At 42.0% G+C, this 288,358-nt stretch overlaps 1 protein-coding gene and 1 long non-coding RNA gene across 2 annotated transcripts; one reads left to right on the top strand and one right to left on the bottom strand.

Moving 5' to 3' along the window:
* Window positions 1-68,448: 68,448 nt before the first annotated feature.
* LOC143842624 (uncharacterized) lies at window positions 68,449-73,084 on the bottom strand. The gene is made up of 3 exons (XR_013233232.1): window positions 72,943-73,084; window positions 72,669-72,780; window positions 68,449-68,972 (listed from the first exon to the last, which is right to left on the bottom strand). It is a non-coding gene; the product is annotated as an uncharacterized LOC143842624 (long non-coding RNA).
* Window positions 73,085-82,359: 9,275 nt separating this feature from the next.
* HS6ST1 (heparan sulfate 6-O-sulfotransferase 1) lies at window positions 82,360-287,119 on the top strand. The gene is made up of 2 exons (XM_077349350.1): window positions 82,360-83,487; window positions 279,928-287,119. The coding sequence occupies exons 1-2, from the start codon at window positions 82,970-82,972 to the stop codon at window positions 280,634-280,636; spliced, it is 1,227 nt and encodes a 408-aa protein (XP_077205465.1). The 5' UTR covers window positions 82,360-82,969; the 3' UTR covers window positions 280,637-287,119.
* The last annotated feature ends 1,239 nt before the right edge of the window (window positions 287,120-288,358 follow it).

Raw genomic sequence — 288,358 nt, 5'->3', positions numbered from 1 at the left:
CTGGCCCAGAATTCCTGTCTGCTTCAGACAATGAAAGACAGACACTGGTCTGGGGCAGGTTCATACCCCACATGAACCTGAAGCTTAAGGAAGCCATGGTACTTCTTGATAAATGGGCATGAGAGAATAGATGTGATAACAAAATATGCTCAAGTTGAAAGCACGGGGCAGTTTTATTCCATGGCTTTGTTTCAACAAGTACATTAAGCCACCTCTCAGCATATAGAACACAGGCTACCAAGTTTATTTAATTAGTTAGATTAATTCTATTTTAATATTTCCATTAACCACTTAATTCATTTTAAGCTTGGCTGTGCACTGTAATAAGCCCTCTCAAATATTGACAAATAAAAAAGTAAATGCCACTCAGTCCTATAAATCTGCCTTTCAGCCAACTTCCAGGAGATGGAAAGACCACTATTATAATTTATTTATATATGAATAAAGGTCCTGGTTTTATGACTACTTCTTTATTTCCAGCCATTTAGGAAATGATGATAAGAGCTCCTTCAAATCACTGTCCAAAATTCCCCAAGTAAAATCTTTATGCTCTGTAAGCTGGAAAGAAAGGACTAAAATCTCCCTCCTAGGACACACTTCAGAGCACAGAAAATTGTGGTGGGGGGATATTTTTGGTTTTCATTGCCAAGGCTTTCCCATGGATGTGAAGATCTGCCTGATTACCAAATGTACTTATTCAAAGACAGATATAATGTTATAATGCACATGTCTACTGCACCTCATATATACATGAAGGGAAGCCCTGCTTGCTTATATTGTGTGCTGCACATCCATGCATTTAAAGAGATAACTGTGTCAGTGTGGTGTGGTCTATTCTTCCTTTTCCCCACAGGAAACATTTGGCATTTCCAAATATCCATATTTGAAGGAGCCCTCCTAACATTACAGAATTGCTCAGTTTAAGCCAGAGAGAAGCAAAGAGTAAAATGTTGTATTTTGTCCTAAGAGATCTGGGTTTAAAACCCCATTCATACTCTTTGGGTAGCCTTGGACAACATGTTTCTCAATTGTATAATGGGAATCATACAGTAGTATTTTATATGGTGTCCAGACCTGGAAGCCCAGGCTGGTCTTATCTTGTGAGATCTCAAACGCTTAGCAGGTTCAGCCCTTAGCATGTTCAGATGGGAGACTTCCAAGGAATACCAGAGTCATAACAAAGAGACAGGCTTTGGCAAACCTGCTCTGAATGCCCCTTGCCTTGAAAGCTATAGGAGGTTGCCATAAGTCAGCTGTGACTTGACAGCAAAACAATTTTATATAGCATTTGTTAATGAGATGAGGATGGTAAAAACTTAGTTTACATGCTGGATAAAGGCAACCTTCCCATCTAGAACTCTGAAAGCTCTGTGGTGTCCAGATGGAATGTTCTGTCATTTGAAAAGTAATCCCTGCCACCCATGTTTCAGAGCCAAAGGCACACATCTTGAGACTTTTTAAAAATTGAACTATAAAAACTAAAGGTCTGTTGCTAGGGTAACACAGATGGACTTTCATCAAGTACATGAACGTGAGACTGAAAGTTTAACCTGACTATCTTGCTCACAATGAAATCATAAGCCTGGTACAGGATATATAATGTTAAAAGAAAACCTGGACATATCATACTCTTACAGCGAATGGAGGAGACAAATACATTTACAAGGGCAGCACTATGTGCCCCTTAGCTGTAGCAATGGTGTAATTTATTAAACTTAAAATGACTGCTCCTCTGTATGAATCCACACAGACAGCTGCATCCTGGTCTGTTGCTCCCAAATGCTCCTCTAAGGCCTGGAGCCACAGAGCATTCAGTTTGTGCAATCCTACACCACCCGCCCATTCTTCAACATTACTCAAGGATGTAAACAAGGCATTTTAAAAATGTGCACACAGTGCTAAACTCATTGTCTTCTGCCAATAGCATACCCCAATCTACTAAAGTGCCTGTATCACTGTGATCAGTGTAAACGTCTAGCAACGAGCTAAAAAGAACATTCTTTGGCACATAAGAAAAACAGATGTTATTTGTGATTAGAAAAATTGCCCCCAAGTATACAGCATGTGTCTGAGCATGTTAACTTGAACAGCAGAAAACATATTTGTCTGGATGAATGAGATTTTATCCCGGTTTCCACACAAAAATTTTCTACAAACCTGTTGTGATACATTTTATGAGATCCGATTAAGCAAAAGCTGTTTATGGCTGGTGGAAATTGTGAGATTTAAAACTATTCCCTGTGACCACATCAGTGTGTGGTGATCATGTGAGAAAGCATTCTCATTTTGGTTCCCTCCCAGCACTGCCATACACACCTACTATTACATGCTTGAGATGGCTTTTCACACACCAATGCAGATGGATGTTTGCAGAGCCTTAGGGGGGGCAAATAAACTAGTTGAATATCAGGAACGCAGGCCTAGATGTCTTTCGTTATACAGAATACATCAAGGAAGCTGAGTATCCATGATGACCATTTATCTTATGATATATATCTATGGAACATCTATCCATGGATGTTCCTCCAGCTAAGTTTCACGTCATGTGGTCTCCTCCCCTTCCCATACCATGAGTTATATTAAAAGTGAGAGAATTTGAAAAGCCAAAAAAAAAAAGATCTATCAAGCTTCATGGACAATCTTGTTTATCTGTAGGATGACTCAAGTGAAAGGTCATTTGTTTATTTATTTATTTGTTTGGATTTTATACTCCCCTTCCATATGGCTCTGGGTGGTTTACATAGAACAATGTAAAAAATAGTTACATAGAACATTATTATTTATATTTATATTTATATTTATATTTATATTTATATTTATATTTATATTTATATTTATATTTATATTTATATTTATATTTATATTTATATTTATATTTATATTTATATTTATATTTATATTTATATTTATATTTATATTTATATTTATATTTATATTCCGCCCTCCCCTGAAGGCTCAAGGCGGTTTCCAGGGAACAGGAAACAGATACAGATAACATGAGGTAACACATTTGACAACCAAAATAACAATAACACTACAACAACCATAACCCCAACATAATAACAGCAATAATAATATGATAGAACTGCAAAGGAGCCTCAGCTCAACTCTTACTGGGACCCAGTGGGTTAGGCAGATTAGTGGCAGTCGTAGTAGGAGGTTGAGGGCCAATTGGAAGCAATGGTTTGGGTCGACCTCAACCAAATGCCTGGTGGAGGAGCTCCCTTTTGCAGGCCCTGCAATCATGGACCAATCATGTAATCATGGACCAATAATTTGCAGCTCAGCTTGAGCCGAGGCCGCCATTACCGCGGAGGGTAGGGCGGGTGGGAGAAATGCGCGTGAGTGGGAGGCTTGGAGCGCACGCACTGCTAGCAGCAGTGTGGCGCTCCATGATTGGCCAAAGGGTGCCTCGTGCTGGGAGAGCCCTCTTCGGCTGGGACGTGGCCGGGATCCCCCCCTCTCCCCTATCTTTTGTTATTCTCCCGTTGGGCAGGCACATGGATTGGAAGGCTACAGAGTGTTGGAGCAGAGTTACTCGGTTTACATTGTTCAAGGTTTGTTTTTGTCACAATTTTTGGATTGGCAGAGGACGGAGCCGGTTGGGGGGGGGAGTACACCCTGCGTGGCTGACTCCCTAGGAAAGGGACCTCTTGAAAGAGGTGGCAAGTTGTGAGCAGGTGCCAAGCCCGGCTGGGCGGGGCACAGAATTTCACAGAGACAAGTGGTTGGCTCTAGAGCCAGTTTGGTGTAGTTTTTAGGAGTGTGGACTTCTAATCTGGCATGCCAGGTTCAATTCTGCACTCCCCCACATGCAAGCAGCTGGGTGACCTTGGGCTCACCATGGCACTGATAAAACTGTTCTGACCGAGCAGTAATATCAGGGCTCTCTCAGCCTCACCCACCCCACAGGGTGTCTTTTGTGGGGCAAGGAATGGGAAGGCGACTGTAAGCCGCTTTGAGCCTCCTTCAGGTAGGGAAAAGCGGCATATAAGAACCAACTCTTCTTCTTCTTCTTCTGGATGGGCCCAGAAGAGGTTTGTGCCTCCTCTGGCATCCAAGGTGGGACACTTCCCAGATAGGTAAGGCAACAGCTGGGGAATCCGCATTCCCAGAGGGGAAATAAGCAGGAGGGGTGCAAGCCATTGCTAGAGAAAAATAAGGCAGTCGGCTGACTGCTCCGGCCCCTAATCCTCTGCCATGCCAACCCTCACTGGGTTGCAGTGAATAAAGTTGTGGCCTTTCTACGCCAACACGTGTATGCGTATTTATTTAGCCCGGAACTCTCACCCTGCAAGTCAATTCCTGACTACATGTGTAGGAGCTTTTAGAAGCTTAAACCACGCTGTGGCCTTCAAGCCAAGCATGAAGAACTATCCAATAAGTGAAAGAAAAGATACAAGGGAGGATGCCATTTGCATCCTGAAGACTACAGCAGGTTCTTAGTTTTTCTATTGTCATAAGAATGGCATTAACCAGACAGATGAAGATAGATCTGTACAAGCCCATTTCCACCCAGCAACAACATCCCAGTGAGTGTCTTGCAATGGTCTCCAGACTTCATCTGTCTACCTGAAAGCGAAAATGGATGGACAGAGAGGTGCCAGGAGTCAGGAGCTAATGCTGACATGGACAGGATCCAGTGCTTAAGGAGAATGAGAGGTAGGTGAGGCAGGAAGAGAAAGGGAGAGGTCTTCCCACAGTATTACTTACCTAAAGGAGATCCATGGCTAGAGTCCAGAAGCCTCCACTATTTAGGGCTATTGGAGAGAGTCATATAGTCTTTCCCACTTGTACCTAGAAGGAAAACTATAAGCTTAGCCTAACAGTTGTGTGTTCCTCAAAACACCTAAAGATATGTGACTGCCTTTAACATCCCTTGCTTCTTTTAACACTCAAATTAATCAGATGGGTCATGATGGCATCTTATCCAGACAGAAGTAACCATTGGGGCCAGGATGAATGAAACAAGAGGACCTTAGTATCCCAAAGTCCCTAAGGAAACAGTCTTAAATTTGGCATATTGTTGAATATTGAATCATCAGTTTGGTGGATGCCTGTGATTATGAGTCAAATCCATACATGACAAGAAGATTTGCTTTGATCCATGAGATCCTGTGGAATGCTTGTTATTGTACTTCCCCTTCATAGATATCTTATTCTTGCAACTTGTAGTAACTTTGGAATGGAACAAGGCTCTTGTATGGTTAAATTTTGCTAAGACTTTGATGAGATGATGGAAAATCATTATTTAGACTTATTTATTTAGAAGTGACTACTATGATGCATGAAAGAACTCAACTTCTTGATTCTAGTAAGATATTGCACAAAGCTAAACATGCCTCACAATAGCCTATACAAGGCACGCAGACTTATTGTTGTCATTTATTTGTCTTATTGTTGTCGTTTATAACTTATTAAGTACTACAGCAGTGCAAAAAAGTGACAAGAAAAGCTGTTGCAGTCTGAGGATTTTCTTTAGACATGGTCCAGAAAACCTGCCTACCATAAGTGCACTCTTTGCTGCCAGCATCTAGCTGATATGACTTTCTAAAGGGACATTTGAATCTACCTGGTAAGAATACAATGGACTCGTGTACACTGGGAAGAAAAGGCATTAAAGTGCAGTCTTGTTGCTGTAGCTGCAATTTCCTAGATTTGTTATCTACATATTGAGTCTCTAAATTATCTCCACAGTTCTTACCGACACCCTCTGCAGAATTAATGAGGCTCTGTTTAACCTGCAAATCTTGAAGCTAGCAGAAAAGGAAAGGAGGGGGAAAGGATGGGGGAATTATATTTTCACAGCCAAAATAGGAGTTCATAAATTTTCCTCAAATTGCTTCATGTTTGTAATTTACATATCAGGCACATTGGCTCAAGTTGCTATAGAAATGTGAATTAGAGTGTGGAACAGGTCAATAAAACCAGGCGGCTGAAGTGTTTGATAATTTCATAATTGTCTTGATTTTTTTTATGATAGGGCATGTATTATTCCATAATAATAGCCCTCTTTGGGGGTGTTAAGATGAAAGGCGCCCAGGAAATGCAGTCGTGGTATGATAAAGTGTACCCTGCAGGGTTTGGCTCAATGATGTTTCTATTTTTTCCCTCTCATTTGAATAGTTATGCTAATTTAATAAAATCTTTTTTTTTCCTTTGGATCAGTTAAAAACTCAAATGCTAAGATATATGAATTTTTATTAAGAATCTTGTCTTTATGAAATAAGAGGAATACTAAAAACTCAAATATGTTTTTAAAAGAGAAATAAATAGAAGAGATCACCATTATTTTTATCAATAATGCTGGCTTAGAGCAAGAAAAATTGTATATAATGTCATAAACCATGACATTTAAAGTATTGTTATTAATCAATTTCTACCACTCATGGGCACAATCCAAATATCTTTGAGCCTAATAGACATCAAAGAATTTTGCCTTTCTGCTATCTGAAGTGGTAAATCCATGTGTGAATTGCACCAATTGAGACTTAAAGGGAGAGGTTTATATGTAAGTCTGCACCAAAAATGCTCTGCACAAAGAAAGCTAGATACTTTGTCAGTTTTGAGAGTGTGTTTCTAGTACTGAGAATGCAATACGGGATGGGGATTCTGTTGTGTACTATCCACACCACTGCCCAAAACTCCCTGCCTGACCTGGTAAAGGTGAACCCAGACATGGTGTCAAAGACTTCTAAGCTGGTTCTCTTGAGGGTCTTCAACATCCATGCCAGAAATTGTTCAGAATTACATGGACTCCATTACTGCCATGGGCCCAACTCAGGTTGGGTGTTCTGTTCTGAACAGAAAGAAAGTCACCTTGAATGTATAGGGGTATAAGTGTATAGTCTGAATCCAATTCAGGGCTGCCAGCTCTGGCTCAAGAAATTCCTGGAGACTTTCTGGGTCAAGCCTGAAGGGGTTGGTGACAGTAGCGACCTTAGCAGGAGGTAATGCCATAGTATTTACCCTCCAAAGCAGGGATTTTCTTCAAGGGAACCGATATCTGCTGTTCGAGATCATTTTGAATTCTGGGATAGCCCCAGATCCCATCTGGAGGTTGGCAACCCTAATCCATGCACCCAGTTATAAAGATTAGTACTCAAAGAGCAGAACAAGAGAGTCATTGGGCAGAGACAGAAAATGACAACTCATCTTCCATTTTCATCTTCATTTGTTATGTGGGAAAGACAAACAGAAAAGACTAGTGCAGGGTTTGGAGAAGCTGCTTTTGAGGCACAGAAAAACCTGTGCCCAAAATGCAATTTAAAATTGGCTGTAAACCTAGTGCTGCAAATGTCTTAAAGATTCAGCACAGCAAATTTAAAACATTTAAAGTTTCTGTAGTATAAGAAAACTTCATCTGACAACTGGTCTAGGGATGACAGACCCTCACTGGGATTGGGTAAACCCCTGCTTTGGTGCCGCTCCTCCTATTTTGGGGGTTCCAGAAAGCAGGGGGAAATTCCCCGCAAATATCCACCTTCACAGTGATCCTTACACACGTGGGATCTGTCCCCATACTCCCCCTCCCACACTCACCAGGACCAAGAAGAACCTGCTGATGTCACCTGAAATGACATTGTGGTCATTGGAGGGGTGACACTTTGGGTTTTGGGGAACAGTCTATGGTTTGAGGCCATTTTTTTTTTTTACCATAAAGTTTCTCAAAAGCCAGAGCATCACCCCCATTGTCTTCAATGTGCCAACAGCACTTCTGGGTGATATCAGCATACTGGATGTTCTTCTGCATTCAATGGGGGGGGGGGGGCGATCAGAGAGTGCCTCTTCCCCCACTAACAGCACAGCAGCATCTAGCATCTAGCAACCACTGGTCATGTTTGTTGAAAACTGGCCCTTTGGCAATTCTGATTTCTCTGCTGATTTTTTACCACTAAAAATATACATTAAAAACAACAAGTCAGATCTAAGCATAGTTTAGCCATGTGTGTTAGGCCTAACTGACACCCGCCCCCCACAACTCTTTTGCAGTTCAGGACTCGTGATTATTAATCACTCTGTACAGTTCAGAGTTAACTATCAGTTCCTGTTTTGTGGAGCTGAGTCCTCTCTGACAGAAGTGGTTTGAACAGGCACACACATTTTGTTCCTCGTAATGGGGTATGTGTGGTACAGGAAACAGTCCAGGAAAAAAGAAGAACTGGATGAGTTCACTTCAGCACCCTAAATACATTCTCAGCTTCACCCTGAAGAACAAATGAGTCACCTGTACAGGTCTCACCTCAAGTACAGGCTTTCTTTTCTTTCTTTTCCTGTCAAAAAAGTGCAGATGAGGAGTCTGGATAACAGGTATAACAGGAAGAGAGAACTATGTCATTTTACATTTAAAAATCTGATGGCTTGGCTCCATGATGCATAATCACCATGATGCATGTGTGATTACATGTACATTTTAAAGCTTATGATAAGGTTACTAGATGTCTTCTTTTTAAAGGGCATGTCCTCTTTTTTGTCCATCCTCTTTTGGGCTTAAAAAAAAAAAGATGGATAAAAATTTCCTCTTTGGGGCTTGGTGGGAATATTCTGAGTGGTATTATGCACATTCAGGTTTTCACTGAAGTCAGCACACTGACCTTTTTAAATCATCATTTTGTAAAACACTTGTGTTTGTGCCTGTGCTCTGATACTGCATTTTTTTTTCTGCATATGATTATGCATTTGAAAGACTTATGATGGCAAATCCTTAAACAGGGCACTTCCTCCATTATGCTAGATTTTCATTGATAGGCCATGGTCAGCTGCAATGTCACCTGATTATCACACTGTTGCATGCTATTGGCAGAGTCTCATGGGAACTGTGGTTTATGGAAATGGAGTCCTCAACAAAAATTTTCCATGCGGGCACAAAGCTTTTGAATACCAACACTACAACCTTTTCCCCTCAGAGGTATGCTGTTCCTTGTAGAGAGTGGATCGAAATACTTGTAAATGCCTCTAAGGGAATGAATAAATTAATTTATGCTGGGGAAATGTTGTAATAGCAGAGGTAGGAGGGTCTACGTCAAACAACAAGCACTTTGCGCTCCCATTGGTGAATGAGGGACTAGGGGTTGTTTGTTCTCCCATTGGTGGATGGTGGCATAGGGGGGAAACCAAAAACATGCTACCAATTGCACATATGAAAACAGGTGTCATCGACACCATCATATAAAAAAAGTTGTAGTAAAGCTAGTTTCAAATACTGTCCTGAAAAGACTCAGTCACCACTATGAGTAGTAAGAACAATGCATTATCAAAAATACTATGGTGGGTTTTCTGCGGTAAAAACAAAAAAAAACATGCAGATTTTATTTTGTCTTTTTTTCAAGACTTTTTGTGATGTTTCCTGCCGTGCATAATACCTGTTGGTTAGGAGCAATTATCATAGCATAAATAGTAAGGATATTTAAAATGAGCTTTGTCACAATTATCACTTGTTTGAAGTAGTCATGGGAAATATATCCTCTTTTTTGCTTTTTAATGTTAGGCCTAAATAGTGAAAAATAAAAAAAATGTATTACAAGCATTACAAGTATTACAAGTTTAAAAGCTGCAAATTTATATGTAGGGTTGCCATATCCCGTGGTGAAGGGAGGGGTCCCCTGGTGCTGGGCCCCACCTCCCTTTTGCCAATTAGCAGGCTGACAAGGGGGGAACTTACCTTTAAAATGGTTCCTTGACTGAGCCACCAGTGTGAAAAGACAAGGTCCACTGCTGCAAGCAAGCATTAAACTTATGTTCATAGCAGAATAGCTCTGCGAGTGGACTAAGGGATGTAGCATTGTTCATTCACAGCTGGCACTTGAAGTGAAAGATCTGGTTGCACGTAATTGCAAAGAGAAGTGTGCAGAATCCTTGTCTCTCAGTCATATAACCAGGGCTAGGGAAGGCACAAATCCAAGTAAAGAGCTCTCCACAGTATACTGTCATTAAGGCACTAGTTTGTTAAGTGAACAATTACCTAGAAAACACATCTCTGAAAGAATAATCTGGCACTGCTAATGAAGAAGACCTCAGCAAAATATGCTGTTGCAAGCTCATCTGTGCAAAGGCTAAATGTTGTCATTTTATCCCCTTGCTTTTTCCCCCCTTCTTGCCTTATATTTCCAAGAACAATTGAATTTTCCATTGTGGTGATTTATGAGAAATGCTTGAAGACAGACTGTTGAAATCTATCTTAGTCATGAAAAACAATCTCCTTTTCTAGACTAACATGCATGATTAAGTCTTCTGAGCTGCCTGCCTAGAAAAGACTTCATTTTGTGAAAATATCCACATTTACATACAAGCAATACTGCCGGGTTCCTACATTCACATTTAAGGATGAGTGCACAGAACTGTTATTTGCAGCCATGACAGGGTTAATGGACTCCAACAACTACCGTTCTGAAGGAGAAGCTTGTTGATAGCTCTACTCCTGGTTGCATTCTCATTTCAGGCTTTGCTTGGGATTTTCTATTGCACTTCCACTTGGCAGGCGGAATGGTTTTTCCAAATCCAGAATGGATTTTGTAGGTAACTGACAGTATTCCTTATAGTTAATGACACTTCTACCTAACAAGCACCGCACATTTCTCACAAAAATATATATACAAAGGCTTTCTAATTTTTTTGCAAGAATAAAATGTGCTTCTTTTCACATGGACATAATAATATTTTGCACTTTCAAAATCTGTGCATTCAAAAACTCTCTAAAAATTACCAAAAGCTCTAAAACAATTGGTATCATATTAAATCATATATTTAAATTAATTTGGTTGTCTTTGTTATTCAATTATTTGTACTTAATGTATACATTTGCATCCTACAGTGTGTGATTTTACTTCAAAATTAATAAAATCATAAAGTCAAAATTGTCTAGTCCACTCATGCTTAGATGATTTTAATGAAATTCAGCCACAAATTAAACTGCAAATTAAAATGCAAAATAAACTGAACACATTGAGTGATAGCTCAACAGTGTTGTTACCCTGCCACCCATGGCTGCTGCCACCCCCACCCACCTCCAGTTAGAGATTCTTGAACACTCATCTGTCTGTATCGCATCATGGTTGCCATTGGTGAACAGGCACTCAATTTTTCAATGGACTGTTTATCAAACATTCCTGACTATTTGTCATGTTGCTTCAGTCCCTTCCTTTCTAACAGTGCAGTGTAGTACAATTGTATTTTCATGTACCCTTAGCCGGTATTTCCCCCACCATGCCAACAGTGGGATTCTTAAAGGGTTTTTCAATATTGGCAATTCTTCTTGTACTATTGCAAATTAACATACTAATGATTTGTGGGCAGCTTTCATATTTTAAATTTTTTCTAGACTTTTGCCTTCCAGAATTATATGGGGAAATATGCTGCCTGCACCTCTCCTCATAACTCAGCAACAAAACGAATGATAGACATACATTTTAAAAAAAGAAAGTTGGAACTTCAGAGATTGTGGCAATAGATCATTGCAACATTATTTTACAACAACACAGTAGCAATTACCATTTTTTAAAACAATTCAAAAGAGCCATCTTGGTGTAGTGGTTAGGAGTGCAGATTTCTAATCTGGCAAGCCAGGTTTGATTCTGTGCTCCTCTACATGCAACCAGCTGAGGGATACCTTAGGTTCGCCACAGCACTGATAAAGCTGTTCTGACCGAGCAGTAATATCGGGGCTCTCTCAGCCTCACCCACCTCAAAGGGTGTCTGTTTTGGGGAGAGGAAAGGGAAGGCGACTGTAAGCCACTTAGAGATTCCTTTGGGTACAGAAAAGTGGCATAAAAGAACCAACTCTTCTTCTTCCTCCTCTTCTTCTTCTGTGTGGGGAAATACAGGGGAAATGGTAGGGTTTTGTCTGGGTAGTTAAATCTGCCCCAAATTATATAAATTAGTTATAAATCAATGCTGTGTTTTTAAAACCCCATTGTTAGTGTTTATCTAAATCCAAGATGCCCGGCCTTATTTACATGGGTGGTGGATACATGGGAGGGAGAGCCAACCACAAAATGGCTGCTGTGGGAGGTGGAACCACACACACAGAGGAAGCCCAAGCGCAGGGAAGAAGAGGGATAATGTTTAAAAAATACACTGGGGAAGAAATGAGAAACCGAATAAAACGAGAACTGAGGCAGCAGCTGCCACTGAAACATTTGTTTGTTTATTTTAACCTCCACAGCCAATCAGATCTCCAGATCTCCTGCTGGGCAAAAACCTCATCTGGCTCCATCCACTTTCTACAAACACTTTGCAGCTTTCAGGAAAGGTGTCAGTGGGCAGTAGGGTACCCATTGGCCACACAATGGAGATTCCTGATCTAAATGGTCCTTACTTAATGGCTTGCCAGTCTGTTTGCAGATAGGCAGATTTCAAAACCTGATACAAAATTGTTTAGCAAATGTTCAAGTCACTGAATGTCAACCAAACAGATCAGGTAATCAGGTCACATTTGATCATCACATTCAAGCATGGTAAATTCAACAGTTGAACATGTTAAACACAAAATTTGCATCATTTGTATCCCCAGGAGCCACTTTGCAGTTGAAACTAGGGATCATTTTCTAATGAAATGTGGACTTGTATCACATATTCAAAAATATGTGTGTATTTCTGAATGTAACATACAAATGTGCTGAATGTAACATACGAATGAATCAATGTACATTCAAGAGTATATGGTACATGGATTGTATGTGCATTCTCATAACAGGGCTAAGGAAGTGGGCAGCCATTTTGGTCTAAAGTAGCATAACAAAATGTGAGTCCATTATGACTGTTGACAACTTTAACATGGAATTTACTTCTTAACTCTGAAACTGAAAGGGCATATATGTTTATAAGCTGCAGGTCCTTATGAAGATGGAGGCTGTCAGATTTTCATGCATCCAAGATTCTCATGCATTCAGCAGCATCCAAGAGGATATTTTTGATAGAAACTTTAATCACCATGGGCCATTGCAGAAAGCTGCTTGAAGTGGACAAAGATAATTTTGGATGCTCTGATGGTGAAAGTTTGTGAAAATTGTTGAAAGACCGTTTGCTAAAAGAGACTTTGGGGCTGTTCAGAATTTTTGACAAAGTGTATCCATGTAAAAAATTTTTAAATGTAGGTAATAAATGATAACAACAATGTGCTTCTTTGAGGCTTTAACTAAGTATTTCTTAGAGATCAACCTCTTGTTTTGTTATAATATAAAACTGTTCATGGTATGTACTAAATAACATATCTTGCAATGCTGTGTGTTTGAAGAATTTTTCTATACTGATCTTGGCTATATGATGACTGATCAGGAAGTCATATTTTCCGCTGGGATAAACTGATGTAAACCTTCAAGACTGATTGCCCTATAATGTGCTTGGGACATAAATGACAGTAAGGTGAGGGGAAAATTGATTACATTATTGATCAGAAACTACAGGTGAAGAAACAGCCCAAAAGGGAAAATAACCCATGTCGATCTTATACATGCCAGATGGATATAGGGAAGAGCTTGTCTCCTTCCTGGAGTCTATGCTGTCCTATAAGCAGTATCAGTCTAAAACTTCAGTTGAGCTGAAATGTCTCTGTAGCTAGTCTCTTGTCTTTAGTGGAAGACGATCAACAATTCTATTTGATTCATTTCCCCTACAAATTCTAATGGTCATCTCTAAATCTGCTTATCTAAATCCAATTAGTAGCCACAGAGAAAAGAAATCTATTTTGCAGTCCTGCAGTGCTAGCAAACTGATTCAAGACTAAGCCTTTTGCATCTGCTATGCATAGCAATAAATGTTCTCCATCACATGGTAACTTTGGCCTTTTAAGAGCCTTTCTGTGCAATCAGTTTACCATGCAATGAATATGTGTTTGCTTCTCATTTGCTGCATGCCTACACATCTTAGCACCAGGATTAGCTTCTGTTAAGACAACTCAGTATATTGAACCATGCAGTTCTTCTGCTATCGTATTAATTGCTTTTATGATTATTGTGCAGTTGATTAAATGCTGCAGGTGTTGCAGTTAATATTATGCTATACAATTATAGTTATGAACATTACAATACTTCTTCACCATGCCAAACCATTGTGATTTTTACGTTTAAAAAAATATTAGTTTAATTCTTCAGAGATCGTATCCTGTGGACACAGAAAGTGTGGCTTCACTACAACATCTAAGTTCAAAATAACAACGAAAAACAAACAGAAAATAACTTTTGATCACTTGGTCTCCTGAGAAGCTCTGCCTAAAGGCCACTGCAAAGAGTATCCTCTGATGGTCTTCAGCAGCCATCCCAGTCAGCTCTTCTAAGCACCCTTGTGCAGAGGAAGTCTAGCAAGACTCCTCCCACAGAAAACAGCAGTGACCCCAAGAAGAGCATGAGACCAGAAAGAGGATGTGTTTGCTTTTCAGAAACACCTTCCGAAACCTTCTCTTCAGTCACGTTGCAGCACTGCTACTAAACTGAGTGACAAAGAGGGCAAAGAAATCTCAAACTAGATAGAAAAAAAATAGTTATTGCTTTCCCCATCCATTAGGGGAAAGGAAGTGAAAATGCAGATATGTGTCACTCCGTAGTATTTATAGAACAGGCAACCATCCTGAGCCAAGGAGCTATTTTTTGCTGATGAGATCCTTGCCTGCCAGATGTAACTATCACATCCTACTGTATTAAAATGATTGGTGTGAAACTGTATTTCACAAGGGATGAAGCTATTTGCTTGTCACATATCTAGCCCTTCACAAGAGACTCTTTCATCTCTAGAGGTTTCCCTGTGTGTATTTAACTGTCACCAGAAATTCTGGTAGCAAATAATTTTGGCACAGAATGGCTGCGGCAAGCTCCTCAATACGTCTTTGTCAGAGTTCCTTCTAGTCTCTGAAATACCAGGAGTCCCATCTGTCTTTGTAATAAAGTAGATTATCTCCATGACACACAAGCCAGTATCTGCCCTCATGTTTTGTTATTCTGCCGTGGAGGTTGTATGATATCAGTGCAGTCCAGCCTGATGAAGAAAATGCTCTCGCAGGAAAGACAATATGAATAAAGCCTGTATTCAAGAAAAGTGGGGTTGTTTAAATCTCAACCATGCAAACTTTTTGCATGACTTTATCCAAGGTCATTTTCTGTCCTGATTGTTATCTGCAGAGGAAGTGCACAATGGCTAAACCAGGGGTAGTCAAACTGCGGCCCTCCAGATGTCCATGGACTACAATTCCCACAAACCCCTGGGGGGCTCATGGGAATTGTAGTCCATGGACATCTGGAGGGCCGCAGTTTGACTACCCCTGGGCTAAACTAAACTATTGGGGGATTTTTTTTTCCTTTTTGGAATCTCTCCCCCACATCCCATATTACATGTTGCTTTTGAAAGTCCCCGTGATAACATTACATTCATTCCAAGTTACAGGGATGGTTCAGTGTGTGACTCATCCAAAATATTTTCCCTATTTCCTTATTTTGTTTTACTTTTAGAAGACCCCATTGGTCACTGATGTCTCTTCTTAAAACGATCTTAGAATGAATGGCTAGGGAAGCGATTACAGAGCAAGTGTTGCAGCCCAGTCTAAACTATTATTAAGGTTGAGGCAAAACACACGTCCTTTCTGTGAAATATGGCACAGGGTCTCCCATTCTATTACTTCAATGGAAACCACTGAAATGCTACATACTGTGCAACCCTCACCCTCTGTTGTCAGAAAAGGGAAGGTAATGTGCAGCAATAGTCCTTCAAATTGCCTCCTTGAAAATGACTTTTGGATCTCTGTTAAACAAAGCAATCCCCTGATTCTTATGTAATGCAAATTCTTTCTTTTTCTAGAAAAAGAATGGGAGGGCTGCATTACTCAGCAAGCAGTGAAAAACTGTGTGTGCACAAGAAAGCTCATATCTTGAACAAGACTTTGTTGGTCTTAAAGGTGCCACTGGACTCTAAATTTGTTGCACCGCTATGTCATCCACTTTAAAGGAAGGAATCCTTGGGACTATAACAACTCAATGGGGTTCTTTTTCAAGAGAAGGGAATGGATCATGACTTTGCAATGAAAGGCTATTTCTTTCAGGAGAAGTACTGCTTGTTGGGGTGGGGGAACCATGCAAGCTCAAAATTTTGCCTTCTGCTACAAAACATTAACTTCACATAAATCAGGGGCAGTCTGGTTGCTTATTTAATGGCATGTCCTCATTTCAGGAACTTTATTCTTTAATAAATTGAAATGATACCATCTATGTCCGTACTTTTTGTGAAGGTAGAATGACTTCTGAAATCAGGAAAAGGTCAACAGCAAAATGTACTATAAGAAGTTGTCCTACAGAATTATAATGCACAATGTCACAGTGTCATACCCCTGCTGGAAAATGAAATAAGGCAAAGGGATATAAGCTCATTACAACGCACTAGTCATTGGTGGTCTGTTTCCTAACCATACGGCTACCTGTGACTATAATGCGGCTGTGATATAAACTCCTTAATGTCCTGCCCATTTTACCTCACTGATGTGGTAAATGGCTGAACTGTTCATAAATTGATGGGTTCAAAAACAGCCCTTTAGGGTGTCTACTAATCATATGGCATGTTCATAGTATAGTCAGGAAATCCTGGGATAGTCTGGCAGCCAGGCAAGAGACGTTGAGAGGTGGTTTGCCATTGCCTCCCCCTGTGCCATGACCCTGGTATTCCACAGAGGTTGTCCCTCCAAATAATATGGATTACTCCTCCATTTTCATGTCAGAAAATATGTATCTGCTTAGTATGAGGTGATGAGCCTCCCAAACTGGACGTAGATATTGCCACCCTTTCACACTAACAGGTATTGGCTACCCCACCCCCATCCATCAGGCACTACTAACCAGGTTAAATATTCCCTAATAAAACATTAATGTGGATTAAACCTTCTGGCTGCAATGAAAACTTCCCTTGATTTATACTGTCTCTTTCATTTCAGATCTCGAGTCATATGTTATGCCCTGAGCATAACATTTAACCGAAGCTGTTAAAATTAATGGCAATCTGGGGGAGGGGGCACAGAATGCTTTGCCCTTATGCTGCTTCTATGGAAATGATTATAAGGACATAAACTATACATCCTGATGTCAATCTTAAGAGTGTGAGTTGAAGAAATGGAGGACTACAAATATGCCAGACAATATATGTACTTTTTAGCTTCCTCAAGGACTGGATTATTGCTGTGTCAGAAAATAAACACCACCACGGGCTGAAAACATGCACACTTATTTTTAATTAGTGTTACAAAAACTGCCTCTATGATAAAAAGCAGCAGAGTCTGTTAAAGCAAAGCTGGCAGGTGTAAAGCTGAGACAGCTCTTATTGTGAGAGCAGCACGACAGCAGGTGTGAGGCAGATCTGTGCTTGAAAGCAGCATTGAATGGAGATTCATAACACATTAGACAAACGGAAACAATTAGGGGCGATGATGTGTGCTAAAGCCCCCCGACTCCCTCACTCATAAAGCTCACCATTTAAATGGCAATTCTTTGAACACATTATGTTTTAAATATTCCCTAAAGCTGTGACTGTATCTTGCTTCTCTCCTACTCCTACGGTGCAAATCTGGAGGAGACATTATAAGGTACTTTCAATACTTTGAAAGCCACAAAATAGCCCAGTGCTGACTGTCTGGCAAATTCCAACCCCTGAAGAGTGTGTTTGCAGGAAAGTGCTGCTGGTTAGCTCCTTTGATGTAGAAGTGGTTGGGTGAGGCACCGTCCTAAAAACAGAAGCCAGGAGAACTGAGCAAAGGCCTACCTTTAGGGGGTTTTGTGATTAAAGGCTGGCTATAAATTAAATACATACATTCTCTCTTTTGGTCACAGTCATCTTCTTCCATTCCTGTTTATAATCATTTTTTTCAGATAAACCTCTTTAGTTTAAGTGTGTGTGTATTTGTGATCATATTGGTATCTATCAACTTACACGATAAGAGCCATGTTTGCCCTGGGCTCATATTGATGTGCCTTGCATACTGGAATGGTGGAGGGGGGGCAGAGGGGATGGACCACCAAAAGACCAGAAGACCTTCAGTCTTTAGGCTAAGCACTTTGCCCATCTGGAGCAGGGTGTTGTCATTAATCTCTGCTCTGACCAAACTCTGCTTCCTCCTATGATGCTCAGTGGATGGGGGAGAAAGAAGCCATTCAGTCACCAGTAGCCCTACATCGCTTTTTGGCCTATCTGTGTCTACATTCAGTCAGGCCATGGAGTTGCTCTTAGCCACAGACTGAAATTGTGTGATAGTTAGGGGAATGCCATACCCCTTTCTTCCCACACAAGATTTTCAATGCTACTCTCTCCCTACCATTACTTAGAATTTATTAAGAAATAAACCAGTCTCACTATCTATCCTGGGTTCTTTTCCTGGATCTCAGTAGAATTTGACAGAATTTTGGGGATTTAAGATTGCCACCTCCTATCAAAAATGCTGTCATGGGTCAGGCATGATTTAGTAATGGTGAGAACTACTCAAGGGAGGAGGGGCTCTATGTAGACAGCCTGGAGTTAATGGAAGCCAACCAGCAGGAAAATGAGGTGCAGGCATGCCAGGACTTACAGATAAGAGTTTATGTAGAATTGCATATGCCTTTACCTCAGGTGAGGTAAATTTTCCATTCAAAATGGGATGCTGTTCCCTCAGATTAAACTAGCTTTTGTCGCACAGTTTTCCTCATTGATAAATGAAGCTTACTGTCCTACCCCATCACAGTTAGGTCTTTTTTTGTTTCCTTGGTTCTGGAAAGTTTGAGGAAGATGTTGAGCCATTTTTCTTTTTAAAAAAACCTTTGTAAGACTGGCACTGAGATGTTTTTATGAACAAGCAAATTAAATATTAGAAGAACAACAACAGCAGCAGCAGCAGCAACAGCAACAGCCAGCTTGGTGTAGTGGTTAAGAGTGCAGACTTCTAATCTGGCAAGCAGGTTTGATTCTGCACTCTCCCACATGCAACCAGCTGGGTGACCTTGGGCTCATCATAGCATTGATAAAGTTGTTCTGACCAAGCAGTAATATCAGGGTTGTCTCAGCCTCACCTACCTCACAGGGTGTTTGTTGTGGGGAGAGGAAAGGGAAGGCAATTATAAGCCACTTTGAGACGCCTTCAGATAGAGAAAAGTGTCCTATAAGAACCAATTCTTCTTCTTATGAAGTAGCTGAAGCTCTTTTTCACATATAGATATCTTAAGAAATACACTCCTGATTTCCCTTTACTAAGCAAGGATCCTCCTCCTCCTCTTCCTTAGAAGGATTCTCCCAATTTGACCTAATTTAGGAGTAAACACTTGATCACCCATATCCTCACTGCCAAATAACTGTCCTAGTTCGGCAGACACTGTATGGATTAGCTGTCATTAGACTGTTCTCTCACTAGAGTTTCTCCTCAGAGGAGTTTATCAACTAAGAATCAGACTTCTCTCAGTCTGAACTATCTTCAGCCCACACTCAGTATATCAACTCCCACCTAACTGTGGCTGGCCAAGCACAGGGCTCAAAGCAGCCTGTAGCCCTGGTTCTGTCTGCCTAGCCAGCTTGGACTAGTGGTTCGGATGCCGTCCTTTAACTCAGTGCAAAATTGATTCCCATTGTTTATCGTGTTTATTGTGTTCCTCCCCAAACAATCATTTTATGTAGGTCAATGTCATTCATGTTTATAGATGAGGGACTGAGGCTGAAATACAACAGGTCAGTCAAGACAACCCAACATTTCATCCTATACTTCCCATTCCAAAGCTTTGTTCAATGTCTCTGTTGAAAACAGTTACATGGGGGTTAATTTGCTTCTGGCTGTGATCTTTAAACCACAGACGCCCTTTTAATTAAAAGCTTATCAGTTAATTGGTTTGACCTCAGCAGCCCATGATCACGCAGAGGGGTCACTTCTGTAGCCAATCTGAAGCCAAGACTCAGCCGAAATATGGCACACTGCCTGGTTTTCTATCTGAGGATTTGGACCTTTTAACTCCACAATGTCAACTCTGTTTTGTGAGCATCCCGCTGATGTAAAGTTTTGCCTACAACACCCTTATTAGAGATCTTTTATTTTTTGCAAAATCAAGATTGAGAAAAGGTAAGGGGCAACTGAAAGCCATTAAAATATCACTTAAAATCCTCCAGGAAGTGGTATATTTAATTACTCAATTTATAGCTAATTATATCTTGTTAAATTAAGTGATTTCTAAAAGTGTTGCCTCTTGTTTTTTATGTTGACCTTTTCAAGGTGTCCACAGATATTTAGTGACAAGCCTAAACAATGTTAGCTGGATGTGCCAGTATGGTGTAGCATCAGGCTAGGATCTGAATGCTCACACCACCATGGAGGCTAGCTGGGTGTCCTTGGTCCAGTTTCTTAGCCTAATCTACATTACAGTGTTGAAGATAGAATCAAGGAGATTATTTGCTTTTTAAGCAGGGGGTCAGTGTTATATTTGGGCTGACTACTTAACAAAATAGAAGAGCTTTCAGAGAAATGAAAGGGAAGCAGGGCAAAACAGATTTGGAGTGACCACTGAACAAAATAGAAAAGCTTTCAGGAAAATTAAAAAGAAGTAGGGCAAAACATATGGTCAGCTAGGTCGTTCTTTGGACAGAGCCTTAAGCAGATGGGTTGAGGGAAGTAAAGTACAGAGAACTGAAGCAATCAATAGGCTTCAAACAGTTTTATAGAGAAGTTCTCACACAACTTAGATGGTTTCTGAAGTATAGAAAGTTTTGAAAGGTAAGTGAAGGCACCACTGTATTAGATGAGATTGAAAGGGACGTGGGAGGATCTTTTTTCCTACCCCCATCAAGATATATTAAATTTGGGGCACTTCAGACAAAACTGAACCATCTAAAACCACTCCTGCGGCAAAACCCGCCTGAGCTAAATAGAAAGGGTGGGATAGGGATAGTGTGTTTTAACGTCCAGGAAGGACACATGAAAACCTATTTTTAAAGTTAAACAAAGAAAAACAGCAAACCTCAGTCAAGAATCTGTTAAATTAGTTAAAAGGACAGAACTCCCAGTAGATGTTGTACCAGAAGAGGCCCACACAGACCAGACCAGCTACAGACTTACAAGTATGGTAGGTGCAGGAAGGTTTAAATAGGGAAGTTAGGGGTCCATAGTGTAGGCATAAACAATGAAGAAGTATTAGGCTCTGTGATACATGGGTAGAAGTCACCTTAATTATTAATAAAGCCTAACTTAGTAAAGAAAGAGCAATACTTACCAGGAAGAACATACAGAATTGAGGGAATTGGTGGTCTAGACTTTGCAGTGAATTTGGCAGAACTCATGATAAACATCTAGAACATCTAGGAATCATCAAGACCAGAGATAAGCTGCAAACCAGATTCTATTGGCCCAATATGGGAAAAGACATCAGGGTATTTTGCAAATCTTGTGATGCATGTCAGCTTGTGGGCAAGCCACACAATAAAAGGTTTATAACCTATACCACTGTTCTCTAAAATCAGAGTGGGCATTGTAGGACCTGTCACCAGAGCAATCTGGCAGGGAAAGAAATACATTTCGACTATAGAGGACTATGCAACAAAATTCCCAGAAGCAATACCTTTATGGGTCATGGAAGCCCTACTTGTTAACGTTTACCAGGCTAGGCTTTGTGCAAGAGATGGTCACAGATTTGGGGACCACATTCATGCCCCAAGTGGAAGGCATGTGGAATCAAACACCTCACCACCACAGCTTACCACCCACAAGGAAATTGTAAACAAAAGGTTCAGCAACACCTTGAACCACATGCTGAAGACTCACACAGTAAAATATCCTAATGACTGGAATCAGTGACTTCAACATCTGCTGTTTGGTTCTCACGAATAGTCATGGGAGAGTTCTGTGTTCAGTCCATTCCAAGGATGGAAAACTGAAAATATAAAGATAGCTTGACTGGTGAGTGGGAAGGAGGCAGGGTATGGGAAGGATACGGATGCTTCCAAGGAAGAGAGAGAGGGAAATATGAATACCCAGCAATTCCTTAGGTGTTCCTGCTTGTAAATATCTAAATGAATAGATAGGCAATCTCAGCTTTGTTCTTTTACCATTTTTGTAACAGTTCTTATCAGGTTGAACATACAAAAGCAAGTGCACAAAGGCTAATTACCTTGAGGAATTAATTGCTACAGGATGCATCATGTGTTTCATTTTGTTAGCTTACAAAATTATCTCTTTTTTTTTGCATACATAGAGACCTTTCCCCAAGCATTTAGAAACCCCTTTCTTGTGTATGGATGCCATAATTTTGTTGCTTTTATGACTGACATAAACCATTCGCTTTTCCACCACTACTAGAAAGAGAATACAAGGCAGAGGACCAGATAGAAGCAAGTTACATTTCCCCTGCGTAGCATCTGATCTTCATCACTTTGCTTTTTTTGTTAACCCCAGATAGTTGTTTAAGATTGCTCTGCAAACTCAAGGCTGATTCCATTGCACAGTTTTGGTTACCCATGACATAAGTACAACAAGACATTTGGTACAGCCAAGTAAAATGGGTTATGTAGAAGAAGAAAGATACATTTGTATAAGTAATGAAAATAGATTCAGGGGGTTAGTTGTGTTGGTCTGAAGCAGCAGAACAACATTTGAGTCCAGGGGCAGCTTCAAGACCAACAAAGTTTCATTCAAGGTATAAGCTGTTGTGTGCCTGCACACTCAAATTTTGTTTTGTATAAGCAATGACTTCAAGACGGCAGCAGTAGCATAGCAGCATGTTTGTGTCCTGCCGCTTAAGAAAGGTAAAATTGACATTCTGAAATGCCCTGTTCTCCAGAGGCCAGGAGAAAATTGGACAGATAGAAAAGATAGAAGAGAACATGAAACAACGAACAGCAAGTTTTGTGCGTACTCAGAGGTTGGCAAGGAAAGGGCAAAAGTGGGAAGGGGCATAGACGTGGAGACTGGCGTGAGCCTGCAGTGTCACTTGGGAAGAACAGCCAGGAGAGAGGCTTGGTTTCTGGGAGGGAGACACCATTACACGTGTTGGGCCAAACAGTGAGATGTGAAGCATGCAAGTGTTTATGTCATGTAGTTAATAAGGGCGAGTGGGACTTACCCCGGGCGCGTTTGCCGCTGCGGGGAAGCCCTCGCCGAAGAAACGCAGGGTAGGGGACTACAAGTCCCAGCGACCCCTGCGGCGGCGTTCGGGAGCGCGGCAAAAGGACGGCTGGGAAAGGAGGGGGCCAGGTCGGCTCTTCCCAGCCTCCTTTGCCCGCTCCATATAGGGAAGCGTCTGAGAGGCTTCTGCCTCTTTCCTGCTTCCCTTCCGTCGAGGTTGGAGCTGCTGACAGGAGCTCCAGTCTCGGGCCTAGTTGGGAGCGCTGAGGGAGAGAGTTTGCCTCAGCAGTTGTTTAAAGCACAAAAGCCTCGAGGCTTGGGGTGCGGCGCAGCCGATTTTTACACAAAAAAAAAAAAAAAAAAAAACGTTTTTATTTTAATTTATTATTTTGTTTGTTTCGATTGTTTGTTTGTTATTTTCATTTATTTTGAAGGGAGGGAGAAGCGGAAAGAGCATGGGTGGGCGTCGCACAGCGGCCCGGTCCGAACGGGCGCGGCCTGCGGGCCGTTGGGAGTCGGGCCGCTCGCCATCTAGCCGGCCACGGGGAAAACAGGGAACGGCGCAAGGAACCCGGGCGAAAACAGCTGCCCGCGGGCGTTCCGTCCCCAGTCAGCGGCCGGTGGGACTCCGGGGTCCAGAGGGCTTGACAGAAGTGGGGCCTGGATCGTTGCCCTATGGCACCAGAGGTGCCTCCCGCAGGGCACAAGAGCAGTCCCGGGCCAACCCCCCTTCACTGCCGGTTATAGCGACGGCTGGGGGGGTGGAGGCGACGGCCAGTGGGCCGATTGAGGCCGCAAGGGGTGGGAACCATACCTCAGGGGGAACAGCCTCCTTATCAGGGGCGGGCTCGAGTGGCCAGGCCCAAGTTTTTGCCTTTCAACCGGGCGGCACGGGTCAACCCACCCCTTCAGCAGGGCCTCCTGGCATGAGTTGGTGGCAGGGTTGGGAAAACCCAGCCCCTGTCCAGTGGTACCCTCCCACGGCCCAGGGCATGGCTCAGGTGGGCGGTGGCCAGCCTGGGTGGCCTATAGGGAATCATACAACATGGCCATACATGGGCTTGCAAAGTTCTTGGCCCCCAGTGGGGATGCAGTCACATTGGCCTCAAATGTACCCACAAGGGCACTTTGCGGGTCAGCGGCCTGAGAGTCCTGTGGCGCGCTTCCCGGCAGCCCCGACTATGGGGGGGGTTATGTCTGCTACCCCATCGGGGTCGGCAAGCAGCTGGCAGGAACCAGGGGAGCCTGTAATGGCTCGGCGGGACGCCAGTATGGCTAGGCAGCAACACGTTCATGTTAATAGTCAACAATTAATTTTAAATGAACAGGCCGGTGTTGAAGGCCGGGTAACTCCAGCCCCTATGGTGTCATCTGTAACAGAGGCATCAGGGACCGTGGCAGAAGACAGGCAAGCTTTGCCAGCCACTTCGGCTCTTGCTCCTGGAGCTTCAGCTCCTGGGCAGGCACCGTCAGGGACAGGAGACAGCGTCCTGGCTGAGTCAAAAGGCAGGAAGCGCAGAAGGCACGGGCATAGCAGGCGCTCCGGGGCAAGCTCTACTAGTGAGTCCTCATCTTCTGAGGATGAGATGGTGGTGGGCCAAAAGGATGTTGCATACTGGCTCCAAGGGGCCATGGTCCCAGGCATTCCGGCTTGGCTAGCAGGCTTTCGAGAAGCCACTAGGGTCTACTATAAGGAGGGTGCAGGGATGGGAAAGCCAACTCAACCCCCAATTGGTTTCCCGGCGGGGGATGATCCTCCTGGGACCCATCTATCCAGGAAGCAACGCATGCGGGCCCTGTTAGGATATTATGTTGACGTTTTTGAATTTGTGAGACCCGATGATGATGCCCCCAAAACTGGTATTAAGAAAAGGCGGCCTCGCAGGGATCGGGTAGCGGTTGAGAGAACCTTTACGAACTGGATCAGGGGGTATGGGGAATATATGTGCCTAGTAGCCGGGGCCTTCCCTGAACGGGGATGGCATTTGATACGTCACTTCAATAATGTCATGGAGGCCATGGTACTATCAGGGGATGCGGCTGCGATAATGTACGATACAAAGGCCAGGGAGAAAGCGTCCAACAATGCGCAAGCTAGATGGGATTTAAGGGAAAGGGACTCATGGATGGTAAAAGTGGGCCCCTATGTCCAGAGAAATGAGCCTGAGAGGCGCTGGTCAAGCGGCAAGAGGGAGGTGAAAGGCCTATGTTGGGATTTCCAGAAAGGGTCCTGTCAACGTCGCCGCTGTAGATTTGAACACAGCTGTGAAGCCTGTGGGGGAGGGCATGGAAAACTCGACTGCAATCGCCAGGGTTCGAATCGCCCCTTTCGATCTGGCCGATCCACCGCCAAGAAGGGGAGTGGATCGGCGAACTCAAGCGCAGCGGGGACCCAAAAAGCAGAATGAAGTCCCTTTGGAACTTACCACCTTGGCTATCTCCCCCATTAAGGTTGCTGCCTTGTTGGCACTGTTAAAGGACTATCCAAATCGGGAGTCAGCCGAGTACCTGGCTTCTGGATTTGCGGTGGGTTTTCGCATTCCATATGAGGGAAAGCGGGAGGCTACTACTAGCCCAAATCTGAAATCTGCTATGCAAATGCCAGAAGTGGTGGCAGACAAGATCCGGAAAGAGTGCCAGGCTGGTCGCATGGCTGGCCCATATTCCAAGCCACCCCTAAATAATTTGAGAGTGTCACCATTAGGGGTAGTCCCCAAAAAGGCCCCGGGACAATTTAGACTAATACACCATTTGTCTTATCCGAAAGGGAAGTCAGTGAATGACGGGATTGCTCCAGAGCTCAGTTCGGTCACCTACGCATCCTTAGATCAGGCAATATCACTGGTCAAGGATTGCGGCCATGGGGCGTTACTCGCCAAGTGCGATATTCAATCAGCCTTTAGACTGTTGCCGGTACATCCGGAGGATTTTTGTTTACTGGGGTGCAACTTTCGGAACTCTTGGTATGTGGACAAGGCCATGCCGATGGGGTGCTCCATCGCATGCTTTGCCTTTGAATCCTTCAGCACCTTTTTAGAATGGGTAATGAAGTACCGCTCTGGGAGTCCGCATATCACACACTACTTAGATGACTTTTTGCTCATTGGCCCGGCAAAAACATCTGTATGCCATGATAAGTTGTTAATGTTTCAAAGGTTGGCTGAGGAACTGGGGGTACCACTGGCAGCAGAGAAGACTGAAGGCCCGTCTTCCTGTTTGACCTATCTGGGTATTACGTTGGATTCGGTGGCTGGTTTATCTAAATTGCCAGAAGAAAAGGTGTTGGCGCTGAGGGCTTTGCTAGGGCAGCTTTTGTCAAAGAGGAAGTGTACCTTAAAAGAAATGCAAAGTGTTTTGGGACACTTAAACTTTGCCTGTAAGGCTGTTTCACCTGGCAGGGCATTTTGTGCACGCCTGGCCAGAGCTACGGCGGGCATCAAGGCGCCACACCATCATATACGTTTATCACGGTCACTGAAAGAAGATTTACGTGTGTGGCATGACTTCCTAGCAAGTTTCAACGGGGTATCTATTTGGCAGACGCCAATCTCCCCGGAAACATCTTTCCAAGTGCATTCCGATGCATCGGGTAGTCTGGGGTTTGGGGTTTTCTTTCGTAACCGTTGGTTTGCGGAGAGGTGGCCACAGGAATGGTCGGGGTCCCCTATCCTTCGGGACCTCACCTTCTTGGAACTATTTCCAATTGTGGCGGCAGTCATTGTGTGGAAGGATTTATTTCAGGACAGCAAAGTTTTATTTTGGTGCGACAATCAAGCAGTGGTGCGCATTATAAATCGGCAATCGAGCAAATCCCCCCGGGTAATGGGTTTAGTGAGGAAACTGGTCAGGGTGTGCTTGGAGAACAACATCTCCTTTGCGGCCCGTCATGTCCCGGGCGCCACTAATGAAATCGCTGACGCTCTGTCTCGGTTCCAGGAGCAGAGGTTTCGCCAGTTGGCGCCAGAGGCGAACATGTGTCCAGACCGCTTCCCGGAGGAGTTGTGGAGGATTGGCCTGGAATGATCCTCGAGGCCGTGGAACATTCCCTCGCTCCGGCAACACGTCGGGCATATACAGCAGCGGTTCGGGGTTACATGGAGTACATGGAGCAAGAAGGGGGCCTTAGGGCCTTACCTCCAACGGAGGACTTAGTGCTGCGCTACCTCGTCCATTTACGTTCCCGCAAAATGTCCCCGGGGTCCATGAACATACAAGTGGCGGGGCTATCCTTCTTCTGCAAAACCAGGGGTTGGTGGGATCCCTCATCATCCTTTCTGATCCGAAAAGCCATCGCAGGATGGAAGAGGATCAGCCCAGTCACAGCTGACCCCAGGAGACCTATTTCGTTAGACACTTTGAGGAACATGGTGATTCAATTGCCTGCTGTATGCTCTGATGGTTACGAGGTTGCCCTTTTTGCGGCAGCGTTTACTCTGGCATATATTGGAGCTTTCCGGTGCTCGGAGCTTGTATCGGGGTCCCGTTCAGGCACGGGCGATCAAGCAGTTGCGAGGGGAGACGTACAGCTCACTGACGAAGAGCTGCACATCACTCTTCGCCGTTCAAAAACTGATCAGCTGGGCAGAGGTTCCTACATAGTGTTAAGGAGGGGTTGTGGTGACGCTCCCTGCCCGGTCTCCATCGTGGGTGCCTTTTTAGCGGTGAGGCCAAAGATTGACGGCCCTTTGTTGATTCACGAAAATGGCACTTGTTTGTCAAGGTATCAGTTTGGAGCGGTTTTGAGGAGCACGCTCCATCAGCTGGGCCTTCCGTCAAAACAATTTGGCACCCACTCATTTCGAATTGGGGCGGCAACCGAAGCAGCTGCTTCTGGAGTGCCTCCGGATGGGCTCAGGGCAGTGGGCCGATGGCGTTCAGTGGCATATAAGAAATATGTGCGTCCAGATTTGTTGCTGTAATGTTTCTATACCGTATTCATGTTGCAGGTTTGGTCCAGGTTGCCCCGAAGGTGCTGGTTATCGGGCACAGTATCGTACATTGGGCTGCACGTTATGCAGTAAGATCCGGTTGGAACAATGACCTGGGCCTGGTTGGTCGTTATCGTATATCCTGGGCAGGTCGCCGAGGCATGCGCTGGGCATCCCTGAAAAGGGATTTGGATGCGGCTATTCATCGCACCGGGGTTCCTGACTTTCTGGTGGTACATCTTGGAGAGAACGACCTTACCAGTGTAACAGCAGTGGGCTTAGCTGATGCCATCAGACGTGACTTCAAGCAACTTTCTTGTCGTTTTCCTGGGCTGCGTATCTGGTGGTCTGCCTTGTTAGAGCGGCGTATTTGGAGAGGGGCCGTTTCCCCAAAGAAGGTTGATGTGGCCCGGAAAAAGGTCAACAAAATGGTTGCCAAGTTCCTGGTTCCAGAAGGTGGTGTGTGCATCTTACACCCTGACATTTGTCATCGTTCATGGGCCCTGTATAGGGCGGATGGAGTCCATCTCTCCGAATGGGGGATGGACTTCTGGTTGGATGATTTGAGGCACGCCTTGTTGAGCGTTTCTGGTTCGTAAGAGCGTTGGCGGGAGCGCGGGGATGGAAGAACCCATCCCCTTGCTCTGTGGCGGGTTTTGGGCATGGGGGAGGAACCATTGGCAAGCAAGCCCAGCCTGCGTGCTGGCATGCTTTTGTGGGGGACCTCTGTAAGAGGTTGTGGGTAAGCGGTGCCGAAAGGCCATCACTCATGGAGGATGAGCTCGGGCGGCAGATCCGCATTTCCGGGTGGCCCGGAACCCGGCAGGGGTTCACGCCTCAACGGGTTCCCAAGAGGTGGTCACCTCCCCTTGTCATCCATCAGGGCATTGGGGGCACGGGGAGCCCAAGGGGGCGTTGGAGGGCCCCGTGCATACCTGATGATGTTGCGTGTGGCTGCCTTGTGGTCAGGGGACCACAAGAGGGCTGGTTCAATTCTCCCCCATGCTGGTCAACGCTCTATCGTTAATAAAAGTTGTGGCCTATTTACTGCCATTAAGTGTCTGTTGGTTTATTTGGCGAAGAATATTCCCCTGCACGGCAAGGGCGAGTGGGACTTACCCCGGGCGCGTTTGCCGCTGCGGGGAAGCCCTCGCCGAAGAAACGCAGCGTAGGGGACTACAAGTCCCAGCGACCCCTGCGGCGGCGTTCGGGAGCGCGGCAAAAGGACGGCTGGGAAAGGAGGGGGCCAGGTCGGCTCTTCCCAGCCTCCTTTGCCCGCTCCATATAGGGAAGCGTCTGAGAGGCTTCTGCCTCTTTCCTGCTTCCCTTCCGTCGAGGTTGCCCACCCTCCCTCCCTGTTTACAGTGGATTGTATTAATTCCATGTTTCAGCTTTGTAGAAGTTAAGATGATCAGAAATTGTTAAGAATGTATATGTTACTATATTCTCATGTTATGTTTCCTATATTGCTAGCATCTTTTTGTCACAACTGGCGGGTTTTGGGCATGGGGGAGGAACCATTGGCAAGCAAGCCCAGCCTGCGTGCTGGCATGCTTTTGTGGGGGACCTCTGTAAGAGGTTGTGGGTAAGCGGTGCCGAAAGGCCATCACTCATGGAGGATGAGCTCGGGCGGCAGATCCGCATTTCCGGGTGGCCCGGAACCCGGCAGGGGTTCACGCCTCAACGGGTTCCCAAGAGGTGGTCACCTCCCCTTGTCATCCATCAGGGCATTGGGGGCACGGGGAGCCCAAGGGGGCGTTGGAGGGCCCCGTGCATACCTGATGATGTTGCGTGTGGCTGCCTTGTGGTCAGGGGACCACAAGAGGGCTGGTTCAATTCTCCCCCATGCTGGTCAACGCTCTATCGTTAATAAAAGTTGTGGCCTATTTACTGCCATTAAGTGTCTGTTGGTTTATTTGGCGAAGAATATTCCCCTGCACGGCAAACAACGCAATCACAGTTCTGCACATAATTAAACACACTTAAACCCATCAAAATCAATGGGTTTACTTGAGCTTAATTCTACTAGACTGTGGCCAGAGAGTCTTCATGGCACTTCTCAAGAAGAATGTTTTGTACAATCTGTGACTTCCTGGTTCCATCATGCCTGACTTACATTTTGATCAAAAAGGGACCGAATTAACTTCTTGCAAGATGATGATTCTGTCCTTTCTGGAACATGTGCAAAGCCCTCAGTGGAAGCAGCAACTTGCAGTCCCTGACCACACTGAAAGGTTAGCATTAGAGAAGTGACTGCAGGATTCTGAAGAAAGAAGCCTTACAGAATACCGATTGCATAGAGAAGCAAACAAAGTGGAGCTGGCCTTATCTCACCAGGCACAGAGTTAAAGGTCTAATACAGTTGGGGATTTATTTGTGTTTAATCAGGAATGGAATAACCTACAGTATCGAAAACTGGAAAGGCACAGGGCAAATCAATAAAGATTCAAATAGTGGCAAAGCTGAAGGGCTGATATTTTTGGACAGCCATGCGGCACAAAGTTCATCTTATCCGACTTTTACTAAACCCCAAACTTTCCAAGGTGCCATTGCTCCATTCACACTCTCTGTTTTCAGACTGTTGTAAAGCCTTAGTATATATTATGAATAACCTTGCTTTTAAAACATTTTTTAGAAATGTACCCCTGTAGTAACTGATGAGTTTGGTGCATTTTATATTTCACATAACTAAAAACAACACTTTCCATAGATGCACCTTCCAGAATGCTAACTAGATGCAAATCTGTTCTTCATACACATTCTTTCTTCAGCTATGTGCATCCAAGTCCTTCACAGCTATTCTTCTGATACTCTTATCAAGGTTTATTTCTTTCTGATTCTCGTTAAAGGGCTGCTATGGTCCTGTAAGGAAAAAGACATCCCCCCCCTTCAGTATTTACTTCTTTCCAAGGAGGAAGTGAGAAGAAGCAATATTAATCAACATGGCAACTGCCTCCTTTATTACAGTAACAGTGAAGCACTTTACAGTAAGCAAAAATCCCTGTTCCAAAGAGATATACTAGTAATCAGAGGCTCTCTGAAGCACTTTATAGGTGGGTTGATGGCTAGTAGTTTAACAGTGGAATCCTAAAGAGAGTCATGCCCTCCTACACCCAATGAAGTCAGTTTAAGCTCTGTTTACAATTGTACTGTTAAGCTGTTGCAATCAAGTTTAAAATTCTTGAAATTCTTTCTCAAGAGCTCGTTCCAGTTTTTAAGAACTATTGGGCAAGAGGAGGATAATGCCTGGCAAAGAGCTGTTTCTCTCTGATAATAGCATTCTACTCACATCTAGAGTCCAGTATCACCCTAAGAAGTGAGAAGCTTTTCTCAGGAGCCATCACTTAAGGGAGCACATAAAGCTGCTTTTTTTAAGAGTATTTTTTACTTAAGGATGCCAGTAGCAGTATAACTGCTCATTTTTGCTTTTCTGATGGTGACAGGCAGTTATGCCTACGCAAATAGCTGCACTGGATGAGTTCAAATCCCCTGGGCCAGATGAAATGCACCTGAGAGTGCTCAAGGAACTTTCCAGAGAACTTGCACAGCCCTTGTCCATCATCTTCGGAACCTCTTTAAGGACTGGAAATGTCCCGGAGGACTGGAAGAGAGCAAACGTTATTCCGATCTTCAAAAAAGGAAGACTACAGACCAGTGAGTCTGACCTCTGTTGTGGGGAAGATAATGGAGCAGATATTAAAGGGAGCGATCTGCAAACATCTGGAGGACAATTTGGTGATCCAAAGAAGTCAGCATGGATTTGTCTCCAACAGGTCCTGCCAGACCAACCTGGTTTCCTTTTTTGACCAAGTAACAGGTTTGCTGGATCGTGGAAATTCGGTTGATGTCATTTACTTGGATTTTAGTAAAGCTTTTGACAAGATTCCCCATGATGTTCTGATGGATAAGTTGATGGACTGCAATTTGGATTTTCAGATAGTTAAGTGGATAGGGAATTGGTTCGAGAACCACACTCAAAGAGTTGTCAATGGTGTTTCATCAGACTGGAGAGAGGTGAGTAGTGGGGTACCTCAGGGCTCAGTGCTCGGCCCAGTACTTTTTAACATTTATTAATGATCTAGATGAGGGGGTGGAGGGACTACTCATCAAGTTTGCAGATGACACCAAATTGGGAGGACTGGCAAACACTCCGGAAGATAGAGATAGAGTTCAACAAGATCTGAACACAATGGAAAAATGGGCAAATGAGAATAAGATGCAATTTAATAAAGATAAGTGTAAAGTTCTGCATCTGGGTCAGAAAAATGAAAAACATGCCTACTGGATGGGGGATACGCTTCTAGGTAACACTGTGTGTGAACGAGACCTTGGGGTACTTGTGGATTGCAAACTAAACATGAGCAGGCAGTGTGATGCAGCGGTAAAAAAGGCGAATGCCATTTTGTGCTGTATCAACAGGGGCATCACATCAAAATCACAAGATGTCATAGTCCCATTGTATACGGCACTGGTCAGACCACACCTGGAGTACTGTGTGCAGTTCTGGAGGCCTCACTTCAAGAAGGACGTAGATAAAATTGAAAGGGTACAGAGGAGAACGACGAAGATGATCTGGGGCCAAGGGACCAAGCCCTATGAAGATAGGTTGAGGGATTTGGGAATGTTCAGCCTGGAGAAAAGGAGGTTGAGAGGGGACATGATAGCCCTCTTTAAGTATTTGAAAGGTTGTCACTTGGAGGAGAGCAGGATGCTGTTTCTGTTGGCTGCAGAGGAGAGGACACGCAGTAATGGGTTTAAACTTCAAGTACAACGATATAGGCTAGATATCAGGAAAAAAATTTTCACAGTCAGAGTAGTTCAGCAGTGGAATAGGCTACCTAAGGAGGTGGTGAACTCCCCCTCACTGGCAGTCTTCAAGCAAAGGTTGGATGCACACTTTTCTTAGATACTTTAGGATGCTTAGGGCTGATCCTGCGTTGAGCAGGGGGTTGGACTAGATGGCCTGTATGGCCCCTTCCAACTCTATGATTCTATGATTCTATGAAATATTGCCTTAGTGTTTACTGTTGTTATATCTGTGGATATAATAAGGGTGTTGGTGGCCAGATTGCCGTCACCTCGGCTGCAATCACCTTGCCCATCTAAAATGTACAAATGGTTGTCTGACCAGATGTGCTCCCAAGCAGAAAACGAAAACTTCACTTGCCACACTGTTGCCATGCTACCAGGACCTGCCTGGACTCTTCAGGTGAGGTCACCATGATTTTACAGGGAGCTATGAACCTCTGAGTACCCAGCTTGCTGCTGGGGGGTAAACGGTCATGACTGGGGAAGGCACTGGCAAACCACCCCGTATTGAGTCTGCCATGAAAACGCTAGAGGGCGTCACCCCAAGGGTCAGACATGACTCGGTGCTTGCACAGGGGATACCTTTACCTTTACCTTTTTATGAACCTCTGACTGTTTGTGCCCATTCAAAATAGCACTCCTAAGGTGTTAGTAATTACATCAACACTAAAAGTGTTTTCCTTCCTTTCACCTGGCAGAATTCAGTGAGGGAACATACCAGCCACACCTACCCCCATTCTGTACGGCAGTAGCCACGTTGGGCCACCACCAGTTTTTTCTGACAGGGAGTTAGCCCCGCCACTTCCTGGGTCCAGATAAGATTATCCCCACCAGACCTGGGCTGATTCTGCACTTACTTTGTTTTTTCCGTTGTCGATCCTGCTGAATTCAGATCGATTTGAACCCGGGTCTTCCTTCATCCCCCCCCCCAATTGAAACAGAAAGCCTTCTGCATTTGATTGGGGAAGCTCAGAGGGAGAGGGGTGGTCACAAAGCTTCTTTATTTTTATTTTCCTAAACTAGCGAGGGGGGGGGGGGTGAAGTCCAGCCAACATTAGTGCTTTATTTTCTCTCTTTTCATTCTCTCAGAGCAGCAGACTCTCAGAGAATGAGGCAAATCTCTGCTGAGAGAAATGTGGGCTTCTGGAGCTCAGTCACTTTAAAACAGGGATAGAAACTTTGCAACTGGGAACCAGGAAGTCTTTGAACTGACACCCTAGCTAATCAGGGAAGACTGCTTTGCTATGTCAGCTTTGCAGGCACAGAGCAGGAAGTTAATTTGGAAAAAGCAGAAATCTACACTTATATTGGTGGTGGTTTTTCAAATATCGCGGCTTATATCTGCTCCTAGATATCACGGGAGAAAGGTAGGGTCACCACAGATCAATCATGCATGTCGCAGAGGGAAAATTGAAAGTGCCCAAAATCAAAATGGAAATTGCATTCAGTGCAGATGGGAGGGATTTATTTTAGTTGGGAGTGGATAAAAAGCCCTGTGCAATCTTGACCCTGGTCTGCCCCGGATTACTGCTGCCACATGAGGCAGCTGGGGTGGAGGGGCTCTGCCATGCTTCTGGCAGCAGGGGGGGTTATTTTCACAAAGGTGGGATTGTGTTACAATGCAATTCTACCTTCGTGAAAAATTTTAAATGCTCCAGTCGGCTCCACCCCACCTCAAAGCACCGCAGAGCCAACTGAGACGCCTTTTGTCCCTTCCAGATGCCATAGTCAAGGGAGGAGCTGGGCCTGGAAGACCTGACTCTGACACTTCCACATAGGCCTGGTCTGTAATAGGTCCCATTGGCACCTGGGACAGCAGAGCAACAATATGGTCCAGGCCTAGGCCAGCACTGATGTTATGTGGGAGCAGAGATTAGCCCTGTTGCCAGACAGGTCCTAGTCCCACAATCTAGAGGTCATTGAGAAATCACTTACAATTTACTCTCACACAGATAAGGCAATCATGGATTTGTGCCTTTCCTGGGAAATTCATTAAAGATCCATCCAGGGCAATCACAGGTATTATTCCCACTTTGGGAAACCTCTAGAGTTCCACCCAAGGATTTGTCTTAAACCTAACAAGACCATCATATGCCTTCCAGTTTCTTTATCTTACAGACATAATCAGCACCTTAGCTTCAAGATACAGCTCTTACTACTTAAGGCACAAGCCAGACTCCCTTCATATTTGTGTGTGTTCTCTTCACTGTGTTTGATTCCCCACTCCTCCACAAGCAACCAACTGGGTGACCTTGAGTTATTCACAGTTCTCTTAGAGCTGTTCTTACAGAGCAGTTCTCTTAAAGCTCTCTCTACCCCAGCTACTTCACAGGGCTCCTTCAGTTAGAGAAAAGCAGGGGGGTTGGTTTTTTTTTTTTTTTAAAGCTCTTCTTCATTCTCCAGAGACATTGGCCATTTCTCCTGCAGACTTCTCCATGTCAAGATGGTAGCTATACATTCTTCCTTATATTCCCCACACCATCTCAACTGCTTTTCTCTTGTGCAGGTTTGGGCTTTTACTTCCATTATTGTTCTCAATAACAATCACTTTCATTTTTCAATCTGGTCTAGTTCATTGAGAGATCTAAGGGAATAACCCTGGTATATACTGGTAGAGATCCCTTTCACTAGCTAAATTCCCCAACTCAATCGAGTTTGAGTAGCATGGGAGCCAATTAGAGGCATCCTTTGGAAAGGAAAGGTGGGATTAAAGTATGCAGATAAGTAAATAATCAATCTTCCTATGGATCTGCATGGTATTGGGCCAACATCAAAAGAATGTAGATTAGAGATTGCATCCATTTAGAGGCTCATGTGTCTGCCATGTGTTTTGGCCCTGGTCATATACTGCTAGCCATATATCTAGCCATCAAATATTCTTAGAAGATACAATTGTAGAGAATTCAGAGGCAGAGCTGAAGAGGAGAGGCTCGAAGAATGATAATGTAAGTAAATTATTACTACTTAACATTGATTTCATGTCAACAAAGTGGCAGGAAATGTATAGAACATAAGAGAGATGTGGTTTTTCCCCAGGGAGTTTACCATCTAAATTCAGTGGTGAGGGCATTCTGGAAAGAGAGGTCACATTTTGTCAAATTACTAGTGAATATACTCAATGTTTCCCAAATTAAGGGCACTAGGTAGGTTGTGCGCATATTTGTATGCATGTACAGAGAAGGCAGATTATTTAGAAAACTGGGTTGTACTGGAATCTACCACATAGGGAAATATTATGGCAGTAGAAAGGTATAACCTGGGGAGGGAGTCTGGAAAGTGGTTCAGTTCAAGGTACCAAGCTGTGCATATGAAGAAGACAGTAGTAGATTCCATAGCAAGCAGGAGCAGATACCTGCATGCAGCCTGAACCTTCCCCCTCAGTCTCTATATTTGATGTTTGCTCTTTTTTGCATATTAAATATGTGGTGGCCAATCAACCCTCCTGCTGCTTAGTAGGGCTCTGACCTCCAGTCCAGATGGACATAGCATACTCTGGCATGCTCTTTTTTAATACTGTACATTCACAGGACAGCTGGGAATCAGTGGGAGTCCCTGCAATTATGTGACTTTCTTAACTGCATGGGATCAGTAAAAAGGGATGTGCTGGATTTGGTTTGGTGATTGTGTGTATATTTAGAAATTAGGAGCATTAACTGATAATATAGCAATAGAATATGAATTAGGAAATCCTCTGGTGATGAATGTTTTGTATTCTTTGTAATTGTGAAGAATATATTTTTAAGAAAAGAAAGAAAGGACCAGTCATCTCTGGCTCCCTTGTCAAAGTGTAATGAAAAGAATTCTCCAATCAAAAAATAATTGGCAAGAAACGCCCTAAGAGAATATAACTGGTGCTAAGGTCTGTTATTCCTGGAACTTATTCAGATTGGAACACAAATCACCTGAAGTCATCTCTAGAGTGCTGAGCATGCTTTGGGAGATTTTGCTGTCTTTCTACCAGACAGAAGTAATATAGTACTGAATAGTCTGTATGATGCCACAGAAGTTGGAATCTGTTATACTTTAGATATTCAAATAAGCCACAGTCCCCGCACCCCTGCCACCCCTTGCACAGAATCCTGCCCAGCTCAGTGAAATGATGGCTCAGTGAAAGCCAAAAGAAGAGTTGGTTGTTATGATGGTTTTCTCTACCCAAAGGAGTCTCAAAGCAGCTTACAATCATCTTCCTTTCCTCTCCCCACAACAGACACCCTGCGAGGTAGGAGAAGCCGAGAGAGCCCTGATATTATTGCTCGGTCAGAACAGCTTTATCAGTGCTGTGGCAACATGTGTCAGACCACATTGAAAGAAAACAAAAAGTACGTAGGTATAGGAAAAGGGGACTTTGTGTTTTCGCCTTTTCTCTGTACCCTTGTTCAACCTGAATGCTTAATTTATTAAACATTCTTATTCTTATATTCTGAATGTTCTGCACCTGATTTCTGGGAATGTCCTTGGTCTTGCTTAGTGTAGTAGTTAGGAGCACTGAGTTCTAATCTGGCAAGCCAGGTTTGATTCCCCACTCCTCCTCCACATGAAGCCAGCTTGGACTTGCTACAGCACTGATAAAGCTGCTCTGAGCGAGCATCTACCTCACAGGGTGTCTCTTGTGGGGAAAGGAAAGGGAAGGCGATTGTAAACCGCTTTGGGACTCCTGGTAGAGAAAAGTGGCATATAAGAACCAACTCTTCTTCTATCCAAAGTGTAGTATCGGTGAGGGGCAGTGGGTAAGTATAATATCTCAAAATTGCAACATTGTGATAGATTTCCTCCACATGAGCTTATAGGAGTCACGTGGGTAGGTGCATCAACTTGTGAAGCCTCTAAAAAGCACCCCAGCTATCGAGTGCTATATATTTGGCTTTTGTTTAACAGAAGATATGCTCAGAACTGCTGGTGGCATCAGGGGTTATCCAGTTTGTTCTTGGCACATCCAGGGAGCATAAAGAAGGGGTGTCATCACCACATGAAAACTTGGGATGGCCATGGCAGTTTTCCACCCTCTAGGGTGGTGGTCCCCAACCACCGGGCCGTGGCCCACTACCAGCCCATAGAGGCCTCGGTACCAGGCTGCAGCAGGGGGGAGGGAGGAGCGGCTGCGGCATGCCAGCAGGCACGCCTCCCTCCCCCCCACGGCGTGCGCTGCGCCAAGAGCGATTGGCCACCTCCTGGTGCAGCAAGCACCATGCTGGGGGAGGAGGTGCAGGCACCGGCAGGCATTTGCGGGTGCCGGCGAGCTGGCGCCCGCACTTCCCCGTGCTGGAAGGAGGCGCGCCTCTGGCACAAGAAACCTCTGGGGGAGAGGCAGAGGCACCGGCGGCCCAACAGGTTTTTGCAGGCACCGGTGAACCAGTGCCTGCAAATCTCAGGTGCGGCAGGTCCACACCTACGCATTTGCGCATGCCGGCACGCTGGTGCCTGCAAATACGCAGGCGCAGACCTGTCGCATCCCGCCTCCCCTCCTCGCAGCATGCTCCCACTGAGGGAGGCATGCCTGCTGGTTCCCCCCCCCCGGTCCCCAGCCCGAAAAGGATTGGGGACCACTGCTCTAGGGGACCAGCCAGAAGGAACAGGCAGGAGAGCCTTGTCATTCTGTTTCTTCACAAATTCCATAATTACGTCATTTATCAAATTGAAAAAATATTATATGATCTTTATCTCAGTCTTTTTTTTCCCCAGGCTGGTGTTCCCTTATTCTAGAAAGGGTAGAAAAAAATAGCTTGTCCTGCCTTCCTGGACCACACAGCCTTCAGAGCATGAGACTCCTCATCCCATTCCCAGTGGGACAAGGAAGTTGAAAGATCCTCCTGGGGCAAAATATCTCCTCACCTTTGTTGCCACTATTGTTTTTGAGAAAATGGGACTGGGCAAGAGCTCTTTTAAGCTCATGGTCTTTGTAACAAAAGTCCAGTCCGTGGGACTCTACTAAGGACACCGGCACTACACCAACCTTTCCTTGGCTCAGCAAAAACACACAATTATATTCCTGAAGTAGGAGACCTTAGGAATGCCATCTACTCATTGTTAAGAAAAAAGAACTGACCTTGAGTAGGTTTGTGGCCATTGTGGCAGGGAAGAAGGGGGTGCTGAAAATCAAAGACCGAAAGAGATTAGTTAATGACAGTAATGGGGACTGTTTTACTTTTATCATCTCTTCTGCAAGCTCAGTGTTATACCACTACTATAGCAAGATTTGAGCATAATTTCTTTGAGCCTGGTAACTTCTATTACAAGGTTCACCCCCAATGATATATACAGTCTTCTGAAAGAAAGAAAAATAATATTTCTAACATAAGCCCCCTGAAATCCTGGGCTTTGGTAAAGTGTACCTGCCCCCCTCCCCCCCTTTGCAGCTTGTTTCCTGCATCAGCATCTGTGACCCTGCTGCTCCCCCTGTTCCAATGCTAGCCCCAGAAAGCTTGCCTCTCATGCAGGCAATGTCTTCTTGGGCAGCATAGGATCCTGCCAGTGCAACAGAATGTCCATGCTGGCATGAATCCAATATGCCAGCATAACATTTTTTTCCAAATGGATTTAGTAACAATCCTATCTTTGTCCAGATGATATAAGGGTCACATTGTTAGAATATGAAGTATGTGCTGTGTATGAGAGAGAGGTTTTTTTGCTGTACCTATAGTAACAATTGTCAATAAATAATTGCTTTGTCTCAAACTTACTTAAACCATGGTAGATATATTTATTTCGATTTTCACAAGTTTACCATTCTAATTTTCTACCAAGTCTGTTCCTAAAAGGAGATAGAAATTGAAAACAGGATGGCTTGTGACACCATTCTTCGGCTTTCGTATACTTTGCTGATACTAGGCAAAAGAAAATGATTTTTTTTTCTTGGCAGCTGATAGTTTATGGATTTTTATTATCTGCTGATGTCACATTAGCTATCAGTGGCAATGGATCCTGGTCAGGTTTCTGGCTATAATCGAAGCTCATCCCTTTCTGCAACTCTATCCTATTGCAAAACCTTACAAATTGTATTTGTAGGGAAAGTACATTTCTGGCCTTCATAGTTGTAGAGATTGGTATAAAAATGGACAAGTTCTGTTCAGTTCATTTTCCTCCCAAGTTGCCTTATTTAAATATTTTCTTATTCTCACTTTAGCTGAGAATGAGGAAATAATTTGAATAAATGCACACAAAGGCACCCCAAATACTTGCTTGTATTTTCCACCCACCATACTGGGAGTAATAACAGCAAGGGGAGAGGGATTTCTGAATGCTCAGGACCCATTCTAAACTGTAATGGGGAGCATGCATACATGAACATTAAAGATAAGACTCCTCTGATTTAGTCAAACTGTATTTTCCTGCCCTGTTTTACTGACTACAATGCACACACGCTGTTAAGGAAAGACCTGGAATCCAGGAGAGGCAAATGCCTGGCTCTGACTCCAACTACACATTATAAATTCTTCATGTTTGTCAAAGAACAACATGAGACCTTTGTATGACCTGTGCAATGGGAGTTTGGTGCCTCCCAGATGCGCACAAGCTTTTTTCTGCTTGCAACCACAGCACTCAAAGCAAATTGGTGTTATTCTCTCTTCCCACACCATTTTCATGTCTCCAGAGGGCCCCATTTTGCCACTGTTGGATCCCTTGTGAAACTTACATGTCAGTATTTTGGTTTTTTTTACCAAGAAGTTAACAGAGGCTCTGTGGGGCAGTGGTTGCATGGGTGCGGGAGGTTGAGGCCACTTATCCCTGCATGCAACAGCTGCGAACAGAAAAGAGATGATGTGTGCATCTGGGAGGCACCAAACTCCCATTACACATGTGATAACAAAGTCCTTGAATTGTTTCTCAACGGGCATAAGGACTTTATAATATTTAGCTGGAATCACAGCCAGGCAACCAGGGCCAAAATAAGGTCAATCAGGAAGCTTTCCAGTTTGGATTTGTTATAATAATTACTTTAGCAAATGGTTTTCACTTTGGAAGCATCCACATGCTCACCCCATCAGTATGCCATTGCCATCATACTGCCCACATCTGAAAAACTAAAACATCCTCCACAGGCCACAATCAGAACCCTGAGAGTTAAGGTATTTTTTGCTTACATTAAACCCTTCCATTTAAAATGAAACTGAACTTTAATGGAGAGGTCATTGCAACCCAGGGGACCTGCACATTTTTTGTTGCTAAGATCCTAGCCAATCTTAGCCTTGCCTGTGGCCATAGTTACTGGCAGTGTATTTGAATGGTGGCATCCAATACCAGCATTTGCACTGAATTTGTGACACACGTGAAGCCTGGGGGCATCTGTTTTTATCTGCCTTTCTGCTGCAGTAGCAACAATCCGGAAGTCTGCCGTGCCAGCTAACATTCACTAAGGTGCAAAGCGAAAAAAGCCATCTTAGGTTTTTGGAGCTGAAATGGAAGTACCTTGGAAGAAAGGCACCGTGGAGAATCCAGTTTGTTTCTCTAGTCCCTCTCCAGGCAGTTTAGAGGATTGTCTCTGAAATTAAATTTCAAAGTTTTTCAGACTCACGAGGGGCCTGTTGCATTATCTAAAGCAGATTTTTGTAATAAAAATATACTATGTGCTGAAAATAAAGATGTTCCTCTCTTGACATCTGAAGCTGTCCTTTCTTACAAGCTCATAAGATTAAATGTTGCCCTCGCATTTTTATGAGTGACAAATAATCTTCATCCAATAAGTTAATGGAATGAAGCAGTTCAATTTACTGGGGCAGTATAGCTGTAGATCCTGTGGGGCTTCTGACAATTCCCCATCAGATGATGCACTTTAAGTCCACCAACAAGGCTTGTGGGTGTTGTTGTTTTTTTCCCTCCAGAATCCACACAGATGTTTTTTAAAAGCAGGCAGAGAAGATTATGTCTAAGAGAGGGCACTATCGTAGCCTCTCAGGATAGCAATGCATTTAAAGTTCAGAGACCTTCAGTATAGCAGAGAATGAATAAGTAGTCCCAGTAATGGACTTGCAAATGTAGATGAAACTCCTGTTGATTTATGAGTTAAACAGAAGAAAGTGAAAGGAAGGGAATGTTGGCAAGAGCCCCAGGAAACAGAGTGCAAGATGCAAAATGGATGCAATCAGAAGTACATTTCCCATTTTGTTTGCTTGCAGAATCTCTCCCAAAGTACTCAGACGTTCTTTGTCAGAGGGAATAATTAAAGTTTTTGCCCCGTTGCTCTGCTGCTCAATTTTCAACCAACCCCAGAATGTGCCAGAGGTATTTCACTCTCTTCTCACAACATAAGGAATCCATTCTATAGTGTTTAATTAAACCTCAAACCACTATTAGCTTCACTTGTCAGACAGGGGATCCTTAGCATCCTTCGTCAAATAATTGTTTGCCCATATGACAACAAAAGAAAAAAGTCATTTAAGACATCTGGCATTCCTCTACTTGCACAAAGTTATCCCTACTAATCAAGAGAGTCCCTTAACATGTCTAAACCACCAGCCATTTTCACTACTTATCATTGTTCCCCTTTTTATCTTGAGCTCCTCACTTCCTGAGTATCTCAGAAACTGTGGGGCTGTATTTTCAAACTCTGTTCCAAGATAAAAATTATTCGATTTGCTTGGTCATTCCACTGAGAAAAGGGAAAGCTCTCTGGTAGATGGAAGGCTTAGGGCAAACTACCTTTGTTCCAGGACAGCTCAGAGGGAACAATCAAATTGCAGCCATCTCACCTTTGGTCTAGAAAGGTTTTGGATTGCATGCATCTGTCTGCCCTAGTGGCTTCCCTTCTTACTCAGAAGAGATTATATTCTACCTTCTTTAGGAATACAGCTCTCAAAAGGAGAGTGAGCCCTGAAAGAATAATACAGTTTCACAGTAGGAAAATAACCAGGCAGGACAAGCAGGGGGGGGGGGGAGGATAGCAATACCAGAGGGGAAATGTTCTCTAGTCTTTCAGTGTATTCAAAGCCTCAGAAACAAGCCACACTGAGGTAATATGCATAGCAGACATGTTGCAGAGACCAGGGTCCTAAAAACGTAATTAGGTCTCTTCCAGTCAACAACAACCAAGGTGAGAGTTATTAAACTGTGTCAGAAGGGAAATTGGCTTTAATCTTGACATTTAAAAAAAAGCAAAATTAAATATCTGCCACTATCCTAAGAGATATTTTAACCACAGGTGTTTAGGGATCCATTGGAAATTTACTAGATAAGAATCAGCTGGGGCTCAGATGAATTTCACCACTTGCTATCTGTTAACACAAATGGAAAGAAGAGGTGAGGTCTGGTCAGGAAAGGTTAGGTTTACATAAACAAATTGATCGAAATAAAGGCTTTTACTAAAAGAGATCATGACTTGTCCTTGGTTAAGAGTTCTCTGTTCTGTTTTTATCATTAGGAAAACTTTTTTTTCTTGGGAGAAATGTGCAAGAAATCTTTTGGTGCAGATGTTAGCAGTCAGACCTCTCCTTACTTTGAGGAGCAGATTGCCTGCTAGTGCCCTTCATCAAGGTTGCTTACACTCTGCCATTGTATGGCTCTGGAAATGAAGAAATATATGTCAGTTTCACCAAAGGCTGTACTCAGCCAGAAGCAAGAAATATACTCTCCAACCAGATGTCACACTCTCCAGGAGCGACCTGGATCCCTCTGATGACTTCATCATGGACCTTCAAAGGTACTCAGCCACAGACTTTTCTCTCCCGCTCTAAAAACAATGTCCATTGGCAGTCCAGTGGTGCACCCCAGAATGTTACTAACCTTCTCACAAGTGTTTCTTCCTTCACAGCTACCACACCTAGTCCATCTCCCATCCTCTAATTCCAGGGTCATCAAGGCACCATTTGCATTTTTGTCTTAGTCAGGTGGTGTAACCCCATCCTTGTCTTTTTGCCTGGGAAACTCATCAGGTGTCCACCCAGGGCAATCACAGGTGTTATTTCTGTACTGGGAAACATCCGGAACCTCACCCAATGTTTTATCCATACTGGACATGAATATTACCTGCTTTCTAGATGTATTTATTGTACACATATGACCTCATTAAGTACATTGTTTTAGGGGATATAGCATACAAATGTGGCTATTTAAGACACATGCCAGAGCCTCTGTGTGTGTGTGCATTCATGTTTGTTCATTCTCTGGGATTCTCTGCATATCCTCACGCCTGTATGGCCCCACTTTTCCTTCAGATGTGTGTGTTCTTGGATCCAATATGCATATCCCTACATGCTTGTAGGCTCTTCATCTGTTCAAGAAATGCTGGCCATTTCTCTGTTGACCTCTACACATCACAGAGGTATTGTACTTTCCCCCCTTATACTCCTTATCGGACAATCTCATCTCTCTTTTTCCTCTCATGTGAATGCTTAGCTTAATTTTTATGCAAGTGTGATAGTTTTTTTATTGTTTTTCAGTAAAAATTCATTTTCATTTTATTTCAAACTGGTCTCTGGGCAAGTTTCTAAGGGAAGGACCCTGGTATACACAGGTGTTGTTACACCTCTCCCAAGCTAAATTCCCCAGCTCAAGTCTAATTTGAGCAACATAGAATCATATTACCTCTTTGGCTAAAAGAAATTCAAGACATAATGTATCATTCTTAATGTCAGAACAAGCCTGAGGTTCTTGTCAGTATGAAAAAGACAATTTTAACATGGTAGCTAGAAATCAGAATTTACTTAGCCTAGGACATATGAAGGTACCGTACACTGAGTAGGGCCACCAATCCGTTTAGCTCATTATTGTAAACTCCAACCAACAGAAGCTTTCCAGTGTCTCAGAAAGAGGCCCTTCCCAACACCTGCTACTCTTTTCACAAGATGGGGAAAAGAATCAAAATAACGTTGCACTTCTGCTTCCTGACTGAATGCCATTGTATGTATGCAAGAGTACAAATCAGAACAGGGAATTTACTCTATAATCCCCAGTCCTCATCTGGATGGCATCCTCATATTCTGCGCCATTTGCTTGGTACTGCTTGTGATGCACATCCTTATTAATGCTATGGGAGCTGGTATCAGATTTCTACCAGTTCACATTTTTTTTGCTTGGGGTTTGAATTCTTTGCCCGCTGAAGACAGCAGCAGTTAATACATGACAGCATGTATCACACTGGAGGTTGAGCAAATGGATGAGACCAAGATGGCAGATGTAATTAGTTGCCCCATAGTAGCATTATAATGGCATGTGGATTTCTTTTTCTTATCTGTATGGGTAGGAAATTATAGTGCGATTGTTTTCTCTGCCAAATTCAGCCTGTCCTCTCATACTGTTGAAATACTGCAATTCAGAAAGACAAAGCACTAAGCTTACTTGCAGATACCAGATGTGCTAGAAGTATAATAGGAATCTGGATTCCTTGAAGAGCCATGTGGATGAGACCAGACATTCCAGCCACCTCCCTGGCCCTCCTTCCTTCTTAACAAAAGCCTGAAATGTTCTGACTTCTTGCCTAGCTACAGTCAGATAAAAGCCTGTTTTATACATGTTCCATCATTCTGCTCTCCCTGGCAGTGAGATATTGGATTTCCTACCATGACATGTTGAGTTAATGAGAAGCTTTCAAAAACACTTGAAGAAGAAATTTTCCTCCTTGTAAGTTTATCATCCCACTCAGAGTTCGCCTCCACCAGATATAAATGGTATCAACTGCCTAAGCAATTCAGATGCCACATTTGACAGAGAAGCTAGAAATTAAGGGGAAGTGCCCCCTATACACACACATACCCCACCACCACTGATTCAGCCGTGACTTAGTGTTCAATATGCAGAGTATTTGGGGGAGAGAAATATAACTGCAAGAGGGAGAACTAACTTTTAAAGAGGTTTCTCTCATCCATTGCAACATTATGCTATGCACGGCCCTGGGGTGATTGAAATCTTCATCTTTACAAGAGAGCCAATGGACTGGTTGCACCTTGCTGATTTACACATGGCTTGAGGCAGTTACTACCATGCTGGACATAAGCTGTCTTTTAAAATATTCCCTGCCTTATACAGTATCCATAAGATGCCAAAGGACCCTATATTTCTAACCACATGAACATCACATTGCTTAAACAAAATCTTTCTGTGGTATCACATACCCTTTCCAACTTTTGGAACATCACAGGGGAAGCTTTCTCCTCCCTGAGCTGGACATGAACGAGACACATAGGCTGTTGGATTCTGTGCCCTTGAGAGAGGGTTGAAATGACTGATCCTTTTGGACCTTTCCAAGACTGTTCGGTGAGTTTTTCTTATTCACAGAATCAGCATTTCTGTCACATAGTTATCTAGCCTCTGCTTTAAATCTTTTAAAGACGGAGAACCCATCACCTCCTGAGGAACCCTGTTCCAGTGAGGAACTGCTGTCAGGAACTTCTTCTGGATGTTTAGCCAAACATTCTTTTGAATTAATTTCAACCCATTAATTTATATAATCCTTGCAGATGTGATAAACTAGATAGCACTCCTTCTGTCATCATGTCCCAAGCCTCAAACAATTACTTGGATACAAATGGGGCCTCATCAGATATAGGCAAGACTAAGATCCATTCCGCACAAGGACCAATTTTGCTGAATGTTTGCAGTATGCAGAAACGCTATACTTAATAGTGAAATTTCATCATTCCGCATACCTTTAATTCTAGTGTAATATTGAAGTCCCAGTAGCGTTGTATTCATTCCCCACATGTTTCTGGTCTCGCTGGAATCGCAACAAAGGAAACGATATTTTTCAACACTTCTTCCAGCCCCTGGCCATCAATCCAACAGAACAGCCAATGAACTGTTGTGTTCGTGCTCCCAAAAAGGCCCTTTCCCTTTAAAAACTGTTTTTTAAAAACCCAAACACACAAGTTGCAACAAATATTTGTTCATTCATTGCCTCAGAAAGGCCTTTTTTGCTGGCTTAAGAGCTGGCATTTAATCATTTACACACTCTTCAAGTAAAAAAATTAATCCCCCCCCCCGATGGGCGCCGAAATTACGGCCAGTGTCGAACAGGGGGCTGTATTGTGCTTGGGAATGTTAAAGACACTTGCAGTAGGGAGCTTTGTTTTACTGTTAAGCACTTCTGTGGAGGGACTTTAGCTGAAGAAGCCTCACTCATTTGTTGCTTTCGCCGGTCTAAGGGAAAAAAATTGGTGATCGCGTCTCTGGAAGCTTGGGGGCGAGAGCAAGGGAGGGACATTCTTTCTACTGCTACATTGAGAACACACATGTCTTTTTCGTTTGTGTTGCAGGTTGTTCTCAAGAGTCTAGTGGTTTTTTTTAGGGGGAATCCACTTTTCTGGATTTCCCGAAAAGTGCTACAACAAAGCGATTTTTGCGAGTGTTGCAGGAGTGTTGCAGATTGTGTACGACGTCATGCGGAATGTTGAATTAATAATGTTTACCAAAGGTAAGACTTTTGCTACATTTAAGTCATGCAGAATGGCCCTAAGTCTGCCCCAGGTTTTGTTTGGCTTCCTGATTCCATCAGCATCAGAGTTTGAAAAAAAATAATCAAAGGATTTCCCCAAGGAGATTCCCCCAGCATCTGGCCCTGCAGCCAAGGTCAGTGCTTCACTTGATCTGATGTTATAAATAGACTTTGGAGAGATAGATAATTATTTTGTTTACACGATAGTAATTAAAATACTGTATATTCCATGGTAGCTATGATGGTATTCAAGAGTGCGCCACAATGTTTAGGATCTGAATCAAACTATATCGTAATTATCAACTATACCACAAAGGCAATATGTGAACACTAAAGAGAAATATGAGATTTCTCTAGAGATGACCATGTTTATCTCAAAAACAATACCAATCAGTACATAGCCATTATGTATACATATTTGGACAAAAGGTAGTAAGAGTAGCATGTACATTCTGGGTCCATCTTTTAGCATAATCATTGGGTGCCGTGAGTCTCATTAGCAAAAATGTGAACTTGTTTCCAAGGACATGGGATGAAAGCTATTCTGTCCTGTTTGGTACAGTGCATGTAGGAGAAAGTCAACATCAGCACTTTGAGTTCAAAACCATGTATTTTACAAGTGCAATGTATCAACTGAGACACAATAAACAGCCCAGAATTGATTCAACAGAAGAGGGATTTATAAATATCACATCAAAGTCACCAAACACAAAATGTAGGCTCCAGCCAAAATAACATCTCCTCAGGCTCTCATACTGCACAGATGCTTCTCCTCCATTGCCTGTGTCAGCTAGTAGCACCATAATTTGTAAATCCCAAAAATCACATGGGCAAATATTGAATGTATGCAGTTCCAATTATTACATAATACCTTATCCTTACCCTTCTTTAATACATAATTTGAGGAAATGCATGTGGAATTAAATCAAGGGAAAGGCTTGAGTGGTACCCGCCACAAACTCAGATCCATCCCACAAATGAGTCCAGGTAAAAAAAATAGCGATAAAATTTTCAAGCTGAGGAAGAGAACTAAAGAGTATATGGGAAACATGTTATATACATTTATTAAGTAGTGTTAAGAAGATTTTAATCTAATTAAATTAAAGATGTATCCAGTACTAACATTAATTCTATTTGTACTGATTTGTTGGAACTCTAGAGTTTATTTCTTAATGAGCAATTGGGAAGAATACTAGCTGTACATTATGACTCTAGATACGGTAGATACAAATACAGATACTGATAATGTGCTTTTGTCTAGTATACCATATAGGACATTACAATACTAACCAAAGTGCTGCTGCTGCTGCTGCTACTACTACTACTACATCTAATAGTAAAGTAAATGGTTTATGCTAATCACAAAAGCAGCCCAACTTAGCCTTCCACAGACAATGTAAAGATCCTTATATACTTGATATAGTCCATTCAAGGAGAGAGAAAGTGGGATGGGGAAATTGGCTTGCTTAGCACTATGAGAATGTATAAAATCTTGTAATAGTAGATTTGTGTGTATGTGACTTGGAGGAATTTGCCACAGATTTATCTGCCTTCCACCCAGTTTGTTTTTCCTTATAGAGGGATTACAGGGTTGTTTAAAACATTAAAGCAGAAAATCCAGGAAAGTGACCAAGAATACCTTCAAGGGACAGTGGCTCAACTCCTCACTGAAGAAGATATTAATGGGATCTTTTCCACCTGATTTTCATTAGTGAAAGTTGAATCACTGAGTTTCTTGGTGAGCAGCATGCAGCCCTGAAAAGTTCAGCACACAGGACTGTGGTGGAGAGATGTGAATTCAAGCTCTAACTCTAGCTGTTGTGGTTCCTAATATCCCCTGTCTTTGGTGGGTTATAAAAACTCCAAGCTCATAGTTGGCTTTAGGGAAACTTACTTTGACTTGTATCTGCCTACGAATATCAACACTGCTACCCTAAGCAGGTTGAAGCAGGTCTTTTCCCTTATGTTCCCACAAGAATACTGGGATCTGCTCAAGATCCCTGGCCCCAAAGAGGTGATATTGGCTTTTCCCAGGATGAGCCCCCAAGGGAGATCAGGATCCTGTGGGACCTTAATCAGTTCCACAGGGCCTACAAGTTGGAGCTATTCCACCAGGCCTCTGGTGAGGGCTCAAAATAACATCCACCAAAAGATGCTGGAGATGAGGGGAGAGATGAAAAGGTCAACTCCTGATACCATAAAAACCCATCTGGAATTTTAGTTGGGAACATTAGTTAATGTTTTTAACAGTGTTGTTACCCACCCTGAGTAACATGGAAGGGTGGGCTAAAATAATTTATCTTAACACCGCCCGCGGCACCGCGGGCGCCGCGGACTAAATAAAAGGGTAAGGGGTTCTGGGGCAGGATGTGTCCGGGATGAGGAAGGGTCCGGATTGGACCCTTCCTCCGGACAGACAATCGGAGGGACCAATCGGCAGGCGCAAAGCACCTGCCGATTGGTCCCTCTGATTTCCAGCCCCAAGCAACTGCTAGCCGCGCACAGCGCGGATCACAGTTGCTCCTTTGCCGGCGGCCTGATGCGTGCCGCTGCTGCCAAGACTTCGTGGGACAACACAGACAACACAGTCCAAGACAACACAGACTGCGGACCCAGGTAGCCAGCGCCGTGGGGGGGGCCCACTCCCACGTCCTGGCCCAGCCACGCTGCCCCGCGGCCCCATAGACCTCACCGCTCGCCAACTCGCCCGCTCACCGGCTCCCACGGCCGCGCCGACCCCACCGACTCACAATCCCCGCTAGCACCCGCTGCATTAAAGCTGCAGTGGGCTTATTTACTAGTAATAATAATAATCAGAAGAAGAAGAATCACAATGAGAATTCTACTCAAGGCTTTTCAACACCATTTATTCCCAGGGAAATATTCCAAGGATTTCACTATGCTTGCTTGAATGTATTCTATTCCCAATGGACTTTCTGTATGGCCTCTAGCTGTGTTGCTGATTGCACAATCCAAGTTTTGCCATCTTCCTAGCAATGACAGATTTTGGGGTGGGAGACGTAGAACAAAAACAGTGGAATCCATATGACATTAAGCCATGTTAAAAGCTCATTTTATAGCTTATTTAGGGGAAGCAGCTAATGTATTGGGAAATAATATTATGGACCAAATTATAGGTTATGTTTCCTAAAAAGTTGAGAGCAAGTCTTCTGCACTTAACTCATTCTCTCCACAGCAACACAGCAGCTGCGGGGAATAGCATTTTAAAGGTTCGCAGGGGTCCACTTCAGCTCAGGACCACACCACTCCACCTTAGTGCCGTTTCCTCAAAACAAAACAGCCTCAGGGGAAATTATTTGCTCCATTTTGGAGCTGTGCATGCATGGAATACTGTACATGCAGCTCCGTTTCTGCTCAGGAAATGCCACCGCCCCTCCATACTGCTATCCTGAGCCGAACTGGCCTCCAGCAGACCTTTAAAATGCTATTCCCTCCAGATGCTGCGTGGATGTAACATGTAACTTAGCCTTAAGATAACACTTCAGTTTGTTTTAGACAAATCAAATGCAGTCTCATAACAATATTTAGAAATCTTTGTTATTATTTCCAGACTGTTTTGATATCAAAGTTGTCCATGTGCCTGGCTCTTCTATTTAATATTGGAAGTCAGGAAAGGGAAGAAATAATATTTAGTATAATATATAAGATAGGGTAAGCCTCATTGAGTGAATTATGAAACAGGAGGTTTATTTGACTAAGTACTGGCAATACTTCCAATTTATGAACATACAGCACATATCAAGTAATTTGTTTTCAAGGTCATATGCACCTGAAAAGCAATATTTTGGGAATTAAGAGATTGAGGGTGAAAGCACAGAAATCCCCTGGTGTAGAATAAGTGACGCAATTCAAGTGGCATAGCAGGTGGGGAGGTTTGGGCCAAAAGAGCACTCAGACACAGTAAAACGAGGCCACAGCTTTATTTATTTACATGAGCAGGGCACAGCATGGGGGGTGCTGTCCTCTTGCAGTCACTGGACTGAGAAGAAGAAGAAGAAGAAGAAGAAGAAGAAGAAGAAGAAGAAGAAGAAGAAGAAGAAGAAGAAGAAGAAGAAGAAGAAGAAGAAGAAGAAGAGTTGGTTCTTATATGCCGCTTTTCTCTACCCGAAGGAGGCTCAAAGTGGCTTACATTCGCTTTCCCTTTTTTCTCCCCACAACAGACACCCAGTGAGGTAGGTGAGGCTGAGAGAGCCCTGATATCACTGCTCGGTCAGAACAGCTTTATCAACGCTGTGGCGAGCCCAAGGTCATCCAGCTAGCTGTATGGGCGGGAGTGCAGAATCAAATCCAGCTCACCAGATTAGAAGTCCACACTCCTAACAACTACACCAAACTGGCTTTCTGTTCTCAGAGGCCTTTCTTGCTGCTGAGGAGCACACTCAGTCAGCAAGCAGCACTATCCGGGAACCACTCAGGGGGGGCAGGGGAAACAGCAGCTGTTGGATGCCTATGGCAACCCTCTGCCATCTGGCAACAAGCTCACCAGGCCACACCCACTGGGGCAGGCCTTGCTCAGCATGTGTCCAATCTCCCCATTCTAGACAGTCAGCAGACTGCCCAGCCCTCTGCTCCTAGAGGCCTTCCTTGCTGCTGAGGCACATACTTGGTCAACAGGTAGTGCCTAGTTCTTCGGCCATCTAGGAACCCCTTGGGAGGCAGCAGTTGTTGGTTGCTAGCAGGCACAAGCCTCTAGGTGGCAACCTCTGCTACATGGTACCGTATGTTGTTAGGGGCCCCCCACCAAGGTAGGTCTTGCTTAGCATGTGACAAGTCTCTTAAGGAGATTCCCATTCCAGGCAGTCTGGTGTGCAGACTGCCTGCCAAAAACAGCTCCGCTACAGAGCATGCAGCCAACTCCGACCCTTTCTGGGCTTCTGGCAGCTGGGCATGCACTCTCTCTCTTCCAGCCCCATTCCACTGCATCTGCAATGGCATAGCCTCAGGTGAGTCGGGGCCATCCTTGTCAAAATGCTAGGTCTGAACCCAAATGAGGGGAACAGATTTCATGAGTGTATTTTCTCCTCTGCTTCTTCAGCATTTTTTTTCAAGGAGAAAGGGGGCAAAACATTCATCTTGCAAAGCTGCAATCAGTCAGCAAACATCAGTGTATTTGTATTCACAGAATTTCGGAAACATGTTATGCCCTTCTTCATGCTTGGGGCCCACATCCATATACATCCCAGGTGGGGGCAGCTGCTGGGACCCAGAGTTTCTGGAAGGGCCCACTGCCACCAACCTTCCTGCACCAACTTATGTCCTTCCCCTGCAATCTACACACTCTTCCCTCACCTGCTCACCTGGCTAAAAAGCAATGCCATACTTCATATATTGACCTCACAGCAATCCCAGAGATTATCATACAGAGATTCAACAGTACCAAACTGATCTATGAATCTGCTCTCTAGAAATGTGTTTAAACTTTGTGAAGAAAGCTAGCAGATCAAACAACTGAGATGTTACTTGGTCCTCCTTCAGTTTAATGGGCCTTATCACTTTTGTTTTTCATCCTCCAGACTGTAAGAAGCAAGAATATTTTAACAGAAGAATTTTAACAGAAGCAAGAATATTAGAAATGTATTTATGTACTTCATAAAAAAAGATTACAAGATAGATCACAAAGCTCAATAGACTTGAAAGCATATTTCTGTGTAAAGTATTGGCTATTCAATAAAGCAGATACATTTCTGGTCCCTTACAGACAAGTCTTTCTTACAGTCAAAAGACAGAGGGATACATGTGTTGGAAAACTTGATGTATTTGAAAACATTCCTACATGAGACCGAGGCTTTTCAAGGGAAAGCCTTCATTTCCAATAAAGTCATATGAGGAGTTTACAAGCAACTCATTGATTCTTGTTATGCTAGAAAATAAAAGAACATATGTTATCTTTAGCTTTTATGAAAACAGAGATTGTCATGAATTGCTGTTAGGTAAAGGCCTTGACAAAGTGAGAGGAAAGAACAACAGAGAGAAAATTTGTACAGGTTTTTGACCAGAAAGACAATAAATCAGATGAGCAGAGCTTTGGCTTCTGCTATATAGGACAATATTCCATATCACTTTAGAACAGCCTTTCTCAACATTTTTACCATTCAGAAACCCCTTCAGGCTTCGAGAACCCCCAGAAGTGGTTCAATCAGGCAAAATATGGTTGGGAAGCATAGCTGTGGACATGCCCACCTTTCCCACCCCCTTCTGGCCCTTCATTGGCCATTTTGGGGAAAGTCAACATGATCATATCTGGTCACATCACCCAATTTATAACACATTTAAAAATACATACAAAATTAACTCCCGCCCATTTGGGAAAACCCTTCCAGGGCTGTCAAGGTTTTCACAATGGGGGTGATGCAATTCACTCATTGAGTCTGGTCTTTTCCCCCTCTAACATACAGAGATGGGCATTATATCATCACTGTATGGCCGGTGGATGCATGAACCAAATCTGGCTTGCTTTCTTCTTTAGATCACTGGGGTCCAGCACCAGTGGCAAGTCCAGATCAGGAAGACTGCCAGATATAGCAATGGTGGCAACAACCTCAGGAGCACAAGCGCATGACAAGAGCTTCCTGATAATCATTCTTAAAGAAGTAAGGGAAAGATGTAAAGATGAAAAGGAGTCTGAAAGATATTTGTATTCATATAACTAAAAAAGAAACAGACTGGGAGCATTTTTTTTTCTTGAAGCTAGCTGGCTAAAATAACAAAATGGTTGGGGGTACATGAACTCAAATGAACTGTATCCAAGACTTCAACAGGTGTGATTTATTGTAATGTATCTCAAGTATGTTGTTTTCTTTAATTTGTATAATAAATAAGAAAATAAAAATAATATTCCACCCCCCCCCCAAAAAAAAAGAAACCCGAGGGTTTCATGAAACCCTGGTTGAGAAAGTCTGCTCTAGACTGCAAGTGGGGGCTGCATGCTCAAATGGTCCCCCAGAGGATAAGTGTTATCATATGAAGTAGTTGTCTCAGGCAATACATTTCAAAGAGGTGCCCCTTCTTCTAAGCCCCATCTCTACCTCTTGCATTGCTTCAAAACCAAGCAGGATAAGGATATTGTAACATATGGAGCTGCTGTATGCTGAGTGGACCATTAGTCCATCTAGCTCAGTATTTTCTACTCTGACCGGAAGTGGCTTTCCAAAGTTTTGGGAAATAAAGGTCTTTCCCAGTACTTTCCAAATGGAAATCCTTAGGATTTCACTCTCCACATGAAGCCAGATGGCTGACCTTGGGGCTGTTCTGTCAGAGCTCTCTCAGCCCCACCTACCTCACAGGGTGTCTGTTGTGGGGAGAGGAGGGGAAAGGTGATTGTAAGCCTCTTTGAGCCTCCTCCTCTTCTTAATTAAAGCCCTATCTGGCTTGGGAGTAGGGTATATGATGGATTGTCTTCTCCCATATGTTCCAGAGAATTATTATCATAGGGAGAAGCTCTCTTGAGTGTCCCATGCATCAAAGAAGCTTATTTGGAAGATACATCCAAAATGGTCTTTTCAGTGGCAGCCCCACAACTGTAGAACAACCTACTCAGGGAGCTGCACCTGACCTCCTTCCTCTCTTTTGATAGTCAAGAAGCAGTTACAAATGGTTTTATTCACAGCTGCATTTGGTTAATTTTCTAGCAATTCTAAATTGTGATTTTTAATTCTGCTTTTTATGTATTCTATGTGTTCTATTTTATGTATTTTATCTATACTTTAAGACCCCTTTGATCTCTGTAAGAAAGAAACGCAGCTAATAATCATTTTAAATCAATAAATTAAATAAAAACAAATAACATCACCAGTCAATTGCTTGCCGAGCAAACTTATATTAAAAGGACAGCTAGCAGAGCCATTTTAATATTTGCCAGCCAGACACAAAACTACAGCCATTTCATGGAATTCAGTATGCCATAAACAGTATATGAGTTTCCCTTCCTCTCAACATAGTTATTCAACTCATATTTATTGTTTATATTTCTGCAGATATTAAATGTACAAAGGTCTTAATATTCTGCCTGCTTTATGCAAACTATATCAGTGTCCCATTGTTCAGTTTGAGTCATTTGCATGAGTCAGCTGAGCTTCCTGTTCTTTAGATATGTCACTGAGATACAGCTGTGGTTGTAACAGACTGGTGCCTGCCCTCCCCTGTGCTTGAAACAGAACTATCTGTCTGTGCTGCCAGATGTCATAATACTGCATCTGACAAACAGGTTTACAGTGCAATCCTAAGCAAGGTTACACCCTTCTAAGTCCACTGATGTTGATGGATCAACTGTTTATTTTCTTATGGAAATTAAGCCAATGACATGGCAGGGCTCTAACCATTGGTTCTTTGTTCTGTCTCTGTGCATGCCGGAAGAATAAGAGGGAAAGCTGGACCCTGGTTTTACCTCTTCAGCCACAATGTATTTACATTAGATTGGGAATGTTTGTGCTTTTGTTTTCTCTTTGCCTTTTCTGTTCCTGAGTCAATTGACTGCTGAGTTTGGATTGGACTGCCTCATCTAAAAAATTAAGGATGGGATTTAATATGCTGGTTTCAGGCCTAAGCAACTTCACCTGCTGGGCAACCCTGTCTCACAAGTGAAGACTTGTTCAAGAATTTTTTCTTCTGTAACATGGGTCTGTTTTTAGGTATAACACAGCAGTCTTTCAGAAAAATGCTGCAAACTGGGAATAGTTGTGATTGCTGTCATTTGTTATATTTCTGATTTGTTTGATTTCCAGATGATGTATTGTTAAATTTCTTCCTTGCCGCCTTGAACAGATGGGCTAGCTGGATACACATTTTAATTAAGTAAATGAATTCACAGATTGCTGTTCTCATAAGGGACAAAGAATATGATTTGCATCCTGCCAGATCCCATCCATGATGTTCTAGATTCATTGGTCAGCTGTCTGTTAGTAAGATACCAGGAGCGGTGTAGGTTCATCTGTCTTGGGAAGAGGATAGGATTTCAGGTCCTAGCTCAACCCTAAATAATGCCAGTATAGAAGCACAATCGATTCTAACCCAGGTCCCTAATCTAACCAATGACCTTGGGTGAAAAAACATTAAGTATGTTAAAGGACAAGGAATAGAGGGAAATCTAGAGCGGGGCTAGCATTGAGAAGCGGAAACATTAGTTCAAACACTATACGACCACTTACTTATGGGGTCACAAATCTAAAATGATGCTCCTTCTCTCAGAACCGAACATAAAGATGTAGATAGGAATATTTGGTTCTCTGGCTGTTTAACCTTTATGTAAAAAATATACATCTAGGTAAAATCAAATATGGTTGTTGTTTTTTTTTTAAGCCAGCAAAATCTTTTGTAAACCGAGTTATCTAGAGAACAGGAGAGATTTTAATAAGCCAACACGCTCTGCTCACGAAGGAAGTTGGAGATTAACACCAATGAAGGATCCAGCTCTGGCTCTCAACCACAGTAGGAGACAAAAACAACAAAAGACTGCTGCGAACAATGGGGTCACTATTTAAACCTGATGCTTTGTGCCCCAGTGTTGCAACAGCATGGGGAATAGGTAATATACAATGAAAACGGTTTTTAGTTGGATACAAAACCAGCTTAATTCTAGGAACTTGTCAAAACGGAATCTCTAAGGCTATCCCTGACCAAGCTAACTGGGCAGAACGATAAGATAATGAAAGAACTGAATCGAGCAGATAAGATAATGAAACAGATGGCGTGTTAGAAAACAGAATGTCACTGATGGTAGTCTGCATTTAAAATATTCCAAACATTAGAGTTCAGTGGAGTTGTTTTTCACTAGCTACACAATAAATGTTTTGCCACTACACATTTGACATGAAAATTCCTAGGGTTTTTTAAAATGGGCATAAGACAATATTTAAATGGTACATTGGGACCTACAAGCCAGACGCAGGGACTTTGTGGTCGGTCTGCAGAGAGGACATTAAGCACTCCTTGCCAATTTGTGGGGTGGCGAGGACTGTAGCCAAGATCCCCTACTTTGTCTGCTGTTGCTGCTGCCTCGCTCATCTCCAGTGTTCTGAAGCCGGAGTTGAAAGAGGGTTTACTGCCCCCGACTCCAGCCTGTTGCCCTGCTCTGTAAGGCCAGGAGGTGAAAAGGAAGAGTTGGGTTTTATACCCTGCTTTCATTACCCTAAGGAATCTCAAAGCAGCTGACAAGCATCTTCCCTTCTTCTCCTCCCCAACAGACACCTTGTGAGGTAGATGGGCCTGAGAGAGCACAGTCTAACAGGACTGTGAGTAACCCAAGGTCATCTAGCTGGCTGCATGTGGAGGACTGGGGGAATCAAACCTGGCTCTCTGGGTTAGAGGCCACCACTATTAGCCATTACACCAAGCTGGCACAGTTCCCTAGTTCTTCTTTCCCTCATTATCTGCCCCATGCAGGAGAATGCTGACTGGTGAGAGCATTCATCAGCTGCCTTCCTTAGTTGTCCAGATAGGGCTGTGCGTCTCACGTAGGTTCGTTCAACCTCCTTGGCTTTTCATAGGAGTTTTCCTTCCCACATTAGTCTGGGGAGCAATACCAATACCCACCGTACACAGCAGTGCCCAAAACTACTTCCAGGTTCATCATTCCTCACCACCCCTGACACTGGGTCAGAAGAACTACCTGTTGTCCAGAGGTGAGGGAGTCCTTACCCCCAGACACAATTCATTCTACAAAAGGAAGTTTTTCCTAAAACTGCATAACTGTTGGTCAGTCTCCTTAATTGCAGAAATCAACATGTAACCAACTTTTGTAACTAGTTCTTCATAAACCCTGCTACTACACCATCACATACTTGCTGTTAAACACTGAGTATAAGGTATACTTTCCTAATCCCAGATGGCCTAGGCTAACCAAATTTCATGAGATCTCAGAAGCTAAGTAACATTGGCCCTGGTTAGTATGCGAATGAGAGACCACCACAGGCAATGGCAAATCACTTTTTCTCATCTGTAGCCTTGAAAACCTCATGAAGGGTCATTATCAGTCAGCTGTGACTTGACAGCACTTTCTGGCACCACCACAGGGTAGACATGCAATGGACTCCATGTCAGTGTAGGGGGACCAGGTGCAACAGAGGTGCATTGTTAATGGTTTTGTATCAGAGGGACATTTTATAAGCTCAGAATGTCACATCCCAGCACTACAAAGGTGGAGAAAAAGCCTTGTTCATCACAAGCTCCCTCTTCTAAACATCTACTAAAAGTACAAGGTTACTTTTAAATGGTCATAAATGGCCATCCTAAAGTCATCTTTATAGAACAGACAAGTGTATGAATCAACTCTGCACACTTCCCTTTTTCTAAACAATTTCATGACAGAACTCTGTTAAAGGCCAAACAAAGAGTGTAGTTTCTCCTTGAAGACTAGAAATGTTGCAAACTTTATGATGAACAGGCCTGACAGGTGAACATACCATGCCACCTTTCATCTGAAACAACTGCTGAAAGGCTTTGCGGCTGTGCAGTTTGCATGGTGTTTCAATTTCATTTCCTTGTGCCTTGCAAGTCCCTCTTGTGTTTGGTCAGTAAATGAAATTTCCTTCTTACCAGGTCATGAAGGATGGGGTCACAAGATTAAATGCCAGTGGAGGAAACTATGATTCCCATATACCGGTATGCCCAAAATCACCTTGATGAGAATAATTCTTGCAACTGTAGCCATCAGAAGAACCCCATCTTTTATTTTCATCTTATTGACTGTTTCTGCACAAGGAATTTGCCTCTGGACAGTCTCTGGTTGCTGGCAGATTTTAGAGCCTCCTCCACATGATGTCATCTGCATTCCAAGACTGTGCAGAGGCTCGCTCGAGTTTTGGGCAGATTTGCCTCAGGATGAGGGAAATTGCCAAAACTGGATTTGCCACATTTTATCTTGTATCCCATTGGTGAGCATCAAGGAGCAACCCCATATGGAAAGGGAAATATGCAACACTCTCGTTAGCATTGTCCCATCCTCACACCTGCCCTCCCTTCTCCATTTCCTGCTTCAAGTATTTTTTTTAATGGCGTGGTCCACATTGTTGCAGGACTACAAAGCTACTTTGTAAAAGGTAGAATAAAATTTTCTTTAAGCTGCCCATGGTCTTTTGGGGATCAGGCAGGCAAAATACAGTCCCATTTGTTCATCAAAAGCCCTCTTTTGATCATCCAGGCATGTGTGCTCCTTGTTTTTTAGCCTACCGTTAACACAAAATTACTCTTCATGGTCCAGGCAAAACATAGTCTCATTTGTGTTTTCTGGAGGTGGAGAATGAACAGGGAAAGGGGGGTGCATGCTTAAGCAGCCCTCTCCCAATCATCCAGGTGTCTGTGTATGCTTTTATTTTAAGCCCACTGCTCATACACAATAACTCATTAAGGTCCAGATACCATTTCCAGCCTCTCACGCATCTACCCAGACATAGAGTCCAAAACATCACAAATCCCCAAAGGGGGGGGGGGGGTGCAGTATCAATATGGTGTTTCTTCATAGCAACGCGGAAGTGTTAATTTTTTATTGAAAATGCTTCTGTGTTGTGGCTACCAAATAGCAACACGGAAGTACCTTTATTAAAATAATTTCGGGGCTTGGGAGAAAAATGTTTCAGTCCACAAGAAAACTGCTGTGCTATGATTGGTGGCTTGCTGTGATTGACAATCCAAGGAACAGGGGGAGAAATTCAGCTTGTTTCCCCTTGCAGCCTTGTTGGGAGGCAAAAAGCTGCAACAGGGCAGAGGGAAAATGCGGGATGGGTCTTTCATATGGAGGGCTGCAAATGCGAGGTTTACCATCCTGTGTTTGCAAGCAGGAGGCCACATGCATTTTAGCCCTCTGTGTGGAAACAGTCATTGTATTTCTTTGGTTTGTGCCTATTTCTGCCTGTGTGCAGTTTTTCCATTATATGTTAAAACAAATGTATCTCCTTAAGCCCACACGACTGGTGTCATTGTCCTTGGAAATGTGCTTCCCAAATACTGCTTCTGGTGGATCAATTGTAAGAAAACAACTAAATCCAATTGACTAACATATTATTTCATGCATTCACAGGGCAATCCTAAGCAAAATTAGCTCCTGGGAGAACTGAGGGCACTAATGGAGCTGGAAAAGTTCTGCAGGGCCAGTAAAATGGAGCTCTTCCACCGGGTCTTTGATTAAGGCTGGGTTAGCAAGATCAATGGGCCCCCTTAAGTCCCACCATAATATTTATCACACCCTTGCTAGCTGATTGCAGGAGGTAGGAGGGATTTTACCATCTTAGTAAATTTTGGATCTGTGCTGTTTTTTGGTGTGGGGTTTATGGGGATTTTTTTTTAATGTAACCCAGCTTGAGTCCAAGGAGGAAGGCTGGCTAGAAATATGGTAGGTAGGTAGGTAGGTAGGTAGGTAGGTAGGTAGGTAGGTAGATAGATAGATAGATAGATAGATAGATAGATAGATAGATAGATAGATAGATAGATAGATAGATACCCTTCTATAATTTAAATCTGTTTCTAAAACCTGTTGAAAATTTAAGGATTACAAAACATTTCTGAGAAGTGTGGGTGCAGAAAAATTCAGAAGTGGCTTATCTTTGTTAGCTGTGCAGTCCCAAGCAGAGCTACACCCTTTCGGTCTGTGGACATCAATAGGCTCTGCTCTGGATTGCACTTTAACTGGATTGTTTTGTGCCACTGGGAAAAGATGCGGGAAGTGGACCTGTTGTTGTCTTACTCTGGACAGGGCATAACTCCTTGTGAGCCCAGTGTTCTTGGTGCATGGCCTTGGTGCTCATATAACTAACCAGTAGCTCATATGATAGATAAGCATCTGCTTTTGCTCCCCCCCAACGAACTTTTTCTCTGAACCTTTTTAAAAATTGGTCACATCAGTTTTTCCAAAACCACAAACATGTTCTGAGTCCAATTTCACACAAATCACATGAGCAATTTATGAATCTTTTTGATCATTCGTATGGGAACAGCAGATAACAAGCTTTAAACGGTTTGTCTATGGTACTGCAACAGAGGTATCAGATTATTGTTGCTGAATGCTACTTGCCAGCCAGCTCTTTTAGGAGACTAGGCTCAGATCTAACCAACCACAAATAGAGCAGAGTTTATTGGAGGGAATGTCACCAACATCCCCTTCCCACGGCAACCCCTGAACACTCCAAAACCCATTCTCTGTTGGCAAAGGACCTTCCTTTGGAAATGTTAATGGCCACAGAAATTTCACTTTTTAAAAATCCAAATGCCCATGTCCAGATTTGTCTAACGGGGTCCTAACTCTAAAAAAAACCCTTATATCTGGGAAATCTTGGTCTTTAAGGTTCAACTAGCATTGCGGTTATTATGACTCTTTGTGCCATGTCTCCTCTCAATCCCTACCTTCAAACTGATGTTTCAGCCTTGGGCTACTTCAAGAAAGAAATTGGTGCTCTACTCTAGTGCAAGTCGGTGAAAGAAATAAGGAGAAGGGCTGCTTTGATTCATATAAGCCTCTGCCTGCTAAGCCTAATTGAACTGGGGAGAAGGGGCAGTGCCTGGCATTTGGAAAAGGAAAACTTTGAATCACATTTTAGCTGCAGCTATGGAAGTGATTCTAAAGCCAGCTGATAGGACATGGCGTTGAGTCTGTATTAACTGAAAGTGAATGGAGGTTGGTTTCAGTAATTGCAGAATCCAATACTTTGTACCATTTTATTCTACCTTTCTACTATAAAGTAGTCAAGGCAGCTAACATAATATAAATGAATTCCTATTCACAGAAAGAAACAAATAATGAAACCAACAATGTACTACAAAACTAGAAAATATCCAATCACAGCAGTATCAAAACAAAGGTATACTATACTCAGGCACCCTGCAGAATAGAAGACTACGGTTTGGTGATCAGTAAGTTGGCAAGGTAGGTTTCTTGGCGGAGACAGCTCCAGAGGCTGGGCACAACAGTCTGCTTTGCCACCCATTTCCCTCCCATCATCATAGAAGAAGACCCATCTGAAGACAAGTGATTGCAATCATCACTAAACATGATAAAGTTCAAGTTGACAACTCACTCCCTACTTGATTGGCCCTCTCTGGGGATGTGCCACCAATAGAAAGCAGTCTGCCAATGATGGCCAATCAGTTCAAAGTGCACTCTGCCAATGAAGGCTAATCAGTTCAAACTGCATGCAGACAACTCACTCCATACCTGATTGGCTTTGGGAATAACCATCAAAGGCAACTGCAGCAGAGAAAATAATGCTGATGGAGGTGGGACTGGGAAGATGTAGATGTTCTCTTTCCATATAGATACCACATTGGTCTTGCTGAAATCTTTCCAAGACCATCATAGAAAGGAAATTTGAAATTAATGGCATGGAAAATGGAAAAACTGTATATGGGGCACAGAAGCACCATGAGGCCATGGGGACATGTGGAAAGGGGAGACACTGTTTCTCAGTAGCACCTTCCCAGTAGAAGAGTTGGTTTTTATATACTGATTTTCACTGCCCAAAGGAGTCTCAGAGTGGCCTATAATAGCCTTCCCTTCCTCTCCTCACAGCAGACACCCTGTGAGGTAGGTGAGGTTGAGAGAGCTCTGAAAGAAACTGTTCTGTGAGAACAGTTTCTAACAGGACTGTGACTAGCCAAAGGTCACACAGCATGTAGAGGAGCAGGAGGAGCTCACCACATTAGAAGGCACTGCTCTTAACCAAGCTGTACACATTGCCATTGCCTTAAAGAGATGTAGCTAGATCAGAGGCAAAAGAAGCTTAAGTCTTTTTTTACTTGCTCATTGACTGTTATGGGATTCTTTTCCTCTAAATTTGGACCTTCTGGCCAATGGCTTCTCAGAGCAATCCAAGGACGAAGACACTCAGGTATTTCTTATATGGAGAGGTGATTGTATGGTTAATAAAGTTTTCAATTTGAGAAGGGTGGAATGCTTTTGTCGTGCGTGTGTGTGTGTGTATGTGTGTATGTGTGTGCTACACACACACACACACACACACACACCATCCTTATCCCAAGCAGCTCTTTCCTCCATGGGAAGTGATCTTTGAAGTCTGGAGAGGAGCTGTCATTCCAGGGGATCCCCAAGTCCCACCTGGAGGCTGGCATCCCTGATCCTCCCTCCCCACCCAAGCAGCCCTTTCTGATTTCTGCAGTCTGGAGAGGAGCTTTCATTGTGGTGGTTCTCCAGGTCCTACCTGGAGGCTGGCATCCTTGAACACTGGCACAGTGCCACTGAGACAACCCCCTCCCAAGCAGCCCTTTCCTCCAGGGGAACTGATCTCTGCAGTCTGGAGAGCAGCTTTCATTCTGGGGGTTCTCCAGGTCCCATCTAGAGGTTGGCATCCCTGAACAGCGGGAATCCCACTTCTGGGGTTTCTCAAAGCCTGAAGAATATTTTAGGGGGTTCTCAATGGTAAAAAAGTTGAGAAAAACTGGCAGAGGCAGTAATTGAGAAACCCTCTGTAAGTTCTTTGCCAACCAATGCAACCAAAAAAATTTCATTTTTTTATTGTAATACACAAATGTTTTTGATTTATTTTGATATCGAACTGAACTGAAGAATATACAGACTGAAAGGTTTTCAGCTCTTGAATTCACCATGGGATCCAAAGTCAGAGACTCCCAAGAGACTCCTGTTGCCCGGAAATGATTTTCAGGAGCCTGTAGATTAGTTGTGATTGCTGAGTCCCCCCTCCAAAACAGCAATTTCCCCCTAGGGAGCTGATCTCTATAGTCTGCAGATTATCACCAATTCCATGAGATTTCCAGGCTACACCTGGAGGTTGGTGACCCCTGGTTCAGGAATGTTCCTTGAGGTTTAGAGGAAGGGCCTCAAGAGTCCAGGGGTGGGCAGGAACTTTTGCCATGCAGCCAGCCCCCAAGAAGGTCACAGTGCAGGTGTGCATCCGAGAGCCTGTTGTTTCCCTTGGTGCAATGGGCTCTGCCTCTAGTTGGTGAGCAATAGTGATAGCCAGCCCTTCAAATATTCTGGTCCTAACCCATTTGCAACTTTAAGTTATCATCAGTTCTTTGAACTGGGCGCAGGGACCAACAGGAAATCTATGTACTGATATCCTATTGGAAATACAAGTCCCATCAGAGCTCACGCCACCTCCGGTTGACACCAATGGAAGTTTCTGGATATTTTTCAGAGGCAGCCCCACAGAGGACAGATGGCAGTAGTGTGGATGTTATGAGGGCATATATAGTCATGGCCAGATCAACCCAGCCCAGCTCTGCCACTTGTCTGATTGTCTGATAATTGGGTTTTCATTGAAATATTGTGGTTTGTATTGTCAATGTGTTATATGATGCTATGACAGTCCATTTGTTTGATGGAAGGGAAGGACAGAACTGCTTTTAATCCATAAAGCACAGAAAGTATTGGGGGGGAGGGAGTCTGCTGTCCAAAAAGCACATCTGACTGGTTGCTTTTCCTGAGAAAAATATTTGAGAATGACTTAGAGGAAGCATATATTTGAATTAAATTTTGGCTTTTGTAGGCTCCCTGTCTAACTTCATTTTAAAACAGAGCAAAACAAATTTTCAGGCACGGTCTGCTTGTTTCCCTGGACTCATTAGGGTTCACATGAATGTTATATTGTCTCTCTCCTAGATTAGAGCCATTTCCAATTTCGAGAAGTGGATGTTCAATCTTTTGCATTCCATTGTCTTACTTTTTAAAACACAAAATGGCTTTTTGCCTTTGCACTTTACATTTCATTTCCATTCCTTGACAGGCATGTTTCTGTTGCTAGAATTATACAAAGGGCAACTGATATGCTTTCAGGCTGAATTACTTTCACTTTCTGTAAAAGGGGGGGTGGGGGTGGAAGCACAAGTAAATGCAGCATTTAAGAAGTACATTCTGCATCTCATCTACAAATGGAAATTTTTAATATCCCTTACACACAAGACTTGCTTTAAAATTAAAATCGGTCAAGCGGGGAACCCATGAGGACTTGCAATGTAGGGGGAATCTTAGCCTCCTCCCTACCCATTCTTGCTCCTTTACTTCTGGCTCTGTCTGTTTCCCCCCTCCTGTGCCCAACCCCCTCCCAATTACCCCCAGTTCCTTTCTTCCCAGTTCACCGGTTCACACTCTCAACCAGCATCCTCGACTTGGCTAGCCACCCTATTTCTTCTGCCCAGGTGGCTGTCCAGGCAAGGTGTCTTCCCTCCCAGTCAATCTATTTTTATTTTCCATTTTTGTGCAGACTCATGCTTCTTAGACAATCCAAGGTGTCAGCCGGTGCTTTTTGTGATGTCTGGCCATGTACAAGCATCACTTGTTATTTGAGAGGGGGGATTATTCGCCCCACCACCACAGTTCTTTTGAGCCACCCATCACTATGTGATATAATGTTAGGAGGCAGGGGGATGAGTTACCAGCTCCAGCTTTGGAAATTCCTGGAGATTTGAGGGTAGAGCTGAAGTAGGGGAGGTGGGAGATCTCAGTGGAGTATCATACTGTAACAGCCTACCTTCCAGACCAACCTGTTCTAGGTGAACTGATCTTTGTAGCGTGGAGATTAGTTGTAATTCCAGGAGATCTGCAAGCCTCTCTTGAAGGTTGTATACGGCACTGGTCAGACCACACCTGGAGTACTGTGTGCAATTCTGGAGGCCTCACTTCAAGAAGGATATGGATAAAATTGAAAGGGTGCAGAGGAGAGCGACGAGGATAATCTGGGGCCAAGGGACCAAGCCCTATGAAGATAGGTTGAAGGACTTGGGAATGTTCAGCCTGGACAAAAGGAGGTTGAGAGGGTACGTAATAGCCCTCTTTAAGTATTTGAAAGGTTGTCACTTGGAGGAGGGCAGGATGCTGTTTCCATTGGCTGCAGAGGAAAGGACATGCAGTAATGGGCTTAAACTACAAGTACAACGATATAGGCTAGATATCAGGAAAATATTTTCACACTCAGAGTACTTCAGCAGTGGAATAGGCTGCCTAAGGAGGTGGTGAGCTCCCCCACACTGGCAGTCTTCAAGCAAAGGTTGGATACACACTTTTCTTGGATGCTTGAGGATGCATTGGGCTGATCCTGCATTGAGCAGGGGGTTGGACTAGATGGCCTGTGTGGCCCCTTCCAACTCTATGATTCTGTCCCTATTTGGGAACTACAGGCTGAGCTGTATTAATTCCTGCAGTCATGTTTACCATCACAGGAAACATGACCTATCCCAGAGTTGTCGGCATTTCTCTTATTTTGTGACTTTGAACTTCATACTGGATAGATTTTCTTCTTCCTTTGTTGTTCCCACATTGTCTAGTTCAATACACCAGTCTAACCCCATGTCCTCTCGCCAAAAGCTAGTGTATGATGGTCCGACTCATGACACAGCATTGGCTTCCTCTGAATGCAACACAATGTGTTGTCAGTTAGACGCTTCGGTGCTTAAAAGTACTCCTTTAAAGCAGGATTCAAGCCAAAGTTCAGGATATGTAAGGAAACCGGCTCTTCTGAACCCAGATTGTCTTGTGGACTTCCCTTCAGATGACAGTAGCAAACTGGCTGGAACTGAAAGCAGGCTTGATCCTGTTTACTCACAGTTTGGCAACTGCTGAACTGGTGTCAAGACAAACAGGCAACCCCTGGTTTTGATTCCTGATGGCAGTATTATTTGCCATGCCAGCAGCATGGGTGGGCTGGAAGTAAGTTCTCATGGGAATACTGACCCTCCAAGTGTGTTAGGTAAAAGGCTCATCCCTTTACATTTCGAGAATAAAGAAAGCTACAGCCACTGGAAGCCAGCATGGAACAATGCTCAGAGTCATACTGAGGCCCAGAAGAAGCTTAACTCCCCACTCTACCATGGAAGCTTGCTGGATGACCTTAAGATAGACATATTATCTCAGCCTACCTACCTCACAAGGTTGTTGCTGTTGTGAGGATCAAGTGGAGAAGGGAAGAATTACGTGATAATCTGTTTCAGGTCCTCAATAGGGAGAAAAGAGGGGGTCTAAATGAAAAGGGAGTACCTGAAGGCATTTGCATTGCCACTATCTACTCATTTAATAGACAAACAAACAGACTCTGGCATACCATCCTAAAAAGTGATGTCCCATTTCAACAGTACTTGTGAATGTTGAGAGGCCCCTCTTGCCCACCACCACTGGAATCCGGATGCCATCGCATCCACTAAGGCTGTCAAACCTCGGGTGTGACCTGAAGATCTCCTGGAATTACGACAGGTCTCTAAAATGGCAGAGGCCAGTTCCCCTGAAGAAAATAACTTCTTTGGACATTATACCCTCATTGAAATCCCTCTCCCCCAAGCTCTGCCCTCTCCTAGCTCCCCCCCCCTTCCAAATATCCAGGAATTTCCCAGCTAAGATATGACCACTGGAGGCACTCCTGTGTCAGCATCAGGCCTCAGATTCCTGGTGGTTATTGCTACAGCTTTATTTCTTATACATTAACACCAAGTTGGCTTCTGTATCAACTGAACAATGGTTGAAATCCATTGCAAGGATACAAAAAGTGATCTGAAGGCAGATGACACAGAAGTCTATGAGATGGGCAGAAGACGGGATAAGCAATGTGTTTTGTTTAAGAACTTAAGAATGCAACAGAAACTGTGCTGAATCAGGTCAATGGCCCATGCAGCCCAACACTCTGTGTCACACAGACCATTTATGAACTGGGAACTTCACTGCCCCAGGTCCCGTGCAGGAGCACAAATCAGGGGCGGATGAGGTGCACTGGGCCAAATGCTCCCCCATGTGGGTGCAGGAAGAGGTGGGGCAACCTGCCACGACTAAAACTCCCAGCCCAGCATGAAACCTCCAGTGCTTAAACGGTCACAGTGGCCAAAACCCAGGTGCTGCTTTTGCTAGTGCCTGGGACTTGAGACAGAAGTCCTGTGGGGTGTGTAAACCCAAGAATTAAGAAAGAGAATACAAACCCTTTCCACACAGTAAGTAATTTCCTTACTTTGTGCTGCAAAAGTCCTATACTATGGCCCAGAACCTCCCTCATTCTGGAAAAAAAAATCTACTTTAAGAGTATTATTTTGATATATGGTTAAGAATTGTTTACATCTTGCTGTCCTGGAAGTGTGTTTGTTCTCCTACTTAATGTCACTTAATTCTCAGGATCTGATGTTATGCTTCATAAAAGGGTGTTTTGATATGTTGCTGACAGAATCACAACTAAAGAACTGAGTGTGGAAAATCCCATAATTTTGTAACATCAACTGGTTTGTAAATATCTCACAATTATTATTGACAGTGCTGCCCCCAAGCTCTATAAACCAGCATTACAGAAAGTTTGGAATTCCAAGAGAAAACCTCACAGGTTGATCTTTTGTTTCTCAGACATAAAGTCTAATCAAACAGACGAAAGTGTTTCTACAATGTCTCCTTCAAGACAGCCTAGCAAAGACAAGATGGGTAGATTTCAGTTTGACATTTTTTATCATACAGCACTAAAGTTTCTAAACAACAGTGTTCAGGTCTATTGATTTAATATGCATAGAAAACAGCTGAGATGCAGATTGCTTATTCAGGACATGGATGTTAAAGTATGCTAGGATTACATCTCAGAAATGTAATGATACCTTGCAAACAAAAAAAATGCAGACACTATAAACCCAGTTCTCTGTAGTTCTAGGCTTTTGAACAGCTTAAGCCTGGGTGGTTAAATTCAATCCATCTGCCCCCAGATCGCAGTGACAGAGCATGTTCTTAGATAAAGGGGGAAGGGTGCTTACAAGGCTGTTGAAAGGAAGTTTGGGGGGCATTATTTTGTAGGGTTGCAATAAACCTTTGATAGTTATTTTTAACTGATATGGTTTTAAATGTAAATGTTTATATTTTTCTATGGAATTTTAAGCTGTTGTTAGCCGTCGAAGACTGTCATTGGAGAGGGGTGTCCTAGAAATATAAAAATAAAAATAAATAAATAAATATGTCTGTCCTTGCAAAAGAAAGTGGTTACAAAAATGAACCTGTTTTTTTAAACCATAAAACATTTCTAGAATTAATGGCACAGTAATTCCTGAATGCTTGTTTATAATATAAAATAATATAATTGATTTCTCCCAGATAAGGGATAGACACTTGATACACTAGTTTAAGTTACTATAAGGAGGTTTTTGTTTCTTTGTTTTGTTTTTGAAGCTGACTTATTGTAAACTCATAGGGTTTTCAAGGCAAGATACATTCAGAGTCAGTTTGCCATTGCCTAAGGTGACCAGATTGTCCCACTTTTGGAGGGACATCTGGGGTACCTGGCAAATTGTACTTATGTTGAAATTAAAAAATAAATATTAAAATACTATTTTTGCATTCTATGTGTTCTATGAAACTTTTTGTTCCTCCATATAGACCAAATTTTAAATCAAGAACCCCCCCCCCCGGTCAATGGTGTCCCACTTTACCAATGTTAAAATCTGGTCACCTTACTATTGCCTGCATAGCTGGAGAGAAGTTATTTCCCCATTTTTGCTGTTTCATGTCCACAGAATACTTCATCAGCAGCAAAAATGGGAAAATAACTCTTCTCCAGTGCTGTTTCCAAACCCTTCCTCCCACAGTGTCAGACCCCTTTGGCCTCTCCTTTTTCTTTAAGAACCCATTCCCCTTGGCTGCTGTGTGGCTGCAAGAAACCTGGGCCCAAGTCTTTAAATCCACTAACATTTAGTCTGCCCTTATAATTAGTCACTACAGCCTTTCCTATGGATTACACAGGACTCTCAAACATGGAATACTGTCTGGAGACTCAGACACATCACCTCCACCACTCCAAACAGGATTATCAACAGCCTGGAGAAAAATGGTCCTGCCCCTTGCATGGTAGTTTATTCGGCAGGTACAACTTTTCAAAGCATGGGTGTAAATTAAGCCTCTGTGAAAGAGATAGGACAATGTTTTTCTCCAGGTTGTTGGCACCTGTAACTCCAAACCATGCTGTAGCTAAAGCCATTTAATGTATTTAAAACTGCCATAACTTTTTAACAAAGTCAAGAATGACTCAAAAGTTGAGTTGCGTTGGCAACATTTTTGTATAACTGAGTGCTTCGGAAACAGAGAGATGAAGGAAGTAGTTCAAGTATAACTTGTTATTCCACCTTTGCTGTCTGATATCTCTTCATAGAGCCTCCAGCTATGATGTTAGTGAGATCATACATCTATTTATATAATGCCTCTAAAATCTACTGTTGCTCTTGAAGCTTTGTGGCTATTTGAATCCTGTATGAATTCATAGCACTTGAAAACTTACTCAGGAATGTCCAGATCTGGCTCCATTAGAAGGATTAGGCCAGTGGTTCCCAGACCTGGTTGGATAGCATCCAAGGCTCTGGATGGAGGCCAAGTTCTGTTTATTGAGTCATCATCCCAAAGATTGAGACCAACCACGAGCCCTCGTCCTTACCACTGGCATCCAACCTGTTATACACACTATTGCTCCCTTATTTCAGATGCTGCTGGGATGGAAGAAAGCTAGCAACTTCCTGACAGTCTACATTCTGGAAATGGCTGCGGGACACACAGCATTAATATTGACAGATAAATATTAATGCCTAAACTACCAAAACAGCCAACCGGAGCCATAGTTTAGAAGAACAACCCAAGCTTGAAGGCAAGTGAATGACCCCCACTCCTGCAGAGATCATTCTAATAGACCCCCACTCCTGCCAATGGACTAATAGAGAGTTCTCTTGCAAACAGATCCTCATTATCGTGACTTGCCCAGAAGATCAGATCCAGTGTATGACCTGCTATTCGGGGTTACTATCAACTGAAACTGACCTAAACTTGTCATGGTGGTCATGAAAGGTCATTTGCTGTTCCAGACAGCAAATCCTCTGCAAAAATGCTGAAATCTCACAAGATCAGGAGTTTGAAGAATTCTAGCATCATCTTTGAGACCAGTTCCATTGGCTTGGGCAGCAAAACTATTTGGTGGGAGGATGGACTATACACCAATAAAATTATGTCTTAGGAGCCCAGTACCCAGAATACACACTGCTGATCTGGTGAGCTTGTTACAGGTCACAGGACATCTGACAAGGTGATAGCAACACAATAAACCAATCCCTAAAGGGTGCCTTTTGTAGTGCCACGAAACCAGGCAGACACAATTGGGATAAACCAACACCCCCTTGTTCATTCAACCAAGTCTTAGTAGTACATGCCAGGTCACCTATTGATTCCTGCTGAGCTACTGCAGCTATTGATCCCAGAGCTTAGCTATGGACGATAATAAAATGTTTTATTCTTGCAATAAACTAAGGAATGCAGTTTATTTTTGCAGTGGATGATCAAAACACTGTATAATTGCACATTTTCTTGTACCCAAGTATAGGACAAGTGTTATTATTTAAATAAATAAATGGAATATGTAAGGAAGACCACCTTAAGCTCAGAACAACCTAGGGCACAAGCCTTTGTGCAGGGAATGTGGGGAAATAAAAAATTCATATATGAGTATTCTCAGGTAAAATAGTTGGGGCGGGGGGGCTTAAACAGGACCTGTAATTCAGCTTCTGGGGAAGCCAATGGCAAAGCTCACATTCATCTTATTTCTTTAAAAAGAAAACCCATGGTATTGCTAATTCCGCCATACAATACAGCAGTGGTCCCCAACCTGCGGGCCGCGGCCCGGCGCCGGGCCGCAAAGGCCATGGTGCCGGGCCGCGGCTTCCTCTTCCCGCCCCCCCCCCCGCAGTAAAAAACTTCCCAGGCCGCAAGCTTGCGGCCCAGGAAGGTACTTACTGCGGGAGGGCGGGGAGGGAATCAGGGCCGGGCCGCGCCCGTGCAGGCCGCGCCCGCTCGGCCCGATCCGCGGGCGCGGCCCGATCCGCGGGTGCGGCTCGCGGGTGCGGCCCGAAGCATGGGCGTGGCCCGCGCGGGCGCGGTCCCTGCGGGCGCGACCCAATGCCCTGCCGGTCCCCAGTCTAATAAAGGTTGGGGACCACTGCAATACAGTGTTATAAATATATGTTATATGATGCTCCTCTTAGGAGAACTGTTTTATTGGATAAATCAGGCTGGTGGTCCACCTAGCTCAGCATTCATCTGTGGCATGGCCACATGCCAAAAGAAAGTTCCAAAACAAGACAGGTTAAGTATGATACCTTCCCTATTGCTAACCCAGAACATTTCATATCACAGCTATACTGTCTCTGAACATGGAAACTGTTAAATGCACTTTAGAACTGAGGACTTTTCAGTGACCCCTTTGCTGTAATACAGAAATTATCAGCTTTGTATCTGAACTCACTTTTCAAGAGTAATATGCTTATTTTTCTAAATGGTAATGACGCATTTTATCTCATGGTCACAACAATACATTCACCCGCTCTGTAAGCTAGCAAGCAAATCTATTAAAGTAGCTCCACTTTTACAACTGATCATCAATATGCTGTCGGTAAACAAAAGCTTCATGATCCCCCTTCATACCTTAGATTTGCCACTAACTCATTCTGCAATAAAACTCTTTTACACAGAATTAACACTCTGCAGGTTATTCCTCTAGTTATATACTTTTACAACCAGAGGCAAAACATCAATACCACAAACTGCTTTGTGGCTCTTTATAGTCTCACATATATTTCAACCACTTACATAAAATACTGCATATGTGGCGGCACTTCCCAAATCAAGGTATAACTTCCCAAACTCAAATTGACCTCCAACTGTCCACTGAGATCTTCCCACAATGAAGATGTAATTATATCTGGAAGAAAAAAGAAACACAACATAGAGTGAAAATCAGGCACAGACTTTGAGAGGGCCAGAGACAGGGAGAGCAAAGAAAAGAAACCTAATAGACAGCTCAGACGCTGGGATAGCGTAAAGAGTTTCTCTACTATAGGAAGAACAGAATGACACAACTCACACTGATTATATATATCCTGACATGCTTATTGGCAAAAACCTCCCACTTAGCTTGGTCCATTCCCTCTCTGCTCCCCATTTTGGATTCTCATTTCTGTGTGCAGAAATAAGAGTGGATTTTGCACCCACATGGGAAGAGGGTCATCTGTGCCTCCAGCAATGTTATATGAAGCAAGTTTTACTCCAGGCCTTTGCATCATGCTGGAGATTTGCATGAGAGAGGCTTACAAAAGTGTGCTAAAGTTTATCTTTCTGCATGGCCAGACTTCACAAATTGCAAGCTTTCATGTGGATCCAAGAGTCCTGCTGAGGTCGTTGTTGATTTTTGGCAATCCCCACAGCACAATCTGTCATGAAATCTCCCCAAGACGTATGAAGAAAGGCTTGGGGGAGCTTGGTCTGTTTAGCCTGGAGAGGAGACGACTGAGAGGGGATTTGATAACTATCTTCAAGTATTTAAAAGGCTGCCATATAGAGGATGGAACAGAGTTGTTCTCTCTTGCATCGGAGGGATGGACCAGAACCAATGGGATGAAATTAATTCAAAGGAAATTCTGTCTAAACATCAGGAAGAAGTTCCTGACAGTTAGAGCAGTTTCTCAGTGGAACAGGCTTCCTTGGGAGGTGGTGGGTTCTCCATCTTTGGAGATTTTTAAACAGAGGCTGGATAGCCATCTTACGGAGAGGCTGATTCTGTGAAGGTTCAAGGGGGTGCAGGTTACAGTGGATGAGCGATAGGGTTATGAGTGTCCTGCATAGTGCAGGGGATTGGACTAGATGACCCAGGAGGTCCCTTCCAACTCTATTATTCTATGATTCTACCTTAATAGTCAGCAAATAGAAGCCATTAGCTGGAACAAGATATTTGAATGACAAATGTGCCAAACATTTTAGGGTCCAAAGCTTGAAATACTACTGAATTTTGGCTTCTCTATAAACATTTAATTTTAAGAAAAGCTATTATAAGAAAGATTCACTGAAATTCAAGTGGTAAAAGAATGACCAATGTATTGTGAAACAGTCCTTGATGAGAAACAGCAAGAACTTGGCAGGGGTTTTATATTATGAAACACTGGAGTTGTACTATTTCTTAACTCAAAACTGGAGATAAGGCTGCTATAAGATGCCAAAAGCACAGCTGACAGAGGCACATGGTGCCATGGGGATTTTCCAAGAAAATTTGGCCAGTGTAGTTAAATACAAAAATGCAGTGTCAAGGTGACCATATTGGAATCTATCACAAATACTGTCTTCAGATTCGGCCAAAAATTCACTAACTTATTAGTTATGACATTTTGACCCTTATGGTAGGAACGTCTAGGGTTGCTAGTTATTGTTTTATATGACATCTGGAAATCATTTATCAATGTTCCCTCCCATTATTTACTCTAAAACATTATATTTTCTAAAATCTGTATTCAGTTAAAACTTTATTGGTTTTTCTATCAAGGACTAATTAATAGGGCAATCTGGAGGGAGTGCCAGGTTTGGGGGTATAAAAAGATGATCATCTTTCCTTTTTCTCATCTGCATCCTACTTGCCAACAAGAAGTGGTGATCATGAACCAGAACCATACCAGCCTTAGATCAGCCTTTGGTTGTCTGAGTTTTGAAATTGTCATAATTGTATTAGAATACAGGGTTATAATTGTATTAGAATAATATTGTAATGGAAAAGCATTGTAGTAAAAGTAACTCAAATAAGAAACTAAATGGGAATTTGATAGCTACTGAAGCAGTTTCAATGCTGAATCTTCCCAGAAGTACTATGAAACAAAATGAGAAGAAAAAAATCATGTACCATATGGGCCCATTATGCACGGCCGCCGAAACGGCGATTTCGGGTCACATGGAAAACGCGGAGGGGGAAGACGCGACGCATACCGGTTATACACGGGGCGGGGCGCGACGGCGGCAAAACCCAGAGTAACCGATTATGCACGCGCCGATCATCTGCAGTGAGTGTGACATGATTGCCTTCCTCCCAGAAGACAAGAAGGACTACAGCTGCCCCAAGTGTAAGCTGGTAAAACTTTTGGAGGAAAAGATTAGGGGATTAGAAAACAAAATTATTACTCTGACCCAAAGTAAGAAAGGGGAGGAGTTCGTAGTCCAGAGCTCTGCAACATGGAATAAAGAGAATAAAGAGAATACAACCAGTCCTGAAGAGAACAAGGAGATTGACCACAATAGGGAGCCTCTGCAAGCAGTTCGGAAAAAGACTGAACGGCGAAGGGCGAGACAGTTCTCGGGGCCTTTGGAGCTCCAGAATAGATTTCAGGCCCTTGCAGAGGAGGTGCAAGGGTCAACAAGGGAAGAGGTCCCAAAACAAACTCTAAGACAAAGGGAAGAGGCCACGGGGACAGAAGGAAATGGAGTTGAGAAGAAAAAAAAAAGGAGAGTACTGGTAATTGGAGACTCCCTGCTAAGAGGAATGGATCGCCACGTGGCTGGGCCCGACCCCCTAACCCGAGAGGTGTGTTGCTTGCCAGGGGCAAAAATTAAAGATGTTTCAGAAAGGCTGCCCAAACTCCTCAAATCTACGGATCGCTACCCATTTGTGATGGTCCATGTGGGAACGAATGACATGTCCCTGAATACCATCGCTCCTATTAAAAAAGACTATCAAGATCTGGGGAGGAAGCTCAAGCAAATGGGGGCACAAGTGGTATTCTCTTCAATCTTGCCTGTCAAGGGAAGAGGAATGCGTCGGGAGAGGAAGATAATGGAGGTGAATCACTGGCTGCGTAGTTGGTGCCGGCAGGAGAGATTTGGTTTCTGGGACCATGGGATAGGCTTTCTTGAGGAAGGCCTACTAGCACCTGATGGACTGCACTTATCAAAACTGGGGAAGAATGTGTTTGGCAGGAACCTGGGGAGATTCATCAGGAGAGCTTTAAACTAAAGCCACTAGGGGAAGGAGACGATCAACATAGGGAGTGTATGGAAGGAAAACTATCGGAGGCAGCCCAACCGGCAAGGCCAGCTCATAGGGAACCAAAAGTAAAAGGATTCAGATGTCTTTATACTAATGCCCGAAGCATGGGCAATAAAAAGGAAGAGCTGGAACTTCTCATGCTGATGGAAAGGTATGATCTAGTAGGCATCACAGAAACTTGGTGGAATGATTCTCATGACTGGAATGTAATGGTGGATGGATATGAACTGTTCAGAAAAAACAGAATAGATCGAAGAGGTGGAGGAGTGGCACTGTATGTGAGGAAAGGGCTTACCTGTCAGGAAATTCTAGTAAAGGAGAGCATATCTACAGTGGAAAGCATCTGGGTGAAAATAAGCGAGGGGAAAACAAACAGTGTGGTGGTTGGTGTCTGCTACCGACCGCCTGACCAACGAGAGGATGTGGATGCTGCACTTTGTGAGCAGCTTGAGAAAATATCCAAACGGCAGGACCTTGTCATCATGGGTGACTTCAATTTCCCAGATGTGTGCTGGGAAACAAACTCTGCGAAGCGTCCTCAGTCATGCAAGTTTCTGACCTGCCTGGCTGACAATTTCATTTATCAAATGGTAGATGAACCCACAAGAGGTTCAGCCATACTGGACTTAATACTGACCAACAGGCAAGAGTTGGTGGATGAGGTGAAGGAGGTGGGGACCCTAGGGGGAAGTGACCATGTCCTCATAGAATTCCTTTTGAGATGGGGAGCCAAGGAAGCTTGTAGCCAGACGCGGATGTTGGATTTTCGTAGGGCAAACTTTAATAAACTCAGAGACATGATGAGTGTCATACCATGGACGAGAATGCTGGAAGGGAAGGGAGCATGTGAAGGGTGGGCGCTACTCAAACAAGAGCTATTTCATGCTCAATCAATGACTATTCCAGAAAGACGAAAACACTGCAGGAGCTCTAAGAAGCCTATTTGGATGAACAGAGAACTTCAAGAGGAACTAAGAAAGAAAAGGAAAATGTTCAGGAAATGGAGGGAAGGACAGAGCTCTAAAGAAGAGTACCTACAGGTTACTAGGCACTGTAGATCAATCATCAGAAAGGCCAAAGCTGAGAGTGAGCTAAGATTGGCCAGGGAAGCCCATTGTAACAAGAAAAGATTTTTCAGTTACATGAGGAGCAAACGTAAAGTAAAGGAGGCAATAGGCCCGCTGTTGGGTGCGGATGGACAAACTCTAACGAAAGATGCAGAGAAAGCAGAAAGGCTTAGTGCCTATTTTACATCTGTTTTTTCCCACAGGTCTAAGTGTTTAGGCACATCTAGAGATGGCTGTAGCCAAAGGATAGTGTCTGGGTGGCAGGTTAACATGGATAGAGAGGTGGTCGAGAGGCATTTAGCTGCACTGGATGAGTTCAAATCCCCTGGTCCAGATGAAATGCACCCGAGAGTACTCAAAGAACTTTCCAGAGAACTTGCACAGCCCTTGTCCATCATCTTCGGAACCTCTTTAAGGACTGGAGATGTCCCGGAGGACTGGAAAAGAGCAAACGTTATTCCGATCTTCAAAAAAGGGAGGAAGGATGACCCGGGAAACTACAGACCAGTGAGTCTGACCTCTGTTGTGGGGAAGATAATGGAGCAGATATTAAAGGGAGCGATCTGCAAACATCTGGAGGACAATTTGGTGATCCAAGGAAGTCAGCATGGATTTGTCTCCAACAGGTCCTGCCAGACCAACCTAGTTTCCTTTTTTGACCAAGTAACAGGTTTGCTGGATCGGGGAAATTTGGTTGATGTCATTTACTTGGATTTTAGTAAAGCTTTTGACAAGGTTCCCCATGATGTTCTGATGGATAAGTTGAAGGACTGCAATCTGGATTTTCAGATCGTTAGGTGGATAGGGAATTGGTTAGAGAACCGCACTCAAAGAGTTGTTGTCAATGGTGTTTCATCAGACTGGAGAGAGGTGAGTAGCGGGGTACCTCAGGGTTCGGTGCTCGGCCCGGTACTTTTTAACATATTTATTAATGATCTAGATGAGGGGGTGGAGGGACTACTCATCAAGTTTGCAGATGACACCAAATTGGGAGGACTGGCAAATACTCCGGAAGATAGAGACAGAGTTCAACGAGATCTGAACACAATGGAAAAATGGGCAAATGAGAACAAGATGCAATTTAATAAAGATAAGTGTAAAGTTCTGCATCTGGGTCAGAAAAATGAAAAGCATGCCTACTGGATGGGGGATACGCTTCTAGGTAGCACTGTGTGTGAACGAGACCTTGGGGTACTTGTGGATTGTAAACTAAACATGAGCAGGCAGTGTGATGCAGCGGTAAAAAAGGCAAATGCCATTTTGGGCTGTATCAACAGAGGCATCACATCAAAATCACAAGATGTCATAGTCCCATTGTATACGGCACTGGTCAGACCACACCTGGAGTACTGTGTGCAGTTCTGGAGGCCTCACTTCAAGAAGGACATCGATAAAATTGAAAGGGTACAGAGGAGAGCGACGAAGATGATCTGGGGCCAAGGGACCAAGCCCTATGAAGATAGGTTGAGGGACTTGGGAATGTTCAGCCTGGAGAAAAGGAGGTTGAGAGGGGACATGATAGCCCTCTTTAAGTATTTGAAAGGTTGTCACTTGGAGGAGGGCAGGATGCTGTTTCTGCTGGCTGCAGAGGAAAGGACACGCAGTAATGGGTTTAAACTTCAAATACAACGATATAGGCTAGATATCAGGAAAAAGTTTTTCTCAGTCAGAGTCGTTCAGCAGTGGAATAGGCTGCCTAAGGAGGTGGTGAGTGCCCCCTCACTGGAAGTCTTCAAGCAAAGGTTGGATACACACTTTTCTTGGATGCTTTAGGATGCTTAGGGCTAATCCTGCGTTGAGCAGGGGGTTGGACTAGATGGCCTGTATGGCCCCTTCCAACTCTATGATTCTATGATTCTATGATTCTATGATCCGGGCGCCGCTTCTGGTTGCGCCCCGCTCACCCGGAAGCTGCGCTTTCTTCCGCGTTTCACTGACGCGGCTTTTTCGGCGGCATGCACCGAAGCTGCAGCCGGTTGCAGCCGGCTCCGTGCGTTATCCGTGATTTTAGTCGCCGCCATTCCACCCCGAATGTGCGCTAAAACCCCCGTGCATAATGGGTCATGGAGAGTAAAATCACGCATATGGAGATTGAAAATGCATATTCTCCATCCTGACCCTCAAGCTATAGTAGAACCAGGAGCATTGAGTCTGTTCTCAGCCAATCACAATTTCCCTAACCCCAGTCACAACATCCGTAGCCCGGGTAATAAGTGCATGGCATGGGGCTATATTGCTATTGAGAACACATAGAAAATGCACATGGGCAGGAGAGAAACTTTGGTGATAGAAACCATAGAGAAAGGTTACTTTGCACAACAAAGATCATTGGACACAAGTAGTCAAGGGAGGCCGTAAGAGCCCTAGTAACCCACACTATACTCATCTTGTCAGCGCTCAAACACTACACAAGGTCCTTACTGAGATGGGAGACTTCCAAGGAAGACTGGGGCTGCCCTGCAGAGAAAGCCAATAGCAAACCACCTCTGCTTGTCTGCTGTGTTGAAAACCCCATGAGGTGGAACTTTCATGGGGTCATCATGAGTTGGTTGCAACTTCATGACACACTTTAGCTTTTAGTCGTGGGAGAGAGAAGACGTGTTCTGTTCAGATTCTATCTCAGGACCCAAACAACAATAGAAAAAAAGCAGCAGATAAGAACCAACTCTTATTCTTCTTTCCTTGTCCTCTTCTGCTACTGTAGAACAGTGCTCAGTACTATGTATGGTTCTCTAGTGACTATTTGCAGGCAGCCCTCTAACAGGTGTCTGGGCCACCATGGACTCCATTCACAGTGCAAGACTTGACCACCTGTTGAGCCTCAAATATGAATGATGGCTGCAGAGACCAGTCAGCATCCAGCTGTTCTGCTGTGTAGTTGCCAACTCTTCTGTTTTCGCCTAACTATAGCACTATAGCAAATTGCTTGGCAGAGACAAGTTTGATCGGTACAGCTGTTCTTATTATGGACATGCAGCGACAGAGATTCGGCCATACGTGTGATTCAGCCATCTGTCCGTGCTATCCTGAAAGGCCTTGCCAGAACAAGTGAGCTGGTCCTCCGTCTTGACTTCAGCCATTCAATAAACCTGTGGATTGTGTCATAAGGAATGGTTTCCACTCCCCCGCTCATTCCTAACCACAGTTGTCTTCAGTATAGGACTCACCTTGGCAGGGGGTTGGGGCTGCACACATCTTAAATATCAGCCAGTTTGGTGTAGTGGTTAGGAGTGTGGACTTCTAATCTGGCAAGCTGGGTTCAATTCTGCACTCCCCCACATGCAGCCAGCTGGGTGACCTTAGGCTTGCCACAGCACTGATAAAGCTGTTCTGACCGAGCAGTGATATCAGGGCTCTCTCAGCCTCACCCACCCCACAGGGTGTCTGTTGTGGGGAGAGGAAAGGGAAGGCGACTGTAAGCCGCTTTGATCCTCCTTTGGGTAAAGAAAAGCAGCATATAAGAACCCTTTTCTTCTTCAGCAGCATCATCATCATCATCATTCCCACTCCCCCTCCTTATATTGAACTTAGTGTTCACCTTGAGGAAACCTGAAAATGCGCACTCACTATTTTGTGATATTTTTAGTTGGTCCATAATACAATACACTACTGAGATTCCCCACCACCACCACCACCCATACATCATCTGGGCTATCTGCAGTTTCCCCTGCATACTTCATCTCTCATTCCATGCCAAAATCTCTCTGGGAATTTGTTAGGGAAGTATATGGCTTGTGTGTAGTTAGGAGAGAGACCTTAGGAGGTGCTTTGCCATTGCCTGCCCTTGCATCGTGACCCTGGTATTCCTTGGAGGTTGCCCTTCCAAGGACTTGCCAAGGCCAGCCCTGTTTACCTTCCAAGATCTGGCAGGATCAAGTGTGCCTGGCCTATCCAGGTCAGGTTGCTAGGGGCGTGAATTGTTTCTCTAATCTGATTGTGAAACTACAGTTGTGCAGAGTGAACACTCTGCTACCTACACTTTCTTAACAATATTTTGACTGTTCAAGGTGCCCACTGCGTTGCTTGAACACTTTCCCAACTCCATAAATACACTTTTCTATACTGGTGTTGGATTTGCCCACAGTTTTCCTGAGCCAGGGGACTCCATTGTCCCATGCGTCTGCAATATCTTCACCATGTCCAACCTCCATAATCCTGCCATTGCAATGGCAACATCACATCTGAAGAACTGTGTGTGTGCACACAAAATTTCATACCCAGAATAAAACTTAGTTGGTCTAAATGTGCCACTGGACTCAAAACTTCGCTCTGCTGCTTCAAACCAACATGGCTACTCACCAAAATAACAACTGATTATGACATGAGAATGAAAGGATTATTGGGGGGTGGGGAGGGGTGTTGAGATTTTTCCCCCATGATTTTTCCCCCTTGCTGCTAGCATTTTCAGTATAGGGAATAAATAAATGATCAAAACTTTAATGTTAGTGACAAGATTATCTTTTCTGCTGGCAAATTGAAAGGGCATCATTTAAAGACTCCTCTTGAAGTGATAATTGCAGAGGCAGAATGAGTGGTTCAGTGAGATATTCATGGTGTCATTCAGCAATTTTCACTTTGTAGCTTTGACTCCTCCTCAGAATTTGACTGCTCTACACCTTGGTGACCCTGGGGGTGCAAGAGAGTGACAACAGAAAATGTTCAGAGTTATGTGTTAAGATTTAATTGGCTTCCTTGTAATTTGAGAAGTTTCAAGACTCACTAATCTTTCTCTCATCCACAGGAGCATTTCCATTTTCACAGCTGCTTTGCGGTTATTGAGAAAAAATTAGAAAAATGTGAAAATGTGATTGGAACATGTCCTCCAAAAGAAGACTGCTAACAAGGTCAAGAAAGCACCAATGTTAAACCGTCACAAATAAGGTGCTTAGGTCAAAATGTGACGGTGGCCTTACATGGTGACTCTGAGAGGCCTATCAGAATGTTCAGATATATATCCCCGAAACCATTAAGTTGTGTTTCCACAGTGCTCGTGTGCTTTCAAAAACCAACACAAGTTCATTGTGACCTTTCACGGGATCTCTAAGATAGCTAAATTAATTAATTAATTAATTAAAAAATGCAGCACCAGTTGAGTTTCTGCTAACCACACAGCGAGGCAGCAACCCACGAGGGTGGAAAACATTAATCCATTCCAGAAAGACCATAATTAAGTAGACCTGCAGAGATTTTATTTATAGATACCCCCACACACTTAGAAGTTAGAATCTTGACACTGCACTTAAAAGCAATTAACATCTCAGTGGCCTTGTCGGAGCCTCGTCCCTGAACTTGCGCGGCCCCGCTCCCTGACGCTTCCTGATTCTGCCGAGTGATGAAATCTCTGGCTCTGCGAAAGAGGAAGTGGGAAGCCTAGAGAGAGAGAAAGGAAGGAAGAACGAGCGCAAGAAACGAGGGGCGAATTCCTCTGCGGGCGGGCGCTTGCAACTCGCGAGGCGCCAGAAAGTGCTGGCTTTGCGGCGTGTCTGTGCAGCGGCTGCTCTAGTTCTCCAGCGTGCGCCTGAAGCCGCGAGCGGAGTGAGAGGAGGCGGCGCTGTGCATGCTGGGCTCCGATTATGGTGGGGCTTCGCACTAGGAAGCGAGGCAGGAAGGACTTGAACTAGCGTGTGGCGGCGGCGGCGGCGGCGAGCAGGCAGACAGGCAGCCCCGCGTAAGGCAAGAGACTGCGGGGGCCCGAAGCACGCAAGGGAACGCAGGGTCCGGTCGGCAGAAGCGGGACGGCTCTGCCGGGAAAGGCGCCGCTGGGGGCGAAAGGTCTCTTGGAAGCGGGTCCGCCTCCCTCCTCTCCCGCCTTGCGGAATTGACTGGGGAAGGAAAGCGGGGAGGGGCGGGGGATTCCTTCTCTTCTCCCCCCGCCCCCCCGCCCGCTTTTGCCAAGAAGAACCTTGACCGCCTCCGCCCCCCAGTTTGGGGGAGCCGGCAAAGCGGAGGAGGACGAGGCGGAGGAGAAGGGAGCCGATCTCGCCGCCGCCTCCCGCTTGCCCATTGCTGGGAGATGGTGACATATGAAGCGCGCTGGAAGGACCATGGTTGAGCGGAACAGCAAGTTCCTGCTGATCGTGGCGGGCTCGGTGTGCTTCATGCTCATCCTGTACCAGTATGTGGGGCCGGGGCTGAGCCTGGGCGCGCCGAGCGGCCGCCCCTACCAGGACGAGCTGGACCTCTTCCCCACGCCGGACCCGCACTACGTGAAGAAGTACTACTTCCCCGTGCGCGAGCTGGAGCGCCGGCTGGCCTTCGACATGAAGGGCGACGACGTGATCGTCTTCCTGCACATCCAGAAGACGGGCGGCACCACCTTCGGCCGCCACCTGGTGCAGAACGTGCGCCTCGAGGTGCCCTGCGACTGCCGGCCCGGCCAGAAGAAGTGCACCTGCTACCGGCCCAACCGCCGGGAGACCTGGCTCTTCTCGCGCTTCTCCACCGGCTGGAGCTGCGGGCTGCATGCCGACTGGACCGAGCTCACCAACTGCGTGCCCGGCGTGCTCGACAAGCGGGAGAGCGCCGCCGCCAAGCCGCCCAGGTGAGGCCACTGAGCTGGGGGAAGCCCGGCCAGATGGAGGAGCCCCCCTTCTCTCCCCCCTCCAGGTATCCAGGCTTCCCACTCCGGCGGCCAAGGGGCTCCCTGTGGCCCCTGCAGGCCGCTCCCCACTCAGCACCCTGTTAAGGCATTCCTGGGCAGCAGCTCTGGCTGTGGGGTGGCTCCTTCCCCTCTGGAAGCCAACTTCCCTTGCCTCCCCTCACTTCCCATAACTTTGCAGAAAGTAAGAGTTGCAAGTTAGGTGCCCTGGGATGCTCATATAGTTGGCCCAGAACGCCGTCAGTCTGCCTTGGGGGATTTGTTCTCCTAGCAGTTTTCTTCATTCTAGGGTAACCAAACCCATTCTGCTTTTGTGCTGCGTTACAGGCAGACATTTAGTAGGGAGAGGGAGGGTCACTGCGCCTGTTGAATTTTTGTCTGTTGTGTAGCTGCAGTGGGAACCTTGACACACATTAAAAAGTGGCAGGCCCTATGTGTCACAGCCTGTGTGGATTCATGTTTTGCCCATTGGACAGCAGTGTTTTTTACAGTGTCTCCCCTGATGTTGCAACTTTATATTTCTGCCTCCATTCTTGCACTGTGCCGTCCAAAGTTTGCCTTTCCAGTAGGCCTTACTTGGAGTCTGGGCCCACAACCGATTATAAAAACACCGACCTGTGATATGCTGTGGTTCCTTAATTTATTTATTGAGACTTGTGGTCTGGTTGTAAAGAAGTTGGCTATTGCTTGTGTGCGGCGAGCCATTCTTTCAATTATCCCTGCGTTGCCACACAAATCTTGGCATGGGGAAATTCGTCAGAACATTTAGGTTTACTGCAAACACAATCCTCCTAACTTTAAATTTAACAAATGAAGCATTGCTCCCCTTGCACCATGGTTTTCACACACCAGCACTTTCCCCTCATCTGATTTTGGGATTTCTCTAGCATGCCCTGCAATATATCCTCTCGAACACAGACCTTTCTCTTGCACTGCAGCCTATAGCTCATGCTCTTGATCCTTGTGACTCTGAAGATACTCTTTATTTGTCTGCACATACTTCTCAAACACAGACACCATATGCCATTCTGTGCATTCTCTCTCTCTTGTTGGAAAAAAACCGCCCTTATGCTAGTCACTTTGACTGTATTTATACGTTCTCTCACTTTCCTGCCATGTTGGGCTCTGCCTTTGTAGTCTGCGGACCCTACAGATGGTACCTCGTTGCATTACTTGTAGCTGCTTGGCTCTCTTATCTACATAAGGTGCAGAGTGTATTATTCAAAGGAATGTGGTGCATTCCTGCTTTTGTGCCCTTGTTCTGTTCCAATCCCTGCCTAGCAGCTTTCGTCTTAAGACTGCCCTGTTGTTCATCCGGCTACAATCCTCTTCTGTCTTCTCCCACTGACAGAGCTCCTTGATTAGCTTGTGCCCCCCCCCCATCCCATCTTCTAACTGTAGGTGGCACAAATCTACTTGGCTGCAAAGCACCCTTCATTCCTGACCTGGCTGCTTAGCCATGTGTGCTCTTAGCCAGTCTGTCCACCCAAACATCTCGTTTTTTGGTTTTGTTTTGTTACTTGGTATTGAAAGGTAAACGGTTAACTCTGAGAACAAGGGAGGTTATCACTAGGCATGCCTCCCACTACATTAGTCTGTTAGACCTTTTTGTAGAGCACATCCCCCCCCGCTCTCTTTTCACTTCTTAACTTCATTAGAAAATGCTCCCTTTCTTTTCACATATTTTCTTTCTCTTAGTCTTTCCTTATGTTGTTTTCAGTCCTGATCCTCAAAGTTAGTTTTATTGCTTTAAATCTTTGAAGATGCTGCTAACTCCTGAATTTTTTAAATATGTGGACTTTCATTCAAAGAGCTGCTGTCCAGACATTGTCATGTCTAGTGAACATAAATCATTCATTGTTACTACCCTGCAGTGTCTTTTGTTTCTGAGCTTCTCTTCAGTAGTTTGACAGAATTGTATGTTTCAGTTTGCTCAAGCCATGTGCTTTGTGTGTATATTGTTAATGTTATTTCCCTTTCTAATCCTAGTGAGTAGGCAGCCTAGGAACTAACCCCCCCCCTTTTTTTTGTCTTGGTACTGCTACTGTGCTCATTCCCTTTTTCTTTTTTGCTCCATTTCAGCTGATTTGTTCAGCTTGTAATACTGCATGCAGTTATTAATTCTGTTTATTGATTTTGCTGTTGGGGCTACCTTTTTAACCCATCTTGGTGGGTTTCAGCATTAATAGCTATCAGGCTGTCCTGTGGTCTGCTGTTATGCAAGCTGACTAGAGCAGGGGTAGTCAATCTGTGGTCCTCCAGATGACCATGGACTACAATTCCCATGAGCCCCTGCCAGCTGGCAGGGCAATGGGAATTGTAGTCCATGAACATCTGGAGGACCACAGGTTGACTACCCGTGGACTAGAGAGTATCAAGGTAGGGCAAACATCCAAAAGGGCCAACTCTATTTAGTTTTTGTTCTATAAAGCCATGTATAAACATTAGCAAACAAATAGCTTCCATGTTTACTGGACTGATGTTTGGCAGAGCATTGAATGTTGGGTATGATTACCTTCTTGGAACTTATGTGTTAAGGGGAGGGGGTCGATCTGAACTTCGACTCCTGGCTAGCAAACCATTAACCTTGTCTAAAGATTGGTACACAGAATTTTAGAGTGCACCCAGCTGCATCCCATCAACTCCCCACCCCCATTAAGTTACATGTTGGTCTTCTTGACATGGTTCACATTTGTTGGAGCAGTGAAAAGCTTGGGCAAAAAGAATACAGAGTAGGGGTATGAGGATCTACTAAGGTAGGCTGAATTATTTGGTTTGGCTAAGGAGATTATTTTGGGACTTCAGATAATGTCATTTTTTTTTTTAGGGCTGAAGTGGCTCTTGAGACTTCCTTTTTTCTAGCAGCTGCTTTTTGTACATAGCATCACTTGTCTATCCCAGGCCTGTGCACATAAGTTCTGCTGAGTCCATCAGGGCTTGCAGCTTAAATGAACATTGTGAAATGTATGAGGTAGAGAATGCTACCCCACATGCATGCTCCAATGCTTCGTTGTGGCCTGCCCTTTTGTTTGTTTGTCCTATAGTGTCCTAATTAAATTGAAAAAGGTGCTGATGTTCATGGAAGGGTCTCTAGTGATATGGACGTTTGGTAATCTGCAGCTCATAACCTTGTTCTATTAATACGCAGTGTTGTGGCTGTTCATTAACTCTGTACTTGGGAATGGTTTTGATAATGACAAACAAGAATGGCCGGCTGAATTTGTAATATTGCCCTATCACATAGGCCCATTGTACTGCAGTCCATTTCAGCATGTCCACAGAAAGATAACATTTCTCCTTCTCGTAATGAAATCTGGGTTCATAAACAAGAGCTGTTTATGTAAAACCACTGGTGGAGCAAGTTTCCTTTGTTGGGATGGAAAAGGGCTTCATTCTTGCATTATTTCCACTACAGTGGTGACTGTATCACTTCATTTCCCTCCTCTGAATAATGTATTTAGGATAATGGAACAGCCTAGGCCTTTATGTCAGAGACTCAGACACGTTACAGAGGCTGCTGAAAGAAGGCAGTGGGTGAAAGAAGGCAATATCTTCTGCTGGATTTGCTTCTATTGCTGAGTATTTGCAAGCCTTTGACTTTCACAGACCTTTTTTTCTTGTTGAAAATAATTTTTTGCTGATGATTTTAGAACTTGATAAGAGCCCTGCTGGATCAGACCAATGGTTTGTCTACTCTATCATCCTGTGTTACACAGTGGCCAACTAATTCCTCTGGAGGTCCAAAACAAGTCATAGAGCAGCCTTTTAAACTTTTTGACCATTGAGAAACCTCTGAAACATTTTTCAGGCTTCGAGAAACCCCTGAAGTAGTGTGATCATTAAGAATATGGTTGGAAAGCATAGCTGTACATGCTCACCCAGGTCCCCTCCCCTTCCCACCTTCTCCAGCCCATTATTGGCCATTTTGGGTGGGTTGATGTGACCATATATATTTCATAGCAGCCAATAAATGTTTCACAACTTAAAAAATATATTTAAAAATTAACCCCCACCTATTTAGGAAACTGTTCCAGGGCTGTCAAGAAATGCCAGAGTTTCATAAAACTCTGGTTGAGAAAACCTGTCGTAGAGGCTGAGGCCATCCCTGGCACAGATATCATCAGAGGTTTAATGCCCTTGAATGTGGAAGTTGCCTTTAGTCATGGCCTATAGTCATCAATAGACGTATCCTCCATGAATCTCTCTATGCCTGTAAGTCATCACTGTATCCTCTGGCAGCAGATTTTTGCTATTACTGGAAAAAGCAGCAGATAGACTTTGGGTTTCTTTCACTTAAAATTACTTGACATGAAATTCTAGGCACACTTGATATAAAGTAAGGTCTATGGAAATCAATATACTGCACTCCTAGGTAAGCTTTCTTAAGTAGTTTTTCTCAAAATACCTCTATTAAGCTTGCAGATTTTGAATGCATGTATTGTTGACTATATTCTGTAATTTGCTGTTCACCAAAATGTTCTTCCGAGTTATTGCATCAGGGCTGTAACAGTAGGAAAAGCATTATGTGTGTTCAAAGGAGAGGTGCTTGAGTCACTAATACTCTGCCAGTGTCTCGCAGGCATTCTTGAAGGTCATTCAGCAGTGCTCATAAATGTGTACAAATTATGAGTTGATGTTGTTAACCTTGTAAGCAAAACCATTTTGCACCAAGTGCATTATTGCATTCCTTTCTATAGCCTGTGTGTGGCGAATGCATCCAGGATGCAGTGGGCATTGTTGTTATTCCTGCTCCTGGTTGTTCTTAAGGACACAGAGGCCTTTTTCAAGGGAGGCATAAATTGCTTCCTCTGTACTTGTTTGAAATGTTAACTTTTTATGGTTGTTCATAGGGTGGAGTGAAGAGAGATTGTCCGAGAATTGTTATGTCATCTGAATTAGTTACAAGCCAGACTGCTTTGCCCTAAAACTAGAGAGCCATGTTGGTGTCCAATGCACAACTTGTGTATGATCCTTCCCTGTTCAGGAATAATACAAAAAACAGTGACCTGCCTAATCATTCACATATATGGGTAACTTGCTTCACAAATTAATTATTTTGTTTCATGGTAGAGAAAAGAAGACAAAACCTGTCCAGGCATTAATTCAGTGATAGGTATGACCTTTCTGAAACCAATTAATTTTTTCTGCTTTGCAATGCACACAAATGGGCTACTGTACCACATTTACTGATCCCCCCTGAGTTTTGCTTAGAAGTGATTGACTAGGTATGTGATTTCTTAGAACTTTTTAGTGCAAGCAGTTAGCTGGAGTAGAAGGGATGCCACATTCTGCTGCTTAGAATACTGGAACTAACTACATTGTTTCTCATTTTCCCCGGTTGCATGCTGTGCCTTTCCTCCCACTCTATTTCTTCTCCATCTTCTCTTCTCCCCAAATTGAGTCTTTAACATGAGTCTCCTCAAGTGGCATACTTAATCTTGGGTTTTGTGTGCAGGTTTATGTGCGAGTCTATCACAGAACTCTCTACCTGCTGTGTTTTCATTTTAATTTCTCACTGTGCTTGCAGAACTGTTAGGAACATCCCTCCTGTGATCACAATCTAAAAATTAAAATAATAAAAAACACCTTTGCTATCAAGTGACCCAGCTGATTGATTGTTCATTGCAGTGAGAGGACCTAGGCTAAAATAGACCTGTCTGCATCTCTGTGGTTTAAATATTACTGAATGGATTAGTGGAAAGATTTCTTGAGCATCTCTTTTTAGCTATTTTCCCACCTTTTAAAAAAAGTTGTAATAGAAGCAACAGAGCTCTAATAGAATGGTAGATTTTATTTGGGTGTTGTGGAGTTTCATGGCTTTTTGTCTTTCCTTGCTTTTGATTTAGATTTGGAATATACACCTATGCACACTTGAATCCTCAGATGGTACCTTGCCAAGAGACAGTCTGGCTTGAGCTACATAAAACTGCCAGAATGCAAACTTAGATTTGTGTATAATTGCTTAAACTGCAGTAGCAGAGCACAGAATTTGATGCAAAGTTCTCAGGAAGTAAAGTATTTATCTAATATGGGGATGTTCTGATTCTAGGGCCTAACCTTATCATTTGGAAAAGATTCATACCCTAATATTGTACTTGAATGGTCCTGTCCACATAGCATTGGCATAGTGTTCTGCCTGGGAAGTGCCACAACATGTGTCAGTAGAGGAGGTTTTAGAGGCATGTGCAGCAAAGGTGGACATAGATGTGCTGGTTGCCTTGCATAGTGTGCCCCTGATTTCATTACAAAACCATTGCTATATAGCTTTTGCCACTTATGCTAACATGCATAAGTGAGGTTGATTTATAAGAAGTAGAAAATAATAGTGAGGTCAACTGGAAATTGTTGCTGGAGTAAATTGCACATTTATGGTCATGTGATACATGCACCCAAGACACGTTTCTTTGTAAATAGGCCCATTTCTAGTTAAGCCCTCAAAGGCCACTAAGGTAACCGGAGTGTAAGGAGGTGAATGTTATTTTTATTGCCCTTCACTCCAAGAACCTGCTGAGTTTTACACCCAGCTGTGTGCACATGAAGAGGAAATTACAAACTTAGCTTGGTTCAAAGAAGGGGTCCAAATCACTACTAACAACTGGAACACAAATTCTTTCTTTATTGATTGACCATGATTGACCAAACTTCCAAAGAAAGTTCAAGATGCTGACAACTTCACAGGCCAGAGCATAAGCATATATAGGCAAACTGATCTAGCAAAACATTTACACTAATTATACAATGTCAACTCAGTGCTGCACCAAATTGTAACCAATAGAAAAGTAATGTATACTTCCTCGTTAACATACTGTTAAGAATGCTACTACCCCTATCTATTGTATGCTACAAAGTAAATACGAACTACTGTAGTTTAAGAAAACAGGATCTATGTTAAAGGGTAGTTTCCCCCCCTAGTTTTCCCTATGAAACTAGGAATGCAGGTTTTTGGAGACTCCAACTAAAAGCACAGTTGACAGTCTTGGGTCATCACAGGGTTGGATGTTCCCCTCAATCCTATACTTGTCCTTTATTGACACAGTTACACTATGGCTTATTTACATTTCCTCCATTTTGTTTATTCACTGAACACTTTCCCAAGTACAATTACAGTCCCCATTTGTTCACATTCTATTTTCACACTCTAGTCTTCATCAGTCTCTTATTTCCAGCATGCACAAAACCATCATGCTAGCTTCTTCTTTAGTCATTAATTGGGTAGGCTTTTTCATGGCCAACTTACAGCAACACAGAAACAAGTTAACCATCTATATCTATAAAACAAAAACATTACTAGGAGTATGAGGTCATGTTTCATTAGTAAAGTATCCAACAACTTATTATTTATGCAAGAAGCCCCAGACCATAGCCTGCATGGCCTTTGGGATTGGGAATTGTCGTTACTGATATTTTAACCTGCTTGTATTAATCATTTTAAATTAATTTTAATTCTAATTTATATTTATCTTTAACTATGTGCTTTCCATACAACATTTTCACTGCCCTGAGCAAATTCACTGGGAAGTTGGTATAAGAATCAAATAATTAAAAAAATTGCCAACCCATCCGTCTGTCTCAGGAAGGCACCTTTACCAATCAATGGGCTCTTCTTCTGCCAACTTTATTGAAAAAAATGTTCACTGCATTCTTAACAGCATTATTTAGTAGGCTGTAAATTTCTTCTGGGGTAGTTAACAAATAATCTTAAGGCCATATGATTCTGTATTTGAATTTATTGTTGAAGCCAAAGCCATAACAATCATGCAAACAAAGCATTAAAACAGTTATATATACACACACACACACACACACACACACACACACACACACAAATGTTACAGTATAAACAAGTGATCACAATAAGAAAATTGCAAGTGCAGAATAAAATAAATGGAGTGAAGTATCAACTGAAATAAGAATTCCTCAGCCATACAAACAAACCTTTTTCTAATAATAATGGATGAGGAAATGAAATTAGCAACCGTTAAAGTGACAGGAGGGGATACAGCTGCCGAAAGAAATATTATTTTAATATCATCAGATCCAGAGACAGTGGACAACACTGTGTCCAACCTGCTTGGAACATATGATTCTGTGTTGTTACTTAGTATACATTTTTCCTTTTTTTGCAACACTTATGTAGCATCTATAGTCACACTGCCAAGAGCTTCAGTGGTTGCTGATATATTAGCAATAGTAGTCTTTTATTCTGAAACCTGTAGTCCTGGCAATAACATATAGTTTTATCAAACTCAATATTGGGGCAGATATCTTTTGAGACATGGGAAGTAAATTCTGGACCTGGTGGTAGTCAACAGTATCATGCCACGTAACACAATACTCAATAGTCCAAGTTTCAATCCAATTGTAAGGTAAAATTTTGTAGGCCCCGCTTAATTGGTATAATCCAGAAGTTATTATTTAGGGTAAACATTTGCAGTTCCATTTCAGCAATAAGAGACAACACATTAAAGGCACAAAAATAAATTAAGACAGGGTATTAACATGTTAGTGAAGTTACACGCTAACCACCAAGTATCATTGGTACTGCAGGTAACTGGGCTACTGTAGTCTGGTGTTCACTTTTTAAATGTGAGGATACTGCCTTGCATGAATAGGCATGTTCAAATAGGAGGGTGGAAAGCCAATAAGCCCTTCAACTACTTTTGTGGGGCTTCTTGCATAACACGCCCACGCTTTTGTTAGTTTGGCTAATGAATCATAGAATCATAGAGTTGGAAGGGGGCTTCCAGGGTCCGGGTCATCTAGTCCAACCCCCTGTACAGTGCAGAAACTCACAACTACCAGCCCACTCACAGTCACCCCAGATTCATGCCCAAGTGGGGTTTTGAGTAATAATTTAAATGAATGTATGTATGTATGGCCTACTTACATATGTATGGCCTACTTACATGCTAATAACTGATAAATGAAGGGACACCAACAAATTTGAGTATTAGTTTTCTTGTCTTTACAGACAGTTCTTCGAGATTTCATAGTCTTGTCTTTACTCATTTTGAGGGAATGTCTCAGTGATTCAGACTCCACAAAAGGAGTCCTATGAGCACTGTTGTAGCAAATAGTTAATAGGGTAAGACCTCATTAAAAGTTAAAGGTAAAGGTATCCCCAGTGCAAGCACCGGGTCATGTCTGACCCTTAGGGTGACGCCCTCTAGCATTTTCATGGCAGACTCAATACGGGGTGGTTTGCCAGTGCCTTCCCCGGTCATTACCGTTTACCCCCCAGCAAGCTGGGTACTCATTTTACTGACATCGGAAGGATGGAAGGCTGAGTCAACCTTGAGCTGGCTGCTGGGATCGAACTCCCAACCTCATGGGCAGACAGCTTCAGACAGCATGTCGCTGCCTTACCCCTCTGCGCCACAAGAGGTTCAAGACCTCATTAGAGTAATCTATTTAGTGTTCTAAGAATCTAAAAAACAGGACATAAGTGCATAGGTAGGCAGCCACTAGGTTAGCTACATTTTTAAATGTGTTCAAGTTCTACAACTGAGAGAAAATCCAGAATAATTTTATACCACTTGGCATGAGAAATTTTGTGTTCAGAATGCAAGTGCTGTGGCAGGCTCCTGCTTTTTTGAGCACAGGTGGAACCTGGTATTGTCTGCCTCTATTTCTTGTACCAGACTTGTATTGCTTTATTTCTGGAGTCAACTTTTCCACGCATCCATGTGGCATGACAAAATGTGGAAGCAGGCATTCCATGCAAGTGGCATTCCACAGAAATGGCAACCACAAGGTCATTCATAAAAGTAATTAGGCTGGAATAAGTACAGAGACCATGAATATGGTGAAATGCGAGAAACTCTTGATTGATAAGTTGCCTAGACATCCTAATTAATGGTCTGGGGCCTAGGTAAAAGATAAAGTTCCTTTCTCTTGGAGGCTGCCATTGTTCCTGGTAAAATCAAAGGATTATGTGGAATTATATCCTATCACACTACTGGCTCTCAGCCTTTGTATTGCAGATAGCTCAAAACTTGCTTGTTGGTTTTTGCTTTTGAGCTTCTGTGTTTGGAGGAGAACAAAAAATTGGAAGCTTGATGGCAACAATGTGTGTTATGGAGACCTATCAACTAAAGAACTGTATATCATTTGTTCAGAAATGAACATTATGGCTTAAATCTTCCACTAGCCATTCCTGACTCACTGCCACAAAGATAGATTTAGATGGACAGCTGTGTTGGTTTGAAGCAATAGAACAAAATTTTGAGTCCGGTGACATCAGTGTTTTGAATGTGAAGTTGCTGTGAGTCCAGTAGCAACTTTAAGACCAACAAAAATCTGACGAAGAGTGCTTGCACTTGAAAGCTCACGCCTTGAATAAACCTTTGTTGGTCTTAAAGGTGCTACTTTATTGTGCTATTTCAGACCAACACGGCTGCTCATTTGAATCTATCCTTATGGAAGTTGCTGTGAGTAATTTTAAGTTTACTTGTAGAATGGACTTCTGCTTTTTGCAGCTGGAGTGCTTTATTTACCAAAAGGATCTTGTTCAATTTGCACATTTATGTCTCCTTGCATCATTCTGAGTTAGAAACATTGCACTGCAAAACTCAGATTTAACACTTGAAACTAAATATACATGTTGGGTTTTTATTGCAACATTTCTCAAATGAGGGTCTGGTAATTTCTGAAGGTCTGGAAGGGTACTCCGGGGGGGGGGGGTCTAGGAAACTTTTGTAAGGACAGAGGGATAACAATTCTCATTCCCATGCAGTTAACATAAGAAGGGAACCATCTCAGGAGACCGAACCATCTTGCCCTCTACAGCCAAAAATCTCCCCTATCACTTTAGAGCAGTTGCCAGAAAATATATTGATAAGTGCCAAAAGTTCAATAGTTCAGCCATAGGAACTCAACTTGAATCATAATTTTATCATAGAGATGTCATTCTGTTCTCTTAAGTAATAATAGCCAATGGCTTTCAGTTGTATGCAGGAATATCAGGTTTTGTGTAATGCTGCGCTTTTTCTCCAAGTAGCCTGAAAGCGTTTCCAAGAGTCTGCCCGCCTTTATTCAGCTGTCTTCTGTCTAGAAGCTGTTAAGCTTTAAGGATGTTTCATGCCGTCTCTGGTGCAATGGTCTTTTCCAACCAAGGGGTGAGATGGATTATATGTTGGGTCAGAGTTGTTTGAATAGATTTAGCTCCATTGTCAGGCCTGACCTTTTAAATCATGTACAAACAACACAGATATGTTACTTACAGTTGCCTTTAAACTATAGTTGATGTGAGTCTCAATGTATTTGTTTTAGAAAAGTAAATAATGATAACATCTAGGGATATGGTATTTTTTGAGTTTGGGTTGAACTTGGAAAATATCGGTATTTCCTGATATTTCCAAATCCCATTTGGATTTGGTAAATATTCAGGAATACTAAATTTGTCCAGTTACATTAATACCATTATAGTCAATGTCCTTTATAGGATACAATGGGGAATTGATCTGGGGAAGCCTGTTTTTTTAAAGAGGCATCAAATTTGCAGCCTACATACTGGTGCCCCTCCGCCAACAAGCTTCTGAAAAAATCTTTAAAATTCAAGGCAGTAAATCTGTAGGAGGAGGATTAAATTCAATTCCTGCACCATCTTAAGAACAACAAGATTTTCAAAAGTATAAGCTTTCGTGAATTAAAGCTCATGAGATCTTATGGGACATTTGCGAAGATAAAAACGGTGTGAGAATTGTGTGTATTGTCAAGGGAATAAAATATAATAAATAACTTGGCCCTAAGAAAGTTACACTTTCTATGAGCGAGGAGAAGATCCCTATTATTATTATTATTATTATTATTATTATTATTATTATTATTATTATTATTATTATTATTATTATTAGATTTATATCCCTAGAAGTTTTTGTTGTATTACAAACCAGTGGTGTATAGTACCTTTTGATATGTGTGGACTTGCCTGGATTTAATTTATTGCCTAAGGAGTTTTTATGATGTATGTGATCATCCCCTTGAATTTGCTTTTTCATTTTTATGTGATCTGCCTTTACTCTTTGTAGTTATCTTATCAGTTAGTATTTAGCCTGTGCCCAGTCTATTAAGATGTATGGGGAGGGATGAGGTATCTTCATTTCTCCATAAAATAAAGGATATTTATGTGGTTTCTGCAGAATGGGCATGGACATCTAGGGTTGAGATGTCCTTGATAGAACTGAGGGTTGCATGCCTCAAATGCGTGGCCTGCTTTATTGAAAACTTAATTTGCCTTTAGAAAAATCTCTTCTTCCTTGAAGTGTTTATGGCATCCTAGTAAAGAGAACATGTGTCTTTTTCTAATTTGCATATTTTGGAAGCTAAAGCAACATTGGATCTGTTGAAGAAATTGTATTAGATGGGATAAACTCTCACATATATGCTTGGATATTGTCAAACTATCCTATGGAAAGAGTTGGCACTGAACCCTGGCTAGCAAAGGAAGGAACACTTTTGCTGGAAATTTACCAAATCCAATCCTAAATGAAGAGATCAATTGTAGGATGGGAGAGAATACTGAACTCTGCCTGGATAGTTGCTGTCTTTGTTTTCTGTTGTTCCTGTGGGAATTAGAATATTTACCTGGCCAGTGTAGTATTTGGTTACTTTAATTCGAAGGCAGCACCTATTGTGTAATAGGCAGGTGAAACCTTGCCTTATTTTCCCTTCAGTAAATACACTGGAGTAGGCATTAAATAATTTATTTTCCAACTGATCCATATAGAAATTATTGCCATCCTCACAAAACAGGCATTGTAAGAAGTGATGCTAAGAAGAGCATGTTTCAGTCTGGAATACATCACTTATAATCACATCACTTATAAAAAGAAGGGAAGTCATTTTTTATTCATATGCTCCTCCTGGCCATTTAGTTTTTTTATCATAATTACAAATGTAGTCAATACTAAAATTGATTTTTTTTGTATCACTTATTAAAGTGACTTCATTCTGCTTATAGTACAAGCTTTCATGCTTGTGAGCCTGGTGTATTATAATCAATGGGGAACTAACAAAACTTATTCCATATTCACAAAATGTAAATTTACTAGAATAAATGTTGTTAGTGTACTACTGGGCTGCTGTTTAACTTTACTACAACAGACCAACATGGTGGCTACTTTAAAATGATTACCAATGAAGGATATGTTAACTCCCAAAAGGTCATTTTCTTTTGGGAGCAAGTAAGCATTTTAAATGTCTGCAATAAGAATACATCGAAGTCTCTTTGAAAACAGAATCTGTCCATTATGAAAGATTTCTTAAGTTTAACTCATGGATTTGTAAGTATAATTAGACGTAGGTTGGCATAATGCACTTGGGTGCCTTAAAAAAAAATGCATATGCCTTTGTTGCCTTTGAAAAGCTGCTTCCTTAGATCATAATTTAACAGATGCTCAAATCAGTCTTCCCTGGAGGGTTTCTGATTAGGTCTAACTATGTGAGATGTTCGTTTTCCCTAGAAATGGTTGTGGGGCTCTGGTCTCATTCTTAATTGAAAGATGCTTTGCTTTTGAACCATGTATCTCAAAGCATTCTATAAAGCGACTGCTGGGTAAGTATTACCTTTGGGACTATTCAACCGTCCAAGTGTTAACCAGTAACCTTAAAGGGAATTCTGATCAGAGTAGTAAAACAGGAAGGTCTTAAAAAGTGGATGAGGAAGGCAAGCTGTTAATATATGTTTCTTTTGTGGGGGGAGCATCTCAAACTGGTGGGGGGCTGTCAGTGGATCAGCTGTGTCTTTAACCACACTGAAGCCAAACAGTTTCTTTAGTACATCTTCCGTTTAATTACATCCACTTAATTTCTGCGTGAAGTATGGTTGACTTTATGCAGGTGGCATCTTAAATAGGTCTAAATTTACTCTGCTTTGCTGTATGTTTTACCTAACCTCATCTTAATAGCTAAGAGGCTGCTCTTGGAAATTGCAATTTCTTTAAGAAGAAAATGGTGATTTGCAATTAGTGATTTTTAAAAAATGCCTTTAGCACCATGTCATGTTGCATAACTGTTCTGCAGCTTATTAACTAGTGATTCGTTGATTAGAGTTCACCACAGATTACATCATTGGCATTTCTTCACTGCATTCTGATACCGTTTTTAAAAATGGGTCAACATGATCTGATTTTCCCCCTTTGCAACTTTTGAAGCTTCTCTGTATTTCCTGATGGAAGTTTCAGGCAATGTGGAGTTCAGAATATTCACTGAAACATCCTTCAAGCAAATAACACACCATGCTTCACATTTTAGTATTACTTGTTACATTTGTGTACTGCTTTAAATCAGCACTATGTGACACTCCCGATTACTTAGTGGACAGGTCCAGAGAGGAAACTATAAGGCATGAGCTTTTAAGCCATTCTAGTGAATCAAAGGGTTTATTGCTCTATGTAGCATTAGAAAGAGGTGACTGTCTTTTGATTTATACAAACAGCAAATATTAAACCTCATGATGACAACAAAACAAAGTTTAAGTCCAGTGGCATGTTTAAGACCAACATAGTTTTATTCTAGGTATATGAGCTTTCATGTGCACGCACCCCTCCTCAGGTACATTGAAACCATTACATACAGGCAGAGGGCAGGGAGGGTGTCACCGGGAAGGACTAATTAGAGTCAGGATGCATAAGTAACTGAGCAGTAAATAAAACTAAGATTTGATTAAGACAATTGGTAAGAATGGCAGCAAATTAGCATACATCATAGCAAAAGAGCTTACAGACAGGGACTCAACTTTGTTCTGGTACTTTAGACCAATTCAGCTACCTGCCTGAATCAGTCCTCAGGATGTCAAGTCATTCTGAACCCTAAAAACAATGCAAAGATAGTTGAAGATAAGTCACTTGGTCTTAAGGCATCACATCATAGTGTTGGGCTAGATCTGAGACCCAGGTTCGAATCCCTACTCTGTTATGGAAAGTTACTGTGTGACCTTGAGTAAGCCTAACCTCTCAGTTTGACCTATCTCATAGGGTGGTGGTTTAAATAAAAAGGGAAATAGATTAGAATTATTGTGCAAGCTGTTTGAGGGGCCCATTGAGGAGAAAGGTGGAGTATAAATAAACTATCATTGTGAAACTACCTATGTTTTGCTGAAATAGCACCACATACGGGAAAAGCTATCTTAGGGTGTTCCTTCATGTTGTTGCTGTGTAGGTATTTTTGCTTCCCCAATTTCTCCCATCAACAAATCTCCTCTCCAGTCGAACCCAGCAAACACAGACTTCTTGTATGCGTATTTTAAATAATAATAAGGGTTGTTTTTTATACCTCATATTTCATTACCCAAAGGAATCTCAAAGCAGCTTACAATCTCCACACAACAGGTACCTTGTGAGGTGCAGGGGCTGAGAAAATCCTGAGAGAGCTGTGACTGACCCACAGTTACCTGGCTGACTTCATGTGGAAGAGTGCAGAATTAAACTCAGCTCTCCAGATTAGGATCTGCCGTTCTTAATCACCACACCACAGTGGCTCTCTGGTCATCATGTATGTGTGGCCTTTTTCCTTTCAGTAAAGTCTGCTGTTATGATGGCAGTGATTCTCTTTTGCAAGTATTTGAGGAGAGAGGAATCAATGTTTCATTGCTCAGACAAATTATAGGAGCTTGCTGACTCATCTGTTCCTGAGAGGTTTTCAGTTTTCTGTGGATGGCAGAGGAGCAAAAGAATTAAAGTGTAATCATAATCGGTCACCTATTCCTTCTCTTACCATACTCTAAATCACAAAAGTCATGATTCATCTTGTGCTTTCTCCTGCCTTTTAAAGCATCCCTTAACGGTGTTTCTTCAAAGTTAAGTGGCAGATACAAGTTGCATTGCTGCATAAGAGGAAAGAGTGAATGGCTTTATCCTGTCTTAACACCAAATATGTCTGTTAAAATGAATAACTGCACCACACAAAAGACTTTCTGTCGCCCTTTCCAAAAACAAATGCAGGCCAAATTTCTAGAAAGCCCCAGCATATCAGAAACTGTTGTTGATCCAGGCAACTTGGCCAGTACTTTTACTGCCTCATTCTGAAACAGTTATTTGAGTGCTGCTTTTCTAGCCAACTAATGTAGGCTTCTTAATGCTAAGTATGCATTACATTAAGAATCACAACAAGGTAAGTTCTTCAGTAGAAGCTAGCAGTCTAGCTTTGTTTGGCAGACTTACACCTGCAGACATTTCACAAATGAGCACATCTGAAAATAAATGCAAGCCTCTTGCCATGTAAATGAAAGGAGAAAACAGGCTGAGCAGTACCCGTACACATGCTTTCTGTCTCTGCAAAGGAAAGCTGTCTTTTTCACAGAGCATGTTTCTGCTTGATGATCCATGAACAAGGGACAAGCTCTTGAGAGCTACATCTGGCCTAGACTTTCTTCGTGGAGCATTTAGGGTCTTCTTTCCTTCCCCATAACCTGTTGACTTCAGGAGGGGCAGAGAAGGAGGTCAGGATCAAGGTTGGGTGAAGGCCAAAAGTTGCTTACTCTTGAATAGAGATGGAACTGTGAATAATAACAGAACTTTGATTTTTCTGTTTCTTGGTAGAATGAATTGCCGGAATCTCAGGCAGCATATCCAGCTGTCAAAGACCTTCAATCAGAATCAGAAACTGCATGCCAAAGAAAATGACAGTTCTTTAGTTCTTATCTGAGCACAGGTTTTGGGTGGTAGTTGTACAGGGAAGAGGGCTTGGTGATTCTCCCTGGAAATGTGCCATTCAATAAATGGATGACATGCTGTTTTATCAAGATGACATGCATATTCAGTATAAACAGCCATTCCAACCCACTTAAAATGAAATAACAAATACCAGGAGTACTTGTGGGGAGTGATCTAGTCTTTTCCTAGCTGTTAGGTTCAGTCTCTTATTCAAGGAATTGCTAATAGTCACTAATATGTACAACTATAGTCCTGTGTTATTTTTGTAGCATACTTGTCTCCATAGTTGATCTGAGAAGTAGCCTTAGTCTGAAATTACCCAACAGATGCCTTCAAGTAGTCACTCGCTGCTAAAATGGTCTGAAATGATCCAGTGATCTCAAGATGAAAGTTTCCTTTTATAACCATTTCCCCTAAAGTTACTCTGTTTCATTCACATGTTTGAACTGAAGAAGCCCTTCAAATACAGTACATTTGTTTAGATTGTTTGTTCTTCTATTCTGCTTTTTGGCTCACCAGACCCATGCCAAGGAAAATTACAAACAAATTGACCAAGCAATTTCCCACAAGCCCTTGGAGGGGTGATTTAAAAGCACTGCATAAAGAACTTTTATGGAATTCAAAGAGAATCTTAACAGTCAAGCTTTTGTTTTAATCTGTACTATAAGCTAGGGTGTAAAATACTGTACTTCCTGGCTCAGTAGTTTTGGTGTTAGCCATTAGTCACATTTAAGTGGATTACAAATGGAAAGAGGAAAAATAAAAGCTAATAATAAATGGAGTTTATTACAGTAACTAGATACAGCCCAGAACTGCTTGTATAACAGAAAGAAATTTGCATCCTTTTCTGCAGCATCCCAGAGGAATCAAATGATGATCCATGACAAAAACTCAAACCAGGGTTGGGCAGTGTTTGATGTAAAGGTTTTTTGCCATGTATCCCATTGACTCAGGGATGTTTTGTAAGACTACCTACGTAGGGCTGTGGGAAGGGCTCTTACGTACTTCTGGAGAGCAGTGGCTATACTTAGATTATGCTGTGGCTTATATGCAGTGTCTGACAGCTCAATTTCCATTTTTTTAGGGAAGATGTTTATATCATGACATTTCTAATCTTATCTCAACGGACTCTAGTTTCCAGGGCTGGAATACGTTTGTGGTGCTATTATAACAGCAGCCCTTGTCCCCTTGCTGGTGAAATGTACACAAGTTTACATGCTCTGACTCTCCTCTTTATTCTGTCACTTCAGTTTGTTACAGCCTGCTTGGGGGAGTAGCACCCAGACCCTTTCTGCTGAGTTGCAACTTTGCTGGGCGGGGGATGGGGAGGAAGGAGGAATAAGAGAACCAATGCTATTCTAGTTCGGTGTGGGCCAGACAAGTCTCAGGTCAGCTACAGATACCATTAATACCTGACTTTAAAGAACACTCTCAACTCTTCCCCTCTCCAACTTATTATCTCAGTGTAAAGAGATGTAACACAGACCTTGATTCAACTCCACCACAGTGGCCCATGCTGCAGGTAGCTGGTGCCTGACTCACCTATTCAAGGAGGCGGCCAAGACCCAGGCAGAATGCTCCTACCCAGTCAAGGAATAAAACAGCAATCAGGCGACAGAGAGGAAGGGTGTAGTCAGACAGCAATGGTAAGAGACAATACTGAGCAGCAAGGTGAAGGATCAGGGCAGGGAGGCAGGCAGCAGGGGGAAGAGGTGAGGTAGGCTTTCTTTCCTTTTACAGTCCCTTAGGTGGAACAGGTGGAAGGTGATGGAATCCAGGCCAGGAAATCCCATAAAAAGGAAGACACTACAACCAACTGACAAGGAAAGAAGGGACTGAGTTCCCAGAAGGTGAGGCAGAAGCCCAGAGCAAGCCAGTCCAGGGAAGGAAGATAACCATCGTGCTTCCTCCTCTCCCCTCTTTTGTTGGGGGAGACGATGGAGGGTAGGCAGCTCTCCCTGGGGTCAGGGATGTCTCACACATGCATGGAGCTCCCTGTGTTTTTTTGCTTCTGAAAATCAGGGATCTGAGGGCTCAGCCTGAACAGTACTTCCCAAATAGGGATAGAATCACAGAATCATAGAGTTGGAATGGGCCATATAGGCCATCTAGTCCAACCCCCTGCTCAACGCAGGATCAACCCTAAGCATCCTAAAGCATCCAAGAAAAGTGTGTATCCAACCTTTGCTTGAAGACTGCCAGTGAGGGGGAGCTCACCACCTCCTTAGGCAGCCTATTCCACTGCTGAACTACTCTGACTGTGAATTTTTTTTCCTGATATCTAGCCTATATCGTTGTACTTGTAGTTTAAACCCATTAGTCCGTGTCCTTTCCTCTGCAGCCAATGGGCCATTATGCTTATGAGGAGTCTGAAATTTTTATTTATTTATTTAGATTTCTATACCGCCCTTCCCTATGGCTCTGGGCGGTTTACATAAAACATATAGAACATTTACAGAGAACAATATCAATATAACAAATACCAATAACATATCAACTAGAACAACATTTCAACAAGCCCTTCGTAGGTTTGACCTGTCAGTCGGGGGGGGGGGGCTGTGGATGTTTTGTGTCAGTCGGCCTCAAGCAAATGCCTGGGGGAAGAGCTCTCTTTTGCAGGCCCTGCAGAATCGTGGAAGTTCAGGCATGGCCCTGATCTCTTTGGGGAGCTCATTCCACCAGGTGGGGGCCAGGACTGAAAAGGCCTTGGCCCTTGTTGAGGTCCAGCATGCCTCTTTAGGGCCAGGGATCCGCAGCCAGTTGGAGGCGGTGGAGCGTAAAGCTCTTCTAGGGGTATAGGCAGGGAGGCGGTGTCTCAGATACACTGGACTCAGACCGTGTATGGCCTTTAAGGTGATTACCAAAACCTTAAGCTTAATCCAGAATTCAACTGGGAGCCAGCCGAATTCCTGGAGTACCAGCCAGATGTGAGATCTCGATGATGTCTTAGTGAGGATCCTGTTTAGGGTTGTGCGATTTGGCCGCCGAAGCGGCCGTTCCCTCCGGGCGCAGCCAGTCTAGAGGTGACTATCGCATGTATCACTATTTATGATCTACACACACACACCTCTGCCTCATACTCTCTTACAGTTGAAGGGAGGTCTTCAAGCGTAGATCAGAACTTGAACAGAACAAATAGGAGACTGTCTCATAACACCAGTAAATGAACATTAGTACTTGTCCAAGGCTTGGCATTGTAGTCTGTTCAGGTCACATTTGCATTTGATACCCCCATGCCTGGCACACATTAAGCTGCCTTATATCAAATCATACCCATGATCGATCAAGGTCAGTATTGTCTAAGACTGGCAGGGCTCTCCAGGGTCTCAAGCAGAGGTCTTTCATATCACCTACTGCCAGATGCCAGGGATTGAACCTGGGATCGAACCTTCTGCATGCCAAGCAGATGTCCTACCACTGAGCCACATCTCCTTCCCCAATCAAACAGCTGCTTCTCAACACTGTTTTAGCACTGGAAGCCCTGGCCAGAGAAGGAAACATGGCACATTCCTCTGAAATCTTCCCTAGTGAGAGGAAGGAGGGTGGTAACCAGACTGCTATAAATGCTGGGATCTTGTTTGGCATGAAATTTACTGCAAGTACAGATCCCCCCAGCACTGTGCCTGCAAGTGGCTTTTACCTTTGTTTTTGTTCTCTATAAAGAACTGCATTGTGTTTTTTTATAACCTTTAGAGAGGAAAAGGCAGCTGGGCAAATAATTTATTTTGTATTGGCCATAGGCCATAACATAAAGAGAATAGCTGAGTGAGAGGAATATGTCTTACATTTCCTAAAATCATGGCAGGCTAGGCAGGCTTTGTAATCCATGATGTCAGCTGCCTTTTGATAAGCCCAGGGCACGTATGCAATTGAATGTTGTCAGTTTTGTGATTTGTGAAGGTACTCATGGGACTGATATTAGCATGTCTCAAACAGAATCGGGCCAGTTCTTTGAAAAACTAAAATCACCTCAAAAGCCATAGGCAGGTGAATTTGTTGCAGGCTATGTTCTGGCTGGTTGTCCAACATAATTTCTCTTTGCCTTTGAAAGAGATTTGTTGAATCTTTTACAGTGGGAGGAACTGGCTACCTAAAATAGATATTAATAAAGAGGCTTTGGTTGGACAGCTTTTGAATTTTTTTCCATTTCAAGAAGTCCATAAAAGGACTGACTTCTAGGAGACAGGATTCAATTACTCTGGTAGGATTTTGAATGCAAGTTATTTGTTATTATGTCAAGACCTGAGTTCGTATTCAGAACAGGTACTTGATTGTTTTTCCCTCATGTACCTCTAGTTCAGGGGTAGTCAACCTGTGGTCCTCCAGATGTTCATGGACTACAATTCCCACGAGCCGCTGCTGGCAGGGGCTCGTGGGAATTGTAGTCCATGAACATCTGGAGGACCACAGGTTGACTACCCCTGCTCTAGTTCACATCAGTGAAATCAGGAACTACAAATATGAGTCCTATAAATGCAGTCTGACAAGTTGAATAGATGAAATTTGTTTGTTTGGCATTACTCTGCAAAAGTAAAGTAATCTTATTACACAGGATTCATAAGGCTCATTGTCCAAAAATTCAGCATTTTTGCAAAGAAACTCAATCATAGCTCACAATTTGCATTTTGCAATATGTACTCTTGGGAGAAGGAAACAAGGGCTCTTTAATTATGGTCCTACCACAATAGAAGGGGCTTTCAGAGCAGTGGAATTTGTTGTGTCTGATTCTTCTGTTCCAGGAGTTCACATGTTTGTCACTTTCTTACGAACCCATTTTGGTTTTTTTGTTGTTTTTAAACACATTGTCACACACATCATGATGACAACATTAGAGCATTTGTAATATATTTCCTTCTGCATGAAAAAAATTCTGGTAGGATAAAAACAAATTCGTTTTTAATTTTTTTAAACAATCTTTAGACTGCTAGAAAGTTAATTAGAACTTCAGTTTTGGGACTGTTTCAATTTCAAAATGGCAAATGACTTAAATGTGCCTTTTTATTTAAAAAATCTGGCTTAATCTGAATGTCATACAAATATGTTACACTCTACACATGTATAATGCTTCACTTTAATTTTATGTATATAAATTATACTATTGCGACATGTGTGTGATTGCAACCATTTTTGGACATAACTTCTTTTTATCTTCATACATCCAGCCCCTGTTTCTGTATATTTAGCTGACAGTCCAACATACTTTTCTTTCTGCTGTTTTGAGGCCCATACCTTCAATTATGTTATTTTTATTAGTGTCCTTCCAGTTGTATAGAAAGACAAACAGAAATAACTCTCACTATTTCTTAATTACTGCCCCACTCACTCTTTAAACAAAAATAATTGTGTGATAATTGTAAAATGCATCTGGGCTGTAAGAGGTTTTGTTTAATTACAAAGCAATATGTTTTTATTGTTATAGCTACCAATTAGAATGTACCCTGTTCAGAAAACACATGCATTGCAAGATAGGAAAGTTGATTTAACTCTGTCTTCGTGATTTAAATTACTTTGATTTAAATTAATCCTGCCTGAACTTGCAAAATATTGCAAGTTCAACTCAGATATTCTGAGGCAAGGGCAATAGATGCTGGATTGAGACATGTGGAGCCGCTCTGCTTTGTAGGCAAAGAACAGGGAGTTGTTTTGGGTAGTAGTTTCTTTTCTTTTTGAGACCCTAAGAACTCTCCTGTATCCCGTGATACTAGGCAGCCATAACACATGTGTTTGGAATACACCATATCTCTGCTTCTTAATTTTAAAAAACCCCAGAAACTACATAGGACATTGTAAGTGTGCATAAGGCCTAGATATATCCCCCCCCCAAAAAAAAAATTCTGTATTTTGCAGTATCGTTCTAACCGTAACAGGAATTCAGTAGGCTTACCAAACAAGAACTGTCCTTTTGTTCTCGATTCTTCTTGTCGTAAGAATAGAGGTGGGTGGAAAACAAACAGCAGTTTGGCACAGCCTATAGTTTCCCATCACTAGCACTTTTCAGACTTCTTAAGAATGCTTAATCATGATTTGACATGATGTCTGAAATTTGCAAACAATGCAGAACTGGCAACCTTTGTTTGAAGTGGAGTTTGTAAATTACAACTTGTGCAGACTACAGTTTAGCACAGGGGTAGTCAAATTGCGGCCCTCCAGATGTCCATGGACTACAGTTCTCATGGGAATGGTAGTCTGTGGACATTCGCTGGCAGGGTCTCATGGGAATTGTAGTCCATGGACATCTGGAGGGCCGCAGTTTGACTGCCCCCTGGTTTAGCATGATGTCTTAATTCATGAACTGTTGTTTGTCTTGTGAAGGGAACTATGATAGAGAAAGGGGGTGCTTGCTGAGCAGGTGGAAAATGAAAGCAGACAGCTGTGGTTTTCCTGTGTTTGGAAGCCAAAGCCATGGTTTGGGTTGTAAACTATGGTTAAGGCATGAGTTTACTGGTACTGCTGGAACCATGCCTTTTGTTGAGTGCCCATTCACATTTGAAAATATAGAATTATATTTGTTTGCTTGATACTTTATTTGAATGCCAAGCAGTTTGAATGTCTTGTGCTTCCCATTTTTGTGCATTTTATATCCCAGATGAAGGGACAAAAATATGTAAAAGTTTTATTTCAAGGAAGAGGGAGGAGAATAGAACTGAAAAGGGTACAATATTTGCATTTCCTGTTCTCCCCTCAACATTATTATGACACCTGAATCTGTCTATACATAGTGTAAAAATGGCTCTTTCACATTTTATTCCACAAGCCTCATTTTCCATTGCTTGGGGGAAGGGACAGAATTCCACTGTGGACTTTCTTTTCCTTATCTGTAAGGGGAGGATTATGAGATGGCATTTTCTTGTCTTTGGCTTCTTGCTAATGCGCTACATTCTGCAGTCTTTCCTAACCATGCCATCTCAAGGAGTTGACAGATAAGCTTGTTTAATTTGCTATGTGATGGAGAGTATACCAAGTGATGTATATTGAATCATAAAACAGGTTGCCTGAATACAGGGAGGGGTCTCTCCTCAGGAGGTTCTTCAAATCAGCATATTTGCAGATGAATACCAAAGCTACTGTATCCCTTGGTAAATGGGAAGGGCTCAAACAAACCCTCGATTCCGAGCTCTTCCTTTTTCCCTTTTAATTGTCACAGTTACACCTAAAGAAGTCAGCTGAGACTTGGGCTCCAATTAAACACAAAGATCATGTCGGTGGTAATATAGACATTTTGTTATTGTTTGGGGTAACTTTTCTGCATCCAAGGATGTTAAAAGATATGGAAAAAAATTTCCAATGAGGGGTTCCTACAAGACTTAGTTCTGTGGATCATTTTTATTTCTGTTAATCCCTGAATTGATCCATATTTGCAGAATTGATTTTTCCTGGCCAAGCTTTTTTTATTTTGCGCCCCTTCAGATTCCATGGCATCAGCTTCCAGATTTAATCCCTGTCTGTCTGCAGTCTTTAAGAGGCAATAAGGAACTTGACTGCTTTGCACCAAACGGAGCCACACAGCTGCCATCCATTTATTTATTATTTTTGGAAATGGCTCCCAACAAGTATTTTATGCTACCCAATTATCAGTGCAAGTATGTAGTAAATGTGTGAGAAATTTATTTTTTACTTCTCGTCTCGGTCATAAAAAGAAAAGTAGGTGCACTATCTCTTTCAGAGAGGATATATATAAATAAAAAGTTGTATGTAAATGAGATTACAGTGATTCTCCATCGCTTACAAGCTTTGTCTGTTTAGAAAGAGAAGAAAACATTGAAGGATGACGAAGTTCTGACTAACAGGAGGGATCATCATTTGACGCTTGAAGACATGTCTTATTCCACATGTAATCTGTTTGCTCATTGTCACTGGAACAAAATTACCATAATCACTTTGGACTTAATCTCTGAAAAGTTAATATTTGCCTTTACTATCCAGAGAAGCTGGTCTCTTCAAAGTTTACAATGGGCTGAAAAATATTTGTACTCTTTTATCTTGGCGGTGGCAATCTGAAGGTTGACAAAATATTGATGGCTTTTCTCAGTGCCAGATTTAAAATTTATTTGGGATGGGATAGGAATGAGAAGAGATTCATTTGTCTGTGCCAAAATGGGTCTCCTCTTCATGCTGGTTTTCATACCTGAGCAGTCTATTTTCCTACAGGCAAATCTTTATGAATCCATTAGTAGCAGGCTTTTGAAAATTACATAACAGTGGAACTCTAAAGATTACTTCTACAAACTTGGCTTACCGTATATACTCGCATATAAGCCGACCCGCATATAAGCAGAGGGACCTAATTTTACCACAAAATCTGGGCAAATTTATTGACTCAATTGGCTGGAGCCAGCCAATTATTTCAATTATATGCCCACATATAAGCCAAGGAGGGCTTTTTCAATGTCAAAAAGGGTGCTGAAAAACCAGGCTTATACGCGAGTATAAGCCGAGGGTGGGAAATGCTCCATCATCACAGGCTCCCCCATCCAGCCTCCCCCCCCCCCAACAAATAGAGAAAAGTCAAGACGATGAATAGCTGCTGGTTTTTCTACCCCACTTTTCACTAACCAAAGGAGTCTCAAAGCGGCTTACAATTGCCTTCCCTTCCTCTCTTGATGCCAGACACCCTGAGAGAGCTCTGACAGAACTCCTCTGTGAGAACAGTTCTGGCAGGAGAACCAAATAGTGCCCCCCAGGCCAGCAAACCAGAGCAGAACAACAGTACCTGGAGTTGGCAACCTACTGCAACAAGTAGAACAGCTACCAAACTGGGAGAATGGACAACTCTAACTACAACTGCAGTGCCCCCCAGAACAAAACACTGAAATAAAGTACTGTAAAACTGAACTCTGAAAGAAAGAACTGTAAAAATCAATTTTTAAAAGAAACACAAGTCAGAGCAAGCTCAGCTTGCAGTACACATTTGCAAAAGGCAATGCAACGATTGGCTGGCTGGAGCTGAATGCTGACTAGTATACCTTCTTCATCTGAACATGCTGAACAGGTTGAAGAGGGCTTAGTTGATATTGCAGATTGCAGTAGATCACCTGTTTGGACCTTTACAGGTCAAGAACAACACTTTGAATTGTGCTTAGAAGGCTAAGGGGAAACATTGATACACAGCATCACCTACACATCCATTAAGAATTAAAGGACTATACTGTGTACTATCAATTGCTTGTGCTCTTTCGTTAAAAGGCTGACTCTCTAGAAAAATTAATGAATGGCCTGAATCTGAGAGGACAATTTCCAGCCTTCTTACGGGGATGAATGGATGGAAAATACTTCTGGAAGTTAAACCACCTAGACTTTCAGATGTTGTTATGAACAGTTGGTTGATTTTATGGGAAGAGTTTTAAGGAGATGGTGAGCCCAGTGTTTTTGAACTTCTTTTCTAGGTGGAAGTGGATCACAAAGTAACATCCCATAATAGCAACAAGAATTTATGGAATACTGCATGCATATATTGTCTTCTAATCTTTAGAACACACCGATAAGACTGGCTCATATTATAGATGGATTGTAGGAGAAGGGAGAGGGCTGGAGGTGGGGCCAGTGAGTGGCTGAGCTAAGGCCACCCAGTGTGTTCACTGTTAATATGTAAAAATAAGGCCTGCCAAGATGTTTCCAGCTCATATTCTCTTATACCAGACATCAAAGATTACATATATCAATAGGATACACTTGCATTTTCTAGGTGGAGATAGCTATCTGAAGCCACAATTACAGTCTGAATACCATATCCAGTTCAAAAACCAGAAGGGCAAGAAAAAAGGATGCCATCCAGATGCACAAGGCAGATATAAATGAGCAGTTGGAGACAAAACAGACTGGCCTGGGAGGATTGAAATCCTTGTAAGGGTTTTTATCTTCTCAATCCATTTATAATAGGAAAATAGCAATATTTCTTCTATATTATCTGGGCTGTAAAGATGTATTGTGCAAACTTAGCAGTGTCCAAATTCTACTTAGGACTTCTGAATTCAACTGTCAGTCAGTTTTTGAAATGAGAATGTTTATTAAAATGGAAAAAAAGAAAGACCTGGATATTGTATATCTTGATTGTGCAATGTTTTGTGAAGAAACCAGATTTTAGGGTACTTCATTATCCCTAGTGGAGTTAATATTGCAGTAAGCACAACTACAGGCACAGCTATGAAGGTGAGTTGTTGTAAAAAGTTATACCTGCTCCATTTTCCCCTTTGCTTTCTATCTTCTCTGTCTATCTTCTAAACAGCAGAGTAAATTGGCAATGGTAAAGCTGTTTCACAGTATCTACAATATTACTATTGTTAATTTCACTTGTTTTGTTTTAGGAAATCTGATTGGCTAAACTTTAATTTTGTAATTAAATTTAGATGCTTTAGGATGCTTAGGGCTAATCCTGCGTTGAGCAGGGGGTTGGACTAGATGGCCTGTATGGCCCCTTCCAACTCTATGATTCTATGATTCTAATGGTGGCCATTGTAACCACAAACATTCTTCGCAGGAATCAGTTTAATGTGGCAGAGAAGACTAAGTGCAAAAGATGACAAAGTTACACCCAGCCAGTATCTGCCTCATGGAGCCATCAGCCTGGAAGAGGGTTCCTTTAAGCTGACTTTGGATTTCTGGTTGTGATAGAACGGTGGTTCCCAAGCTTTTTTGGACTGCCACGCTCTTAGCTCCCAGGCCACATCCCTTGTGCCCCCCCCCCACACACACCTCTTTCCTGGTGTTAGGTGTACTGCAAATGCAAGACACACTATATTGCCTACACTTCTTTTGCTGTTGTTGTGTAGCAGCCACATTTTAGTCTAGAAAAAGTAAGTTCTTTATAATAGTCAATTGAAAAAACCACTTTTGGTCCTCATTCAAAGATAGAGACTTTTACGGAAGGGATGCCAACCCAGGGTTAAGAGATTCCAGGAGTTCTGGAGTAGAGCATGGGAAGGACAGAGTCTGAGGAGGGGAAGGAGCTCAGCAGGAATATAATCCCATCCAGGCCACCTTCTGAAGGTGTTGTTTTCTTCCGGGAGCTAAGCAGTGTGGTCTGTGATCCACCAAGGAAGCCCAGGGTTGCTGCTACCCAGAAGAGGGATTGGCAGGCCATCTTGGAATGTCTTTCACCAGGAAAATGCAGCTGCAGCAAGAGTCAGACTGCTGCCCCCCTCTTGTCCCAGAATTCTTCACCACCACCCTGGGGGGGTGTACCACCCAGTTTTGGAACCCCTGTGATAGGATACAAATTTGACATGAATTTGAGGTGATGTATAGCATACTTGAGATTCAAATTAAAGAATAATACTGTTTAGAATAATATGACTAACAAGATTAAAGCTGTGGGCAGCCCAGGGAACATACACTTTAGCACATGTCAGCCCAACCATAATGTTCTTGAGTTTAATTATGTTAATGTATGGTCATTATATGTCCTCATTTTCACTTGATGCTTCTCTTGAAACTCATAATTGTGTTAAGGACATTAATAATTCCTGTTGATAAATCATTGGAATGGGCTGACTGCAAGCATTTCTAAGTGGTAGTTCTTGGTTTCTGTGTTTGAAACATTTAATTGCTAAGAAGCAGAACACTATGGGAAGTTATCTGTACAAGTTCCATTCCAGTGGATTTCTGCAGAGTAGACCTGTTCCTTGCAGCAAAAACAGAGTCCTGTGATGTCTTAAAAGCTGGCAAATTTATTCTGTGATATAATGGTGTTGATAAAATGCCATGATCAATTATGAGGTACCACAGAACTTTGCTGTTTCAGAAGACAAGCAAGAAAAGTGTCATTGTCAAAAGTACTTATGTGGTATTTTTCTTCCATAAAAATGCAGTGGGCAACAAAATACGCTTTTCTTAAAACAAAGTGTCAGAATCAGATAGCATATGATAAATTACAGGCCACACAGCCTAGCTGAAATCAACGGTAGAATTATTAGGTACTTAGAGGGACAAAGCTTGCTGAGGGGATGCAAGGGAAGTCCTGCCTCACCAACCTTTGAAGTTAAAGAGTTCCAAAGTGAACACGCATGTTGACAAAAGTGACCTGGTAGACATTATATATCTGGACTTTTAACAGAGTGCCTTACTAAAGACTCCTTAGTATATTTAGCAGTCATGGGATAGGAGGACAGATTCTCTTCTGGATTAAAAACTGGTTAAATGACAGGAAGCAAAGACTAGGAATCAATGGAACTGGAGGTGGGTAGTGTAATGGCCAAGGTTGCAGATGACACCAAATAATTCAGGATGGTGAAAACCAAGATTGACTGTGAAGATCTCCAAGAGGACTTCCACAAGTTGGGAGAGTGGATGACAATGTGGCAAATGTAAAAATGTTCATAAGTGTAAAGTGTTGCACATCAGGCCAAGAAACTTCAACTGTAGGCTAATGGGGTCTGAACTTGCTGAGACTGAGAGAGGAAAAGATCTTGGGGTTATAGTGGATAACTCAGTGAAAGTATCAACCCAGTTTGCTGTAGCAGTGAAAAAGGTAAACTCCATTATGGATTATCGCTATATGGTACAGCCTTATTTGGAATACTGTGTATAGTTTGGGCCCCTGCATCTCAAAAAAGACATTGTAGAGCTAGAAAAAGTGCTGTAAGGCAACCAAGATGATAGGAAGTTGGATCACCTTCCCTATAAGGGATGGCTAGAATGTGGAACTTTTCAATTTGGAAAAGAGATAACTAAGGGGGAATCCAATAGAGGTTTATAAAATTAAGCATGGAGTAGAGACAGTTGACAAAAAGAAATGTTCTTCCTCTCCCAAAATACAAGAACCTGGAGGCATCCAGTGAAACTGGTGGTCAGTTTGTTCAGGGTGGACAAAGGAAAATACTACTTTATACAGAAAAAGATTAAAATGTGGAATTTGCTGCCAGAGGATGTAGTGATGGCCACAGGAATAAACAGGTTTAAAAGGGGATTAGATTCATAAAGAATAAGTCTCTCAGAGGCTGCTAGCCATGGTGATTGAGGGGAACTTCCACATCCAGAGGCCTCTATACCCTGTTGTTGATTGTCTAGAGGAACTGGTTGGCCACTGTATAAGACAGGATGCTGGACTAGATGGACTATAGATCTGATGCAGCAGGGCTTGAAATCATTTTTGCATTCTTCATTTCTACTTCCATGTGGTACATGCAATCATTTTCAAGCTCTACTTAAGAGCTTCATTAATAACTGTTGCTAAAAATCTCACTTGTTATTTTAGGAATGATGTGTAGGAAATGCTTAGTATGTCTCAGTTACTTCCTTCTTAAAATAAAAGTGTGCAGAGGGTGTTTCAGGGGGGTGGATTCAGCTCTAAAACAGTAGTTATTTCAGTTGTCAAGAGCAGGCAGTCTTCATGAATCCCTTGCACCAAACTCAAAGTATTCGCAAACTCATGAGGAAGCCACTAATTAGTTTCACCTATTTTTCTTAGCAACTATTACCAGGAAGGGCTGAACAATTAAAGAGAAATCCCAAGACCTTTAAATCACAACATTTTAAGGAAATTCATATGAACAGTCAAAATACTGTTATCTGCTGGAACTGGAAAGATAGGAGTTGGAAGAAGCAGATATAGCAAGCCATTAGATTTTGTTCTTCCTAATTGCTTCAGCTAACTTCCAAAAGCAGACTAAGATAACACTCCTCAGATGAAGCCCTAGGGTGACTCATGTTTGTTTTTATTAAACACCAAATACTTGATTCATTATTGCTGATTTTTAAGGCCACATCTTGGAAGTTGTTTTCAAAGATAATTGTGGAAAAGTTATGTCAACAGATCAGTATGCACAGATTTAAAAAGGCACATTTGAGGCTAGTTTGAAAAGCTTAAGTATTTTGAAAAGATCAGTACGTTCAGACTTAAGTATATGTACCTTTTCTTACCAAAATCTTAGCGGTATTTCAGATGTTTGAAATAACATAGAAGATGCTCAAGTGCTTTGTACAGGTACACTTTCCGCTTTGCAAAACTCATGTCTAATTTCATATAATTTGTGAAACAGACCTCAGCATTGCTTGGTGTTGTGGGTATGCGGTGGTGGCCAGAGACTATGGTACTAACAGCTCAATCCTTAGGGCCTCTGTGGTGGAGGTGGCTGACTGTCAGCTCAGCTGAGGTGCCATTGGTTTGTTCCCTATAGATATTCTGCAGGGATAACAACATGTGTGGCACAGATGGCATAGCAAGTGTGATGGAGCCCCAAGCAACACCAGCAGTACCCAACAATCAGGCAGCAGTGTCCAATGGCATTCCTGTGAGTAATGCATACAGGCATATCCAGTCACTGGCTGCTGATCTGGCCAGTATACCTCAACACCACTCTCTGCCCATGAAGAGCCGGCAGGCAGGGAGGAAAGGCCCAGCAACAATGTAAACTACAGCGGGGCATGTGGCCTGAGTATTCCCCCAAGCCTATACAACAGGATACTCACCCATCCCTGGCAAAGGACAGATTGGCACCAAAATTGTTGCCCATGTGCAACAATCTCTGCTCGAAGCCACACACACCTTTCTCCTGAAAAATTGCAACATGAAAGAACAAAGAGGCTTATCCCACAGCATTCACATCCAAGACTTATCATCCTAGCCCTTGGGCTAAGAAGGTAGATGAAAAAGAGTTATGCCATTAGGTAGTAGACAATCCACTGTGACCCTGATGTCATCACCAGTCACATGGGGCCCGGCAGAGAATATTGTACAGTCAGGCATGGCTCAGTGAAAAAGCACTGGGATAGTGTGATCCAGGCTCCTGATACAATCCCCACAGGAGGAAAGAGCCAGAGGCAGGCAAAAACCTTGGAGATGACATTTGGTTCCCACAAAGTGCAAAAGAGGGAATAGGGTGACATGGGACATCACCTCAAACTTGGGAAAGGGACAGTACCTTAGGAAACCCTAAGGGGGCACCACAGATCAATGGGAGAGGATGAGGTGGGGCATAGATTAAGTCTTATATGCTCAAAAACAGACAGGCAGGACAGAGTTGTAGAATGCCTTAGGCTTGATTGGACAGAAAATCAAGATGAGGTCCAATGCCAACTGTGTCTGGAATTGTTCCTGTGCCTTTGTAAGCTGTACAGAGGGACTATGAGACGACAGAGTGTGTTGTCCCTAGCATAGCATCCATGTGAACTAGACTAAGGATGCTTCAGGGTGTGGTCTGGAACCAGTGAACGAGCAGAGCAGCAGGAACTTCACTGATCATGCTCCAAGGACTCCCTGTTGAAGCATCACCTGCAGAGATTCCAAAAGAAAATGTGTGCAGTGATGGTAAACAGCATAGACTCTATAACCTCAGCAGGATTTGAGGTTCCACTCCCATGGGGGAAGTCCAGTTGTCACAGGAAGGTGCACACAGTAGACCAAATGACCCCGTGAGGAAGTGCTTCATAGCTTCTCCCTCTGCTGCTGCATAGAGCTCCATTCCTGCAAGGCAGTCAGTCTGATGGTTGGTCGACCAGCTGATCTACAGAGTACAGTTGGACAGCTGCTGGGAACCCACCCCACAGTTGTGCTCAATCTCCTGTCTGAGGGAGAGCACTCTGACAGAGAAGGCTGCTAAGAGCCCAGTTGGAGTTTTCCATTTGTCTGAAAAATATAAAACATTTTTTTCTTCTTTTTAACATAGCCAATTTATGTTCTAAATCCCACAGTCAGTGACTGACTAATAAGCAGACTTCACTGTAGAGGAATTTAATTTAAATGGCTTCCTAGTTTGGTAGTTTACTTCAAGGAACAGATGTGGAACCACACAGGTCAAGAGAGGTGAAACACAATAAGCAGAAATATAATTAGGATTTTGCCTTGTGTCTGCCTTGTCTCAGGAAGTGTGCCTTATCTTAATCCATTTTGTTTTTGGGGATAACAAGGCCATCAGCAGAAAGAAACAGGAAGTGCACTCCTTTCATATTTTAGAATAGACTAGAATTGCTTTTCCAAATGCGATAAAACTTTTAAAACCGACAGAACCTTCTGAAGTTTGTTTTGTTTTGTTCTATGAATTCTTGGCTGCCCCATCACAGTACTCCCACTTACAAGCAACTTTTACTGCACACTTTCTGTGTGGGCACTTTCTGCTTTGAAAATGTACAGTTGAAGTCCAGGTATATACATCAGGGTCACCAACACTCTTCTATAATCTGTTCTATTTACATGCAGACTATGGTAAGAGTTTTTCAGTTATTATATGTCCTTTTGGAAAATACCTTTTGCTTTATTTCTTCTGAGATCCTTGAGTGAAATGCTGGATGAACAACAAACATGACATCAGTTTAAGTTTTAAGTTTTGTGTATGTGGCTACAAACAAGCCATTTGGGTTTTATTCAGGCATAGATACTTCTGGGCACTGGAGAAAGTTTTCTGTAAGTAGATCTAATGAGAAAAAGGAGTGTAAATCAATGCCATGGCCTCCCAGCCTTGATCTGTCTGTATCATTTGGATCATGTCCTGGTATCTTAATTCAGAAGCTGGCATATCTATTTTATTAGATGGGCATTGCTTGCCCTGTTTGATTTGTTCAAATGCAGATAGAAGGGTACAGGAAACTGCCAGATGGGTTAGCATGTTTTGATTAGGAAACTGGACAAATCAAAATGCATATCAATTTGCTTAGTGCTCTAGCTGTTATAGGAGAAAGCCACTTGCTATTATCTTTGGCTCACTTTAATAGAACTAAACCTATTATGAAATAAAAACATAAGGTCAGTTCTGCTGAATAAAACCAGAGGTCCTTCTATTCCAGTATCCTGTTTCTACACAGTGACCAGCCAGATGTCCCTGGGAGATCTACAAACAAGGCAATGTCTTGTTTCACCCCCACATCCATTAAGCTGTACACTAGCTTTGATCATAGAGGCTTCAATTAGCTGCCACTGCTAAAAGCTACTGATGAACCTATCCTTTGTGAATGTAAAATCATGGAAGCTAGTGGCTATTACATCTTGGCACTGATTTTAGTGAGTTAGTTATAAGTTATGCAAAGAAATATTCTATTTTGCCTGTCCTGAATCTACTACCCACCTACCTTGTTGAGTTCCTTTGATGATTTGGCCATCCTCACATTTTTTTTTCTTCATATTTATCCATATGCCTTTTGCTTCTTGCTTCCACCTAGGGGAGACTAGGCGTTTAAGGGGGGGGGGCTGCCCTAAGGACTGCTGATAACCAGGAACAAGCAAATCCAATCCTTAGCAGCTCTTCTAGTATATCTAAGGCTTTAATAGCAGCAGTGATTTGTTCAATAAATTCCTATTGTACTGCCAGTATGCTGGAGGATACTGTGGGTGAGCTGTTGATCACAGTTGCCACTGTTGAATCAGTCTAAGCTGAGTGCTCCCTGCACTATAGCACTACAGGGGTTGTTTAGATGGGCATGCTCCTGGACCATTTTAGCTTCCCAGTCTGCCAGTGTGTAAGAAGCTCATACTGCTGTTTTTAAGAAATGAAAGATTCCTTAGTAATTCACAAAGGCTAATACTGGTAACCTGCTTTTGCAAGGTAATTTTGTTGATAAAGTCACTCTGATTTGGAAACAAGATTTGGATGCTTCTAGCAAGAGATCTGCATGCAAATACCTCCCATTTAGATTTGTTTGGACAGAGGGGATTTTGTAGTTCTCCCAGATTGATGTAAACACGGTTCTTGAAGTTGTGAAATTAGATCCTTGTTTTTCCTCATTAGTGAATTCCTGCAAGCAAAACCTATTTCTCTAACTGGAATTTGGGGAGAGGAGGATAAATTGAATGACATTTGTGTGCTTGATCCTTTTCAATCTGAATTTTAGCCCGTTTGAGAACAGAGAGAGCATTTGTTACACCGGTGGATAATCTGTCTTTACAAATGGATAAGGGAAATTCTTCCCTACTAATTTTGCTTGATCTATCATTGGCTTCTGACATGGTTGGCCATATCATGCCAATGACAGTTTACAGCTGATGCTGGGGGTTGGGGGGGGGACTACCCTCCAATGGTTTCCATTTTCCATATATCAATTACAACTCCATTTCCATTCAGGAAGTTAAATCATTGAGATATAAACTGTGACAGCTTTCAAAGCTCTGTTCTCTCACAAGTGTTTTCCCACAGTTTTGGAGTTGAGTGTCATCAGTGCTGTTTATTTCCCAAATCTGTGCTTGGATACTGTAACAAGGGAGGGGTGAACTAGCTAAAATTGAATCCAGGCAGTGGTAGTGTGAGAAAAAAAAGCTAATGTTCTGGAATGGATTGATTTGCCATTCTTGGATGGATTGAGATTGTCATTGGCTGATCAAGTTAAAAACTTGGAGATTCGCCTGAACCTGGCCTTGTTGTTGGAATGAGTTCTCTTCTTTCATTTTCAATTATTTTTGGAAGTATTCTTTGTAGGAATGCCAGTCCCCAGGTGGGACCTGGGCATCCTATGGTTTTACAGCTCATATCCAGGTTACAGAGATATGTTCACCTGGAAAAAATGGCTGCTTTGAGGGGTGGACTCCATAGTGTTATACTTCACCAACATCCCACCCCCAAAGTCTCCCAAGTATTTCCTAATGCAAAGCTGGCAACTCTAATCCTTTGTTCAGGACTCAACTGATCCAAGCAAGTTGGCCCATGGTTCTGTAACCATCAGACAGGATTACTTAGATCACATGCTACACGGGGTTGCCCTTAAAGATAATTCTGAAACTATCATTGGCGCAAAATGCAGCTGCTCACTTATTAATAGGTATTTGGCAACTTGAGCATATTAAGTTTGTTGTTGTGAAATAACTATTTGCTTTTGAGTTCAGTTCAATGTGCTAGTTCTTGCCGTTAAGGCTCTCTGTGACCCAGATACCTAAAGGAATAATGAAACCATGTGCCAGGTACAATCTTTGCAGCAATCCCTTTCATCTGTATCCTTCATATGGAGAATTTTTACTGCCTTAAAACTTCTAAGACCTCCAAAGTCATTCTCCTTAAGATATTTGTAGACTAGCTGATAGAGGGGAAATTACTGGCATAGTAATTAAAAAATGTTTGAATATTTCATTGTTTTAACTGTAGGTATTTTTTCTTACAGCCATTTTGAGTGCAGAAGGAGTAGTAAAGGATAGACGGAAGGAGGTTAACAGTATCTCTCAATGTCTCCCAGAGGGAGCTGAGACCTAGTGATCAGAATCTACTTAGGATTCCTGGCCCTAGGGAGGTCAAATTAGCCTCAGCCAGGGCCAGGCAAGCCTTGGGTTGGTGGAAAGCTCTGCCACAAGAGATCATGACCCTGTGGGACCTTAGACATTTTAACAGGGCTTGTAAAACAGAGCTGTTCTGCCAGGCCTATGGTTCAGGCCTACAGTAACATCTAGCCACCATATATTCTGGCTGCAGCCACCAGGCTACCCTCCTCAAGAAGTCTACATTAAGTGGACTCCCCGCCTTTCCATATTAAAGACAATATTAGCTATGTAATTCTAAAATGTTTTAACTGTATTCAACTAATGTTAAATCTTTTTGTATATTTTTAGAATTTATATATTTTATTGACCTTGAGTCTTTTTTGAGAAAGGGTAGAATAAAAATCAAAACATATTTGGTTGAAGCAGTAAGGCAGATGATAAAATGAGCTTGAAAGCAGCTTGTATAGTTTTGCAATACTATTATTTATGGTATCCAAGTATATTTTAAAAATATTTGCCCATGGCAAAAAAAAATTTAACATAAATATAATATGTATCACATAAAATCATTATTTTAAGAACAGCTATAAAAAGAATAAAATAAACAGAAGTAAAATGACAATTAGGAGCTTGACCCAGTTTTTTAAAAAGCAGCAGTCAAAATCTAATTGAGTATAGTATTGAGCCTTCGGGGAGGGCGGTATATAAATCTAAATAAATAATAAAATAATAATAAATAATAATAAATAATTATTGATTAAATATCTGTGAAAATGAACCTGTATATATTTTGGACTTTAAAGGTTAAACCCAGGGACAAATTGGGAGCTGGTACAGTTCATAAAGCTGAGGGATTATATATTAATCATACTGGATTCCAGACAACATCCTGGCTGTGTTGCTTTGTATGGTTGATCAAGTGAAAACCTAAGAATTGTCCAACTCCATTGTCTTCAGTGGAGCACATTATGTGAACAATAGAAATTCCGTGAACATGAGATGAGTCACTATAGTGGATTAAGAACTAGATGAGAGAGACCCTTGCATTCAAATTCTTTGTTGTAAACTTTGGGTAGCTTACAGCCAGTTGTCCTCTCTGCTTCTATTGCACTCCTCTAAAAGCGCGATTAATTAATTGCCTCAGAGGGGAAATTCCAAGGACAGATGTAATAAATCACCATGAAGCCCTCACTGCACATCAAAAAGTACTCTAGGAATTATAAATAGTATAATGTTTGCCACGCTTAGAAGATTTCTTACTGCCCTTCCTAATAGTTGGCAAAAAGCAGGTGCTGATTTTTTTACCTTTTTCCAAACCAAGGGAATGGCACTACATCCCTCCCATTGTGCCCCCCATGTCAAAATGTAAAGGATAATTTCCTTGTGAAGTGTGACCTATTTGCCTATTTATTTATTGCCACTTTTTAATTTTGTGTGTGCAAAGAGCTACTTGTGTAGTCTGTGAGACTCGTGTATGTTGGTGGTGCTGTATATACATAATGAGATATCCACATGAATGAGGCAGGCTGTGGAAAGTCAATGAGGCATTGCTACAAAAGATGACTATTGTCATATCTTTCTGAGGCCTCAAGAGTGGAGCACTGCCGCCTTTGTCTACACCAGGGGTAGTCAAACTGTGGCCCCTCAGATGTCACTGGCAGGGACTCATGGGAATTGTAGTCCATGGACATCTGGAGGGCTGCAGTTTGACTACTCTTGGTCTACCCAGCTAGCCAGTTTTACTTCTATCTGCAAGTGGTGAACTGTTGTGTTGATAGATGATTTATGCACAGTGTTTATGATGATATCGTCAGTTAGTAGAGAAAATCTCAAATCGGGAAACATTGGATAGTGCTGAGATTTGTCCAAGGGAGCTGTCAGTGCTTATGGGCTGACTTTTGAATGTGGATATCTAGTAAGCCTGATAATAGTTTTGATTAGTGACTTGCTGTGTATACATGATTATTTCCAGTGGGTGGTGATGTGCAGCTTGGTTTTGCTTTTTATTTAAGGCTTGTTAGTTTGCAGTCTTAATTTTGAGGTCTTCCCTTGTTGCTGGCAAGTGACCTGATAATATTCTTGACTCTGTCTCTTTTAAACGATTGAGGCTCTCAACGAGAAAAAGGAAATTCTTTCACATTAGTCCATTTGAACAGCGAGGCAATTTTCCACATGGTGGCTTTATGGAAATGTGCTGCAGCTCCCTCCAACCATGACCAGGACATTATAGGAAATGTATTTTCATGGAAGATTTGCTTCAATTGCCGAGTGCAGGGTGTGGTAGCAGTGGTGCTGTGGAGAACGGTGTTTGTTCTGTTAATGGACAACTGTGCACCATGATGTGAATCCCTTCTGTTAAATTAAATTGGCTGTGTTTCCCACCATGACCAGCTTGTCATTACTGATGCATTGTTCCTTACCATGCAGTCCCTGCTGTGTGATGTGGTAAGACATCTTATGGAAGAACTGAGTGGGACTCATATGGGCATATGCCCAGAATTCTGGCGGGAGATTTAACTGCCACAAACAAATGGACTGTGCTCACCAATTCCCTTGACACAGACAAAGCCCACTAGGAATGTTCTTCCAGCCCCCTGATTCCTTGCTGGTAATAGCAGGATTTAATTTCATGAATAAGGCGCCTGTTTTCCCGACCCATATATATTTTGCTGCCTTTCCTAGATCATGAACCAATGTATTATTTGCAGATTTCACCACTTGACCTAATGAAAGTCTCTGCCCTAAATGTGAATGATCCTATATTTGGTAGACTGTCCTCTACAGCAATGATCCCCAACCTTTTTATCACTGGGGTCTGGTCAACGCTTGACAATTTTACTGAGGCCGGGGGGGGGGGGTAGTATTTTGCTGAGGGACACCACTACCGCTGCCTGAGCCCCTGCTCCACTTGCTTTCCCGCCAGCGCCCCTGACTTCCCGCCACCCGCTGGGGGACACTGCAAGTAGCAGCTGCGCAGTGCCATGCCGAGGGGGAGCCCCAGCCGTGGTGGCTACTGGAAAGCACCAAAGGTGAGCCGGCAGCAGAGTGGCAGGGCAGCCCCCAAGGCAGCAGCCTGGGAGGAGGATGAGAAGGAGCTGCGGCCCGGTACCAACTGATCCACAGACTGATACCGGTCCCTGGCCCGGGGGTTTGGGACCACTGCTCTACAGAATAATGCCATCCCAGGCATATCAGTGGAATTCCTAAAGAGCTGCTTTCCATTAAATCAGATGGAAGAATAACAAATCTGGCCTGTGGATTTTGAAACAAAGATTTGGCAAAAGCGAAGTGTGTTCATTAGATTGCGGCAATGATGTGGGCTTTCCAGAATTTTTTTGGGATGCCCTAATAATCTGAGTCAGCATGTGTATTTTAACATATTTAATAAACAATATTTACAATTGAATTGTATGTCCCCACAGCTACAAAGAGTCAAACTGAAGAGGGAGAAATAATTGTGATTTAGATGTTCAAAACTTTGAGGACATTTATTTTTATAATATTTTAAATGTTTAAATACTGTACAGCATGAACCTCCCTTATCCTGTTTAAGGGGGGAGGGGACCATGAAGGCACTGAAAACTGTTGACACATTTAGTTTAGTTAACCCAGCAGCTGTACATGATATCATGTCCCTTGAAAAAGCTACACAGCAAAACACGTTGGGATTTGTTTAATATTCTGGACATTAAAAAACCACTGAAGTTTGAAGACTCCTTAGGAGTCTGTTTATTATATTGTAACATTTGATACACTATACTGGTATCCCAGTGCCCTATTACTTGCTTTGTATCCTGTCCTTCACTGGGTCCGGCCCCTCCTATTTCATTTTTACACATGAAACTTGAGCATCATCTTCACAAGTGGATCTGATAGCATTCCTAAGTAGCAAATCTACCCCCTTTTAATACGTAGTATGGTACAGTTGGCCAACTTCTTAATACTTGATGAAATGCATTGTTACTTAACAGCACTTCAGTCTTGTTGGAGATGAACATTTGTTTATTGACCTGCATATAGCACATTCCCAACTCCATAAATATTTACTTGTTTAGCTGATTCAGTGGAAAAGGAGAAATAGAGCTGTGTTGAATCTGTGCACTGTAACTCCAGCATAACATAGTCCTACCAGATAGTACTTTCTCTAGGTTTTTTGGTCTACTTACTCATGGTCTTGACATCAGTGAACTCATAACTGACTCCCTTTTCCTGTTAAGTGATTCTTGACACATTATTTGCTATCTGGCAAATCCTGGGTTTGGAAAGGTTGAATACCAGTGAGGTAGATATATCACTGCATTTGTGTAAGGCTACCTCATGATCATTGTTTCAAGATATATAGCATTTTAAACTTTGAAAACATATAAATGTAGTTCTGAGAGTTGTACTGGATATATATATATATATACTCGCTGAAAAAAGATTTTAAAAGTATAATTTAGGATTTTCAGATTTTAATCTTTAAAAAATCTGCAAGAAAGTACACTTTGTTGTGTTCGTATGGGGAGCTGCTATGAAGAATGGAGTTGAAAGAAGCCATGGTGGACGTGGGCAACTGCTTGTACTAACATTAAATGCTTCTCTGGATTGCAGCCACTGGGTATAATCCAATGAGAATTAAGTCCCATTGAATCAATGGGACATAAGTACTTAATTGTACATTCAAGCCCCATTGATTTCAATAGGACTTAAATACTCTTAACTTTCTGTGGATTGTACCCAAGAGATTTTGCATATTGCACCAGAATGCATTTTTCCCCTGCAGTTTTAAAAGGTTTTCATATTGTAAAAGAGAGAGAGAGAGACTACTGCTTCTTAATGTGGCCAGGGTGATTTTGGCAATTACCTTATGGGGCACTGATGTTCAGTGCCTAATTATTACTAAGTTAATTGGCTTTGAGCATACCAGTAGCTGCACCTGTTAAGAAGGAGGCAAACTCCTTTGGAAAACTGCCTCATTATTAGCCTAATTCATTTCTTTCTCCCTCCTCCTCACCACAGCCAGACTACCTCAGAAAAGTGATGTAAGCCTGTTTGCACACTATGCAGAAAAGCAGAGCAAATTAAAATCCACGTACATTTGGACAGATGGCTGCATCACTTTTAATTAGGTATGTGAACAGGACTAATAGATGCAACACGCGTGAGGTATTTGTTTTGCTCCTCGTTTTGTTCTGCTTTTTTAAAAAAACACACAAAACAGCTTCAAAATTGTTCTGTTCATCCTGGTGTCTGAACTGGTGCTTTTCGTTTGCACGCTATTGTTGTAACACAGTAGATAAACAGCATAGAGGGATGAAGGCTGGGGAAGATAATGGGACATTCAGGTTGTGACCTCTGATGTAATCTTATTGTAACTATCAAAGGCCTTTTGGGATAGAGATAGTGATGGGCTCCTATTGTAAACACATTCACTTCACTCTGGTTCCCCTGGAATTTTATCCTGGATACCTGTGTTTAGAATTGCAACCTTAAAGTGATGCCGTGTACAATCAGATGCCTCGATTATGTTAGGTAAATGTGGATTGCTACACATCACCACAGTTTTATTCCATTGGGAACGGAAAACTTTCCGTATGCAAGGAGAGGCCTTTGTACTAACATAACTACTTGCAGACGTGTATTCCATCTGTACAGTGACTGATAAGGTGTTTAGGGTAAAGTGACCCTAATCATCTGGTCAGTGACAGGCCCTGATTTAATCCTTTAGAAGTAAGTAAGAAACATGCACCTGATATTACAGATAGCGACAGGAGCAGGAGAAGAGTAGCTCTCTTCAAATGATGGATTGACTCTGTGTGGAGATAAATTTGTGCCTTCATGAGGATGAACATAGAAAAGTGGTGAGAAGTGGAATAATCTGAAAGTCCTATAAACCATATTCAGAAGGAAATGGAATCAGTCTTTTGAATAAAATTTACACATAATAGTAATAATTAAATGCCACAAGAATTTTGACCATAGAGTTTAGTTAATTCAAAGGAAGATGTGTTCCATGCTATATTTCTTCATTCATGTGTTCAATTACAATCTGATGTGGGGAGGTTTTGTGCCAAGGTTACAAGACTTAATCAATTTAATCTGTGCAATTAAAATTTTGATTTGAACTCATCTCCCACTGCTTGGTCAATGGAATTGATAACAGACAAACATTCTGGGACTCAGGATAGCTGAATGGCTTGATAGTGTGTAGGCAGCACCTATGTGGTGGCACCTTCATGCTGCTGTAAATACAGGTGTATGAGAAGGAAACTTAAATGGCCTTTCCTTCCTGCTTCCACTTAAAACTAATCAATTGTTTAGCTTTCTTTTGAATAGCAAGAAACAAAAGCAACTGTCACTGGTGGTCGTTAGTTCAAATATATGTTAATGTGCTTTAAAAAAAAACACTCTATTTTCCATTAAACTAATGAGCATTGAACTCATTTAATTTTGTGATCATTATAACTTTCGTGGGTTAATGTGCATACATAATAGTTGATCTGTTAACCATTGATTGCAAGTTGGCTGTGGATTCTTATATTCCTTTCTCCTTCATCCTCTGTTCTGTGGCCTGTATTTCCCTATTGCATGTTGATCTTAATCATAGTTTATTCTTTCTTGTGTACAGATGTTACCTATGGTTGTTTCTACTAACCAGAGTTCCCACCTTAATAGTGATTTGAAACCAAGATTTGGTGCAGATTTGAAAGATTAGTAGCATTATGGTTTTGTTAATAGGATAAAACTCTTCCCTAACTTGGTCTTTCTGCTTGTGAATAACCAAAAATGCAAATGCAGTATAAACGTAGAGAGATGATGTGGCTTTGACAGATGTGATCTTTTTATTATAAGAAAATGGTAAAAGAACTCATTTGAGATTTAGTCTTTATTGAAATAATATCTTTGCCTTTGCTTTTTCATCCATGGATGCTGTTTGCGGTTCCCACTCTCTTATCCCTCTTTGTCTTTTGAACAAAACTTGAACATTACTCAATATGTTGCTAAATGCTGACATATATTTTCACTTTGCAGTATCCAGTATGTCTTGCCAGTGGGTTTGGGCAGGTAACCGTTGAGGTAACTTTCAGGGATATTTGCTGAGTGTTTTGCCATGGAGGCTGCAAAACTAGGCAGGATACAATTCTGGTGCTTGCAGGACAAAATGTTTCCCAGTAAAGCTTAAGAAGGCACTGTGCCACTGTGCAAGTTATACTGTTGTCCCAGCGGTCTCTTTTGGGGAGGCTGGACAGATCATGCCCTCAGGTCTCAGAAGTGAAGCAGGGTCTGTCCTGTTTGGTATTTGGATAGGAGTCTACACCATGGTCACTCTGCAGAGACAGGCAATGATAAACCATTTTGAACACCTCTTGCCTTGCACTGTGTCCTTTTAGTACATTTTAATCATAAAACTGTATATAAAGATAAATGTATCAGGTTTAAAGAACAGGCATAGACATTTTAGGCCCAACTGTCTCATTCACAACATTTTTCTGCTCCCTTCATTCTTCCTCCTGTTTTAAACTGAAAATCCATGAAACTTTCCATAAAGCCTCTCAGAATAACAAGCTAGAATGTTGTGACTCAGTTGACATAAATAATTTCAGCAGGCAAGATTAGTTTCTGCAGGCCCAGACAGTGTGACCTCTGAGTACTCCACAATCTGTACTTTCAGGAATGCTGAGCAAAGCTGCCACATTCAATGGAAAGTTTTTAAGTCCTCTAAAACCAGAGTGGCCAAAATATCAAGGATGGTCTAAAGTCATCATCCTAGGGCCATCCACAACACTGTAATAGAGGTAGATACATTTTTTAAAAACAGCTATCCTTTGTTATCAGCACTTTACATAGGCTGAATAAAAGTGATCAGCTACATCTCATTAATATTTCAGAATAGTATTGCCAATGTGAAAGCTTGAGCAGCTGGTAGAATTTTACCGTTACTTATTTGGTCCCTCTTCCTATTGCATAGTTAGCCACATGTGGAAATATTTGGCAGTAAGATGGCCTCAGTTGCTGCTTTCATATATGTTTATTTATTACCATTTTTGCCGGCATGTAAGACAACTGGGCATATAAGACGACCCCCCAACATTTCCACTCAAAATATAGAGTTTGTTACATTACATTACAGTACTCTGGGCCACTATGGAGAGCTATGTCTATCCCAGCTGAAGTGCACCCGGCGTATAGGACGACCCCACCACTTGGAGGCATGTTTTTCAGGGGGGGAAAGTAGTTTTATATGCCAGCAAATACTGTAGTTGATGATTTATAGACCGCCCTTCCCTGCATGCTGGCTTGGGGCAGTTTACATCAATAGATAAAAACATTAAACAGATTAAAAAATATCATATTCCAATAAAGGCTATGCTATGTTTAAAAAATCCTAAATATTTAAATCTACCAAAATAAGCCCCCCACCCACCCCCAACCATCTTCAGTCTGGCCTGCATAGACTGGTTGTAGAATGGTGGAGACCCCCTGAAAGGACAAAGGGTGCTAGGAAAATATTCTTCCTTAACATGTTTTCCAGAAATCCTCTGTTGATGTAGAAGTGTGCCTAGATCCTGGCTTGGGACAGATTTAGCCCTCTTCTCCCTTGTTACCCAAAACCTATTCAGGCATATTAAAACAAAGTGGGGTTTTCAAATGGTTGCCATAGCTTACTCTGCGTACTTAATATTGTACTATAACCAACTAACTATAAGCAACTAGACTTCTTAAGTTTGTTTTGGGGTTTTTTTTCATAGAATGTGGGCATTTCACAAAAAATATTTTGGCACCCGTTCAGAAACTTGCCATAAGCGACTTATATGCTGTTGTTTCCATAGAACATTGAAGATAGGAATCTGTTTAGTAAAGTTCATTAATAGGTTCTTTACCTGAGCAGATATGTTGCTCAATTTCCCTCTCATCTTCCCCAAACTTTATAAGCTTGTGATACAAAATATATGCCTCCTAGGATGCCCACAGTTCCTTTCTGCATTTGAGGAAGACAGCAAAAAGAAACCTCTCCACTCCTCCATCAGAAGGTTAAATTGAAAGAAAAATGGGAGCAAAAGTGATCATGTTACTCAGAGGATATTAAAGAAGCTACAGTTTTATGCCAGACACCTGTTTCTGCAATAAAGACATGACACACAGTAGTGTTTTGAAGACACTAATAATTATTTCTAGTCCCAGTTGCCTGCACTGGGTGAGGATTACAAAATGACAAATGAATTTTCAGTGCCCAAGCTCTCATGACAGTAGACTGCTTGAGTGTTCTCCGCCATAATCATTCAACGTGTGTCCTTTTGGCAGTATAGCACTTGGCTCAGAAAATGAAATCCCCAAACTAGCAGCAGTATTTTAAGGGAAGAAATGCAGATTGTATGCTAGAATTAAATAAACACACCATAATGCACAACTTACCCAAATGATCAGAAGTTTAAGAGGCTCGAGAGACCCTCTTGAATCATGTGGCCAGTTCAGTGACACACTCGGCCTCCAGGGCATAATTCCTCGATCATCCCTTGGGTGCACATGTACAGAGGAATATTTCTGTGCAGTTTGTTCAAGTGATCCAGTAAGTTACACCTATCTGAAAATTTGCCTTGTGTTAGAAAACCATTCATAATTTATTTTATGTATGTTTCATGAATATTATATGTGTAATATTTTCATTTGGGGATTGCTCAAGGAATCTCACTGTGTGTATCTGAGAACAAGGTGTAGTTCTCCCCTTAGATGACATATCCTTTGTCTTAGTCTTTGTCAGAAAAAAAGAAAACCTAGAACAGATTTGTGGTTTAAGTACATTATGCTTGACTGAACAGGCAGTACAAGAGAGGAAATTTTTGCCCACAAAAATCTGAGGTGTTATGAACAGGTGGGAAAGAATAGGCTGTTCAAAGTATTTTAGTGGGTCTCTTCCTGACATATAACATCCTTGCAGCAGCTGGTGCCTAAAGCATTTCACATAATCAAATAGAATGGAATTAACACTTCAGGTGTGTGCTTTTAAGTTACAGAAGTATATGCAGCACAGCAGTTAAGAGCATGGCCAAGAGAAGATCGTTTCCTGCTAATCTTAGAATTTACCGTATAGTTTTAGGCAAATCATTATCTTTCAGCCTCAGTCTCTCCTGTTATGTAATACATAGGTGAAAATATAAGTTAACCTCACAAAGATGTTGTAAGATTTGCTGAAATGAAATGTATGCTAAGAACAGTCATTATGGCATATGTTCTTTTGCAGTTACTAAAGTAAAATTTCAAAATTGGGGCACAAGAAAATTATGGGTTGGATCCAGATTGCTTCCTCCCTTCCATTGTGGCCCACTAAAGTCAACAAAATGCTGCTCTTGAGTGAGAGTGGACCTAGAGGAATAACATGGGGGTGTTTGCAATGGAAAGGGGGGAAGGTCTACTGGAAATTGCTAATTTATTCTGGGTCCAGCCTTTATCTCCTAACTACGTCTGACCTGAACGCATCTTCTGAATGAACAGGAAGCATATACCACAATCACTTTGGTTTCTGGAGACAATCAGAATAGGCATGAACATTCAGATGTATCAGCAGTCATACAGCACAGTATTTTCATGCAAGTATCCCTCCTCAGAATTCCCATGGACAAGTGACTTATGCTAATTCGAAAACCAGTGTAATGTAGTTGTTAGAAGACTAGGATCCAGGAGATTCTGCTCCAAATCCCCATTCTGCTGTGCAAGCCTTTTAGGCAGTCACTCTTTCTCAGGCTAATCACCCACAGGGTTGTGAAGAGGGGAGAATGTTGTGAATTGTTTAAGGTCCCCATTGGGAAGAAGTAATAAAATACATTGCTGATGTGCAAACTTTCCATGTGAACAGATCTGATACTGTTCATCTGAAAGGGCTGTTGTATTCTGTCCCGTCCCCCCCCCCGGTGCTTTTTTAGACATAAGAAGGCCTATTTTTAGATATAAGAAGGCCTAATAGAACATTGTAAATTGGAAAAGTTGGGTTAGCACTAAGGGTGAGGGGGATAGAGGTGGGCATGCTCTAGTAGAAGAATCAAAAGAAGTACTGTGGATGCCTCAACAGAATGAGAGATGGACCTACATGAAATCATAGAATCATAGAGTTCAAAGGAACTTCATGGGTCATCTATTCCCCTGCACTATGCAGGACACTCACAACCCTTTCACTCATCCACTGTAACCTACCACCCCCTTGAACCTTCACAGAATCAGCCTCTTGGCTAGAATGAATATCTACCCAGTTCCATGTAGGAATACTAGCATGCTAGGTCATATTATGGCATGATTTCTGGTAAGTTACCAAGTTTTTTAAAAGCCCATGTACTTTAGAAATGGCCTGCTTGCAACTTTTAAGCAGACCGTTGTTTTTTTCCTGAATTACCATATAGATACCAAGATTTTGGGGGTATGATTTTCAGATACTAATCTGATTAAAGGAAACTGTGTCTGATGAAGGGAGCTTTGAATCTTGAAAGCATATACCCTGGAAATCTTGTAGATATTTTAAAGTGCTATTGGACATCTATCTAGTTGTTCTACTGAAGACCAACATAGCTACCTGAAACTGTACCCGTTGACAAGCAGTGAGCATAATGTTGGACTAGAACCAGGGAGCCTCAGTTCAATTATTCATTTTGCTCACTAAATAGTTTTGGACCAATCAGTGCATCTCAGCCAAAAGTACTTCACAGGATTGGATACGGCTCCCTGACCCTCCTGGAGGAACAGTAGAATAAAGATGTAATAAAATAAAATTTTACATTAGCTGCATGGAATCCATTTTGCCATGACTAATCAGTAACATTTAAATGACCCAAACCATGTTGGCAGAGGTCAAATTCATGGGTTCTCCTCCACATCAGAATTTGTTCCTTGTGTCATTTAAATGTTATTCCAATCATATGGAAACTACAGTATTTGCTGGCGTATAAGACTACTTTTTTCCCCTGGAAAATATGCCTCCTTTTGGGAGGGGTCGTCCTATACGCCGGGTGCACTTCAGTTGGGATAGACATAGCTGCCCATAGTGGCCCATAGTACTGTACTGTAATGTAACATACTCTATATTTTGAGTGGAAATGTTGGGGGGTCGTCTTATACGCCCAGTCATCTTATACACCGGCAAATACGGTAGTTGTGGGAAAGTGGCTTCCACAGAGCTATGGTAACAGTTAAAGGGCCTCTAGAATTCTCACATAGTCACTTGCTTTGTTCTTTTCATTTGCTAGCAAAAACAGTTACAGTAATAATCCTCCCCAAAAGCACTATAACAGCACTATTTTGTGGTTCGGACTGATGTTTTTGTTTTTCAGTTCTATAAATTTTCCCTAACCTCCACTGGAGGCAGGCTGGAATTTAGGAGTGTAATTTATTTCCAGGTTAATATTTCGTTCTTATCCACTCTGGAACCTTTCTAAAGGGTGTACCTTTTCATCTCAAGCATGTGATCTATCAGGAGTTCTTTTCTACCAAGTGCCCTAAGCTGGAAAGATCAATGGAGTTCCAAAAAGAATAATTAGTCATTTTCCCCCTTACCTTAAATTGAATTTCCATTCTGTGCTGTATTGACTTTTAACAGTTTATTGAGAGAGAGATTTGAGAAAGTCTGACTTGAATCCGACAGGCTAATCAGTCAATTGCTAATAGACCTGTGATGTTCCAGAACTACAAGCTAATGGATTTTCTATTGTTGATTTGTCCCTGTTGAACTGATAGACTCTACTGGTGGCTAAGCTGAAGCAAAGGAGAAGTATCCATCTGCCACATATCAGGGCTTTGTCTTTTTATGGAAAGTAGATACAATACAACACAAATGAATGAAAATGTCTATCTCTCACGACTTTCTAAACAGCTGTGCAGTGACAGATGCTAAGCCCTGCAACCTAAATTATTCTCTTAGACCAAAAGAAAATGTTGTGCATACAAGAATGAATCTTGGAACAATGTGGTACATGGTTTGGGCATGAGTTATTGTTTTTTTTTTTTTGTCTCATAAGCTTGAATTGATTGATTTTTATGTATTCCATAGGTCTGCATTCACATTACAGAATTCAGGATTGTGAGAATCCCAGACTTCTTTGTAGTTAACCAAATGTCAACTTTTTATAGATGTATATCAGTAGCCCTTGGAAAAAGTGCAAACATATCTCAAAAGGCAGAGAGGGACAATGGTGGGAACAGAGCAGTGGTATAGTACTTAGCATAGCTCTCTGTGCCCACCCATGGTTAGCACAAGCAGAATAAATGATGGCAAATAACGAAATAGATGCAGATTTGTTTGATTTGCATGATATATTCATATTGCTTTTCTTGACAAAGATGGGGAGGTGAAGCGCTCATCATACCAGTCTTTTACCAATACTTACTCCTGCAAGTACTTTGTCTATTAAAGTGCTATAGAAATAATAAGCAATAACAATCTTCTTAGAAAACCAAACTATCAAGGGCTGATATAATCTTTAGTTCATATGAAGAAGAAGAGGTGGGGGGGAGGATCTTATACGCTGCTTTTCTCTACCTGAAAGAGTCGCCTTCCCTTTCCTCTCCCCACAACAGACACCCTGTGACGCTGAGAGAGCCCTGATATCACTGCTTGGTCAGAACAGGTTTATCAGTGCCGTAGTGAGCCCAAGGTCACCCAGCTGGATGCGTGTGGGGGAGTGCAGAATCAAGCCCGGTTTGCCAGATTAGAAGTCCACACTCCTAACCACTACACCAAATATGGCTACAAGGTTAGCTCAGTGCTAAAATCAATGCCATTAATTGTCTTCAATACAGCAAGACTCATGTTTAACTTGTGCTTCTTTATTAGATTGCAGGAGGAAGAGAGCTACTGTTTGAACATTTAAAGATTAAAAGTATTGTTAGATTGTGGAGAAAGAGTAGGGCTGGTCATAAGGGGAGACAAAGTTACACAATTATTTTCACTCTGTGCAGTGATTAGGCCCAGGATTGTGGCTCTTTGCACATTCCTTTTCTGACATTCTAATGTAAAATTTATGGAATAATTGTATTGCTCCTGAAATATTTAAATGAAAACCTGCTTTATTCTTTGTTTTAATTTATATGTAACTGTGATGGACTTCACATTTAAAAGAAGTGCTATACAAACAGGTAAAGGACTGTGAAATGTTAATTCTTCACAGAGCCAGGGAGCCACAAAAGACAGGCTGTTCCAAGAGATCTTATTTGTTAGCATCAGCTGAGCAGAGAAAAACTTCTGACAGATTTGGAATTCAGCCCTGATTGAAAGCAGTTTAGCATTGATAGGAAAATGGGGGAGAGTTGGCAAGGAAGTTTGGGAAGTAGGTAAAGACTCCCATTTGGGCCAAAGAAAGAAGATAGATCTTCTAGTGAGAGAATTTCCTTACCTAGTCAAACAGGGAGTTAGTTCTAAAGAGTGGAATGATCCCAGGTGTGCTGTGGTTAGGAATTGCCAATAGAGTCATTAATAGTCCCTTAAAAATCCAAAAGTATTGCATCAAGAGAAAGGGTACAGATACAGGAAAGTGTACTAGCCTTCTGGAAACCAAGAGTCAAAGTATACTCTAAGAAAGTGTACTAGATTGCTTAGGGAAACACTAAAATAAAAGCCTCTCAGTATAAAGATTTAAGTAACTATGAATAGCTAGAGAAACTCTCATTAGCCTGAAATATAAGAACTAAAGTCTGTCTATAAACTGATTTTATCTCAGGAATTTTACCCTTATATTGCCTCAGGAATTTTACTGCTGATTTCACCTGACCTTTCTCCTCTATGGTGAATAAAATATATTGTTAATTTGGAATATAAAACTTCTACTACAGTGCCATTTAAGTTGTGTAAATTAAAGGAGGCTCCCATTCCTTCCGTCCCATTCCTGGGTTTAGCAAACAACTAAAATATTATACCATCCTTGACCTTTTTACCATTGAGAAACCCTTGAAATATTCTTCAGGAAAACCTGGAAGTGATGGCAGCAGGCCACACATTCCTGCCATGCTTCTGGAAGTCACATGTCACCAGAAGTGACATAACCCAGACACTCCACCAGATGTGACATCACATTCCTTCACACCCATCCATCCCCCCCAACAGCAGAGCCTACTCCGCTGGGCCCAGAACAGGGCCAAGACTGGCCTCTATTGCTCTCCACCATTCCTAGCATTGGCACTTGCCTGCCTGCCCCTTTCGGCATACTCCAAGTGCACATGCGAGAAAGGCAGTTGCCTCGCAGGGGGATACTGATTGCCTCAATAAAGAAGCTGGCTACATACTTTTTTGCATGAATATTGGCCTTTATTCCAAACTGAGCATGGCGTGCATGGATGCCATCTGCCCACCTGTGGTCAGCTGAACACAAGGTAGCCCATTGCACCAGGCCCCCACACCGGTTCCATTGGCTAGCCAGCCCTGAATGTGTGCTCCATAGTCTGCTGCCCAATGGGAGGTGGCAACCTGGAGGAACCAAACTGGGCGTCTGCCTCTGATGGGTTTTCCTACCACTCGGAAATGCCAGGCTTTAATCAGGCTCTGCATTCACACAACCCCTTAAGGGGGCCCCCCTAAACTGAGGGAGCCAGCAGGCAAGCTTGACCCCCCCCCCATAAAAGATCCACTCCATGCTTCCTCACCACCAACTGTGACAAAGTAATAAACCATTAACAACGTCATTAATTTTACCAAGCATAACTCCAATGCCCAACAATACGGAGAGAGGGTTGGTTGTGCCCGTGGATACAGGGAGGGGAAAGAGGCTGAGCAATGGCCCAACATCCCTTAAAGGGATGCTCCCACTTGGCCCTTCCCACTCCGCATGCTGAGATGCATACCATTGCTCCAGGGACCACTGGAGCTAGGAGTCCACTCCCCACCAGCCAGGTCCTTTCAGCGCTTTCTCCTGGGTGTTCCCGTGGCCCCCTCGGTGAGTCACAGGAGCTATCTCTCGCATATAGCTTGACTAGCTTCTGCAGTTGCTGGGCTGGCACATGAGCGGGGACCTTGAGCCACTGCTCTGCTTACCTTGGCTTGCCTAGGGGTGGCCCAAAGAGAAAAGCAGAAATCATGTTGTGGGAGTGAGGATTTGGACCCTCTTTCTTGCACATTGCAGAGAGGTTCCTCCATTTTGGGGACAAAAGCCATAGTGATGTCCCTCCATCCACCCACACATGTTCTGTCCCTCCACTTCCCTTTCCTCCCCTGCAATGAATGGAAAAAAGCAGGGCCAGGCTTTGCAAACAAAAGTCAGCCGAGCTTGTCACAAGCAACTTCCCACCCCACCCCACCCCCACACGGCTCTATTTTTTTTATTTTGGTTTGCAGCGGGTTGCCCCGGTATGCAGTGAGGACAAGTGCTTGACCTGTCCATCACTTTCCCTCCCACAGCCATGCTGCAGCCCACTTCCCCTTTAACTCCTCTAAGAGCAGTTGGAAGGGCTTGGAATTTTGCCCAGAAAGGCACAGAACAGCTCTCCACCACAGGTGGAGCGACTACAGGTCTCAGCCACTCCACCATCTTTTGCCTCTCCCCCAACACAGTTAGGTTAAAATGAGGGTACTTAACTCTAGGGACTCCATTTGCTATCGCATACAAGAAGCCTGAACCAGCAAAGATTTTTATGACTAGGGCTTTCCACCCCCTCCAGGACCATCAATTACCATTTTGGGAAGAGAGGGTCAGCATAACCATATCTTAAACATTTTTTTGCTATTTGTGAAAAGCCACTCTGGGCGGAGTGCTGACAGGGACACCTTGGGTGTCCGGCCTGCCCTTCCACGTACATGGCCCTATCTGGGCGCACCTGCCTCCAGAAGCCAGGCACAAGGAGCTCACCCTGCCTTGCGGCCAGATGATGGCTGGCCGATGAGGAGAGCGCTCCCGCGATTCCGTGCTTCACCATCAGTCAGCACCCCCCACAAGCCCCCCCATGGTGGCCCAGCCAGCAGCACGGCTGTTGACCCACCTGCCAGCGGGGCTGCCACCTTGCCCAATGTGTGGCAGCCCAACTGGCTACAAGGACATTTCATCGGCCGACGGATTGGAGCGCCCGCCTCCAGAAGCCAGCTGCGAGATGACTCACAGCCAGATGCTAGCTGGCCGATGAGGAAAGCACTCCTGTGGGTCCGTGTTTCACTGCCAAGAGGCCTGCGCACAAGCGGCCATGGTGACCCAGCCAGCAGCTCAGCCATCGGCCCACCCACCATCGGGGCTGCTGCCTCGCCCGACCAGCTATAGGGACATCGACTGGCTGCCCCACAATGCCCTTCTCGAACACCGCGTGCCCTCCAACCAACTGCTAACCTGTCGCGCCCACCACGACTGCATTTGGTCTCCCGCCAGCTGCCCCTTCTGAAGGTGCACCCCAGAAGTGCCCATTGTATTCCTGAATGCAACAGGCTTGAAGGCTAGTATGGTCATATGATTATTTTTTATTTTTTAATATTTTAAAACTAATAAACTCCTACCCCATCAAGAAACCCTTCCAGGCTCTTCAGGAAACCCCAGGGTTTCATGAAAGCCTGTGTTATACTGTGACAGAGTGAGACAGCCAGAATTCTTCAAGAAAGAAGAAAGTAGATAACCCAAGTGGTTCAGTCACAAAAGGGAAAGAAAAATGGAGGGAAAATCTTTCATCTGAGAGAGAGAATTGGACGGGGGTGTCTTCCAAGCCTCGGTTTTCTTTGATGACTGGAACCTTTTAAATCGAGTTATTTAGTGCAGCACTGTCTTTCATCTCATGGTGCTGTTTGCATGTATCTGTGAATTCAAATTTTGCATGATAATTAATTTTAGTTTGCATGGTTCTTCTAATATAACATACTGATGATTCAGATATTTATAGGTGTGGTTTTTTTTCCAGGAAATTATCACATTTATGGACAGTGCTTTTATTTCCTTGTACAAAGACAACAAAGTTAGCCGGTTTCTCATGATTAGGAAATTTTAAACTAAGTAGTAAAACAAGTATGAAAAGGATGTGCAGGAGGTTCAGGAGATGAACAAGTTAAAATGTTTTTCTCTTTGTATCGTTATTAATATTACAGTTTTCTTGTGCCATCTGAATGTGACATAGTGTTCTGTTAGGATCTAGACGATCCCCGTTCTGCCATGGAAATTTGCTGGGCCACCGTGAGCTTGTCAGACACAGTCTAGCCTGCCATACAGTGCAGTTATGAGGATAAAATGATGGAGAGAATGTAAGCTGTGGTAGAGCTTTTACCAAATTATATTGATGTATTGTGTAGCTTATTCAGGTTTTCACTGTACTACTTCATCCCATCTTTTTTTCTACATTTCTTGTTTGTCCAATTTAGTTTGAATGTATCCAGCTTAAGCATAACGTGTACTGTATTGGCTGATACCAGCTATGCATATCCACATAAGAAATCTGTTATATACTACAGCGGTGCTCCCCAGCCACCAGGATGTAGCCTGGTACCGGGCTGTGGAGGCCTCGGTACCGGGCCACGGTGGTGGGGGAGGGACATGCGGGTGCTGGCACGCCAATAGGCACCTCTCCCTACCCCCCAGCATCGCACGCTCGTGGCGCCGGGAGCAATGAGAGCCCCCTTTGCTGGGGGCTATTCCTTTTTAATTAGTGGTTCAATAATGAAGGGAGGCAGTTGATAGTGTTTGTGCCACTTAGGATAAGCTGCAACCCAATGCTTTTGTATGAAGAGGAATTTTATCTTATGAGTTTTTAAAGCTGATTTTGCTTTGCCCTGCAGGGGGATATTGACTGTCTAATGAGGACACTGACAACCATAATTTGGCATAAAATATTTGGCCACAGCCTTTATTCAACATTGAGCATGGCAAGCATGGGAAGAGAAATTTGCCGTCTTGTGGTAAGCCGACTACAAGGCAGCCCCTCGCAGCCTGCCCCTCAACGGGTTGCATTGGTTATCCAGCCCAAAATCCTGGACATAATGGCAGGCTGAAGAAAGGGGGGGCAACATGGAGTGACCCCCCTCTGGGTGTCAACCTCTGTTGGGTTCTCCTGCCCCCCAGAAATGAAAGCCTTCAACCAAGCTCTGCATCCACACATCCCCTTAAGGGGCCCCCAAATTTAGCGGAGGCCAGCATGCAAGCTTGGCCACCCCAAAATTGGTCCTTCCCATGCTACACTTCCACTGGCTGTGACAATTAAACAATAATACAATCCAACATCTAACAATTAGATGTTAGTCCAACAATTCATAAGCAGGGAGAGAGGGTGGGTTTCGCGTCTTCGGGTGCCCTTAGGGGAAAAGAGGCCGGGTAATGTCAGGCCATCCGTTTAACTAATGCCTAAGTCAGCCACGCCCCCTGTTGCCATGCCAACACACACCCTGCCCAGAGAATGCCAGAGCTGGGAGTTCTCTCCCACCAACCAGGTCCCTGTCAGTGTTCCTCCCCTGCAGCAGCAATGGCCTCCTTTAGATGAGTCTTGGGAACTTTTTAAAATCTTAACTGAAAAATTCAGATGCAAGAGGTTTTGGAACTTCCTCAAATGTGATACAATATTATGTCTTTTTTACCCCTTGCATGGTTCATAAACTCCAAGAATTGGCAGATACAATTGAGAATTAAATCAACTTTTTTCTCTGAGATGTGCACTTTTCAAAAGAAACATTAAGTGACTTACATATTTGCTTTTCCTTCTTGAAGCTATGACACAGCTACAATAAGGAAATAACCCTTGAATCTATACTTGGGAGCAGCCCCAAGACCTCATTATCTGCTGTCTATGCTTATTTGAGAATCCTTTCATCTCATCTTATATTGACAAGTGATCAAACTTTCTGTGTGATGGACCTGTGGAACTGCTTCCTTCATATTAGAGAGCAATCCTAAGCAGGTCTCCTCAGTGTCCTACACAGGTCTGTTCACTGAGGCTACTCCCAGGAAGCATTCTTAGAATTGCACTGTTAGTTTAATAGTTATTAAAGTTTGTGGTAGGGTTGGGCGCTTCGGCGGCCGTTCACACCCGACACAGCCAGCACTGAGCCGTGGGGGGGGGGTGCAGGCGTCGGCCGAAGTGCCCAACCCTTGAACTTTGTGGCACCTTCTAAACAGAGTTACGTCCATCTAAAACTATTGAAGGCTATTGAAGTTGAAGGGTGTTGCTCTGCCAGGCATGGTACTGTGCATAACTTTTCCTTCTGCTGACAGCCTTTAAAAAGCTCATTGTCAAATAATTTCTTTCCAGCAGAATTAACTGGACTCCTACAAAATGCTGTTACTGGCAAAGATATCCTACAAGCATTTATTTATTTAATATATTTATATTTCATCTACTTATGAGATGTGAGTAATGATGTTTGGTGTTAATAAAAATTATTTTTTGCGCATCAGACATTATAACAATTGATTATTCTTTGTAGCAGAAAAGTGAAGTTAGGTTTATAAGCAGAATTTATATGAGAAAATGGGAGAGTCAGCATTGTATAGTAGTTAAGTGCATGCTTTTCCCCCTCCCCCTCTTTTAAGGGCAATCTGTTGCTGCCTATGTTATGCAGGAAAGGATCGTACATTACAGTCCTGCTGGATCCCTGTACAAATGCTAGACAACATGTATGTGTTTTAGTAGACATGAGTATATTGCATGCAGTCATTTAGGAAGAAATAAAAACACTTTCAAAAGAGATACCATTTTTGTGTTTTCTTGGTCTGATGGCCCAATCTTAGGACAGTGTTTAGAATCATAGAATCATAGAGTTGGAAGGGGCCATACAGGCCATCTAGTCCAACCCCCTGCTCAATGCAGGATCAGCCCAAAGCATCCTAAAGCATCCAAGAAAAGTGTGTATCCAACCTTTGCTTGAAGACTGCCAGTTTGAGTAGAAAGGCAGAGCATGGCTGGATTCGGACTGAATTTGCTCGATGTTCTCTCTCCTCAGTGATTATCAACACTGTTTAGCAAACTTGGGCTGATTGCATGCCAGAATGGGCATATACAGATTACCTAGAACAGGGTTATTAAACTGCGGCCCTCCAGATGTCCATGGACTACAATTCCCATGAGCCCATGCCAGTGTTCACTGGCAGGGGCTCATGGGACTTGTAATCCATGGACATCTGGAGGGCCATAGTTTGACTACCCCTGACCTAGAGATTCTCCTATTTAAAAGCAGAGCAGGCTCAGATGTAGCTACAGTTGTTTCTTTGCCACAACACAGTCCAACAAACTGCGGCAATTTTTCATTCAGTTCTGATGGAAGACAACGTTGTCTCCCCCATTTATCTTGTTTTATTTTTGTTCTGTGTTTGAAACAGTGGGTGGGCTCCAGCAGCATGGAGATGAAATGGAAGCTTGCTGTATTCACAAGATACAAAACTTTGCAATGTAAAATATGTATGAGAAAAATGTGCTTTAGAAGGGATTTCTTGATCTTCCCTCCCTCAACCGGCTCTATAAATAACTTAAGATCTATAGGAAATACTTAAGATAGAACATCTGACGTGCTTTCCATTTTTCAACCTTTGGTAAAAGTTCTCTGTGTACAATAGCAGGAAATAGCTAGTTTTGATCTTGTTCTTGCAGACATCTATAGGAAGGTAGAAAAGGAAACTCGCTTGTAAATATTTCTTTTATTAGATGTTGTGCGTTTGCTGTGGGCAGGAAGAGGGGTTTGGGAGTTTCTCACTACTGCTGCATCTGAACAAGGGAAATGGCTTGTCAGCAGGGAAAATTCAACACAGGTATATTTGGAATAAGTAGAATAAATGATGGTTGCAGTTTTCATGTTGAACAGCACTTGTACATTAAATAATTAACCAGCTTCAGATTCAAAACCAATGACTTGAAACTTGACATGCCACCAGGGTATGACTGTCAGGTTTTGGTCAAATCTGAGAAGCTCTTTAAGATGTAGCTTCTGTCTCTGAATTGTTTTTCCGAACAGGTTTTAGCTCATCTAGGATCTTTTGCATCCAGATTGTTTTGAAAACTGCTTGAGCAGTGTGCTTTTCTATAAGTGAAGAACTTTAAAGAAAAAAATTGGAGTGAAAGGGAAAGAGTAGTGATCTTGACTCTGAGACTCAAGACCTGGTGAGAGTCATAGAGGCTGTTGCACCGACTGGGAACAGTAACCACAATTCTGTTAAGTTCATTATTATGTTCAACAACAATGCTGTTAAATTCAGTATTCATGCCAATGAAAAGTTACCCCTAAAGTTCAAAAATGCAACATTTGAATCCAAAAGAGGGAACTTTACAAAAATGAGGGGAATAATTAAAAGGAAGCTGAAAGGGAAAGACAAGAGAGTTAAATCCTTGAAGGATGTTTAGAAGCTATTTAAAACCACACTAATTAAAGCCCAGATAGCATGCATTCCCTGGATTAGGAAAGGTGCTGTCAAATGTAAAAGATTGTCTGCGTGGTTAACAATGTAAGCCAATGAAGCTATGAAAAGTAAGAAGGCTTCTTTTAAAACTGGAAGGTCTGCCCAAATGAGGTGGACAGAGGGAGTCGCATATTGTTAAAAGCAACAAGACAAACAATAAAGATTTCTTTAAATATATTCAAGGCAGGAAACCAGCCAGAAAAGCAGTTGGGCCTTTCAATAAAAGGAATAAAGGGATTACTAAAGGAAAGTGGCAAAGTTGTTCAATGAATTTTTTTTCTTCTGCTTTCAGTGTGGAAATTGTGGGACATGCACCCATGCCACAGCCACTGTTTTCAGGACGGGAATCTGAGGAATGGAATCAAATTGAGGGGACTAGAGATGAAGTTCCAGACCTATTGGGGAAATTTTAAAATTTCCAAGTCTTGGCAGCATATACCTGAGAGTTCTTAGGGAACAGTTGATCTACTAACCTGAATATGTAACCTATCACTCAATTCAGCCACTGTACCAGAAATCTGAAAAATATCAAATGTTACACCAATTTCCAAAAACGGTCCAGTGGGGAACCAAGAAATTAGAAGCCAGTCAATGTATTAGAGCACACAGAGGAACAAAGCCTGCTAAGGGAAAATCAGCCTGGCTTCTGTAAAATTGGGTGAGGGGCAACATTGTGGCAGATGAGGTTCAGTGTTGTTAAGGTGATGTACACTGGAGCCAGAATCCCAATTTCAAGTACAGGCTCCTGGGATCTGAACTTGTTGAGAGTGAGAGGGAAAGTGATCTTGACATTTCACTTAAAGTCTAAACTTACGATGGTGCAGTGGTGAAAAAGGCAAACTTTATGATGGGGATTGCTAAGAAAGGGGGTTAAAATAAAATGACCAATATAATGTCTCAGTATGGTGCAGCCTCCTTTGGAATACTGTGTATAGTTATGATCACCAGATCTTAAAAAGAAAATTGCAGAGATTTAAAAAGTACAGAAGAAGGAAACCAAGATGATTAGAGAGCTAAAGCACTGAAGACTCGGTGACCTTTCAGTTTGGAAAAGAAACAACTAGGGGAGAGCTGATGAAGGTTCATAAAATAATGCATAGTGTAGAGCAGGGGTAGTCAAACTGCGGCCCTGGCAGGCACTGCATTCACTGTCAGGGGCTCATGGGAATTGTAGTCCATGGACATCTGGAGGGCTGCAGTTTGACTATCCCTGGTGTAGAGAGATCTCACAAAGAGAACTTTTTCTTCATCTCCCAAAATACTAGCACTCAAGGGCATCCCATAAAGCTGGTAGACAGTAAAAATCAGGATAGACACAGAAAATACCTTTTTACATAGTAGGTGATTAAACCGCCAGAGGACGAACAAAGGCGTAGACAGGTTTAAAAAGGGATTAGATTCATGGACATAGGTCTATCAATGAATACTAGCCATGGTGACTAAAGGGACCCGCCACTTGCAGAGGGCAGTAAACCTCAGAATACCAGTGATAGAAGGCATTATCTGGGGAAGGCCTCAGCCTTATTGGCTTTCCAGAGGAACTGGTTGGCCACTGTGTGAGACAGGATGCTGAACTAGATGGACCATTGGTCTGATCCAGTGGAGTTCTTCTTTATGTTCTTAAATTGTATGGTTGATGGCCAGCTATATAATTGTTCTCTGTGTCTACTTACAACTCAACCTTTATTTTCTGGGCTAAACCTAGCCAGGTTTTTTGCATCTGTCCTTTTTAGGCTGTGAGACTTTGTGAAGTTCTTTACTTTGTGATAATTATTTACCTTGAGGTATTTTTTTCTTGAATGCACCTTTCCGATGGTGATAATAATAACAGATTTGCAATAATAACAGATTTGCCATGTAAGTGGAGAAGAAAACTCCATGGTGATCTCTGTCCTGCTGTTTCTTTTCCCCTCGCATCTCATGAGGCACAAGAAACTCTAGGATTTCCCCTTCTGTGCCCTTTTCCTTACATTACCATAGAGTTGCTAGGTTAAAACAAGAGAAAGAGTAGCTCAGTTTGGGCTGCCCCATTACTTGTTATTCTTTTGCAGGTGCTAGCCTGCAAACCAACAACTGTCCATATTTGTACATTCCCCATTGAGGCTCCCAGCTTATTGAATGGTCTGTCACTCTCCTGACTTTCCTCAAACTGTACAAAGCTGAATTATTCAAGAGGGCTTTTCAGATCTCCTACCACATGGAAAACCTGTGCATCAGGGCAAGGCTGGACTTTTAAGAAAGTGCCCCCACCCGTTGTTATCCTGAGGAGATACAGTTGCATGAGGAGACTGTACCTATTAAGATCCTATATATTTGAATACACAGCACTGAGTTGATGACTATTAGCAAGGTCTCCTGAGACAAAGGCACATTCACCTGTATTTAATTAGGTCAGACATTGCTAGGGGAAATCATTTCCACTGCAGAAATGATGAAAAGCAACCTGCTGAGAGAATGTTCTTTATGTTAGATGGCTTTAAACACTGCTTGCCAATAGATAACCCAGCCAGAGGTACAGGTGTAGAACTTCAGAGCCTCATAGTTATTGCTGGAATATACTTTCAAGTCCTCTATCTGTTGATCTTTCTTATCTCTGTGTAGAATTAATTTCAGTAAAATTTTCCATGCAGCCTGTTTGCCACTAAACTGCTTTCACATTATATTTTCATTACAGGTGCAAGATCTGTTTATAGCAAAAGAATTTGTTAGCACCTGTGTGTACCTGTAATATTTTGGTCTGGAGTACTATGTGTGATTTCTTTTCCTAAAATATAGCATTAATTTAGTTTCTTCATGTTGACCATCATCAAATGATCAATGGAACATAATTGGAGCTCAGTGACACCTTTAAGGCCCACAGAGTTTAATTCTAGGTGTAAGCCATCATGTATATGTACATTTAAAAACTGAGTAATAAATATTTTAATCTTTTTTGCACCATTGGCCTTGGCCTTGTTTTTTATATCCAATGGAGGAGGAGAAAGGCATTTAAACGGGAACACAGTCCCATTAAAATTGAAATGAGTTTTGCAAGTTATGTTGGCAGCACAAGTAAACTCCAAAAGCATTTAAAGAGCTCACAGTCCCTTTAAATGCTTTCTCCAAACTGAGGACACTTCTGCACTTCTAAAAAAATAGCGTTAAGCCAGCGCAAAGACTTAAATCTATAAAAAAATTGTGCCCCCCAGCATTCCTCACCACCTCCTTTTAAATTTATTAATGTAATGACAGTGACTCTTACAGGATCCTGATGGAGAGAGACTTACAAATAAGCATACTAACATTTTTACAAACATGAGTGCATGGGGCTTGAAACTACTGTCACCAGCCAACTGTTCCATTTTAGGCTTTTAATAGACTAGTCTTAATCCTAAAATGTCAGTTTAGGCCCTTTAGTCTAATAATCTACTGTCATGCAGGCCCATTCATCCATCATCCCCAACTTGTGCAACCCAAGCCACAGTGTTTTACAAGCACAAAGGAAGTGCTCTGCAGAAATTCACGGAGAGCATGCCTATCAATAGACTAAACATAGTAGCTGGAGACCAAGGAGTTCAAATCCTTATTCTGCCATTAAGTTTGTTGAATGACCTTGGCAAAATCACACTAATAGATAATTCCTATATTGTTTAGAGGGCATGTCGATGAGTTCTGCATACTTGCCATGGTACATGATAAATTGGAAACAATATATACACATTTCCTGTTTTTATCTATTATATGATTTTTCATGTGAGGGTGCATGTGTGTGTGTTTAATGTATGCACAGTTGCCAGATACTACTTATATTGCCAATGTAAACAGTGCCCTTGAATGGTAAAATAGGTCAGATTGAGGTTAAAATTCAGAATCTTTGTCAGGGATAAAAATTATGTGGGCTTTCAGTAAGGACAAAGAAACTAGGATGAGAGAAGTGGCTCAGAAATTACTGCCTGAATGGAAAACATGTCAAATATGCATGAACCTCCCAGCCTAGGGAGAGGGGGAAGGTTGAAAATGGAATGCATTCCCCCTCCCAGGCTAGGAGGCCATTTGCTCTCTGCCTCACCTCTAACCATCATAAAAGAGTTCACTGAATTCAGCTGGTTTTAAAAAAGAACTGAAAAGCATAGTTTCATTTTATTTCTCAGAGCAAGCTGCTTTGATAGTATCTTCAGTCCCAATTTCTTCTTTTGATTTTTGGAAATAAATAAATATCCACAATGACAATCTCTTTTATTAGCTTTTTATATTCCCATGCCTTCCAGTTAAGTGACAAGGAATTCAGCACAAGTCAGTTACATGCCTGCAGTTGTTCAAAAGCATGAGGGATGGGCATGTAGTGCTCAGTGAACAGAAATCTGAGCTGCGGGGCTAATGAACAGGAGTATGTCCCTCAGAGTGTGTTAGTTCAAACTCCTTGTTCCTTGGATATGTTTAATGAAATGGTTCTTAAAAACAAAGCCTGCCCCTGCATCTTTTAAAAAGTTTTATTACTTGTCTTTCAGTTGTGTTTTCCAATTTTACATATCTCAAGTTCAAAGTAGGAGAAATAGTGGTATGTGGTGAACGTATAATCTCAGCTGTTGCATGTTGTGGGACATTTGCCTTTTGTAGGTTGGATATCTGGGGTACTCCTGGATCCTCATACTAGAGTTGTGCTACAGACATTTTTTCCACTGACAATTAAGATGAAAACTGGATAGAACTCAACATTATGGGAGTGTGAATTAACTCCTCTAAGTAATAACCCTGCATCTCATCTTTTTTTCCTCGTCTGCTTCAGTAGTGTTTTCTAATAAAAATGTGTGAGGTAAAATCCATTTCTCTGTGACCTGTGTGAACTGTTGCCATCTTTTAATAGTTGGATATCCTTGTTTACAATATGGTTGATGACAGATTAGGATGCCCCTTTAAATTGTTAAATTAAGGCTGGCATAGAAAATAGAGCTTAGTCCCCATCTTGTTCTCTCCCCCTCCTCCATTTTTGCTGCCTGTCACTTTTGAGGGAAATTTATGCTGACTCCGAAGTTCATTCACCATCTTTCATGCTCTGATACCCATAGACAAAAAAACTCCATGAACTTGACGCTGTGATTATAATCATTATCACCCCATTGTTCCATTGTCAAATTCAGCTAGCCTGCCTGTTTAGATGTTTCCTTGTATATTGTGGATTATTTAGTGTATTAAATTACTGAAGCCTTGTAGTTGATCAATTTTGGTATAAGTAATATAGTTATCAGCCAAATCTATGTCCATTTTACATGAAAAAAAATCAAATGTTCACATGTTCTGACAAGAATATTTTGCTAATTTTCTGATAGCATAGAACCCATTCTAATGTATAGGATTTTGCCTATTAATAATTGTTCTTCAGCACAGAAGACATGTTCATTCACAGACACTTTAATGCTTGGTAAGTTATAAAGTAGATTGGGAAGCAGAAAATTATCATTAGTTAAGCAAATTTTTAAACAGAGGCTGGATAGCCATCTGACAGAAAGGCTGATTCTGTGAAGGTTCAGGGGGGTGGTAGGTTACAGTTGATGAGCGATAGGGTTGTGAGCGGCCTTCATTCTGCAGGGGGTTGGACTAGATGGCCCAGGAGTTCCCTTCCAACTCTATTGTTCTGTGATTCTATGATTCTAAGCCTGCTTGTCTTTACTTATGGAAGTGGAATAAGCAATTATTTATAAGAAGTTGGGTGGAATTACCCTCCCCTCTTTAATTCCAGTAGGATTTAAAGTATCTCTATTTATGTATGTGCTTGTGCTGGAATTTTTCTGTTTATCCATCACATACTTCCTCTGTATTTGTGCTCTGTTTTTTTTTTAATTTAAATTATCCAAGGCCTTAGGGTCATCCACCTGTTTGGTAATGCCTTGATATTGTTCCTCCAGATTTGGGGATGGGGGGAGGGCAGAGATAAGTTTGAAGCCTTGGCTTTGTGTAAAAGTAATAGGCAAATGAGCAATGTAACTGGGGAAAAGATTTCATGACTTGTAGCATTTGGGCTTTGCTTTGGTTGCAGGAGTTTTTGCAAAAGCAACAAAGTAGTAGTGGGCAACAGAACAGAATTTATGTACGTGATAAACTCAGAATAAGGTTTAATGAAATGACCTTGTAATTTCCATTGACATTTGGATGAATATGATAGTAAGGGAGGAATGTTTGCCGATGATATGCATTCCAAGCTTTGACTATGAGTTTCATTTGGCCCTTGCATTGCTTGGACATGATGTTTTCGTGTTGTTATTTTTAAGCAGCTCAGTTATTTCTTTATACCCTTTGTCATTTATGTCTATTATACCAGAGCAGCACCTGCTGGTTGAAAAAAATATAATTGCCTTTGATGGCTGATGACTGACAGTCTACATAACTTGTATTCTGCTCATATCTTGCTTGTCTTGCCTTGCCTTGCCTTGTGATTTGTTTAACTGTTATTTTGGTTTACAGACTTGTGTGCTGAATCGCTTTGTGTCAGATAATCCACTAGCTTAACCAGACTCCCTTTTTTCAAGCGTACCTTATGCTTTGGGGGACTAAAGATGGGCTAGGCTGCCCTTATAATGCTAGTGTAAATGAAAAATGTTTTTTTGGTGATCCCAGCCTTTAGAATCCAGCCTATACTGGATAAGTTTGTTTAGGAGAGCAGGTGGGGCTTGACTATTGTGTGGTTAGGAATTTTGAAAGCAGAATTTCATTGGTGTGTTTGAACAGGAATCTTTCTTATGATTCATTTGTGCCTTAGGATTTTTAAGGAGCCAGTTTTTTAACCATTTTGCAACATTCTGCATTGAAAAGGCATTTTTGTGGATTTGGGTCATAAATCTCTTTAGAAAGGATGGGGGGGATTAATTTGACTCCGTTTAGCTTGCATTATGAAAGTCACAAACTCATGGCAAGTCTCCAACTTATGCCAAGTTCTCTCACCTTTAGATAGCAACGGTCAGACAAGTGGAATTAATGGGAAGCTGTCCCAGGGCAGATAATGCAGCTTTCAGGCAGGTATGAAAGTCTTGCATTTCCCTTTAAGCCGGCCTTTTTCAACCTTTTGACCATGGAGGAGCCGCTGAAATATTGTTCAGGCTTCGAGAAGCCCCAGAACCATGTTGGAAGTGTGGTCCAAGGCCATTAGGCAGGATATAGGGGAAAGACCAGAGAGCCCCTGTGGAGCCCAGGTTGGGAATCCTTGGTTTAAGCAATGGATGATGTACAGTAATTGGAGATAAAGATCTACAATCTTTTAGCTGTGGCTTTCTAATAAACTAGAGAACTTGAAACAAGAAAATAGGTTGTCCTTCTGTTAGAGTTCTGCAAAAGCCAAATGGAAAAGAAGATAAACTACCCCTTCTTTCTGCTGTGTAAGAATGAAAAAGATAGTTTTCATTTTGGAGTGGGGGAGCCTAGAAATTCCCCATCCTTTCCTAAACAGAGAAATGGAAGAAAGTAGAATTTGTCAGTATATTCTGATTTTAGTGACAAACAGAGGTGGGTCCATAACTGGAATTTAAACAAATTTGTGTTGTTGTTTTCACACAAATTGGGATTCTAAACCACAGACTAATACCAATCTGTGGGAACAAAACAACATTTAATTGCCCCTAGGACTTGTCACTTGGCACTCACAGAGAATCAGAATATAAAGGCTTACCAAACGATGGCATTGTCTGTCAACCTCTGTGTGGGAACATGGCAACAAACTGTGTCTCTACTTGTCATGAGTAAATCTCAGTTTGTCATCATACCTAAATGCAATCAGTTTCTCTAACATGAATAGGGATTTTGCTGTATAGTTGCTGCTAGTGATTTTATGGAACCCTGTTTAGACAAGAAGAACTTAATTGAAGATGGAGAAATAATCATAATTGACTCATAAAACAGGCGTAGCTAAAAGAAAATTAGGGAAAGTTAAAACTTTTGTGCCATTCTAGCATACCACTTTGTGTCTTGTTACATTATCTATCAATTTTGACCTTTTCTCAGATTAATTTTCCAGGTATTACAAATGATGTCTGCCTTGGTATTTGTAGTCAGGTTAGTTCTGTCAGTACATTTTAATCAAGGCTGAACAAATATTTCAAATTCCTGAGGTCAACTTCAAATATTTTGACGTTTGGGTAAGCAGGTACAAGTATTTTCACTTGTTTCATTGTTCAAGGCCTTAACAGCCCCACCACCACCTGAAAATCTGTGACCAAAAGAAGTAAATTAGAAAAGCCATGAGAGAAATGAAGCAGGAAGAGGAGGACAAGAATCTGGGTCTTGTTCACTAAATATTTTATTTTTAAAAGAAAGGCTGATTTGTATACCCTACTTTTCACCACCTGAAAGAGCCCCAAATTGGCATAGAAACACCTTTCTTTTCCTCTCCCACAACAGACACCCTGTGAGGTAGGTGGGGCTGAGAGAGCTCTGCTCTGCAATAATAGCTCTGAGAGAACTGTGACTAGCCCAAGATCACCCAGCTGGCTGCATGGGGGGGGGATAATAGGGACTCAAACTCTGCTAGTCTTTCTCCACTACACCACGCTGGCATGCAGGAGAGGGAGGGCAGTATACCTTTCAAAAAGGAATATAGTCATCTGGTAAATCAGTTTACTTGTTGTCAATATTACATATTACCTGGAAACATGAGATTACATCCATATTAATGTTTCTCTTTATAAGTGAGATCAGATAAGTATGCCTTATGGATCTGGGGGAATACTAGTGCAATCACATGCAGAGTTATTCCTATATACACACATTGAAACCCATGAATGCATAGAATTGCACTGCATGTCCATTACATAAACAGGAGTCTTATAGAATTTTGAAGATTAACAATTTATTCCAGCATAAGCTTTTATAGATTTCTATAGGACCCATCTGAAATAGTGCTCTGTAATCCATGAAACTTTAAATCCAAATTGCATTTCATCTTTAAGATGCCTCAAGAATCTTGATTTTTGCTGTAATTAGGTGTTATACCTCTGGTCCTACACAGAATCCCTGCAGTTCTGCCTTATCTATAAACTTCCTTCTTTTCCTACTTCTAAAGCAAGAGCCAATATGTGATGGAAATGATGTGGAAATTGAGCAGTTGGAAATAAGGCTTCAGAAATGAGAATACCATATCTTTCAGCTTTGCTTCAAGTGTGAGATGATGCAGAAACAGCAATTTTTAAAAACCTGGTAACTAACTTAAAATGCTTAAAAAATCAAAGATGTTAATTATTGCTGGAATCCAGCATGGTAGGGTCAGACTACAAAAAATGCTGTGATGAAACACCTCCATCCTCTCTGGCAGCGTTCTTTCTGAACAAGGCCAGCTAATTGTGCCAGAACGGTCTGTGGTTTTGAAGCAATGAAGGAGCTGGATGAGGCTTGCCAAATTCCTTTATGCTTGTGACTGAAGCCAGAACTAATACTTCTAAAACACAGCAGCCTTGTCCTTGTTATGGAAAAGTGTTGCTTTTGTGGCCCGTTCTTCCCTTTTGCTTTGCTTTCCCTGTCCTTAGCAGCAGTCTGTGGCTGTCCAGATACCCACAGGGCTTTTGTGTCCTGTGTTTTACAGCAAAAATAAATAAAAGTGTAGAAATGCAAAACTTTCCCTTTTTTCCCTTTAATGGGTGGGAAAGTGTCCATATTCTGCAGAGCTCTACCACATCCTTTGGGATGTCAGAGAAAGAAAATATTCTGCTTCTAGGGCTACATATTGTAGCTTTCAAGTTGTCTTTTTTAACAAGGGGGTAGAGTTCTAAATTACTGAATCAGACTCTTCCTTTTCTTTTTTACTCCCCTCCCTGCCCTTTAAATAGATTTTTACACTTTCTCCTATTGAGTAACTTCTTTTCAACATTTCCCTTTATGGTTTGGGTTTTGGACTCTTGAGCTGCTTGCAGAAATAAATTGCACCTGTTCCTGAAATATAGGAAAGAAGACATGCTTTCAGCCAACAGGGCTTCCAGTACAGATTAAATTTGATTCTGCCACCTCTTGGGAATGCAAGAGAAGGAGGGAAGAACCCCTTTCAAAACAGGTTAGCTGAATGTACCTCTCCTTTGTTAGAGCCTCTGTGTGTTGATTAGGTCGTACATTTGTACTTGTTCTGAATAATGGAGAATCACTCTTGAGAAATTTCTTTGCCAAAAGAAGAGAATGAAAGGAAGAAGGGGGAGTGTTGAGATGCTTGGGAAGGAGGACTAAAGTTCTGTTGAGACTGGCAGCTTAAGGTCAAAGGTCTGCTGTGACCTTGAACTGCCTAATTGACCTTTTAAGGCAGTTGTCTGTGTTGCATTGCTGGCTGGGATTAATTGCATGCTGGCATCTGAGAAAGAGCTGCTAACCGCCAGTTTATTTACTTCTGCTATTTCATTGGGTTGTTTGTATATTGACATCAGGTCTTAAGGATGGTCTGTGTGCTTTCTCTGTCTTTTTTTTTGAACTGTGAGAAAAGGGATAGAAAGGGCTTGCTGACAGTGTCCTGGTTAAAGCAGCCTATATATGGAGAATTATTTTTTGTCATCTAGACTAGCGATCCCCAACCTGTGGGCCGCGGACCACATGTGGTCCTTCGACTAATTGGAGGTGGGCCCGAAGGACGCCTTCTACCCCCCCCCCCGGCCCTTTACTTCATCCCCCCCAGCCCTTTACAACACACTTCATTGTTGTGGCGTGTCTGTATCTTATTTTGAAGGGATGTTTAAATATTACCATAGCGATGAGAGAGAGCTAGGGCAGTGGTTGAGAGTAGAGGAGTAAACTACCCCCCCACACACACACTGGGCCTCAGTAAAAGGCGTTGAGTGGTCCCCGGTGATAAAAAGGTTGGGGGCCACTGATCTAGACAAAGCTAACTTCCTGATAGTTACTGTAAAGAAAATTTCACATTTGCAGGGGAAACCAGCCCTGGAGATACATTTGCAAATGACAATATTTAACTGTTTTAAGTTGGTACAGAGAAGAGCATTCTGTTCTTCATCTAATTCCCTTACTTTTATAAGGTGTTTATGCTGGCTTTCTATGTACGAATCATGTACGACCATGGCTTTCTATGTACGAATCAAAAGATTAGAAGGGTGCATTTTATCGCTGGGCGGGATTGTTGTTTGGGATGTTTGGAATCTTTTGCCTCCTTAATTTTGCATATGTTTCTGGTACCTTTTCTTTATTAAATCCATTTGTTTAATCGGATTTATATTTCTATTCTGAGTGGCTAATTGCAATATTTGCAATATTTAACTGTATATATGCACCCATGACACTTAAAGGATACCTAGTAAAAACAGCCTTATGTATTTCTTTATGGCTCAAATGTTAAATGCTCTTTCTGTTTTAACATGGTTTCAGTTAGCCCCCCCCCCAGATATTCCTGTGTTTTATATGCAAGCATAAGTGCAGCCTTAGGGAAGAATTAAGAAACCTGCCACACACAAACTCTTTAAAGCTTGAGGCAAAATCACCAGTTAAGTCCTACACAGCCACATGGCTCCATTGGGGAGATCTTCTGCTTGATAGCAGAACTGTGAGAAGCACACCCATCTATCTTCACTGACAGATCAAAAGAAATACTGTGATTGATAACTATTTAAATGGCAAGAGCACACTTTTGAACTGTGCCTTGGATGGCCCAGGCTAGCCTGATTGCATCAGATCTCAAAAGCTATACCTGTTAGGTGCTGGCTAATACCTGAATGGAGAATGGCTAATACCATGAAGGAAGTCCAGGGCTCCTATGCAGAGGTAGACAATGTCCCTTGCCTTGAAAATTATATGTGGTTGCTATAAGTCATCACCACCACATTCTTAAAAGCTGGTCTTAGGATTCCTCACTGCAGTAACAGAGAATCAGTTTGGGTATATCAGATATGGTCTTCATAGCCATGTTCACAGGGAAAATTTAACATGTGACTGGACTAATCCAACAATACAGCTACATCTTTATGATAGCAGTTAGCTACTATTGTGATTACATATTGTTCAGCCATCATTATCATGAGATCATGCTTCTGTGTAACTGCAGTTTTTCCCATGGATAGTCACTCTGGGTTGCATATTTTATTCACTTTGCAAATGTTTTCCTTGGAACATATTGGGAGCAGTGTAGCGCATGGGGAAATTCAAATGATGCACTTTTCCGCATGGCAGCACCCCCCACTGGGCCGCTATCAGGGGTTTCACCCAGGGCCAATTGCCCCAGCGTTTCCCAGGCCCAGACGGGAAAGATTTTCCCCTCTGAACCCTGTCCACTCTGGATTAGTGCCTCTACATGAGGCAGCTGGGGCAGAAAGGTTAGGGGGGGGAGGCATTTTTTTTTCTGTTTAGGAATGCGATAGCAATACCATGTTCCGAAACAAAAATAATGCCCCAGGTGGCTTGGTGGCACAGCACAGCACCATGAAGCCGCCTATGGCATTTTGTGTCCCTTCCAGGACACCGTAGTCAGCCTAGGGTGGGGGGAGGAGCTGGGCCTGGGCAGTGTGACTCTTCCCTGCCAGACAGGCGTGGCCTGACATAGGCCCCAATGGTGCCCACAGTACAGAAGGGAATGCGAAAGAATCTTTGTTCCCTTGCCATGGGGCAATGGAAGGCCTGAATCGGGCTAGCCCTAGGTCAAGCCCCAGCCAGTGCCAGCATCATCTGGAAGTGGGTATTTGACCCACAGCCAGACAAGCACCAGACCAGGCAGAATTTCCCATGCAGAAAAGGTATGATAGGACTATTGATTTGGGCAAACTTCTGACATGCTTTGATATTTTCTGTAGCTGAGATAGCTGAGATGTGTAAAGCATGACAAACATTTCCTGTCTGAGACCATGGCTTTTTTTCCTCATTAGCTGTCAGAAAATCTATTATGACTCTATAGAGAACAGTTATTGCCACTGTTGAATTTAAAGGAACTCTTTGGACAAGCAACAGAAGCAACATAAATTATTATAATTATAAACTGCCCAGAGCCATAGGGAAGGGCGGTATAAAAATCTAAATAAATAGATAAATAAATAAAATAATAATGTTATGGTTCAGTACCAGTGTTGCCACAAAAGATTCCCTCCTGGTATCACAGGCCTGTAAGTTTCTTCTTTTCCATTCTTCCCAGGCTTAATATTAGACTGTTGAATTTAATGAAATCAGTACTTGGTATAAGTACTGGAATATAAAAAGCCTAAGATTTTAGCAGCAATGTAATTCCACCATTTCAATATGCTTCAAAAAATGTTTTGCCAGTTGTTACCCAGACCTTCAAAAATGAACTCAAGATCAGACTGTTGGTCCATGCAGCAATGTGTTATCTGCTCTGGCTGGCAACAGCTCTCCAGGGACTCAGACAGAGAATTTTTAATTAAATAAGTAAACATCTGTCTTCCAGACCAAATTATGTATTTAAATAATTTACACGTTATTGTTTCAAATTCTTTCCTCTTATTCTGAGACTTGGAAATTTACATGTGGAGACAAATAAATAGTCTATGAACATTTTGCTGCTTTAACTGTTGTATTGCAAAAAGAAGGCCCTACAGTGCCCTGCTTGAGCTTTCTAAGTGGTTTCCATCATCACTGCTTAGTAATTCTATTAGTTCTGTTCCATATTAATCCCCTCGTAAAACTGAGCTGTAATATTTCTGTCTGGCCAGTGTAATGATGGTAAACTAACGGTAAGTAATTGTACTGAATATTGCTGCTTCTATTATTTGTTTGTTTGTTTGTTTGTTTGTCTACCGTCCTCCCCCGTGGCTCAGGGCGGTTTTCATGAAACAACAAAGAACAATACAGTATAACTCAGTAGTAACAGTGAGAACAGAATTTAACAACTTCAGCATTTTAACTTTTTGAGAATATCAACATTTTAACAGTCCCATGATTGGTCAGTTCAGGGTGTTTGCTTCATGGGGTGGAGTTCAGGGGGCCCCCATAGATGTTGGCAGTTTTGGACAACCTCAACTAAATGCCTGTCAGAAGAACTCCCTTTTGTAGGCCCTGTGAAATTGATCTAGCTTTGTCAGGGCCCTGATCTCCTCTGGGAGTTCATTCCACCTGGACAGGTTGGGACCAGGACAGAATATATTATCTGAGTGATTGGAGTTATTAATTTTTCCCTTTTTCTTTTCTTTTTTTTAAATGCCACCTTGACGTTGTCCTCCCCAACTTCTCATTTGGATGGTGCATTTAGGTAAGTCCCTGTGCATGCAGTTTTAATAATTCCCCATTTTTCCTCCTTTGTATGTTAATGGTAGTTTTAAGATACAATGATTACATGACAATATCACATGAATTCTTCTCAATAAACCTGTAGGATGTGAACAGGAAAACTGCATTTGAGTTAATCTGCATTTGAGTGTTACTATTCCACTAAACAAAAGTATTGTTATACTTGCCTTGTGTCATGCAAATCTCCCATTTGCTACGTGGAACAGTCAGATTTCCTGTACCTCAAAGGCTAGCTTGGTACATCTCTATTAATGACCAAAGGATGAAGAAAAAACTGACTACCCTATTAATAATCCCTTCATCTAAGCCTAATCATTAAAAAATCTTTCCTTGAACTCTACGGGCCACAGGTGAGAGAGAGAGAGGTATTGATTGCCCTTTGTCCCTCAATAATAAATGTAACAGACATAACTAAGTGCTTAACATATGAACCAGGGTTTCTGAAATGCCTCACATGAAAAAATATTTAATGATAAGGAATGTTGAGAAAGTAACACGGGTACCAAGATTTCCATATCAACATAGATCTAGGAGTCCTGGCCAACCTAGCCCCCTCCCCCTTTGCTCTTTTTCATAAAGAGAAATCATAACAGCAGGCTTTCATGAGGGTCAAGCATCAACATGAATGCCCTGGCTCATATGCTGTTGTTCTCCTATCTGTAGTTCTGGCACTGAAATAACTGCTGGGTTGACTTTTAAAGTACGAAGCTGGCCTGAGTCTGCCTTACGTCTAAGTTGACTATGTCATACTGATGGATTTTTATAGAGGGAAAGAGACACAAGGACCCTTCCTCTAGGAGAAGAATAGGCTAGACTTCTTGCAGCAGTATTCATTTGCATTTACATATCATTTGCCAGCATGCTTATTAAAAAGAATTGGCAAGTGACACTGACAGATGCCCTTCTCTGCTTCCCCCCCCCTCTTTCTTTCGTTCTTTCGTTCTTTCTTTCTTTCTTCTTTTGGGGGGAGGGGATGATGACTTGCTATAGATAAATCTGAATCCTGGAGGTAGGTATGCAGTATGTGGGCACTTTTCCTGGGCCATACTTTAACTTTTTAACATATCCGTGAGAAAGATTTCCTGAACATGGTTATTTGATTTTAATTTGGATGCCAGTCCATCTGTATATTTTCATTTAATCATAGAAAGACGTGTGTTCTTTCATTCTGCCTTACAGACTTAGCCTCGTTCTAGACATCATGGAAGGAACTTTGTTTGGGATAAACGTAGATTGTTGCCACAGCTTTTTGCAGCCTTTGTTCTCTCCTCCCCTTACACATGGAATACAGGTTTCAAGTGTAGGGAGCCTTGAATCAAAGCTCCAATTTACCATGGGGTCTGAACGCAGATGTTCAGATGAACTGCACTTCTCTTTCTCCCCACTATCTGGGATGTTAAACTGAAGTTCAGAATCTCAGAATAAGTGGGAAACAAATTCAAGTTTGCCAGTTTGGATATCATGGCTAGTTGGACCTTGACTCAAAGCTTCACAAACCTAGAAACCTCTAGTCCAGGGGTGGGCAAACTGTGGCTCTCCAGATATTCATGGACTGCAATTCCCATGAGCCCCTACCAGCAAATGCTGGAATGCTGGAATTGTAGTCCATGGACATCTGGAGGGCTACAGTTTGCCTACCCCTGCTCTAGTCATACTCCATATGTCAAGCAAGAGGATGAAGAAGGTTCTGGCATGGTTTTCACCCATGTTTTTTTTTTCCCTGTGTGTGTGGGGGGGGGGGGGTTGTTTTGTTTTAACAGGTGGTGTTTGTGCCTCACTAAGGGCAAATATCTCATAAATGAGCACACTGTAGAAACATCAAGCAACAATTTACTCTGGTTGTATTCCTACATGAAAAGAGAAGTATGATCACCACAGTATGATGTGGTGATAGGTTTGGGACAAGCTGCATGTCAGAAGCTGTTCTCTAATCATAAACCATTCCAATACAATGCACCAAAGTTGTGAGGTTGTACTTATTGCTGCTTCCTCTTGGGTTCATCCCATGGTGTTTCAGAAATATAAAAATGTTAAAGCTATGAATGGTTGAATAGGATTGCATGAGAAGAATGCCACAATTCAACCTCTCATACTACTGTGATTCTCCCTAAATATTCCTGTCCTTGCCACATAGGTTCTGTAGTCTTATGGTACCAGAACAACATTAGATGGGTCTACAGGGGAGCAACAGCTATACATAAGACTTGGACTTTGTTGTAATGAATTGTGATGGCTGCTGAAGTTGTCACAACAGTCTGGAGAGCACCTTTACACTCAGGTTTGCTGCATGGAGTTTCCTGCATATGGTTGCATTTCAAGCAGTCGTGAAGTCACTCTTGGCATGTATACATTGGATTTAGGAAGCAACTTTTGAATGATGTTATTGGGATTCTAAATGTGTGATTCAGAATTTTCAAAAATTATATGTAATCACCTATTTCTGACTCAGACCCAATGACATTATAGAGTTTTGAATCTTTACTTGAAGCAATTTTGGGGGAGTTTTGTTCTTCTGGAGGAGTTGGTATCACTTTTCTTTCAAAAAGAGCTATTGAGAGACATCTCAAGCTGGGCATAATTACTCTGTGATCAGAGATATAGATGATCGGAAACAGCATGCACAAATTATTTGGACAGTTAAAAGGGATGGAATTGAAGTGATAACTAAAACTATGGATTTCATCATGTTTACTTTTTCACTATTACATGCAAACTTTATCTTCCATTGTCATTAATTTCTGTCTTACTGAACAATCTCCCTAAGTAGCTTTTCAAATAGATGATGATCAGTGCATAATTTTGTGTCTGTTATTGTTGTCCTTAGGAAACATGAGATAAGCAATCTCCAGTGAGTCTTAATTTCATATGAAGGGAGTGTTTCACCAGTGAGCTCTTATTTAAACTTGATAAAACAGAACTAGGCAGAAGGGCCCACATCCTTTTTAACAGTGCCATCATTAACTTGTAATAAAGGCACAATAATTGGGTTATTAATTGGGTTACAAAGCACACTGCTGAGGCCCAATTGGTGTAATGTTAGAGTGTTGGACTAGGTTCCAGAAGACCATGGTTTAAAACCCAATACATGCATGAAATCTCACTGGGTGATTTGGGGGTTGTCACGCTCTCCCAGCCTTGCCCATCCATTGTATTGTGAGAATAAAATGGAGGAGAGGAGAAAAATGTTGTAAATTGTTTTGGGTTACCATTGGGTTGAAATGTGGGGAATAACTGTGACCAAATGGAAGTATTGCAAGTAGAGCAGATCTGCTTTAGGCTGAATCTTGCTGGTGAAAGACTGCTGGTGAGCTAGAAAACCCATGGTATTTGTAGTCCCAGAGCTTGACCCTATTCTTTACTCTTAGCAACTTCTCTCTCCACCAAGGACTAGGAGGCTCCTTACAGAACAGCCTTAAACAGAGTTACACCCTTCTAAGCCTGCAGACTTGAGTGGAGATAAGGTGTAACTTAGACAATTAATTAGCAATGCAATCTTATCTTCTACTCCTGCCTGTGCCCTGCCATTCTTTCTCTCTCTGTGGACTGCTGTCCTAGTTTTTGCTTTCTGCCTATTTCATAATGCCATTTTTGGCTACGTCTCCAGCTTCCATCTTCAAGAAATTCACCCCTGATGCCATTTATATCTTGACAATCCAACAAAGAACAGACCTCACCTGTCAGAATATACTGCATTGTTTTGAATTCCCGTAATAAAGGACGGAAGTATGATGATCCGTGTTAGCTGACAAAGGACGCTTGAGCTTTCCTGTGCCATTAAACTCATGTGATTATCCAGATGATTCCTGCTAGAGTTGTAAGGGAAAAACAAATAGAAGTATTCCCAAATGAGACATCTTCTTCACAAGAAGTTGCTTTCTTTGTGTACCAAACAGGATGAATTAGCTAGGAATTCACTCCTGGGAAATTCTAGCCTATAACAGAGCTGTTGCTGCTACTCACAAAAACAGATGGCAGAGATATCTCAAACCTGCAGCTCTAGGCATTCCTTGCATCATTGCTGCAGACTTTTTGGTAATGTGCATCATTACTGCAGACGTCTTGATACTGTCTTTAATATCTTTAGCACTGTGGGTGCTTTCTAATACGGACAGAAATTGAAGGAAGAAAAGACTGAAGAACAAAATCTTCCATTAAGCACCTTGGTCAGCGCCAGATTTCTTGGCTGCAGTAGAAAGCTGTATAGGTACTAGGATCCTTCTGGAAGAAGCAGCTGAGTGTCAGTGCCATTGCTAGAGAAAATCAAATGGCCGGGACAGCTTCCTTCTAAGCTAAGGTGAAAATTTCTGTCCTTATTGTGCCATTAAAACTCACACATTAAGCATGTATTCCTCCTTGGAATGAAATTGAAAAACCAGAAGAATGCTTAACACTAGCAGGCACGTTTTGCTCGCTCTTAAAAAAAATGTTATTTATTTTCACTTATACTCCCCTTTTCCCAATAGGAACCAGAGCTGCTATTTTACTTTTATTGCACTTTGAGCATGAAGCTGTGTGTTCCCAGCTGCCCTATAGGAATACTAGCTTTTGTCATGATTTCTGAAAGCATTCATTCACATAGCTGCGAGTACGGTGTGCAGATAATTATGAGAGTTTATATAGAACCATGCATATTTCGGTTTCATAAGGTACCAAGAGGCTTTTCTTATTCTTAGATACTCAGGTCCTCAGTGGTCCCCAACCTTTTTATCACTGGGGACCGATCAACGCTTGACAGTTTTACTGAGGCCCGAGGGGTTATCTTTTGCCGAGGGATGTCACTGCTGCCGCCTGAGCCCCTGCTCTACTTGCTTTCCCGCCGGCACCCCTGACTTTCCGCCGCCTGCTGGAGGGCGCTGCCAGCAGCAGCTGTGCAGTGCCATGCCGAGGGGGAGCACCAGCCATGGCGGCCCGCTGGAGAGCACCAAAGGTGAACTGGCGGCAGAGTAGCAGGGCAGCCCTCGAGGCAATAGCCAGGGAGGAGGACGAGGAAGAGCCGTGGCCTGGTACCAACTGATCCACATACTGGTCCCGGTCCCTGGACCGGGGGTTGGGGACCGCTGCTCTAGAGGTCTTACAAAAATCACGCATGCACAATTAGTTGTGAAACTGTTGCTTTTAATCATCATGGGAACTTTTGAACTGGTTCTCACAACATCTGAATTCCACCCCTGTAGGGATTTCAGAGCATGCTAAGGCCTTCAGTTAAAGGGTAGATGGAAGAGAGAGAGATGAACCTGCTTGGAGGGTTTCTTATGTAAGTACCACCTAGGAATGCAAAGTCAAGAAAGAGCTTTGATTATGAGAAATGCTTCTTCAAAATTATGCCTATTAAAATGAAAGGGTTGGAAATACACCTAGTGCTGGTTTATTTCGAACAAACCTTATAAAACTTGTAGATACTGTAATCAAATGGAAGCTAGCAGCCTAGCATGTCAGATGTTCATGCTGTTTGATTCATTCCCACTTTCATCATCCCATTCTCCTGAGGATATGTGGGAAATAAGACAGATGCATATTTCTCGAAGTAATTTGGAGCAACAAGTTTCTGCCATGCAATTAAGTCAGTTTACAGCAATTCCTTCAGCCACTGCTTGCCAATTGTTGTTCCAGTGGGATATTGTTGGTAGTATATTGAAGCAAAAATTTTAAAAAGTTGTTGTGGCACTCTAAGGACTAAAATAAGTTTTTGCAGCATATTCTTATGGACTTTCAAAGAGTGGCCTAGTAATACGCCAGGCTATTATATCTGAAGAAGTGTGCTCTAAAATATAAAATGCTGAAATAAAGTATCATTTGTTTCTAAGCTGCCACAGGACTGTTATTTGGTTATGCTTAAAGGTTTTATTTCTATACTTGTCTGTTATACTTGTCCACAGAATTACTTTAAAGTGTTTTTAAGGTCTTATCCATGTCACAGTCTTCTGTCTGACAGAAATTGGAACAAAACCATACAGATGTCCCCCCATTTGTGTTGTACTACCTTGCAAGCCAGTGTTTTTCAATGTTTTAAACTTTTGTTGTTGCTTTTGAATCTGATTTGCATGCTTAATAAAACTGATTTGCAGCATTTATTTCTGTGCTTAAGAGCCCATATAATGATGTTTAGAGTACTTCTGATACATTACTGCTTTATGGCCCCATAAACCTGAATTCTTAATATGCTAGGATAATCTATGTGAGAAAGATCACATAAAAGGCTACCCTAGCAGAGCTAACAATGTTTTATCAGAGAAACAGGTATGCTGTTTCTCTTATTTTTGTTAATATGTTCTATACCATTAAAGATCCACAGACCTTTGCTTGTTTGTGAAGTAACCTCACATTTTCATCCATTTCAGCAGGGAAGCTGTTTACCACTGTCTCTGTGTTCAGGCATGATCTTCACATATCTTAATCCTCCCTTCTCTGTCTTGTCACATTTGTTTCACCGTCCAGGCTTATGATGCTGTCAGAAGTCTAATCAACTGCATTTTTTTTCATGCCCTTAAAAATTCAGGGCATTTTCACATGTGCACACTTCTCTCATACTATTTATATTGATGCCTGATCATTCTCTAAACAGAGGAAAAGCAGAGGAGAGATTTGTAATGTGACTAGACATTGTGGCCAATGCCCATTCACATTTTACATCTCATTGGATCAAGAATCACTTTGTTTGAAAACACTCCTTAGAGACTTTTCACTAGCCTGGCACTCAAGGCTGCTTTGTACCAAATAGAAAAACAGTGAAGGTAATATTTTATTGTCTTGCATTTACAAGTAGGGGGATACACTTCCTTTACAGTTTGCTCTTCCTTGTCCCTGAAGTTCTGTGGTAGCGAGTCTTTGGGTGGCCCTAGCAAATCCTCTCTTACAGACCAAAACAGTTCTAGAAAGGTTGCTGCCTTCTCCCTATGAATCTTACTGACAGAAACTAAGATTTGAAGGTTGTCAGCAACATTGTGGTTGCCTAACAAAAGCCACACAGCCCACTGAGAGGGCATTCCTTTTTAAACATGCATGCGCAGTTTGGTTATTTTGGTGAGGATTGAAACCTCTGTGTTGTTATTCAAGATTTCAGATTTTACTGCAAATTGCAAATTTGGGGATTTTCTTAGGTTTGTGGAAATGTCTATCACTTCTATTCATGACCCAAATGTCCAGATTTAAGAATCCACAGTTGGGCCATGTTGAGAATTAGATATATTGATATCCCACCCACTCCAGCTGAAGAATATACAAGGTAGTTTACAAAACCGGAAAGCAATCAAGTGAAATGAACACATAATTAAATTTAAAATAGTATTAACTGTTAAAGTAATCAACAATAAAACTCAGTGGCAGATTAAACCTACAAAAAGGTATTAAAGAGGGAAACTAACATTTCAAAGTAACATCAATACTGTTGTGCAGAAAGCCTATTTTTTTAAAGAACCAGATTGCTATTTACATGGTCATAATAAATCTCTTAATTTTTAATTAGTTCTCAGGCTTTTTATTTAAAGGAAAAAGTGCTTTCACTAGCTAGCTTCACCAAAACGGCAAAGATCCCAAAATAAGATTGGAGGGCAGGTGATGTAGCAACTTTGCTGAAGCATATAGGGTATGTGGATTTAGTCAATGCCTAGCTGAGAGAGCTCTGGGAAATTTAAGTATGTAACCTTGAGTTCCATGATTGAAGGATGGTGAGATTTAAATTCAATTAAAATACATATATTTACAAATGCTGTTGTGTAGGCATTCTTAGAAATAGTAGGAAACTGCCTGAACCATAAAATAAAACAAGTATATACACAAAGTTATGTTGGGGGAGAGCTAAGGTCACAGTATTTGTTCTTTGAATATATATTTTCTTATTTTAATGATTTCTCCCAGCTAAAAATACTTTCCAAGATAAGTTAGAAATCTGCTTCCAAGTGTTGAATAATTATTATTATTTATTTATTTATTTATTTATTTATTTATTTATTTATTTATTTATTTATTTATTTATTTATTTATTTATTTATTTATTTATTTATTTATTTATTAGGCTTATATCCCGCCACTTTCCAAAGACTCACGGCGGCTTACTACCTAAAAACCCCATTAAAAAAAAAACATTATACCCAGGGCTTTAAAGCCCCCTACAACCACAAAAGATTGGCTTTGAAACCCATCCTGAATCCATGATATCATTTGCTGCCAGCCACCCTAGGCCAAGATAATGTATTGCTTAGAAAAAGGTTTATAAGGAGTGAATGCTGATGACTTACAGAAGGTGAATAAAAAGGATTGGAGGGATATGTTTTGTGCAACCATCTGCTGCTGTGATTTGGAGCTTCCATATAAACCCATAGCTCCAAGCTCTTACTACAGGTTAACAAAAGCCTTTAAATAGGGTAACGAATGTGTCACATGCATCCTTGCTTGTAAGGTTAAGACCCACAAGTCATCATTTGTAAGAAGGTGGGGGAGGAATTGGTCACTGGAGGAGAAAGGCGTTAAATCTAAATGCAGTATAGCAGCCACAAGGGATTCTATTGTTTCTCAGAACTATGGATCTCAATGAAATGCAATTTAGTGTATATCCATTACTGTTCCTCCTCAAATTTAAGCACTGTTCTTTAAATAAAAAGGCGCTTTTGTGTAATATCTTCACTGCCATTAGAAATAGAAACAATATTCCTCAATCACCTACAATATGCCATTTTCCTACCTTAAAATATTCTGGGTTTTTTATATAAGCTGAGCCCAGGGCAATTAGTTCCTGTTTTGCTCTTTTGCGACAGTTGATTAAAATACACATCCTAGAGAGAGGGGGCAGGAGGAGGGGGGATATATCTGGGAAGTACAGAGTATGAATAGGGATCTTGGCTTGGTAAATTCATGCTTGGATGGCCAGAGATTTTTCCAGAAGGCTGTGGCAAGATTCATTCTGGGTTCATTTGCTGGTCAAAACCTACCTATTATGAGATAGGGATGCTCTTGAGGGAGAAGAGATAGGACAGAGTTAGTCACAACAAACCATTGCCATTGTCTTATAATACTATATTGAGGTGGCTGAGATATTTCATTGCTTAATGACATCTGTATTTTATGTGTGACCTAAGCCATAGACTAATTATGGCTGATCTTTGTCATTTTTATAGCACTAACATTGTGGTAGGAGTCGTTTTTTGTGTGTACTAGACCAGACAAAATTGTTCTTGTACACACTGGAATTGTTTCAAAGGCTGAAGCTATTCAGACATCAAGCTTTTATGGCACATATTTATGGATGACATTGTTCAACTTTGTTTTTACCTGCTAGATAGTTTTAAATAATAGTAGTGTTGTCTTTGTTTCCTGTCAATTGCTATCCTGCCTTCCTCTTGCAGAGAGGGTGTTAGCTGTAGATTCAGTTCCATCTGAATCCTGTGAGCCCTGAGACGTATGGGAGGGTGGTATAAAAATCTAATAAATAAATAAAATCTGTCTCCTTAAGGGAAGCTGTCTCTGGATTCTTGATGTGGTCTTACTGAGGAAGGTAATTCCTCCACTGACACTTCGTGACAAGCTGATTTCCCTCAGGAGAACACTGGGAAGCTGAGGGGCTTCTGCTCAGTACCTCACTGATTATGTGAAAATAAAAGAAAGATTATAGTTGATTAAATGTCAACTGTGTATCATAGTTTATTAACTAAAGCCATTAACTGTTTCCACATATTTTTATTGTTTATGAGATGTATTAGTTGTCTTTCTGGTAAGTCACAACAAATTTTATAGTTAAAAGCTTTTTTAAAAGCTTTAAAAAATTATTTCAGTGTTACTGAAGTAATGAACATTAAATTAAATTAATAAGTAAGTCTTCCTTCCATTGGATGCTAAGAGTAGAAGGTGATACCTTTTAAGATTGCAAAGTTTATCAAAGTATCTTCCTAAAAGAGTCATCAGTTTATGCTGGTGAAATATTTGTTGTCATTCCATTAAATCTGGAAATATACCTTCTTTTTCTTATTATTTGACATTTAATCAGAGAATACTTTAAAAACATGACCCCCCCAAAAAAGGGGGCTTTTGTAACTTTGTGGTAACCTATAGGATTAAAATATAATTAAACTTGGTTCCTACCAGAAGGCTTTGTCTGGCCTCTTCTCCAAATGATCCTAGTAAGCTTGGCCCTATTTATCATATGGTGATGAAAACCAATTAATGTGCTAAGTGAAGAAGCCAGGATTTTATTAACAGCCTCCACTTTTTAAATAATTAAATTATGAAATTACCAAAATGAAATTATGCTGTGGGCCCCTTATTAGTCAAGGATCCTTGTAGAAGTCCCACAGTTCCCTGGTGGCACTCAGTAATCTGCTCTGTTTCTATAGTTTTGCAGAACCTGAAGTGGGGAAACCTGGAAACCAAGAAGAGGATCAAACTTTGTTATTTTTACTCAGAATACATAGTTTAGATCCTTTTCGTGTCACAATAAATGGTCATCCTGGCTACCTTAGTTAGCCAATTAAGAAAAGTTTCTTATGTTTGTGTTGTTTGGTGATAAAGATCTGGATAGCTGAGGATCTTGCTACAAGGATAAGCAACCCTTCAAGAAAAGATGTTTTGAAATTTTCCTTCCATCCCTCTTAAAAATTGTGTACATATGGACTGACAGTTAACTTGGCACCTAGATGAACTATGTTCACTTAACTATGGTGCATTTTGTTTTCGTAAAGCAGATTTGTGTTTTGGTATCATTTAAGACTTTAACAATAGGATAACCAAGAGGGGCTGCAAGTTTTCAGACATTGCCTAAAAACCAAAATGAAATCTGCGTGATATTTTATATTAGGACCAATGAAACTGAGTTTTTTTTTTGTTTTGTATCAACTTGGTTGGTCCCAATAACAGGCATTGTATGGATCTTGTTATGGCCACACAAGTTGTTCATTGTTCATATAAGCAATATTGTTCATATAAGCAATATTCATCTGAGGGTTCCATTTCCTTCCCCACCCTGTCTTTCTTTCAGTATCTTAGTGTCTTATTTGTATCCTCCAGTGTACAAATAAATGTGTACCTTTATTTGTATCCTCCAGTGTCTCCTGACTTTTTTTCTCAAAATATTTATGGAAATAAATGTACCATATGGCCAGAGCATCTCTTCTCTGCTTCTCTGCTTATATTTAATTGGCCTAGCTCAGTAGTGTGGAGCGGATTCTCAGCCAGGTATAAAACCCAACAAAAATTTAGCCCCCTTTGCATTTTATTACGAGCTACACAGTCATTTCCTAGCTTGTTTTTTTTTTTTTGAGAGGCAGTTTCTACCACTCTGTTATTGTGTAGGATTTGTGACCATGTGAAGCATCAGTTGTGAAGTTCCTACAGCTCTTCATTTTCTTTACTGTCTTTAATTGGCTTTGAAAAATCTCCTCAGAATCTGAATGGCAGATGCTGTTCTTTAAGCAGTTTAATTCTCCTCATAGACAGTTTATGCACTGGAGGTTTCATGTCGGGCTGCAGGCTGGAGTTTTAGTCATGGCAGGTTGTCCCACCACTTCCTGCACCACATGGCAGAGCATTTGGCCTGGTGCATGGCATCCGCCCCTGATTTGTGCTCCTGCACGGGAGGTGGAACAGTGAAGTTCCCAGTGGATAAATGGTCATAAACTAGTAAGTTGACCAAAAGCAAGTACAATAGCTTTCCCTTTGTAACATGACTGATCAGCTTATCTCTTATTTTAAAGACTGGCTGCTCAGTTTTGCAGTGATGTTGTGTATGGTCAAGAGAAACATATCTTTTAGATACATGTCTGTGTGTATGAGGCCCACTTTCCAGTTTGACCTGAATCCCCATTTGGATAGCCTGAGTACCTTCTTTCTGCCACCTCTCCTAAGGTTTTCTAATTAGGTTTTACACTCAGCTGTGCTTTCTAATCTGAAGAGTGACCAGTAAAAGAAACAACCAAGGGATTGTTTCAACAAGTGATGAACTGGAAGAAGTTCTGAGATCTTAAATATGGTGAAATCAGAGCTATACTGAAGTCTTAGACCAGGGGTAGTCAAACTGCGGCCCTCCAGATGTCCATGGACTATAATTCTCATTATAGTCTTATGGGAATTGTAGTCCATGGACATCTGGAGGGCCGCAATTTGACTACCCCTGTCTTAGAGAGTCCCAATACCACTCAAGACTGAAATGGCCATGTTAAGATTCAAATGTCCTTAATGCAACATGTGCAACATGAAGAGGCCCAAGAGATAGAGCAAGGTGCAAATATCAGTCAAATGATCTATCTTCAAAGCAAAGGGCTCTTAGTGGCTAGTACTCTAGTTGAAGTAATCCAAAGGGGAAGTACAGCAAGTCTGACCATGGTTGGGCATTACAACTTGGTATACACTGCAAAGCCAGGCATGATCAAGTAAAGCATACCGGACTGTGAATGTTTGATATGCTCCCCTGCTGTGTGAATCATAGAATCATAGAAACATAGAGTTGAAAGGGCCACACAGGCCATCTAGTCCAACCCCCTGCTCAACGCAGGTTCAGCCTAAAGCATCCAAGAAAAGTGTGTATCCAACCTTTGTTTTAAGACTGCCAGTGATGGGGAGCTCACCACCTCCTTAGGCAGCCTATTTCACTGCTGAACTACTCTGACTGTGAAAATTTTTTTCCTGATATCTAGCCTATATCATTGTACTTGTAGTTTAAACCCATTACTGCGCATTCTTTCCTCTGCACCCATCAGAAACAGCATCCTGCCCTCCTCTAAGTGACAACCTTGTGGGGAGAATACTCACTTCTAAACTTTTAAACATTTGATTTAATTTTAAAAAATCTAAATAATAGAAATATGGACAGGGAGTTGTGTCACTATTTGTTATTGATATCACAGAAACTTCCCAATTGATATGATGCTTCTGTAACAACATTGCATTCAGCAGGTTTAATTACAATGCAAGAGTTAACTGAGGAAAAGAGATGTATTTTCACAGTGACAAAATACTAGTCTGAGTGCTGGAAAATGTGATGTCTTTATAAGAGATGTGCCACTGTAAAGATGATATACTAAAAGATCTAGAGAAGCTATAAAGTCAGGTACAGTGTTTTAGCAGTAGTATTAAATCAGAAGGAATATCCCCGATGGGGATTTGAAGAGTTATAAATTATTTTAAAATGCTTTATTATAAGATCATTTTGTTTTCACTAATTTGAGGGTCACCAATGAAATTCTACACTTTCTGTTCATTTTTGCCATTGTTTTGATTTGTCCTATAAAAACCTGTGTTTTGTAGCTTTCAAAAATTCTTGTGACTATGTTAAATGTTTGTTCCAACTACAGGAGAAAAAACATGTAAGCTATCAGGAATGAACATAATTACAAGGATAATGTTTGGATCTGATTAATTCTCAAACATTATCTAATCCTCCTGGCGGTTTAAATCTGTAAGTGATAGGAGTTGCTGCCAATATTTGTGAGTATATTTGAACTCTTGTAGAATTACTCAGCGGTAGAAAATGTCCTACTCTTTGTTGCTAATATGGATTGGAGTCTTTTCTTGCTCCCAACAGTAAACAGTGGTGTTCAGTAGATTTTGTAATTTGTATAACAAATCTGAAATGGCTGTGGGTTTTTTTTGTAGTACAGGATAGATGCAGATGCTTTCCCTCAAAGTAGAACTTCTGTTGAGGGAATGCTGTTTTGTCAGTGTTCCAACCACAATAATTTTCACAGGAGAAAATGCAATTTGGATATTAATTCAGTCAGTCAGTCAGTAACACCTTAAAGACCATCAGAGTTTTATTCTGGGTATGTGCATGCACACTTCTTCAGGTATGAAGAAGTGTGCATACACACAAAAGCTTATACCCAGAATAAAACCTTGTTGATCTTAAAAGTACCACTAGATTTAAACCTAGTTTTGCTGCTTCAGCCAACACAGCTACCCACTTGAATCAATCTTCATATAAAAATTGACTTCTACTCCCCCCCCCCTGCTTGGAAAAGTGAGTGCCTCTTCAGCAAAGCATTTGCTCATACTGCAAAATAAATAATAACTGGATTTATTCACCAGGAGGAGGACACCTGCCTCTCATGCAAAACAGCAGACCTCAAGAGAACTGTTGGTGGGGAAGGACTCAAACCTACTGCTGCATTTGTTAAAATGAGTCTTTGCTTTGCCAGTTTAGTTGAATGTGGAAGTACAGTTAGTACTTCGAAACAAGTGGGAAGTGTTATTGTATGTGTGGCTTTTTTAACAGAGATGTTGTTGAAACAATACCCACAGCACACATCTCTGTTACAAAAGACTGGGCAGAAAACACTCTAAAACCTACAAGAGGGAATGGTAATAGCTTGGCTGAGCTTTGAAGCCAAGCAGCCCTTCCCTTGTACAACCCAGGTGTGTTTGCTAATAAGTCTCAGGTGAGTCTCATGTTACAACGTGAATCAGTGATTAGGTGTCATTGTGATTATATCGTGACTCCATATATGATTTATCCCCCAAAAGAATGCACTATTAAAAACCAGCCAGTGTAATTAACTTGGTGCTTTCCCACCTTACCCCACCCTTAATTGGTTTTATCATGAAACAGACAGGAGTTTAAACAGTAGGTTTTGGTACATTTTGAACCACTTTACCAGTCACTAGCATTTTTGGTCCCATGCTTGTTTTATTTTTTAATAATTACAGAAGTGTATAGGCACTGTCATGTCTCCTCCTCAAATATGTCAGCATAAGAGTCCTTTGCTGCAAGTAATGAAAGTTCTTTCTGCTGCCTCTTAAAGCAACAGCCAAGGGTGGGGAGAAAATCTTTTGTATATATAGCAAACTAGTGGTTAAGGGGACAGTTGCACTCTGAAATATATATGTGAAGCTGATTATAGCCATTACAATGGGCAAGTAATAGCTTTGGTATCTATTGTAGTTACTGTAGTTTCCATAGCGCCAGCAACTGAGATGCCCATATCTTCCATTAGTATTAGGGAAAGAGATGCCAGTGTATGGCCATATTTCAATGTTTCTGTACTGATTATAGTACCCAGCTGCAGCATTTTATGTGCTCCAGAGCTTTGTGTTACAGAGCTTGAACCTGAAAGATTTGCCTGTAGTGTTTTATTTTATACATCTGTATGTCAGTCTCCAATGTAAAGTTCTGAAATGCAAGAATATAATGATAATAACTAACCTTACTGTATTAATAGTATTTAGTGAGATGACTCTGACATAGCCAGAGAGGTTCTGCTGTTCTGGTTCCTCTGAAAGATGGTGGAATCCAAAGGAGGTTACTGAAGTCCCTTCATCATCTTTTGATGGAATTGGTAAGTAGAATGGTTTGCTTTGCAGGGATCAAGGTGTAATGACTTTGCTCCCATACTAATATTAAGCTACATCATTAACATGGCTGTCATTACTGTCAAAATCTCTTGGGATCCCATTCAAGGGATGTAGGTGTTTCTGAAGGTTAGCTTTAGAGAGAAGCTCCATTTTGTTAAAGTTAGTGCCTTGATTCATCAGTTTATGTACAAAATTAAATTACATCTTCCTACATATGCCTATCAGGAATCGCAGAATATTGTTTATTGGCCAGCTGTTGTTCTGTCTAGTGAAAGTACCCTACAACACCTGTCCCTTCTCAGTCTGCCTTCTACCCTAGGCAGTATCCTGTTCACATCAGCTGCCAAAAATATTTCCCTGGAGTAGAAGATTATATATAATGTGATTCTGGCTAGGGACTTTACCTTGGCTTAATTGCGGTAACTGAAAGGGGCTTTGTTAGAGAGACAAGAAAAAAATGTTGCCTTCTGACATTCAGATAGCACTAATCTGAAGTGGATGTTTCCTCCATGCTTTAGGTTTCCACCATTCTGTAGTTTTTGTATTTGCCAAAATGGTCCTTTAGTTAGGAAAAATATCAAGGACTGAATCTGGAAATTTGCTGTATCCCTTCCCTACCTTTTTCTTATAAGAACTGATTTGCCTCACATTTTGGTTAATAAACAAGTACTGAATTGGGAGCATTTTATGGGGAATAACCTCAGTTATAGTTACTGCTACTAAATCCCCGATAATGGGTTCTGAATTTAAAATAGCAAATTTTAATAGGAAACTCTGACTCGCAATAACTTTTGTCTGTCAGATGTGCTAGTGGGCAATTGTTTGTCTTTGCAGAATATTTAACATTTTGCAGAAAAACTGACATTTAGGACATCTAACGTAATGCTGCTTTTAATTGTGATATATATATATATTGATTTTTTTTCTTTAAGTTGTAGAGAGTGGGGTATTATGACTAAATAAAGTTTTACATTTATATTCAATTTTGAGGGCCTACTTGGATCATCAAACACTGGTTTTGCACTTAGTTCTTCATATTTTACAATAAGTATTTGTGAAACCCATATCTATACTTGAACATGGTTGTTTCTCTTTCTGAACTGAGAAACAAGCTCAAAATCAGAACTGAAACTAAAAATAATGGAAAAGAGAACAAATAAGAACTGAGGCCTCACCTTTGACTTCTCTACATTTCCCGAAATAGTAAAAAGAAGTGGATTATTACCTCAGCTGTGATCGCTTTGTGCCCTTCTCCCAGTGAAAAGTTATCACTGGCCAAAAATTTGGCATTGTAATCTTACAATGAAAAGAATGCCCCACAACCCATCCCACTAATAATATTCTCCTAGACCGTTTATGCACTGGGAACTTCACTGCCCCAGCTCCCATGCAGGAGCAAAAATCGGGGGCAGATGCGGAGCACCGAGCCAAATGCTCCCCCGTGTGGATGCAGGAAGAGGTGGGGCAACCTGCCATGACTAAAACTCCAGCCTGCAGCCCGGCATAAAACCTCCAGTGCATAAACAGTCCTAATTAATAATACTCTCCAAACCAAGAGGAAAGCAGATGCCTCACTAAAATGTGCTGAATTTTTCCTTCATTCAGATTGTTCCATAATTATGTTTAGAACATCTTACAAAATTGTTATAGCTAGGTGTTTCTATAGCATGGTTTGTGTTCCACACTTAATGCAGCTACACAGCTATAACAGATCTGAAAGCACAGATGTTAGAAATGATGATCGTGTCCCTGGCTATACTGTACAAAGGAGAAAGGTTGGAGCCATACTGTAATCTCATAGCAGCTCCTGGTATTTGCTTTTGGTCACGCCTGCGGCATAGCTCTAGGACTCTTTATCAGCCCTATTCCTAGTACCGTTCATTGCACCATTCGTCCTTTTCTATTTTGTGTGGTTTAAATGGAAAGGTGGCTGATGAGTATCATGCTAACATTACATATAAATGTACATATTCGTAAGCAATTCTACTTCCCTTTCAGTTTTTGAAATTAGAGCTTTACTCATTAGTGAGCTGTTCCTTTGTGGAACTTGGAAACAATCTAACCTCCATGCCCTTCTATCACTTCTGCATCAAAACATCTGATGATTTGCTGTCAGGTGATTTACAAGAGATAAAAAACATGCTGTTCTGAATATTGCTTCAGTTCTGAATGATGCAAATTTGTTTACATTGCCACTTTTCCTGGCTAAACATCACCTAGGAAGGAATTAAATATGTCTGGCAACAATCCCATCACTCGCAGTTATAATTTTCAGTGAAAAGTAATATTTTTAAAAACACTGCTTTTAGATACAGTTTTGTCTTTCTGTTGGGTTACCCATACCTATTCCTAAAGAAATATAATCTGATTGGATTCAAGACCGAATCAGATCCAGTTGTTGAAGAAGTAGTCAGGTTAATTGTTGTTATATGTACTCTTTTTGAAAAAACAGGTAATAATAATCTGAATGCCTTCAGTAATAATGTCTCAGATGGATTAAACTCTTAGTTAAACTTGTTGGTTCCCAAAACACCTGATAGACATGTTTGGGATCATTACAAACAAACATGAAAATCTACATGTGATTTTTACATGTTTGCTTACCTGGAAGCAGTTTCCACCTAAGATATTGAGAATATACCAGGTTTGCATGTTGTGTTTTACTTTGTTCTAAACAAAAGATATAGTCTCATCTGGGTTGTGAGTTCAAGTTCTAGATAGTGGCAGTGTACTGATTGGAAGTGAGATTACTATGTTTGAAACAATATTAAATGAACTTATGTAAAACCTGGAAGAATGCCAAGATAAGGCAACAGGTAAGGGAAGGATAATCATTGTTCTGGTTTATTTATTTACTAGCAAGAAAGCCCATTGCAACCAGGAATGCAATGGGCGCTAGGACCCAGGGGACACCAGGAGGTGCTTTTTTTTTCTGCTGCGTGGAGCTGTGAAAGGCTCCTACAGGGTTTTTTTTTTTCTGCTGCTTGGAGCTGGGAAATGCTCCTTCAGGGTTTTGTTTTCTGCTGCTTGGATCTGCGAAAGGCTCCTACAGGGTTTTTTTTTCTGCTGCTTGGAGCTGTGAAAGGCTCCTGCAGGGTTTTTTTTTTCTGCTAGCTCTCGTGGGCGTGCCGGCTTGGAGCTCCTACAGGGTTTTTTTTTCCTGCTGCTTGGAGCTGGGAAAGGCTCCTTCAGGGTTTTGTTTTCTGCTGCTTGGATCTGCGAAAGGCTCCTACAGGGTTTTTTTTTCTGCTGCTTGGAGCTGTGAAAAGCTCCTGCAGGGTTTTTTTTTTCTGCTAGCTCTCGTGGGCGTGCCGGCTTGGAGCTCCTACAGGGGTTTTTTTTCCTGCTGCTTGGAGCTGGGAAAGGCTCCTTCAGGGTTTTGTTTTCTGCTGCTTGGATCTGCGAAAGGCTCCTACAGGGTTTTTTTTTTCTGCTGCTTGGAGCTGTGAAAGGCTCCTGCAGGGTTTTTTTTTTTCTGCTAGCTCTCGTGGGCGTGCCGGCTTGGAGCTCCTACAGGGGTTTTTTTTTTCTGCTGCTTGGAGCTGGGAAAGGCTCCTTCAGGGTTTTGTTTTCTGCTGCTTGGATCTGCGAAAGGCTCCTACAGGGTTTTTTTTTCTGCTGCCTCTCGTGGGCGTGCCGGCTTGGAGCTCCGACAGGGTTTTTTTTTTCTGCTGCTTGGAGCTGCGAAAGGCTCCTACAGGGTTAATTTTTTTCTGCTGCCTCTCGTAGGCGCGGCGGCTTGGAGCTCCTACAGGGTTTTTTTTTTCTGCTGCCTCTCGTCGCGCTAGCGGCGAAAGGCTCCTCCGGGGGTGTTTCTTTTTTTTCTGCAGCTTCTCGGCGGCTGGAGTCTTGTGTTCTGTTTGCGGCGGGGGCTTCCTTGGGGCCGGCCTGACGCGGTGAGAGACGCTTCGCGCCTCTCACCGCGTCAGGCCGGGAGCAACTGCGAGCCGCGCTGAGCGCGGCTCGCAGTTGCTGGGGCTGGGAATCGGAGGGACCAATCGGCAGGCGCTGCCGTTTGGTCCCTCCGGTTGTCTGTCATGAGGAAGGGTCCAATCCGGACCCTTCCTCATCCCGGACACATCCCGCCCCAGAACCCCTTACTGTTTTATTTAGTCCGTGGCGCCCGCGGCGCCACGGGCGGTGTACAGATGAGTCATCAAGAACCTTCAGTGATATTGTGTTCTAACTCTTGGGCAATCTCAGACATATCAGATAAAACTAGTATACTTGTACTAAAAAATCCTAGTGCATCAATGATTGTAGGATTTCTAGACTGCTGTCACTAAATCACTAGGCTGCTCCTTTATTCAGCACCCAGTTCTACCTTTCCCTTCCACAAAAAAATCCTGATATTAAACTAGCAATGTGTATGCTGACATATTCTTGTCAACATTAATAATCTGAATTAGAATCTTTACTTCACCTGTTAACACATGGTAAAAAGGACTTCCAATTATGGCAGTGTAGTTAAGGGTTGTTGAATAACTTATCTGTAAAAATTCTTACATGTGTAATCTTGGCTGTCATTAGACTGCGTCATCAGATCACTCCTGAGAGTATGGAGCACTGCAAATTAAGTAATTATAATTTTTCTATCCAGATTCAAGAGCCTGAATGCTGGCTGTTTGGTACAAGTTTGCGTTTTTATCTGCCAGCATCTTGTGAATGTCATTCTCTTGGCTTTTAACTTAAGTACTTAACACCTTAGAATTGGACTGAGAAGCCATTCCACGCATAGCAACTGTTTCTATGTAAGGGAGGCTTTCATTTGCCTGTGGCAAAGAAAGGCCTGAAGCCAGTGTAAAAGCATATAGTGAGGGTGAGACAAACCAAGGGAAGATGCTGCCTAGGAAAAAGGGCAGTTACCACAGAGAGCAGAGAAAAGGTAAACTGGATGTAAGAATAAGAAAGACTTTGAGCAACAGTCTCTGGTCTAGGAGGCCCCACAGTGAAAGATCTTAAGAACAGGAATATTATGAGGCAGGAAATCCTAGACTTGCTAGAAGGCAAGAACAGTAGCAGAAAGAAAAAAATCCTAAAGTAGCAATCTGACAGCCTGTCAGACAAAATGGTCCAATTGTACATGATCTGTACCTCTTGCTGACTGATTAAGGAGAGTGGGAGGTGAAATACACTGCCAGTCACAGCAGCTGAGGGAACCAGAGAAGAATGCACATAGGGTTTTAAATGGCTCCAAGCAGTTTGATTTTATTTGCCAATTTACCTTTTTTAGACTTCTATTTACATTTCTTATAAGTGCGCACAAAAAGCTTTGCACAGATAAAATATGAGGGATCATTTAAAAATGGGGACCCTCATCTTGGGACTTTGTTTTCAAAGCCTATTATATAGAACTCTGGAAACTAGAAGGGTATTCGTTTTCCCTCCTCCTAAAAGAAATAGATTATCTCCCGTTCATACTCACACACAAACATACACATCTCTTACGATTTGCTGCAAATCTGCTTCTAGGCAGATCTGACCTACAGTGGTACACGCCAGTGTGATTTCTGGCTTATTAAACATTGCTCAGTGTTACAGTTTCATTATCCATGCTGTGGCATATTGAAAGAAGCAATTTTAGAGACTCCATTGCATTGAGTCGCAGAACTTTTTAGAAATGGCTATGTCTTCACTTTCCTGCGGCCTTTTAAAAAACAGTCACTCTGCGAAACATTTAGTGTGAGACTTTCTACATATGGTGGAAATGTAGTTGCAGGGAATGGTAAGATGAAAAAGGAAGGCACTTTCGCCCACAGATTGTTAGGGCCATTCATTGAAAACACGGCTGGTGCCAGAATGAATGTCCCTGCTCCTAATTAAGCTCAAGGAAGCAACGGGCTGGTTTTAATTGAGAACGGAATCCCTGCTAATGGTGCCAGCATTTTAAAAAATACAATGAGATTCAAAGCATGAAGTGCACAGAAGACAGTGCGGACTTTTTATTATGAGGTTAGTTCCATCAGGCCACATGGTGAAACCTGCTTCCCAACATATATTTTTGAAAGAATAATTAGATTCCAATTATGGGTAGAGTTTCCACTTAGTGATTTGGGGAGCTGGATATTTGCTAGCTTAACAGTCAAGCTGTCCAACTTTGGGAGGAAAGCATTTCCTGGTGGTTTTGACAGTGAGAATCAAAACTGGAACGCTTCACCTAAGTCAGTATGGCTCCAATTAGCCTAACTTTCATATTTGAAATAGTTTCTCTTTAGGTCATGAGGGTTCAGACTTTTGGCATGTGCAATACATTTGAATCTCAGATCCATTAATTATTCCTATTTACCACCTATTTATTTTATTTGCTTTGAAAAATTCAGCCACCACATTCTTGGGCTGAAACAGCCCTGCATTACTCTTTTCCCTGCAACAGATTTTATCCATTTAAAAAGCAAACAGTTATTCCAGATCTATGCTAATCGGGTTTGTCACCTGCTCTGGCTCCTGTTTTCAAAGGAGCTAATGAGCTGTGACACACTGATTTAGCGCCACCTCAAACCACACAGTTTAAAAAAGAATAAGACTTTAATATGCTAAGGATTTAGGAACATCCCTGTGGTTTGTCTGTAGTCCTTTAATGTCAGATAATACCACCTTGAGTGGCAAGCAGAAGTTTTCAGAGGATCTGAAAACTGTATCTTTCTCACAAGTATGTAGCTTAGATGCTACATCATTTCTACAAACGAAGTGACATCCATAAAGTACAACTGCTATAATCTCTGTCTCATACACATCCTTGTTGTGGCTAACTACAACATTAAACTAGGATGACTGCCTGTCATACACCGAGGCTGCCCCTGGGGGGATGCCGCCTTCCACCATCTCACATGTCACTGTTAAGATGCTCCTCAGGCCTCATAATGAGAATGGAAGGGTTCAAAGTTACCTGAGAGCTTCTGCTTCCCCAGCTGCAGGGCTTCATTTTATCAATGGCTACCATCTATTTTGGCACTTTTAAGCAGAGGGAAGCGAAATCACCCGGGCCAAACCCAGCCAGTTCATTTGGGGGGGTTCTGGGTCATTTGAGTTTGTGGGGTTTGGGTTGAGAACACCCTGAACCCTGAAGCGAACTAGAATTTTCTGGTTTGTGCCCATCCCTAGTCTCTGTCTCTGGACACTACTGCTGTGGTGGTTTTGAAACTTATTTGCAGATATTTAATGTAATTCACCTGCATCTTTCATTTCCCAAGATACTGTCATAAAGCACATAACACAAGGTGGACCTAAGCAGATCTGGTCAGCACCTAGATAAGGACACCTTCTGGGAACATATTACCTATACTGCCTTAAGCTTCTCACAGCTTATATAGATGAAGCTGCCTTATACTGAATCAACACTGGTCTATCAAGATCAATTTTGTCTACTCTACTCTAACTGATAGTTGGTCTCCATGGTGTCCAAGTAGACCTTCCTTATCACGATCTTACCTGATCCTTTTTTATTTTATTTTTATTTATTAGATTTTTATATTATCCTTCCATATGGCTCAGGGATACATAGAACGAACTAACATATAACATAGTCAAATACAACAACAATAATCTAACAGTGGTTCTGAATAACGCAATTTCAGTGATCTTAAACAACAACAATATAACAGGAATGGTAACTTAGCTAAGGCCCCTAGAGAGGTCAGACTGGATCAGGCCATGGAGGGAATGTTTGAGGGGAACCTGTGGTCGGTCTCAAGTAAATGCCTGGTGGAGGAGCTCCCTTTTGCAGGCCCTGTGGAATTGTGGGAATTTAGGCAGGGCCCTGATCTCTTCAGGGAAGCCCGTTCTACAAGGTGGGGGCCAGGACAGAAAAAGCTTTCTTAAACAGAGATGCTGGAGATTGAACCTGGAACCTTTTGAATACAAAGTAGATGTTCACTTACTGAGTCACAGCAATTGGTGAAGGGTAGCATGCAATATTTTACTCTATATCTGTGTTAAACCAGTTGTAATTCTTAGGAACTCTTAGGAAACTGTCTCTCTCCCTTTGTTATGAAACAGTGGAGCCTCACTGAGAAGGGAATAAGCTGAGCTTGCTAGCACTGCATATAAGTAGATGTGTGATCACCATAGCTTTTCTTTTAATGCTGGGAATTGCTATCTTGAAAACCATGTGATTCGAGCTATGTTTCAAGATATGTATAATCTGAAATAGAAACATTTCTCACTCCTGTTTGGCTAAGACTTGAATAATGTCATCTCCTAAGATAAATCCATAAAACTAGCTTGGAGCCTCCTGAAACTTTAAATATCTGGCATGTAGCAGCAAGGACAAGAAAGCATTCATTCTTGCTTTGAAATTTCTCCTATTGCATTCTCTACCTAATTGACCTAGTTCACCTTTTAGAGATCAGATGACTATAACCCTATCACCACTATTACCAAACTGTCCAGGATTAATTGAACTTTCTTTAATGGAGTCTTCAGAAAGTTAATTTATTCTATTCATGGCTTGCCAGAAAACAGCATCTTTGGACTCTCCTCAAGGGGACAATCCTGTCAGTCAAGTTGTCACAGACAATAATTACCCCCCTCCCTCCCAGTTGACACGTCAGATTCTCTGTCTATCTTCAGAGAAGTCAGTTAAGGCTTCCCATACAGACAGACTATTCTCACTGTTCATTTTCAACCTAATTAAAAGGATCCTGTCATTCCTTTCTCAGGCCTCCAATGCCCCCCCTCCCATTTGTTGTCAAGTACAAACAACTGAAACTCATTTTTTATATGTACACAGGTAAGGAAATATAGCAATTTTCAGAAGAAAAACAGCAATAAGTATAGCAAAGGTTATATAGTTTATGCTAAACTATAGTCAAAGAGTTTTAGTCTGTTGCTACAATTTGCTAGGAACTAAAATATGCTTGATTTGAGATTTGTATTTTAAATAATTACATGGTCAAACAAGGTTCAAACAGTTTTAAGAATATGATTCCAATAATATAATGTAAGGCTTAAGATGAAAGAATATTCCCCTGTAAATATTTGAAGCACTTTAGACTGACTTCTGCCAACTTTTCTACTATCACAACGGGGGGGGGGAGTATTACCACCAAATTATTAAAACTGTTTGAACCTTGTTTAATCATGTTACGTATAATTTATTTAAAATGTGCCGAGCAGTAATCCTCAGGCTTTCCTGAGCATGGAATCTGCTGAGCTGTTAGTATATGATAGGTAGTCCCTTAACAAGAGGAGCCAAAGTTATGATATTCCCAGTGCCATAACTAGAACTAGGCAGCAGACCAGTGGAGCCAGAGATATAACATACAGGCTGAATACCAGGATGTGTATTGAATTGTGGAATGAGCCACTAATGAAAATCATGGAACAATACTCTCTACCACTTAGTGAATTTGCCATGCCAGTCTGCTGCTCCTCTCACTGTATGTACAGACAACCAGGAAATGTTGCTGCCTTGTTTCCCCTACCCCAAACCCCCCATTGATGGCTCATAACCCACCAACTGGCGCTCTGCAGTTTTTGGATTAGAGATTACTAGTTTGAGAATAATATTTCTCCATGTTGTATTTCTGTGGTGTAGGGCATTTACTACCATTAAGGATGCATTAATGGCAGACAATGAAAGATAAAACTACATTTACTTTTACTTGGGGTACTGTGGATTTGTTTTATGGTGTGGTGGTAGGTAGCAGTATGTGAGGGAAATTTGGGGAAAGCAGGACTTTCTACCCCATCTCCACAACCTGCATCCCAAATAGTTTCTCCAAAACTTTGAAAGCTAATTAGGGTTGGCCCTGGTTAGCATTTGGATGGGAGACCACCAAGGAATAACAGGGTTGCTAAGCAAAGCCAAGTAATGACAAACAACCTCGGAACATATCTCTTGCCTTGAGTACCCTACAGGGTCATTATAAGTCAGCTGCAAAAATAAAAGTGACAATGACAGGTTTATAATAGCCAGTAAGGCCCATTATGCACGGCCGCCGAAACAGTGATTTCGGGTCTCATGGAAAACACGGAGGGGGAAGACGCGAAGCACGGCAGTTATGCACACGCAACGGCGGCAAAACCCAGAGTAACCGATTATGCACGCGGCGATCCCGGCGCCGCTTCTGGTTGCACCCCGGTCACCCGGAATCTGCGCTTTCTTCCGTGTTTCGCTGACGCGGCTTTTTCGGCGGCATGCACTGAAGCTGCGGCCAGTTGGAGCCGGCTCCGTGCGTTATCGGTGATTTTAGTCGCCGCCATTCCACCCCGAATGTGCGTTATTCCCCCCGTGCATAATGGGTCTAAGAGAAGTTTTTGCTGACTAGAAAATTTTCTTCTTCTTGCTGAAATATTAGTTCTTTCTTGTCCTTCCATCTTTCCAACTTGCACATTTAAAATAATGTAGCCAATGTGGCACTCCTATCTTACCATTGAGGTTGTTATTGAAGCGATAGGGTTCTGCTTGACTGCTACAGATGAGGTTGTACCACAGTGCTGAAGCACATGCTGACTCAGGGTTCCAAGACAAGATCTCATGCCTCTCCACTCAGCCTGCTTCTCCAGGGATGGTGTCCTGGGTTGCCATTGGGATTGGCATTTGCACATGGTGTAGTGCAGATGATCCTCTCCTGGGCCTGCTGGTGACCAGCACCACCACCACCATATTCCCACATATCCAAGCGCCACCTGTGTTTTAGCCCATGAGGGAGTATTCTTCAGCAGTTTCTTCTACACATCAGGGGTCTATTCCTGCCCCCAAACATGCAACCAAGCCTTGGCAACCAAGCCTCCCTTCCCCTTCAGCTGTAGGAGGCTACAACCTGCAGTCTCCAGATATACTGGTTACTGGTAGTCTGGGGCACAGTCCTCCATCAGATAATCCGTCAGCTTCAGCACGGAGTGGCTGGAGTCACATGGGGTCCACGTGGATTGCCAACAACCTCTGGCTTTGAACCTCTGTAAAAGAGGGAGGAAAGCGAAAAGGTAGTTGGATTCCAAAAGAGGGTAGAAAATCCCATACAGGAAAATGCACACAGCAACAAAAGCACAGAGAAGTTAAATTGAAAAGCCAAACACACATTGCCTAAGCTGTAACAGGTTCCTCAGAGCAAATGCATAGATCCTTACAGTAACAAGAGTGAGGTAATTGAAGAAGTTTTTCAACCCTAACCAAACTTCTGTAGACACAGTTTCTGCTGAAAGTTAAAGACAAGAGAAAATCCCAAATGTCCAGATTTTAACGGCAAATGGAATTGGACCTAAACCATATTTCTTTCTAAGAATTACAAGCTGATTTGTGCAATCCCACACAAATTTCCATCTCCAATGTTAAGGGCTACTGTTACCAATCAAAGCCATATACAGTCCTACTTCCTACCTCCATCAAACATCTAGTAATGGCTCTGAACTTACATAACAAAGGAGGTCTGGTCCAGACTGAATTGTCCTTTCTTTTAAGTCCACCAGGATGGTCTAAAGTGGAGTTGAAATGAAGGTGTCATTCTAATGGGATTTCTTGGGATCCAGGATCCTAAACACTCTAGGTGGCGCTCTTACACTAGAAAGGTGCTAGGGTTTCTGTCACAATGCAGTTCCTTGTCATCAAGTATATCTTGAGCCATACATTTCAGTTGCAAGATCATGGAGCCGAGAAGAGAAATATAGCAGTTGGATGAGCAAGTATCCCTAGTCTTCAACAGAATGCTGTAGAAAGCAGCTTCCTGTGAATCTACCTTTATAAGGCAGCTCTGCTCTGCTCTGGATGGCCCATCCAATCTCATCAAATATTGGAAACTAAGCAGGATCAGCGCTGGTTAGTAATTGGATGGGAGACCACCAAGTAATACCATGGTCACTATGCAGAGCCAGACAATGACAAACCACCTCTGAACATCTCTTGCCTTGAAAGCTCTGTGTGATCACCATTTGTCAGCTGTGATTGAACAGCAAACAAAAGGGGATTCTGAAAACAAAGTTGCCAAATAGATTGGAATCCACTATGCATCTCAAAGACCATTTATGCACTGGGAACTTCACTGTTCCACCTCCCGTGCAGGAGCACAAATCAGGGGCGGATGACATGCACCAGCCAAATGCTCCCCCATGTGGGTGCAGGAAGAGGTGGGACAGCCTGCCATGACTAAAACTCCAGCCTGCAGCCCAGCATGAAACCTCCAGTGCATAAACAGTCAAAGGGAGTAAAAGAGCAGCTTTTATTGCTAATTTTTTGTTGCTGCTGCAGGATCAGTTCATTCTTGTCCTCCCTTATTTTAAATCCTTGAATAAAAACTATGTTGTCTATGAAAACAGAAATTAAAGTAGGAGTGAACTTTTGATGTTCTTTTGAATTGAATAAGTCTTAGTTTGCCATCTTCCTGACTCAAATATTTCAACTTTATGATGTCTGTGTCACCAAGCAAGAGATGCTGGGTTCAGTAAATTAGTTATTAACATGATAACAAATTATAATGTGTAACAATTTCTGATTCCAATGTTGAAAGGCATTTGCATCAGAAGAAAAAAAAGACTGATTTTCTTGAATTCTCAGCATACTTAGATTTTGTGATCCATGCTGTTCCTGAAGGTTTCCCAGGTACAGCATTTGGGGGATCAATGAGGAGGAGGACACAGGAAAATCCTGTCCAGTCAGTGAGGCTCCACTGACGGGACTCTGAATCAAATCTATGAAGATGACATCATTTAAAATAAGTTAATTATACAGATGTAAAAATAAAATATTTTTTAGTAATAAAAACATGCTGTTTCATTGTTTGAAATATAGCTTGGATAAAAGGATAGAAGGATATAGGAATACTAAATGCAATCCACTAAAACTTGGGTTGCATTTAAGTTCAGTTAAAATCAGTGGGTCGTGCAGCATGTATGTGTGCCTCAAAGCTTGGCCCATCTGCTCTCTCCAGAATGGGGCAGTGCCCAATTCCAGAACTCTTGGGGCCAGTGCCCAGTTCATTCTAGGTGAGCCTAGCTGGAGAGCAGTGCTACATTTTGATACTCACTTAAGCCTAGATGGTATCAAATGAACTTTTAAGAGCATGCAGCCACTGAGTTTTCCCCCTTCCTCTGAGAGGGTTCTGTGTGCATGCTTAAATGAAGGGATCATTTGGTTAAGAGAGACACACTGCAGGATATTTGGCCCCGGGCTCCCCAAAGTACAAAACTGACCCTGCCTCATCTCTTTTTCTTATGCTTCCTCTCCAACACACTTCTCAGAGCATATTGAACTTCTAAAAGAAAAAGGCATACAAAGTGGGGGGAAATAACTTTTCATTATTGATTAGATTTTAGTTGTATAACCTGTTTACCATCTTGAGATCCTTATTGAGAAGTAGTATATAAATCTACTAGTAACAAATACTCTTCTCGCCTTCTAGTGTTTTGCAACCACATCCACTGTATAACTTTGCAATGGCAAACATTGTACAGCTTCAGCCTTACACAAGAAGACCTAGTTTAATGGCCCATACATCAAAATAACGTTTTGTTGCCAAGGAAAACTTTTGGGATACTTATTCAAAGAACAAAATATACTGTTTGCAGGCCAGGTGAAGCCTCCACATAGATTAAATTGGAAAGTACGATGTGGGACACGCCCTCCTGCATTGCTTGTCAGGCAATGAATCATTGTTTTAAAAAAGAACTAGAGCAAAAGCAAAGGAGCTTGAAGTTTTGCAACAAGAATTTATGCAGAGGTAAGAAATCAGAATGGTCGTATGTCTGTCATTTATCTCTGTAGTCCACAGAGTCAGTTAAAAAAACAAAGTGCAGCCAAAAGATTCAGATCAGTCTTTTCCTGCCAAAATAAAAACCACTGAAAATCTGATTTTCAGTTTACAACTGTCCCTGGGCTACACATCTGTGATCCAGAAAATACTTGCTAAAATCATGATGTTCTTGGCAGTATGTTGGCAAGAAAGGGAAATCCACATCTGGCCTTCCTTAAATTTTTCCTTATGTATCCAGAATCTTATTTGGCCTGAATGAGCAACATCAAAGCCTTTCTTTTCATGTGACAGATTCAGAATTCTTGTTCCTGTTAATCCTATGCAAAATGTAATAAATGGCAAATTTCAGAGCTGAGGTAGTCTCAGCAAAACATTGTTCCTTCAGTAATCATTTATAATTCAGCGATGTTGAAATCCTGCTGGCCAGGATTTCACATAGCGAACCCAGCCATAATCGAATATTTCCCAATAAGGGAGTCCTAAAGGTGCCACTGGACTCAAAGTTTTGTTCTGTTGCTCCAGAAGCAACACGGCTACTGACCTGAATCTATTTTCATAGAAAAGGGAACATTTCAGCATAATTTGCATATTTATTTGATTTAGTTATTGACTTGCTATACTGCCCTTCCCCTCATGGGCCCAGGGCTGTTTACAACATGCACAGTAAAATCACAGTTGTAAGAAAGTAGTACAGTTACATGCAAAATCAAAGTAACCTGATTTCAGCTTTAATAGAAAATGGAGAGGCAAAAGCATTATCTGAGATGACCTACTTCCATCTTAGGTCCTTGACTGCAGGGCTCTTCCTTTCCCAAAAGGAGAAGACACCAACAGCCACAACAGACAGTGACCCAGCCTTGACTTTTAAGAGAAATCTTCTGCCCTATAGTGTTTCCCTTACTGCTGCAATCTGTGTTGAGCAATCTGTAATTGTTCTCTCTGGAGCTTCATTCCCTGTTGATCCTATCCAGCAACTCAGTGGAGTTTCTTATCCCTCCACCAAAATTCCCCTACAGTCCCTGCATCAGTTGGCACCTTTGTTCTATTCCTTCCTGACTAAAGACTGTCAGGTAAGTCTGGAATAGGCCAGATTTATCATAAGGGTCACAAATTGTGAATGCAATCTGGCATAATACACTAGCGGTTTTGATGGACTTGTTTTCTCAGACCAGGCCTTAATGCTGCTAGGCAATGGTCATTTCTTGAATAAAAGAAGGAGCTAGTTTAATTTGATGTATGCAATTTATTTCAGAAGGCGTAGCCATGTTACAAGCCTGGACATCTGACCTTTTAAATATACCATCGAATCAGAAGATTTAGCAGCAATGTTTTTTCCCCATCTTTTCTTTCCTTCAGCCTTTGCTTGCTTGTATAGGATATCCCACACTAGCAGTTCTGATCAGTAGAGGAAAAGGCAAATAAAATATTGGGGAAACAGGATGGTGAAGTCATAACTGCAGATTCTACCAGTTTGATAACCGATTTAAAGTTAGATAATTAATCATCAACATATTAATTAATCATCAGCAATGTAGCAACCAAAATCTGGTGGTTTTAGTCTGGATTGATGTTAAGACCACCTCTCATTCTGTCATCCGTACTAAAAGTGTTTTCTGCAGGCACGTAACTGAAGCAGTTCACAAGTGTTAGCAGATAGAGCTTCGAATGGGCACAGTTGCAGTGTGAAGGCCTATGGGCTAACTCACTTAGTGAAGTATGTGGTTACCCAAAGAGTGCTTTACAAGAGGGGATCCATGAGAACTCTAGTGGCAGCAGTGCCATGCTACTGTGCCATTCACTCAGTCTCTCACCACCCTTCCCCACTGCTCTGCCTACCCACCTGTTCACTCACCCTCTAGTTTGCAACCTCCAGGGCTGTGGCTGATGTGGTGACAGTGGCTTAGGTTCTTGTGCACCATCCCAGTTCCCCTGTGAACTCATGGGGAGAGTCTCACCTTTCCCCTGCTCTACTCTGCCTCTCCACTCACCATCCCTTCCATCCATCTATCTTCTTGTTCTACTTACCACACTTCACTGTGCCACTCTGCCCCCGCTGCCTCCTCTTTCCACCAAGCAGCATGGAGAAAGATCCTGCCCTAACCTCCTATCTGACTGAAGCAGTTGTTTCATGTCCTCTAATATCTCCCATGTGGAGCTAGGAAGGTAGATTGTACTGGCCAGCAAAGGAGCATTGTCCGTGCAAGTGTAGACATTATTCCTATATTGCAGGGGCAGTTGCCCATCTTTTAAAGTTCTTGGCTTTTTCTGCAAACCTTGGGGGAGGGGGTGGCAAGCTTGTACAAATATCTCCTTTCTCTCTTTGTGGCCTTGATCCTTAGATCTAAGTGTCTGCAGACAGGGCCATATTGAGAATTAGATATATTGATGGTTCATATGTATTTTGGATAGATTTGACCCATAAGAAACCACACTTAAAATGTAACAGCTTATGATTTACCTTGTTGAATTTTACTGCACAGGTTGCAATCCCTTGAAGACTGGTAAGCATCCCAAAGCTAAATGGGCAGGGAAATAAATATCACTTGGAAGCTGCTGAGATCTATTCTCTGCCAAGAGAGATTTATGATGTGGTGAGAAATTGCTTTGGTAGCTCTTAAGCGTACTTCATATAGTATTGCAAAGAGCAAATATTAAAATGAATTGTTGACTTTAAAATAAAGAAGAAGAAAGGAAAGCCTACTTAGCTAAAAATGCAGGCCTCTTTAAATTTTTAGCTGAGTTAGAATTTGGTGGTGCTGCCAGCCCAGAATCTTTTTAAAGATTATCTTCACCACTGATATCAGAGAAAAACTGAGATGTGTGCTTCCACATTCCTCGCCTGTACCTGTGCACTCTGCTTTTACATTTTTTTCCTAGGAGCTTTAAGCTTGCTTCCCTTTGTACAGTCAAAAATTACTTTGTATTTTACAAAGTTAAAATTAGAAAAGAAGCTTTTTGCTGACCCTCTTGTCAGTAATGGAACATCACATTTTATGTTGGCCTTCTGGATAGAGTTTGGCAGTTGTTAAGACTTGACCCCATAACTAGCCCTTTATCTGGCAGGATATCAAGTGGGTACTGAGTTTACAACCACCTAGGTCTGACCATAGAAAGAGCTTCCAGTACAACAAAGAGCAATTTATCAATAGGACAGAGTTGATTGGATGATTCTTCCTTGCCCCTCTGATAACTTCCAGGGCTGACAGCAACAAATCTTAAGGTAGATTCGTTTTTTTATTCTTATTTTCAATTTCATCTGTGGCCTGGGTCCCACATATTTGAGGGACTGCTTATCTCCTTATGTCCTCCACAGAGTTTTTTGCTCTGCGGGTTTGAATCTGCTAGTTGTCCCCTGTCCCCAGGAGATACGCCTCAGCTAGGGCCATGGCCTTTTCGGTTCTGGCCCCAGCCTGGTGGAATGAGCTCCCAGAAGAGCTAAGGGCCCTGACAGAGCTGACACAGGTCCACAGGGCCTGTAAGATGGAGCTCTTCCACCAGGCATTTGGTTAAGTCAGGGCTGAGGAAGATCAGGTCCCTCCCTGCAGTAGTCCCATATGCCAGACATCTGGGCAAGGACTACCTCTCCCAAGGGCGGTGGTGTATTGCTATTACCGGGCATGGAGGGGGGAAGGTTATAGAACTGAATTATTCTGCCATTTTATTGTTGTGGTTTTATTGTTTTGGGGATTTTATTGTAAACTACTACAAGCCGGCTGGGTCTGGGAGTAGCGGTTATTAAAACTAATATGAATAAATAAAATGTTAGAAGTAGAACCATGTGGTAAAAGGTTACCAGTTTAGTCGTATCCCAGTAAACACATGAGGTTTTTCTTCATTGAAAACTACACATCAGGATGTTGGAAAGAAAATCCACACACAGGCAAAAGAAACTACTGATTCTGCCAAAGGCTAGCAAGGAGTTTGGTCAGGTTAGTGAATTTCCGAAACCTATTGTCTCTCTTGTCGGTGGATTCCCAGAGGTGATGAAACAGCAAAAGTAACACTGGAGAAGAGCGGGAATTGAAAAGTCGCTTCTGTCGTTCAAGCAAACTTAAAGAGCAAGAGAGTGGCATTTAGAGATGATACATTTCATCACAATCTACTAGCCTTTGTTGGAACCAGGGTTTTCAAATTTCTTTTTCATTAATGGGATTTATCTGATTGTTTTTTTGAATCCTCCTTGATGGTACCTTTAAGGTATGATTCCTTGCTTCCAGAGGGCCTTTATATGTTTAACAATTGTCTAATGAGCCTCTTGTGGCGCAGAGTGGTAAGGCAGCTGTCTGAAAGCTTTGCCCATGAGGCTGGGAGTTCAATCCCAGCATCCGGCTCAAGGTTGACTCAGCCTTCCATCCTTCCGAGGTCGGTAAAATGAGTACCCAGCTTGCTGGGGGGTAAAAGGTAATGACTGGGGAAGGCACTGGCAAACCACCCCGTATTGAGTCTGCCATGAAAACGCTAGAGGGCGTCACCCCAAGGGTCAGACATGACTTGGTCCTTGCACAGGGGATACCTTTACCTTTAAGCATAGTTCCTTTTGAATTTTGTACATGTTCAAGGTGAGAACTAGGGTTGTGCGCTGCGGCGTCTGAAGCGGCTGTTCCAGACCGCCACAGCCAGTGGCATGCAATGGGGGTGGGGGGGAGGTGCGGGCACCGGTGCCCAACCCAGCGCACACACGCAGGCAAGGAGCTCCGCGCCTACATGTGTACGGCGACTGACGCAGAGGCGCCCGTGCGTCCCCTTCCCCCCGCGGTGTGGCGCTGGCTGCGTTGCCCTGGAATGGCTGCTTCAGACACCGCCGCGCACAACTGGATTGAGGTGTGCTAAAAAAAAATACCAGACAAAATCATGTGTTCATCTATCGTTTTTTCATCCTGGCAGAATTAAGCAGGTATCTATTATGGGATTGTTCTTTATAATGGTTCATAAATCCCTAGATTAACATAGTGACCTATAAATGACTGAAGTTAGCAAAGACAGATGGCTGAAACACTCTGATATTTCTTGTTCATTTAAACTAGGATAACAACCCTGAGACAGCACACCATGAGTACTGATTATTTGGGACACAAGTACCCTGACATGGTAAAAGAGTAAACCAGGGGATCAGTGTAGATTGAAACAAGAATGCTCCTAAATTTATATAGATCTACTTAGGAACAGATGGCAGATATAATACCTGCCTTATCTGCAAATGTGCTTCATCACTGTAGTGAGCTGCCTATTTTCAGTGTCTGCCTCGAGCACTCTAAAGCTCACGCCTTGAATAAATCTTTGCTGGTCTTAAAAGTGCCACTGGACTCTGATTTTGTTTTGTTGTGCCTCAAGTGAAATACAACTTCCAGAACTACCCTTTTACGAACTCTTGGAATACTATAATACAAGGGTAGTCAAACTGCGGTCCTCCAGACGTCCATGGACTACAATTCCCATGAATGGACATCTGGAGGGCCGCAGTTTGACTACCCCTGTTATAATACATACATTTCTGTGTTTTGGAATGTCAGACTGGAGAAGACTGTGAAATATACTGTTAGAGCAGGCTTTCTCAAGCATGGTTTCTCAAAACCCTGGGGTTTCACTACAGTCCCAGAAGGGTTTTGCCAATTGGGTGGGAATTAATTCATTTTTGTATATTGTTTTATTTTTTTTAATTATCCATTATATGGCCATATATGGTCAAGTCAGCACCCCCTCCCAAAAAGACCAATCATGGGCTTGGACACGATGGGAAGGGAAGGGGCTCTGCCATTAAAATCCTTGTTAGCTGAGGTTCATCACACATGGTAACAACTGGAGTCCAGATAAGTAAGTACTCTCATTTTAACTTAGCTGCATTTGGGGCAGGGCGAGTGGCATAAGGCAATTGAGCACTGGATGTCTGCCCCAGTCCTGTTTCTGGCCCAGTGGGGTAGACTGCTAGGCCTACCTGGCATTGAAGGGCAGGGGACAATAAGCACCCTCTTCCCCCTGGCCCCTCACAGACTGCATCCACTCCATCTTCAGGTGAGGATGAAGAGCTGTGCGGCACCTTTTTGGGCCCAATCCTAGCCTCTTCTAGATGCTCTTGAGGGAGTTAAAGGGGAGGCATTGTGGCTGCCCCCTTTCCTGCATGGCCATGGGTGGGGAAGGGATGGATACTGAGCTGCTTTGCAGGCAAGGAACTTTCCCTCACTGCATGTCCAGGCAACCTGTTGCAAGCCTGCATTAAAAAAAGAGAGCCATAAGGGGATGGGAAGTTGTTTGCGACAAACCTGGCCAGCCAAGATATGGGGCCAGCGTGGCTTGTTTTTGCCCAGGTAGCTTCTTGAAGCCTGACCTGTTATGGTTCTGTTCACACATCGTCTGAAAATATTTCTGTGCTGTCACTTCCTGTGTTGTGGGAGTGGCCTGATGATGTCACTTCTGGTGGCAATGTCTGGGTGATGTCGCTTCTGGTGAGATATGAAACATGTGGCAGGGCAGTGTGGCCTGCTGCATCACTTCCAGTGTTTCTCAAAGCCTTGAGATAGTTTCAGGGGTTTCTCAACAGTAAAAAGGTTGAGAAAGGCTGTGTTAGAGTAATAATTACAAAGTAAAATAACGAGAGCCTCTATGAGTCATCCAGCGTGTGCAGGATGTCTCCTGCTGTTTGCAGCCTTGCCTTGCTTTGCTTGTCTTGGTTCTCTGAAGGGCCAGCTCTTCAATTTTCTGTTTATTGGACTTTACAATGTAATATTTGTAAATAAGAAGAGCAACTATACTTTAAGAATAATAAATAGCCATATGGTTAGACATCCAGTGGATAGAAGAAGGTGCCTGTAAGTCTGGCTTGCTTGTGTTGATGCACGCCAGCCAAACTCTGCTTGTTTTCCAGTTTAAGGTACCACATGCCTCCCCTTGCATGTATGAGGAAATGGTTCAGAACCTCACTCAATGTTTGTTCACAGAAGCACATTTATGGTGCAGTTGTAAAGCGTATTACATTCTTTAAAATCTATTTAAATTAATGGGATTGAGAAGTTGTAACTCGTTTTAGAATGGCAGAGTGCTGTCTCACTAAACAGCTTCTGTTTTCTGTTTGCTCATTTAAAATAGCTGTGTTTTTTAATCATCTGTGAAAATAAATGCCACCAATGAACTTGACGCCAAATATAACACCAAGAGATTCTGAGCTCTCGTTTGCCTTACCTTTGTAATAAATTTAGCATGCTAAGAGGTGAGTGCATGGTATCCCATTCAACTTTTTATGGCTGATCTCTTTTGCTCATTTAATATAAGATTAGTTCAACAGGCTGCAGTTCCACCTTCTGTCTGTCCTTTTGAAATAGTTCCAAAACTGAATCTAAGGAAACAACCTGGTTGTCCTTTCCACACTGGTGATTGTTCTCTGTATACTTCTCAACGTTTTCCAATGTTTTGTTTATAACCTCCACTAGAGAGTTACCCACCCACCTCTGCTGCTTAATGGATTTTATTTATTAGTAGTACAAAGACCTTCTCTTTATATATACTTTTTGTGTTTTGAGGAGTATTGATTGGGCTGCATCTTTGTTTATCCTCAAGCAGAGCTTCTTCTAAGGGTAGGGTTAAGGGAAGGAATGCCAAAAATTTTCCCATTGAATTAACTTGTTCCAGGAGCTGCCTCTCCTGCCCCCCTTTGCATTTGCAGCACTTCATTCTGTCACTCTTGTGTTTTCCTTTTTGATTGTCAGGTATTAAATTCACTGTGAAGATAGCCTAAGTCTTGGAAAATGCATTCCTCTTCACATACTTAGTAGCTGCTGGTTATGGAAGGGGAGGAACTTGGGACCAGTTGGCTTTTCTCTTCCCTCTCTCTTAATCCCAGGCAGCTGTCACTCACTCCTCCACATTCATTGTATGTGCTCCGTGGTGGAACGGATGGTAATTATGCACATTTAAATGATAGTACCTTTCTCATGCTGAAGTTAGTATTGCTGCCACACTTAAAACTAATTTCGCATATCCTTTCAGAACACCTGACAAAATGCTCAGTGCTATTCCTCTCATTGTTAATTAAAATGTCTAAACAAAACTATTCTCTTTATAATCGATTTTCACATCTGGTTCAAACTCTGTGCATAATTATTAGGTATGGTAACATGTTTTAGCTATGCAAACCCTGCTATCCTTCAGATACCAATATTGGTTTGAATAACATCTTGTAACTTCACAAAAGATGGTGAGACTATGCAGCTTATACTGCTGGCCATCTAGAGAGTTCATCTGTAACATACGATTCTCAGGTTTGCTCCCTAAAATGGAATAACAAGTATAACTGCAGTTAATACAAGACAGAAACAGACTGTGTAACTGGTATTGCTTTTTCCACCAGGAGAATATGAATGTTCCCCTGTATGGTTAAGATCTTTGAGTGGTGATTCCATTGGAATCAAATCATTTAATGTTGCAGCAAGATTCATTTTCAGCTATGGTAGAATCTTTAATTCCGGTCTGATATTGATGCAGACCATTAAATGTTTGGTAACCAGTTTGACATGCTGGAATTAATGAGTTCCAGTGTAACTTTAGAAGTAAAGATATACATAGGGAACATTCAATTTAGCTTTAATTCTAATTAAGAATAAATACATAATTAAAAAGTGTACATCAGATGCAGAAAATTGTGTAACAGTGTAAGGAAAATATTGAAAAATGTCATAGAATGGGAAACAAAGCTGAAATTTAAAATGTGTGTATTCTCCTCACTCACATTGCCCACCTTAATAATGTCAGTTCACCTGTAGGGTCTTGGAGGACTCTGTGTCAGAGTTTGAGTCCTGTGATGCTCATATACTTAACCTGATGGATATGAACTACTTAGAGTTCATCAGGATCTATCTCAGATAGAAACGGCCTCTAAGGACCACACTAAACTTGAAATGCTGATCTTTGGATCAGGAGTTAGTAAAAAAGAATTTAAGAACATCTTTAACAAGTACAAACATTGGCTGAGCTGTACAGGACTTTGCCATTCACATGCAAGCTATACTTTCATCAATCTTTTACCAAACTGTTTATATTCACAGCCTGATTTAGTAAATATACTGTTTGGCTTCTGCTTGGATATCATTGAAGAGTACAGAAAAACAACAAATGTAACATGTATAGAAATATTCCCAATACAGCCATGTTTCTGTGGGGATTCATTAATGACTTCAGTGTATTAATAGTTCATCTTCTGTCTTCTCATGCAGCTCCATATTGCGAGTGTGCCTGTCAGGTTGGCTGCAGACATTTTCTTTCTAGCTTAAAACTCCAGAATAGGGGCACTCCACCACCTTCAGAGCCAGCACATGCACAGGATTTCCATCCAATATGTTACCTGTTCCAACTACTGTTTTTGCCCATAAGTTGGCTGAGTGTTCTTTGAATGGGCTGTTCAATAGTTCTTTCCCTACGCCCCATATTCTTCCACAGTTATCATTACCCACAGTATTAGCAAGCCTTATGAAACCTCCCTTTGAGACTTTAGCCACTTGTTACTTAGCATTACATTCTTAGGAAGGTAACATTCTTAGAGGCCATTACATCACCCAGGAGAGTTAGCAAACTGGCAGCATGTAGAGTTGATCCACCTTTTCTTAAAGTTTTAAATGAGCAAGTTGTATTATTCCCTAATCTAGACTTCCTTCCTAAGGTTTCTAAATTCCTTCTGGCACAGGAAACTGTCCTGCCGGTATTCTTTCCTACTGAGTTCACAGACAGAAAAAGCCTTCATACTCTTAATGTCCTCTATTATTTGGAAAGAATCCGTGACAAAATACAGATTTGATATTGGGACTCCATGAAGAGCAAAGCTGCTGCAGCTCGGTCTGTGTCCACATAGGTGGTGGTTGCCATCAATTCCTGCTACAGGGCATCGAGAGAGCTGTGTCTGCTTGATCTTAAAGTATATTCCACTCGAGTGCTGGGACTGTCTGCTGTTTTTCACTGACAGGTTCCTCATTGTGAAGCACTGTGTTTTAGACCTTCAGGTGAGGAAAGAAGCAGTTGTGGGCAAGGCTAGTCTACAGGCTCCATTTCAGTGATGCATAGATGGCTTCAGTGATGCATAGGTGGCTTCAAAATGGCTTCAAAATAGGACTGCATAATAAGACAGAAGATGAAAATAGACTTGCATTTGCCCATAACTGTTATTCATCAACATCTTCTATGCAGACACACATTCCCTCCCTCCTGCCCCTCTTTACACTCTCACGGGGCTTGTTGTGCCATGGAAGGGGGCTCATCGCAGCTTAGTGGGAACTGAGGGAAGGGGTGGCTGCCATCAGAGCACATGACACATTGGGCAAGAATCCCTTGCATACACTTTGGAGTTTTAAGCTAGAAACAAAACGTTCGTAGACAGCTTGCACGGGCACAGTCCCAATGTATGTCTGCGCAGAAGATGTCAATGAACAACAGTTAATAGGTAAGTGCAAGGCTGTTTTATCGTTGTGTTGTACTTCAGTTAAAAATGAGGTAAAGCTGCCTAAAATCTCTGCTTTATATGATCTCTTAAAATGTAGCAAGGAAAATGATGTTCTCACTTTTCCAAGAGGCCATTCCATAAGGGAGGAGTTACAACAGAAAACCTCCAGTGGGTTTGAGGCATATCTTTGCTTGCCACTGTAAGGAAATATTTAACAAGAACTACTGTGTCAATGTAGGGTGGGACAGTCCTTCAAGTAGGTCGTGAAAGACTTCAAAGGTAACTTCAAAGGTGTCTGCTGGATCATCATTCTAATCCATTAAATAAAAATACAACAAAACGCAAAAACAGTGCAAGTTTGAAGGGTTATATTTAAATAATGCTTTAAATTGGCTTAAAGTTACTCACTGGCATTATGTGTTATAGCACACATTTGTGGTTCTTTTTAAACGAATCTTTCATTCACTTAATGCTGTTTTGATTGGAGGTATCTGAAAACTGTCAGGTTGGGGATTGTGATTGTTAAATAGAATTAATTGAAACGAACTTGGTATTTTTAACATGTATTATTTTCAAAGGACTTCATTAGATAGAAGACAGATTTTTTATCCAACCTTTTTAGTAATTTCACCCATTTGTATTGCATTCTAAAAAGCTGCATGTTCTCTTATTCAAACTGCCACACTTGGACCCATTGTCAGTTAGCTTACAAAACAGGCTTCCTTGCTGAGAAAAAGCCTAACGATCTCATTTAAAGCACTGCAAACCTTAGTGTGTGTGTGTACATGCAATGGACTAACAATTAGCTGCTGACTTTTTAAACTTTAGCAAAAAAAATTCAGTGGACATCTTGACTTTGAATGAGAGGCCAGTTATTATATTTGTGCATTTCTTAATTTGATAGGCAGAGCGATGTGTTTGAAGACTGTTTTCTGGATTAACTATTATTAAAAATTCTATTCCAGGGTTTCTTTTCTTTGGAAAAATATGTGGTTATAACTAGAACACCTTTTCACCTTTACTTTCTGGTTACTTACAAAATACCATATATACCATATATATACTCACATATAAGCTGACCCGCGTATAAGCTGAGGGATTTAATTTTACCACAAAATCTGGGCAAACTTATTGACCTGCATATAAGCCAAGGGTGGGAAATGCAGCAGGCTACTGTTAAATTTACAGGGTAGCCTAAGCGCTTAATCTATGCTCAATCATCACAAAAACTCCCATCCAGCTTCCCTCCCAACAAATACAGAAAAGTCAAGAGGATGAATAGCTGCTTGTTTTTGTACCCTACTTTTCACTAACCAAAGGTGTCTCAAAGCGGCCTACAATTCCTTTCCCTTCCTCTCTTGATGCCAGACACCCTGAGAGAGCACTGTCAGAACTGCTCTGTGAGAACAGCTCTGGCAGGAGAACCAAACAGTGCCCCCCAGGCAAGCAAACCAGAGCATAACAATAGTACCTAAAGTTGGCAACCTAGTACAACAAGTACAACAGCTACCAAACGGGGCTACGGTGCCCCCCAGAACAAAATACTGAAATAAATAACTGTAAAACTGAAAATTGAAAGAACTGTAAAAATCAACTTTTAAAAGAAACAAATCCCCAAGAAGAAAAGGCAAACAATACTGCCCCTCAGATAAAAGAAGAAACACTGAAAAAACAATAAATCCCAAAGTTGAGCACCATAGGTTTGAAATCTGACTCTCTGAACTATGGAAGGCAATGTGTCTATTGTAGTGGTTCGATTCAGAAGTATAACCATGGAAGGGTAACCATGGTTTGAAGGGATGCCAGTCACGATGCATTGTTTGGCTGACTTAATAGAATCAGAAACCTAAATTAAGAGTTGCATAAACCACAATCATTATGCTGTCTAAACTGAGGTAACAGGTTACAGCTGGGCATCCCTTTTTAGATGTATGCCAAGGCTTGTACATGTACAACTGATTTTCCATAGCACAAAATGAATTTCCCATGCTATATTATAAAAAGGTAAAGGTATCCCCTGTGCAAGGACCGAGTCATGTCTGATCCTTGGGGTGACTCCCTCTAGCGTTTTCATAGCAGACTCAAAACGGGGTGGTTTGCCAGTGCCTTCCCCAGTCATTACCGTTTACCCCCCAGCAAGCTGGGTACTCATTTTACCGACCTCAGAAGGATGGAAGGCTGAGTCAAGTTTGAGCCGGCTGCTGGGATTGAACTCCCAGCCTCATGGGCAGAGCTTTCAGACTTCATGTCTGCTGCCTTACCTCTCTGCGCCACAAGATTATAATATGCTATATTATAGTGATATATGCAAATATGCCCAATTTTATAGCTTTTGTTGCTGTGCTTTTTTCCATACTTGTGGTCACTGATGTTCCGGATGCATATTTCTTTTGTGTTTTATAGTATTTTATGCATGTACACATTATATAGTATTTTATGCATGTCCTCTTTAAGTATTTGAAAGGTTGTCACTTGGAGGAGGGCAGGATGCTGTTTCCATTGGCTGCAGAGGAGAGGACACGCAGTAATGGGTTTAAACTACAAGTACAACGATATAGGCTTGATATCAGGGGGAAAAAATTCAGTCAGAGTAGTTCAGCAGTGGAATAGGCTGCCTAAGGAGGTGGTGAGCTCCCCCTCACTGGCAGTCTTCAAGCAAAGGTTGGATACACACTTTTCTTGGATGCTTTAGGATGCTTAGAGATGATCCTGCATAGAGCAGGGGGTTGGACTAGATGGCCTGAATGGCCCCTTCCAACTCTATGATTCTATGATGTGTGTGTATGTGTATGTGGAACTGATGCAAAATTAATGTTGAAAACTTGTTCATTTTAATGGGAAAAAATTGATGTAACAAAAAATAAAACAGAAAATAAAAGACATATATTTGATACACACAATTTTTAAAGTCGAAGTCATATAGCTAAAAAATCCTATCGCATATTATGTTGGAAGCTCCTTTTTTTCAGGTTCCCTCCAAGCTAAAAAAATCAGGCGGAGAGCTGGCTATACAATTCCTGTATCTCACAGCCATAGAAATGCATCTGATTTCTTTTCTGTCCAAATTTGGCTCCCTTTGTGTTGCTTAGCATTTTAAACTTGCAGAGCTGTTACCTTCACTTACAAAATGAGGCAGCTGGTTTTCAAAAGGTCAGCAAAACAGATAAAGCCTTATGTAATATTAAGTTGTACTTTAGGCTGCTGCTATGTGTAACAGAAAACAGGTATGGCCTCTATTACAGTACCTGAGAGAGAATTGGCCTTTAGTGTTGATGAAAGACTCAGAGGAAGACAAAAAAGGTTAAATTGAATTATTTATATTTTGTCCTCTTACATGCCTTTTCAAACCTAGGTTTATGCTTTCCATGTTTATCCACCCATATATTTAATAACTGTTATAATAATGGGTTGTATTCAAACTCCTCTGTGCCAATGAACAGTAACACAGTTCCCCAGTACAAGGAACCTTTCTCCAAAAGCATCAGACAAAGGTTCCTGGGGGCAAGGACCTTGCTTGCCATTAGCAGAGCTGAATGGTCAGTTAAAACCCACTGGATGAAGGGAAAGTGAACAAATTATCATGTCTCCTTTAGTCTTCCTTGAAAGGTTTTAAGCCCCTTAAACCTTACCCAGTATAAGCTTTCTGTTTTGTTTGCATTTTTTCTGGAATTATTATTTGTTTTTATTTCCCACCCTCTCTCTGGGGATTCCCAAAGCTGTTACTGAAGGGTACACATAGTAGCTCAGAGAGTAGATATAAGACTTAGTTTCAATAGCTTTTGGGGGAATAGATTTTCCTGTCAAGTTTCACAGACAACACTGAGTAGATATTGGCTGTTGTTGGATTACTACCTTCCAGGGTGTATTTATACCCATCCAGATAGGCAGGACATTTTCCTTTTTTTAAAGTGTTACGATATGACAGAGCCGTGAGAACTAGAGTAATGTGAGCTGATATAGCAGGATCCTTACGCTGAAAAGTTATGAGCTGGAAATCACTGGGGCAAATCTTTGCTAAGCTATGAACTCTCTGGCTGGCCCAGCCGGAGTCTTTTATTCACCAAAGGTGGGTTAAAATGTCCTAAACAAACAAACAAATTATCCTTTACAAGTTTGTAAATCTTTACAAGTGTGCTGCTGGGATTACTGAGGTATTGTATTATATGTGAAGCACTTGTAAACACTTTGGAACTAGGCTGTATAAATCCTGAAATATTGCCGTCTCATAAGCTTTCTAGGCGAAAGATTTTGGATCCTAGTCGTTAGCAAAACCAGAGTGAATACAAAGCACTGAACTCTATTCAAAACAACCCTTGCACATATTGGTTGAAACCTGCTAATGCAGATTTATTAATCTTGTAGTATCTGACATTTTAATAACAATTTTATGTAAAAAAAATCATACTCAATACAGTTTGAAACAGAAGCAAGCTTTTTCCTTCATTGTCCAGGATTCCACTTTGAAGGTGCAGTAAAATAGTGGCGAGGAGTGTGCTCAATATGCAAAATGTGTTCTCAGGTCTCATATTCACACTAGAGGGCTGTGTGTTCGTGTATATAGATTCAGTTGGGTAGCCATGTTGGTCTGGGGCAGCAGTGGCACTTGCAAGACCAACAAAGTTTTCTTCTGGTATAAGCTTTCATATGAATGCACGCTATTTCAGATAAGTACATTGTGTGTGTGTGTGTGCACGCGCGCAAGCGTGTGCACTTAACAGCTTATATCTAGATTAAATCTTTGTTGGTGTTCAAAGGTACTGCTGGAATCATAATTTGGTCTGTTAGTGTACAGGCTTGTGAAATTTAGAATGCTGTAATAAGAAAGTATGTTTATTGCAATAATCAAAAGGGTTTTTAATGTTAAGATGAGATTCTGTTTCTCCGGAGTATGTGGGGGAAACAGCTGAGTAGAGAGAGGGAAGGGGAAAACAAAAGAATCAGACAAAGTCATGACATTTCTTAAGGAGGCATTAAATCACAGGGATTTTAAAGCTGGGTTACGGATGAGCCTACAGAACTGGGATAAAGTCTGCTCAGCATCCACAGATGGGCCTTGGCTTTCACTGTCGTCTGCTTGTGATCATCAAGAGGGAAGTTTAAGGTCATTCCCTCCCCCTTCCACTTTTGCATTTAGTGAGACTATTGTTCATTTCCACTTCCACAAAGGGAGAGAGGATGGATGAGGGACAAGAACAACTCCAGTTCCTATTCCTGATAGCTCTGGGGATCAGACTGGCAGCACTAGATTCTTCTACTTTGCCTTGGCCAAGCAGGGTGTTAATGTGGCGTGAAAGCTGCTGAAAACCTTGGGCCTCTCTTGGAGCCAGCAGGGTGTCCCAGGCAGGCCCACATCCCCAGTGGGTGGCTGTCAGTGGCAGCGTGCTCTGCTAGGCAGAAATTTATTAGTATTATTTTCCACCCTTTTTTTGTTAGAGCAGCAAGGAAAGTGTAAGTGACAGCTGTATTAAGAACCACAGTGCCTCCGAATGGGATCAGAAGCCATCTGCACAGAGTTTCCTGACAAAAAGCCTTTTCAAAGTGCTTAGTCGCTTCTTAAGAAATGGAAAATAGAAAAAAGGGGAAGGAAAATGAAGGGATGCCTGCTGCTTCTGCAGATTTTTAGCCTCCTTGGTTTTTTTATTTGCCTGTTTGCTCATACAGTCCACATTCTTTTTCCATCCCTCCAACAATACCAGGAACTCTCTTATTGAGATCCCCAAGCCAAGTCAGAGGAATGACCTCTCCTTTCCCTCCTGTGGTTTGCCGTCTCCCCGTTGTCTGATTTCTCAAATGGTTCAGGGTGGCAGCTTGGAAAGAAGGAGGCATGTATTCGAGACTCCCACGCTGTGGCACCTGGCTTTGCAACCACTGCTGCTGTCAGACTGGCCAGAAACATTTTAAGAAGCCAAAATGTCTTTGTTCTTTTTAATCTCTCCCTCCCCTGCCTGTCCTTCAGGCTTTCCAACGTGTTCAGCTGCATAGCTTGGGTGAAATATAATGCAAGTGCTTTCATCATTAACCTGCTCAGCTGCAAATCTTCCCACCCTCCTCCTGCAAATTCACACATACATTTGCATATGCAATAGGATGTATTCTTCACTTTCTCCAGTACCTATCTAGCCAGGGAATTGTTCATGGAAGCTGTATGGGAAATAACACCAATAAAGATTAAATGCATGCCATCAGTTTTTCTGTATTAGATAACAAAAAGGGGTCATATTTTTGCTTTTTTGTGCCCCAAAACTGAAACTGCCAGTTTTTACATTGGTGGTCTTCTTTAGGTGCAGGTAGAGATTTAGATATAGAAGAATAGAGAGTGTGCCAGTAGCTTTAGAAGGCTTCCATATTTTTGTGTGTCTAATTCCTTATTTTCAAGTTAAGTTCTATTACCTATAATAGCTTTATCCCATTCTTCTAACATCCTGTGGCTTCTGTTTGCTTCAAGCATGCATGGATCATTTAATTTATATTTGTGGGAATTTCCCCAGGCGTTCATCTTTTCATTTTATGTACTTGTTTGATCATTCTGTTGATATAGTGATGCAGCATTACTGATGTACAGTTAGTTGTTGATTGATTCTGTATATTTAAAAAAACCACTAGATTGGGTGGGTTTATAGAAAAGTTCTTCTTTGAGCCAAAGAATGCCAGTGGCCAGCTTGGTGCAGAGATCCAGCTTGTTGTAGCTGTCAGGGGCGCAGACTTCTAATCTGGCAAGCTGGGTTTGATTCCCCGCTCTCTCACATGCAGCTAGCTGAGTGACCTTCGGCTCGCTGCAGCTTTGATGAAGCTGTTCTGACGGAGCAGTAATATCAGGGCTCTCTCAGCCTCACCTACCTCACAGGGTATGTGTTGTGGGGAGAGGAAAGGGAAGGCGATTGTAAGCCGCCATGAGACTCCTTTGTATAGAGAAAAGTAGCATATAAGAACCAACTCTTCTTCTTCTTATTCTTCTTCTTCTTCTTGCTTGGCTTGAAAAACAGAATGGGGAAAGTTTCACAGGACCAGAGTTTTTCTACAATTAGATCCATAATCCAGGGTAATCAGACAGAAAACATTCCCATTAGTTTTAATATGTGCTTAGTATTGCAATGATTTTTCTGTATTCTCAACATATTCACAGTTATATGCAAACATGTGGCATTCAGAATTTTCTTCTTTTGTAGAACACTGAATGTATATTGCCACACTGCATAAAGGCAAAAGAAGGATGTTCACTTTATAAATATTTGTTTTTCACCCTGGAAACAGCCCTTTCTTTACTTATGCAAAAGGAATAAAGTCCTTCTTGTTATTTCAGTATACATTACAGATGATTGTAAATTTTGTACTTAAATATTTGTGACCTTTTTTACAATATAAAATGTACAGCTGTAGAGGCTTGCTTCATTTCTAAAGAATTCAAATTAAATCAATTTATCTATTAAAATATTTATGTGATATCTGCACCAGCCATAGCATATTAAGGTAGTTTTTAAAACAATAGCAAGGTCCACAAGGGTGTCAAAAAGTATTGCTACAAAATCATAGAAACCTTTATTAAACAAAAATATCAAAATATGAAGCTATTGTTTCTCAGCATATCCTCCATCAAGGTCAATACACTTCTGAAGGTAGGGTTCCATCTCTCTAACCTTTCCTCATAGAATTCTGTGCTCTGATTTGCTCTTGGGGATCTCAAACCATCATGTTCCTTTTAAATGTTCTTTGAAGTTGGGGAACAAAGAGCAGATCAGGGCTGTAGATATCCCAATTAAATTCTTGTAGTACAACCTTTGTTATCCTTGAAGAATGAGTAGGTGCATTGTTGGGATGGGGAAAAAATCTTTGGCACAACTTTCCTGGCCTTTTTCTCACCAATGCAGTTTTCAGTATATTTTTAAGGCACCCTAAAGAGACTAAGACAAGTGCATTACTGATGGTGATCCACACCAGCAGCACCACTCCAGGCCGCCACTGCAGCACTGCAGCAGAGCTGCATGCTCCACTACTTTCTGTACCCTCATGGGGGACACATTTTGGCAGTGGACCTGGTCTGCCCCAGATTTGTACATCCCAATGGATGCATCCAGGGTGGAACAGTTCCACTGAATTGGGGGGAGGGTGCCAGAGGGCTGCAGGAAGATGGGATTGTATGAGAACGCAATCCCACCTTACCACAAAAAATGCCCCATTGGGCCCCTGTGATGGTGTGAAGCAGAGCCGAGTGGACCATTTTCTGTCCCCTCTGGGGCTCGGCCCCATTGGCCTTTGGAGTGCCTTAGGGAATGCAGTAAACATCCAGGAGAGGCAGCAACCTCATGTGGGAGCCGGGATTAGCCCTGCTGACATATGACCACCCTTCCGGCCTTTTCCGCTCAAACGGAATCAGGCTGAGAGAACTTGTCTGCAGCTATCCACTAATTGCAGAGACAGGTATAAAAATGTTTTGTTTGGAATAAACCCATGCATGTATGAACTGGCACCCTAGTAGCAATACATTTTGACTTACCCTGGTACTTAACGGATAGAGGCTAAGTCAGATTCAATACCTGGTCAGCTTAGGTCACTGTTCATTGTGATGCAGCATTGCCAAGGAGCCATGAGAAAACTTCTGAACTTCCACTGCTTTTGGGGGCTAGCAGATTTCCTGTTATAGTTGGAGACCTAGCATCCTTGCTCTTTTTGCTGGCAGGAGGAAATGGGGAGATAGAGTGCTGGTGTCAATTCCAGTAAAAAAAAAAAAGATGCTATATAATGGACAACTTAGAATTTACAAAACAGAATTATCTACTTGACCTTGTGTCATTTTTGTTCCCTGCCTTCATTAGCCTAGGTGGCATTTGTAGGTATCAGATTAAAGTATGTGGCCCATGAAACAACAGAATCAGGCCCAACTCCAGGTAAAGAAAGAAGCAATAGTTTTGTGCACGTTGCTTATTTGTATATAGGGCACAGATAGTCTTTAAAACAGGGGTTCCCAACTTTTTTGAACCTGTGAGCACCTTTGGAATTGGGACACAGTGTGGTGAGTGCAACCACAAAATGGCCATTGCAAGAGACAAAGCCAACCACCGAAAGTCAGATTTAAAACTTAAATGATGACTGATTACTATTTTGGGCAGAATCTCAGTTTAACAGAATATGTGTGTATATATGTTCTTTGCGGCTCAGGCTGGTCCATAGGGAACATGAACATCAATAAGACATATACAGTGTGAATTCAGTAACTGTATCAACAACTACGATAACCTCAGTAGCATTAAACACTGTATAACATTTTGATCATAACCCTGCAGATTGGTCAGATTGGGAGGGGGCGGTTCTAGAGGGCCCAATATATGCTGTTGGTTTTAGTGGCTTCAACCAAATGCTTGGAAGAGCTCAATTTTTCAGGCTTTGCAGAATTGTCTTAGCTCCATCAGGGTCCAGATCTCTCTGGAGTTCATTCTATCAAGTGGGGGCTAGGAAAGAAAATGACCTAACCCTGGTTGAGGCCAGGTGTGCTTCTTTAGGGCCAGGGATCACCAGCCAGTTGGAGGTAGCTGTGCGTAGTGCTCTTTAGGAGGCATAGGCAGAGAGGCGGTTCCTCAGGTACACTGGGCCCAGACCACGTATGGCCTTGAAGATGATTACCAAGCCCTTAAGCTTGATCCGGGATTCAACTGGTAACCAGTGCAGCTGTTGGAGTATGGGCCGGATGTGGGCCCTCCACAGTGTTCCTGTGAGAACCCTGGCTGCTATATTCTGGCCCAGTTGTAGTTTTTGGTTCAGGGATAAGGGTAGGCCTGCTTAGAGTGAGTTGCAGAAATCCAGTCATGACTGTCGCATGAATGCCTTTTAAAAATAAACGTTCCACCTGGCCCCACCTACTTTCTAAGATATTTGGCAGTAGGGTTGACAACTTTCAGGTGGAGCCTAGAAATCTCCCATTCTTACAACTGATCTCCAGACTACAGAGATCAGTTCCATTGGAGAAAATGGCTGCTTTGGAAGGTGGACTCTATGGCATTGTACCATCTGAGGTGCAGGCTGCATTCGCCAGATCTCCAAGTATTTCCCAACCCAGGGCTAGCAACCGTACTTGGTTGACACTATGAAAAGTGTCAGTGGGCATTATCTTGCTCATAGATAACATATTGGGGACATCTGCTTTAGGACCACAGATAAGAATGATATGCCTTGAGAGTAGGAATATTATGATGCCAGACAGGCTAAAATCATTTACCTTTGCAATTAGTACAGCTGGCTTCATAGCTAAATCTGGGTTATCAGCACATCACTGGGTTACTGACTGGGTTACTTCAGCATAGAAGCTGAAGGATTGATTGAAACCGGGGACCCCTGGGATGACAGTGGAATTATCTTGCAAAGCTTTCCTTGGTAATTTCAGTCCTGCTGGATGGAGAAACAAGTGGCTTATCCCTCCAGTATTCCAGGCTTGCCCATTTTGCCTTCTTGACTCATGTTTGTTTTGAGTATTATAAATTAGATTGCATACTTGCAGTACCACCTGGAAACAATAGTTTGATGAAATCATGCACCAACATAATATCAGCTGTGCAGGCACGAACGGAGCCTATCTAAACAACATCAATCTAATTTTAAATAATAAATGACCCGTCCGTCTGTTTTTAAAATGAAGATGACTGCATGGAAGATCACACTGGCGTCACATTTAAAGTGAGCCCTAGAATTTAAGGAGATTACCCTTTTTAGAGACAAGGTAAAGTTCTTGTCTTCCTCTTGTTTCAGTATTCTGCGTATTAGCTTATGTGGTTTCCCACTGCTGTTGCTGCAGCTGCCTGTATGGCACAGTGGAAACAGGGCTTTCATATGGTAGTTTCCCCACATTTGCCACTTCCTTCCTCCACAATACCACCAGCAACTATTTCTGGTGTATATTTTTATTAGCTGGCAATAGAATATAATTATAGCAGTTTTATCAGGTTCTTTCGAATTTCCAGCTTTCACTTCAAAATAAAGTAACTCTTTACCCCTCCCCAAGTACTCCCATCACCTGTGGTAACAGCTGCCCACATTGCCCTTGTCCCTTTTCCCTGATGTTGCTGGGTGCAGCTACAAGTACCACTGCCAGAGCTAACAGGAACGCTGATGCTTTGTGCACCTCCCACATACCCTTCTCCAGCAGTGTTAGGCAGCACAAGTTTAAAGTATATGTAGTGATGATTAGCTAGATGGGTGTTAGTACAAAATACAAATGGGAAATATGTGCATTTAGAGCTTGACGGCCCTGGGACCAAACAGGGTCATTTTGAGTTACCCAAACCTGGAAAACCTGAGTTACCCTGACTGGAAAACCTTATGTTCTTTATTTTTGCTGCAGGTGACTCATGTCCAGGAAAACCTGTGGGAAGAACAAAGGGTTACATAGAATTTTATATACCTCATAGGTTTACCTGCATCCTTGGACCAATGCAATAATGCTACAATCTCAGAATCATCTCTAGGTCCACTTGGGTCCTCCCCCAAAGTCTCAAAGCTAGCCCTGTACCTTGATCTCATACTTCTGTCATGGCAGGGTCAGCATTTATCCTTCAAGCTTATACTAAACAGCACATATTTCTAAACAACCCTCTCCCTCTGGCGCCAGCTTGTGCTAAGTTATTAGAAATAAAAGTTAGTAACCCTTAATTTTAGTCAAAACACATTCCCTTGGCATATCTGAAAAGCAGTCTATAAACCATTTCTCTTATATCCCATTGTAGGTCAAGGGTCACATAGCAAAGCCTACCTAAGCAAGCAACTTTTCTCCAGACAGAGACTAAATAGAGATCAGATTTTGGACTCCAGTATGGAACTAAAGCCAATTTCCAATAACTGTTTGATCAATTAGAAGGTTGTATGCATTTCCTTTACCACCAACCCATCAAGCTTGCCTCTTTAAATATAATGGAATGTTGAATCCTTTCCAAGTTGTGTTTGAATTTTTTAAGACAGAAGTACTTCATTGCACATGTGTGTGCCCTTCACCCTTGAAGTTTACATTTACTGGAGTAAATGTAAACCATATATCATAAAACAGTGGGGGAGGAGGTATCTGATGTGGGGAGACATTTCCTTTTCATCATCATCATCTGTATTCACATTCACACATGTGAATTTTATCCTCAGTTCTTTAATATCAACCAGCAAGTTATTAGAAATTAATTTATTAATGGACAGTGTTATTTGTTGCTGTTGTGATTTTCTCACACTAATAGATAAATTCACATTTCAGTAATTTTCTTTTGAAGAAATGCAGAACATACCAGCATCGACAAAATTGCTTTGTTTATGCTGTCAACAGAGCTGCCTCCCCAAAATAACTGCCATCAAAAAATTAAAGTCACATATTCTTCCTTTCCAGAATCTTGGTTGAGGCATACTGCTAAAAATGCATTTCCGAACTCATGTTCCTTCTAACCAGTTTTATACTCAGAGCTGCACATCTGGGAGGGGGGAGTTTACTGGTTAACCTTTCACCTGGGGCTCAGGTCTGGGGATGGAGCATAGCCAAGAGCCAGGTTTTCCTCTTTATTGCAGAATGCCAGAAGAGGAGGCCGGAAAGCTGGATTTCTTCCTCCTTTGTACGTGTATCACAGGAGCAAAAAATCGTTATGTGGACACCAAGCCAAACTGTAGATGAAGAGTGTTGTAGCAGGATCTGGAAAACCCAGGTTTGAATCCCCACTCCTGCCATGGAAGCTTGCAGAATGATCTTGGGCCAGTTGCATTCTGTCAACTTAACTGACCTCACAAGGTTGTTGTGAGGATAAAATGTAGGATAGGAGAATGATGTAAGCTGCATTGAGCCCCCATTAAGGAGAAAGATGGAATATAAATAGGCATCAATTAATAAATTCCCTCAGGGTCAAAGAGCAGTGGTGACTTCTAAGAATGTGGCTTCCCCAGTTAGTGAATATACACATGATCAAGAAGAATTGGGGAGTGAGGGATAGAAATAATGTTGAATTAAAAACCCTCTTGGCCATTCAGCTTACAGACCATTTTTCATATGATCAGAATAGTTATATCTTTAGGCAATCGCAACATCTTGTGGTACCACTTGAATTCAAAGCAGTTTTTATGATGAGACATTTATTCTCTTATGGTACTCTAGTGCAGTGTCTTTCTTCAAAGAGGACTTAAACAAGGGAGTTACAGTAAAGTCTGTGTGGGGAGGTGGTATCTCTTATTAAGAGCTAAGTTCATTATTCTTGGGGTTTCTAATGTTCTATATGTTAGCCTACCTGAATTCTCACAATTATCAGACGTATGCTGCAATGGTTTTAAAGCATGAGGGGGGGGGGTTAACAGGAATAGGACTGAGATGCTTCTTTTTGCTGAAGCTGCTGATGTGGGAGGGGGGAGAGCTTATCTTTCAGCATTTCCCTATTTTTCTCATGTTTCCCAATACATTCACCTTGGGGATATAACATACATAAACTCATGAAACCAGTGAATTTGATAATGTAGGAGATAATGGTTTTAGGTGTTTGAGATATTGTGTGTGTGTGATTTCATTCTCTTGTTATATTATCAGGCTTCATTGGCATTCCTTTTGAAATGGACTTCTTGACCCACTCTTTCTATAATTCAGCCTCCAAGGAAACAAATAGGCATTGTTTAGAATAGACCTAATGACAAACTCATGGTTTTCACTACTTCAGTGATCCTGGAGGATCTTTGGGTGTGGGCGCTCCCTCCACATTTCGCATATAGTCTGCAGTGTTTCTCACTATGTCCAAACCCACAGTATTTTGAATCCAGGTTTGTAAGGAAGGGCAAACAATGTGGCCCCATGCCCCTGCCCTCTCTCCCATGTAGAAGCCAAAGCAGGCCTGCCATGGCTGCTTGTTCACCATCATGATGCCTGCTCTGCCTGCCTTTCTGCCTAGCTCACTCACCACCATAATGGTGGTTCTTCCCCCAAACCAGCTGAGTAGCTTGTGAGAACAGGTAGCTGTTCTCCCAGCTGGCTCTTTGGCCCAGTGGTTGCTATAGTGCCTGTCCAGCCAACTTGCTTACCTGGGTAGCGGGCTTGCCCACCCAACACTGTCATTGCTCACCTAGCTGCCTTGCCACTGTAGCTGCCTGGGCAAAGCCTCAGGGTAGCAATAACAGCTAATGCTGGCTGCAGAGTGCTGCAGCAAAGACTGTTTGCTAAGCATGCAGTATAGATTGGAAAGAAAACAAATAGCATCCCCTTTCATCATATTATAACCCCCCCCCCAAAAAAAAAAGCAGCCAGCACAAGACATGAGCAAATAACTGAATATTTGTATTTGAAAACTTAGTCCCTGTTTTTAATCCAGGTAAAAAGGAAATACTTTCTCAAAACCAGCTAGAAAAAAAATGACAGTGCTGATCCAGATTCCCACATAATTTAGTGAATTACTCAACAGGAAGAGATATAGATAATCTGATTACTAGATACATGCTACAAATGAGCAGTGTTTTGGCTTCCAACATGTTTGAAAAAAATGCAACACTTTCTCCCTTTCTAAACATTGCTAAACCCCTTTCAGTGTTCTGTTTGTCAAAAAGGGGATGGGATTGGAGGAATGAATACTTATTTGTCCTCTTGTGAGCAGAAAGACAAGCCTAGAGGTCAGCATTAAAGAGCCCAGAGGTCCCCTTATAAATCTCCCATTAGCCTGATTCCTGAGAAACCAGAGTTGAAGGCTGCAAACAAGAAACGTTTTGAAAGGGCCATTGTAAACAGTCCCTATCCCTTATCATTCCTTGTCCCTGGAATACAGTCCTCAAGGTGCCACCAGGCCCCACAGATGCAAGCAAACCAACTATAATCTTTAAGTTGCTTTTGACTATATCAGATCTGCTGGCGGACAGCACGGTTGACTGCACCAGATAAATGTCAGGCACAGACTCTCCATCCCAACGGTTATTGAAAAATCTTATCACATTTCAAGACGTCCATGGAAAGCAACTATACAAAAGTTTCTGGAATAAAATTTCTTGTATCGAGTAGCCATAAATCTAACAAAAGCATCAAAAGTTTGTGCTTGTAGAGAGCAGCTGATTTGACTGCTCACATCATGGAAAGAAATCTTCTGAGGGAAGCAGCTAGGCCACCACAGCAGCTATCGTAGCCCCATCTTCTGTGTCAAGTTAAAGCAAGGTGGTTTCTTGAAGGATGACATTTTCTGAGCCATACCTGTACGTAACAAACATGACTCCTCCTCCCTTTATTTTAATCATAATAATTTTATTTTTATAGCTCACCCTTTCCAGTTGGCTCAGGGTGGGTAACAACAAGCAAGTCCACGCAATAAAGTTACACTAATAATGGTTGATGGCAATGTAACTTTCTGAATTATAATCAATTATATTATTAACTTATTAGACCACCTCTATTAGGGTCTTATGAAAGCAGAGGGGAGCTTCATTTCTGCTGGACAGTTAGTTTGGGGATGGTGTGTTTTGAGGGAGTCCAGTGTTGTCTTGGTGGTAATTTCCTGGCCTCATAGACCTGGTGGAACAGCTCTGTCTTGTGGGCCCTCTGGAACTGTTGATGGACCCAGAGGGCCCTAATCTCATCAGGGAGAGCTTTCTGCCAGATTGGGGCCAGAACTGAAAAAGCCCTGCCTCTGGTTGAGGCCAGTCCTATCTCTTTTGGACCAGGGATCCTGAGCAAGTGTTGGTCACTGGATCTTGGTGCTCTTTGGGGAGTGTAGTGGAAGAGGTGGTCCCGTAGTTACAAGAGTCACAGACCGTTAAGGGCTTTGAAGGTCAGCATCCAAACTTTGGACTTGATCCAGTCTCTGATTTGGAGCCAATGCAACTGGGAGAGCACTGGTATAATGTGGGCTTTCCACTGAGTGCTGCTGCAGGCTGGGTTAGCTGACGTTTCCAGATCAGCCTCAAAGGCAGTCCCGCGTAAAACGAGTTACAGAAGCCTAGTCTGGAGATGACCATTCCATCTATCACAGTGTCCAGGTCGAATGCTGACAGGCTGTCTTGCCTGGTGCGTGACCTTTGTGATCTGGGCCTCTACGGATAGGGAGGCATCCAGAATTATGCCCAGGCTCTTGACAATGGGTGTAGGTATTAGGCAGACTTCATCTAGCATTGGGAGTTGCATCATATCTCTCACCCATTTTCAAAATGTTTATCAATTTGTGTTTAGAGGAAGTAGGAATCATCTTGTTAATTCTCATCACTGGAGGGCTCAGTAATACGTTTATTCATATTTTACAAATGGGAGAACTTAAGACAAAATTATTTATGTTATTTATCTTTGCATTTATTTGAATGCACCAGTTCAGGTGAGCCTGCTTAGATTCATATATTTTGCAACAGATAAGGAAGAAGAAGAGTTGGTTTTTATACCCCCACCTTTCACTACCCAAAGGAGTCTCAAAGTCGCTTACAATTGCCTTCCTCACCCCACTATGGACACCTTATGAGGTAGGTGGGGCTGAGAGAGGTTTGACAGAACTGCATTGCAATAGCAGCCAAAAGTCACCCAGCTGGCTGCATGTGGAGGAATGAGGAATCAAACCCGGGTCTCCAGATTAGAGGCCACTTCTTGCAACCATTATACCAACCTGGTTCTCTGCGGAGTATGTTATCTTTACATATTACTGTTCCCCAGCCCTTCGTCTCTACTCTGTGGCATAAATCACAGCCAGTCTTCCTCACCAACCATAGCCAAATATTACACTGGGTTAAATCCAAAGGAGCCCTTATGTTCCCTGAAAAACTCCTTCTGTTCAAAAAAGAAATCTTTGGCTGAAGAAAGCTCTGTCCATGAACAGAAGAGTCTTTGGTGAACAGAAGGACATTGTTGGCTCCAGGCCACTAATTGTTGTGTTTAATGCTACTAAATAGCTCTCCTCTGGAACAGGTTTGCAAGCCAGCTACACATCCTGTTGTGTGCATACACACACAAAATAGCACCCCCGTGCTACAGTTGCCATAACAGCATTGTACAGCCTCCATCTTGGCAAGCCAAGAGTGCTTCATGCTAAAGCAGAAGTGCTGCTAAAGTAGAGGAGATCAGGATTACTTCACCTAGAAATAAGAATCATGGAATGCTTGCCAGTGACATAAAATCAGGGTGTGCAGTGTCGTTGGACTATCAAAACCCATTCTCTAGAGTTCAGTAAAAATTCAGTGCTATCAAGGGAAGGAAACTACTTTTCTTGAGTTAAGTAAAACCTTCAGCAGATAAATACAAACCCCAGTGAGTGATTGTTGGAATCGCAACTCTTACCCCTCTTCTCAAACTCACATGAGCAAAAAGTCCACCAAAAATTGGGTTATTCAACCTTCTTCAATAAGGCACAGTTTTTTCCAACATCACGTTAACAGTGCCAAGCCTCCTCCTATGGCTTGTGCATCAAGATGAGGCAAATAATTAGATCCAAATCCAGACAATCTGCACCTGAGAGTCCAACCAGATTTTCAAGATATAAGTTTTTGGCTGTCAAAATCAACTTGTTTTCCTTCTTTTTATGTCTCCTATAATAAGGAATAAAACCTAACCAATGAATTCAGAACAATATTTTCATCCTGTCCAAGGTGTCTCCTCCAAACATGCATATTTATAATAGGCTTAGAAATCCCATACAAAGGTCAGAGTCCCCATGTAAATTAATCTGTGGTGACACCAGTTAATAGAAAACCTGGTTAGTTCTTAACATCAGCCACAGTGTAATGCATAACAGCTGTTAAGGCTGGGGAAGTTTATGCCAAAGGGCTAGACCAGGCTTTCTCAACCAGTGTTTTATGAAACCATGAGATTTCTTGATAGCCTTGGAAGGGTTTCCTGAATAAGTGGAAGTTAATTATTTTTTATATATTTATTGGATTATATGACCATATATGGTCATATCAACACATACATGCACAAAAAATGGCCAGTGATGGGCCTGGAAGGGGAGGGGCCCCAGATAGACATGTACACAACTGTGTTTTCCAATCATATTCTGCACAATTGCACCCCTTCTTGAACCCTGAAGAATGTTTCAGGGTGTTCTCAGTAGTAAAAAACTTGAGAAACGCTAGGCTAGAGGATATGCAATTCCTGGGCTTCTTTAATCTCTTAAACTTGGGTAAGTGATTGGGAAGTATTACTTCTCCAGCAGTCCATAAAGAAACTGAGAAAGCAAAATAATTACTTGCCATTTTAAAGTGCAGTCCTATGCAGACTTGCAATCATCAGTGCAAATAAAGCCCAGATCATAGTATTATTTTGTTCTTGGTGTCTTTTGGGGTGAAATAAATGTGCAGTGGTGTTGGTAAGCTTGTGCTTCTTTAGGCTGAAATTGTTACCACAAAGAATAATAGATACCACAAAGATAGTGGATAGATAGTTACCACAAAGAATAATAATAGAGAATAATAGACAAATTATTTTGTCTTGGTGGTACTATTTCATTGGTAAATGTTATGGCTGGAAAGAAGAGGAGAAAATTTAGCTTTTCCCAGTAGTTGGCAACCTGGGTTATTGCTTTCTTGCAGCGTGAGCGCTTTTGTTATTAAACCTGTTCTTTGGAATGGTGTATACTTTTCTCATTCATCTCTGCTTGTGGCACACTAATATAGTGTGTTTTACTCATTGGATGAAAGGTCTGCCAGAGACCACCATGACAATTCTTGTATTAGCTGCGAGAGCTGATTACTGCAATTAGATTCCTTTTGCATCCTTTATGGGAGATGGGGGAGTGCCATCTGTTTCGCCCTGAGACCATCAGTCCTCATTATCTGAGTCATGTCTTATTTAGACTGCTGCACTAGTGTCTTATTGTTCCCTGGATAAGGAGTTGCCAGCTATTTTTTGCATGTATCTTTCTCCCTGCTGAGTTTCATGCAAACTCAGGTGTCAGCTGGCAAGTAAAAATTGGATCTGTTTTCTCACTCATTCTCCAGTAGAGAAGTACAAAACAGTCATTTCAGAGCCTCAAGTGTCAGTTGCTAGTGGTTAATCCACATGCATGGAGACTTAAAGGTATTAGGAAATATATCTCTTCCAGTCAGAATGTACACATGATCTGATTTCCTTGTAGTGTGTTGAGTTCATCCATTTAGCTCAACTTCAGGTGAGGAAATCTTCATCTTACTAAGAAATTTCACCTCACCCTTTGAGGACACCATGTTAATGCACTTACCAAGCTGTGACTTACCAAGCTGTGTTGGCCCAGATTCAAAGGGCTGTGCACTGATTTCCTTTCGTGAAGGCAGGCATTTGATTCCCCTCATATCAATAGCAGATTCAAAATCTTCCTGTGACCAGGGTGGGGGTTGATTAAACCCTACAATGGATTTAACACACTGACAGCAACGAAGTGTCTATTGTATGGGTTTTCCTGGGCTTGACTTACTGTGAGATTTTGGCCAGAATATTCACCAGAAGCAGTAGAAAAGAATAGTAGCACCGTAAAGAGGATATGAGTTTTTGAAAGGTCATATCCTGCCACACATTTTGTTAGTCTTCAAGGTGCTCCTGGACTTTTGTTTTTTTCTGCTGCTACAAACAAACACAGCTACCCATCTTGATCCATTAACTAGAAGGTAAAATGTTACCCCGAACTTTACCTGGATGATCAGGAATACCTGATTGTTCAGTGTAGTTCTGTGATGAGAATGTAGTCTGTCCATTAAAAGAAATTTGAAAGGAAAATTTCCTTTCTGAAGATGGACTGCCAGATCAGAACATGGGATGGGAAAAAATAATATAACATTAAATTTTGTGTATTTGTTTATTATTTGTTTACTTTATTTATTTGTTTATTCATGGGAATAGCTTTGGTGTGAAAAGTGAGGAAGACTGTAGACAGGAGATTCATTTCTTTTCATTTCTGGGAAAGAAATTTAGATTGGGGAGGGGTTGTGCAGGAGATTAGTTGGTTCTTTGTAAGATGGATTGTTCAACTGCTAATAGGGAATGTGAGTTTGCGTAAGCTGCCTTCAGACGGTATTAGAAAGGTGTTGAACTAATCAAGGTTCTTTGAGCTGATTTAGGGGGTGGAAATTAATTAATTGAAGTAAATAGTAAGTGTGTTCTCCTTCCTGGTTCATATTCTTCCAGGGTTTTACATAACATTTCATTCAGAAATGCTATTATATTTCTCTTCCTCTTTGGACTGAGGGAGTCAGGCAAACAGAGGAGATCATACTGATTTGCATAGTTTTTCAACAAGAAATCTTGCCTAAGCATGCCACTTCTTTTTAAAATTCAGTTGGTCTCAAGCAATTCAGCCATACAGTCATAAGCAGAGTTCCATCCTAGGTTCAGAAAGGCGTTGCTATTTAGGATTACACTGCAAAACAATTTGTAGCAGTGCCTTTGGGATAGGCAGGCCCTAGAAAGGCCAGGAATATGGCTACAAAGCTTGCACGTTAAAGTTCCTTCTACCCAGGCCCAGCCATCAAACTTTTCTGTCCTACGAGTTGCTTTTCTGAAGTAGCTTTTCCAGCTTGACCCTCAGAGCAATTTCTTCTAGAAGATGCCTTGTACTCTTCCTTTTCATGAAGCCATCATAGTATAAACCAGCCTTTTTTTAACCTTTTGACCATGGAGGTAGTGATGTCAGCTGGTCATCCCTTCCTGCTTCATACACACCCACCCCTAGTGAGAGGCGCCTCAGGCAGCAAAGGTTGAGTGGTCAGAGCCCTTCCCACTCTCCCCAAGCCCATCATTGGCCACTTTGGGAGGGGGTGGGCCAACCTGCCCAAATAAGGGTAGAATTTCTCCTCAGCCACCATGTTGAAAAAACTGCTGTGGCACCTTTAAGGGGCCATCATGGTACTGTATGGTACCTCAGTACCATGACTGGGAAACTGTGGTCTAAACAAAAGGAATCAAGCGGTATTCTTTCTCAGCAAGCTCAGCTCTTGCTATCTACATCAGATGGTTACAATCAGCTTGTAATATAGCAAGGCAAATACCAGCATATTTTTCTGATTATCACCTCAGAAGGAGAATGAATGAGAATGGTTCTTTGCCTGGGAGTATCATTTCTTGATGCTGAGAAGTTTAGTGGATTAATCTTCCTTCTGGAACTGTGAATTAAATTGGAGTGGAAGACAGGATTATTATTAAGACTGAGATTCCCTGTCACTTCATTGATGGAAATTGGTCTTTCTTCATCAAGGCAGCAGCAGGGAGAATCTATAACATGTCTGAGGCAGCAGCAAGAAATGGCATGGTGGGCATGTCTTACTCCACGATACTCTAGGGTCAAAGGTGAATGTATTTCTGTTCTGAACCAGTCTCATCTGACAGATTTTGCAGTGTCAGTCCTGATAAGAAAGATTTGTTTTTATCTTTATAATGGGTATTCTGTATTCCATCTAATGTAAGAAACATGCCTCTTATATATTAAAGGACTGCCATTGAGTTTCTGGTTTTGGTGTTTTGGCCTAGTTCATATAACACTGATTTAGGATATCTAATATAGCAAACCATATGGTAACTGTATTAATATCAGCATATCCTGAGATAATCCTGGAATCAACAGAGGCATGTTGAGCACCCCTTCCCCATAATACAGTACCTGTTTTCTTCTTCATGGTCCACACACATGAGTTCTAGATGCCACCACAAAATAAATTCTGATATGTTCTAGAACTTGCACAGAGATTAGTGTTCAGATCCTTCCGAGGGACAATTTTTTTCTCTGTGGGCATGCCACTTTAGTACATTAGCACTAAAACATCAAATAAGCATGGTAGAAATTATGTTTCTACCATTGCCATTGTTTTTGTGGTTTTATGCTTGTCCTTGAATGGCTGCCTCACATAATGAAATGAAGGGGTAAATTTCCGCTATCACTTTATCTCCATGCCAGTAAAAGTTTCACCAGCTTATTTTCATGACTTGAATAAATGACTAGCCTGTCTCAATTTAAGTTTGCTCACACACCAGTATTAGCTTTTTAAGCCTTTCAGTGATTTGGAATGTAGCCACAAATCATAAAATGGCAAGTGTGTTAGTAATTATATACATGATAATGGCAAAGCTTTCCAAACATGCTGGAGCATGAGCAGGGGAGAGGGCTGGAGGGAGATAGTGGCAAGATTTATAAAGCTCAGCAGATGGAAAATTTAAGACAGTGGAATTTCCTAATAAATAATGTTGATTGACTAGAATTGGAAAATAGAAGCAATGTGAAAGTTTCAGTAATAGTTTGTTAATAAAACATAAGCCAGAAGGATGAAAACTGTTCAGAGGTGTCTGTAATTATTTATATTTTATTTTGGTATAAAGGAATGGGATTGTCTACAGAACTTGTGGTTTTTAAAGCCATATGTTGTAAGCAGAATGAAATGGATTCTGCTTGTGGTGCTGTTCATCCTGCCAAGAGCACTGGTGGGTCCAAGTGGTCCACTAAAAACCCACAAGTAACAGCTGCAGTTCCTCTTCATTCCTGCAAGTGTAGCCAGGTAACTTTCTAGAAATCAGTTTGTCTTAAACTGTGTAAAGAATTTTCGTTTTCTGGATAGTTTTGCCATTTGTGATTAAACTTTTTGCTTCTTTGTTTAAAAAGAAGTGTCTTCCATCCAAATGTTTCTAGCAGCATAGCTTAGTATATGTTGAATTCTTGATAGCCTGAAGGTATTTCGTGGGGGCAGTGGTCCCCAACCTTTTTATCACCGGGGACCACATGTGGTCTGGGGACCACATGTGGTCTGCAGCCCACAGGTTGGGGATCGCTATTTAAGGGTATACTTCTGCATTTTGTGGGAGATCTATACCAACATCCCATTTTCAGATTTCTCTACTAGGGAAGGTGACTACCTTGGACGATATGCATGTATATAGGTTAGAAAGAACAAAACAGATCCTTCTGAAGGGAGCAGATATGGAAAGTATGTATTTGAAAACAATGGTCTATTTTTATTCCATCTGAAAAGTAACTTTCATGTACTGGTCACAGAATTGACACAATGAAGACAGCCACAGGGCTGGGCATTTTTAGTTTGGTGCTTAGGTATCAAGTACTATGCGTGAATACGTCCATTTATAGTTTACAGTTAATCTGGTAGTTGTAGGTGATATGTAAGAAGCAGATCAGTATATAATACATTGTGTAGTATCACAAAAAAGTAGAATCTGCACACAGCTAATAATAGAGCTTGACTCCAATTCAACCACATACTAGAGATTTTATATGTAAAGTATGTAACAAATGCATCATAGTGGCCTGTATTTATCACAATCTTCCAATGAAGGCTGTTCCATTTCACTAACTTGTGCATCCCTTACAGCAGAAGAGGGTGTACCCTCAGGAATAAGTAGTAAAGAATGCAAGCTAGCCCAATCTCATCTCTTGGAAGCTAAACAGGATCTACCTTGGTTCATATTCACATGGGAGACCACCAGAGAGAGGTCAGGGGATGCTACGCAGAGGCAGCCAATAGCAAACCACTTCTGAATGTGTTTGCCTTGGAAACCCTACAGGGTCCTCTGCAACTTGAAGGCACTTTCCACCACCACCAAGAAAACAAAATGTCTCCCCCACACACCCCCACACATCAAATAGTCCTGGAATACAACTATACAGGCTGCTTTAATCAGTCTGCCACCCCCTGGGTGCATAAAGAAACAAGCTTTTGTCTTATTTAGTGATTAGTCCAGTCAAATATGTAACACTTTGGTTTTAACAGAGAGAGAACTTGAGGATTGTTTGCATTGTAATACAAACTGAATCACCATTCCTCTGGCTGTAGCAAGGCAAGGCAAATTTCTTTGTACTATTTCTGGAACAGAGATAGACATGGGAAGCAGTATGTAAAATAACAAACCCCTCACACAATTGCAAACTCTGTTAATCTCTTTAGCTTGGTTTCCTCAACTAAGCATTTGTTCTTTCAGTCCCCATTGAGAGGCTCAGAAAGCACCCCTGGAGCTTTGCTATAGGGAACTCACTTTTCCTGACTTCCAGACTACATTTTGGTTTTGTTTTAATTCTTTTCTGCTGTGCACCCCTTACCTCTGCTGTTGCCTCTCTTTTTTTTCATACGAACATTATAAAAGGCTTAAAAGTGGCAAAGTTTCTGCTTCTGGGGTATTAAAATGGAATGCCATGCAGAGAATCCCTCTAGGCAGCTGATTTGGTTCTAGGCCAGGCCTGTACTGGAGAGAATTAATTATAATATATTAATATGCGATCATTATATCTGTAGCTATATTGCCATTCTTTAATTATACCGGGAATGATTATTATGCTTTGCATTTGCAACACTTCCACCTAAAGTTCATAAAAGACCCTGAATAGCTTCATTAACCTACACAATATTCTTGCCAAAAGAAAGGTGTGTGTGTGTGCATATTTCATTATTACCTCTCTTCAAAATTGCCACTCTCAATATTGCAAGAACTTTCTTCTGGAAATCTGTCCCAAAATGGTACTAATCTAATTCTTTCAGCATTTTTGCTGTGATCTGAGCATGGTTTTATCATAAACTCACATTTGCTATATACAATTTAAGCTACTGGATTTCAGCTCCCTCAGGAGAGCTTATGCTCCTCAAAATCTGCTAAAGGTCCCCATCTATAGAGAAGAAAAGCTGACCTCAACCAGATCCAGGGCCTTCTCATGCTCCAGCCTGGAAGAACACTCTTCCAAATGAAATCAGGGCCCTGCGGGATGTAAAACATTTCCATAGGGCCTGCAAGTCAGAATTCTTCTGCTGGGCCTGTGGTGGAGACCCGTAGTCCACCAATGAACCTGGCCTCCCTATGCATTCACAACAAGTACAGCTAGTAAGAAGAAGAAGGTTTTTATATGCCTTTTCTCTACCACGAGTCTCCAAGCAGCTTACAATCACCTTTGCGTTCCTCTCCCCACAACTGATACCTTGTTAGGTGGGTGAGGCTGAGAGAGCCCTGATATTACTGCTTGGTCAGCACAGCTTTATCATTTTAATAACCTACACTGGACCGTGTTGTATTTGATTATGTTTTAATTGACCATGTTATTTATTTTATCCCTCATGATGTAAACCACCCTGTGCCTTTGGGAAGGGCAGTATATTTAAAAAAAAAAAAAGCAGATGTTAGCGATCAGTTTCCTCTTGGTAAGAGCCAAAATCTCTATCTATCCTACATATTTTTATATTTAATAAAATTTGCATTATTGAAAGGATCTATCACTCAAATGGTGTGCTGGAATTCACAGGCGCAGGCCTCAGTGGCTTACTGGAAACCCTTTATCCGAGGCAGTGTGGTTCTCTCCCGTTTCTAAAGCATCCTCTTCAGATTGCTGATTCAGAGCTCTCCTAACATACACTCCTCACATAATTTATGATCTGCCCATTGCAAAGTAACTGCATATGGGTAACAGTGCAAATTAGGTTCACTTGTCTGCTGCTGCCTCGGAAAGAGTGAATGAGGATCTCCAAGGCAAGATTAATATCCATTCCTTTTTCTCATCACCTCCTCACAGGGAGGAAGATTTGAGCATGGGAAATTGAAAGTCTGTTTCCAAACAGGAAGCTTTGGGCTACGGTTAAGGGAATTTGGGAATTTGAGTACAAAATATTTACACACACACACATACACACACCAAGCCAATTCTTTCCATCATCCTCAATCTGTGGCTGTGAATGGCTTTTGTAAAAAAAAAGAGCGAGAGAGAGACTGACTAACTTTCAGAAGAGAATGCAGCCCTGAGGAAGAGATTGAGGGTGAAAATCCTCCAATTCTGAACCTTTGAAGAATCCAGAAGAGAAATGTCTAAACTTTGAAGGAACGTCAAGGTTTATGGATACATTCACTAAGCCCCAAGAGAAGTGGAGAGAGGGGAGATTCAGTGCCTTTAGTCTGTTTCTTGGCTTTGGAACAGCCTGTCAACCCAGATATCAGTTGGGCATCTGTTCTTAGTATAATTGTGGCAGACAGTAACAGTAACATGGACTTGGACACACAGTATTGGAAAGATTCAATATCTGCTAAGTACACTGGGTGTAGTATTAGTACGTCTAGTCTCCGGAGTGTTCTGATGCCAGTGTGCAACAGACAAGACCGTGAATACTGGTACCCCCCCCCCCCAGATCTGCCCTCTGAGGCCATTGCCTCACTGTGTTATAGAGTCAGTCTCGTCAGTTCTAGAGGATCACATAAGACATGTCTGAGGATTATCTGTGAGTGCTTAATGAAACCCAGCAAAGGTGCTACTTTACAATATTTGTAGATGGGAGATTTCTGCATATTGTAACCTAGCAATGAACCAGCAACCATAGAACATTTTATTCTAAAATAGCAGCGAAGCCCATTTTGAAAACAGGCCACCGAGCAGCGCAGGGACAGCTCAACTGGGCTGCAGGAACCCTCCCACTCCCCACACCCCCACCCGTGCCTTGGCCCAAGTGGCGCAGCCCACCGGATGTTCACTCCATGGCTTCCTGTGGTTGCTTGTGCAGAGCAGGGCAGGCTAGCCAGAAATCTGTGCTGCCTGTACCTTGGCATAGCCATAGGCAGAGCCATGGAGGGCAAAAGGCTCTGCTCTGCAAGAGGCCCCTGTCCCACAAGCTCTGCCTTAGTGCTTTTTGGTGCTTGCCTCATGGACCTTTGCCTCTGCAGAGTAGGGTGGCTGCAGCGGAGCAGTTGGGGAGCAGCACAGCAGAGTGTGCCTAGCTGGCTATCTTCTGCTGGCTCTATCTCTTCAGCCAAAGTCGGAGGGGGATGGCGAAGAACCTCTGATTGGCTCTTTGTGGGGGAGGGGCCCCCCACTAAGGGCCAGTCAGAGGCCTGTCACATCTTCAGGTAGTACCCAATGCTTTTTATTAGGTATGGTAGGAAGGTGAATGGGCATGTTCTTGTATCATTTTCCTTTGCTGGGCAAGTTCTGTTTTAGAATCCCCATAAACCGCTCTGTCCCCACTCAATAATCTTTATCCACTGTTGTTCCTCTATATATTTATGAAACAGCCTAGGGGGTGGGACGTGTCTGGCTGTCCAAGTCGGAATAGGGCCAATCAGGGTGCAGCCAGTTTTGCCCTGCCCCTGCAGCTCCCGCCCTCCATCCCTGGGCTCTAGCCTCTTTGCTCTCAGATGCCTCAGTGCCTGGAGCCAGCAGCAGGTAAGGGGAAAGGGCCCTGGGCAAAGGGTCGTGGTGGAGGGCTTGCTAACTAGGGCCTCTTGGCCTGCTAGGCTGGGCCTGATGACAAGGGCCTCCCAGCCTGCTGACAGCCTGCTAAGGAGCTCTGTCTTGGCCCTGCTAACGAGCTGCCCCTCTTGATCTGGCTGCAAACTGCGGCCCAAAGCCACCTTAAGCTGCCTGGCTGGAGGCCAGGGGAGGGGACCCTTTCAAGGCCCGTTCTTATGAATGGGCTTTGCAGCTAATTTCAAAATAATACAGATTCAACCCGAAGCCAGGCCTAGTGAATTAATCTCTGTTCGCTGCAGATTCAGTAAGGTAGTAGGTTGAATCAGTCCACTAATGGAACAGTGATAGAACACAAACTTTACATGCAGAGGCACTTGGTCAAAGTCCTTGGACTCATCAGTTAAAGAACCCAGGTAATTGCATGTCAGTGCTGCAGCATATAGGATCATACCAGAGAAAAGCAAAGGTGTAAACAGGCTGGAAAAGTGCCTTTTGAAGTCATATTTTTCAAAGGCAATCTGCACAAATGCAATTTCCACCTCTACAGTGTTTTCTGGAAGAATGGCAAATGGTCCTTATTACTTCTTTCGTATTTAGTTCACTGTGTTATCACACAATCAAGTAATATCTCACCATATAACATTTTCCTCTGTTATGTTGTCATTCAGAGAAATAACTTCAGATTCACAAAGCTACACTTTATTGAGAGCAATTGTCTGTGATTGTTTTTCAATTGTCCTGGCCTGAGAACTCCCATTTCGGTAAGAGCAGTGCTGCATTTCTAAAAGCCTTAAGTTCTTTCCTCTTAAAAGGCATGTCTGCAATGCAACCTGTCTTCTCATAGGATTTCCTTTATAGCAGTGGTCCCCAACCCCCGGTCCGGGGACCGGTCCCGGTCCGTAGATCAGTTGGTACCCGGGCCGCAGCTCCTCCTTGTCCTCCTCCCTGGCTGCTGCCTTGGGGGCTTCTCTGCCACTCTGCTGCCAGCTCACCATTGGTGTTCTCCAGCGGCTGCCATAGTTGGGCTCCTCCTTAGCATGGCACTGCGCAGCTGCTGCTGGCAGCGCCCCCCAGAGGGCGGCGGGAAGTCAGGGGCACCGGTGGGAAAGCAAGTGGAACAGGGGCTCAAATGGCGGTGACATCCCTCAGCAAAAGACTACACCCCTCCCCCCGGGCCTCAGTAAAATTGTTAAGCGTTGACCGGTCCCCGGTGATAAAAAGGTTGGGGACCACTGCTTTATGGGTTTTATATACTCTTTGGTTGGTACTAATACATTTCTGAAGAACAAACTTCCCATATAATTACTAGATCCATAACCTACCTTGATTTTAAAAACTCAGAGCAAGTACTTGTTTGAAAAAGAGGTCTATATTTACCATCTAAAATGTTGGCATACAGGAAACTCACAAGCAGGTAACGAAGGTGATTCCATCACTTGGACTTTGTTACCAGCTTCTGTTTTTTTTAAGTGATATAGTACCATTCTAACTAAATGTTCCTTTCAGCTCCTACGTTAAACAGTTGATTGATAGCATGACATGAATTTGACCAATAATTTTTCACATACTTAACCTAGAAACTATATCAAGAAAGAGGAGGAATAGTTCATGTGAAGGATTTGGAGCTTTTGCTTGGAGTTGTATGTATTTTCAGAAAACACATACACACACACACACACAAAAAAAATGGCCTGTGTCTCTTGTTGATGTGAAGACATCATATGCTGCATGCACAGATAGGCTGTGCAACAGACTTAGTTACAAAATGGGGGTGAGAGTGAGGAGGAACTCTCACAAACCTTGGGAACGCACCGGAATTACCTCAGATCAAGTAGACGGCTGCCATCTTTGCATGAAGAGGCCACAAAGCTTCTGAGAGTGGGAAGCAGCCTCCTCAGGTGACATAGGCAAGAAGCCTTTGAAAGGTGGGACAAGCCACCACCTTTAGTATCTCCAGAGAAAGAAGAGGCCATGAAGTGTGCAAGAGCAGAAGTCAGCTGTTTCAAGTGAGGTGTGCCATCTCTCCTGCTCCCTCCACTGCCTACATTCTTGAAGCTGTGGTGATTGTGGGATGCCTGTCACCCACATGCTACAATCCCTGCAGAAGCTTTCAACCTGAAGCCTTCCCATGGCATGAGGGAGAACAGCTGGAGGCGGGGAAAACTACCATCAGAGGCCGAGCTTTATCAGAGGCATCTGGCAGAGACAGGTCCAGAGTGTCCTGCTGCACTGGAGCCAACTGGCTCTCAGCCACCTCATGACTTCTCCTTGCTGTATTGTTTATTGCAGTGGCAGCCCCCAGACAAAGAAGCTTGGTGGGGAGGGGCCCCACCTTACTCCTCACCCCACCCCTCTCTCTCTCTCTCTCTCTCTCATGGCATGGGGGAAATTGTTAATGTTTTCATATAATCTTTTTGCAAAAATTTGATTCTCACTACTTTTTTTATTGTGGCTGTCCCAGCTTCTTTATATTTTAATCACCCACCCTGAAGCAGAAACTGATTGCAAAAGGATTTTTTAGGAGGCGGATTTCTATGCATGAGTGTATTTCCCTGAGCAAGGCAGTTAAGCTGCCATTGTCTTAGGTCATGAGGGTCTTACCAGTTTGCCTTTATATGTCATATTAAAAGGTAAAGGTATCCCCTGTGCAAGCACCGAGTCATGTCTGACCCTTGGGGTGACGCCCTCTAGCGCTTTCATGGCAGACTCAATACGGGGTGGTTTGCCAGTGCCTTCCATAATCATTACTGTTTACCCCCCAGCAAGCTGGGTACTCATTTTGCCAACCTCGGAAGGATGGAAAGCTGAGTCAACTGTGAGCCGGCTGCTGGGATTTAACTCCCAGCCTCATGGGCAGAGCTTTCAGACTGCATTTCTGTTGCCTTACCACTCTGCGCCACAAGAGGCTTTTATATGTCATATTACAGAGTAATAATATTGCAGAATGCATGACAAGTTAGTAATTTTGTAACCTACTGATTCACAGTACTCAACAAAGCACCTTACAATGTGCTGCATTCTGTGGCAACCATCTTTCTTTATCCAATAGTTCCCTCCGTTGTTGCTTGAAAAACTTGACAGACGTGCTTCTCTCACACACACAGCACTGTAGATATGCTGTACAATGTTAGTTGGACAAACCAACCCCATGCAGAGCCTATACCTATATATTGTGTGTGGGATATCTCCCAGCCACTGAGGCATAGAGCTGAAGGTAATGAGGGTGAGTGGAATGGTAATCTTTCCTTCTTTGGATGGTGCTGGTGCATCCCTGACAAAAGGATGGGCATTTTTATGCTGCTGCTGTTTGGGTTTTTAGGAGATTTGAACTGCTTTATGGGAGAGTCCAGAGCTTCTGCTGCAGTCATAGTATCATAGAATAAAAGAGTTGGAAGGGACCTCCTGGGTCATCTAGTCCAACCCCCTGCACTATGCAGGACACCCACACCCCTATCACTCATCCACTGTAACCTGCCACCCCCTTAAGCCTTCACAGAATCATCCCCTCTGTCAGATGGCTCTCCAGCCTCTGTTTAAAAATTTCCAAAGATGGAGAACCCATCAGTTGTTTCCTTTCTGCCCACTAGACATATGGTAAGGAAAGAGGCTCTCATCTCTTTCCAGCTACCCAGCTGTCTGTTATGTGTTTAGCAGATATCATGGGATCATTTGACAATTGCCATATATTGATTATGTAAGTGAATAATTGTGGGGGTATCATCAATTAGTGGTCCTTGAGGTTGGTGAGCAATGGTAGAATTATGACCAAGGATCCTATGGAATTGTCTGCCAGTGTCCCCATGTTTGCTTTTCTTTCTAGAGCCATTGCTTTGGTTTTGCCTCTACTGCTGGTTGTTGTGCTATTATGAGTTCTGGCTAAGTGGGCATGTACCATAAAAGCACCACAGAATCCATCTGGTACTCATCTTTTTATTTTCTAGAATGGAATAATTTAGTCTATGTTTAAGGGGAAAATGCACCAATTCCCTAAGATGTCATTGTCATCTTTTCTGTACAGTTTCCACCAACAGAATACTTTCTCTACAGTATCCTTTTTGAGATAGGATGACTATGGCTACATTTTAAAAGCATACTTTTTATATATCCCAGAAGTTAACCAAAAATAATCCTAAATTGTTCAGAGCTGCCTCTTTTCAGCTCACACTACTTTCAAGAGAAGTCATCAAACATGAGTAATTCTAATATCTTACAATGGCCTACTGGCTTCCAGCCAAGAAGGGTTTTAAGAAATAAACAGGACCTTTTAATGCAGTCATTTTCAGTTTTGCCTAATCTGTGCAAATTGATGACTTAAATCCTTTTATATCTCAAGACCATTTTGGAAATTCACATGGTTAGGTCTTTCTATTTTTTGTAATTTCTTTCTTCCCTCTGCTCTAGTATGTTACCATTTCTGCTGAGTATAATGCTAGTATCTATAGCATCATTCCAAAGTATAGGTGTCTCTGTTCATCTGTAGTGGAGCTTGTACCTTGGCTATCTCCCAAACCTGATATAGGGTCAGACTAGAATTCCCAGATGCCCCTTGGAACCCCACAATCCTCCCAGACAAGCTGAGGGTCCTGCAGAAGCTTGTAAAGTTCGGCAAGGCCTCTAAAATGGAACTGTTCTGCCAGGCCTTTGGTTGCGGACAGGTGGAATCAGGAGATCTCCCCTTATCCGGTGTGCCATTGACCATCACCCTGGAGCCAGAAAAACAGTTGGGGAGCTAGAGGTTGATGGGCCAGGATAGATAGGGATTGGGAAGGTAGGATGGGGGGGTGATTGTTTGATTTTGTAAATGTTATTTGTTGTGAGCCACCTTGAACCAGCTGTGCTGGTTCTAATAAATCTGCAGTTAGTATTCAGAAATCTACAGCCTTAAAAAATGGAGGGTCCATTTAGCTAGCAGAGCTAATATCTGCAGAACTGTATACGATAATCCAAATATTTTCTTTCTTTTCTATTACTGTTCATTCGACCTAGTGATCTCAAACACCTCCTGAGAGTTTGTTTAAGCAGCCAATGGGAAGTTCCTCACATAATGGGATATCCCCAACAAAATATGATAGGGCTTATGCAATTGTTTTAGAATGTTTCTATATTTCTACAATGGCAGCCAAAAATCTAGCAACCCTGTTTGTAACCCACTCAACTACATTGCTCAGTAGCCTAGAAATCTCAGTAGTTGGAGAAGCAAAGGCCTTACTAAATAAGGGAAAATCAGGTCCTAAATTTTAAAAATTCAGGGCAGTTTAAAAGTATGTGATCAATGGATTCAATGCAAGTAAGGTTATAATTCCATGTCCTCTCTGAATAAAGAATAGCAGTGTACCTACCTGTCAAGACTGCAGATGGTAGAGTGCTAAGACATGCCAACATAAAGGTGCATCTATATTTAGGATATGTTAGATCACAAAAATACATTGGGATGCTAACTGGTAGGGGAATACCAACTGTGACAGCTGAGCAAACTCTTCTTGATCTTATTGCTGTACTATTACAACCCAGATGTTTCAAACAAATTTCAGAAGTCTTAGCTTATCAACTGTTACTCTCCTTATCAATTCTGTTGAAATCTCTAGGCACATTAGGTTACCATTCACCAGTTTATCCCATTTATACTCTTACGATGGTCTAATTTTTTAAGACCAAGCAAACTTAGATCCAGATCAGATTGCAGGATCTTTACATCAAATGCCCTCTTCATTGCCCTAGCTTTGTAAAAGACTTCACTCACTTCAGCTCTTAGAACAACATCAGCTGTTCATTTGGGGGGGGGGGGGCAATATACCAAGAAGAAAGTTAATTAGCAGTTGATCAATATCCTCAGTAGCAGCCTCTATCCACACACCAGCTACATATAACAAATTGCCAGCTACCTTAGAGTTAAATACTCTGAGTACTGAAGTTATATATTGTCACCCCTGAAGTATAAAACAATCTAGTGATTGCCTTCCCAATGCTGTTCTCCAGGAAATATCAGACTTGAACAATACCCCCTAAGAATCCAGCTATGCAGTTATGCCCTGGGTTTATACTGCATTATTTTACTGGCTTTTTAATATTTATATTCTTTCCCTGTAATTCCTAGCACAAAGTTTGCCTTTTTACCACTGCTGCATACTTTCACCTTTTCATTGAGTTATCTACCATGGCCCCAAAATTTCATTTGTAGTTAGTCACCTCCTGTTCAGTATGTTCAGAAATTAGGATTTCCCCCCAGTGTACATCATTCTATACTTATTCACACAGAACCTCACTTCACATTTCTGGCCTTTCATTCAATTAAGGGATCGTTTAGCAGCTCTTTTTAACCTGCTTGGGTTATGGACATCTGGATAATTCAGTATCATCTGCTTATAGGCTCCCTCACTTTTCACTACTCAACCCAAATAATTTATGATCAGTTTATAAGGACAAGGATAAGGACAAGTTATTGTGATATTCCCCATTACAATATTAGTAAGTGTGCTAATGGGAGACTCAGATTACAGAAGAAACCTGCCAATTCCCCCTTCCAATTACCTATCTGCAATTCTTCTAGATTGTTGGATGTGGTCTTAAAAAAGTAATCTGCTTATAAAGATGCAAGGCTAAACCATAAGTGCATTTACATGAGTTTAGAAGGCCAGAGCATAGGCTCAGAGCATAGGCTCAGAGCACAGACACAGGCTCCTATTTAGAATCTACTTGGCATCCTGTTTGGCATCTACTAGGACAGTGAATTGCGTCAGAAAATCCAGACCATTGGAGAGGTAGAACCGTTCGCATACAGTTTTTGTTTTTTAACACTCTCTACAACGATAAGTTTCTCATGGATGTACAAGTCTACATGTACTGTACGCTTATTGAGGCCTTAGTCTGTGAACCAATGAAAGAGATGAGCTACATCATACATTTAGTATGCTAAAAATCATCTATAAAACATATTATAAGCTGGGCCATTGATGCAGTACATCATAAGATCCATTATAAGATTCCTAACAGTGAACAGCCTAGAATTATGAAGAGATGACAACATGACCAGAATTCCATTTTACTCACTTGCTGACAGCAGATATTCCAGGGTGCTGATTCATGAGGAATGAAGAGGAAGGCAAGTTTTACAACTGCCTCTCTCTTGTCATGTCCACACACTGCCTGGAAATCAGGGCAGGAGGTAGAGGAAGCTAAGTTTGCAAGACTTTCATGTTGGCAGGAACTAGATACGAAAAATGAATTTTGCCCAATGTCTTCCAGTTAAAAGCCTTCACTGTAGTCAGATGAGAAACAGAATGTTCTATGCATGTAAATAGGTTTTGTAGTTCATTTGGAGGCCAATACATACAGCAGTCCTTAAGATTAGTCTTCTCCTGTGTAACAAGACTACAAAAGGAAAGTGTAACGCTTTGTTTTTCATAATCAAGAGAGGGAGGAGGATTTGCTGCCACTGAAGCAGTGTTGTGGATGATGGCAAGCTATTAATTAGTTACTTAGAGAGGTTTCCCAGTTCAACTGCCTAAAAGCATTACTTTACAAAGCAGGAAAATTTCACGAAGTGTATTTGCTTGGCATTTTTTGAGCTGATTGTTCCTCTTGGTGGTGAACTGATGCAAAACAATTGGAGTCAAAATAAACTGCAAAATAATTTTCTACAGGCACAGTCAGTTTACAAGCCCAGATATCAGCTTGTTGATTACCTCAAAGATGATCTCTTGCTTTTGTGTTTACCATTGTTCAGAAAGACACACAAACGAGTCAGCTTTTTGTATGGTTTTGCTTAAAACTGTGCTTGTGCAAACATTGTTCTTTAAAACAGTTTTGCCACATCGGCAAGTTTGTTGAAGAAAGACAATTGTTTGTGGACCCTGGGGGGAAAGTTTGATGCAGCAGAGGTTTCTTGAGCTGTAAAAGGGAGCTCCTCCATCAGTCATTTAGTTAAGGCTGGCCAACTCAACAACATCTGCAGGTCCCCCAAACATCCCCCTCCATGACCTGAGCCATGCTGAAAGTTGAGAGTTGTTGTCGCACTGGCCTATTATGCACGGCTGCTGAAACGGCGTCATGGAGAACGCGGAGGAGGAAGAAGCAAAGCAAACCGCTTACGCACAGGATGGAACGCAACGGACGCAAAACCCAGAGTATCTGATTATGCACACAGCTACTCCGGAGCCGCTTCTGGTTGCGCCCTGGTCCCAGGAAGCTCCACTTTGACCCATTATGCACGGGGGTTTTAGCACACATTCGGGGTGGAATGGCGGCGACTAAAATCACGGATAACGTACGGTGCCGGCTGCAACCGGCCACAGCTACGGTGCATGCCGCCGAAAAAGCCGTGTTCGTGAAATGCGGAAGAAAGCGCAGCTTCCGGGTGACCGGGGCGCAACCAGAAGCGGCGCCCGGATCGCCGTGTGCATAATCGGTTACTCTGGGTTTTGCCGCCATCGCACCCCGCCCCGCCCCGTGCATAACCGGTGTGCGTCGCGTCTTCCCCCTCCGCGTTTTCCATGTGACCCGAAATCGCCGTTTTGGCGGCCGTGCATAATGGGCCTATCTTCGACCCATTATGCACGGGGGGAATAACGCACATTCGGGGTGGAATGGCGGCGACTAAAATCACGGATAACGCACGGTACAGGCTGCAACCGGCCGCAGCTTTGGTGCATGCCGCCGAAAAAGCTGCGTCAGTGAAACGTGGAAGAAAGCGCAGCTTCCGGGTGACTGGGGCGCAACCAGAAGCGGCACCCGGATCGCCGCGTGCATAATCGGTTACTCTGGGTTTTGCCGCCGTTGCGCCCCGCCCCGTGCATAACCGGTGTGCGTCGCGTCTTCCCCCTCCGCATTTTCCATGTGACCCAAAATCGCCGTTTCAGCGGCCGTGCATAATGGGCCTTCTGCATCTCGCTAATGCAGCTTTTTCGGCGGCATACATTGACTCTGCGCCCGGTTGCCGCCTGCAGCATGCATAATTGGTGATTTTAGCCGCCGCCATTCCACCCCGAATGTGGACCTTCCACTCTGTGCATAATGGGCCACTGTGAATCAGTTGTTGTGTTTTGTTATAATCTGTTATGATCAATTCTGGAACCCCTGTTATGTTTGTTGTCACTGGATCATGGTGTATACTCATTATGTTTTATGTAAACCACCCTGAGCCTTCTGGCAGAATAGAAATTCAAGAAAATAAGTAATTAATAAATAATCCTCATAGGCCTATTATGCACGGCCGCTGAAACGGTGGCATGGAGAACGAGGAGGAGGAAGAAGCGAAGCAAACCGATTATGCACGGGACAGAACACAACGGCAGCAAAACCCAGAGTATCCGATTATGCACAGGGCTACTCCGGAGCCGCTTCTGGTTGCGCCCTGGTCCCAGGAAGCTCCACATTCTTCTGCATCTCGCTAATCAGGCTTTTTCGGCGGCATAAGTTGACTCTGCACCCGGTTGCCGCCTGCAGCGTGCATAATTGGTGATTTTAGCCGCCGCCATTCCACCCTGAATGCAGACTTTCCACTCCGTGCATAATGGGCCATATGCAGGCCATGCACTATTGGTATTACAGATTCCCAGACTGAATGGAACATGAAAATACACTGTTCTAAATATGATGGACCAGAGACAGAACTGGCTAGTCTCTGCCTTGACTGGAAGAACAAGTTTGGATGAGGTGGTAGTCATGTAAATACTCTTGAAAAGAACAGTAACAGGAGCTGCCAGAACATTACTTAAAAACATAAGGGTGTTTCCTTGGTGTGTTTTTCAGAGAAAACATGCCATTGCTTTTTACTTCTAGACTACCACCCAGTTCCAAAGTTTGTGCTGAGCTTCTGCATATTAACATTATTGTGCTTGCAGGGGTAAAGCTTTGTCACAGGCAGTTCATGAGTCAGGGAGGAGATGGTGAGAGAGACATGAGAAAGAGGGTGGGACAAGAGAGGCTCATGAGAAAGGACAGAGAGAACGAGAGAAAGAGAGAGCACAATGACTCAGAAACTGAAAGGTTGGCAAGAAGGTTTGTGATAAAAACAGAGACAGACAAGAAGAAGCTCGCAGGAATAGAAAGAGATGTGTGATGAAGAGGGTAGAGAGGCCAGAAGGTGGCAGGAGAGACAGAGGCATGCCACAAAGACCATATCAGAGGAGAGAAAAGGATAGGGAGAAAGCAGTATGTTGTAGGAGCCAGAATTGGGAAGGGAGACTGTCCTGTGTAGAGCTAGATATAAGGCTGAGAACAAGATCTTATATCTTGAACTCTTCCATCAGCTGCATGTTCTAGGTTTCTAATTTGTGAGAAAGGCACCAATTAAACTCTTCAAATGCTCTGAAGAAGCTCTAGAGGGCTGGGGGGGGGACAGACAGAATGCTATATACTACAAGCAAGTGAATAAAAAACTTAATTGTGTGATGATTTTGCCTTTGGCTGATCAATACAGGAACGTTCAGGGGGGCGTCAGGGATTTTACTTGGAGGCAAGCAGCATATTTAATTGGAGTGTATGTGCAGACTGATGTGTAATCTAACCAGGATTTGTGCAACAAACTGTAGTTTAAACAGTTCTCAGTTTATCATAATGTCTGAATAGAGCCATTGTGCCTTTTCATTCTCTCTCCTACCAATTATGTGCTCAAATCAATGTGGAACTTTATATTATCTGTCTTTTGGTCTTGACTGCTTATTCCTTCAGGCATGCACAGTACTTTTAGTTACTTGGACCCCTAGATGCTACACGCTCAATCTCTAGATTTCAGATTCCTCAGCTCCTTTATTGTTCCATATGTTTAGTACTGTTTCAGTGCCAACTCCTTGTCTCTGCCCTTCTGTTTATTCAATATTTGTGATTCTTCCTGGGCCATTGTAATTCAGTTCTACTATTTTCTGTACTGAGTGGCAGTGGATTATGAACTGTCATTTTGAAGTGTGATTAAAAAAAACAAAGCAAAACATAGCCTTCATCCCCTTTCTTTTCTCTGTGTGATCAGTTTTACTTAAAGGATTTCTATATGAATAAGACAGGACTGAAAATGTTGTCAGAGTTACCACTAAAGCACACTAATGAGATGATTTTTTTTCCAAAGCCCAGAATTTGTTTGAAGTGCCCCATCTCATTCTGCTGACTCAGCAGCATTCATTAATTTCTCCCTGAAGATTGAAGAGCAGCTGAATCTAATTTCTTGGGATATTACCATGAAGAAATTAAATTAATAATCTTCAGGAGGAGCAACTGATGATCACTTGTGGCAGTCCCTTTCACATGCAAGACATGCCAGCTATTTTCCATTGGAAGAATAGTTTTGAGCAGCCCCATGAGAGCTAGAATAGGATCTCCAGTGAGACAGATTACTGTCATAAGTCATAGGCCTGCTGCCGCTTTCCCTCCCCAGCTTTTCAGCTCCACTCTGAATGTGTCACTTGCATGCATATTTGGTGGAAGGGAATTGCTGTCACTTCATCATAAAATGCACAGTACTTGTGACAAGAAAGAAAAGAGCAGCAAGGTACCTAGTTGGAATAGGTGCATTTTAATGGCTTTCTGATGTATGCTCTGGTGACAGACAAAAGGAAATGAGGAAACCAGTTAATGCATGGTTTGAAATAACCCAGAAGCATCCTTCCCCCACTGTCCTGGAAAAGTGCTTCATGTGCTGAAAGCCTCGCATCTTTCTTGGTCAGCACGAGAACTCTTTTAAAATCCCTATCTTTGGCTTCCCAACATCAAAATCTTAAAAAATGCTGTTCATCAGGCAGGTTACAGGGTGAAAGAAGCAGCCCTCTCTTGCAGTCTCTTCCTAGCTGTCATCCCTGATTCTCAGCTACCCCCTTTCTTAACAATGCATGGCAGGATGTGTCAAAGAGGAGGCTGTCAAAGGCCTTCAATTTATTGTGAGTCTCTTGAGATTTGTTAGTTTTTTCCCCATGCACCCTTGAGTGATATAAATAAATCAAAGTGGTGCCTTTTGATTAAATGGAAAGAGGGGTGTTTCTGCTTCTGGTCCCTAAAGACTCACAGAATACTCTCTAGGCAAATAAAATGAGGACAGTGTTTCTGGTGATCATCATTATGGTAAGGATTGAAAAGTCCACATCTTTGGAATACTTCAAGTAGAACAGATGGATTAAAATGCACTTCCTTCTAGGAGTTTTTTGGAAGGTACACAGGTGCTATTGGATAGCAGCATAGGAATGAAAAAGCATAGCCCACTTGATAATGGATAAAAATGAATTTCTGTTATCCCCCGAAAACTTAATGCTATGAGCTATTGTTGTGCTTGCTTCATGGCTCCTAAAAATGAGCTGGCAAGACAGTTTGGTGCTGTAAAGGTCTTCTGGTAGCAGCTTCAGCTTACTGGGCATTTGAAGGAGGGCTTGGAACTGCTGCTAAAGGACTAAGGACAGCTAATGCTACTTTGTGCATGACTTTACTCATAGGGACCAGGTAGGGTATTTTCATGGGGCAGAGCAGGAGTGGACCCCCATATGACCCTGATCCAAACTAAATAGAACAAGTCAATTTGCTTGCTATTACCATGCATTTATATTAATAAAAGAATCAGCCTGTTTATTACTTTATGGAAATCCAAAGTGACTTATATCACTCTCTCTAGTCCTCCATTCTATCCTCACAACAAGCCTGGCACATGAGAGTGCTTAACTAGCCCAAGGTTGTCCAACAAAGGTCCACTGAAGAGTGGGGATTTGAACCCTCGTCCAACACTTCAACCCAGGCGTGTCCCACCCAGGGTTATGACACAGTCCTAGAGGGTTTAAGCTGACTGCAAGTTCCTGGTGGATTAAATTCGTTGGCGAGAATTGTATAAAATGAAAGTATTATTAAAATAGGGCCTGTGCACTGAAATTTGTCAATGCCATAAGTTAACTGTAAACATTTCCTCTATATCTTTTGAAAAATTTACCATGCATTACATTTTTATAATGTAAGATATTTCTCAAAATATATCAGTACTGCAAATCCTATCTATCATATCATAAACAAGTGTGCAGTACATCTTAATGACAGGAACGCAAAGCACTAACATTGGTATAGAGAAATAGCTATTTCTTGACATGGCAATGTAATGCTTTTGTCATCATTATTTTAGAAACTAGAATAACTTATCAATATTTACAACATTGTTAACCAAAGTGTAAATAAACAAAATCTAGGTCTCTCAAAATAAAAAAAAAGTTGAGAGACTGTATATATTCTGCAATCATGCAAAAAGTATGCCTAGTTTGATCTTTCAGTAGCAAGTTTTTAACATAGGTACTTAGATGCACCTCTGTCTTTTGGTAGTTTATACACACTGAAAAGCCACATGCTCAATCTTTTACTATATATCTGAAAAAATGAGAAGGTGGAAAAGCAGATAAAGAGCAAGTTACTAACAGTGATCGCTTGATCATCCCAGTTTATCCATAGGGATAACAATCCCCAGGTAGGACCTAGGGATTCCCTGGAATTATAGCTTACCTCCAGGTGACAGAGATCAATCCTGGGCCCATTCTGCACATGCTAGATAATGTGCTTTCAATGCACTTTTGAAGTAGATTATCCTGTTCTGCACAGGAAAATCCAGCTGCAAAAGCACACTGTAAGTGCATTATCCTGTGTGTGCAGAATGGGACCTACTCTGGAGGGTGGACTCCATAGCATTATACTCCACTGAGGTCCTTCCTTGCTTACTCCCAGCTCTACCCACAAAGTCTCCCAAGTATTTCCCAACCCAGAACTGCCAACCCTAATGGAAAAATACTAGTCCTGAGAACACTTTCCTGAAAGTAAGGCCCATTGAGTAACATGGAGCTCACTTTTGAGCAGACGTTTTAGGATTACTTCTACAAAGAATCAATTTAGCAGATTTGTTAAAACTGTTATAAATCTAACCACATTTTATTTTTATTTTTTTTTTAATTTATGTATTTGTTGTCAATTTTTTAAGCCATCGTTCCTGGCCAGCTGGCTCACAGCGGCTCATATATAAAATAACAATAAAAGCAATGCCCTAAAAATCTCCCAACCCTCCCATGACAGCCACACAAACTCACAAACACACACCAGATTGCTGATACGATTCCAGAACAATGATGTAAACCACTTGCTGGGAATGCCAAGGAGGAGCAGATCTCCTCCATCTGCCTAGCTTCAAATGCCTGGTGGAAAAGCTCCATTTTGAAGGCCCTGTGGAACCTGCTTAGATCCATTAAGGCCCATAGCTCTTCTGGGACCTCATTCTACCATGCAGGGGCCAGGACTGAAAATACCCTGGCCTTTGTTGAGGCCAGGTGAATCTCACAAGGGCTGGGGACCTCCAGTCTGTTGGCAGTTGCAGAGCACAGTGCTCTGCACGGGGCCTAGGGGGTCAAACAGTCCCTCAGATATGTTGAGCCCAGACCATGTAAGGCCCTAAAGGTCAGCATCTTTAAACTGATCCAGTATACAACTGACAACCAATGAAGTTGCCTCAGCACAGGATGGATATGGGTTCTCCAGGGTGACCAAATAAGATCCCTAGCAGGTGCATTTTGCACTAGCTGCAATTTCTGGGTCAGGGACAAGAATAGGCCTGCGTAGAGTGAGTTACAGAAATCCAGCCTGGAGATAACCATCGCCTGGATCACTATGGCAAGGTGTTCTTGGAACAGATATGGCGCTAGTAGCTTTGCTTGGCACAGATGGTAAAATGCCACTTGGACTATTCTGGTGACCAGGACCTCCATAGTCAGGAAGGCATCCAGCAACACCTCCAAATTCCTAGCTGTGGGTGGTTTCCAGTTGCACACCGCCCAAGGTGGGTAAGCGCACTTCCTTATCTGGTCCTTTCCTACTGGACCACAGGACCTCCTTCTTGGAGGGGTTGAGTTTCAGTTGATTTTTTTTGAGCCAGACTGTAACTCCTTCCAAACAACTGGCAAATGTTTCTCGGGGAGGGGGGGAGGCAGGGCAGCCATCCATCAAGAGATAGAACTGGGTATCATTAGAATACTGATGATAACCCAGCCCAAAGCTCTGGACCAGCTGGACCAGAGGGTGCATAAAGATGTTAAACAATGTGGGGGAGAGTATCTTGCCCTGTAGAACCCCACTGTAAAGATGGTGACTACAAGACTGCTCTTTCCCCAAAGCAACCCTCTATGTACCGTTCCAAGGAAAGTACAGCCATTGAAAGGCTGTCCCCCACATTCCGACTCAGGCAAGGCAGTGAGTGGGCCAGCAGCTTGTGGCCAACAATGTCAAATGCTGCCAACAGGTCAAGTAACATGAGCAAAGCTGTCCCACCCCCATCCAACAGGTGCCAGAGATCATCTATCAGGGCAACCAGCATTGTCTCTACCCCATGGCCAGGACAGAAGCCAAACTGGAATGGGTCAGGGGATGAAGTTTCCTCTAAGTATACCAGAAACTGGTCTGCCACAACCCATAAGCATTAAATGTGGGACGGAGCAGTAACTGGCCAGGTCATGGGGGTCCAGGGATGGTTTCTTCAATAGCAGGAGAACCACTGCCTCTTCCAAGCTCCACAGGAACTCTCCTGCTGACAGGGAGAGGTTAACAATCTCCCAGAGAGGCTCTGCTATCTTCCTGTCCCTTGACTTAAGGAGCCAGGATGAACATGGACCCAGAGGGCAGGTGGTTGTCCGCACCAAAGCTAGCAACTTGTCCACTTCGGCTAAAGAAAGCTGGCTGAAGCCATCAACCTATCTTCCTAAGATGACTAATGGGTCTCAAGTTAATTTTCTGTATCGAGCATGGCAGGAAGGGCACAGTAGAGTGACAAGATTTCATCTATGAAATAGCTCACCAGTGCCTTGCAACTCAAATCCAGTTTACTAATATTTTGGCACCCCCTATAGAGGTGGTAAGAGCCTCTTGTGGCGCAGAGTGGTAAGGCAGCCGTCTGAAAGCTTTGCCCATGAGGCTGGGAGTTCAATCCCAGCAGCCGGCTCAAGGTTGACTCAGCCTTCCATCCTTCCGAGGTCGGTAAAATGAGTACCCAGCTTGCTGGGGGGTAAACGGTAATGACTGGGGAAGGCACTGGCAAACCACCCCGTATTGAGTCTGCCATGAAAACGCTAGAGGGCGTCACCCCAAGGGTCAGACATGACCCGGTGCTTGCACAGGGGATACCTTTACCTTTACTATAGAGGTGGTGCATAGTTCCTGCAACAGTACAGGAGAGGAGGTAGCAATTTGCACCAGTCCCCCTCTTCTGTGGCAGACCCCACTTTGTCCCCTGTGCTGTTTGAGAGGGACAGCTAATGTCCTTGGGAAAACCATAGGGTCCCAGTGGACTGTAGAGGAAGGGGGAAGTGGTAAAGTCCTGCTCTATGAAGTCTTAGCTACACATGATATTTGTTTGTAAAAGATTTTGCTAACAGCTGTAAAAGTTACTATGGATGCAAGATTCGGTCTCCAACTTTATCTAGTGTCAAAAATGTTCACAGTAAGACTTATATGAGTTATTGTGCAATGATGGCATTAAAAACTCGAGGGAGAAAAAATTAGTATTTTTGAAAAATGTATAAGGTATATTGAAATACATCAGCTTAATGTTAATATTCATAGTTCTGTAAATGAAATATGTAGCAACTTTCTCCCTTCTTTTAGTGTCTTCTTTTCTGAATAAATAAAACCTTTTTTTATGTTCACAATATCAAAACCAACTTAGCCTCTCTAGAACTATATCAGCTTACTATGGCCTGAACATTAACGCCACAAACTAGGGTCCCTAAATGGATGACTCGCCTGGGTCTGTCCTGATGCTTGCCAAATGTTTTTATTCATCTTATTATTTATTTATTATTTTGATTTGTATACCGCCCCTCTCGGACTAGCCATCTTCAGGCGGTGAACTACAGTCTCCATGTTCATCAGCAACAAACAATAAACTTGAATTACCAATAAACCAATAAAACAACATCCATAAACATTAAAACAATAACATTAAACAGCTGTCAGCAACAGGAGTTGATTACATTAATTGCATTGGTGGTAATTCTGCCAGCATAGGTATCTCTAGGACAGGGCTAGCATTTGCTGGCAGGGGCTCATGGGAATTGTAGTCCATGGATATCTGGAGGGCCGCAGTTGGACTCCCCCTGCTCTAGGATGGAGGAGTTGGGGGGTTCAAGGGATGAGGGAGGCCCGCTTGTTTGATGTGAGATGACTTTTCCACTTTCCAGCTGACCTCAACCATAAGCCTGATGGAAGAATTCCATCTGGCAGGCCTTGTACAACTTGGCAAGCTCTGTCAGGGCCCTGATCTTCTCAGTGAGCTCGTCTCTGCTCAGAGAACTCTAAAGGCCAGCTGTATTTCTTTAGGGCCAGGGATCCTTAGCCAGTTGGTATTTAGAAAGTGGACAGGGCCAATTCTAGTTGTCACCCATCAGGGCTTTTGCCACTGAAGAGCTAATAGACTGTGCAAGGTTTTTTTTTAAAGTTGCTCCAGCAGCAGCTGTCACAATAGCACAAGGATCTTCACTGCATGCCTGAAGGTAAGCTATGTATGCAAGAAAATGTTTTAAAGATGTTCTGTTAAGAGAGGTTCTGCCTGAAACATTGAAGCTTTACTATAAGAATCATGCATGAATTCACTCCCTGACATTTTGCGTTTGGCTTTGCCTCGTGTGAAAACCATTTTGTAGTTGCGCCCACCACTCTGTTTCAAAATTCCAAAAATGCCCACAGTCTCAAAAAGGTCGGGAATCCTTTCCAAAGACCTTGGTATGGGTTGCTGTTGCTGTTTCTGTACTTCAATCAAAGTTGACTAACTGGTCAGATGGTTTAAAGCTAAAAAATGATCTGCGGATATTTTAACTGTTCACCAGAAGACAATGAGAGCAGTGAAGAACACTTCCTGTTTTGATGCTGTTCTCCCCTGTACTTTGGATAGTTGCAAGAGGTTGTGTTGTTGTTGTTTTTTAAATCTCATCCATATGTGAGGTTCCTACATGTGGGAGTTAAATACTTCTCCAGCAAAGTAACTCTATCTCTACAGTGTATTGGTATCCCGTAGTTTAAACCTCACTATCTGAGGTGAGCATCTTAGTTTGTTTATGTGGATCAGAAGGAATCTAATGATCAGCCCTATTAACACATTTTAGCACTAAAACACGCCAGTGCAGTTGGTACAGTGCTTAGAGCAGGCTTTCTCAACCAGGGTTTCATGAAACCCTGGGGTTTCTTGATGGCCCTGGAAGGATTTCCTGAATGGGTGGGAGTTACTTAATTTTTAAAATAATTTTTACATTTGTTAAGTATTTATTGAGTGATATGACCATATATAAAAGAGCCTCTTGTGGTGCAGAGTGGTAAGGCAGCAGACATGCAGTCTGAAAGCTCTGCCCATGAGGCTGGGAGCTCAATCCCGGCAGCCGGCTCACGGTTGACTCAGCCTTCCATCCTTCCGAGGTCGGTAAAATGAGTACCCAGCTTACTGCTGGGGGGTAAACAGTGATGACTGGGGAAGGCACTGGCAAACCACCCCGTATTGAGCCTGCCATGAAAACGCTAGAGGGCATCACCCCAAGAGGGCATCGCCCCAAGGGTCAGACATGACTCAGTGCTTGCACAGGGGATACCGTTACCTTTTATGACCATATATGGTTGTGTCAACCCACCCATCCCCCTCCCAAAATAGCCAATGATGGACCTGGGGGGGGGGTGTACACACCTATGCTTCCCAACAATATTCTGCATGGTCGCACCACTTCTGTGGTGTCTTTAAGCCTGAAGACATTTTCAGGGATTTCTTAATGGTAAAAAAGTTGAGAAAGACTGGATTAGAGCATCACACTTGCATGAAGGAGACCTGGGTTCAAATTCCCACTTTGTCATGCAGCTCACATGATGACTTTGGGTCCATTCATTCTTATTCTGTCATCCTAACCTACCTCACAGGGTTGTTGAAGGATAAAGTGTAGATGAGAGAGCAGAACAGGCAGATCTGCTGAGAGAAAGGGAAGAATTAGAACAATGTCACTTGTGCCCTCAGAGACTGAGCTTGCATGCCATAGGTGGGGCCATGTTTCTACATTGCTTATTGAAGTTATGTTTGCAGATTCTGAAATGTTAAGAGGCCCAAGCAGCACATAGTTTTATACATTTTTCTCAGATGTGAAGATAAATTAGTCATTATTGGAATTCTGAGTGCTGCACCTCTCATATGATAGCATCAGTTTGATTTCTATTGTTGCTCTAGCATTAATAGTTCTTTGGAGCTGCACCAATTAACTGAGATCTCATTTTAAAGACAATGAGGTTCAGCACTGAATGTGATTGCATTCAAACAGACATATTGCTAAATACACCCTATATTTGCTGAGAACACTAGAAGCCTCTTATCTGAGATAATCTAAAAAGGGCTTTATCAGCATTTGTAAGGCATGAAAATCAGTCAGTTAACTTTGTGGTCTAGCATCCACTTCCACTGCTAGCAGTATTGGGTACCTTGTTGAGTTTGGCAGTGTGTCTTGAATTCCAGCAGCACTGCTTTTCCTTGAATCATATATATTTGGTTCTACCCATGACGTTCAGTTTTCAGAAATCAATACTACATCCTTTGTTTCAGCCAGAATTTTTCTCTTCTTTGTCTTGCATATTATGTTCTAAATAGGCCTATTTCCCACAGGTGCATTTCTCAAACATTTGCCTTCTTTCCATTCCCATGGCTGACATCCTAGCAAGCCATCTTGATGAAACAGCCATACCTGAACTAAGAGTGTACTTTTCTCATAGTGCTGTGCTGTGTACCATTTGGCAGCCCTTTTGAGCAGTGGTAGAGCAGATTAGGGCAAAAGGGAATTGCCAAGTGTCTGTCTTGGTGTCTATGAAATTAGAAAATGCAAGAAGTGTTGTGATTAATAGGCAGATTTGAGAACTTTGAAGCAAGGCAGCCTGTAGATTTATCACAGCACTGATACCACTGACAGTGTTTTAACTCTCAGCTGCAGCTGTGTTGAATTATTCATTATTGCATAAAAACAGTGAGGCTTCGAGGGTAAAACTGTAGGATCCATTCAGTAGCTGAAATGGAAGACCATGTAATTAAAAATAATTATTAAACTTCATTTATTCAGCCTAGTTGGAGCTTTTTCCCCATATGATCGTTATGAAAACAATTGCTTATTGTGGTTTTTATATCTTTCTATCCTTTATGATGGGGGATACTGAGTTTAAATTAAGCCTGTTATCCTGTTTGCCTTAGATGGTTTGGAGAACATTTTTGCTTTGCTGCCTTGCTAGTCAGTTGGCTGGTGTGAATAATGGCAGTGTTCATGGAATTTGACTCCAGACAACACATATACAAACAGAAAGCATCTGTTTTGTACAAACTTGTCACATTGGTGATGAACCTCTCAAAGTGCATGAAATTTGTTAACAACTTGGATCTGTTAAAATAGTATTTTGGTTTTGACATAAAGGGAAAACAACAAAAACAGATCGTGTTTAGTTCTGTGCTCTTAATTGTGGACAAGAAATCAAACCTCTATTTCTTAGTACACAACTGATTTTGACCAAGTGGCTCTTTCTTTTTTCCTCCAGTTTTGCATACTGTTTCTTTATGTTAATTAACAGTGTAGGCTAATTATACTCTTATGAATGTTAGAAGTGTCTTCCACTGTATATGGCCAGAAAACAACTTCCAAATATGAAAAAACAAAAAAAAACATGCAGCAATGTATTTTCTCAGTCATAGATTTGGAAAGAATCATCAAGGACCATTTAGTCCAGCCCCCTGAAAGGCAGCATTAGACTTAATTCCATCTATATTGATTGCATATCCAATGCTCTAGAAATGTCAAGAGCAACTGGGTAAGCATCCAATGGATACTTTAATTCTAGGGAATCTTGCTGTTCCACCTCTGGTTCAATAAAAAGTGAGACAAAATTAAATTCCTTAGGAGACTGAAAGGCCCTCCACATATGGAAGTCATAATCTGAAGCAATGCATAGAACTTCCGAAATTTCTTAGGAATGTTTCCGCTTGTTGCAAAGCTGAGAGTAAATTAGTTTCCTTGAGTCTGTTTTTGTGCAGAATGGGGAGCTCCCACATTAACCCAATTCAGTCCTCGTGAGTTACTTTACTAGGTTTTCACTTACTAGAGCTATTCGCTGCCTTCCCCCTTATTCAGCCACTCTTAGCCCAGTTTGCAGGAATTACCTCTACTAGTGAACTTGATCTGTCACAGAATAACGGCATGTTAGCAGGCATCCTGTTAGAAGGCTGGCATGCTTTCTGGTATGAGTCATAAGGATAGCCTATGCTCCTGCTTATTTCACTGACCCTATGGACTCAATATAATGTGTATCTCATTACAGTCCTTTTATTCATATCTCATTCATCATTCTTTTAAAAAATACGTCAGAACGAATGAGATCATAGCCAGTGTTTATTTAATAAGCATGTTGCCTCCACCCTTCTGGCTATTTCCATAAACTGACCTTATCCAAGTTGTTTCTTCCTTCATGTTTTAGGGAGTCTTATGATAGTCTTCATAATGAGTGAATGCAGGGACTCCAGTCTTTAAATTTCTTTTGGTGTCTTAGACAACATAAAGCTATCGGTCAGGGACAGGAAATATGTGGCTTGTGGACTTTCAGTTAACCGTCCCCTCCATTCTGGGTATGCTTACTTAATCAGTTAAATATTCTACCTCTCCAGTCTTGTTGGCTCTTCCCCATTTTATGCTGTCTATTTTAAAGTTGGGAGGAACACTTGCATATGAATTTCTTCCCATTTGGGAATGACATGGTCCTCTATCTTTCTTTCTTTCTTTCTTTCTTTCTTTCTTTCTTTCTTTCTTTCTTTCTTTCTTTCTTTCTTTCTTTCTTTCTTTCTTTCTTTCTCATATTTATATCCAGCTTATCTCTCCAGTGGGGGCCTAAAGCAACTTACATCATTCCTCTATTTTATCCTCACAACAACCCTGTGAGGTAGGTTAGTGTTACTAGCCCATGATCCCCTGGCAGGCTTCCATGGCACAGTGGGCATTCAAATCTGGGTTTCCCAAGTCTTAGTCCAACACTTCAACCACTACACCACACTTCATCTTGGCTTGATCATATCCTATACAATGAACAAAGGCAAGGCAGGCAAGAGAGAGAGTCCAAGGTTGCCATTTGGTTTCAAAATAGGATGAGTCAGCAGGTCAAGCACATAGGTATGTCAGGGTCACTTAACAAGTTGCAGGAACAGTGGATGACCCAGTAAGGCAAGGAAGTTCTGTGGGATATTGCTTGTAGCTCCTCTAGGCATTGAAGTTTGTTGTTGGAATAGATTGGCCTAACATATGTACAGGGATCAAAGTTTTTAAAATCCCTCCTCAAATCAGAATCCATGATTCTTGCCATTCAGTATCAAGTGGTAGGGGAAAATAGGGGCATAATATACGAAAACAAGAGAGCTCCCTAGTAAGTACGATGATCAGAAGATGTTTTAATCTCCCTCTGTATTTGGGTCTGGAGTCCATCTAGCTTTTTCACTCACAATTCCCTTCTATGCTAAGGCCCCCATTGCACATGGCTTGTGTACCTGCTGCTCCCATGATCCCTCACAAACCCTTACTTTAGTGGTCAATGGGGAGCCCTCCTTTTTCACCAGAAGAAAAGCGGACTGGATTCTCCCCCTTGACCAGAAAAAGAACTTGTAAGAGTTTTCTGCTGCAGCAAATTGCTTATTAATCGATTGATATTGCCCTATCAACTAGTAAGTTACCATGCTCAAGAGTTTCTCCATCATTTATAACAGAAAGCAATGGACATGTAACATGATTTCTCTTGTTTGTGCTTAGATTCTTACATGTCATCTTTTGCTGTTAAGAATCTAGGATTTTTAGCAGTAAATGAAAAAACAACTTGAAAATCAACTTTAAAGTCATTAACATAATAAACAGGCAACCAAACTAATAGCATCTGTCTTGCACGAGGACTAAGTGATTCTATTATTTGGACCTCTTCCAGTGTGAAGTTTAGCATTTATGGAATAACATTTAACATATTTCTATGAGTGCGTACATATGGAAAAGTTTCACTGGATTTTGGTCTCTGCCTAACATTTCCAGGGACAATTCTGGTAGTCTGCATTTCCATTCTAGATTTGACTTCTGCTCCATGGTCAATCCCACACACCTTGAAATGTCTTGATAATGGGAAGGTAAAACCTACCCGTAAACAAGAGTTAAGGTGGTGGAAAATATATCTGTATCACTGGTGTTAAGAATGTTAAGATCTGTATCATACAGAGACTACCAGAAGGTTCCCACTAGGACATGTGAGAGAAATCTCAGTTCCCCCTCCTCGCACACTCTCCACTTATTCTCTTTTCTTCTTCCTGGCAGTCCCAAAAGTTTTCTAGCTTTCTTAGTTTCCTTCCAGCCTGCCTTTGATGGAAAGTGCTGTCAAGTCACAGCTGATTTATGGTGGTCCTGTAGGATTTCCAAAGCAAGGTGGTTTGTTCCACCCCATGACCCTGGTATTCCTCGCAGTTTTCCCATCCAGATACTTGCCAAGGCCTACCATGCTTAGAAGGAGAAGAAGAAGGAGAAGAGTTGGTTCTTATATGATGCTTTTCTCTACCTGAAGGAGGCTCAGTGGCTTACAGTCACCTTCCCTTTCCTCTCCCCACAACAGACACCCTGTGAGGTGGGTGAGGCTGAGAGAGCCCTGATATTACTGCTCGGTCAGAACAGAACAGAATTGAACCCAGCATGCCAGATTAGAAGTCTGCATTCCTAACCTCTACACTAAACTGGCTCTAAGATCTAAGGAAATCAAACTAGCCTGGGCTGTCCTGTTCTGCCTTTAGCCACCCAAAAAGCCTGGAGATCCTGGGCTTGGGCATATGAAGTGCAAGAATAATGGTTCAGATAGTCAAGACAAAGATCCATGTGTCTGGATCAATCCATACAATGCAAATTGCAGGCTCATTGAGCCTCAGTTTGCTTGGGAACTGTGCAAGAAAGGAAGAATATATCTACAATGCCCTCCTAAAAGCTCTTCTAAATCCATGGAACTAACTGGGCTTTGTTTAGGATTACACTTTTAATCCATCAACTTCAATTCAAATGTGCTTTTTCTGCATTATAGACAGACTGAGCATACAATGGCAGCTTCTGCCTCACCTTCCTTTCCTCCAGCAACCTTCTACCATTTTCCAAAAAGCCAGTGTTGATTGAGGAGCCTCATCGACAAAGTACACAGGAGAACTGCAATAAGGAAAATGAATCTAGAGAAATCTCCCCCTTCTTCTGTTTATTGGTGGAAGAGGGACAATTGAACAAGCTTTTAATTAATACAAGAAGGTTTATAGGAAGTAGCCCAGAGAACACCCTGGCCTATGTCACATGTATCAAACAAACTGCATTTTAGCTCAGCTGGTTGTTTTGTAGCATGTTTCCTGTGTATGTGCTACAGTCACTAGAGTGATCCCTAATCCTTGGGCTGATCCTGTGTTGAGCAGGGGGTTGGACTTGATGGCCTGTATGGCCCCTTCCAATTCTGTGATTCTGTGATAATCTGTCAGTGCAATCCTAAGCAATTATACTCAGAAGTGAGTCTAACTGAATGCAAGTAAGAGTGCTTAGGATTGCATCCTTAAATACGCGTGGAAGAATGTCTTATTTATGCTGTGCATATTCTTTTGACGGATGACACACAAAGCTAATATATACTTTGCAGCACACACTTCTGAAGAGGAGGATGTCATGTCAGAAGCTCACTTTCCCCCAAGGCTTCCTACTAGAACCGTGGAGACAGGGCCCATTTCCCCCACCTCTTTGCAATCAGAAAAATTGTCTGGTTTAGTTTTACGTGGCCAGCTGTTCTCAGACTGTATGTAGATTCATTTAGAGCTCCAAAATTTAAGAAAATAAAAAATCCAAATGATGACTTCATTAAAGAACAAACCCTATTGTCTGTAACAAGCTGATTTGGCTGTAATTCCCATACTCCTATCCTTCAGCAGCCTGTCAAGAGATTTAATGGACCTGTTATTTTCCCCCACCTCCTCATTTCATACTTCCACCATTTGGGATCCAACCATATTTATTTTAGAGCACTTGCCAGGACAACAGCTGTGCAGGTCTGTGCAGTGCTAAAACCTGGCTCTAGTTGAGAGGGCGAGTGACAGAACAGACAGTATCATAGGCTGCACCTGTCCAGCAATTACAGAAGAAAACAAAATAGAAGGAAAATGTACTTATTGGTATAATTGGTGGTGGTGCAAAGTGCTGTCAAGTCACAGCTGACTTATGCTGACTCTGTTGGGTTTTGAAGGCAGGAGACTAACAGAAGTGGTTTTCCATTGCCTGGCTCTGCATAATGACCATGGACCTTGGACTTTCTTGGTGGTCTTCTGTGCTAATAGTAACCAGGGCCAATTCTACTTCTGACAAGGTTAAATTGAATATATGCAATGATTGTAGGCCATGTCTTCCTTGGGTAGAATATATGCAGAACATGAACATTTAATTCATGAAATTAAACCATTTTATAGCAGTTAATTATACCTGTAATAAATTCCAGTAGCTATTTTATTCCTACATGACAATTACGTAAATACTGGTATATTTTTTCCATAGTAAACATGGTATTTTGTGTGAGGGAAACCTAGGTACGAAGCAGTTATTTGATAGTAGCCTAGTAAATCCTGTTTTGAAGAGATAGATGGATTATTTAATGGGATAAATGGTATGCAGTTTAATAAATCCTCTGGGAATAGGGTGTGCTTAATTTGTAACATGAGATGTAGTGGAGCCCAAATCTTCCTAAAATCCATGCTCCTAAATCCTAAACCTGAGAGAGATATTTTAGGTTATTCAAATTTCCTGAGGAACCTTTGTGCCAGAAAAATCCCATATAATGCTAATGCAAGGAATAATTTGGTAGGTATGATCCTTGGTATTAAAAGTACATCCCATGCCTGTACCCTGGCTGAAATTGAGCTCCACTTGTACAATTGTGTAGCATTTCTTGATTTCCAGAACTGGATGATAAGTCAAAACCCTGGTCAGGGTGTCCAATTCAAACTGTAATTTGGAACCTTGTGGCACTATTGAAGGCTCCTCAAAGGCTACTTTTGGGAACCTTAATCATGAAAACAGTCCCCCCTCCCCCCGAAAGACTACAAGATAGCTTGGGTTCCACAGCAACAGCAATGTTTCAGGAAACAACCATCAATCTGGAATCAACTAAATGAACTCATAAATTTAACGTTTTTGCTTTTAGTGAAGACAGTGTACCCCATCTTATTATTCTTGTCACTGCAAGGACATGCTCTCCTTTTCAATATTCTGTTTCAGCTCACTAAACCTTCTGACATTCCCTCATCAGTGCCTTCAATGCCGCCTGACCTTGATAACCTGTTTGATGCTGTCAGGTCATATGAATATGGAATTGGCAGCCATATGTGCAAGAACACAAAGAAATTAACCAAGCATGCATTTGCCCAACTAGAAGAGTGCATTTCTCCATTATACTTGAAGCGTCTGCTAACCTTCCGTACAGGCCCATCTTTGTTCAGTTGTGGTTTATTCCAATTTCCATAAAATGGTCTTACTGACAATGGGAAAAAACAGCATGGGGCGGAGGGGGGGGGGACAGCACGGGTTTTAAAGTTGTTGTATCACGTGAGATGTGACATCAGAACTCTCACAGACATCCTTTGCTTTGAAACAAGGACAACAGTCACAAACACCCTTCGGTGCTTTTTAAGACAGCCATAAGTATCACTAATAGTTAAAAGACTAATCCCCCCCCCCTTCAGACTAGAAACAACACTTTCTGGGAAACCTTTTGTCTTACATGCATAGTACAGTGAAGCTGAATGCGAACCAAGAGTGTCCCACAGAGATAATCTGCTGCCATATATATTTCCTGAGGGGGTGAGGATTAACATTTGCAGCAAATGGGGAGATCAACATTTTCTATCATCTTTTTTAGAAATGTAGCTGCTGAAAGTATGCTATGCATTTGCCTCCATATATCAATCCCTGAGGAATGCTGAGCATTTGCTGCCTACTCTAGATCAAGAGAGTGATGTCATTGTATTGATTTGACACTCTAGGATTCTCCCAGAACCATAGAGTTCAGTGAGAATGCAAGAGTATTAGGCCGACACAATGACTCACTGCCAGGTTCATCCAGTTGCTAGGGTTGGAGTGGCAACACAAAACCATGGTTAAAAATGAAGGTCTAGAAGTCAGTGCTAATAATGGTTAGCCTAATTCAGATCACAGTAAATTTACAGATGGACCACTTTGGAAATGTCAGGAGGAACTGTCAAACCAGGGATCCTACTGCACAATTCTGATCTTTCAAACGATGGTTTAGAAACTTAGAGCATACTCTGAACTGAGCTATTAAAAGGTTCATCCCAATTTCTGTTTAAGAAAAACACAAAGAATGCAATATACTTACCTCCCCCCCCAAAAAAATTGGCTTATGTTTATCAGTTTTCACAGCATCTTATCCCCCAGCATGTACACACAACAATCCCCTGCATGTACACACCTAACAATCACAGAATATTTTAAGCAGTCAGTCAGAAACCTTACCTCATGACCCAAGCATTCCTTATAGCTGAAGAAGCTCCAACTTGTAGAGCTGAAAACTGTATACTTTTCTATTGAATATGATATGCAGTGATGTACAATAAAAATAATCCAGATAAATTAGCATTAACAAAAGAGAAAAGAATTTTTGACATGGGACATTTAAATAAGCAATTGAATGCAGCTAATCAAGTGAAGGACACATCCGTAGATTTTACACTTGTACCGTGTCCCCCCAGGTACTTTGAACCGCCGTGTCCACACCTACTGATTTTACACCTACATCATCATTGTTTATGTCTGTAAACATTCAAGAGAAAAATTGTGTTGCATCTGCAACGTATGCCATTCTGGTATGATAGCTGTTTGAGTTGTGAACTTCATAGGAAAAAAGCTTTCATCACTCAGTTTGGTTTCACTGTTGTACCAGCACCTTTTGGAGTCTTCCTTCCTTTGTTTCCTTTATACCTCACTCCCCAAGTGTAGCTTATTGGGAAGATACAAAAGATAAAAGGCTCAAGAATGGCTTGCCTTGCAGCTATAAATTAAACTATAGCCTGAGTGGCTTTATTCGTCAGATCACCTCCCTTATCATCTGTGCTATGCCAGCTCTACGTGACATCGGATTTTGAAGTCAAAAATAAGATTTTCTTTTCTCTCTGCTGCTGCTTCATTTCTCACTGTTCTTGCTTTCTGCATGGGAGCCTGCGGCATTTCTAAATCTCAGATGTTTAAGCAGATCAGAGTTCAGGATTATTTCAGTCCCAGGTCACTATGTCAAGTGCTCCTGTTTGCAACAATAGTCTGAAGGATTTAACTTCTTCTTAAAGTGCCCAGTTATCTAGAAAATGAGTATGCTGGTTCAGTGTGGCTGCTGTCACTTAGAGCAGCATTATACTTGTATGTATATTTCTTGAAAGCTTAACACAAGAAGGCTGAAAAGAGCCACTGGTGAAAGTTGAACTAGTAGAGTTCTGTTCTAACACATATACTTCAAACACATATACTGGATAGTTTGTCAGGAGAGAGATTTGGGGTCACACCAAATATAAATAGGTGTGACCACTCTGATGGCTCTGAGGGACTCCAGTAGTATTGGTGCATTTCTTATAGCCCAGCAAAAGAAAACGGGGCCAGAAGGAATGCATGGACTCTGATAAGGATCACTCCAATTGGTGGTCTGGCCAAAAGGCAGCTAGGAGCAAAGGGAAATTAGGTGATGAGGCAGAGGAAGGCACACTAGAGTTGCAGGCAGAGTGTGGCAGCATCCACTCAGGTGAGTAATTGGCTTAGTTGAGTCAGTGAGGCACTGATGACAAGGTAGCCAGGAACTGTCACCAGGCTGAGACTATGCACTCCAAAAGACAGTCAAGCCCTCCCTCTAGGTGTGGGAGCCAGGGAGGTAGAAGAGGTGAGGAAGAAGGGGTGAGGAGGAGGAGGACGACGACAACAACAACAACGAAAACTGCTGGCAGGCAACCACCAGAGAAATGTCTGTCCCTAAAGGTATCCATGCTGGGACAGCAAAGATTAGAGATACCAATCTCCAAGGCATCCCCAGAGAGTTGAGAAACAGCCTGGCCAGAAGAAACGGAGGTGTGAGGGAGCTGTATTGAAAAAATGCTCAGAGACATCTGATTGTTGCAGAGATTTTAGTACTTTGTACCTGGTGAGGTCAAGAGTAACTGACCACCAGCCAACTGTCCATCAGCTGGTGTGAATCTTCAGGTAGCAACCACAACAGTCTTCTTTGGAATCTGTTCAGAGCTTTTTCTTAAGAAATTTGTTCTTAAGCAGCTTTGACACAGTTCGGTTATAACTTGGAAGCATGGTTTATGTTAACTGTAGTTAGTCTGTGAAACTAGGATTCGTCTGGTAGATGTGATTCTGGTTTGCCTCAACAAATAAAGCTGGTTTCATTCATTTTGTTTTGATTTGACATCTCTGTAGTTGTAGTATATTCAAAGACAACATTGCTGAGCAAGCCAGGGTTAAACAAAAGATGCTAGCATTTGATCATCCTGCAAAACCCATAGTTAAGACTAAATGTTTAAGAAATCTTAACTTCAAACCATAGTTTTAGATTCTGGTTTGATGGATCAATGTTTCAATGCCATTAACGATATTTAGTTTAATTGAACCATAGTTTTGTCTTTTGTCTGAACTGAGCCTTTATCTATCTAGTCTAGATAATAGTTCCGTCACTGTAACATATGCCAATGGAAACCATTGATTATATGGCAGAAGATCCCTTGGAAACCATTATATTTTCCAATAGAAGCCTGAAGTCAAGGGATTGGCTAGTTAATTCCAATTAATATGTGATATTCAGCACCATCCATTCCATTCCTTTTGGCACTTACAGTTCCCTGGGACCTCTGTTCAAGAGATAGACCATCCGATACCAATCTTTTTTCTTGTTCTCTGTACTGCCAAACTGTTCTGTTGATGTTCCAATATCTTATTTCACCAGCATCTACTCTGTGCCTTTTCATCAGCCATCTTGCCTCTGGAGAGTTTGTCCCTTCAGTCAGCTTTCAAATATTTAGCTTGTCCACAAATGGCTTTTTCTTCTGTAGGCCCTGTGTAATGTTTCAGTCCCAGAAGAACAGAAAACTTTCAGAAGTAGAACTGTGAACATTTTTTCCCCAATAGCCTTGTCCCATAAGTAAGTAAAATATTAATATTGTGTTAGCTCAGTCAATCAGTGTCAGATGTAGTATTAATGACATAGGTGTAACAGATGTAGAGTAACAGCTAGGCTGGCCAATGATGGTTGCCTTAGGATTGAATGCTACATGTGCAGTAGCAAATGAACTAGAACACTAAAGAAGCAGGAACACCTTTACATGGGCTAGTGAACCAAGTGGTTGCCCCTTCCCATTTATTCAATAGGCAGCCATTTAAGCATCTCTCCGGTCATGCAGTTAACAGCACATTCTTTGCTTACTCAAATAGTAGGTCCCACAGTGTTCAGTAGGTCATACTGCTTTGTAAGTATGCATAGGAAAGCAACCTTAGCCTTCTACGGTTCCTTCTGTTTCATGTGGTCAAGAGTTGTGTAATCCTAAATTTGGGGAACACGATTCCTGACTGAAAGAAACCTTTAAAAGAAATTGAGAATGGATGCAATTTATTCTTTTCATCTGTTTTATTCTCCGTGCAAAACCTCAACTTCCACTTGAATTCCTTCCCCCAGTTCTGTTCTGTGGAATGACTGTTGATTGTCAGTCTCTGAATAAATCCACCATTAACAACTGCTTTTCAGTTGCAAGCTGCCTTTGGGCCTCTTTGGAAAAGATAGGTGAGGACAGAAGAATTTTAATACATTTTAGTAACTAAATGATTTTTATTCTCCCTAAGTATTCTTTTCAACTGCTACTTTTGATGATTGCTTTAAATCTGAGCTGAACTGGGTGATGGTTCTTCTGTATTGCCCAATTAACAGCTGGTTGCTTTGGTGCAAACAGTGACTAAAAGTGAATCATAGTTTTATTTTCTGGTAGCTTTTCTTTAGCTTTTAAGTTCCAACTAGATGTTTTAGAGGCTGTGAATAGAGGCAATCTTCCTACAGAAATTTTGCACAGCAACAGGGTAGGACCCCATTGTTAGAAAAATAAGCCAATATCCATCTAGCTTTAGCATGCTAATCACTTGTAGGAAGGGAAAGTTTTTCATTTCACTAGCTCATCTTCTAGAGGTGAACCACAGCAAACCTTATTACTGGCTCTGTGCAATCTTCTGCCCCATTACCGATAATAATTTATCATGCTAGTAAAGTCACCTATTCATCTCAGGATGCCCTTGTTAGTTTTACATTCAGCAATATAAAAAAAAGCCATGTCCACTCAGGCTAGAAGAGAGGATTTTCAGACACACAAGAAAAGCAATGTAAGCACAACCTAGGAGAAAGGAATTGTTCAGTGGCACAAGAGCAGCAAGCTTTATTTTGGAGAATGCTAGCTTTGCTCCCCATCAGAAGCAGAGTTCCAGAGTGGGATGGCACGCTCTGAAGCCTGCAGCCCAATTGAGTCACAGACAAATTGTACATTTTTGTATGCTTCCAGAATGAAAACACAGTATGGTTTCTTTCAGAATCTCCTGATAAAAATTGTTAAAATCCTATGTCATGGATGATATTTTTCTCACTGAGGGGAATGGAGTAGAAGAACAAGGTGCAGCCAGGTGGCATTTGTTCAGCTTTGGACTAATCTTAAAGGGAACCTACATGTACCCTCTTAACAGAGGAGGCTTGGTGGTTTCCATTTTTAGACATATCCTTTCTCTGCATATTAGATTTTCAGTGCCGATAAAGGTGTTTTGATTTTATTTGAAATCTTAGATATGGATTTTAAGTCCTAAATTTAATAATTAGCACGAAGCCAGTCTATTTCTCTTTCTGTAATATGACTTCTTGGCCAATACCCGATTCTGTTGCTTCTTGTGCCACTGGAATAATTGACAGTTACATTTCAGTACTTCATAAGGACATACAACTTAATTTTTATTACAATGATGAAGGTGCTTCACATTGAAATCAGAATTAGGCTTTTAGTTTCACTCAAGAGTCTAATATCCTAGAAGCCTCTCAACCAAAACTATTGTTGGAACTGAGAAGAAGAAGAGGAAGAAGAAGAAGAAGAAGAGTTGGTTCTTATATGCCGCTTTTCCCTACCCAAAGGAGGCTCAAAGCGGCTTACAGTCACCTTCCCTTTCCTCTCCCCACAACAAATACCCTGTGAGGTAGGTGAGGCTGAGAGAGCGCTGATATCACTGCCCAGTCAGAATAGTTTATCAGTGCCATGGCAAGCCCAAGGTCACCCAGCTGGTTGCATGTGGGGGAGCGCAGAATCGAACCTGGCATGCCAGATTAGAAGTCCGCACTCCTTACCACTACACCAAACTGGCTCTCAGTAAATGGTATGGTTCAAAGCTGAAGACATTATGACAATAATCATGTGGAATAAGAGGAGTTGAATTGGCATCCCAAGTACCCACTGTTCTTCCCATGACAGTTCTTATCATAAAGGATCTTCTGTGTCACTCCTGGCCAAATGCTCTGTAAGCAGCAGAATACTGATAAGCCAGTACCTTACCAGGCTAAGCTGTTCTCTGCATAGAACACTCTTTCTGTTCAAATATAATCATAAGACAAAAGAAGAGAATAAGAACTTACCCAGAAAGTTAGTAAAAATGTTATCACATAACAGTTCAGGTAATAGGACAGTAACTCTTTTAATTTTTATTCTCACCATCCATTCATCAGGCAAAGGATGGTAACAGGGAACAGAATCTTCCTGTTAGATTATTGCTGTTTGACCCAAAGACATATCTGCCTAGAAATCCTATAAGCGGAAAATACACAGCATTCAAACAGAAGAAAATGTTTGTAGGATTTTGTTATGTGAAAGAGTGGGAGAGAAAGGGTAGTCTGTTTTAAGGCCAGAAGAGTAAAGTGATATATAGCAGTGCTAAAGCATTAGAAATAAAATAATATTATGAAGCCTACAAAACTGTGGAGATTTGCAGGGAAGGAGTTGTTACCTAGCACAATTTTTTCAAGGGTTTCCTCTCTACTGCACTGGTGTCCCCAAGTGCAGACCTTTGTCCCATGGGGTAAATGATTCCAAAGATGACTAGGTTTCCATTAAATTAAAAACAGAAGGCAAAGTTTTGCTCCATTGTCCATGCATACGATGTTCAGTTCAATAGAGCTTTTTGTATGTTTAAACTTCTCCATACATTCAAGGCAACTCACAAGATAACCAAAATATAGTCAGTTAAAAGGCCTCTCCACCCAGGAAAAAGGGACTTTAATATCCTTTTGTCCTGCCTCTCATGACAGAATGACAGTTGCATGGAGGGTGGATCTCTAGTCCTGTTCCCAAGACAAGAAATCTTTAACCCATAATAATTATATGCATGGAGGAAAACAAGTGGAAAATGCTACATCAAAATTAGTTATTTTCTTAGAAGATCCCTTGAGTAGAAGCCTAGAAAAATTCATCACCTAGAATCATCCATGAGTATTCTTCTGTTTAAAATATTTTATTTTCACTTCAAAACTAATGATTACAGAGCATTTGGGTTTTTATTATGATCTAAAACAAAATTTAAAATAATGTCAATTTCAGGTTATATCAAGGTTTTCTTGTCTTTTCTAAAAGTCTGTCTTTGACTGAATATCTTATTGTTATTTTGTGCTTCAACTACAGGGTCTGAGCGATCAAGGTCTGTTTTTTTAGGTGAGGGGTCAGCTCATGTCTTTAAAAAAGTATAAATATTAACTTAGATGATAGTTGTTTGTTGTTTGGAATGAAATGTGAGCATTCAGCACTCAACATTCTCAAAAATCTCAGCAAGGACAAAATATTTAGTGGAGTGCTACAGGTTCAGTCAGGTGTAAAATGGAACAAGCTTTGTAAAACTAACATCCATCAGGTGTGATGACTGGTCTCCATGGTATCATGGCAGTCTCATAGTTTCTGGTGGTGAAAGAAATAAGATGAATAGACCTTTCATCTGAATTGGCGTGCCTTAGGCTCTGTTTGAAAATTCAGAGCTTTCCCTGTGTGAATCTTTAATAGGCGCCTTCCTGGTATTCTTAATTTGTGCCCTTAAGTTTAAACTGAACTAAATAAATTTACTCTTTCATTCTACTTAATATTTTTTTCTAAAGAGCTGTTCTTTTTTTCTCAAATATGCCACATAACATTTCGTCTAGAAGGAAAATATTGTCTCTTTCTTTATATCATATGATAGCTGGTATAGCATTTTAGACAGAACATCAGAACTGAAAGACCTAAGTTCAAATCCTCATTAAATTCTGAACTCTTTGGTTGATTTTGGGCTTATCACTGTCTGCCTAACCTATCTCACAAAATTTTTGTGAAGATAGAATGTATGCCATTCTGCGCTTCTGAGAACAGCAAGAGAAAAATGTAGTAAGTCCATTCTTATAACAGCAAGCTTCATGGTCAGCTGTCTATCATAATGGCAGCAAAAAGGGCCCATCCACAGACATGATAATGCTTGGAGAAAATATTATTCTGTAAAATAAAAGGAAGGGAAAGAATCTAGAAAATGGCTGGATGTGAACTGTGCATGTTCATCCAAGTTGGGGAACTTAAATTGTCCAAGCCTATAAGAGTTGATATTATCTTGGAGGAGAGATTTGTATGGGTAGAGGGGCATTTCCCATTTCTTCATCCTTTTCCCCTTTCCCATGTGTTTTCATATGCTCTCAGTTGTGTTTGCCTGGTTGTGTGGGACATGGTGCTAAAGTTCCTGCCAAAGTTTAGAATAGTTCACAAGTTGAACAACAGCCACATTTCTCCTCTAGTAGAATATATCCTCATATTACTAGCAGCTGTAGATCAGAGACCATATAGTAAAAATTTCTTAAATAAGTAATTCTTGTGCACAGATTTTGTCCTTGGCTTTAGATTTTAGGGGGGAAGTTGGCTTTTTCTGTTTTAAAACCTTTTAGTACTTTAAAACAAAATAAATCATAACATTCCAGTGGTTCACTCACAAAAAATATGACCTTCTGAAGCCATTTCTGCTGCAGTTGACTTCATTTGACTAGAACCAGGAGAATCGATCATGTTTTTATGGTAAACAGTAAGTGTTCTTCTTATGCCAGATTGCTGTTCCATTAATGCAAGTTGACACTGTGTGCTTGTCTTGGAGTGAATAGTCACTATATGAGTAAATGTGTGCTGACAGCGAGGCACCATTCTTATGTCTAAAGTTAAAAGTACAGGAGTCCAATGTGTCCCTTTTAGCTAATCTAATGCAGGATAATAGGGCTGCAGTGATGCCTTGCCTCATTGTTCAGGACATGGATGAGAAAGAACAACCTGTTGTTTTCTTACACAAAGTGACATTCCTTTGAGTCAGTTGAAGGAGAGAGGGGTTGTAATGATATCAGGGACACAAGAGATCTGTGAGTGGGTGTGCAGAATATAGTAATTGTGGGGAACATCAGCAGAAAATTGAAATTGAGACAGCAGCCATTTTGAGTTCATCAGTAGCAGAATCCTCCTTGAGGAGGACTAGAGTACCTGACCAACTGGGTGTGTGAGAATCCACAGCAGGAAACTTAAAAAACAGCTCCAAGTACACTGGCTGAAAGATACCTGGTTGTGTGTGAAAAGAATGGACTCTCTCAACCTTGCTGAGAGAAACCTCAGGAGAAGGAACGGGAAGAAAGAAGGATAACAGAGGAAAGGGAGGCTCTTTCTTGTTCACTAAATTTAATAAGCAAAGCAATAAAAGAGAAGTAGATCTTTCGTGTTTAGAAAAACATTCTCTTCTAAAAGTATGCAGTACTTCAAGAAATCAAGTATGAAAAGACAAGGAATATATTTGACTAGAAAATAAGCCCGCTGTCGAAGAAATGTAGCGGGCCCTAGCAGAGGGGGGGAGAACAGACTGTGGGGAAGGAAGGAAGGAAGGAAGGAAGGAAGGAAGGAAGGAAGGAAGGAAGGAAGGAAGGAAGGAAGGAAGGAAGGAAGGAAGGAAGGAAGGAAGGAAGGAAGGAAGGAAGGAAGAAGAGGAAAGGAAGAAGGGGAGGGAGAAAAAAGGGCAAGGGGTGGTTGAAGGGATGGGTAGAAGGGAGAAAGAAAGGAAGTAAAGGAGAGAGACAGGAAGCAAGTAAGATGGAAAGACAGAGAGACAGGAAGGAGATGGAGAAATAGAGGAAGTCAGGAAGTAAGAAGGAAGAAGGAAGAAAAGAAGGCAGGCAGAGAGGTAGGTGAAAGGGGAGGGGACAGGGGGGTGTAGGTTGGGGGGAATCGGGGGGGCAAATCGGGAGGGGGAGGGGGGAGGGAAGAGGGGGTAGAGAGGAGTGTGTGCTTGGATGTGTGGATTGGGGGAGAGGAAGTCAGGAAGTAAGAAGGAAGAAAGGAAGGCAGACAGAGAGGTAGGTGAAAGGGCAGGGGCCAGTGTGTGTGTGAAGATTGGGGGGGAATTGTGGGGAGGAATCGCGGGGGGTGAATGGGGAGGGGGAGGTGGCGAGGGAAGAGGGGGTAGAGAGGAGTGTGTGCGTGGATGTGTTTGATGGGGGAAGGGGTGGCAGAGCGCGGTCGGTGGGTGGCTGTGTGTGTGTGTGTCTGTGTTCGCTGGGAAGTGGCGGCGGGGCAAGGGGGCGGCTATGGGGGTTTGGGTGGTGAGGCTGTGTGTGTGTTTGTGTGTGTGTGGGTACGGGGAAGCGGCGGTGGGGAATGGCCATCGGGAAGGGACCCCAGGTGGGAAAGGAGTAGGGATGGGGTGTCTCCCCCGGGCGGCGGTCGTTTGGTGGGCAGGGAGTCCCCGGCAGCCGCGCTCTGTGTGACTGCCGGGGGCTCCCTCCGGCGGCGGCATGCGTGCACGTGGCTGAAGGAGGCCCGTGGGCTGGGCGTCTGCCTGCCCGTGCGCCATGAGGGAGGCGGGGCGGCGGGCGCGGGCTGGGATGGCGGCGATGCCGGAGGTGGGCGGGGCGGCGGCGGCGCGGGCACGTCGGGTGGCGCTGTGGGGCCGGGCGCGGGGCCTGTGCCGGCGTCTGCGGGCGCTGCAGGCGCAGCAGGTGGGTCTGGTGCGCAGCGTGGGGCGGCCCCCGCTGGACTCGGTGCTGGGCTCGGAGCTCCGCCGCTTGGCCACCAGCGCCTCCGCCCGCCTTCGAGCCACCCAGCGCGCCTGCGACTTCAACGCCACTGACAGCGCCTCCCCGCCCGCCTCTGTGCGGCTGGCGGGGGGTACCTTGCAGCCGGGCTGACGCGTCGGAGGCGCTTCACGCCTCCGACACGTCAGCCCGGCGGGAAAGGGAGCAACTGCGAGCTGCGCTGCGCGCGGTTCGCAGTTGCTGGGGCTGGGAATCGGAGGGACCCTCCGAATGTCTGTCTTGGGGAAGGGTCCAATCTGGACCCTTCCTCATCACGGACAAATCCCACCTTAGAACCCCTTAACCATTTATTTAGTCCGTGGCGCCCGCGGCACCACGGGCGGTTTAAAGATTCTTACGTCTTTCAACATTAAAAAGTCTCTGAAGCAAAAAAAAAAAAAAACATTGGTGCCACAGGCATTGCTAGTTTCCTTTAAAAAAATAATCCTGCATAAACTGTTTGCATCTGACCTGTCCTGACTACTGGGCCCCACACCATCATCATCACCTCTTAGCAGAATGTAATACATGGATCTATGTATGCACTGAATACTAAGATACTTAAATAGCATATTCGGAGGGCTGGTATCTTTTCAGGAATAAGGCCAGTGAAGTCAAGCATCTCCAAATATACACAGGCGCTTTGAGAGATGATTTAGTAGGAGAGCCATCGATAAACAGTCATTTGTTGAATATTTAGTCAGGCCCTTTCAATCAAGTAGAAGAAGAGCCAATCCCTTGACTTCATTGAAAGGAAATTAACAAGGAGTGTAAGAACTTGAAAGGCTTAGCTCTTAGTTTTAGTATCCCACTGTGCATATTAGAAGAATTCTCAATTAACAAATGTTTATCCTTCCCTGGGAGAGTGTTGTCCTGCATAGTCCATCTTACTGTTATCTCATTAACTCCATCATGGATACAGTTTTATACCAGAACAGTGCTAAGGACACGCACACATACACCCCTCCTCCCAAAGAAAGCAATAGGAACAGCAGTGAAATTTCTCATTTCATTCACTGTTTTATTAGACCCAATCAAGTGGAAGGCTCTGTGTGAAAGTATAGGTTACATACATACATTTTGGGACACGGCAAGAGTGCTTACATAGAGCGCTTACAAAGAGTGCTTACAAAGAGACCTTCTCAGCTTGAGTCCTAGAACCTTACCACTCAGACGTGGTATATGATACTCACATCCTGAAGACATGTTCACAACAGCTTTTTTAGCCAGAATGACTGGTAACAACTGTATCAAATCCTGGATATAATAAATTTGTAACGATCTGCTTCCAGTATGATTACAGGGAAGTAACCTGCTTGTTCAAGGGAAGCTTCTTTTACCCACAAGGTTCTTGGGAAATGTCTGAACAGATATCCTAAATATTGTCCTTCCTTTGGTGGCAAATCATTTGATGAGGTGGGTCTTAACTTTGTTTGTTTATACTTGGATTTGTCCACTGCCACTCCTGAAACTAGTCCAGTTTGTAGCAATTTACAATCCTGATCCATTGTTGTTCCTCTATATATTTCTGAAACAGCCTAGGGGATGAGATGTGTCCGGCTGTCCAAGTTGGAATAGGGCCAATCAGGGTGCAGCCAGCTTTGTCCTGACTGGCCCTGCCCCTGCGGCACCCACCCTCCAGCCCTGGACTCTAGCCTCTTTGCTCTCAGATGCACCTCAGTGCCTGGAGCCAGCAGCAGGTGAGAGGGCCCTGGGCAAAGGGTCGTGGTAGTGGGCTAGCTAACAAGGGCCTCCTGGCCTGCTAGGCTGGGCCTGCTCATGAGGGCCTCCCGGCCTGCTGACTGCCTGCTAAGGAGCTCTGTCTCGGCCCTGCTAATGAGCTGCCCAGCCCCCACCCGCCCCACTTGATTTGGCTGCGAGCTGCAGCCCAAAGCCACCTTAAGCTGCCAGGCCAGGGGCCAGGGGAGGGGACCCTTTCAGTAAGCAAGCCTAACATGGTCATTTTTTTCTTGAGAAGTTTTCTCCATAGACTTGCCTAGCATTTTATTTATCCCTCCACTACTCTTGCTCAAAGGACCACATGTTGAGTTTCAAAGAAATTTCCCATCCAAGGAAAGGCTAGACTTGAGCTGCTTTAGCTGAAGGGCTGGATCTTCTGCTTTAGAAACAGCATGAGGCTAAGATATGACTTTGAAACTACAAAGCCTGCAGATAGGAAACTCTAGACACCAAATGTTATTTATTACAGCTGTCAATTGATTAAGGAACAGGACATGAACACAAGTGCTATTTCTAGCATGTGAATGAGGACAGTGTCTTGACTACATACTGCAGGCAGATCTTTTCACTGCCTTTGCTGCCCAACTCAGAAAGCATATATTGATTTTTGCATAACAGCATCCTTAGCACTGATTAGTTCCTTGCACCAGGGCTGGTTTGCCCATTCAGCACATGTAGCATGTGCTATGGACCCCATGCTTCCAGAGGCCCTGCATGGTGCCTCCCCGTCCCATGGATCAAGGCCATAGAGTCCCTCCTTTCCTCTTTTCCTTCTTTAAGGACACTTGGAATGACATCCCTTTCCACCATGAGGGGTCTCTCTGCCCCCAGTCTGGCTGCTACTGCCACAGAACCCCGTAAATCCTTAAACTGGCTCTGGTGCTGCGAATCCTTAAGCCACTCCTGCCTTGCTCTCTACTGTACATTGGCCCAAGCTGAGAGCCAGCTTCAGAGCGTGAAGTAGAATCATACAAGCTATCTGTTGGACTGAAGCCATTCATGGAAAGAAATATCTAGAGATCAATGCAATTTGCAGAGACTACATTATTTGCATCCAGCTGGGCTGCTTCTGATTGCTTTGAATTGCTGATATGCATAGGCAAAAGTGGGTTTCTGTTTGGGATCCACTCCATTTGTCTGATAGTTCCTCCTTCCTAATATGCAGAAATAACAAACCCATTCCCAAAGCACCCTCCCCCACCCCTGCTTATTATGTTTCCACTCTGCATTTTCTCTCCGAAACATTGTTTGCTGCCCCTGGAGGCTAATTATCACCTACGAGATGTTCAGAGCCAAATCATTGAAACTTCCAAAAGGTTTAGATCAAATGCAAGCAAGATGTAGTTTGTATATTACTGCCACATATTCCAGGAACAGCTGGTCTCCCGGGGTAGCAAGTGTGGACTGCGTTAATGAATCTGAGTATGTTTCTGGTAGATCTTTTAATTGTAAATGTAATTGCGGTTGGTAGTTGTTTTAATTTCTAAACCTAGAGTATATGTTTGAATTTTCTGTTTAATTTGGTGCTGCTAAAACATTTTCCTCTGAGGATCCAGTTATCATGGGCTTTTGACTTGCTCTGCATCTTGAATGAATATAAAATGAATATAGTTTCTTTACTGACATCTCTCATCCCTCCTGTTTCTCATTTACTAATCTAGGAATATATAAATTGTGTGTGTGTGTGTGTGTGTGTGTGTGTGTGTGTGTGTGTGTGTGTGTGTGTATATATATAGTGCTCATCTTGGTAGTAGTGAGTGGATATTTAGCAGTCTTCTACTCAGCTCAGATTCATGCATTTTTTAAAATGCTAGGATTTACACTTGCTAAATTGGAGGAGACGTGGCATGCATCAACTTCCCCTTCATCAAAGGGAATTCCAGCTCCAAATCTCACCATTACATTATCGTGTGACTCTTTGTTGAATTAAAGTAGAAATAAGAATTAATATTCTAATTAAAAGGATCCATTAAATGAAAGAACACATAGGTTCATTATTATTAAAGTCTAAATAATAAGTTCAGTGTTATTACTGAATTAAGATGATGGTGACATTTGCATTCCATGATTCATTTGAAACATGGTGTTAGAGGAGAGTTTTACAGATGTCAAGCACTTCCAAAGAGACAAATAGATAAGTTCTAAAGTAAATCAAGTCTGAATTCTCCCTGGAAGCTAAAACGACTAACCTGAGGCTATTTGGTAAGAGAAGCCACTGGTAAGGCAATAGTGCAAGGAAAAGTTGGGAGGCAGTAACAAAGAAAGCCAGAGTCCTCAGTTTTCAAGACCTGAGCAAGGCTGTTAATGATATGAAGTTTTGGAGGTCCTTAGAGTCACCATAAGTCAGAAGCTGTTTGACATTACATCACACATGCATACACACACACACACACTTCCTCCAAGGAGTTCAGAGGCAGAGATTGGATTCTCATTTTAAGTTCACAACAATCTTGTAAAATAGGCTAGGTTGAAATATAGGGACTAGTATAGCATCAAACCTTGAACCTCAGTGCTGAGCAGGGAGTAGAATTTACATCTTTTCAATAGCATTCAATGACATTCTCTCCATTGCAACAAATTGGCTTTTGAAGATGCAGTGTGCCATTGACCGTTGATACTTGTTTAGGGTTGGAATAACTGATTATCATACCACATAAAATAAGAGGTTCTGAACAACTTTCCAGAGGCTTTAGAATATAATAAGCACCCTTTTGGATTGGACCACTGATCCATGTAGTCCAGCATCTTTTCTCACATAATGACCAATCAGCTTCTCACTCTGGATATGGAGGTTTCCTTTAGATGTCATGGCTTGTAGCCATTGATGGACCTATCCTCTATGAATCTGTCTATCTTAAGCCATCTGTTCTAGCAATCATCAATACATCCATTGGCACTGAATTCCACAATTTAGTTGCGTGATGTCCCTCAATAGAGTCTTGAAGGGGCTATAAATGGTTGGTGATGCAGGACTTTACTTTGTAGAACTCATTTTTACCTTGCTGGCCTTGTTCCTCTATATGCTTAATTAATATTTCTATCTTTAATAATTGTTGTTGTTGCCAGCCATTCAGTCATCTCCAACTCTTGGCGATCCCATGGCACAGCTGTTACCATGATCCCTGATTCTGCACCACCTCCGTCAGCTGTGCAGTGTTCTGGCCGATGTCCTTTTTGATCATGTCTAACCACCGTGTTCTTTGTTGACCTGGTTTCCTTTTTCCACTGACCAACCCTAGCATAATTGCTTTCTCCATTGAGTTGGTTCGCATGATGTGGCCAAAGTAAATGAGCTTGAGTTTCGTGATTTTGCCTACCAATGATGTATCAGACTTTATGCGCTGTAGTATTTCCTTGTTTGTGACTTTTGATGTCCATGGAAGCCTTCTCCAGCTCCAGAGTTCGTGAGTCAATTTTTCTCTTGTCCAATTTTTTCATCGTATCTTTACTAACAGTTGCTACTAATTTACCCATTACAGACATTTGGCTAACCAGCCTGTCATTTCCTGGGTCCTTGCTAGACCCCTTTTTTTTTAAAATAGTGTTAGCATTTGTTACTTTCCTGTCCTCCAATAAAGGGGCTGATCTTAGTTGTGTATACCCAAGTTAAATATATCCCGGTTAGATCAATAGTTTCACATTTGAGTCTTTTGAATCCACAAGTGTATGCTATCCAGATCTAGAGAGCTACTTATTTTTAATTTATTTATTGGCCCTAGAATGTTATCTGCATGTCATCTACTTGATTCAGTTCTTCAGACACTCTTTTCCAAAAACAACAGCTCTGACTGGGGTTATCTGCCACCTATTTTCCATCGGGAAAACAGATGCAAAGAATGTATTCAGTTTTCTCTGCCATCTTCCTACCTTTCTTAATAAATTCTTTTATTCTTGTGTCATCCAGGGCACAAGCTTCTCCCTGGCCTGCTTCCTACTCCTGATACATTTTAAGAAATACATATTGATTTATCTTAATATTTTTAGTAACTCAGAAACTCTATAGAGTTTAGATCAGTATTTCTTATCTGTGATTTTACCATCAATAGCCAGAAAACCCATTTTATGATTGCAGCCATTAACCATGAGGTACATTCATAGCATTTGCCATCACATAGGTGATGTTTAAATTGTTCTAATGGAGGAAAAAATGCATGTTATCAAATTGGTCATGCACTTGGATTTTTTTTTCAATAAAAGCTATATGCAGACATTACCAGAGATCTTAGACTTTCTCATACCTGTTTCTTGGGCAGGTGGGAAGCAGGTGAATTATCAATTACAAACTAATTTTTAACCATCGTTATTAATCTGTGTAGAATCATCAGCTATCTGAAGAACCCACTCCACCCTATATGTCAGCTGTGATATTATATGTCTTGGCCCACTCTCTCCTTATATCATGTTTTCAGGTACATAAGAGATTGACGTTTACATAAAGTGTAATGAATCTATAAAAGTCATGGTACTTTGCAATGAAACGCATACTTCACCAGCTGTCTTTGGCATATTGAAGAGACCTAGCCATGTGCTTTGTTTGTCACTGCATCCAGCTATTGACTGAGCTTGATACAAAACTACTCTGGAACTGCTACTGAAACTTAAAAGAGCTAATTGAGCCCTGTAAGGAAACAGAGATGTGTATGTGTGGGGGGGGGTATCTGTTGGAGCCTTGTGCTTCGTACAAATACCTTCAAGAGGCTGTCTGCAAACCCAAAACAAAGTTGTTCAGAACTTAGTAGGCAACTGTGCGATTTGCTAGTATTCTAAACAATGCTGCCAGCAAACAATAACCCAGAATGGGGGCTTATTTAAATTTGATGGGCATTATTCCAACAGCCAAGGCCGTTCAAAACAGAGAAGCCACAAAGAGATCTGACTTTTCTGTTTTTCTTTCTCTGTCTTCACACAGTTCAGTTGATACCCCAGGAATCATTATTCTTAGTGAAATAAAAAAACAAAAACAAAAAATGACCACTTACATATACGCCTTCAGAACATTTTAAATTGTAATAGCATGCATTAACTCCGGTTTGGGCAACGGCACTGCACAGCCTGCTTCAGCAGGCAATAAATATGTTCTGTAAGGTTGTAACCATTAATATAACATGAATACCAGTGGCATCTCCTGTGAATACTGCACAGCAGAAGGGAGATTCAATAATGTGCCAGAAAGTCCCCCTTGGGGAGATGTACTTGCTTGGCTTGATGTGCCTAGCTTTGCTGGCAAAATGTAGTTTGTACCCAGATGTGTCCTGATGCCAATTGGTTCTCCTTGTCAGTTCACTAGCATTATGATCTTACTGCCTAGATCTACACAGGAAATGGACACCCCCCACACACATACAAACACACACTTGTTCCTTTACCCCTCCCCCTTTATCTCCACAGCCAATAATATTCAATTCCACTTGTGACCTTAATGTGTAAGACACATATCAAACCCCATAAGAATTGAAATAAATGTATTGTAATAATTTGGAATCTTCTGGTATTGTAATAATTTGAAATCTTCTGGTCTGTGGAAAAGATAGTAATAGGCTCTCAGAGGGCTCCTCCTCACCTAGATTTCTTAAGTAGAAAAGTGCCATCTAGTGGTATTTGAGCCACAGCATCCGGGATGTACGACCAGGGAGATATTTGTTGCTCAAACTGCCAATAAAAATAGATGGGAAATGATGGAGGGTTGAGGGTTGTATTTTCTGGACAACTGTCAGTTTTCATGTGATATTCTTTTATTCCTGTGACTCTACAGTAGGGATGTGGAATATGTCATGAAAATATATTGCTTTATGTGGTTTTTCAAAAACGTTGGTAAACTGGCATTAATTTGCTTAATCTATGATGTGATATTAAAAGAAAATGTTTTAGACAATGCAGATGCAAAGCTAAAGGAATTCAAGGCTGAGAACTTTTGCTATCTGGGATCCAAAACAGGCAGACCAGAAGCTAGACAGAGCTTTAAATAACTAGACATTTACAATCTTCTGCGATAGTGTATGTTTATTTTTACATTTCTCAGAAAGGAAAGGCCCCAAGGGAGTGCACTAAGTCAGGTTTCCTGGTTTCAACAAGCAATCTTTGTCTCACCAAAGTTCAGTCATAATATAACTTTGGTTTATTGATAGATGAATGTCCCTATGGGCTCAGGCATTCCGTTCTTCCCTTTTATCCTCCTAATATCACATAGAACAGTTCCTTGAGAGGCAAATTGGTGTAGTGATTAAGAGAGTGGCAACCTCTAATCTGGAGAACTGGGTTTGATTCCCCACTCTTCAACATGCAGCCAGCGGAGTAACCCTAGGCCAGTCACAGTTCTCTCAGCCTCACCTACCTCACAGGGTATCTGTTGGGAGAAGGATGATTGTAAATCATTTTGAGACTCCTTTGGGGAGTAAAAAGCAGGTTACAAAAAACAGCGCTTCCCATCCTGTGTTATGCCAAACAATATGGTTTAATCCAACATGCTTTTCCATTGATTATAAAGGAAAGAAGCATCTCTTTCGACCTCCCGAAGAGGCTGGGCCAGAGATAATGGTACCTGCCTGGACACAAGGCATACGGAATGGTAGCTGTAGTAAGGAGGAGAATTGCTTTTTTAAATTTGTTATTTAACAGATTTCTGTTTATTTATTTTATTATTTTGGCTTTTATGCTGCCCCTCTCGTACTAGCCATCTCAGGGCAGTGTACAACATAGATCTAAAACCTTGGTTATAGAACTAAAACAGATTCCATGGCACAGTTGTTACCATGATCCCTGAAATCAAATAAATAAATAAATTCAAATGGGTTGGTCTGAAGTAACACAACAAACAGTCAAGAATATTTATATTAATAGATTAAAATTAACATATTAAAAACAAACAAAATATCAGCACCGATAGATGTTAGATTCTGATCAGTTGATGGTACAATAATATGAAGAGGTGGTAGAGGAAGAGAGGAATCATGACGAGCAGGGGTCTAGAGCAGTGATCCCCAACCTTTTTATCACTGGGGACCGGTCAACGCTTGACAATTTTACTGAAGCCCGGGGGGGGTAGTCTTTTGCCAAGGGATATTGCCGCCGCCACCTGAGCCCCCTGCTCCACTTGCTTTCCCGCCGCCGCTCCGGACTTCCCGCCGCCCACTGGGAGGTGCGTGCAGCAGCAGCTGCACAGTGCCACGCCGAGGGGGAGCCCCAGCCATGCCAGCCGCCGGAGAGCACCAAAGGTGAGCCGATGGCAGAGTGGCAGGCCACCCCCTGAGGCAGCAGCCGGGGAGGAGGACGAGGAGGAGCCACGGCCCAGTACTGACTGATCCACAGACCGGTACCGATCCCTGGACCGGGGATTGGGGACAACTGGTCTAGAGGACAAGTGGTAGGCCTCGTTGAAGCTAGCATCCTGTCTACATCAGTCTGCGCGAGACATCTTAAACCAGGGGTAGTCAAACTGCAGCCCTCCAGATGTCCATGGACTACAATTCCCATGGTAATTGTAGTCCATGGACATCTGGAGGGCCGCAGTTTGACTACTCCTGTCTTAAACTGTCAAAACACTTCCCCAAAGGCAGCCAAGGTGGCTCCAGTTCCTTTCCTGTATTTATTGTTGGGAGAAGGTCATGGCAGACTGATATGATTCCCTCTGCAAAGTAGCTCGCAAAAGCCTCACAGCTGATCTCCAAGCCATGAGACATAAAGGGCATAAAATCTGACAAGCTCAAATGAAAAGGTTGGCTGGCTCTAACCCATAGTTTACCATTACTTCCAAGCCAGCAAATTTATGTTTTGTATATACCCTCCAACTCAGACTTGGAAACAGAATTGGAAACTTCAGTTTAATTCTATGTTGTTCAAATTGTTTATCCAGTTTTGCCATCATACCACTCGCCATCTGGGGTAAGCCCTAGGTTGGATTATTTCCTCCTTTGAATGTTACTTGTATAGCCTCAGCAGATTATTCTGCTACATGTTACACATGACAGAACTGGATTGCTGATGCTTCAGATATCTTGACAATGTAGTAGCATATGGCATAAAGCAGTTGAGCACTTCACGTTCGTTTCAAAAGAGAAGGAAGACCTTAATTTCCGGACAAAACATGCTGTGGTATTTTCAGGCAAATGAAGTTGAAACCACGAATTGCCCTGCTGTTTCCAGATCAGCAGTTTGTGAAAAATGATTAATGAGGCTCGTAAAGTCTCCAGTCGCATTTTCAGAAAGCAGCAGTCTTAGTTACTCCACTGGAATAATGAATAGTTTTGCTGTGATCAGTCTATGGTGTGTTGTCATGCTATTTGTTTTTCCACACAGCAATCTCATAACTTTTCAGACCTAATTTTAGCTATTTTGAATATTTCGGTAGATAGTTCCATATGCATGATCTAACTGTTAGCAGAATACATATAGCTGTAATCTTATTTGTATTATACAATGTGGCTTGCATATCTTTCTTACATGTGTCCAAAGCTGTATATGGGTTTGGCAAAAGGGGTAACTGTGAGGAGCTACTTCCAAAAGTTAAGTTCCATTGTGCTAGATGTAGATGGTTTTCAGGGAACCTGCATGTCTGAACTGCCAGGTAGCAGTTTCCCCACTATGATAAAAAAAAATGTATCTCGAAAATGAAATGTTGTTCCATCACAGACTAAGTAGCCCTTGTAGCCTTGTTTTTTTTATTATAAAATGAAGCTCAGTGTCCCAGTCTGTGGCTGACTGGCCTTTTTGGCTTTAGTTAGCCTTGGCACTGCTTGGGAAGTTGTAAGAACCCTCTTTCTTTAACCTTTGTCAGAAATGGCACTGAGTCTTCTTTAACAACAAATGAATATTTTATTTCACAAGCAGGAATAAAGTTGTTGGAATAATTAAACTTTCCTATATAAATCAGATATTATTCAGTTAGAAGTTCTTAGTTACAGGTTTTTAATTAGTTTCTAGGCTTATTCTTAGATTTTAAGTTTTCTCTTAAACTGAGAGGCTTCATTACTGTGTTTATCCTAAAACATATCCACTTTTCTTTGGTCTTTGTGAGTTCCACTGAACTCCCCTGGCTTCTAGAAGGTGGGCACTCTTGGTTAGTACCACCACTTTCTCCCCTTCTAGAAGAACCGGTATCCCACTATGTAATGAGTACTCTGAAGCACCGTCTCTCACGCACACACACAAGTCTAAATCCTTGCACCTGATTTTCTCTTCTTAACTGGACAGAGATCCTCCCCTCCTTAGAAGAATTCTCCTCCCTATTTGGCCTGAATTGGAAGTATAATCTTACTGCCCAAACTCCCACCAGTAAATATCTGTCCCAGTTGTCCAGATGCTGCAAGTCAACTAAGGATCTGTCAGATTGCTTTCTGAGCCAGCATCCAAATCAGAACCAGACAGAGTGAAATAGCTGGAGCAACAGCTAGTCTATTAGCTCCCTCTCAGCTGTTGCTGGCAAATCAAAGTGCTCAGAGCACTCTGTTGCTCTGGTTGTCACTACCTAGTAAAGATCTTTAACCATTAACTTACTGTTGTTGTTACTTCAGCACTTGGAACCTTATTTTCAAAGTGCTGTCCGTCACATCAGCATATTTTAAGGGCACAAAATGGTGCATTCTTACATTCATTCCACTAAACTGTGTACCCCTGAGCATCTACTAGTTTCAGTGAGGCTTCAGTACATTCCCATGCATGTCTCAGTGTAACTAATGGTAATCATGCAGTAGCACTGATCAGTTGACTGGCTCTCTAAACCACTGCAACAGCTGTGTTAACTGGTGTTATTTTACTGCAGTTTTGCAGATGATGGTTGTTTAGGTTGCTTTATAGTAAATCATTCAAGGGTATGTCCTAGCCAGTGAAAGAGAAACTCAGAAGCAGACAGAGTACAATTTACAACACCATCTGGCAAATCTATCTACTCCCTGTCTTTGTTTTATTTGAGACTAACATATTTTAATTCTGCACAAATGTGTTTTATTTTGATCTACAGTAGGCTTTACTGTTAGTATCTAAATAATGCTTTATAGTCTGTTTCTGATTCATCCTCCCAACAGTTCCATGAGATAAATCACTCACAAATATTACCATTTTACAGATGGGAAAGTAAGGCTGAGAGAAACGACAAGGCCACCAAGGGTGTTCATGGAAGAGCATTTGTTTGTTAGCCCTGGTCGAGGCTCCTGGGTCCAAATTTAGCATTCCACAATGGTGGTCTTCCTTTCTGACATACTGGTTTTTATACTTTTGGGATCCCCTGTTTTAGGTACAGGTCTCATAAACAGTATTTTAACTGGAGCTTGCAGTTAAACTTTAACTGGATTAGCAAAACTAATCAAGGAAGCTAAATTAACTATTGGCAGTTCCGGTCATATTGAACTGTCATCTTTCAGAAGGGTTCATATTAGTTGCAGTAAAAAAGCATTCTGGTACCTTTAATGTATGGTGGCATGAAGGAGTCACCTTATTGGATTAGTGTGTGTTTTTTTTTTCTTTGTATGCATTTATTTACTTCTTTTATAGCCCTTTCGCACTGAGACTCAGTATAAACTACAGAATATTTTTAAAATTCAGTCAGATGTCAAACATCCAATAAACAATGCACTATGACTAGCATTACAGAATTAGAAAATAATGCAAGAATGAAGAACTCTCTAGGGCATGGCAAGACGAAGAATTCATTTTTATAACCTGCTTTTCACTTCCCAAAGGAGTCTCAAAGCAGCTTAAAGTTGCCTTCCCTTCCTCTCTCCATAGTAAGGTAGATGGAGAGAGCTCTGACATGACTGCTCGGTGAGAACAGCTCTAACGGGAACATTAATACAGATACAAATCAAATAGCAAGCCCCTGTAATAAACTTCACAAGAGAATGGATACAAATAAGACTCTTGAAGTAATAAAGCCTGGTATAAAGGTAAAAACACACACATACAAATCAGGATTGTTAAAAAGATGCTTCATCCTCTGAAAATAGAAATCCAGAGTGAAAGATAAAACTAGCCCCCGTTTCCTCGCAGCTTAGAAAGGGATGCCCCTTTGGGCAAGCCAGACTGGAGAGCTGTTGGCCCTGCTGCCTTCTTGTCCTGTTTCTTGAGGGTAGGGCAGATGGTAGCCTCTACTGCTGCTACACAAGGCAGGAAACAGAGCAAGGGATACTTGAAGCTAAGCTGAAACTGAAGATCAAACTGCTTTATTATCTGTTTATTTTATTTTATTATTCATACATACATACATACATACACACACACACACACACACACATACATAGAAAATTCTTAGCTGTCACTCTTGTAAGACTGGCTCATGGCGGCTTACAAAAATAGAATGCAATAACAAATAACTGTAAAATTTCCGATGTGCCCACATATAAAACCCCAACAAGAACAATTAAACAACACTGAAAACAATTAATCCTAAAGAGAGAGAGATTGACACAATTATACCTTTAATCATATATCTGCCCCTCAAATAGCTATCAATTGCTTTCCAGTGGTGTCAGTTTTTTCTCTTATTATTTGGGAAATGGTACCTTGTAGCACCCATTAATGATTCCCCTTCAGTATTACACCCCTGCTCACTCTCTAGGTTACAGTTCCAGTCTTTTGACCTGGTGCCTGTGCAAGCAGCTCCTGGATCAGTCTTATCTGCTGGATCCATATATGGTATGTGACAGGACCACAGAAAGCATGCACTGAGTTATGACCTGTGAACAGAGGAGTGTGTTCATGAAGCTGCTCAACATTTCACATCATAAACAATTCATCTTTTTCACATCCCAAGGGAACCATACATCATTAAAAAAAAAACTAGCTTTCAGCATAAATGCAGCTACCAAAGCATTCATTTACTTGATACACAGTACTCCATGACTGATGAAAACATAAAATATGAAAAACGTTTGGGGGGGGGGTTCATGACCTCAGGAAAGCTCACTGAATTTTGTTGTCTTTTTGCTAATTTGGGTTGCAGTCTTTATTTTGCACAAGCATCCATAAAAAACAAAAGAACTGTATTTTTGTTCTTTTCACTGGGAATACTGAAAAGGCTGGTGATTCTATTTTGTGTGCGGAAAAACAGGAAGAGGCCTAATAAGCACCATATGAGAGGAAACAGGTTGAGGAAAATTAGCCCTATTTGCTACCAATCATTATACACATATTAAATTACATTCAAACAGAGAGGGCATGTTCTTATATAAGGCTGGAGGGGAAAAATGGAAATCGAATTGTGTGGCGTCAGAGTGAAGGAGACTTGTAAGAAAGGTAACTTTTCAAAGAAATGTTTTCTTTGTAGTGAGAATCCATTTCCTACTTAACAAATAAATGATACAGTACCGAAATGGGAAAAGAATGATCTAAGGGCTCCCACTGGCTCACACTGACTCTTTTTTTCCCCTTTGGAAAGCTTGTGCAGTGACAAAGAGCTCTATCATGGCTCTGGCCCCTGTTATTGTTATAGATTTAAGTGATGTTTTTTGCTCATTGCTGTTATTTCCACTGTATACTTCCAGGATATATCAGTTGCATAGGTTCAGCTGTATTAGAACTGTTGGCTGCCTATGTAACAACAGGAACCAGAACAGAACACTGTTTTCCTTTCCTTAGCAGACTGGTGACCTCCTGGGCAAACATCTCATTAAATGACACGGTGCCTAATGCTGGCATAGCCGTAGAGAGATGATCAATAAATGCACGGTAATTTGCTTAATTGCTTCCACAATGCTGAGCAATAAGTTGGCCAGATTGGTTTACCTGACATTCTTTTTTTCTTTTCTTTTTTTTTGGCAGAAAAAAAGAGCCATGCAGGAAGGCTTGCTTTATCTGTTCAAAATATGGAATATTTTTGCAAAAGTCTGGGCCAATTAGACTACTGTTTTTTTTCCCCATTATCCATGAACAATTAGCAGAAAAAAATAAACGTGGATCAAGGGACGGGTGTCTTCTTCCCAGCCATGTATTCTAGAATAGTATTCAAGATTCTTTACACAAAACTGAGCTTTGTAACAGTCCTGTTTAATTAATTTACTCAGAACAAGCAGACAAGACTGAAGCCAGCAGAGACATTATCACACTGAGACAGTTCATACTCGCAGATTTTCAGTTATCTGTTTGCAAATCCTGTAGTACAGCTCCCTCTCCTCTGGCAGGTATGATGGATTGAAGTGGAAGTACTTACAAGATAGAACACGTAGCATCATTAGGCTGTGGCTGAAGGCCACCAGAAGAGGGGTTGTGAGTGTAATGTTGTGCAAAACAAATGTTCTGTGTCTTTAAAGTACCTCTGAATGTCCAGTTCTCTGGGTAGCTACACCCCATAGAGTTAGAGGCCTGTGTTCACTTGTCACATCTGAAAGGTCAGTGTTACTACAATGGATTTATTTATACCCATTGATGTGAAAACTCTAAAAATCTAGAGCTGTGGCTGAAAAATGTCTCTCTCTGCTCAAATTTTCAACCACATAGAAGCAAAGGGACCAAGGGACCAAGCCCTATGAAGATAGGTTGAGGGACTTGGGAATATTCAGCCTGGAGAAAAGGACATGATAGCCCTCTTTAAGTATTTGAAAGGTTGTCACTTGGAGGAGGGCAGGATGCTGTTCCCGTTGGCTGCAGAGGAAAGGACACACAGTAATGGGTTTAAACTACAAGTACAACGATATAGGCTAGATAGCAGGAAAACATTTTTCACAGTCAGAGTAGTTCAGCAGTGGAATAGGCTGCCTAAGGAGGTGGTGAGCTCCTCCTCACTGGCAGTCTTCAAGCAAAGGTTGGATACACACTTTTCTTGGATGCTTTAGGATGCTTTGGACTGATCCTGCATTGAGCAGGGGGTTGGACTAGATGGCCTGTATGGCCCCTTCCAACTCTATGATTCTATGATTCTATTGAAAACACCATTCCTCTTAAAAGACCAAACAGCAGTGGCCACTTGACCAAGGCAAATGCCAAGGGAATTTCCTGCTTCCTCTTCCTCTTAGGCAGCTGGGTTCAAAGCTCTTTATGGAAGGATTAGGAAATGTATGTGAGTAGTTACCAAGCAGCTACTTCATGCTCTCTCTTGCAGTTTGCAGTCACCTGAGAGTCCCTTACTCATTGCTGGTTTTTCCCTCTTAACTATTGATTGTTACTTAGATTAATAAGTGGCTTTGCCTGCCACTGCATCATGATTTTATTCCTGCCTTTGTTCCATGGGTTCTGGGCAACAAAATATTTCATTCTCCGTACATTCCTAGGCAGAAGTGAAATGGGCAGAAGTTGTGTGTCTTCCAATGGTGTTTATACCTCCAGTTGATTATCTTTCTGTCTCCAGTGCAAAGCTCCAGTTCAATGACACTGAGCTGCTACTCCAGACCTACAGGTTCTCTTTGAGATTCTCAACAGATGGCCAAGGTCAAATGAGCAACTTCTGTAATGCTTTCCTCTGTTGTGTCTCCATTGCAGAGCGGTTCAGCGCCATCCTATTTTCACACTTAGGCATCCTTGGTCCCTTAACATTTTGCTGAAAAAGCCTGGAAATCTTTTTGCAAGGAGGAAACTGTAAGCCTGTGCCAAAGTATCACATATGGGGGGAAATCGGGGCAACCCATCCAAACATATCTTAAATGTGATTCTTTTGTAAGCTCTTGCAGCCTCAGATATCCATGCCATTTTGTTCTTGGGCAGGGGCAAAAGATAGAGACACCACACTTCTTGAACAAACACAAACCCACCCGACCTATGACCCAAAGCAGAGACAGACCCAGTTTTACAGCCCACAACAAGCCTGACAGTTAAATGAATCTGTTTCAGCTCAGACACCTCCCTTTTCTTCTCTGTGACTTGCTTCTCCTAGCACAAAAGAAGCTCACCATTTAGTGATAGGTGAGATAGGGTGTTTCGTCTTCAAGGCAATTTGTCATGATGGTATGTTCATGAATACCAGGTCAGGCACATTACATGGAATCCCAAGGACATCAGATGTTTAAGCCAGTTCCAGGCCTCATGGGGTAAATGTTCAGGAACTATTAGCTCAACACTCTAGGGCCAGCATCCAGTTCACTATACACCATTAACCTCAGTCACATTACCAGAAAACTAACTGCTTCTCAGTTAAAGGTAACTCATTTTGTACCACATTAATTGCCGTTGTTAAACTACTGTTCTCACCATTGTTCTTCTGTTCCAGTGGTCTATTACACTGTTCTGCTGCCATCACTGTATTGTTAGTGTTTATATCCACTGAGTTGTCTGTACGGTTCCCTGTTACTAAGTTCTATATAAACCACCCTGAGCCTCAGGGGTGGGCAGTATGTAATAAATAAATAATAATTTAAAATGAATAAGTTGCATAAATTAATGAGGGTGATTTTTCCCCATTTATGTGTGATATGTGTGCTTTCTTGTTGGCCATTTAGATTTCTCCAGCATCAAGTCTGAATTCTTAAACAATCTATTTTCCACTGTCAACTAGTTGCAATTAAAGACTAAAAAAATCTTTGCTGCAGTACACTAATGATAAAATTTGGCCTTGTGAAAGAGAAAAAGTTCAAAATGAAATCTAGAGTTTTAGTGCTGCAACTAACAATGCAGAAAAACTAAAATAATAATAATATCAACCTCGATTCACCAACTAAATTGAATAGGTTAAAGGTTTAGAGCAGGGGTAGTCAAACTGTAGCCCTCCGGTTGTCCATGGACTACAATTCCCAGGAGCCCCTGCCAGCGAAAGCTGGCAGGGGCTCCTGGGAATTGTAGTCCATGGACATCTGGAGGGCCGCAGTTTGACTACCCCTGGTTTAGAGTCTGTGTCTGTCTCTGGAACATCTGGCATCCGTCATCCCTTCTATGCACCCTTCCGCTGTAATATTTTATCCCTGTCCATTAGGAGTTTTAGAGCCATGATGACTTAAATCAAACCTGCATCCTGGTCAAGGAAGATGAATCATGATTATGGCCTGCTATTAAAATGAATAAAAAAGAAACGCATGGGAGCGTGATTCCCTCATCTACCCTCCTCTATAAATGTTTCCTTATTTGACACTGTGACATCTTTGGCTCGGTGAGAGACTGAATAGCAGACATTCTTACCGGCTCTACTTACAAAACCAGAAACTTACAAAACTTTGGCCCTTTTGCGGTGTCATTAAATTGAATGAAGTTTTTCTCAATGGCTTACCTGGGAGTTGCGCTGAGGCCACTGGTGAATGATTAAAAAGTGAGACAGTAAACATTGTTTCCAGTTTGGTCTCCTAGCTGGTGTTTTTGATGCCCTTTTAAATTAAATGTCTAATCTGTATCAAAAAATACAAGATTGGAACTGTTAGGAAAATATTAAATGCCTGTCCAAAGGAAACCAGAGATGGAAATTAACCTGCATATTTAGGGCAGTGTTACACAGAGGTGGATAAACCTAGATATCTTGTAATCCCAGTTTAATGTGTGAACCGCCTTTACAGGAAAAATGAAAGCTGTGTTTGAGATGTTAACATATGTGATACAACATCATCGTATGTGGCTGCTTACTTGATGTTGCATTTATTTACTTTTTTTATACCCTGCCTTTCTCCCCAATATAAACCCAAAGCAGTTTACATTGTCTTCCTCTTCTCCATTTTATCCTCATTTAATGTGTGGCAAATATGGTGAACTGGGGTGATTTTTTAGGTTTTCTGTATTTTCTAGTCACAGCATAAAAACATTGTATGACATGCATGTGAGCCTTCCAAGACTACTTTCGAGATAGTTTAATATTTGTTCAAGTATTCTTCTTGTTTTTTTCCTTTTTATATTTTCAAGCATTATTTTTAGCCATACCAGACCACTGCCTTAGGGGAAATAATTCAATTCCTGCCCTGTTGAAAACGCTAGAGAGAGAAAGGGCATTCCTTTCTAATCACTTTAGCCTACAGTACCTCTTTGGAACATCTGCTCCTCATATAGAGGGTCTCTTTTTAAAGTGTAGACTAGTTGCCTGTGTGTAGGCTTATATGGCAAAGTAGAATTCCTGTGATGAATGGCAGAGCTTCCCCATCATTTAAGTGTTGGGTACTAGGAAAAACAGGAGTTAGTAGCACCATCTAATGTAGAAAAGTATATATACCCGTTTATGGGGGGGGGGAGACATTCAGTTCTAGAAAGTTTAATTTTAAAAAACTTCTGTAAGACTAACATCTAAAATGTAATGCATTTAAAAACAGGGTTTTTTTGTTACTACAGCTGAGGATAAAGCAACAGAAACAAGCTATTTCATCAGTTGTAGTTATACCTCCAAAATAGTTATTTCTGTCCAGGACAGAAATACGTTTGATCTTTAAAGTTAGATGGTGTTATATTGCCTGTTCTAGTTGGGATAGCACTTCTTTTGAAAGATCGGGTTCACAGCTTGGTTGTGGGACAGTATTGTTGGCCCAGCTTTCTGAGAACTATTCAAGGTTCTGTTTTTAACCTTCATAACCAAAAAATTATTTATTTATTTTATAATGAGATTTATTGGCTGCCACTCGTGGCCAGGCTGGCTCATGGCAGCTTACAATCAGAATAAAAACATTACAGTAGTCCAACTTTAAAAAAAAAACCCTACAGTTTAAAAACCTACAATATAACCCCCATAAACTGAACAAGATCATGTCAACCACCAGAAGTGCCAGAACAGATGCTAGACTCTGTGTTACAGATAACAAGATGGATGGACAAATATGGAAGTCGTCCAGTGAAGTAATGAGGGGTACCCAATGATATTCCAAGCCCTAGCCCTGACCAAACGCCTGATGGAAGAGCTCCATCTTGCAGTCCCCAAGGAACTGTGTCACCTCTATCAGCACCCTCAGCTCATCCAGGAGCAAATTCCACCAGGTAGGGGTCAGGGCCAAAAAGGCCCTGGCCCTGGTTGTGGCCAGGCATACTTCATGAGGGCTGGGTAGGGAGGGAGGGAGGGAGATTATGGAGTCTATTGAATATATTCCTTATCAACAAGAAGAACTATTTTGTTCTTTTGTCAGTTGCACCCTGTATTAGCAATGTTTGAATTTGCAAAGAGTGTAAGGCACTATGCTGCTTAGAAGAATAAACAGTTTTATTATGAAAATAAACAACTTTGCATAGAAAGAGAAGGGAGTGAGAGTCCTATATCTAACTAACCTGTTCTGTTGTTCTCTTCATTCTGGAAGTATGCATGGACAAAGTATGCTCAAAGGAGCCAGTCAGGACATAGGAGGAGATTATTTGAGAAATATCAGGAAGTTCATAATCTAACCATGCTAAATACATATCTCCTCCAACACCCCCTGTAGGGCACTCTTCATATTCTGTTCAATCACACACACTGCAGATCTTGCATATTCCATGTAACATGGATTAAATAATTGATAAAGAATTTTATCATATAGAAATCATAGTGTAGGCTGTTTTAGATTAGGTTCCATCTAGTCAGCAGTTATACAGTTGTATCTAGGTATTCTATATATAGAATCCTGTATATTAAATGTAAGTTATTTGAGTTGTCTACATTTTGGGCCATGGAATGAGTCACCTTGACTAAACCTTGAAGTTTATGGTACTAGGGAAGACCAGTTGATCCCTAAGCCCCGAAAAAAACATTCAGAGGGAAGTGGGTCATTTGATTTATTTGAACCTTGCAGTCTGTTGCTAGAATGCAATATTGTGAACCGTGGCTGAATTTTTGTTAGCTTTCTGTAGTCTTTTTGCTTAATGAAAGATTTATCACAAAAGACTGTTATGAGAAAAAGGAGGCAAATATTGACAGTATTTAAATATTGATTGTTAACTTTATCATCATACATGTTCAGTATGCCCCAGTAGCCAAATAGTTCTTCTGTGATGTATAGAATATTTAGATACTTTTCTGTTTCTTACAGGAAATTTTATTACATCACTCTGCTGAGAGATCCTGTGTCCCGTTATCTCAGTGAATGGCGACATGTGCAGCGAGGAGCTACCTGGAAAACATCCTTGCACATGTGTGATGGTCGGACACCAACTCCTGAAGAGCTGCCATCATGCTATGAAGGCACAGACTGGTCAGGCTGTACCCTTCAGGAATTCATGGACTGCCCATATAACTTAGCCAACAACCGTCAAGTGAGGATGTTGGCTGATCTGAGTTTGGTGGGCTGTTATAATATGTCCTTCATACCGGAAAACAAGCGAGCACAGATACTGCTGGAGAGTGCCAAGAAGAATCTTAAAGATATGGCCTTTTTTGGCTTGACAGAGTTCCAGAGAAAAACACAGTACTTATTTGAGAGAACTTTCAATCTGAAATTCATCAGGCCGTTCATGCAGTACAACAGCACAAGGGCAGGTGGAGTGGAGGTGGACAACAATACCATACGAAGGATTGAGGAGCTTAATGACTTGGACATGCAGCTGTATGACTATGCAAAAGACCTCTTCCAACAGCGATACCAGTACAAGCGACAGCTGGAGAGGATGGAGCAGAGGATAAAGAATCGGGAAGAGCGGCTTCTTCACCGGTCTAATGAGGCTCTTCCCAAGGAAGAGGCGGAAGAGCAAGGACGCTTGCCTACTGAGGACTACATGAGCCATATTATAGAGAAGTGGTAACCTTGACAGAATTTTTTTTACTAAGAACAGGATATTAAGGTTTCCATAATTTAAAAAATGGAATTAAAAACAATCTTATTTAAGAACAGTCTGTAAAACAGAAGGTAGAATGCGTCTTTAAACAAAGGGTCTTTTTACTATTTCTTATAAGACCAATGGGGTTCTTAATAAAATAAAATAAAACAAAAAAAAATTAAAGAGTTGATACTGGAAAACTCAGATGCACAAACATTGGCCCTCAGCTCTAAGGCCAAATACAGTGAAATGTTTCATTTCCTCATAGAGTCAAATCTAGAGGTCACGGATGGTAGCTTTGTAACCACTCTTCTTCAAGTTGATCTTCCAAAGTCTGAATGTGTTTTCCTTGTTCATGTGAGGTTTTCAATTGTTAAAGTCATGGTAAGGTGGTGGATCTGCCAGACAGTGACTTTGCCCTTGATTCAGCTACTTGGCCTCAAATGGAAACAGTGGTCAAAAGAAAGAAACACGAAGGAAAAGAAAAAAGCAGAGGATGGGAAGCATTCAAGCAAATAAATATGGATCATGTATCAGGCCCAGAGGTTTGGATATGTTGTACTGGTGTCTTGCATGCAGAGACCCATATTCATACATATACCCATTACCAACACAACTGAAGAATTTGAGAACAAATATACTTAATCTTTGCTTTACAGATAAGTGTCCTATAACTTAGTAAATCCTACACACAAATCATCAGTGATATTACCATTTATTTATTTGATTCCATATCTAAAGATGAATTATGTGTGCATCAGTCCTTTGCATTTAAGAGGAGATGGTCCACTTGGGGTATGACATTTCATGCAAATTCATAATCACAGGGTTGATTATTCTCATGTTGGTGTATGCATATCTCTAAAAATATCCTTTGCTCCAGATGGGGTCTTTCTTTAATTAGAAAGAAATATTGAATATTCAGAATAATCCTTATTTAAAATTACATATTTTATCATAAACATCAGTGAGTGAAATAAAAATAGGCCCATTTAAGTCCCATATGTGATGACATAAGCATTCAACTGGGCACTTTATCTCCACTTATTTCAACTTAAATGCAAACAATTTTTGCTAGATTACATCTTTGTCTTCCTGAAGTTTTCCTGAACTTATGAGACAGCACTATTTCAAAGGATAAACAAATTTTGTCTTGACTTTGCATTTTGAACAAAGTAGCTATATTGGAAGACTGGAAATCTTGACTTAGTCTCAGCTCCAGACTTTGATTTTGCCATTCTTTTTATAAGCACTCTGTTCCTTTCTTGAACACCATGCGTCTTTTGTTCAGAGTGTTTCCAATTTAAAAAGCTGGTTTTGTTACTTTTCTATACACATCTGTGAGTTGGTCTGAATAATGCAAAAACAAATTGTGTCCATTACCTTCCTTGCTTGTGACTACCTATTCCAAGAAGGGGAATTGGCTATATTGGCAGTCAAGTCTGAATAACTGGAGCCACCAGCTTTATTTCCAGATGAGGGCTCACTGCAGATCAGTCAGAGAAATGGGAGTAAAGAAAGTGATGCACAAGTTTATCTAATTTTCATGTATGTAGCTTAATCTTTTTAGTCATTCTGCCCCAGGCAGACAGTTAACAGGACCTAGATCATATAGAAAGAAAAGCTCAGTAAATGCTTGGAGTTCTTGAAAAACATACCCATTTAATGGAGTGCTTATGTGGTGAAGCCAAATACCCAAGTGCCCCTAACTACTCCCACATTGAAAGTTATACAAGACCTTAAGTACTTGACCAGATCAACCTGTCAATCAGTGCTAATGTTCCACCTTGTCTCTGCTTGTTAGTGCTTCTATGAAGAAGACCTTCCTGTTCTCTGAGTGTACACAGCTGGCCATATATATTCACTTGAGGTTTAGGCAAGGAAAACCCATCTCAACCTAGAATTATTGTTTTATTATTGGGGGAGAGGGGACTGCATGTTTAAAATCCTAAATTTGGCAATAATAACAGATGGCTAATGTCTAGGACACCTGTGCATTTATATAACTTAAGGAAACCTTTTTTAAAAAGATGTTTTTAACAAATTCTTTACCCAGAAAGGTATGTCAGCTAATCTTTATGCAATACATGTAGCTTTACCCAGTGGTTTTCTACCGTGCATTCAGAATTAGGGATCTATAATACAAAAATGCAGCTCGTCCATATTCATAGTGCACGAAGTAGAAACCTGCTATGTTAACCTTTGTGCAATTCATACCAAGTTCCAAGGGCCAAAATTTGTTTCTGCATGTTGAGCTAAATGATCAAAGGAAAACATAGGGCATTGTTCTAAATTTAACTTCCACAAAAACCCGAATATATCTTAATGGGTTTGCCTATGGGAACTTCCTGGAACATTAGTTGTAAGCTTCCACCAAGATTTTCTTTGTATAATAATTTTATAAGAACAAGCTAAGGAAATAAAACTACTGAATATAGTTATCAACCTCACTTAAATCTGCCAAAGGACAGAGAGTGGGCATATGATGTTTTGTGCTCAGAATTCATTACCTGTAGTTGAGGGGGTGTATCCCATTTTCAGTTTCCAACTCTGGCAAATGGGCATCTTCCTGATTTTTTTTCCTTTATGTAAATCAAGAACACTCATCTTTACCCCATACACAAAGAGAATTATTAGTTGATAATTCAAAATTATTTGCATTGCAACATCTAGGTTGTACTAAACAAACCCATGAGATAGTGAAAAGCAAAGAAGCGCTAACAGAAAACAAAATAAACTCACTGACTTCTCACCTAAAGGAATAAAAGGGCAGAGAAGGAGCAGTATGTTTAAGTTTTTACTCTGATGCCAAATTTCCTGCCTCTATAGGCATTTGGGGGGAACTAACGTAGTATGAATATGGTTCATTGTAATTTATATGAACTGCTTGCTGCTTGATGTTTTGAGAGTAGACTGATGCTATAATAATAAAATGCATAGTTTTAAATGTGAAATATTGCTTAAACCTCAGTAGGCCACATTGTTACATGGGTGATGTTCTATCCTTTCACATTCCGTGTCACTCACTGAACCTTTCTTACATTGACAGCAGCCTACATAGTCTGCAGACATAGAAAGCTTCATGATGCTGGAGGTATCTTTGGTATTTCGATTGAGGCTGAAATCAGCCACCTAAGAGATTGCAAAAGAAACTTCGTAAAAATCTTCAGCTACACTTGCCATTCTTTCCCTTCCCCCAGTGACCTTAACCCTATAGGTGGGGTTGCCAGTCCTGGCAAGCAACAAGAGATGGAGAGGGACATGGGGAGGGGGCTTTCAGTGATGGTGTGATGTCACTTCTAGGCAAACGCAGATGTAACATCAGACTTCTCTAGGAATCACCAGAAACTCTATGGTAAAAACATAGTTTTCTTGGAAGTGGAGTCTGTCCTTTCTAGGAATGTATACAATTCCTAAAGAGGCGTGACCTCATGCCCTTGCTGACAGCATTTTTTTTCTTTCTCTCACTGGCAGCTGGAGTGCTGGCAGGCACATGCCAAGACTACCTATAGGATTTTAGCATTTTTATTTTAAACCACAGAGAATTCCGCAGTGCTGTGCGCCAGGCAGTCATGTCTCACTGAAGGAAGCTGAGAAATTGTTTTTGGTGGATGCCATCTGTAGGTAAGGCATGCTGAGGCCAAGGAAAGGGCTCTGAGGAAACCAAGGAGACAGACAGATTGGACCTCAGCCTAGCAAACCATTTTTCATTCCAACTTGAGTGATTAGGTCATCAGTTTGCTGTGGCTGCAGGACAAGCTATAATTAGTAATGCTTTAGAGTGAATAGAAATGCTTGATGAAGATGATTGCAGCTTTCCCCAACACTGGCAATACTCAAGATAAAAGGGTAGCAGGAGGTTTATTTGCAAGAGGATCAACTTGCATGCAAGGTGTTTGCTCTTGATGTGCTGCAGCTACTGTGCCACCTGTGCTGGGCCTGCCAAGTAGCTGCAGTCAGCAGGAGGGCTGGCAGACTCACTTCATGGATCGTACAGACTAGTCAGTAGGAAACAGCCACAAAATTATAATCTTGACATTCTTTCCAAGGTTTTGTGGCACCAGTTTCAAGTATGTGTGCCAGTTTTTTCAGTCGCTCCTCCACTGAATATTGTTAAATGTTTCATTCCACGTGGATAGGCAGAGAATGCAAGGATTTGGGGCTGCTGCAGATATCTTTGTTCTTCGTTGCATTTTGATGTGACCAAGACACAGAATAGGGCTATGCACATGGAGGAACTTTGCTGTGAAGATGCTGTCTAGTTCTTCAACCTCTCCCCTTTCTATGATAGCAATGGCCTGGATTGAAAACTCCAGTCTTCTACATCCAAACCACAGCGTCCGTCACCAAACCAACAGGCCTGTTCTCATTCTGCCCTCATTTTGGAGCAGTCCGCCTACACAACAAGGAAAGCAACTGAGCATGCAACATCCAATCATTATGTAGCCTGGTCGATCAAGGCTCCTGTATTCTCCTTGCATCTAACTGAGCATAGATTCTCACACACCCCAGGAAATGTCATTGTATTGTATACTTTTTCTTCAACCATTCATATCAGATCCACTTCACAGGAGTGGTGTCTCTGCCCTGAGCTTATCCGCCCAACATTCTACGAGACTTGCCAACACAGGATTGTCTGGCATCAGAAAGGGTCAAAGCACCAAAATTCCAGCAATGCTATTTAAGCCTCACTTAACCTGGACTTTTCTCCCGGCAACTGAAATATATGCACACTCTTCTTTTAGGCTGGTTGCTCACTGACAATTTAACAAACAAGGACATTAGAGGTGCCTTTGCAAAGGGCTTTTTCCAGAGACCAGGTGCACTTGTCACACCTGACACCTGTGTGGCACACAGAGATGGGTCTTCTTTAGCCCATACTGATCCCTCAATAGCTTGAATGGCAAACAGGAGAAAATTCACATTGCAATGCCAGCCTGAGATGAGCTCATGCTACGTCAGCCCTTGTGTGTGGGGGGGGGGGACTTCTGAACTTTCCACTTAATGCTAAAGAATCCAACAAGAACTATATGATTGTCTGTTGGCAGAAGTGCCGTAATTGTAATAAGGTCATCTGTTTTCTCACCTGTTTAATGAACCATGGGTTCAGGGTTGCTCTGATCCAGGTAAGCCTGATTTGAAAGTAATAGCCCTATAAAGCCTTAAATACATTTGAGTCTCTGTAGATATCTGGGTGATAGACCAGTGGCAGCACTACAAGCAATCTTCATACTGGTCATTTCTATTGTTTTGCACCAGAAGATGCTTCAAACAAAAGGTGCTCTTCTGCTGCATATATATTGCATCTGTTTTTATTAAATCAGGGGTAGTCAAACTGTGGCCCTCCAGATGTCCATGGACTACAATTCCCATGAGCCCCTGCCAGTGTTCACTGGCAGGGACTCATGGGAATTGTAGTCCATGAACATCTGGAGGGCTACAGTTTGAATACCCCTGTATTAAATGATGATATTGCCAGTAGAAATGAATTCACGGGTTTTAGTGGCCGGAGCCAAGTCTGAGCCAGGCCAGTTTAAAAAGCACAGAACAGTCAGCCAACATACAAACATTGAGTTACCTGATCTATAGGAAGGAACTGGTGGTTGTTCATCTCCCCAATCAATATTTTTTGGTTTCAATAAATTCTGAAGAGTATAATATGCAAGTGAGCTCCCCCCCCCCCACTTTCTATGTTGTTCCACTGCTTCCTTCCCCTTGCTCAGGTGTCCCTTCCACATGGTGAATTTGGGAGCTGAACTACAAAATAGGCTGATGTTAAACTTATTTTCAGAGTATGATTTGTTTTGTACATATTGGAATGTTTGTAACTTATTTTTATTGCCTCCTTTAACTGATTTTAAAATTGCTTTAAAAGAAAACCACTCCCTGTGAAGTTTTTGCTTGTGTCAATCGCCAGAAAATTTCAGAAGTCTCCCAAGATTTGCCACCTATTCTTTTGGAATCTAATGAGATATGTCACCATGGCTTGCTTTGTTCATGTACTCCCTGCTTTCCCACCACAGTATAAGATATATCAGGAAACCCATGGACAATTCATACACTGGGATCCCTTCTTTTCTTTGTGTGATTATTTGTCAAGGAACTGAGTTCTACATCTGACCTCTAAATAAATACCCAGTCTTCTTTTTCAGCCACTTGCTCTCTAACAGGTTCATATTATTGAAAGTAGCTGAGAGTATTCCAATAGCTGTTTTCCAGTGGACTTAATCTGAAGGTCTGCCTGTCTGCTGCAGGAACTAAAAGCAATGTCTAAGTTGCACCAAGTAACAGTTAAAGCTTTATGTATTTATTTATAGCTTCTTTTTAAAGGTGTTCAAGGACAAGGGAGCTTTTCTTTTCTCAACAACTACTACAAAAATAGATAAACGAAGTAAAGGAACAGTCATTAACTGTTTTTGTCTAAATTAAGAGTGAATGTTAGCAGATTAAATAAATCCTTAAAATGGACTTGGGGGTTGTGTGCATGTTTTCTTTGACCTCCCCAGTGATTTGACTGGCTTACAAATATGAGAAATTTCCTTGCGACACTGCGGGTTATTGAAATTGCTTGGTGGGAGAAGTAGGAGGAGACAAACTTTTCCTTGCAGGGTTGCAGAAGTAGAATCTGCACAGTGAGAAAAGTAGGCAGAAAGTGATTGTTGGAGGCTATTTCTTTTCACCATCAAATATGATAATTGTTTTCTTTAGAAATGTTAATAAACAGTACTCGAGGATATTCACACATCAGCTGTGACAAAATACTGCAATGCAAATAGTACATACCAGATGTCGTATCAATTTTTAACAAAAGTACCCATTTTAAGGCATTATATATCATAGGTTAAAATGTACAGCAGAGGCAAGAATTTAAATAATGTCCTTGGTGCTTTGACTGACCAGGCTTCAAAGAAAATACCTATAGAATCAGAGGTTGCTATCTGTTCTTCTGAAATGCAAAATCTCATTAGTATGAAAGCACCATCTGGCTCCTGCTAATGGCTAACAACAGCTCCTTGCACAGGAACAAGGATAAATTAATAGCTGCTGCAAGGTACCTGCGGGAAGGAGGGCTCCAGCTTGCTGCCTCATTAAAAGCTCCTGGCTGGGACCAAGCTCATGCCCCAGGAGATGGGGGGAAATATACATGCTCTGCAGATCTTATGCAATGCAATGCAGTTTAAGATACTGTTGCAACCTGTGCATGAGACAATAGTCTTTCCGATAGTGAGGCGGGACAGTGGCTCAGTAGCAGAACATCTCCTTGGCATGCAGAAGGTGCCAGGTTGAGTCCCTGGCATCTCCAGTTAAAGGATCCGCCCGTAGATGATATGAATGACCTCTGTCTGAGATCTTTGAGAGCTGCTGCCAGTCTGAGTAGACGATACTGACCTTCCGGGATGAAAGTTCTGATTCAGTATAAGGCAGCTTCATGTGCTCATATGTGTTCACTAATGGCCTGAAGAAGACAGTTGTATCTGTTTTATTTATACTTACTTTATTCATATCCATCCTTTGTCTTCAATGGGGACCCAAAGCAGCCTGCATTGTTATCCTCCCTGCTTAATCATCACAACAACCCTGTGAGGCAGTTTAGGCTGAGAATGTGCTCCTGGCTGAAGACTCCATGGTAAGCAAGCTTACATGGTGCAGTGGGGATTTGAACCTGGGTTGTCTAGATTCTAGTCCAATTAATCTTTGTTGGTCTTC

This window comes from Paroedura picta, chromosome 8, assembly GCF_049243985.1.
Source record: "Paroedura picta isolate Pp20150507F chromosome 8, Ppicta_v3.0, whole genome shotgun sequence".
In the NCBI taxonomy this organism is placed as follows: Eukaryota; Metazoa; Chordata; class Lepidosauria; order Squamata; family Gekkonidae; genus Paroedura; species Paroedura picta.
The sequence above is the reverse complement of the archived record's forward strand: the minus strand, read 5'-3'. Positions and strand labels throughout refer to the sequence as shown.

What these genes read in the sequence shown, in the direction of transcription:
- HS6ST1 (XM_077349350.1), top strand. Translation starts at nt 82,970, where the DNA reads ATGAAGCGCGCTGGAAGGACCATGGTTGAGCGGAACAGCAAGTTCCTG. An exon ending in GCCGCCGCCAAGCCGCCCAG is followed by an intron (nt 83,488 to 279,927) that starts GTGAGGCCACTG and finishes TGTTTCTTACAG; the next exon opens with GAAATTTTATTACATCACTC.